We start from the raw sequence: 229,895 nt of genomic DNA on the forward strand, positions 1-229,895 counted from the left end.
ATACAAAACATTGTTTTATTTTCTTACATATTGGAACTAATTTTAAATGATATCCCAGATGTTTGAAGCATCGGTAATATTTAGCGAGCACCTTTTTTATGCATTATCAAGAAATTGGGTGAAATTTACCAAATAGTTCCCTGCTTTCCACGTGCCTAGTTAAAATTATTTTTGTTGAGTAGGTTCAAAAGAATAAACCTTCTAACAATAATTTAAGTCCCAGAATTGGTTGCGGTAGGTAAAGTAATGCCGAAGCTATAAAACGAAAGCTAGTTTTTAAAGTTTATCTTCAAAGAGCTCCAACAAAAAACTTCAAAAAAAACAAAAGTTTATATGAAATTTTGTATTTTTTTTTAAGTTTTCTATCTACCCTAGAAGTTCGTAACATGATCAACAAAACACCCAGCATAGGGTTTAATTTAAATGGACATGAATATCAATTTATTTACTTTTTATTAGAGAGTAAGGATTTATTAGAATTATAGTTCCGGGTGTTACCTATTATCCCTGAAAGTTTCACATTTCAACAGGTATCATCAGTTAAAAATGATTTGATCGAAAGTAGTCGAGGAACCTGAACCTTATAAATTTTTTTTCTAATTTTCTTTTTTTTCATCTTTCCTGGCGGTATTTTGGTGCTTCGACTACCCTGTGCAAAACAACAACGATAATAATATTTTAAATAAAACTCTTATTAAGTCTTAAAAACTATTTAATTAAAATTAAATACTTTATTATAATCTAAGACTATATCATGATCACACTAAATAATGTCAAGCAAAGCTCACTACAATAATGAAATAAATCCAAACACAAGAAAACTATCTACATATGTTACTCTACTTGTCTTTATTTAGCATAAATAACATCTATTTGGCTGTCAAATATCTTTTTTCTCGCTCTCGGTAACTGTGGTCTGGTTTTCGTTGTTTTCATTATTGACCACGTGGTCCGCCTCATTAATGTCGATTTCCCGTTGCTTTTTTAAGAATTTCCCTCCGGCGTATCCGGCAAAGGCGCACCCCAAAGCCGCCAATCCACCCACTTTTAGGCCGGCTATAAGACCTATGGGGCCGGCTATTAGGGTACCTACGAATGCACCTGTAGCTGGATAGGCAACCGCGTTTAACCTAAGAATTATTTACGTATTAATAGTTAGAAAAATAAGTTCTAAAAGTCCCAAATTGTACTTAAGATTATTACTGATTTTGCCGCTATAAAGGTGCAACGATAAACTGAAAAATGAATACAAATGAATAAAAGGTTTCCAAAAATTCAGCCTCACTTTCTCTTTACTTGTTTTATTTGTTATAGCATGACGTTTCGTCTCGGATTTAAGACGTCAGATGGCTAAGATAAAAACAAACAAAGCAACAGTTAGGTAATTACATAACTTAGGTAAAACATTTAACAACAAACACGAAGTTGATCAGAAGTATAAATCCAATTTAATAAAAGAATAGGATTTATACTTCTGGTCAACTTTGCGTTCCTTGTTAAATGTTTTAAGTTATGTAATTATGTAATTGTTGCTTTGTTTGCGTGTTTGTTTGTATCCTAGCCATTTAACCCTCTAGCCAGCAGACCCGCCTTAAGGCAGGCTTTATCAAAATCTCATTTAGAGATGCATTTTAAATTTTTTGGCCACATAGCGGCATTACCGCCTTTGGGGTGGAATTTGTTTCGTGTCTGACGTACTTAGAACGGCTATTGGTTCCCGTGTTTTTTCAGTAGAGTCAGTCGCGTATGTGCCGCCTTAGTAAATTTACAGAATAATTATTTCGCTATAAATGATATTTTCTGTCCTATAAAATAAATACATGTAGCGATCTGTTCAAGCCAAAAAATTTACAGGTGGGTTTATGTATGTTATATTTTTTAGTTATGCGTTGAAAAAAAAGTAGTTCATGTGTTTTTGCTATAAATTACTCATAACCTCAACCTGCCTAAAGGCGGATCGACCGGTTTGTGTGAAAATTATCTCATTCATACGAAATATTTATTTTCTTACTATTTTTGTTTATTGTGGTTAGATATGACATCAAACAAGAAAGGACAGCCCGGGAAGGATCCCCGAGAGCCTGAATTATATGACTTATCTCAAGTGACTTCGGACGAAATGTTTGAACTTTTGGACAATTGTAGATATAGGACCTGACACCGATATTGAAGATGGGCTGGAAGACGATTTTGACGATGATGATAGTCTTGCTGACCCAGATTTTTGTCTTAAAGATGAAATAAATCAATGCAACGATTTAACTTCTGAATCTTCTACGCCTGACGACTAATTGTTGACATTAGATATTGAAACACCTGATACCTCACAGCCATCGACATCAGGGAATTATTCAACTGAATCACAAAAAATTTCTGTTGTTGCAAGAGTTTTATCCCCGTTGACTTCAGGTGAACCATCTACTTCATTTCAACGACAGCAAAAACGACCACGTTCTCCTCTACCGGAATTTGAAGATGGGGCTGATGTTTCCGATCCTAACACAGGTGGGTTTACGGGAAACCCAAGTGCACTTTTAGCACAGTCAAAAGAATGCAAAGAAATAATTTGGCGTAAACAGCATTTGCAGCTGCATAAAAATGAAGTGGTATTCCGTGGAAGCACAGAGCTTCCACTACACTTTCAGGATTTAAAAACTCCATATCAATGCTTCGCCTATTTTTTTACACAAGAGTTTCTTGAAAATATTGCAGAACAAACAAATTTATATGCTCGACAGTACGACATCAAGACAACATTTGTTACCAATGCTGCTGAGATCCGGAAGAACATTGGCATCTTGATATTTATGTCGATATATCGTTATCCAAATGCGACAAAATACTGGGGTCGTTATTCATTTGAACCAGTTCGTACGGCAATGACATCCAAACGATTCTTTATGATTCGTAAGTATCTTCACTTCAACGATAAATCAAAAGAAAAACGGGATCAACCTGGATTTGATCCATTATATAAAGTCCAACCGATAGTGAAACATTTAAATGAACGATTTCAAACAGTTCCAAAATTACCTCGTTTATGCGTAGATGAGCAAATGTGCGCGACTAAAATGAAACGCAGTTAATTGCGACAATACATGCCGGCAAAGCCCCATAAATGAGGGTTCAAACTATTTGTTCTATGTGACAGCAATGGTTATTCTTACGCCTTCGAAATCTTTACTGGCGCAGAGAGCAATGTTATTTTGCCCAATGCGCCTAATCTGGGAGCAGCAGCAAATGTTATCGTCCGGCTATCTCAAACAATACCTGACTTTGTCAATCATATTTTATATTTTGACAATTTTTATACGACACTGCCACTACTTATTTATCTTAGAAGCCGAGGCATTTATTCATTGGGGACAATTCGTTCTGGTCGTATTCCTAATTGTAAATTGCCTAGTGAAAAAGATAAACAGCTTGCTACAGCAGATAAGGGATTTTCTGTTGAGTATGTGGGAAATTTGGGGTGTAGATTTGACAACTGTATTGTGGAAGGACAACAAAAATGTGCGTTTGGCTTCTACATACGTCGGGATACTACCCTTTAAAAGTGCTCTCCAAGATAAACAACCATCAAAGGCAACAAGATATCATCGGTCTGCAAAAAAGTACGTGCAAATTGAATGCCCCGCCATCATACGTGAATATAATTATCACATGGGCGGAGTTGATCTAATGGATGGATTACTTGGAAGGTACCATATTCGCCTAAAGACTAGCAAGTGTACATTGCGTCTATTTTATCATTTTATTGACATGGCTATGGTCAACGCATATCTGCTACACAAACGGATTCATAAAGAATCGCCGCCTTTACCAGTGTTTCGAGCACAAGTAGCTGCCGTACTACGCGTTAACGAAGCTGTCAGAAAACGTCCTGGCAGGCCTTCATCTGCTTCGAAGCAGGAAGAAATGCAACCTGCAAAAAAATCTAAGACATATATCCCCGAGCCAGATATCCGATTTGATGGTTTGAACCACATGCCCGACCTTTTGGATAGATTCGGTAAAAGGATGTGTAAAAACAAAGGATGTAAAGCTGAAACTCAGTTCTTTTGCACTAAATGCAATTTAAATGCCTTTCCTCAACTAAAAAGTGTTTTCAAGAGTTTCATACACAATAAAGCATTACACTAATCTTATTTTTTTGTATTGAGGCACAAAATATAAATTTCAAGTTTAATTTCGCTTTTTTTACCCTGACTATTTTTGTCCCTTTAGTCGGCAGGTCTGCCTTAAGACTGGGGGAGGTTTTTTCATCCCCAAAGCTTTAAAGGTTTATGATAAACTTTTTTTAAGCCTCGAATTCATTTTTATGTTATGAATTTATCCGCCTATGATTTTTTTTCATAAAATAAAAATTGGCCCTTTAGAGGGTTAAAGAAGTTTCAAATCCGAGACAAAACGTCTTGCCATAACAAATAAAACAGGTAAAGAGAAAGTGAGGCTGTATTTTTAGAAACCTTTTATTTATAAAAATTATACCCTCGGCCTGGAACCTTCACTCGAACGAAAAATTAATAGAATTTTACACTGACACAAGCTCAAACATTACCTTGTGTCAGTTTTTCAGTTTATCAACAATTTTTTTGCTTTTTTAAACTTCAAAAAGCACCCAAACATGAATACAAGCAATATAGGATACGAAAATCTAAAAATGTATGAATAGAGGTCTATAATGGGCAATACCCTACAAAATTAGTAATAATATACAAAAAAAAAATACAATAGGGCTCCCAGACTATAGTTTAATTTACCTTTAATTAAACTATAGTTACTGTTTTACTAGTGTTATAAAATAATGTTATTTTATAACACTAGTAAAACAAGTTATTTATTGGGAGGTATTCTCAAAATTATTACTTAGTCACAAATCATGTTTGCGTTTAATTTTATTGAAACTCGTTGCCTATTTTATTTCATACAGAAATATATTAAAAAATTTAGGCAATAAAACAAATACAATATTGAGTTGCAGAAAAAAGTAGTGAGACTTCTAAGCATTGTATTCTCATTAGACCTTATTCCCGTAGAGTAATGACACCCAACATTACCAAATTTGATATTTCTAAATTTAAATATAATGATGTTAATTAATTTTTTTTTTAATCTTAATTTCTAAAGTATAATTGTCATATATCTAATGAATTAGCCTCTCTAAATAATATTGCTAATGGATACATTATATTTTCAAAAACTATTGCCTTTATAAGAATACTTTTGTGTCATAAAGAGCGGCGATAACAAAATTTTACAAGAAGTACCCTAAGTTTACCATAAGTCAAAATTGACTCAACAAGGGTTTAATAAAGCATCCTCAATAAAGAACATGAAACCACATATGTTAATTTGTTGAAGTTGTACAGTAAACCTCTAATTTGTTTGTTTAAGAAATTGAAATGATTTTGCCATGTCATGAATTAATTAAAATAGATCCCTAAATATATTTTTTACACTATCTTTGCATTTTTTTTCATAAAATTTTCCCAGATTTTAATAATCACTTAAGAGCTTTACACACATACTAAAGTCCTACTCCATGGAGTTCTTAGTTTCTGCCTTAGAACCATGTTTGTCCACCAAAAGCGAATATTCACCAGATTTGAGGTTTTCAGAATAAATTAATAATTCGGAATAAAAATTAAAAACATTGAAATTTTTGTTTGGATATTTTTTTACATAACCCACAAGCTATGTACGACGTTTTTGTAGTTCCTTTACAAACAATATTGCATAAAGCATCCTGTATAATGATTCTATATACAAGTATCAACCCTGGGTTAAAATTGGCTGAACAAGATGATTTTTAGATTCAGGATAATTTTTTACTGCATTTTTTTTTCATTTTAAAGATCACTTGAAAATTTTTTAGATAATAAACTGAAGATTTTACTCAAATAAAAAGCATTTTCTATGGATGAATCTAATAGTGAATGTTTTTTGTGGGTACCTTCTGAACTAGAACCAGTTTTTCCAGTGAGAGCTTGTTTTTGGGATCAATTTTTTGATTATTTGTGTACATGAACAGGAAGCGCCTCTTTTACAGTTATACGTTGCAAAACTACACTTGACCGTTCCCGATTTCACCATATTACAATAATTATTACCGTAGTTTTTAATATTTAATTTATTTTTTATTTATTTCTATTTAGGGAATCAACCCCATTAAAAGAAAATAGTAATCTACGCAAAATACTTGAGCGTAACCCTTATTTTAACAATCCTTAAAAAAATAATAATAAAAGAAAAATATATATAACAAAATTCTGCAGAGCTAACAATATATTCAACAAGAAATAATCACTACATATTAAAAACAATTATAAAAACCGTCATAAAAAAACCAAAATTACCCAGTGTTGACCTGAAATGTAAAATCGTCCATAATATCCCGAATATTTATATATTTTATATATCACCACTTGTCCCTACAACTTAACAAAAACAAATTAAAATAGTAATAAATGATGTCTTTAATCCGTCTCTCATTTAAATTAATAATTTCAAGTGTTCATTTGACAGGAGAGTGGGCTGCATAATTTGTACCATGATATAGTAACTATCTATTTGGCCTAAAATTTCTGAAGGGAATATTAAACGATTTTGTTTTAAGGATTTTAGGGCAGAATATTTGACCATTAACAAATTTGTATAAAACAACCAAATCAGCATAAACTGTCCTCTGTCTCAGTGTTTTTAAGTCTAATACCCTCCGAGTATGATCATATACATGGTCATTAGGAATTCCCATACCAAGTTTGTATAAGCAAAACCTGATAAATTTGTTTTGGACTTAACTCCAGATCGTTGCAACTGTTCATAAAAAATGGGGACCATATCATTGAGGCATATTCCAAGTGTAAAAAATAGAGACATGTAACTTCTTACAGGTCTCAATAGAGAATTCCCTACAATTACACAAATCACAGCCTAGCACTTTTGAGCAGTTGATAACCAGATTGTTCTGTGTTGAAGTTTAGGTGCTCATCAAACCATACATCAAGATCCTTAATAATTTTACAAGACTGGAGAGAGAGATGCCATTTATATCATATGCAGATTAAAACTTCTGATTTTTTTTGAAGAAACTAATCACTTACATTTACCAACATAAAGAAATAGCCTATTGGCAATACACCATTCATTGAGCCTATCCAGATCACTCTGCAATAGGATTTGATCATAAGAAGATACCACTTTCCTATAAAACTTTACATCGTCAGCAAAAACCAAAAAGTGACTGTTCCTAAAGCAATTATTAATATCATTTATGAAAATGATAAAAAATAAAAGTGAACAATGCACCCTTGGGGAACACCAGAAGTGACACTCACATGGCTTGACCGTGCATTACTGATCTTTGACTATTGAGTTCTACCTGAAAGAAACTTCTCAAACCATGCTACCATAAGATTGGAAAAACCAAAAACATCCAGCCTCCTGAGTAGAACAGCATGATCGACCCTGTCGAATGCCTTGGAGAAGCCTGTGTACATGGCATCCACCTGACTTCTTCCCTCCAAGACACTCAACAAGCTTCATTGAAATACCAACAAGTTTATGAATGTAGACGTCCTGGCTAATTAATTGCTCTTTACTATAAAAATATAATTACTACATATACACTTCTTTAATTGTCAATACTGTCACGCTCTTTAGATAATATTTAGTTGTTGCAATATTCAGTTGGTTATTAATGCCAATAAAAAGGAAAATATGGAGAAGCTGTATCAGTTTATACTACCTGAGTTATACTACAGGAGAAGCCCTTTCAAATCCCGAGACAAATCATTGAAACCTTTAAGAACCTTACAAAATAAAATTTAAGCCTTGGTTTTATTTTAATTAAGATTTAATTTAAGAATTTGTCTTTATTTTGTTCATTTTTTAATATACTAATATTAATTTCAATAAATGCCTCATGATTAAATTACAACCTCAATATAAAATGTCTAACAGTATTAGAACAATAATAAATTATTGTAAAAAAAAAGTTAAATAAATTTATAGATTATTGTCTTAAAATTAGGTATTAAGTATTTGATGAACAAAGAAAATGCAGTTCTTACTTACTTGTGAGCCTTAACAATATCCTTAAAGCCTGCATAAACATGCTCTTGCGCAGAGGCAACATTTATTTCCACCTGCATTAATTATTAACAATATTAATAGTGTTGAAAAGTTTAAATTTCCCTATAATTTACCTCATTTATTTGGTCTCCTTGGTCTTTTACCATGCTATGCAAATCCCTATGAATTTCTTCCAAGTCTTCTGCGTTCCTTTGAATTTCCTCAACCCTATTTAACCTAAAAATAGGCTTAAAAGGTTAATAGGATTGTGAAACATAATTAAGTATAGCTTAATTAGCGCGAAGCGCGTCGTTCTTAAGTTAAGCTACTCCCGCCTTTTATTATTAAATAATTAAATTTTAAAACCACAATCGAAAAAAGCGACAACTTATTTCAGAGATTACTATACTTCACAGAACCCAGACCTATAAAAAATGTAAAAAATAAAAGGTAGGTATTTTATTAACTCAATTGCCTTATTTGCTAACAGACATCTATTATTAAAATCGTAAAGTGGAATATGAATGCGAAATTACGAGTTAAAGCACCGCCACCAACGGTAATTAAAATCGCCAATGCCCAGCCCTAGTTTCCTACTTGTACAGCTCCGCATTACTGCCTATGACAAGCGATAAAATTTAGCCGCCAATTATTTCAAAACAACAATTATTTGGCGGTGCAGTATAAAAAGAATTGGCGGTATAAATTGGTGATGTTAGAAAGTTTAGAATTATAGGTTTACTTTAAAATTACAGTAAGTTTGGTGTTTAGTTTAATCGGTGATATTATTCGGATAAGGATTTTAAAAAGATTAAACGGCAATTAAATACGGTAAGTTATGATTTTAGTTGTTCTTTCTTTCTTAATATCAAAAAAAAAACTAGGAAATGGACGGAAGAAAGTTATCTGGCTCGTATTGGCGCAAAAGAAAACTGGCAAAACAGCAAAAGGAAAAGAAAGCTTTAGAAAACACTCTTAAACTCACAAGTTTTTTTACACGGGGTAACACAGACGTAGACGAGAGCAGAAGTATATGCGAACCTCAACCTGGACCAAGTACGAGCACTAGCCTTGCTAATGAGATGAATACCCAAGAGACCGGTCTTGAGATGGAGCCACAGAAAAGTCTTTTGCAAAATAATACATTTGGTGATAGTATTATAGGTAAGTATTTTTGGTGATTGCATATTGCTTTTACGCATAATTTCAGTTTTAAAAAAACCTTAAAGACTAAATCCTTTGTAAATATTTTAATTGTATTTGAATGGTATAGAAATGCATTCAAATGTATTTATCTGTAGATGCAAAAAAAGACGATTGGACCGAATTTAAGGATCCGGCACTTCGGAAGGATGGTCAAAATTTTGTGCAAATTCTTTTGGATAACTGGACCGAACAAATTCTTGATAAAATTGACTTTTCAATGTCTAAAAGAAAACATGGGGACCAAAATAGGTATGCTACCAAGCAAATTTTTCATAATAAGCTAGTTAATGGTGAAGTAGTTCGAAGAGATTGGGCAATTTATTCAGAAAGTACTAGAAATGTGTTTTGTTTATATTGTTGTTTATTTAGTAACAAACAAAACCAATTTAGAACTGGATTTTCCTCGTGGAATAAATGCATTGAGAGATTCGACGAACACGAGCGTTCCATTGGTAATCTAGATAGTTTAAATGTTTACACAAGCCGCCAATTAAAGCGAGGAAAAATTAACGATGAGTTGGAAAAACAAATAAGTTGCAAAAAGGATTATTGGGTCGAAGTATTAAGAAGAATTATAAGCGTTATTAAGTTTTTGGCCTCTAGAGAATTGGCATTTAGAGGAACTGATGAACGTTTTGGTGAAAAGCACAATGGGAATTATTTAGGTTTATTGGAACTATTAGCAGAATATGATCCATTTTTAAAAGACCATATAAATCGAATGGCAAATTTGGGCAAGGGTAAAACGTCATACCTATCCAAGGATATCTGTAATGAAGTCCTCACTATCATGGCGAATCGGGTTATTGAGGAAATTGCTAAACAAATTAAGGCGAATAAATATTTTTCAGTCAGTGTGAACTCAACACCCGATATATCACATCCGGATCAGCTAACAATAATTTTACGGTATTGCAATAGTAAAGGGCTTCCATTTGAAAGGTTTATAGGATTCTATGATAACATTGGGCATGGGGCACAAGAGCTTGAGCAGTGCGTCATGGATATGCTAAAGACATTTAATTTGGACATTCAAAATTGCAGGGGTCAGTCATATGACAACGCAAGCAATATGAGTGGTCGATTTTCTGGATTGCAACCGCGTATTAAGGCACATAATGAGTTAGCAATCTATGTTCCGTGTGCCGGACATTCTCTCAATTTAGTTGTTAAAAATGCTGCGGATTGCTGCTTCGAAGCAACATCTTTTTTTATGCTAGTTCAAGCTTTTTATACATTTTTTTCGGCTTCTACACATAGATGGAACTTGTTGTCTAGTACAATAAGAGATTCATCAGGCTCTGAGAAATCGCTCATGCCAAAAAGGGTCAATACAACTCATTGGTCTTCTCGCTTTGATGCTATAAAGGCGCTACAAAGTAGTTACAATTCAATAAAGACTTATTTAAATAATATAGCAACAGATGTTAATGAGAAAAATATTGTAAGAGTCGAAGCAAGTTCGTTATGCGAAAAACTTAATTTCTTGGAAAATGGGACAATCTTGTCGTTTTTCTTTGGATATTTTGCAAAGGGTTAACGATGTTAATAAAACTGTACAAAGAGAGAATTTGGACTTGTGTACAACTTCCCAACTTTTCTCGTCTTTAGTAGAATATTTTGATTTCTTACGTGATCGCTTTGACCATTATGAGAGCTTAGGAATGTTGTTAACAGAAAACGAAAATTATATTGAAAGGCGAAATATCAAACGAAAATTGCAATTAGGAGAAAAAAGTTCCGACGTAAATTTGAGCCAGAGATAAAATCCGCACGCAGTGTTTTTTTTTTAATAATCGATAATCTAAAATTTGAAATTATTCGTCGGTCAGAAATATATCAAACATGTTCAAATACATTTGAATTTCTTTTTAAGCTAAAATTAATAGAAGATGAAAATATTATCACTGTAGCAACCAAACTAAAGGAAAAATACAGCTCCGATTTAGATGAATATTTTCCTCAAGAATGTGTTCATCTAAAAAAACTATTAAATTCTATATCAGAAATTAAATTAGAAACTCCATTAGATTTAGTTCATGCATTATATGAGAATAAACTAATATCTACATTTCCCAATATCAATATTTGTTTACGCATTTTTTTTTCTATAATGGTCACAAATGCAAGCGGTGAACGATCGTTTTCTACTCTAAAGAGAGTTAAAACCTATTTACGAAACTCAATAGCGCAAGAAAATTTAAACTCTTTGGCAATTATTTCAATTAATAAAGATATTCTTGATGAAATAGATACATCTTCTATAATCGAAAAATTTGCGTCACTAAAAGCAAGAAAACAATCGTTTAAGTAATTTATATGCATTATTATATAAGTATATTTATGTGTAATTTATTTTTTACGTTCCTTTAAAACCAAAGAATCTGTTTTACTTTTTGTAGAAAGCTTTAGAGTTGAGTTTGTTTTTTTTGGGAGTTTTAGTTGTAAGAGAGTTTATGCTATAGAATCGTTTATTTTTATTTGTATACTGGCGTTGACCTGATGTATTTTTTATTTTGTTTTTTGTAAAATTTGTTTAAACATTTTTTGAAATAAAAGTTTAAAAAAAAAAATTTTTTTTTTCAACGAGTGGGGAGGGGGGGGGGCGCTGTAGTTTTGTAGTGGCAAACTACCTTAAACCGGCACTGCATACTGTAGATGAATTTTTTGTAAAAATATTGACTCTAGGTTAAAAATTGGCTTAACTACAACTCTTTTCAATTTTACATATTTTCCCTGGCATCTTAGGAATCACTTGAAAGCTTTACATTACTTGCCAGATTCAAGGTTTTTGAAATAAATTAAAAACATTGAAATTTTAGATTATTTTTGGATGTTTTTCACATTACTCCTAGCTCTTCAAGACATTTTTGTAGTTCCTTTACAGTATTATAGAAAACAATATATAAAAATATCAAGCTTGAGTGAAAATTGGCAGAAATAGAACAGTTGTGGATTTGGGATAATTTTTTTACTGCATTTTTCTCTCATTTTAAGGATTACTAGAAAAATTTTTCAGGCAGTAAAATAGTTTCTACTGAACATTAGCAAATAAGTTTATACTGAAATAAACAGATATTGAAGATTTTTTTATGTAACTCTCAAGCTATTAAGTTATTTCTATAGTTCTGTTGTAACAGACTTGACAAACTTGTTGTAACAAGTAGTTGCTTTACATTTTAGAAGAGTATTTTGTAAAAAAACTGGATCTTAGTTGAAAAATTGACTGAACTAGAACAATTTTGGAGGAAATTTTTTTAGTACATTAGTTTTTTTAAGGAAAACTATGAGGCACTAAAATGGAATTTTTACATAAAGGAATCATATTTTCTGAGATAACATTTTACATATGAATTATTTATGTGGGTTTAAGATTTTCCAGTGCCCAGCATCATCATAAAAATCATAGTAGAGATATTAAATTATAAATAGTTAATAAATTAATTCATTAATAATAAATTAGATAGATATAAATGATTCTAGGCACATAAATATTAATGCAGAATCATAAAATATAAAAATATCTTTGAAATAATTTATCATAAATTTGAAGTATTTTTACAAATACTTGATACAGAAACATATAATTTATATTATCTTTGATGGGCCCTACTTTTGAATTAAGTGAATCATTTAATGTTTCTTTCATTAAAATTCCTTAAACATGATCCATTCTGAAACCTTATTTTAATTTACCTTGCTTGGGCTTCTTCAAGCTTTAAATCATTTAAATCAGCTTTAATTTGAATTTGGGAGGCACCCTCAAAAGGATTAATTCTCTCATCAGGCGAGGTGTCTTCTGAGGATGGTTGGCTCTTAGCTAGTACTTTGTTTACATTTTTCTCCAGATCCTGATATGCTTTGGTAATTTTAAGTATGTTGCTCCTTAAAGGCATTGTGTGAGTATCGAAGGCATCTAAGTCATTGTCTTGTACTTGGGTTCGTAAAGTGTCCAATTCATATAATAAATCTCGTAACTGCTTAATTGTCCTCTTCTTGTCTTTAACTTCTTTGGTTAACTGCCTTACATCATTAGCCGCTATTAACTAGCAAATAAGTCGTCAACTATTAATAAACTTTTGTAATGTTGTTATTTAACTTACTTTTTGGATAAAAGCTTTGTGCTGCTCTAAAATTCTTTGGTGGTGTGGAATCACCTCATCAGAAAACTTTTCCAAGGGAACTTTGATGAACTTCAACGGCTGCTTTATTATGCTGGGACTCGATATGGATGCCATTTTGTATTGTTTCATTTGTGACGATTAATTTATTTATTTTTGAAAAATCCTGAATATTCAATGATTAATTTTGATGTTTGTAAACAAAGACATGTGAAATGTCAAAATGGAAGATTATGCGGTATTGTCAGATATTGATTTTTTAAATCAAGATTTTAAACAAGTTAATCTCGATAAAATACATATGCAAGATTTTTTTTAAATAATATAAAAACAATTATCATTTATTAAAAATAAAGTAGCAGAAAAATAATCCCCTTGATTGTGCCTAGATCTGGCAACCTTGGCGATATTTAGAAAATATGCTGTAGCCACGTCCAATATTTTTTTAGGTTAATTAAATCAGCTGATAATGACGTACGCACTTTTAAGGTTCTAAACTTCTAAAATCTAAACAAAATATTAGGAAAACACTAATTTACTAAAATTATTTCGTAAAACAGCTTCTGACTAAAATCTAATAGAAAAATGGCAGGTTCGGCTCTACGGCGTCTCATGGCTGAATATAAACGTAAAAAGATATTTAAAAAACTACAATTAAATGCTTAATACCTTGCTTTTTAGAGCTAACTTTGAATCCCCCAGAAGGCATAATAGCAGGCCCTATAAACGAAGAAAACTTTTTCGAATGGGAAGCCTTGATAACGTAAGTTTTTATAAACTTTTACTCCCATAAGTCCAATATTACCCTCACCTTTTAGGGGTCCAGAGGGAACATGTTTTGAAGGTGGAGTGTTCCCGGCAAAATTGTCTTTCCCAGCAGACTATCCCCTCAGTCCACCGAAGATGCAGTTCACTTGTGACATGTTTCACCCCAATAGTAAGGTTTTATGTAACTTTTTCCAAGTATTTATAAAAATAATTGTATTTTTTAGTATACTCAGATGGTCGGGTATGTATTTCAATATTGCATGCTCCAGGAGATGATCCAATGGGGTATGAATCTAGTGCAGAAAGATGGTCTCCAGTACAAAGTGTGGAAAAGATATTACTGTCTGTTGTTAGTATGTTAGCAGGTTAGTGGGAGCCAACAATTATTTGTTTATTTTCAAGTTTGTTTCTATCGTTTGATAAACATTGCTAATTAAATACAGTTGCCTCTTAAACAATACTAGAAACTTCAATAACATTAAGAAAAAAAGAGGTAAAACTTCAAGAAAAATTTTCCCAAGAATTAATAATTCAAAAATCATTCCTTTCAGAGGTACAAAGTTTTAATTTCTTTGGATCTTTTCTGGCTTTCTATAGACTAAGTTGATTTCTCAATCACTCTTTTTATTGATATTTTTGGTATTAAGTTTCTTTTTTATTTATTGCATGTTAGGTCAACTAATCATTTTACATTTTTATTGATTATGTTGTATAGTTGGATCAATGGATCTTTGCGTTCACATCACTAAACTATCATTCAACTCAACACAATTGTTTCTCATCCGCTCTCTTTCTAATTTAGACAAATCAAATGAGAAAGAGCACAGAACGTAAGTCTTCAAAATACTCGACCTACGGTCAGAGCGACAGTTATGAGTTAGACAAAGACAAACATCCGATCGCGTGTCTATGATAAACTTTCAACATCATTGGCTCCCCGTCGGGTTTTAAAATCGATTATTTCCTTCCGGGAGGGTGACTGTTTTCATAAAAATGTACTAAATATAATACATTTTTTATATAGAAGTATACTGGTATAATATATGTTTTATGTTTAGATATTAAAAAAATAACTTGTTTTCTTCTAATGAAGAAAGGAAACCACGGGTTGTAAATAAAACAAGTTTTAATTTAGAATTTTCTGTAATAACACCTCATGTTAGTACATTTTGTAGAAAGTTCTTTGTACATCTTAGATCTTCGTATCCAACCACAAGCAACCATGTTTGTTTATGTTCTCGACTTTGCTTTGCCAAAGAGTTTTAGAGAAATTTGATTTGTTTTGTTTTCTTATTTACTGTTCATCGTTGTGTTTTGTGTTTGGTTGAAGCTCTATTGAAATAGTTTTTTGCCAAACCTTTTTCTCTAGAGGAATCTAGAGGAACCTTCATTAATTATAATGGATAATGCTCCGTACCATTCTGTCCAGCTAGAAAAGCAACCTTCATCCTCATGGAAAAAACAAGAAATTGCTGAGTGGTTAGTAAAAAATAATATACCATACAATAGACAAATGTTTAAGCCTGAGTTATTAAGCATAGCAAATGTGTACAAAGGCCAAAGCAATATAAAATAGATAAAATATTGCAAGAAAATGGACATGAAGTTTTAAGATTGCCACCCTATCATTGTCAATTTAATGCGATTGAGATGATTTGGGCAGATGCCAAAAATTTTTACAATACCCATATTGGTGAAAATGGGCATAAAGATGAAAATGTACTGGATATGTGGAAAAAATCATTAGAGAAATGTACACCAGAAGTATGGAACGCTCTTTCCCACACTGAAAAAATAATCAAGGACTGGTATGATAGGGAAGTCATTATTGAAGAGACACCCCAAATTCTGATTAGTTTAAACAGTAAAACTAGCTCAGAAGATAGTGACAGTGATTATTCATAACTGAATTTTCTATCTTAAACTTTGATATTCTTTTGTTCAATGAGAAAAAACTTGTTTTGAAAAAAATGTTTTGGTGTAAGAATATTTGGGTTACGGTATAATATATGGGTTGCTCCATTACTTTTAGCATATTATCATAATAAGTATCTCTTATTAACTAAATCTCTTGTTTGTAAAAAAAAAGAAAAATTTGAATGGAGGTACAAATGATTCATTTTTTGTTTTTTTTGTCAATAACTTGTTTTTGAAATAGGACTGCAATAAAGTAAATAATAATGATTTAAAACGCTCATGAAAACATTATAATTATGTCTCAAACCTTTATACAAAGTGTTAAAGCTTTTCATGAGCTTTAAAGGAATAAAGTTCATGGAAATTTATCTTTATATAATATGTATACTGTCTATTTTCGATGAAAATCTTTCTTTATTAAAAATTGTTATTAATATTTTATTGTGAAGTAAAAAAAAATCTTATGATAACTTTTATGAGGTCCTAAAAGACACTGTGTATGAAGTACCTTATGTCAAAAACTTGGAATTAAAAATAAATATGTATCTCAAAAAATTGTATGAAGTACCTATTGCATTTATAAGTAGAAAAGACGTGAGTAATTTAAAGAAATATTCTACCAGTAATAAAGAACAGCAGGTTGAAATAGACAGCAAATAGATATAAATAAATTAGCTGCCCTAAAAGTGACAATATACTAAAAACAAATTTCAAAGAATTGCAGATTTCATCTCTGGCGAAAATCGCCGCCACGGAAATTGGGCATAAAAACCTATTATTTTTTTTGAGTTTAAAAATTAAATGCCGCCGCCACTGATGCTGGTTTGACAACTGATTGATTCATATAAACATTGACCTTGAACATGTGATGACGTAAACGCAAAGATCCATTGATTCAACTATATGTATGACACCTCATAGGCCAAATGGAGTAACCCACAAAATAGCCGAAATTAAGTTAAGTACATATCTCGATTCTTCTCCAAAAAATACATTAGCTGGCCAAATGATATAGCCCACAAGAAAAACTAAATTATCAAAAAAACTGAAAAACATAAAATCTCCAAGTTTGGAGTAACTGTTTTAAAGAGTGGCCAGTTGATGTATCCCCCAAGTGTAACCCTATTTCTTAAAGGATTGACCTAACATGAACAAGGCCAAATGCAGTAAGCCATATTATTCAAAAATAAGGTAAAAAAAAATGCGCAAAATTGTCAGGAGCCATATAACGTAACCCACACATGCTCACATTGTATATTAGAGTAAGAACTCAAGGAGTGATCTGTGTTTGTTGTTTTGCTGATATTTTTAATTTTTCTAAAAAAGTGTCAGACTAATTTATAATAAAAGAGTGAATTTGTCAATAATTATCATAAGGTAAGTTGATAATAATGTTATGATATTATTATAAATAGGCCAGTATTCGGACGATGACGGTAAAATCAATTCACAGGTTGATTGAAACCTTTCCTTGTGAGTTGATTTTTTTTTATCTCTAATAAAAGGCATTTAAGTTAGTATTATAATAGCATTAAAATGCGTATATTAATTACTACTAATTAGTCTAAAAGAGCATTTTTTCACTAAAAAGTGAAATATTATAAAGTTGGGTTAGGATAATAGTTGCTTGCATAGATAGTAGAGATAAATAATAGAATATTGCAAGGGAGCATAGACAGACAATTTTGATTTTAAAATGATAGGTTTTGTTTATCTCGGTTGTTTTAAAGTGCGGAGCGGAATATAATAATTGAGGATGACGCCATCCAGGAGGCAACACAAAGTTTCGCTTCTTTAGTAGATTCAGATGCCAATCAAAAAGAGCAAGAAGCACATGAAAATGTTGAAGACAGTGACATAAACAAATATATTTTGCATCAGCTTACTCCAGTAGAACCATTTTACTGTATGACACCTGATCAAGAACTAACAGGTATTTTGACAAACAACAGAAAAGAACCCGGAAGTTGTGAAATACTAGCTGATAAATATTTCTGGTAGTAGTTTTTTTTATTGGCTTAATGCTATTTTCAATTAATTCTAACATTTTAGATTTTATTCCATCCACAGACGCATTACCCGACATTGCCTGTGAATATGTAATTTTTACAACTGAACCACACATAGAGTCTATTCCAAATGATTTTCATTTTCAAATTCAGGAGAAGATTAACTCTGAAGAGGAACCAGAAATATCGGGCAATAATATCGATCAATATGGGTTGGCAGACATCACTGAAGCCCATATTCAGCAGATTCCCACACTGGTAGTAGAAGAAGAAATAGTTGGTGAAGCTGGTGTTAAAAAGAAGAAAACGGGTAGTTTTAGAGATATACAAAAAAAGCTGCGTCTTTCGGGAAACCAATATCTACAACGAAATAAAAAAGTAGTAAGAGAGAAACAAATAAAAGAAAATCCTTGCCAAAACAAAAAATGCCAACATAAATGTGCCACAATTCTTACAGAAGATCAAAGATAGGCAATATTTAATAATTTCTATGGTTTTACAAGTGAAGAGGAACAGAAAAATTTTGTTATCATGCGTTAAAAGGGTTCCAATAAAGCGCCGCTATGGTGCTACTGGTGAAAAAAGCCGCCGAAAATGTTCAAAGGCCTACTATTTACCGCTAAATGGTGAACAGAAACAAGTATGTCAACAATTTTTGTTGGCTACTCTTTGTGTTTCTCAAAGAAGACTAATGTATTTGGATGAAAATAAAACTGATATGAATACTCCAAAACCTGAGGGCCGCGGTAAGTTTGAACCCAAAAATAAAACTCCTAGTAACGTTGTTGATTATTTACGCCAATTTTTAACAACATTACCGGTTGTTCCCTCGCATTATTGTCCGGGAAAAACTACAAAACGTTACTTACCACAAGAGTTTAAAAATGTAGCCACTTTGTATAAAATCTATAAACAGAACTGCTCAGAAAGTCATCAACAATCGGTTAAAGAAAAATTTTTTAGAGATTTTTTTAAAAGAAAGTATAATATAGGATTCCATCTGCCTAAAAAAAATAAATGCTCGTTTTGTGAGTCTCAAGCAAAAGGAGAAACCAACAATGATGCACTTACTTTGCATTTACGAGAAAAAGAAAACTCTTATAAACTCCATCTTAAAGAACAACAATGAGCCAAAACCAATCTAAATTTTGTATGCGCTAGCTTCGACTTACAAAAAGTTCGCAATACTCCCCATGGAGGCAGTATGCTCCTCTATTATTCGCGAAAATATTCCTTCTATAATGAAACGTTTTATGAGTCCGGCACTAAAAACGTTTATTGTTTTCTTTGGTGTGAAGAGGATGGTAAGAGAGGATCGAATGAAATTTGCACAATAATGGAGATGTATCTTCAACAAGTGGATGCTCGAAAAACTATAACTATAACGGAAGTGGCCTTGTTTTGTGACTCTTGTCCAGGGCAGAATAAAAATCACCAACTGTTAAGTTGCATTGCTTGGTTTATTAGATCTGTTTCAGTTAATATTCAACAAATATCCCTGTACCTTTCTTTTACCAGGTCACACCTATATGCCTATTGATTCTGTCCATGCTTCTATAGAAACGGCTATAAAAAGAAAGACAATTTGGGCTCCATCGGAATGGCCTACTATTATTCGCAATGCACGGAACGCAAAGCCATACGAAGTTATAAAGCTTGTATTTTCGAGTTTTAAAGACTTTAAAACATTTCAGAAAAATATTTACCCTAAATCGCTGAAGAAAACTGATTCAGGAAAACAGATTAAATTTAAAAGTATTCGAAGAGTTATGTTTGCCAAAGACTGTGATCAAATAAAACTCTTCTACACATTTGAGGAAACCGAAGAGCACCAGTTACTAACTGTACCAAAAAAGAATCAACTCACAAGGCACTCCAAACAAGTAAAGCCATCTCAATTATACCAAAGTAAACTTTCAGTTTCGGAACAGAAATTTAAGGATCTAGAAAACCTTGTTAAAAAGGCAATAATACCAGGGATGTACCACACCGAATATATAAATCTAAAACCCAGCTCTGATCTACCAGACGTTTTATCAGAAACTGATGAAGAAGATGAACTTAGTGATGATGAGATACCCCTTAAAGAATTACAACAACAGCTATTGCAGAAATCTACAAAAAAAATTAAAGTTTTTTTTGTATTTGCGCAGGTATTACCTTCATACTTAAGTAAAAAAATTATAAAATAAAAGTTTTTTATTTAGAGGACATTATTATTTTTATTACAACCAAAAAGCGTATCCCCCCGATAAAGAGTTTATAACAATAATGTTCTTAACTTTTTGATAAGCCAAATAATGTAACCCGCATTTTTTTTTAATATTGTTAATTTTTTATTTATTAATATTAGTTTTATTAGGATTTGCTTTATAAAACTTTTTTTTAACAAAATTAGCAACAAAAATTTAAAATTTTACTATGAAAAATAATTATAATCAAAGATTTATTTTTAAGTTTTTCGACCCTCCTGTAAAATATAACTTTTATGGGTTACGCCATTTGGCCTATGAGGTGTCGTATATATAAGAAAAAAACATAAAAAGATTCCAAGGAGTATAATATGGAGTTTTTCTCCTTTGGTGCCAATGTTTTCTTTAAGTTTATCCTACTTAGTTGGATTTTTTATATTGGTTCACTTAAAAATTTCAGCCTTGTTACTTTATATAATAGCCTAATTAAGTATAAATTATGTTATACATTAATCATGTGATTTCCCAACTATAATGTTCATATAGACAGACTTGATGTGTAGTTAATCATTTTAATTTTCTTATGTCTGTAGTATATTTTGGAGTGAAGAGCTTGGGATATTGGTTGTTTTTCAATCATTTCAATTCTTATAGACTGCTGGTAACTTAAGCTACTTAAAGTATATAATTTTTGGAGTTTATCTATTTTATATAATTACTTCTTGATCTATTAAGCATAAGTTGTCTTATTGTCTCCTTGGGAATTTCCTGTTAGATAATGTTTGGTAAATAAAAAGTATTGAAAATAAATAAAATTTGTTCTTATGCCCTTGATTAACTTAGGTGAAATGTAATTAGTAAAATATAAATTTTAAACGGAGCAGGCATTTAACATATTTCTTCTTTTTTTCTGGCATTTCAAGATATCCAGATTTTTTTTCCATTTAATAAAGAAATGACTCAAGGCTGAAGAAATGACCTAACAGTAATCTCTTTATCCTTTTTTCCAGGGATTTTAAATTACTGACAGAATTTATTGATTATGATTTTTATATATTTTAGTTCCTTTTCCAGAGGTTATAGTTTTTAGGGAATTTCTTAACAATCTTTAAGGATTTTGAAGACATTTCTTAAAATCATTTCCAGGCTTTTAAAGCGTTTTTTATCAGATATTAAAGCTAGTGAGAACATTTTAAAACTTTTTTGGGAATTCTAAGGAAGTTAATTCTTGTCCAGGAATTTCAAGTCACCTATTTTCATTAATATCAAAGTCTCTAGTATTAATTCAAGATTAAATTTTACACTCATAGTCATAATTATTTACTCATAGTTCCCTTAATAAATTCATTTCAAATCAAAAATATGCAACATCACTTGGATTTTTGTGATTGAAATTGACAATAAATAAATAAATATATTGTTCTGTACTACTTATTGGAAAGTTTTGTTTATTTTAACATATGCAATAGATCCCTAAGCATACTTTTAATTTTTTGTACATTTATTTTAAACTTAATTTTAATTGCTGGACAGACTGGCCCGATTTTTTGTGGAGTTACTAATAAGAGGCAAATAAAGTAAATTCAATAGCATCCATATATATTTTAAGTTTTTAAACAAAAAAAAACTCTCAGAGTCAATAGTTATGTCAGTATTCAAACTATTGCATGATTTTATACTTTCCTTGCCTGGATTGAAATTCTCAACTTAAATTACAACGAGTACAAAATACACACTATTGCTTTGTTAATAATTTGAGGAAATATGATCACGTATCGCAATCCATGCACAGTTCAAAGGTTTCTGAGACTTTTAAATAGCAGTTTGTTATCTTTCTATATCGTTTATTTAAAACTTGAAACTGTGAATTTATTAGAAAAAATGATTTTCGAAAATGTTATACATAATACATACATTAGGTTTAATACATTTACAATGCGGGACCATATCACAGCCGTTATCTATCAAGTTTTTATAATCGTTTTAAACCAAACTTTAAGATTTCTATTTCTAGCTATCGAAAGATACTATAGTACTATTTTTGGATAAACAAATTGCCATTTAACCACTGTTGATCTTAGAATTTATTATCTGTTAAATGGTTGACCTTCTACTAAGGTATAAGGTACCTTTGTTCGTACTTTTTTTATATGATGGCACTCATTTTATTTAGTTTTCTTTTTTTCTCTCCATTTAGTTTAGTTTTCCTTTACTGAATTTTTCTATTTTTTACTTTTTAGACCTGTAATCTAGAAAGGTTAAAAGTTAAAGAATTTTCGCAAAACTAATTTTCGGTATTCTGGGGCAAATAATGTAACTTGTTGAATAAAGATGATTTGTTATTATTATATAATTAGCTGTTAGGGCTTCACTTTCATACTAAAATTAAAGCATACCAGCAAACAGACTATTTTTGTAATTTCTTCCAAGCAGTTCAAATAATTTGCCAGTCATTTCAAACTGTTTAAATTATATTTCAATTTTTTACAGGCAGTTGGAGTAATTTCTTATTATTTTCAGGCAGGTTAAGTATTTTCCATTTATTTCAAGTAGTTTAGGTCATATTTCTATATTACGGTCTTAATTTACTTGAAACAAGTAAAAGATTACTTTAACAGCTTATAATAGACTTTCACCATCTGGAAGTTGGCTAAGTACCTGGAATATTTTTCAATACACAGAATTGACTTCAAAAGCCTGGAAATAGATCTGAAACTATTTTAACTGTCTTAGTTTATGTGCCAAGGAGAAATTGATTTAACTGTCTGAAATAAAAAAAAATCTTGGAGATTAACCTACCTGGAAAAAGTAAAAAACATCTGCTTCTCATAAAATCAAAAATGACCTATAGTACCTGAAAAAAAACATAAAACTTTCTGGATAGCCCCGAAATAAGTTTAATTGCCTGTAAAACATCGGAAATAACTCCAAATTCTTGATAAAACTTATAATGAAAGACGTTAGAAATTATTTTATGTGCAAAAGCGAGAAATGACTTAATAACTAGAAATTATTGATTGATACAAATGCTTGTCTATTTCATTTTAGAGCCGAACGATGAAAGTGGAGCCAACGTAGATGCGGCAAAAATGTGGCGAGAAAACAGAGAAGAATTTAATGGAATAGCAGAGAGACTTGTGAGAAAAACCCTTGGAATTCCATAGAAAAATAAATGGTGAATAAAAACAAAACAGACAAGCAAAACTTAAGGCGATTGTTATTATTGTTATATATTAATTAAATTATTAAAATAAAACACTTTTTAATTGTTTCATCATATTCTTTTATTTATCATTGTTTTCCGAGCCAGAGTTACATAACAAACATATAAACCACATAGGAAGTTATGTAGGAACATAGAACTACAAAAAAAAATAAGAAGGAAAGAAACTCCGTCACTAATTCTGCTTTGCTCCTTTAATTTTGTTATATGGAAATACAAGCTATTATCTATTAAATTAAACCCTTATAACTCACTTTAATATGCCATTTGATGAGTTGTGCGTATATGTACTCAGATAACAAAAATTGTTCATCTAGAATCAGTTATTTTACACCCCTATTCAATCCACTAGATAGAAGCACGGTATTTAAAGTTTGTTTTAGTCTATGGCCAAATAAACAAAGCATGAATACCATATATTTATTATAAAGCAACTACTAACCCTACGTTATAATGTTACTTTAAATAAAAATTAGTTCGATCACAATAAAAAAACTTTGGTTGAAAACTTATCGGCTATTGCGGTATATCTATACAAGATTCCGGGTTGTATATAGAAACCCCTTACTTTGCTAACCTTAAAATTACGTTATTTGTTAATAAATTATAATAAATATTAGTTTTATTTTCTGACAAGAAATGGACGTGGGCTATGCCGAAAAATGTTTGGAAGTTGTAAAAAAAATTACCAGAACAGATAAAATGTGTTATCTGTCGATTGGAATATAGTGGTAGAGTTATTAAAATAATTAGTAAAAAAATCTCATTCAGTTTTTCATCCAGGATTTCTTTCCACCATAAATTTCATTAAGCCGCTATAGGTATGGATGATATTGGGCAGTGGATAAATGTCTGGTTTTGCAGTTACATATTTGCTTCATTTGAAAATAATTGTTTTAATTATAGTGGGTTAATGCAGAGGTCCATTTTTAGCAAAAATGAGGTTTGAACGCCCAGCTCAAATGTTATAAAATTTGCTGATATTTTTATAGACCTTACGTCTAAAATTAGATGCAATCAAACTAGCTTATGCCGAACCTGCTAAAATATTTAAACGCAGAAGTATTTTATGTGGCCACACAATACTTTCTCATTGTAACGCTGGGCATAGACTTGCCCTGCTCTGTTAAAGCCATCGTTGTACAGACGTTTGTCTTATTAGCTGAATATGAGAAAATGTATAAAAGCAGAACCTGTAAAATTTTTAATAGGGCTGATAATCAAGCAGCAGCATCTGGTGCTCCTAATGCTTTAACAGGTAAGTAAAAACTTCACATTTTTAGCTAAAATCGAATATTTTTGTATCGCTGTTTTGTGAGGTTATGGATTTTATGTGTCTAGGGTTTTCTTGGGAGCCAAAGTGTTACGCGTTATGCAAGAGACGGTATAAAATGTCTATGATTTCTTTACGTAGGTGCCTATGCACTTATCATACTCGTATTATAATTTGTTGTAAAATGAATCTAAAAAGCTACAAAAAAATTTATGTAGAACAATCCTATGTCCAGTTAATTTGGATACTACTGGACAAAAAAATGTCGCGAATTATTGTTTCCTTATAAGGCTAGATGTTTGGGAATTTTTTTTCGTTTTCTATTACTCGCCATTCAATAGGCGTAACTTGTTGGGAGTATTCTAATGAAATCAAATGAAACAAAATTATGATATTTTCTTTGTATTAACTTGTTAGCAGCTCTTATAATGTTTAAAAATTATTTTTATATTGATGACGAGAAGGTAAATATTAGTTTTTATTTTTTCCAGATGACTGTATGAATTCCAGGAACTTGATGAGAATTGTGCACTGCCCAACCTCAGTACCAATAAAGAAACCTTCAGCGCATTGTTTCCAATCCAAAATTACACCATTGATCAATCTGAGGTTGACGCCATTCCAAAGATTTAAAGTCAAAATAATTCCATTGCCCATAATGTAACCAGTGTCCAAAGAGAATCACTTTCTCCATTAGATCCTTATGAGACAAGACAATGGTTCAGAACATAAACCGCAACAAGAAAAATATGAAAATTCTGAAGGAACAGGCACGGATACCGAAGAAAACCGAGGGGAATAAAGAAAAAATAAAATCAAAAAAATTCAGAATTAGTGGAAAAATGCATTAAAAACGCAAAACAATATTGTATATGCTCGAGAAATTAAAGGTTCATGTATGTACCTGCATTTTATGGTATTCAACTAAATTTAGTGAAGAAAATAAGAAGGTAGTATTTGATCAACATTGGGGCTCAGGCAACATAGACAGGCAAAGGGATTTTATTGCGAAGCGCGTTAAATTTCTCCCAAAATTAAGATGTCGGCTAAGATCTGATAAAAATGAAAAAATTGCTGTAAATATTGCGGCATGTAAACTCCCCAGAAGAGGTGTGGGTATGCGGAACCTTTTTTCTTAATACATTAAATATAGGTTCTCAATTCGTAAAAACTCAAAAATGTATAGAAATGTTACTAATCCTTCTGACAAATGAGGTAAGGTTATAAAAAAACAGTCAATTGCCTGAAGAGATTAAAAAATCTGTACGTCAGCATATAAGTTCCGTTGTGCCAATGGAAAGTCATTACTGCCGTAAAGATAGCCACCGATTGTTACTACCACTTACTTTCAATGTATGCATCTTTACAGTTTTGTGACAGTTACAACATTTTACACCTTGCAAGTTCAGCGGTATACCTATAGGCACAATTTTTATATCGGCAAATATTTAGTTGTGAATTTAACAATCATTTCTGGTATTAAAAAAAATACCAGTGTGATGTTTGTATGACAGATATGAACATTCTACAGCTGATCAAAAAACTGAACTACAAGACGAGTATAACTGCAGCTATATTTGACCTTAAACAAATCTTGCCTGTGCCAAAATTGGGTCTTGCAAATTTGTAATACAATTAAAGTTATCCACATACAACTACCATTTTTAATTTATTCGCATCTTATTGCTCAGTGGTCGAAGTACGTTCTATTTAGTGTATAAGTTTTTTAAAATGAGGAACCACTTGTACAACGATGGTCTTCGGTTTTCCTGTAAGTCATAGTCCTGATGATGACCTACGGCCGAAAGCGCTAAGCAGATATTAATATATTTCTTATGCCGAATACGTGTTATTATTCTACTTGACTTTCCCAAACTTCAAAAGAACGTAGTTGTTAACCTGTGATATGAGGGAATCGCTAGGGGAGGTGCATCGGAAGTTGTCCTCTATTATTTATAGATGTGCAAGTTAAAAAATGAATTTTCCTTTTATTCCAATAATTGCTCTGGACAAAAACCGGAATAAATATCTCTACAGTTTAATTATTTAAAACAAACATGACATTAAAATTCGGCTGTTACTTAAAAAAAGGCCATACATAGAACGAAAGCGATTCCGTACATAGCCTAATAGAACGCACCTCCAAAAATATTCCGATATATTTACCGGACCAATGGTATACCTTGGTTCGCACTTCCTAAAGAAATAATGCTCCATATAAGGTTCAGGAAATAAAAAGAGTTTAAATTTAAAGACTTGCAACTTTTTTAAAAGACTTGCAACTACAAACTTCTCTAAATTGGGATAAAGATGCTAATAACGAAAAAGTAAAATGGCAGAAACGAACGACGAACCCGCAGAATTTGGATACAATCTTGTTCGAGTATAAGTTTAAAACTTCAAAATCCAATTCGATAAATTTATTACAAAAAGGAAGGAAAATAATGCAGAAAAAAACCGATTACTTAATGAAACGCTTGTATCAAACTTTACTTTCGATCAAGAACAAAAACTATGATATTCTCAATTTTCTTTGCTGGTTATACCTTCTCAACACTACGACTTTTTTCAGAGAGTCCCTTACAGTGAAAATAAAAACGATGAAGTAGATTCAGATTCTGAATAATTATTATTTTTCACGATTCCAGTTTTATTATTATTACTAGGGATTTTTTTTTTTGTTCTTTTTAGTTTGTCTTCAGCGAACATTTTATGCTTCAGAAGCTCTTTTCCTAATTAAAAATAATGTTACATTTCATGGTCCTTTTTTATTTCACTAAAATTTTTTACATAGGTCTCATTACTCAATTCTGGGCATGGACATATACTATACTTGCTACAAAATCAAGGTATCTTAAGTCACTTAAAATGGAAAAATGATACCATTTTCAATACGTGTCCCATATTTTCGATTTTTATATACATTAAGGTATATTATTATTAGAATATTCAGCAATAAAAACAAAATAAATTGAGGGTTTTCAAAAATTTGAATGTTCTCTTCTCCTGTAAAAAGTACTAAATATGAGGTAGAATTTATTAACGCAGCTCCCTCTGTTTACTAACTTTTATTACCTTTTAAGGGGACTTAATATTTTGGGAATTATTTGAAATAATTGTATGGTTTGGTTCGTAACATATAATTTTGTTTTAATTATAAATCCACTGAATTAAATATACTCTTTTTATTCTAATATTAAATAAATTTCCATGGCATTTGTTCGGTCTTTATCCTGTCAACACTAGTATTTCTCAATGATTCTTGGATATTACTGCTTAACTCATAGGAAGCTGGACGACTTAACAAAAGGTTTGGTATGTGACCACATCAAAGGTTTTAAGGGTCGTCAGAGCCACTTTAGTCTAAAAGATACAAAAAAGACGTAATTACCAGAAGAAAGACAATCAAAAAGATGTTTAACCTCTTTAAGGAAAAGCATCTAAATGCTAGAGTCTCGTATGAAACGTACAGAACAATCTTTAATAAAGAATTCAATATTGCTTTTGGATACCCTAGAAGTGACACCTGCACAACGTGTGATGAATTTCAAATTAAGCTTAAAAGTTTGACTGATATTGAAGAAATTAGAGAATTAACCGTTATGAACGAGTTGCATAAAAGAAAGGCTGATGCGTTTTATTCAAGGAAAAGGCAAGCCAAAAAAGCTGCAAAAAAAGCAACAAAAAGGAAGCCATCTGCATTGATTTTGCGAAAAATATTTCAATTCCTAAAATTGCCACTAACATGACGTGTATTATAAACGCCAATTGTCTATGTACGCCTTTAGTGTACATGTCCTCTCTTCGGGTCAATCTATTTTTTTATACCTATCACGAAGGAGAGGCTAAAAAAGGATCAAACGAGTTGCATCTTTTCTTCTCCATTTTATCAATAATTATTTCGACGACGATGTTAAAGAACTGCAAATCTTCTGTGACTCTGCCGAGGACAAAATAAAAACTTTACCATTTTTCGATTTATTCATTTTGTAGTAAACAAAAAAATTCATAATCTGAATGAAATAAAAATCGCATACTGGATTGGAAATCATTTTTAGATACAATATATTTACAAAAATGCCCATTTAAAATCCAGATTTTGAAGGAAATAGTGGCATCATAGCAGCCTTATCTACTACCGTTCAACATACAATGGACCAGTTTTGTCTGGATTAATACGAAAACGCTTTGACCGAAATTTAGCTTTAAGATGCGGAGAATTTTTGCTGCCCGTTCCGGTATACTATGGTAAGTTATAAGAAAGTTTTAAATAAAATTGAGATGTATTAATTTTTGTAATTTTTTTACAGGTTCTTACCAATTCCAAAGGCTAAGTTTAACGACCTAATGAGCCTCATGAGGTTTTGCAGTCCAAAAGCCGTGACATTTTTTCAAAACCTGGCTCATCTCTAACTTACTTTATAATAATATGTTGATGAATAAACATTAAAAATTCCAAAAAATTAAATCTTCTTTTTTATTTCAAAAATAAAAGCAGCTGGTTTTTGTCGGTTTCAGGTGATATTGCTGCTTTTGTTCCCGCAAAACCCTGAGTGATGCAGATATTTTTGCAATAAAGCCGTATTTAGTTTTTCTGAACCAAAAAACCATAGTCATAATACTTTATAATAATATTAACTTCTGTTTTATATAAACTATAAACATGTTTATATTCGTTTTGGAAATAAAAATAATTGGTTTTGAACATTAAAATTCAATTTACTCTAATGTGAAAAAAAAGACATATCTGGTTTTTTCCCTGTACCCTTCAAATATATTTTGCATCAATGCTAAGCAATAAAGTGAGTTTAAATTGTTCGGTAAAATTGCTAAAAGAACAAAAATGGCTTTACAAAGACTTGAAGTTTGTGTGATTGGTATAGTTAACTTGACTTATTGCTCCTTTTTAAGATCTGCATAAAAGAATTTGAAATTTTGACATAAAAATTCAAATGTCTATAAATATTGTTCCATAACTAATTTAAAATATTCCGAGGTAGTAACGAAATCCCAAAACGAAACTGAACGATAATTAAAATAATAATCCCTTTTACATATTCCACATTTAAAAAACACCGGCCCAAAGAAAAAAACATCGTAAAATTGCACACAATTATGAGAACATTTATATTAGTTCTCGATACCGGCAAGAACGCAAAAGTTGCTTATTGATTTCAAGAGTTTCTGACATTATGGCTATTTAAAACGATATATTCGTTGACGGGTATTACGGGCTGATGGCTGGAACGATCGGAGTTGGCCGAGAGGGCGCTTCTGCGGTCCGGATTCGGTGTGCCGCCCTTAATAAAAACTCTTTATTAATTTCCTGTTTAGATGCTAACCTAAGTTACTAGTTAATAATAAGGAATACATACGTTGCTGATCGCAGGTGGAACGAAATGTCCACTGAAAGTATTCTCTCCGGAAGATGGTAGATTACTATCGTCCAGGTTCACTGGCAAATCGACGAATCGTTCCGAATAGTAGTGTGGGGTGTTAAGATAGTCTATCATGCGTCGCGGCAACGGGAGTTCGGGGATCAGATCTCTTCTTACATTTTTATGAATTACAAACCTGAATTAAAATAAGGATGTCAAATAAACATATAAGGAAATATTGATGATGGTAATTATAGTATGAAACACAGTAAAAAGAAACAAATATTAGCAATAAATAGCAATAAAAGTTAAATAAGAAAATTTAGAAAATTAACAAACGTTTTGCAAATGTAAAAGTGAACTTTCGATAATCAGAGAAAAATATTTAAGAGTTTATTTAAAATTTTCTAAATTACAGTAAATCGTTATTAAAACCTCACTTTTAGGCCTAAAAAGATGTCAAATTCATCCAAATTTTGTGGGAAAAAATCTTGATTTCAATTCCCTGAAAAATGAACAAAATTGCATCCAAACTATCAGTTTAAGAAATAAACGGCAACGAAGAATAACAAACAGTACATAATAGTTCTATAGTTGGAGCCTTTGGTGTGATACTTAAACCACAAAACAGTAAAATGACTAATAAAACTTTTTATTTTTGCTCTGCATACGTGTTTCGCTAACGATGTTAGCATTTTCGGGAGAAGATTAAAACGGAGACTAAGAATCGCATGCTAGCCATTTTATGTTGAAAACAATGTTTAGAGTCACTAGTTAGGTAACTTATCATCTATTATAAGTAGTTATGTATCTAAGAATGGAAGACGGTTATTTGTTTCTTATTTAAAGGTAAATTTAATTGATGAAAGACAAATATTGAGTTGTTCTACAAAATTATCAATATTGCATTTGCTTTTGTCGAACACATCGTCAATATATCTTGAAAAATATTTTGTGACATAAAAACTTTCGTTAATTCAATTATTTCTCGTATGCACTGTATATCACAAAAGTTATGTCTAAATTCATTTAAATTCAGGGGTGTGTTCGAAAAAAAAACGCTCGGACCCGTCGATTTTTATTTCAAGTTGCGCATTTTTGTACCTGAAGTTTATATATACAGGGTTGCTCAAAAATAAATTACGACCATCAACTTAATTTTTTCAAATGAAAGCACCTTTTTTATTGCATTTTTGAATTTCGCGTGGAATTCTACGTATGTTTCATGCATCATGTCTTATACCTAAAGTCAACAGTTATCGAAAAAAAGACGACCAAACATTATTATTGAAGTTCACCTTACGAGTCACCTTATCTCTGAGAATTTTTATACAGAGCAAAATTCCATACATTCGTGTTTTTTTATTATTGGCTGGTGACCGTGTATTTTCATAGAAACTGTATGACGGTTGTACGCCAAACAGATATTGTCAAGTGTGAAGTGTACGAGCAAAGTTGCGGTTTTCACAATGGTAAAGTTAACCGAACGAGAAAAAATAGAAATTCTGTGCATGGTTAGGTTTGGTGATAGAACACGTACTCAAAGAGAAGCTGCTCAATTATTCAATGAAATCCATCCTGATCGTCCTCCGATATGTCAAAAGGTGATGAGTAGAATAGAGGCTAAATTTAGAGAATTCGGTCATGTTAGAGATCTGCCAAAATCTGGCCGTCCTGCTCGAGATGAAAATGAATAACTTGACGTTTTGCTTTCTTTGGAAGAAAATCCATGCAAATTTGCCCCAATCTGTCGCAGATTGGGGCAAATTTACACATGGCGAAATCTATAGTTCACCGAATAGTTGGAAAGCACAAATATTACCCCTACAAAGCTATTCCTGTGCAAGAGTTATTTGATGACGATTTCGATAGGCGAAATGAGTTTTGTGAACGCTTACAAAACATGTGCAATCTAAATAATACCTAATTTAGTAACAAATATTATTTTTTCCGATGAAGCCACGTTCTGTTTAAATGGTAGTGTGAACTGACAAAATTGTCGATATTGGGCAACAGAAAATCCGCATTGGATGATGGAGGTAAACACCCAGTACCCTCAAAAACTAAATGTGTGGTGTGGAATAGTACTCGGAAGAGTAATAGGTCCCTTTTTCTTTGAACAGACTTTAACGGGACAAGTGTATCTCGATTTTCTCCAATTTGAATTAGTTCCAGCATTACTAGCTTTATTTCCAAATCCATTGGACCCAGACTATCCTGACGAAGAACTAATTTTCCAGCAAGATGGCGCTCCTCCGCGCTATGCTGCCACTGTACGTACATTTTTGGATGAAACCTTTCCCAATCGGTCGATAGGAAGGAGAGGACCCATCGAATGGCCTGCTAGGTCGCCTGACCTAACACCAATGGACTTTTTTTTGTGGGGATACCTCAAGTCGAAGGTATTTGTTAATAGGCCAAATAATCTAGACGACTTAAAAGAGAGAGTATGCAGAGAAGTGCGCGCCATAACTCCGGAAATGATTGAAAATGTGCAACGAGACTTTATTGATCGCCTTGGATATTGTCAAGCCGTGAATGGCAACCATTTTGAACATTTAACTTAATTTTTGTTCTTTTTTTATTTGTTACCTTAATCGTCTTTTTTTCGATAACTGTTGACTTTAGGTATAGGACAGATTGGGATGCACTGTATTATCAAAACTATTACTTTCCAAAAGTTCAGTCACATGTTTCTGGTATAGGAATACTTAGAAACCAAGAAGGTACATAAAAACAAAAATTTCATCTTCATCACTCAGAATTAAATTATTGACTTTTAAAATAAATCGTTCACTGTTTTTAACAGCAAAATGTTCATAAGGCAATTTTAACGTCTCAAATTCATTAGCTTTACCAAAAACTTTAAAATGTTTTAAATTAAAGATTCTATAGTGGAGACAATCGGTTTCATTTTATGGCCAGGTTTATGGATTCTTGGTAAACAATAGCTCGAATTTATCTGAAGAAAAAACAACGTTTTTGCAATCATTTAATGCTGTCTTAACTTGCACTTACTTAAAAATTAAAACTTACTTAACTTAAAAATCTTTTTATATGGGCCATTTTCAATAAGATTATCAGATCGTTTAGCTAATGGAAATAGGAATCTAAGCGAGGATCTAATACATTTGCAACAAGATGGAGCACCACCTCACTATGTTCTTTGTGAGACAATGTTTAAACGATACATTTCCAGATCAGTGGATTGGAAGAAGAGATCCAATAAAATGGCCGTCAAGATCACCAGATCTAACATCCCTCGATTTTTTTTCTCTGGGGTCACTTTAAAACTGTTGTGTTTAAGACACAACCAGATTCCACTGATGATCTTCGGCAACGAATTATAACAAACTGTGCATCTAAATCTAAGAACATTTTTTCAAAATGTAAGAATTCAGTTACAAAATAAATTGAATTTTTGTTTCTTTCAAAATATAATGCATTTTGAGCATCTTATTTATTAAAATAGTATTTTAGAAAAATTGACTTTTTTTTGGTTTATTTTTTTGATCTTATACCTATTAAATATTGAGGCATCACAAAAGAAGGGGTTGTGCCATTTAAGATTTAGGGGTTTCGGTTTTCGAAAACCCAAGAGGTTGCTTATTTCATGACTTAAATATCGCCCCCTTAATTCAACAACTAGATAACTTAAATTTTAGACATTTTGAGTTATTCAGTTAAGTATACCCAATATTGCTTACTCTTTTCAATGCTACAAGTAGATATCTTCTACAAGCGACTAGTCTTTACTTACACAGTGGCAAAAAATATATAACTCTCAAAACAAACAAAATTTACATTCTTTAACTCGGCATGTTGAGATACCTATTTATTGGTCGACTTATATTACCACTTAATGTAATACTTAAACTCTGCATCTTGAGATACCTAGTTGTTGCCCTAGTGTTATTTAAGTTATTCGCCGTACCTTCATATCCAGTGGTGTGTTTGAAACAACAGGTGCCTTATCAGTGTTAAAACAATTATTTTAAAGTGGTTTATTATAAAAAAATTACGTCAAGAGGAAAGCAAATGTTAGAAATTTTACGTCGGCAATCAGAAAATATTGAAGGTATGTGATAATTAACTTTAATAAACATACAATTAAAATAAAGCCAGAAAGTGAGGTTATGTAAATACATAAAATTAGTGTATTTGATTTTTTTCAGTTGTTTAGCAGGGTTTTACAAATTAAGAGATACGAACTCGGTAAAATAGGGGAAAAGGCTCGCCTTATAGATGTTAGTCTAAACCCATTCATTTTTTTTTATATTTTAGAAGTTTACGAGATATTCTATCTATATTAAAACCGGGTGTATGTTTTTAATTGTCTCTGGCTTTATTTCAAAAAATATTTTTCGGCACTTTTTCATAGCAACGTCTGGGTACAGTACCTTATCTTATTGTAGTTGCTGTTTTTCCTTCAAAAGAACCCAAGCCAGAAGTAAACGATGGACAAAAGGTTGCGAATGTTATAGACAACACATCAATATCGCAGAGAGAACCCTATTCTAATGCGCAACAGACTGCAGGTATTTTTTTGCATAATATCAAAACCTCTGCAGATACTTTTTGGATGAATTTACCTCTTAGCAATACATCTTATTCTTTCAGATTATGACAATTTGCCTGGTCCCAGTAATCAACGTTCTCCTTTATCATACAATTTGGAGTCAGATATAGAACCATTTTTACCCGAGGTTTCAGACTATGTTCCAAGTTCTTCGTGGAAAAAAAATATTTCAAAAAAAAAGGAGACAGCATGGCGAAAGTTATATCTCCAGCAGAGGAAAATACGTTCCTGGAGTGTCATTAAAGGATTCGTGCACGGCAAAATGTAGAAGAAAATGCAGTAAGAAATTAACCCACGATGATCGTCTCAAAATTTTTCAAAGTTACTATCAGCTTGATTCATACGAACAACAAAGAAATTTTATACAGAGCAACACAGAAAAAATAGCAAAAAAATGGACAACCAAAGAAAATTCTAAGCGCAAAAATACTATTATTTTTTTCTTGCCTACCGTTGAAGCAAAGATTCAAGTATGTAAGACCATGTTTATAAATACTCTGGGAATACGGAAAGGGGTGCTAGATATCGCTATGAAAAAACGAATGGAAGGAAATATTACTTCAAAGGATAAAAGGGGCAAAGCGCTAAAGAATGCCATAACTCCTGAAGTTTTAGAAGGAGTAAGAAAACATATTGAAAAGTTTCCTGTCATGGCCTCGCATTATTGTCGAGAAAAAACTCAAAGGAAATATTTAGAGTTTGATCTTAATATTACTATTATGTACACAATGTATAAAAACGAGTGTTTAGAGAATAATCTGCCATTTGCAACTTCTTCAGCCTACAGAAAGATATTTTGTGAAGAATATAACCTGGGTTTTTTCCGGCCCAGAAAGGATCAGTGTCGCACATGTATGACTTACAATACACCTGGTAGCATAAAAACTGAAGTTATAAAGGGTTTTTCAAATAAGGCGGGCCGATGTTGACTGTTTGTGGCGGCCATGTTGTTTTGGTGGCATCTGTCAAATCTGTTGTTTATTATTCAGTTACTGATGCCAAATCATCATGACAAGTTACACGATTGAGCAGCATGTCCAAATGATAAAAGTTTATTATCAAAACGAGTGTTCATTAGTGCAAACATTGCGTGCCTTGCGTCCAGTATACGGTAGGCGCGGTGGCCCTTCAAAGTCAACTCTTCAACGTTTGGTGGCCAAATTTGAGATGACTGGTTCGCTAAACAATCAACCAACTCCCATACGTCAAAGGAACGCCAGATCAGTCCAGAACATCGCCGCTGTCCGTGAAAGTGTTCAGGAGAACCCGAGGCAGTCGATTCCTCGCCGTGCACAAGAACTTGGCCTTTCGCAGACTTCAACTTGGCGAATTTTGCATCGGGACTTGGGCCTGCACCCATACAAGATCCAACTGACCCAGGAGCTTAAAGTTAATGACCATAGAGAACGCCGTTTGTTCGCTGACTAGGCTTCAGAATGTTTGGAAGTTGGCCCTAATTTTGGCCGATCTAACGATTTAGACATCTTTAGTGACGAGGCACATTTTTGGATGAATGGCTTCGTTAACAAACAAAATTGCCGTATATGGGACGACACCGACCCATGCGAGATTCACCAGGTGGCAATGCATCCACAAAAAGTTACGGTTTGGTGCGGATTTTGGGCCGGCGGCGTCATTGGTCCGTTCTTCTTTCAAAACAATGTCGGTGAGGCCATCACTGTCAACGGGGAGCGGTACCGATCAATGATAACCAATTTCTTTTGGCCCGAATTGAACATTATGGACATAGACGACATGTGGTTCCAGCAGGACGGCGCTACGTGCCACACAGCGAACGACATGATGGACATTCTGCGTCAACGATTTGAGGGCAGGGTTATCTCTCGGAGAGGTGACGTAAATTGGCCACCAAGGTCTTGCGATTTGACCCCGCTAGACTTTTTCTTGTGGGGTTTTCTAAAGTCCCAGGTCTATGCCAATAAGCCGCAATCCACCGATGCCCTGAAAGTCAACATAACCCAGGCCATCGCTCAAATTCAGCCGGATCTATGCAGCAGAGTAATTGAAAATTGGACCACTCGAATCCAAGCCACCGTGAGAAGCCGCGGTGGACCTTTGAATGATGTCATATTCCATACATAATGGCATAAGTTGGCCTTTCAAATAAAAAAATAATTTTGTTAATATCTCAGATACAGCTTGTTTTATTCCATTTCAACATCGACCCGCCCTTATTGGAAAACCCTTAAGAAGCTAATTATCAAGCTCATCTAGCTGCCAAAGAAAAGGCTCGCCAGGAAAAAAGGTCGGACAAGGCATTAGCTGAAAGCTCCAACAACAACATTTTATGCTGCAATTTTGATCTCCAATAAGTTCTCATGACTCCTAATGATCCGTCAAATAATGCGTTGTTCTATAAACAGCGATTGAAATCCTTTAATTTTACTATCTATAATGTTGTGTCTAAGCAAGGAGACTGCTACATGTGGAGTGAAGTTGAAGGCAAGCGCGGAAGTTGCGAAATTGCTAGTTGCCTCTGAAAATCCTGAAAATGTTAAAAGCATTATTTGCTACAGTGATAGATGTGGAGGACAAAATCTTAATAAATATGACGCAGCAATGTGTTTAACAGCAGTTCAGGAAATTCCAACTCTCGAACAATCGATCTAAAGTTTCTTGTCATGGGACATAGTGAGATGGAGTGCGATTCTATGCACTCTGCTATATCGACAGAACTAAAGAGAGTTCGAAAAGCAAACTGGCCTGAAGATTATAAAACTATAGCCCGGTGCGCAAGAAGAAGAGGTGATAAGCCATATTTGGTTCACAATATAACACATAAACAAATTCTTAACTGGAAAAGTTACGCAGACCGAAAGTTAATTTTCAGAAAAGAAGATGAAAGCCGTAAGGTGGTTAGTTGGCAGAAAATTTGTTGGCAAAACTTTTCAAAATCGGCACCTTTCCCCTTTTATACTCACTAGGAAGGGAATCCCCCAGCCCTTCCTAGTGAGTATAAAAGATTTTATGAAAATCTCCCATTTCAAGGAAATTCACGTAAAACGCTTCAAAACATAGAAGATTCCGATAGTGACATAAATGATAATGACATTTAAGTAGTGGATTTCTTACTGTTTCGTTAAACCCGCTACTCACTAGTCATTGATGCACCGATTTGATGCTCTGATTCGCAAATCATTGCTATTTCTCATCCTATATTTACAATGTAAAAATTTGTGAATCAGCGCATCAAACCGGCTCATCACCGATCCTGAGTAGCGGGCTTTACCGTCATCCTAAATTTGTTCATGAGTCTCAAATAAAGTTTAATTCAATGGATGTTTTTTTGTTTAACTGGCAAGTAGGTATTTATAACTAGATATCTTTTTTTGTTCAATAAATGTAGAGCAACAACTAAATATGTCTACTATAATAACTAAATATAGCTAACTAAATATAACTTTTTCTCTCTTTTTTTTATCAAATTCTTCAAAAATATAAAAATTTGATTGGATTCTAGATAACCAAATTATAGCCTAATATGCATTATATCTTTGTAAAAGTTAAACATTTTTTATTATTTAGAAGGTGTATTTTTTTCGCGGCTTGAATTTTTAAACTGCATTTTCTCAAAACTATGAATTTTAAGTTATCTAGTTGTTGCATTAAGGGGGCGATATGGTAGTTCTTCTACTCGCTACCTATAAGACATTTGTACCAAATTTGCTTTTCCTAACTTTTTTGAAATATATTTGCAATAAAAGTTTTCAAATTGACACCCTGTATAAAAAAACAGTTACAAAATTTCAGTTTAAGACAGTAACAAGGCAACAAGTGACAACAGTACGAAAATTAAACATGAAAATCGAGAAAACAAACAAATCCAAAATAGTGACCTTAAGGCGAAGCTTTTGATATTGTTTGTATAATTTGGAAAAATAAAAAAATGTCATCATGACTAAAACAGTGTTCCAAGGAACATTCTTCTTACGTGAGTACGTTTATTGGCTGAAACTTACCGGCACATATGCTGCAAACTCTGCACCTGTTTAAACCTGGAAAATGGATGGAGCAATTGCACCCTAACTGGCCCAATAACAGGCCTCCGGTGTAGGAAGAACAAGTATCGACCGCTCCTGGAATGTTCCACCGCGTTCTCTATAAACTCCACTATCGTTTGAGACTTAAATTTCGTACAACTACCGAAACTAAAGTTTCCTAAAACGGCCACAAATTAATAAATTGTAAAATTGTGAGTTGTAAGGTGTTATACCTTGAAAATGTTCTATCCTAACGTGTCTCACGCTATTATTCAATTTAAAAGTAAGCGAGAAAATGTAGTGATCGTCACTGCTGTCCCGGACTATAAACGATCCGTCCGGTTCGTTGGACAGAATTTTTTCGGCCGCCTCGCTCGATAGCGGACCCCAGTACCACCCATACTAAAACCATATAAATTTATATACAATATAGACTAAAATAATATAAAAACGTACGTCTTTGACTCTCTGTATGCTAGTAGCGAAATCTATAGCTCCATCGTCTGTGTCAGGTGTTTTGTCTTCTTCTTTTTTTGGCAATGGAGGTAGAGCTCTTGTAGTTAAAGAATTTCTTATGTCTTCTATGTTATTAGCACCCAGTTCGTAGTGAATCTTTTCACTGTCAGCCTTATCCTAAAAAAATGCCTCTTTAATACCAAAAAAAAGATTTTTTTTTGGTAAGTTCTCTTGTCGTCAATTTCTTTATAAGTTACTCTTCTATAATGGTTTAAGTACTTTAACCTAAAGCATCAACACACGGCGATCAAACTCAAAACTTTAGGCAGTTATGTTTCTAAGTTATCCAAAATTACAAACTGAGGTAATGAGCAATATATCACATTGTATTTTTTAACAATGTCATGTCAGTTATTATTTACAAGATATTGCAGATTATTTTTGTCTTATTAATAATTAAGATTATGATTATTTGGGTAACTTACGGTTTTTTCTTCAACAGACAAAAATCTCCGGAAGCGAAACAAATTGCACAGCGCCTGCTTAAAACTAAAAACCTTCCGTTTCTTCACTTCTTTCTTAACGGGGGATATTGTCAACGATTTCGAATTTTCACAGCTATCTTTCACCTTTTTATTTTTTATGCTAATCAAGAACGTCGACTTTTTAGGCCTATTATTACTTAACTGCAAATAAAAACACAATTAGAACAATTTTAAGTATACACCTTTGCATAGTACCTGATTATTTCCCATATTCCTTGAATTATATTTATTATTGTTAATGTTAATATTGTTATTATTGCTAGTGTAACTAGTTATGCAATCTTTCCTTCTATAATTCACCTCTTTCTCACTGGAATCGGAACTACTGGAGTATAAAGTTTGTAAATAAGTTCTAACTTCTTGTAAGGTCATATGAATTGGTTCATTCCCATTACCAGTTGAAGTACCTGCCACACTATGCCGTTTTGTATCTGACTGATACTAATAAATAAATAATTTGACCTACTTGATACAACATCAATTAAATATAACTCACTTGTTCACTCCTAGCTACACTCTTCCTTCCGTTTCTCTGCTGGCCACACCTACTGTCCCGCCCCTCACATTTCGCATTCTCTTTCAACCCCAAAGAAGTTGTATTCCTCCGTCTCTTTTTACTTGTCAACAAGTTGCCACTTAAAGTGCTATAAGCCCCACCCCTTTTAGGCTTAACCCCGCCCTGCTTGACCACGTCCACCGGGACAGCATACATGTCACTGTCATAAGGTACGTTATACAAGTCGCTGATCTGATTGGATGAGAGGGTGTCATGTGACACGGCCTGCGTGATAAAACTGGAATCGTCAACCCTACGAGCTTGCGATACACATAAGGAATTGTGGGAGGAGCTTAGGCGTGATGAACCGCCTAAGGAGGAACGAGAGGACGGCCTGGGGGTGTGGCTCACGTAAGGTGAAGCGGAACTGGCAAAGTTTGAGGCGGAACTGGCAAAATTCGAGGTTGGACTCGGATACGATTGGTTATAAGGGTGACGCTGGGGGGAGGAGTGGCCGAGGTACATGGCAGATTTGCTAATTATGGGAGTGCGGGTAAATCCCGCGGGACGCTCGGGCAAGGGGCGGATCGGGGGTTGTTTGTTGTGGATGGTGCGTGTTGGCAAGGGAGGCGGCGATATTGGGTGTTGTTGTTCTAGGCTGGATGACGAGTGATACCTGCAAATAATTAATATATTATGCTAAAAAAAAATTCAGTTCTACAAAAAAAAACCAAAGAATTTTTTTATATTTAATTTGATTTACCTTATCTTTACAGCCACCAAAAAGGAACCTAAGAAACGCAAGTATGAGCAGAAACGATAATAGATAATACTTTTGTAACTTTAATGAGACAAAAAAAAAACACAGCAATTAACTTTTTCTAATTCCGACTTTTAATTTAATATTTTATACTTGATGCGTAATTTGTATCCCAAATTTTACCCAATTTTTTTTACGTATTAGTTTTAGGGGAGGCTGGTCTAAAATGACATACTAGGGTAAAACAACATAGGTACAAAATCTCCAACTTGGCAACAGTATTTTTCGGAATAACTTTATGTCAACAGTGTCTCGGCATGTCTTTATATTACGCGTATTAAAAATATCGAGATTAGTTTGGCGTTAACGTTCATAGGGCGTGCTTTGTATTTTTTCAAGTCTACAAAATGTTTGTGTTTTAAAACAGAAGATTTAACTAAAGGATTAAAAGTTTAATTTTTTACGCTCTAACCTAATTACAGGTATGTATTAATCTTATTTATTGGTAAAATAACAACATTTTAACATTGTTTTTGATAAATAACATTTTTATAAATAAACATGTGTTTGTGGTGCAAGTTGGGTTGGGTTGGGTTGGGTTGGTTGACATAGTATGTCATTTTGCCCTTATTTTTTTACAGTTTCTCAAAATGAATAGTTTCTTCTTATTTTTTTTAGAATGGTTGGAAATTACTCAAGAAAAACCACGCGTCAGTCTTGGGATCCGTTACACATGCAAAAAGTTACAGTACAAAATGGAGAAATGGGCTGGCTCAAAGCTTCAAAAACATTTGGCGTACCCCAGGCTACGCTAAGTAGATGAGCATCGGACAAAAATAAAAGAGTCAAAGCTACTGATAAGGGTCTAGGCCGATACGAAACCACGTTGTCCGTAGAGTTGGAGAGGGACCTAGTTCAACATATCAAATTATTGGAATCTTGTTTATTTGGTTTATCATGCGATGAAGTTCGTTCCTTGGCGTATCAACTGGCAGAAAGAAATGGAATTGCACACACGTTCAACTCAACTACTAAAATGGCTGGTTGGGATTGGCTACGTGGATTTAGGTCCAGAAACCCCGATATATCTCTTAGAAAGCCTGAAGCTACTTCGGCAGCTAGAGCACAATCCTTCAATAAACCGCTAATTTTTTTAGAACTTTTCAAGAGACAATTGAAAAAGAGCATATCAACCCCACGCGCATTTGGAATGTAGAAGAATCTGGCTTGTCTACTGTCCAAAAACCTAGCCGAATACTTGCTACCAAAGGTTGAAAACAAGTTGGCTTAATTTCAAGTGCTGAAAGGGGGCAGCATATTACAACTGTGGTTTGCATGAGCGCAGCAGGAGCCTATATTCCCCCATCATTAATTTTTCCCAGAAAAAACTGGAAAAAGGAACTGACCGACGAGGCTCCCTTAGGTACATTGGGAATAGCTCGGGAGACAGGCTGGATGACGGGCGAGATTTTTCTAAAATGGATGCAACATTTTAGAGAATAGGTATTCTAATCCTTCAAAGGCAAATAAAGTTCTACTTCTGGTTGATGGTCATGCTGGCCATAAAACTCTAGATGTTACAAGATTTGCTAAAGAAAATGGAATAGAAATGATATGTTTCCCACCTCATTGCACCCACCAGCTGCAACCTTTAGATGTGTCCTTTTTTTGGGCCATTAAAAACATTTTATAATCAAGAAGTTACAAAATGGCTAAAATGTCATCCAGGCAGAACTGTTTCTTCATATCAGATTGGCGGGTTATTTGCTGCAGCATATGGAAAAGCAGCTACAAATCAAAGTGCTGTAAGTGGGTTTATGAAAACAGGAATATGGCCGCTAAACCCAGATATATTTCCTGATTATCTGTTTAACCCTGCAATGGTCACAGATAGATATCAAGATGGTGATACTCAAGTGGCTAACCATTCATTGAATATAAGCAATATTTCAGTTATTCGCCCACAAGACATTTCCCCTTTTCCAAGTTTATCCGGGATACAAGCAAACCCAAGAAAGCGAAAGGCAGAAGGAACCAAAGTGCTTACGAGTAGGTACCCCAATATTAGAGGAACTTAAAGCTAGAGAAGCGGAAAAACAAGTTGCTGAATTTCGAAAAGCCGCGAAACGAACCAAAAAAAATTTAACTCATTTAGTTGAAAGCCCTGAAAGTTTAAAAGAAGTTATTCAAATCAAAGAAGTTGGCAAAGAAAGTAAAAACCGCATTACACGTAAGTCTACTAAGTCACTATAAAGTCGATTGTTCTTTATGTATACAATTTATTTCACTAAGAGTGGATAGTGGCTCTATCTTGGGAACTGTCAATCTGACAACATTAAATTTTTTTTGACGTTATTAAAGTGATAATGATGAGTGTATCAGTTGTACTCTCGTGTTTGTTTAATAAATAAAAGACACTGCTTGTATTCACCGTATATAATAAATTAAAAATATCTGCCTAGCGTTTTAATTGACATTGTTAAAGCAATGACACTATTCGAAAAAAAAACATATACACACACAACATATTTCCTATGTCAAAGGGTAACTAAATAAGTATGGACTACTTCTTCAACATATTTTCTATGGTTTCTTAAGTACTAAAGTATATCGTTTTGTTTAGTACTTAAGAAACCATAGAAAATATGTTGTATACCTTTTTTTTTCAAATAGTGTCGATGCTTTGTCAATGTCTTAAGTCCTGATGATGGCCTATGGCCAGAAGCGCTAGGCAGCAATTTTTAATTTATTACATACTCTGAATACAAGCAGTGTGTTTTATTTATTATAAAAGTAGCCAAGGGAAAATGCTGGAAATTAGCCATTCACTTTAGTATATAGGTATGTATATGGTTCTGGCCTGCATCCCAATCCATTAAGGGATAAGCTGATTGTGAGGAAAAAGTGTGTTATAGTTGGATGTAAACAGTGGCGGCTCGTGGGTCAATCTTCAGGGGGGTCATTTTGGTTTGAAAACTTATAATTTACTCTAATAAAAAAAATCAAACTATTAATTTTTTAAAGTATTTGAAAGATCTTTTAGCATATTTATAGCATAGGAATATTTATGTAATAAATTGTAAATTTATTAAAATTAAACTTATCTTAAATATTTTAATATTTTAAGTCAATTCTCCTATCCTTTAGTTCTGCAAAATAGTCTGTGACCTTCTCATTGAAATTTGGAATGCTTTTGACAAGCGTTTTCTCGATGCTCAACATAGACAAGGCACTAAGCCTAGATTGTCCCATCGTATTACGCAGGAAAGTTTTTACTCTTTTTAAAGTAGAAAAACATCTCTCACTTTCCACAGTTGTCATAGGGAGTGTGCACAAAATAATTAATAATTTCACTGCTTCAGGAAATGTTTCAGACAAATTCATGTTAATAAAAAGCTGAAGTAAGATTCAAATTTCTCTATGTAGAATAACTGTGAGACACATGAGATGATCATTGAAACCAAACCTGTGATTTATTTCAGATATAATAATATCACAAAATTCCCGTGCAGTTCGTCGCTTTGGATCCTCTGTAGCTGTAGTACTTTTTCTTTTTTTTTGCTGTTGATGTGCTTGGTTCTTCTGATTCCATTATTTGGATATTGTTATTAAAAGACAGTATATAATTTTTGACAGATATGACATCAATATCTCGCATTTGCAATTGTTTAAACAATATATCAACATGGGGCATTATTTTATGGAAAAAATTTAACCAAAATAAAAAAAGCTCATCTTCCAAATGTCTTTTTAAACCAGTTGCTTGATTTATATTGTTACCATGTTGCTCCTTATCAATAATTTCCTCTAAGCAAGATTTTAAATCATCTTTATAAGTGTATACAACTTCAACACATTTTGTATTGAAAGCCCATCGAGTGGGTGCAGCTTTAGGTAGCCTTACTTTAACCACTCTATCCAGGACCATCGTACATTTTGGAGATCGGCCGAGAAAGGGCGAAAATGCGTGTAAATTTGCGAAAAATATTTTTATTGGTTTATGTTGACTCGCCGCTTTTTGTACTTCTCCCAGTTTACCGCTCACGACTGATGCACCATCGTAAGTTTGGGCAATCAATTTTTCAGGTGCTTCATTAATTTTTAATAATTGAAGTTCTTCCAATATTACATTAGTTAAATGTTGTGTTGTGGTACCTGGAGGGTTAACAAATTTTCAAAATCTTTCATGTACAATACCAGACAATCATCTGCGTTTTATTGGAGCTGTCTGTGGTCTCATCTACTTGAATTGCCACAAAATTTGTCTGGCCAATCTCCCTAATTATATGAGTATGTACAATGGCTAACATTGATTCTAAAATATCGTTTTGAATTGTTCTTGATGTTCCTTAAACCCAGTTCAGAAACAAAATCGATAAGGCCCAGAAAAATTCCAGGATTATTGGAGCTACTTTCGTCATGACCGCGCAATGCAATTTCGAAACTCCGCAAAATTTTACACATACGATTAGTTTGTTTAAAATACAGTAACTAACTAAAACAAAACATTCAACCAGTCGGGCCGTCGACTACGTTAGCGATATAGAACTGAAAGGTAACTCTCACTCCCGCTCACGAAATGCGAATCTGCCCTCTTTGTTCTATTTTACATGCATTTCTCCATATGCCATAAGAACTGTATAGGGACAATTTAAAATACGGCCCAGCCACGGGCTTGTGTGATGAGCGCGAGGCGCGACGTTAGGAATATATTTATTATTTGTTACTTAGAGAATTTTATAATTCACAGTTAAGTTTAAGATAAAAGATATTTTTAATAAAATTGGTATTTTTATGAGATTATTTTAGGGGGGTCATTGACCAATTGACCCTAAGAAGAAGCCGCCATTGGATGTAAAATAAGAAAAACAAGCGGAACTATGTCTGTGAGAATCCTCGGAAGTCTTTTGTGTCAGGTTAAGTTGATTGGAGCTATGCAGCTGTGCGAAATTCAATGGATATTGGCCCTAATTTTTGGGGATTTTTACATAATTATTATTATCCAAAGAATCTGGAAGTAATTTATTACTGATTTTGACTTTTTCTTTTCCTCATAAATTGATTATATAGTGTGAACTTTTCAGGGTAAACTTTCAGTGCCAAAGTGCCCCCACTTGCCGAGAACTTCAATAAACTTTCACCGTTTCATTGGGTTTTAGCATAACAATCCTTTGCACTCAGGCTCAAATTCGAAATTTTATTCACTAAGGGGCGTAATTAAAAGGTCAATAATTCAATTCTAATTTTCTCTAGAAAATGTCAACTTAAGGTAACTTTTTTTTAACATCATTTTGGTCAAAGACTCATTGGGGTACTGACCCTCATAAAATAAGGGAAAGTAGTAAAAGTATCATTGTTTTAAAGTATCATTGATTGGCTATAGTAGTAGTAGTAGTAGTAGTAAGGGTGGGGGAGCTAGAGCTCGGCAAGTAGGCCTGAACAGTCCCTTTTCGCCAACCCCAGAATCACCCACCGGGCATAACTTTTAAGACTTCCCATTTTCTTCAATTTGGGCTTGTTAAAAAGTGAGATGTTAGTACTTTAAAATATTGTTTCCACTAGAACTTGAAAATTTTTTGAAAAATTGGTCAGAGGCGTCATTTGAATTAAAAACTGTTATTTTCATTTTTCCACAAAAATTTAAATGACACAATACAATTTTGATAGCTGAATCGTAAATTGGATTAAATTTACTAAAAAAAAGACTGCAGTCAGATATCTTTTTTACTTTTTAAGTTACTACCAAAATAACAATTTTTGATGCCTAATACATGTATGTCTTTAATAATTATTGGGTTTCTTTTGTTTATTTAGAATGCCTCCCCTCGCAGTTCATCTAGGCATTGATAAAAATAACAAAATTTTTAACAATTCTGAAGTTATTATAATAAAAAGATAATTTAATTTAAACATCATAACTATAAAGACCAACGGCTTATAACCAAAGAACAACAGTCTACCATTTTGTAAAATACACTTTTCAATTTTTTTCTTACAAACAGTAACAGCTGTTTCAATTTCAGCCTGACGACTGGACTTTAGAGCATTCTGAATACCCTCTATCATATCTTCTCTGATTATGGGTCATGTTTTATACACAACATTCTTAATTCACCTCATAAGTAATAATCTAACACAGTTAGATCAGGAGATTTAGGTGGCCATGGAAAGAAACTATTCCTACCAATCCAGCGATCTAGGTAACTGTTACTTAGAAAATCACTCACTTTTTGAGAATAAAATTGATGTTGATACCACATATTTATACTTATTTTAAGTGCATTTTATATGAAGAAAAAAAACAAGTGCAACAAAAATGCTAACCAACCTTGAATAGCTGTGACCATCACTTCTAAGATCCAACATAACCCTTTTCAAAATCTGGTGTGTTAACCTATCACAGAAGAAATCAACCACTGGTGCTGGCGACACAATTCTTGGCTGATCCTGAAACTCCAAAGGTGGCTCAATTGGTGATGCAGTCTGTTTCACTTCATTCCAATGTGGACCTTTTTTTAATGTATTAAAATTCTCTCCACACATGATATCAGACATGCCATCAAGGGAGTCATCTTGAGATAGAGATCCTGGCTCACAATCGCTATCCTAGAAGATTAAACTTGAACAACACTCAATGTAGTTTTTGGAGAGAACTTACTTCAAATATAAAATGCCTCTGTTCACTTCTACTTTCAAAACTAGTGTTGCCACTTGAAAAAGACCCTGTTGTCAATAGAAGGCCACTATCATCACTCAAGATAAATGGTTGAGACCAACTGGAGCTAGATGGAGGTGATTCCATTGCACAGGGCCCACCATTCACTCCATGACTTATTAATTTTGTTTATTATTGTTGTGTTATGTAGCTACAAAGTTTAAGGGGCATAGTTTTTGAGTACTTAAGGCCCACTTTAGGTACTTACCCCCTAGACTTGTCCCAAAGCCTTTTTATGTTATCGAGTAATATTTTATTCTTCCTCAAGCTGTTTGGACCCGCATTATCAATAAATAAAATAAAATTCAAAACATAGTTCTGTGCTAATTTCTCTCACAAATTGTTCAAAGTGTAACGCGATTTCTCGCTAGAAACAAACCAAAATAAAAAACAATTTGGTCTTTGTTTTTTAGAGAGTGCGAATTACATTTACAGTTAAACATGTAAATAGTTTATTTACATTTTTAATGACAATTTTCTTATTTATTCTATTTGTAATTCAGGAATGAGTCATTTGACGTTTACGGTACTGGTCGCCATATTGAAATGTTGACACTGCCAGTGACAGCCAATGACAAATATGCAAATTGACAAGTGACATTTAAGCCCCATTCACAGTAGGAATTATTTAAGTTAATTTTTTGGATGAAGTCACCCGGTTGAGGACGGTATGCACTATTTAAAATAATAAGAGTTGCAATAAAAAATATGTAAAAAAATCAGTTAATGGGGCATACTATTTTAATAATTATTTTTGCAAAATTAAATTTCTAATACCATATTATTTTTATGTGGGACTCACTATATAAAATGACGCGTTCCCCGTATACGCATATAGAATTTTACCCGGTCGCACTTTCTATAGCGTCCCGGTGCTCCAGTAACGCGTCCCGACGTCTCGCTAACACTGCGACGCGCTATTTTTAACCTCCACCGTAACCCATACGAATTCGAATTCCGCGTTTAATTTTTAAGATATAAAAAATCTTCCCGAATGTTTTTCCCGAATTTTTAGAGCGCCCCTCCGATGACCTTGATGACGTCTCTTATCCGTGTCGAAATGTCGCGGTTTGTATTCAGTTGCTAAAGTTTTTAGACCGAATTAATTAATATGATTAAGTTTATAAGAGGTAGGTAGGTCAGGGTGTGATATATTTAGTTACTAGGTACCTATTTTTAATTAATTGCGAGCGCAAAAAATTGTGAGACACCAATGAATTTTATAGCTACTTTTTGCACTTTTTGGGCTTCCAATATCATTTTTTAGATATAAAAAATTATTGTTGTTTCGTATTTAGGGTGTGACATTGCTTAATAGTCTGTATTTTTACTCTAAAAGGATATAAGCTGTAAATACTTCATTCATGCAGTTTGTGTGTGCCTACATCCGTTTTGCCGGTATGCACGGGGATATTAATTCGGTTTCTTAAAATACTGATTAAAAACGCATCTATATAGTCCTTTTTTAAATCATAGCAGGGTAAATCTTTTGCAGTCCTAGCTCAAGCAACTTTAAACGACATTAATTGCCAGTCCCTTGTTTTAAATTGTCAATCTATTCGAAATAAAACTGGCGAACTTGACGTTTATTTAGAAAGTATAGATTATCGCGAGATTATATTTATTTGGAATTTGGAAATTGAAGAACATTGGATTAAGGCTGCTTAACCAATTTTCATTTCAAACTATACCATAATATCCAAATTCTGTAGATTAAATTGTAATATTCGAGGTACTATATTAATGTATGTACTATAGTTAGGATTTCCAAGCTTGTCTGATTTTGGAAATGTAGCTAAGTATAGTCATATTTGCGAAAAGATGAATTTTGAAATTTATGTGGCTCAGTCGACAATGTTCAAGTTATTCTTGTGTGCACCTATCGGTCACCTAATGCCGATGTTTAAACATTTATTTCTAAACTAGATACTATATTAACAAATCTTCCATTACATGCTTTAGTAATACTGACGGTTGACTTTAGCATCAATTTTATTGATAAGGACTCGTAAGTCTCTAAGTGTGTTACAGTCTTTTGGTATGATTCATGACATTGGTCAATGTGCATACCCATTAACCAGCCAACCAGAATAAGTCGAAATTAACTCTAGCACCCTTCTGGGCTACCCCTGAACTAATTTCAATTCAGAAAATGTTATTTGTGTGTAATTTGTGTGGATGAATCTGGGTCACTCTATTCGTTTCATTCTCAACTACCGCAATTATTTGAAAGGATCTGTCCATTTATAAATATAAAACCTAGAAAAAAAAGTAAGCATTGGTTGACTAGAGGGATTAAAATATCAGCCAGGAGTATAAGGCGCTTACACTCTATAAAAACGTTTTTTATTCACAATGAATTTTTTTATCCTGCTTTTATAGATACCGCTGCATTTATCGACGTAATATTACAATTGCCAAATAGATTTTTTATAATAATTGTATAAGTTTAGCATTAAATAAGCAAAAAGAAATATAGAGAATTGCTAACAATTTTAGAAAGTCTTATTCTTCCCAACTATTTCAATCAAGTTTAAAAGCGTATGATTTAAATGCCCATTAGTTCTCGATTGGCGACAAATTTACTTGCAATTTTACACAAGTCTCAGTGGATCCACTTCAGTGACTTGATGGTAAAACCATTGCTGAGAGCTTTTACTTTAGACCTGTTACTTCAGAGTTTAAACGATAAAAGATAAGCACTCATCTGGTCGGGATGACATCTATAAAAGTGTTTCTAAATTTACCTCAGTCGACCTATATCACCCTGGCTGAGCTGAAATCTTAGATAAGAGTGGAATAACAGAGCAGGTAATAATATAAACACGAGCAGATAAGGAAATCCCGTCTCAACAAAAATAGTTGAGAAGATTATGAAGGGTAGAATGTTACAGTTCCTTAACCTCCATAATATTCTTAGTCGTTTACAGTTCGGCTTCCTGGAATCTAAAAGTACTAGTAACGCTGTTTTTCGGATTGTTGAAGAACTATATCTTAGCATTAATGGGGAAGATCTTGTGCTTCTTTTGTGATGTCTCTAAAGCCTTAGATTGTATTGATCATGGTATCTTGCTGAGAAAGTTGGCTGTGTATGGTTTCAGAGGGAAATCTCTGTAGTGGTTTTAAGTAGTCTTATTTTAAGGGGTAGATCTCAGGATGCTTATTTTCAAAACACCAAGTCTAATTATTTGAACATTAATTCTGGTGTTCCACAAGGTTCCGTGTTAGGCCCTTTAATATCTCTGCTCGACGTCAATGTCTGGTGTGCTAAAGGATGATTGTTGTACAACATTTGGTGATGATACAAAAGTCTTGTGGCATCATATAAGAATCCTGTCATTTTGAAGTAAATTATGGATGGTGTCCTTAGGGGTGTTAAGTTTTGGTGTGATGCTAACAGCTTGATATTTAATATTACAAAAATAATTATCCTAAATTTTATAAGTAATATTAAAAATGTTGCTACAGGGAACACACAATAAAAACATTTGGATCAGTGCACATTTTTGGGAGTTTACATTGCCAATAGATTAAAGTTTGAGTCTCATATAGGTACTATGCCTGTTGCAGGTCTATTGAGGTTGTTACGCTGGAAGAACTGTGAGAATCAAGGTCGGCTTTATCGTGACAAGAAGTGTTTAATTTACATTAGTTGAAGCACTTAAGATATGGGATTTGTTTCTGAATCTCTCATATTCAGTGACACTCATCAACTCATTTTTTTATGCTACAGAAGAGAGCATGCTGTCTATTTAACCTGGCTCCTAGAAACTCCTCCAATTATATTTTGTCAGTAGTGGGATTTGGATTTTGACGTGTATTTTTATTATTAAAACAATCTGTTTTATGTATAGAAAACATAATGCTACAATTTTGCACCCAATACTAACCCATTCAGGTTTGACTAAAAGATCTGTCATTTACAGCAAAAAATTTTATAATCATTTGCCTCTCAGGATCAGGCAGCTTCATAATTACAAGAGGTTCAGTATTGTTGTTAAGAAGTTGCTTGTGTAAAATGCATATGACATAATACATCAGGTCGATGACTACTTAAAGTGTACATTTTAGCATTAAGGTATCTATTTTCAGCCATATATCATTTTACGTTATATAATATTTTAATATCTAAATATTTATTACCTACCTATATATTTAAACCTATGTATATATTTTAACGTTCTACACGTGAATATGTTTTAATTTAATCAAATAAAACGGAACTGTCAAGTCGGTAGAATGGCGCCATCTTGATAGTTCCAGCTGTCAAGAAGTAATATTATCTCATTCCTCGGTTACAAAATCAAAATGCTGTCAAATAAGCGCCATCAAAAACAATTCTAACCCTAATTATAAGTAACAACATTTTTATCACTTTATAGTGACAAACTAAATTTTAAATAAGCTGCCATTTTGTTTCGCAGCCCCAGTACTCAGTGATAATTCAAACATATTCAACATGCAACTATCCGCCATTTTTATCTCAACTATATAAGTTTAAATACTTTTAGGTGAACCCAACCCAGATCTGCTGCCCCCCAGGTTTCGAGACGAGGGGGCCCAATGTGTCACGTTTCCTGAAAATAGCTGCGCTATCCTTAAAGCGGAATTATACGATATTGGACGAAACACCGAAATTTCATGGTAAGAGATAATTAAAGTCCAAAATGCTTGGACTATAAACTTCATACATATTTCCATCTCATTCTAGCATGGGTTAGATTGGACCAGAGATTGTCCATATTTGACGGTATCTTAGGCCGGTTAATTAAGAAATTAAGTTAGACATTTACAATTAAATTGATTTTTGTAAGATATGTTTCTAGAATACGTATATATTATGGGAAAAAGAGGTAAACACAATTAATTTGGTTCACTGAATTTGCTGTAATGGTTTATTAAATTCCATACCGCTTGGACTATAAACTTTAAAAGTGGTTTTATATCCCTAAATAAAAGTTAGACTGAAGTCGTGGTTGTCCATGATGATGGTGTCTTAGTGCACTCATGTTAGAACTTAAGATAATAATTTTCGATATTAGACAATTTTTTTTAATAAAATGATATAGTATCTACTTAGTCTGTTTTCTCTAAAGAAATTGTAATAACATAATGTCCATTAAGATCAGAAAATCTCATCAATTACATATTAGATCATTTCCAAAACAATTCCTTCAAACATATATTAATGCATTTTCGAAAATATAACCATCAGACATGTTTCCCGTAGTGACCGTGATAGTTTTGGCATGTTTTGTTCTATTTTTCGAAGCTGTTTTGTATTTGCACGGTTTATTTTTGGCAGTATGACAGGCTAATTCTCCGCTTCGCAGATATTCATTGATTTAAACTAGAATTTTCGTCGTAAAATAGCGATTAAAACACATATTAACGTGGTTAATTTTATGAGGTTTTTACACAGGGACCATAATGTTTTTATTATAGTTAAAGGTTAGGAATTAGACCAGAAAATATTTAAAATGGTTGCTGTTTGCTGTCCAAAAAATGTTTTTTCTGGTTACAAATATATAAAATTACTGTTTGTTTTGGTATCACTTTAATGACAAATGTTCAATATGGAAATTAAGATTTTAATTTTTGTTGATTTTTTTCTTAAAAAATATATATGTTTTAATATATATTTAATTAAGGGAAGAACATTTAGGAGAGACATTTAATTTTTTTAATCACTTCCAGTTTGACTCTTGAAATTACTCCTTTTAACTTTTTTAAATAGGACTCCAAAAAACTTTAGTTATGAGTGTTTGGGCTTTAATGACATGGCCCGTCACATTAGTTTGACAAATAATGGCTCCTGGTTCAATGACATAATTTATTTTACACTTTAAAGTACAGCATAAAAAGAAATCGTAATGCTAAATATAATGACATAATTATGTTGTTTTGCATACGGCCGTCAACACAAAAAGACACTGAAGGCAACAGTGTTGCTAACTTATATGTTGGACATAATAGTACAAGTTCCCACAAAACAATGGTACAAATGATACAAAAATAGTAATTTTTTTATTGGACAAATGTTTGTACCATTTACGGTAACCAAAGATACAAATGGAATATACTAAAAATACACATAACTTTACACTACTTCCCTAAATCATAATAATAAAAGAAAGAACTTATTAAAATATAAACCTTACAAATTATCCTACATAAAAATAAATAAGCAAATATAAAAATAAATCTATAATTAAAATTAAAAATTAGGAATATTAATGCAAATTTCATCATATTCGACATATTCACTTATTAAAACTTATTAAATCGTTAAGATTAAGCAGGTTGTCACAAAGGCTTGTCATCTTTTTTTTTGTGGTCATACATTAACTGCCCCATTTTTAAACTCATGTTCTTGGTAGGCTCAAAATTAATACTAACATTATGGCAATTGCCTCGTTGCAGTGCCATAAAACAAAGCAAGCAATACTAACATTTTGATTAAAGGATCCACAGTTGTAAAGGGAAGGTATAAAATCAACAAATTTTTATGTTCTGCTATAAAATCAACAAATTTTTAATTCTGCATTTGCACCGACAATATTATGAGGATTGGAAGTATGTGACGGATCAGTAGAAGATGCAAAGAACTTAGAGAAAAGCTTGAAGTCTCTTGAAAATTTGTATTTTCACATTATACTGATTTGCCTGATGATTCTTAAGGACTTGTATGGGTCTGCATGATTATTCTTTCGCTTTTAGGGTTAGTAACATTTTCTTTAGCATTCAGGGTTGTTATTTATTTTTTAAATCTACCGTTTATTTTTTCAACACGAAAAAAAAAGCTATGGCGCTAATATCGTACATTTTTAAAGATTTTTACGCATATGCAAAAATAATAGTATTTTTAGCGTACTAGTACGGATTTGAATAGTACATAGTACATTATGTTTAATACTAGTACACATATTATTATATTGGCAACACTGATTGGCGGTCTCCTCTCCTGATTTCTAGTTTGCCAATGAGAGCATAAGATCGGCCTAATATGTCCATATAAGGAAGTTGTTTATTTGCGGTGTTCTCAGAAATTGCGACTGATCTGATATTAGTGGAACGTGTAAAATGATTTGACGTTATAAGTTCGACGTTATCAATATTGGTAAGTTGGGCCTTAACAATGAGTACCATCTGAGTACAATGACTTCACATGCCCACTTTTGACATAACTGACAAAAAATACAAGATTTAATCTATTTATCATATTTTTAGAAATTACTCAACTTTTTCAAATCTAACGAGGGTGGGGCATTATAATTCTCAAGTGAATTTTTTTCACTGATAATTTTATACCATATACTTAGCACTTTATAGCACTTATTCAATTGTGTCTTTAATATCAGTAAATCCCCGAGAAATGGCGAATGCGCCGGAAATTTCAGAAGGACCCAGCTCTGAAAAACTTAAAATGGCGGACGGGCGCCATCTTGGAAAAATGAATAATGATTTTTTTGCATAAAAATAATAATTTAAATGCGAAAACCATCTTGGACAAAATAACTGAAAAGTGGGTGCGTAATAGTGGGTGTGTAACTTGCGAGGTACCATTTTAAAGGCTCTATTGAGTACTTCTAAGTAGTGACGTAAAGTAAACGCCTACTCAGTAGATCCTTTTTATCGTTAGTTTTTTTCCAAGATGGTGATCAGGCATTTTTAAGTGTTAAAAGTTACCGCGCCTAAATTTAGTAAATTAAATTATTTTACCTATTTTTAAGTGAAATTATTTTTTTTAAACAGAATACACTGACACAAAAGGTACTCGAGTATCAAAAAGCGCCAGTGCTACGAAGGTGTCTGTGGATATTTTTATTAAAGCTCTGCAAGTTGTATTATTCGGAGATGACGTGCTTCGGAAGTTGATTCCATAGGCTTCCACTTCTTTAAAAGGAGCCCCTATGTAGCGATGTTCTAGACGTCTGCAGATGCACTAGATATTCATAAGTCGCACCCGCCTAACCAGTACATCTTGCATGTATAGCTCTAGGTGGAATAATATTGGCTAGTTCGGAAGAGCATTGATGGTATTATATAAAAACGAGTCAAGCTCGCCACTTTCATTCTATCCCCAAACTGTCCAAGCTTCTTTCTAGTTATATCTTGATGTTCTATAAGAGGTATGACTCTCTTCTGGATAGAATGAAGCAGCTTTAAAGTGTGTTTGGGTGCAGACCTCCACATGTGAGAGCAATACTCAAGAGATGGACGAATCTGAGAGTTGCCAAGCAATAAAAACTACTGCGGTGTATACAACTTTTTCGTTTTAAAGACATACCCAAATTTTTGAGGAGCTGCTTTAGCTATTCCCGCTATTTTGCGTCCAACCTTCACACCTAACAAGTGAACTGACGAAGACAGCGGCAAAGTAAGCCCTAACATAATAAGGCTTGGGGCGTCAGAAGCAGCCTTTGTAAATGCAGCAGCTTGAGTCTTAGCTACGTTAAACTCAATCAGATTGCACTTACCTCACTCCAAGGTCGGCATTAATAGTTGCTATCTGGCAATCCCTATGGCATTGGGTATCGACTGATGTCATCTAATTGAGCGGCTTGAAGGAGGACACCAATATACTCTCATCAGCAAAGCTGTAAATTATATTGGAAGTTTTATCAAGAAGTTTATTAATATACGTATAACAGGATGAGGGTAGGGACAAAATACATTCTGCATGTGTCCATCAATGACAAGCTAAATGTATCGGTTCTCGAGGAATCTTCCAATCCAGGCAACGAGAGTTGGTGGAAAACCATAAGAATACAGTTTTGTTTAAGAGGTTTTTATTCCGGACCTTATCGAATAGTTTTGAAATATCCAGATTCACCACCAGCACCATATTTCTCGATAGCCTCGGTTCAAACATGCATTCCAGTAGACCTGCATTTTCAAAAATTATACTGACAATTACTAATGATGTTGGTCCAGGTATTTCATATGATGGTTGACAAGTTTCCTGTCTCCAGGGAACAGACTTCTTCTTTATAAAAAAGAAAGTAATTTGCATAATGGTGGTGTCAGAACTATCTCTCATTTTCTTAATACTATTAGAGAGAATTTCATCAAGGTCCGTGGTTTTATTAGTATTTAAGCGTTTTAGAACTTCTTCAAGATTTCTGTAACGAAAGACTATCTCTGACATCGAAGAAACCTTTTTCGGCAAAGGCAGTGATGGTTTGTCTTGTTAATTTCTTCCAGGAAGTTGCGGTCACTTTCCAGTTTTTCCAAGGAATTAAATGGTCATTTTTCAATTTCTTCATGAGTAATATCTTATTTCTTCTAGGCAATTGAAGTCTACGTTTAATTTACTGAACCTAGCTCGTTATTTCTCTCAGAAAAACCAAGAAATTGCGTTTTTTGAACTTTCAGGCAGAAAAATGTTCTAAAAAAATTTAATAAAAACGGCTTGGAATAAATGGAATGAGAAGAAATAGACATTTTGGCGCCTGATATAAAAAATTGAAATATTGAAAATGGTTCTAATTAAAGATGTAAAACGTGAAAACCGACCATTTTATGTCTAGATAGATAACAAAATATTGATATCTTCAGGTAGAATTACTTTTTTTTTTGAGGAATATTTGGGATATTTTGGCGCCCAACATGTAGTACTGAACATTTAAATATCATTAAATTTTATTTGTTTAGGTAACTAAAATTAGTGAGAAAATATTTATATCTTTAGGTTCAATTACATTCTTGTAAGAAAAAATAAAATTTTGAGAATATTTCAAAAGAAAGATGTAAAATGTGAAAATCGATTTTTTTTTGCCTAGACAAGTAAATTTTTTTTTTGAGATATTTTGGCGCCCAACATGTAGAATTAAAATTTAAAAAAATCATTTTTTTTGTTTAAGTAGTTAAAATTTAATTTTTTTCTCAATAGTTCCCTGGAACAACTCATTTAATTTTATCTTCCAGACAGTAAAAAAACTTCTAAAAAATTACGTTGCCTTTAAGGCCTTTCTGCTGTTTAACATCAAATTCCTGGAAGAACTATGAAGTCAAAGGAATGACCTCAAAAGCCTGGAATAAAATAAAAAATTACCTCAAAAGCCTGGAAGACGTAAATTACGACTTTAGCTGCCTTTAAGGAATGACTCGAACTACTTGGAAGAAGTCTGCACTTATTCCATTATTTTAATAAAAAGTTTAATTTTATGAGAGCATCAAGATATTTCTCAAATCCTTAGACATTATAGTATCAGACCCAGTGGTAGACATATAAGTCTACAGTATAACGTGAACATGTGACCCAGCAAGTCCTTTATTGAGTCACGGTTTGCTGTCTGAAGAGCTTTTTAAGGTATTCGGAATATAAACCTATCAAAATCACCTCTGAAATCTCGCTTGCAAACGCTGAAGGATCATTGGTCTTGAAATAGACATCATTCCAAGGAAATGAAAAGAGGAAATTTTTTAAATGTATCTCCAGTTGGCTGATCTATAATGCCAAATTTTACGCGGCATTGGTCAACCCTAGGCTTTCATTTCTAGTTGGCTTATTGCGGTTATTTATTTATGATCTGATGTTCCTAGTGATGCATGTACGGTAATATTGTACGAATCAGGATGCGTCGCGAGAAACAGATCCAGGAGGCTAGCAAAGTCTTAAGCTTAAGCTTCTGATTAGCCCCTCATTATCAGTTTTTTTAAAATATATCAACCACTTGATATTAAGGACGTTAAAATCTCCCGTAATAATACTTTCTGCACTTACATTGTTTGCTTACAGGTCGTCTATTTAGCAGCAAGGTCGGTGAAAAGCCTTTTATAGTGTCTATCGCTGGTTGGTCTGTAGAGGATAATTATGTAGTTCTTTTGATTGTTATTTTGAAATACATAAACATCGAACCCTGGGGATTCCAGAGCTTCTTCCTGTTGGCCAGAAATATCGTTTATAAAGAAGACGTCGATCCCGAAGTTGGAGGTCGTATCCAGGATACAATATATAAACCTTGGTTGTTTACGACTTCACTTTCGTCTCTGCTGCGTGTTTAGACCTTCCTTTGTGTTATAAAGTATGTTAAGGAATTCATTTTGACCATCAATCTATATAATAGTATATTTGTCTCATTAAATGGAAAATGTAAAAATTTTTTTTTTCTATTTGGAATTTTTATCAAGAAATTATGCTTATTTCTTTGACTTACCACATAAAAAACTGATCAAATTTTTAAAATTAAGTTCCAAGTTAAGTATCGAAAAAGAAATAGCATCATTCGAAGAAACTAAAATCGGATGAATTAACATGTTATTGGAAAATGGAGAAGGATCGAATAAAGAAAAGAAAAGAGTTGAGACACATGAATTTCGGAGTTGCCAGAATATTTTTATAAAATAATTAAACCAGATTTATTCGGAACAAAACCTTTAATATTATGTTAGCAGAGTGCGTTCGGCATATTTCAAATCATCATCAAAGTTAACATAAGATAATAATTATCATTTTGCTCTGATATCTGGTTTGATTATTTTGTACAATCCTTCGAGCAACACAGCCACTTCCCTCTTTAAGAAATATTTTTAGAAAAATTAATTCAATGGTGGTTTCTAAAAGATCAAGTTGAGTTGGTCTACTAATTTGGGTATCGAATTAAAAGATGACAAATTTTAAGATATTTCTTCTATTTGGCAAAAATAGCAACTGCGCCGTTTAATATGCTCTCTACAGGTACTCGACAGGAAATATATGACGTTACAGTCAATTAAAATTAAGGTGGCAAATAATAAATAGTGAAGAAGCGAAAAAGGAAATTGGAAATGTCGAAAAACCTCCTGATTCTCCATTATTTTGGAATGACATAAGTGGCACACTGTACGATGTTTCGTCGTGCAGGTCAACGAATCTTCCGGAAATATGGTCAGCCGAGTATATAAGGAGCCGCGTCGCCGCTGGGGGGCAGTTTAGTACAGTACAGTTCGGAATATTGGCGCGATATTTAAACCTGACATAAATAGTAGTAAATAAATAAAATAAAAATAAATATTAGTTGTAAGTGATCCTATTTAGTATTCTAAGTGTTTAATTAAATTAGTTGAGTATTTTCGATTGCTTTAATTCACACCTAATGAACGGAAAAAAACCCTACGCTATTTAAAGAAAAATCGAGAAAAAGTCGTATGGAAAAAATCAAAATCTGGATAAAACTTAAACATAACTTACTAATAATAAAATAAAATAAAATAATATTAGTTCAAAGTATATTTATTCTATAAAAAATAGCTCCTATAAAATATCCTACAAATTAACTCCATAAATCGGGCAATAGGTCACGTAAAAATAATCCAACTTAAGTATACCCACTAATTATTCAACATAAAGCTGCATCTCAACTCCAAAAATACTCTCATTTTCTCGTTCATCCTTTCACATCGTTTTGTCTCTTTCTACGGCGTCGCGACGCTAATGCAGCGTCGGCTATTTTCAAAAAAGCTGCTGGTCAGTCGTCGGGTGACGGGGGGTCGTAGCCGACGTGCGCCTACAAAATTCCTTAAAAAAAATTTGTTTTTTTTTTTGGAAAAAATTTCGAAAAGTACGTGACATCAGATCGGCGGGGTATATTATTATATTGGTGCGGTGTATGTTTGAATGTGTGATTTTCGGGGATTTACTGAATTATTTTGTTAGGGAATTTTGTATTTTTAGTTTCGAATTGCGGAAGTTAGAGGTTTAGGTCATATAAGAAATAATTGTTAATACTTACCCACCAATCGATGCCCGATCTAAAAAATAAGCTCTAAATGTTTTGCACCTAGGTCGGTTTTTACGGATTTAAACTTCTGTAGTAGTATGTTGTGTTCAGTAAGTGTGTTGTACTTAATTAATTTTAAAACCTCAACGTATTTTTAAACTACAGAAGAAAGCTGTTCGTTATTCACTGAGACTAAATATTAGGACTCGTAAGGTCCTTGTAAATACTGGATATTTCCTAATTGTAACTAATCTCAGGTTCTTCAAGTTCACAGAAACAATATTCAAAAAATTATCCAAACCTTTGTAAGCCCCTGTACTAAATATGTAATTTCTCAAACTTGACATTTTAAGGTAAAAAACGGATTTTTTTTTAAAGTCATGTACTTCACTTTTTACTTGGTTTCTTAATTTAAATCATCTGAATCATTCCAATTGAAAAAATATTAATTCTTTTGATTTGAAAAAAGCATTATTTTTTTTGAAAAATTAAAAATTTTCATTTTTTCATTAAAAAATGCTTATTCAACCTTCTCACAGGACAACAAAAACTAACTAATGACGTCAGAGCTTATATTTGAAGCCTTATAGGCAGCGTATTGCCAAATGGTGAGAGGATCAATTTCGGTAGTATCCGACAATCACTAATTAAATTAAAGCGAGTTTCAAGTTCTAGCAGCTTAATGAAACTTCGATTTTATTTTTTTTATATACAAGAATAGGTTCAGCTGAGTTAGCCACTTTCATTGGGTACCAAAGTAGAAAGAGCAAAATTGAAAATTTATGATTTAGTTTCTTCTCGTTTATGACAATAATGGCAACTACGCGGTACAATATGCTTTCTACACGCCTCTGAGGATCACATGATATGAGGTCATTTAAGGTGACGCGCCAAATTTAAATTTGTTTTGTTTTAGAAATCTTAGTTTAGGTTTTCTAGTTACTAATATTAGTATCTAGTAAGTAATTGATTTTATTTAAGTTATTAGAATTTTAATAAAAGCCCTTTTTGAATCTTCAAGAGAATCCATGAACACTAAAGTTAATAGTCCAGTTGCTTTCTTCAACTGCTGGGTGTCGTCAAAGTACAGCAACTTTGAAGCATGCTTGTTTTTTTTAAACTAAATCTGTGTTTAACAAATTCTGAAAAAAAGTATTTGTGCTGAGCAGACCTTGAAACAAACTGTCAACAACAATGTATTCACTCCCTATAGTATCCAGACTACTCACGGTGTTGTCAAATGTTTTATAGGATATGTGCTGCATATGAAACATTTGATATCCAGCCCTATTGTAGGCCAATAAAATCCAACCTCGTCAATAATCTCATGGCGTATATTTCGCGTAAGTCATAGAGACAGCACATAAATCGAAATATTGTAAATCTATCTGAAATAGAAGTCTGTCAATTTCTAGAAAGGTGGTTTAAGAAAATTCGTTTCTTTATCTTTTTTTTCCTATAGGGTTAGGTTGGGTAGCGTTGGTTTACTGGTATCATATAAAAAAAAAATTTAGTACTTTTTTTCGGTTTGGCAATATCGGCAACACCGCGATTTATTGTACCATATACATCTCTTCCTGGATCTTGAAATTTGAATTTAAACGCAAAGTCGCTTCCTGGTCTAGATACAGTTTGTCGGTGTTGCCAACAAGTATTTTATAAATTATATTGTTTTATTTTGACTAGAATTCGTCATATTTTCTTTAAAAAATGGATTTTCAACCCTCCCATGAGTCAATACAACATAAATAATTACCTTATAGCGTTGTTACAGCAAGGCTTATAGACAGCACATTAAACCAAGGTATTGCGCCAAATGATGAAATACTACATTTTTTTATTGCTTGAAAATCAATATTCAAACTACTACTTATTTCTAAAATTATAAATCTAGAAGATTCGTGAATATTCGATATATTTTTTTTGCTCATATACGAGATAAAGATCATCTGGAGTGGTCTATTTTAGTTTGGTATCACATTAAGAACAACGAAATTCAATAAATTTCTTGTATTTGGCAATAAGCTTCGGTTCAATGTGCTGTCTGCACACCTTTCTGGATTATATGTGACGTCGCAGCGATTTAAGAAATCCCGCGAAATTTGAATTCAAATATAACTTCGCTTCCTAGTATCTAGATGAGTATCGGTGTTGTCAATATTGGCAAGTGTTTTATAGATTATGTTATTTTATTTTGACTAAAATTCGTCATTGTTTATTTAAAAAATTGATATTCCACTCTCCTATAGGTCAATAGAACCAACGAATGACCTTATAGGGTTGTAAGAGCAAGTTTACAGACAGCATATTGAACCACGGAGTTGTTGCCAAATGTTTAAAAAATTAATTGTAGTTTCTATAATGAATGTAGAAGCTTCATAAATTTTCGAATTAATTTTTTTTTAATTATGTACAAGATTATGTCTGGGTTGATCAATTTAAGTTAGGTATTACATTCAGAGTAACGAAATTCATTACCTTTCTTCTATTTGGCAATAATGACAACATTGTGGTTCAATGTGCTGCCTTCACAGTTGCACACCTTCCTGGATGTATGACGCCACAGCCAATTAAGGCCACGTACGAAATTTTAATTTAAATAATTTTTTTTAATTCGTTTAGTTTTAACAAAAATTGATTTTTTTCGAAATCAAACTAAGTATACCGGCGTCTTATTTGGGTCACCTAGATTACGAAAACACCGGGTTATAACAGGATACGAGCAGAACTAAGGGAATGAGAGCACTTTGAAAATCCAGAAAAAGTCGTTTTCGACGTCCGTTTTTAAGGCCAAAAATGGGCATTAAAAATGCCATATCTCGGCTATCGTAAAAGCTACGACCTTGCGGATGGTCTCGTTGGATTCAGAATGACGAAACTAAGACAAAACCGTTGGAATTTTCCCGATAGCTCCCATAGAAGCCGAGATATCGACCTTCAAAGTTTGGAATTTTTCATTTTTCGGGTATACCCCCCCGTATCGAATTTTTTCACCAAAAATTGATTTTTTTCGAAATCAAACTAAGTATACCAGCGTCTTACTTGGGTCACCTAGATTACGAAAACACCGGGTTATAACAGGATCCGAGCAGAACTAAGGGAATGAGAGCACTTTGAAAATCCTAAAAAAGTCGTTTTCGACGTCCGTTTTTGAGGCCAAAAATGGGCATCAAAAATGCCATATCTCGGCTATCGTAAAAGCTACGACCTTGCGGATGGTCTCGTTGGATTCAGAACGACGAAACTAAGACAAAATCGTTGGAGTTTTCCCGATAGCTCCCATAGAAGCCGAGATATCGACCTTCAAAGTTTGGAATTTTTCATTTTCGGGTATACCCCCCCGTATCAAATTTTTTCACCAAAAATTGATTTTTTTCGAAATCAAACTAAGTATACCAGCGTCTTATTTGGGTCACCTAGATTACGAAAACACCGGGTTATAACAGGATACGAGCAGAACTAAGGGAATGAGAGCACTTTGAAAATCCTGAAAAAGTCGTTTTTGACATCCGTTTTTGAGGCCAAAAATGGGCATCAAAAATGCCATATCTCAGCTATCAGAAGAGCTACGACCTTGCGGATGGTTTTATTTTGACTAGAATTCGTCATATTTTCTTTAAAAAATTGATTTTCAACCCTCCCATGAGTCAATACAACATAAATAATTACCTCATAGCGTTGTTACAGCAAGGCTTATAGACAGCACATCACCAAGGTATTGCGCCAAATGATGAAATACTACATTTTTTTATTGCTTGAAAATCAATATTCAAACTACTACTTATTTCTAAAATTATAAATCTAGAAGATTCGTGAATATTCGATATATTTTTTTTGCTCATATACAAGATAAAGATCATCTGGAGTGGTCTATTTTAGTTTGGTATCACATTAGGAACAACGAAATTCAATAAATTTCTTGTATTTGGCAATAAGCTGCGGTTCAAGGTGCTGTCTGCACAGTGTACACCTTTCTGGATTATATGTGACGTCGCAGCGATTTAAGAAATCCCGCGAAATTTGAATTCAAATATAACTTCGCTTCCTAGTATCTAGATGAGTGTCGGTGTTGTCAATATTGGCAAGTGTTTTATAGGTTATGTTATTTTATTTTGACTAAAATTCGTCATTGTTTATTTAAAAAATTGATATTTCACTCTTCTATAGGTCAATACAACCAACGAATGACCTCATAGGGTTGTAAGAGCAAGTCTTATAGACAGCATATTATAGACCACGGTGTTGTTGCCAAATGATTAAAAAATTAATTGTAGTTTCTATAATGAATGTAGAAGCTTCATAAATTTTCGAATTAACTTTTTTTAAATTATGTACAAGATTATGTTTGGGTTGATCAATTTTAGTTAGGTATTATATTAAAAGTAACGAAATTTTTTTAGTTTTTTCTAGTGTACTTTTTGTCTTGATTTGAGAGCGCAAAAATTTATTTATTGGAATTTTTAATTTAATTAAGGATTTTTTTTTAATAAAAAATCCTTAAATATAATTATTTAAACTGTGTCCTAGCATTAAACATCTCTTACATTTCATGTGAAATAAGAAGGAGAATTCTGAGAGTAAATGAATAAGCAATATGGAAGCTTTCAAATCGTTCTTAATTGCCTTAAAGGTGGTGTTAAATTGTTAAAACATTAATAAAGAATAATCAGCAAAAAAAAATATATATATATAAAAAATATAAATATATATATGTGTTAAATTAAGGTTAAATCGATGATAGCCGCTAAAAAAACATTCATTGCTTTCTTTAACTGTGTCATCACATCATTGGTGGGAGTTGTTAGTTTATGTCATTGGATATTTTCTAAAATCTAACATTTTATCTAAAATATGTAGGAAAATTATAAATGGAGATGGATGAAGAGCGGGATAAGCGTTTTAATGTTGAAATTAAATCTTACATCTTAAATATCACCTTGGCATATTTGTGGAAACACATTCCGAAATCATAGTATAAATGTCAAATAATTCGACCCAGTTTAATGAAGAGGCGGGTTCGAACACATTTTCAAATATTTAGAGATAAATTGAACATAGGCGATGATTTAGGTATTTTTAAGCTCTTAAATAACTAGCTGTTTATTTAACTTTCACTAAAATAACTTCGAGCATTTAAATAAACAATTGAATAATATGGCTGCTTTCCCCTTTATGAAACTTTTCAACAATTATATATATTTTTTATCCCACTAACTCCCTTGGCCAACATCCCAAACTGAGTAGACCTTGACTTTCGCAACGTCAACTAATAAATAAAAATAGCTGAGAGAGGTTAGAGGTGTTTCGTGAGAGTTTACTAAGGATTTTAAGAATGACATTATCGGACTTCGTTCCACGTGATAGTAATTATTGTAGAATCTACCGGTATAGGTTGTTTAACATTAGTGAGTGATGGGACAGAAAGTGAGCAGCTGTTGTAAGTGCTCCTCGGATAAAGGGCGTCATCTTGCTTGTTGTGAAAGCACTTCACAAGGGTAAGCATTTTTTGATAGTGAGGGATGACTACTTATGAAGTAGCTTATAGGTAGATTTATAAACGATGATGTCCAACGTGATCTATAGTATATTTTTCTGTTGTAGCAACAGTTTAAATTGACCAATCAAAATGTTATTTTCTCAATATTTTAGCCCGTCATTTAGAAAAAGTTTGGCGTAAAAAAGTCAGGCAATAGAACTAAGGCAAAAGCAATACAATAACCCAATATTAATTTTTTTAAATCGTCAAACTAATATAGTTTTGAATGTTAAGTTTCGGTTTCGAACTTTTCGGATTTTATTTCAACTTTTTTATGAGAGTTACGCGACTTTTGCTTTTTCTAGTCACTGGTGCCGTCAAGTTTATAAATCTACCATCGAAGCGAAATAACAATTTTTATTACAGTTTGAATCAACTTATTTTGCATTATTATTATTAATTAAGTACGAAAAACCTCATCTCGTAACCATTTTTATATATCCTAGGCTGAGAGTATAATATAAGAATTGGCATTGACCTATTTTATATGTCATCAAATAGGCAAAGAGAGTGTTGGTCGATTATTAATGATTTTAGACATTGTCATAGAAAAGTATCTGAACCGGAGTTAAGACCTGACATTTTAAACGACTATTATTATGATATCTTGCTCAAGGGCATTTGTAGTAACATTGATCCCTTACACTATCTTCAACAAGTGTCGGTTGAGCATTCATTTTTCTTTCATTCTGTCGATCTTACCGAAGTAAAAAATGAAACCAAACGCCTAAAAAACCATAAATCATCTGGAGCTGATGGGATATCTTCGGGGTTGTTACTCTTTTTGCCTGATTCAGTCTTAAATGCTTTAGTTTCTGTCATAAACAATTCTTTACATATTGGCATTTTTCCTTCATGTTTAAAAGAGGCAGTGGTTATCCCTCTTCATAAGGGTGGAGACTTGGATCAGCCTTGTAATTTCCGTTCCATTTCTATTTTGTCTACTCTCTCTAAGATAGTTGAAAAACTTGCAAAAAGCAGAATTTTGTCCTTTTTACATCATAATGGCATTTTGTCTGCAAATCAGTTTGGATTTCAAGCGGGTAAAGGGACTCATGATGCTGTTTTTAGCTTTTTGGAGAGCGTCTATGTGTCCTTGAATTCTGGAGAGTCATCGGCGGCAGTGTTTTGTGATCTAGCCAAAGCATTTGACTGTGTGGATCATGGAATACTGTTATCTAAGCTCGATAAATATGGTTTTAGGGGCGTAGCGTTGCGATGGCTTGACTCCTATCTATCAAATCGTACTCAGAAGGTTACAGTGTCTGGGCGTTTGTCTGCTTCTAGATCCCTAAAATGCGGCGTTCCCCAGGGTTCAGTGTTGGGACCACTGTTATTTTTACTGTATATGGATGACTTGTGTACATTGAAACTGCAGGGGAAGGTGGTTCAGTTTGCTGATGATACCACCATACTATGGAGCCATAAAAATTCTGATTATATTAAGACTTGTATCCTTGAAGACCTTCAGATTTAATCTGGGTAGTGTACTTCCAACAGGCCTGTGTTTAATGTAAGAAAGACGTCTATTATGGGGTTTAAGTGCGATGTTCAGGGTCTGATGTTTGGCGAAAATTCCCTCTTGCAGAATAAAGAGTGCTGCAAGTTCCTAGGAATTACCATCGATGGTCGCCTTCGGTTTGAAGATCATATTTTACATTTAGCTGGGAAATTATCTTCTGGATGTTTTGCAGTAAGAATGGCAAAACAAGAGCTGGGAAGGGTGGTTGCACGTTCAGTGTACTTTTCACTTATTGTATCTCATATTCGGTATGGCTTGCCTTTTTGGGGTTTAACCAATAAGGGGCTACTTAACATTTTCTTTGTTATTCAAAAAAAGCAGTTAGATACCTATGTTCTGCTAAGTTAAGAGATTCTTGCAAACCCCTCTTCGTTTCTGAAAAAATCCTAACTCTTTTTTCACTCTTTATCTTAGAAACAGCTGCTCTCACTCACGAAATTCCCAAACTACCCTTTGACACTGGCCATTTGACTCGTCGTGTAAATGATGTTCCCGTACCTATTATTACGTCTTCCCTTACCAAAAATTCATTAATTTACATAAGTAAAAAAATTTACAATCATGTTCCTCTATGTGTTACACATATATCGGATGTTAAGAAAATTAAAAGAGAATTAAAGACGCTTTTATTGGCTAAGGCATATTATAACCTGGATGACTTTTTTAATGATAGGTTTTAACCTTGGACATGTTGGAAAGTTTTTTTTCCTTTTTTCTTCTCTAGTTTTGTCAACAAGTTTACCTTTGTTTAGTAATTGATTGTTTTATTTAGTTATCTTCAATTCAAGTATGTTCAAAAAGTTTGTCTTCTTGTGTTTAATTTTGTTAATTGTTTTGTCAATTTTTGAAATTGTATTTTTGTTTTGTTTTTTTAGCTTGTATATAGGATGCTTGTACATAAGATTATTCTTACGTAATATAGCACATTTTTTTTCTTTCTTTATTTCTATTATTTTACTATTTTAAATGTTCTGTTTTTTACTAAATACGTTACAAACTCTACACATTAGAATACCTGTCTTAATGGTATACAGGATATTCCTTAAAAAAGTAAATAAGAAATATTACCTTAATAGTTAAGGAGGTTGTTCATGGGCCCAATTAAAATAAAAGGCCCATGAATGTCATAAAAACCATTTTTTTAGTAATCTAAGATAGTACTGTAGACATCCCTATGAAATACGGCACATGTCTTGTATGCATCAAGATGTACCGTCTGATGTACAAAAATATTTATTTTCTCTACCAATGGCGTCTGTATTTTTGAAAAAGACTATTAAGATAAAAAATATTTTATTAAATCTTCATGAATTTTTTAGCAAAATTTATCTCCTGATTATTGCTCCTGATCTTTATTTGCTCGACGCATCATTTTCCTTTAAAAAAATAACAATCGTTTTACTTCATGACAATGCTTGTTCATTAGCTTGTTGCTGCTTATTCGACCGCTGAACTAGTATGTGCGATATAAAATGTTGTTGATGCTGATTATTTGACCGCCAGTGCGATATTTTTGTAATATTTTAACATGATTTTATAACACTCTTTTGTATTGTTTGAACTATTTTAAATATACAGTTGCTTTGGTGTAAAATCGTTCACCAAAGCAATTCTTAAAAGTAAGTTTTTTTTTAATGGAACGTCCTGTATATTTTACTAAATTTTTACTCTTTATTTAATTCTAAGTCGAAAATGATTACTACACCATACGTGAAATATTGATGGTTTTCGAAATAAGTTCCTCTAACAGAACGACGTAATATGTGGCTACAACAAAATGGTGCACCACCTCATAACTCGCAGATTGAATCTAATTTCCTTCACAATATTGAGTTAATAACTATACACGATGTAGTTACCATCTCACGTTTACCTGTACTATATTATCATAAGTGTATTTAATGTGTGTTATTGTACTTAAAAGGTCTGATGATGCCGTAAGGCGAAACTCGTAACCAAATTAATAGACGCTACATTTGTGAGACTACTAGAGTTTATTTTTCTCCTTTCCTCGAATTTTTGGGACTTGATGATAGATTTGGAAGGTACTGGATCGGAAATAGAAGTCCTGTCAGGTAGTCAGCCCGGTCACCTAACTTAACACCGTTAGATTTTTTCTTGTGTAGATATTTAAAGGGACAAGTTCACACTGAATAGCTAAGAAATTTGGAGGATTTAAAGAAGAAAATTACACGTGTTTGTAGAGCAATTCGGGAAGAAGTAATATGAAGAGCCTGTACCACTATGAGTTAATAAAAAAGTACGAACTCTGTCAAACCGAGAAGGGTCAGCTGTTTGAACATTTATTATAAGATTTTTTATTCTTCTAGTTTTATAATCGTTTTTACCTGTTTTAATAGTGTAGACGCATAGTATATTATATATTTTTTATGCAGAATTTAATGAAGAGCAAAAATTTGGTAAAATATTTATATATAAAATATTTTAATTATACAGGGCTTTCCATTTTAAGAACCGTACTTGACAATGAATACTTTGTTTTTGAGACAACAAACAAACAAACAAACTCTTTTTATCTTAACTTCTTTTCATATCATATACAGGGGCGAAAAAAAATGGTGTGTAAATAGAGTTGGAACACTCTGTATAGGGGACTGTAATATAATATCTAGGGGCTCGTTATCAGGTATTTTTAATTATATTTTTTTAAATATCGAGAAATTTAGCATTGGTCTCTAAGTATCCAAAAGATAACAGTCAACCGGATTATTCCTGATTATTCAACCACCATCTTGAGATATGAAAAAAAATTTTAAACAGTTTTTATTGGTTTTCCAGAAGGCGTTTGTGCACGAAGGAAAACCGAGAAAAATTTCCAGATATCACATACGTCATTGGACATCAAACAAATTAAAATCAGTTTAATGACAGTGTTTTCATACTGACCATTATTTTCCCACGTGGAATATTTTACAGATCACACAAACATGACTGCTTGAACTGTCATCGACTGAAAGCATTTACAAACTAATTAAACAAAAAACCGAATGTAATAAAAATGTATGATCCAAATTGTGAGGGAAAAAACATTTATTACCAGCAGTAATGTAATTATCTTGCCAGGATAAAAAGGTCAGCCTCATTAAGCAGATCAAGCAAGGGCACAAGGTTTATAATAAGAATAAAGTCAAAATAAAGTCTTTGGTGAAGTTAAGTTAAGATCCATTGCCCAGTAACGCACTTAATTTATATCTTATACAATTGATCCTCTTATTAATTAACAATAAAAAGAAAAAAATATATGCATAGAAAAATGAATGTATTCAGTATCACCCATAATAATGCCATGGTAAAAAATGGCGAATTAATTATTAATAATACTAACACTATTTATAAAATTGTTCGAAGTGACCACCCTCCTTTAATAGGTATGCTTTCGCCTGTCTACGCATGAAATTATCCAGACGGTAAAATATTCCCGGTATATTTCGGATAGTTTCATACGAGTCTATTCGCTCTCTCTCGAGTTTTATACACTAGAGTCTTAAGATACCTCCATAAAAATAAATAAAAAACTGTTGAAATCAGGAGGTCTTGCTGGCCATTGATGAGGTTAACGATTAGCTTAATGGTTTCGGACCAATAAACTGAAATGGAACAACATGTCTATGAACAAAATTTTTAACTAAAACTCCGGATTTTACACTGATAGATTTAGTTTACACGCTGTGGAAAATGTCTGGTAAATAATGCCGGTACTTATGACAAATATTCACATTTCAAGCGATCTTCCATTATTCATCTTGGGATGTTCTTCGATTTCTTGAAACACTACGTCCTCAATTAGAGGAGATTAATAGGAGCTCTGACGGTTGAAGGACTTTTCTTGAAACTATCAGTTTGGTAAGTCAGTATTAGGATACCTTTTCTGATAAATGTGTTTAGCTTCATTAGCGTCACCGGGGCCATATACGTAATGCATTGGCGCCATTTCCGCATTTGTAAGATTAACCATATTTACTGAAAAAAACAACAAAAATTACAGTTAAATTAACTTCAATATAATACCCTTAAAAATCAAATAAATTACGCTGCCGTGCGACTTTTTTTTACCAAAACTTACCTTAAATCACCAGCTACTGACATTATTAAAAACGACATTTATGCCAGGATAATTATAGAGGTATGTTTTCAAACATTATTAGTCAGTACTACACTATGAAGCAATTTTAATTATTCCAATCAAAAACAGTGCATCTAATAAGAAAAAAATCAAACGTTATTAACCCATAATATATCTTAGATTATAAGTGTTTTGATAGACACAGAATATTATTCAGTAAGAATAATTATATTATAATTCATAAAAGCATTACTCAACAAGTCTAATAAAATTATGCATATTTGGAAAAAACATCAAATAGAAAAAAAAAACATCCGGAATAATTAGTAATCTTAAATGAATTAATATACGATGCTCCATTGTAATAAAATTAATGTTTAAATATTTCATTTCTATGCCATGGAATTGACGGAATATTCCTTCTTCGTATTGCATTGTCAATAAAAGTAGAGTTGACATTAACATTGCCGAGGCAAATCCGTTTTAGTCACTTTAAAATTAAGTACATATTCTGTATTTACTTGTCATATAAAAACTTTTTTATAATGTAATTATTATAGTTATTAAAATTTAATATATTTTTTAACTTTTCCACCCAGTATTTCAAAAGTTAAGAAGTTTAGGATATACATCTCCTCCTTATATAACAGCACGTCTTGAAGAAATTACTTGTAAATATTAATTATGTTTTTTAATAAGGTATTAAGTAATATAGTGCTTATTGGGCAATTAATTAAAACCCCAACTAGTTCAACTCCATGGCAGATATTTGGCAAAAAAAAAGAAGAAAATTTTTTTGAGCTGATACATTTCTATTTTTATTCAAAAAAAAACAAACATCTACCTCAAAAATGCATAATATTATTGCAACTCTATTGACCCAAAAATATCCAACATATTTTCGTAAGTCAATATGTTCCAAATTCAGAAACCCATCTGGCGTTAGTATTTACTCTGATCCAGTAGCGTATCAACCGACAATCAATCCTTTAGTTCATCTTTATCATTATATATTATATATTTTTCTTTTAAATAAAAATGAAATAAATATAACATGCGCCTTCTGCGTCTCAGATAAAGCGTATAGGCCAATATTGTTTTAAGCTAAATCTAGATAGACCATACTTATTAAATTCTAATTTTAAAATAGATCTTTGGTATGTTGAAAATAGAAATTAGGGGACTATGAAAACTATTCGTAGATATACAACGCCTTAAATACTATTTATAAGTGTTTGATTATACGGTATGTTAACTTTTGAAATTTTTATGGCTTATAGGTTCATTCGATAAAAACGTTCACTCATTGACCATTTTTGACTGGCAGTTAACTCGTATCTAGCAAACCGACTAAAATTACAATATCTCAAAACTTATAGATAAAAAAATGTAATAAACTGCGATAAATTGAGAGAAAAGATATTTGCATTAATCTTTAGTTGACAGTTCAAAGAACATGCGCTTCTAGCCAATCTAGATCTACTAAAATTAAAATATCGCAAAAATTATTATAGATAAAAATATAAGACAGCTTTCGTTAAATTAAGAAAAAAGTGCTTAAAAAATTTAATCTTATTTAAAGTATAAAAATATCCAAGCAGAACTTTTATAGTTATCCGCCGTTCGCTCCAGTTGACAGTCCAAAGAACATTCACTTCTAGCTAACCTAGTCCCACTAAAACTTGATTATCTGAAAAACTATTATAGATAAAAATATGATATAAACTGTATTAAATTAAGAAAAAAGTGCTTAATAAATCTTGTGTAAAGTACATATAAAGATATTCTACCAGAACTTTTAAAGCTATCCGGATATCACTCCAATTGACATTTCAAAAATCATTTGTTTCTAGTCAACCCAGTCCCACTAAAACTTAATTATCTCAAAAACCAATATAGATAAAAATATGAGACAAGTTGCGTTAAGTTAAAAAAAAGTGCCTAATAAATCTGATTTAAAGTATAAAATTGTGCAAGTATCGGGCTTTTAATCTAGTTGACAGTTCAAAAATCCTTCTAGTCAATTACCTACTCCCACTAAAACCGGACTATATCAAAAACTATTATAGATAAAAATATAAGACAAGAATTACAAAAAAATTGATCTACTCAATCAATCGTGCGTACTAATCAACCGCTCACCGCTGTTGCCATATCATGCAACAAGTAGTAGGATTCTTAAAAAATTAAATACTTCCCAAAACGGTTATTTAAGAAGTTGTGAAACTTTCTAGGTCAAAAGATGGCGCCCCGATCGCACCCGACCGTCGAAGACGACTTCAAGTCACCGGCAACACTGTCCAGCTCGCTCTGGACAATGTCCAGAGGACAGATGCTGGAATATACAGGTACTATACCATACATTTCAGTCACTTTGCATGCCAATACAAAGCATTTTTTTGCAGAGTAAACGCCTCCTCACCCACTGGGACATCATCGCGTGATCTCGAGCTTAGAGTGAGCCAGGGATCAGAAGTGGAAGATGAGCCTCCGGCATTTCTCAGGAGACTACACGACCTCTCTGTTAAAGTTGGTACGAGGACGAGGTTTCTGGTTGAGATTAGGAGTAGTTCTGATGTAACGGTAAGCAAGGATTTCTTCTTTCCCGAGTGTTCTTTCGTTAACTTTCGTTTCGTCCATATTAGCGATCATCATTGCAATTTGAACCTTGGAAATAGCTGCTGTGGAAAGGCCGGTCGTTGTAGTATCATCAAACGAAGTTCTCAAATTCTTTAACTAAGAGATTCTCCTCATGCCAAATCCTCTTCGTCCTGGGATACTACCCTGGAGAACCAGCTGTGGGAGCTCATAGTGTTTCCCATTCCTAAGTACTCAAGCTTCCTAGTCTTGATCTTCTTTATCATCTCAATACCTCTTTTTATTTTTTTTTGAGGACTGATGTAGGCTGTTCAATGTATTTTAAGTATTCGCCGATATAGCAATATCTCAAATGCCTTAAGGTTTTCTGTGGAGTATTGAGTGTCCATGATTCTGCTCCATAAAACTGGGAACACGTAACAGCGAAGTATTCTTACTTTCGTTATGAGATACCTCTTCTGACTACAGATTAAATAATAGGGTGAGAGGTTAGATCCTTGTCATACTCCTCTTTATATGTCGATTACATCGCTGTCATTAATTTCTATTTGTATATGTCCTGTTTAGCCCCAATTAGAGTAGATAATAATTTTTCTTTACTAGTCTTCCATCTCTATATACTAGTTTTCCATTTTGGACTTTTTCTAATGCTTTTTGATAGTCCAGGAAGCATGTATACACATCTCAGTTCTTCTCATGACATCTCTGAAATAGTACATGTTTAAACAATGATTAATTTCGCAAATATATTAGGTGATTTATAACGCATATAAAACCTGTATCTCAATTGTAAATTACGGATGCACACATAAAATTTGTTGATTCACCACCAGTTACATAAAACAATTTGGCATAGATCAATGCCTTTCGAAAAAAAATTAACCGGACACATGGCCACATTATGTTGTGTTTATAATTCCCTTGAAAATAAATGCTGATCCAAACCGCAGCTTTTTATTTATAGACTGGTCATTTGCTTTAACAATTAGTTTTGAAACGACTGCAGTTTTATTTAATAGGAAAATTTATTAACAGCACAATCACCTTTAAGAATATATAAACGCAGTTTCCACTGGCTATGAACTAAAATAATCTACTTCTTACATTAAATTGCAACGGCGCTAACACGACTCCTCCCTATTCTTAACTCCCACTCTCTATGGCCGTTCTACAGAACACATTTGCCCATAAACGTTGATGCCATATGGCTTTAAAATTCCCAAAACATAATTTGAAAAAAATGTCATAGATAAAATGGCTGAAAAACGACCAATTGGTCAAAGAAACCGATAGATACCGGTTGATCAACGAAGGAGGCTTTCACTGCATCGATATTGCTCCAGTCACCACCGAAGACTCAGGAAGATGGCTCTGTGAGGCTCGAAACGTCATGGGGGCATCAACTTCTGGCTGCCACCTGAACGTTCTTGGTAATTCCTTTAATGCCATTTAATACACCAACGTTTAATTAATTGTGCCTTTTAGTCCCCAAAACATACAAGTCACCTGAATTCATCGAAGACTTAAAAGCGATATTAACCAATCAAGGGACCGTTGCTTTGGAGTGTAAAGTGGTGGGTGTCCCTACGCCACTCTTAAGATGGTAAGCATGCGAGTCTGCAAAAGCTTACCAAATTTTTTAATGCGTTTTCTTAAAGGTTTAAAGATGGTAGAGAAATTAGACCAGGTGACGTGTTTGCACTCACAGCGGACCCGAACGACGACCCAACTTCTTTGGGAACTTACCTTTGCGAGGCGACGAATTGTATGGGAACAGCCATATCCAGTTCTAGGGTCCATGTGGTCGAACACTCCGGAGCGAGGAGCTTTGAAAGGTAAGTAGAAGCAGCAAAAGTAAAACCGTTTACATTTTGGTGGTTGTAGTCCGATACCAGTTGGACCCCCACCGATCTTCAAACGAGACTTGACAAACGAAGAAATTAAAATTGGCGATCCGTTAACGTTATCCTGCCAAGGTAAGGTTTATTCTACAGAATATTGTAGTTGATTCATAAAGTGTTTTATAGTATCTGTACCACCATGGCCCAAATCCATCTTGTGGTACAATTCCCAAGGTAAAATCGATGACCAATTGCCAAATGGCAGGTACAAATGTTTGGCAGATGGCTTAGGAGGATACATATTAGAGGTGCGCCCTACGGAAGCCGAAGACCAAGGTGAATGGAAGGTCGTGGCTACCAGCGAAGATGGGGCCATTTCTATTTCCACTTGTGATATTAATATGATAAGTAAGTAATTTATAAAAATCATCCCAAGGTACTGAACCTAGGCACTTTTAGTTCCAAAACACTTCAAGAAACCAAGATTCTTGGACACATTAAAAGCAGTATTAACAGAAGAAGGACTGGTGTCCTTTGAGTGTAAAGTGGTTGGTTCGCCCACTCCACTTCTAAGATGGTTTAAGGATGGACAAGAACTTAAGCCTGGAGATGTATATCAACTTACAGGAACTAATTCTTTAGGTAATTTTCTTTTGCTTTTTATAACTCTGGAGTAATCAGGCTTTTCCAGGGTCTTACTGCTGTATAGCCAAAAACTGCATGGGGGAGGCACGAAGTTCAGCAGAACTGACTGTGGAAGACATCGAGAGTCAGCTTAATGATGAGGAAAGAGCTCAGTTGATTTCAGCGAGTCAAGCACCCAAGTTCCTTCTTGGACTTAAGAGTGGAGAAGCTAAAATCAATGAGTCTTTTAGGTTTACTGTGCATGGTATGTGATTAAGTTGATTATTCACTATAATCTGATTGATGTCTTGGGTTCTAATGCCAACGACTGGTTTGACAACCATTCAACCAAAAATTTTGGGATATTTAATTATATCATTGCATCTCCAGACTCATTGCCAAAAATCTCCAGATACTGAATCAGCTGCTAGATAATTACCTAGAAGACAGTTATTTTAATTGTTAAAATATTCTTCAAACTACTTAAGAAGTTAATTCAATTCTTAGCCTTGATGTCTTCATTTTCAAATGCCTTAAATCTTAAGTCAAAATCTATACATTTAATAAGTCGATTCATTAAATTTTTTATTATTGAAAGTAACTAGATATTGATGAACCATCATTCCGATCTCATGAATTGACCAACTATATGACAATAACTGAATTCTCTCATTTAGTTAGTGCAACTACACCAGTACCAACCCTCTCTTGGTACAGGGACGACCAACATATTGACACAGATCCAGATAAATATATCGTAGTAAGAGAACACCTTGGACTTTGCCACCTGGATATCAGGCAACTGGAGTTCAATGACCAAGCAGAATGGAAGTGCGTGGCCACCAACGAGTTTGGCCACTCTGTCACTTCCTGCTTCCTAAGACTGATCATACCCAAGCATTTCAAGAAACCCAAATTTCTGGAGTGTCTTAGAGCAGTACTTTCTGAGGTAAAAAAAACTCACTCTAATTTAAAACATCATTTATTAAAATTTAAATTCCAGGAAGGAGCTGTCAACTTGGAATGTAAAGTAATCGGAATACCGCAGCCAGTACTAAAATGGTATAAAGACGGTGTCGAGTTGAAACCTGGAGATATCCATAGAATCACCTCTGGTGAAGATGGAACTTGCTCTTTGGGCACTTACACTTGCGAAGCTAGCAATTGTATGGGTACCGTAGCTAGCTCAGCCTCGTTGCTAGGCTTCGAAGACCAAAAGGCCAGGCAACAAGAAAGGTTAGAGCTGGCCAGACAGCCATCCTTGTCTACGATTCATGAAGAACGTACGTCGCAAATGTATGATACTGCTGGTGATCAGTCGTTGACCATCGGCACTGGAGAAGTCTCCTTTTCGTTTGATGGCAAAGAAGTTTCTGTTTCTTTGTATGAAACTCCCGATCTTACTGAGGAGGAGGCGTTGCAGATTGTTGAGATGTATGCGGAGCAACTGTCAGAACATGTCTCTGGTAAGCGAGGTCTTAATATTTAATTGCGTACTTCTAAAACTTTGTTTTAAGAACACAACATTGTTGAGCTGCCCCCGTTGAGATTCATTAAGGAGTCTTCCACTTCTGGCAACCTTTTAATGGAAGCAGTAGTGGTTGACGTTTCTGATGAATACTTCGTCACAGCAGATGAAGACTTACGAACTGAAGCAGATGTGGAAGAAATATATTCCATTACTGAAGCTGGTAAAGAATTTGTATAAACCATCGTAACTGTTGGTTGAATAAATCATTTTAGGCCAACCACTATCATCAGTCACCTCAGAAAAACTGAAAATTGACTTAACATCAAGCAGCGGGGATGGCCCGAAAAGACCACCGAGAAAAGGTGATTCTCAAAAGAGCAACAGCTACTACAGCCTCTCCAAGAATATCTCCTTAGACTCCAATAATGAAAGCTTAGCAGGTGCTGCAGAGCTGGACAGCGAGAGTTATGGAGACTTCGAGAGTGCTATGAGCTCCGACAGAACTCGTCCAGAAGAAGACAGGGCATTTCAAGTAAGCTTATCTTTTTCCATCTTCTTTAACATCTTTTTTATCATCATCTCTTTATGATAAGGTGGCTGCTATAACAGAAACCACCAGCCTTCCAGACGAAGAAGCTTTGCAAGACGAAGCAAGACGCCCATTAACTCCAAGAACAACTCATGAAATTGGATCAGATTTGAGAGTGAACATTAGCGAGAGCCAAGAAATCAAACGACGCAAAAGACGATCATCTCAAAGTTCAGACGAGATGTCTAAAGATGGATTTAGACGAGGCACAATAAGACCAACGGTCAGTCTGGATTCTCCTGATGTTCATAGAGACATCCTTGGAGAACGTGAAGACGGCTTGGTGATTGATTTGGCAAAACGTGAAGAGAAAGAGATGGAACTGAAAACCCAAGAATGTAAAGTCATCGAGGAGTTAAGGGAAACTTTAAAGAACTTGGAGAGTAAGTTGTGTGGTGTTGAAGAAGAGGTTTTAGAAAAGTCTGCTCTTAAATCAACTTCTGCTGCTGCTGATCGTAGCTTGGAAGTATTAAAGAGTATTTGCCAACCAATTAAGGATTTGCAAACGGTTTTTGAGAGTTTAGAGCAAAAAGAAGGGGTTGAGGTATAAGCGTTTGGGATTAAAAATATCTTCCTACTTATAATTAAATATTTCAGTTGAGCAAAGAGATTTCTATAGTGGAGCTGCTGGCTCCTCCAATATTTGACTTGCAAAAGAGTTTGGGGGTAGTGGAAAAATGTGTGGCAATGAAAGGGCGGGAGCATACGTTGATCCAGCGAACCTGCAACAGTATTTTGGAGAAGACGGCCGAAGAACTTATAAAAGGATTGAGTGATGTTGAAAAAGTTGCTTTGATTGAAAAAGAACTGGATAGGACTAAGGTAAAAATAGCATTTTGCTTTATTGCATTTGAACTGTTTTATTTGATTGATGCCAAATTGCCATAGCTAAGAGTGTTTTTATCCATAGGCGTCAGGGCGCATCACTCCATCAAAAATAATTCAAGAAGTGTGCATCACTTTAAAGGAAATCAAAAGCGAATTAAAAAAATCCGAAATGATTCTGATAGAAGGCCACCAAGCTATAAAACAGGAGACCTTAAGCAGCTCTGATCCCTCTTCCTTAGCTCAAGATGCTGACATCATTTCCAAATTTATGATTCCAACTTTGCAAATTAAAGGTATGATGGCTTAAGTCGTCTCGCTGCTTGACTTTTCAATGCTTTTTTTCTGTAGAAAATCTTGAGAGTCTAGAACGTACCATAGCTTACGAAGATCCTGATCAGATGTATACCCACCTCAGCGAAGCCATTTTGGAAAAATTAGCTGAACCGATCAAACTATTGATAAAAGAGAAGAAAGTTACTGAGAAACAGGTAAGATTAGATCTAACAACTGTTCATTTGCTTAGATGTAAGTTTTTTAGGCAATGAGATACGCGGGGGAAAAATCAATGTCGCAAGAACTAAGATTGGCGGTCTTGGATAAATTAACCACCCCAGTGAGTGAGATAACACGAGGCCTTAACGTCATAAAAAATCAGGAACCGGGAGATCGTCACTCCGGGGTTATTTGCATGAACGTACTTGAAAGTTTTGCTGGAGCTATTGAGGATATCATCACATCTTTAACCAGGTCACCTTACATTCAAAAACTCAGTTCGGCTTTTATTAAATGAAACGTTTGCAGGCTGCGAGCTAACTTAGCATCCTCAGAACCTACCAGCATTGGCACCGATAAGCCTGAAGAAAAATCACAAGAAATCTTCAAAGATGTGTTTGAGCAAGTCAGTCAAATTGTTTTCACAGATACTTCGCAAGCAGTGGCTGATTTGCTCTTTAACATTGAGACTGCCGAAGGGAATATTAGGGATACTGCTGTGTTGGAGGCGCTGAGACAGTTGGCTAGTTTACAGAAGGATTTGGCCACCACGGTGATAAAGGTGAGTTTTAAAAACCTACAAATTTCTTTTTAAATATGTAGATTTGAGTGTGGTGATCGTAATGCTGTTGAAACCTTTCGCGGTTTACCTCAAGAGTTTGATCAGGCTTTACAAGTTCTTCAAGAGTTTCCTTAAAGACTTTTTTAGTTTTCTTTATGTATCCTTTGGAGTTCTTCTTGTTGAGATGCAAAATAGGTTTTTTTCGAACGAACACTATTGAACATAGAATCAGAAATATGGGCCATTAAACGTAGAGTTAGAGTGAGAAAGATATGGTTACAGAAAGGTACATCTGATTTTGAGGAATGAAGCTTAAATTGTCTTGTAATATACTCCATTTTGATCTAAAGATTACCTTTGAGAAAACCAGAGATAAATTTGATGGATTTGACCTTTCGAGCTTTACCACAAAAGTTTATATTTGATAAGACTTTAAAAGTTCTTCAACAGTTTCTTATTTTTTTCTTTCTTGCCTTTGAATCTGACTCTGAAAAGAATATCATCTAAGGATTTTTTTGCTGATATGCAAGCTATTGCTATTGCATGTAGCTAATTGCTAACGAACATTGAACATTGATTGAGTGTTTATGTGCACAAACTTCACAAGTTCTTTAGAAGTTTCATGAGAGAGATTTGTAGTTTTCTGTTTCTCTATTTAAAGCTCTCTTTTTAATAAGAGACCATTTTACATCATCTTGGAAACCATGTCCAAGAGGAAAGGAAGTTTCAGGTAACTTAGATCATAACTCCTCTTTTAGTGCTCTGATTTGCTTCATTTTTACTTTAAAAGTTTCTTTGGAATGTTCTTAAGCCTACGTTTAAGAAATCATTAAAATCTTAAACTTTTAATTAAAAATCACTAAAATCCATGCATCAGAAACTTTTTTATTTAAGTTATTGGAAACCATGTCCAAAAGACTGTACAGTTTCAGGTAACTTAGGTCATAACTCCACTACCAGTGCTACGATTTGCTTAATTTTTGCTCTTAGATTTCCTTGGAATATTCTTAAGCTTGTATAAAAGAAATCACTAAAATCCATGCATCAGAAGCTTTCTTATCCAAGTTCTTGAAAACCATATCCAAGAGGCAAAGCAGTTTCAAGTAACTACGGTCATAACTCCACTTTTAGTGCTCCGACTTGTTTAATTTTTAGTTTAAAAGTTTCTTTGGAATATTTCTAAGACCCTATTAAAAAATGGGTAAAATCTATGCATCCGAACCGTTTTTTATTTAAGTTATTTTCAACCATGTCCAAGTGGCAAGCTACCTGAAAGCTTGGATTATAACTCATTTAACATTTTTGCTCTAGATTCTTCCATTAAAAACATTACTAAAATCCATGCCTCTACTTACTGATGTGTAAACTGTAAACTCAATTTGGAAGAGATAGATAGATGGACCACTAGATGTAGAGTCAGATTTTTTTTTCCATTTCTTTTTAGTAAAGCTTTTTTTTGAAGAGACCATGTATCTTTCTACTTAAAAACTGTAGATTCTGCTTCCAGCAAAAAAAACATTAATGCAGCATTGACTTTATTAATTCAACATTGGACATAATTAGAAAATGGAATATTGAATATGGAGTTAGAGTTAGAAAGATGAAGGAAAGATTCTAAAAGCTAATTCTACTGTGCTCTCTTATCTTTCAGGCTGGAGAAAACAAGACAGAATCAGTAGTATCAGTCCTCGAAAACCTCTCCCAACACATAAATCTCTTGAATAACTTCGTCACTGACTTAACTCCATCAAGCGACATCAGTGTGCTGCGTGATTGTGCTGTGGTTTTAGGAATTATGGAGGAAGGTATTGTAGAAGATACAGCCGCAATGGAGCCAGGTAAGGATTTGCTTGGGGTTTCATCAAAAATATCGCAAATATTTGCACTTGCAGGTGAATTAAAGGAGTTATATAACATTTTAAAAGAAAGAATCGAAAGCGTCAGGGAGAATATTATTGAACTAGAGCAGCAGTACCCTCATGCTGAACAGCTATTATCAAGTGATAATGTGGTGGTTATATTGGAGGAATCATCTCTCACAGTGGTAAATTTGCCATTATTAAATTAAATATTGAAAAATCATGAAAAACTCTTGTAGGTTCCAGATGCTTTATTAGAAGATACCAAGAAAACATTGACAGACTTGCAAAAGGTCGCAGTAGACCCCAGTGCCAGACTGATTCTGGAACCGCTTCTACCCCACGCTTTAGCTCTCTACGAAATTACTAACGACGAGCTGCTGAGAAGAAACAAAGAAGAATTAACTGAAGAAGACAGGATGAGGCTGCAACATTGCGTGGTCCCATTAGAGATGATTGAGGACCGTATCATAGAGGCTCTGGATTTCGTTATGTTGACTCCAGGAGTACCACAACGGACCGAACTGAAAAGCCTTTTGGAACATTTGCAGTACAATGTGGCCGTAATGCATCAGCAAGTGATGGACGAAACGCATCTCCTCATGCAAACGGAGTCGGAACACGGTCTGGACAATTTGAAGAGAACCATAGTGTCCTTGCAGGATATGGCTGTGATGTCTGATGTGCCTCAGGAAGAATTTTTAGGTAAAAATTGTAAATTCTAGAGAGCCTTGCAGGAGAATGTTTGTTTTTGTAGGTAAACCGGAGATTGGCATGGCTGTAAAAGAACACGTGGCCGAGCTGGAAAAGTGTCTAGGCCTGCTGTATGAAACTGCAATGACACAAGGGATGGATCAAGTGCCACCAGAACTATTCCAGGTACATCAACTTTCTAACTTCATATCATGTTTGTTGTCTTTTGTGACGTTCTTTTAAATATTTGCTCTTCGGAAAAAGTACTTTCATATGCTTCGGAATCACTTACCAAAATTATATTATTTTCTTTCATTTCATTTCCTTCATCTTCATTCATTTATTTTTAATGATCATGTAATTTCGTCAAATTAACTGTCTTCTACATCTTTATATTATCTGTCTTTTATGTCTTCTACAAACTATTAATCTTCATGTTTGTAAGTCCTCTCATCTTCATGTTCTCTCCTTTATTTATTTGTACTTTTTTACCTTTTGATGACACTATCTCGTTTGTTAACTTGCACTTACCAAAATTGTATTATCATCTTTAATTTTATTGTCTTCATCTTTGTTCATTTACTTTTAATTGTCATGTAACTTTATCAAATTGTTTTCGACATTTTCTTGCTATCTATTTCTTCTACAAATTCTAATTTTTCTCGTTCGTTCTTTCATGTCCTCTTCTTTTTTCTAGGTTGTTTTATATCCTTTGAAACATTTTCTTTATTTATCACGTCCAATTATAGTTTCATATTCTGAGTTACCAAAATCATTTACTTTATCTTCATCACTTCCTTCCAATTGCATTGCAACTTCATCAACCTCTCTCCTAGTCATCAAAACCACTTCTGATTTCATCTCCCTTTAATGCATCTAAAACTAATCGAAATTACTTCATTCCATTCCTCAGGTAGCTTCAGAAGTAACCCAGTGCATCGATAAATTAAAAACAACGCCTTTCTTTGAACTGCATGAAGATTCCATCATAACAATTGAAGATATCGTTGAAATTCGTAAATTATCAGCCCCTTTAAAGAAACTCGGTAATACAATCGATCATATTCAAGAAGACGATGAACTAAGACGTGACGCCTTTATATCCATAAGGGAGCCTCTCATCCAAATTGCGGAAATCCTGGAACACGTCCCGGAAGATCTCAAAATAAAGTTGTTCACTCTGCATCAGCCTCTTCAAAACGCCATCGAAATCATTAGCTTGGAGCAACTGAATTTCGATATCACAATGGAAGATTTTGAGTGTTTGAAAGCTCTAGGGGAGCAAATTGCTTTGCTTGTGCTATGTTTTGCTAATAAAAACGTCAATAACTTTGAGCCAATTGCTTTGGCCCTGGCCCAACGTAATTCTCATCTAAAGAATGTCCTAAACAGCATTGAAACCTTAAGTCTCATGGATATAGTTTATTCACTAAGGGAGTTTGCTGACTCGATAGACCAGGCCACCATACAGTTTCCAAAAATTCAAGAAGTAGCATCCACTTCACATGAAGCAACTATAACAGAAGAAGAAGTGTGTTTTAAAACTTTGGAACCTCTAAGGGAAACTGTTGAGAGTCTTGCACTAACTCCTGATCTGCCTGAGCAACAAGTGATGCTAACAGAACTTTCTGAAATTCTAAAAGCCATTGACCAAACATCTTCTGAGCTAAAAGAGGAAAATATTGACGAAATTGATAATGCTTTGGAAAGACTTAATACTGCAGCTCAAGTGGTGATCATAAATTATCGTCCAGAGGCTGAGCAACTCACTATTCCAGAATTTCAAGCTGTTATTAATGAACTTGCTGTTACCAATTGTGCCAAGCTGATTCCACCTTTAATTATCCCAGTGCAACGAGCCACAACTACTTTATTAAAAATCTTGATGGAGTTAATTGAGAAGAAACATGAGATGAACCAGCAACTGCAAGAATCTTTGGCAAAAAGTATGGACGTTCTAAAACAAACCGTTGCTCTGGTTGAACAATCAGATTCAATCTCAAAACCTAATCTAGTAGAGGACCTTAAAAAAGTGATGTTGGCGATAGAAGTGAACGTGCCTAAAGAAGAACATACTGAAGGACTAGAGGTGCTCATAGAGAACGTTTCCACTGCAATGGCAGAAGTGATTTTAGAGCAAAAACCATTGAAAAAGCAAATGGTCTCCGCCTTGGATAACTCAAACTTACCAGACGATATTGCTCAACCTATAACAAATAAAGTGAAAGCCATACTTAATGAAGTGACCAAAGGACGACGCATTGAGAGACTTAAGAAAGTTAAAGCATACGTAATCGAGTTGGAACATTCAGATGTTCAAGTGCCACTGATAAAAGACATCAGTAATCTTCTGGATAAGGTCCAAAAAGCCATTATTGCTGATGTTCCCGAACATATTGAAGAACTAGATGCCGTCCTTGATAGTGTAGAGGAACTGACTCAATCGATGTGCAAGAAGGACGATTCAAATATAAAAGAGGAAATGAAAAAGACCAAAGTTGTACTTGAAACTGTTGCAGATAAATTACCGGAAGTGCAAGCCTTATCTGAAAGCATTGCGGAGGCACTTGAACCAAAAAAGCATTTTGTCGCTTCTACTGAGAAACTTTCTCAATGCTTACATGCTTTAACTGGTATAAGTCATCAAATGGTTTCTCTGCTTGAGGAACTTAAAAATAACGTTGATAACCTTCGGTTGAATACAAATGAAGAGAAAATTGCTTTGGAGGGTTATTTTGATAATATTCATGAGAATTTAGTTCATGTTCTTGACACAACAGACGGATCTTTAACTACTCCTCAAGACGTTAACATTGCTGAAGTTCGACCTCTATTAGCTTTGCTAAGTGCATCCTTACAAGACTTTGCTGGTAGTAGAACAAAGAGTATTATCCTTAAATCATTTAAAGATATCTTGCAAGAATTCAAAGTATCAAAAGCTGTTAAAAGCAAGAAATCCTTGGCTGATGACTTAAACTTTACTGTGCCTGTAATTGAAATGGATATTGATGAAGCAGTTTTAGAAAGTTTAACCCATGATCAAATTCAATATATTCAAGAAGCACAAGGGTTAATTCTTCAATTAAACCAATTTGTTCAAGCAGAATCGCCTTGCAACGAGTTTTTAACTAAAGTAAACCAATTTCTTGAAACTAACACCATAGACTCCAACCAACCACTTATTCAACATACTACACTGCTAATTAACAAAACTTTGAATGGGCTAAAGGAAATCAAAAAGCAAGAGGTTGAACAATATAACATCAAGCTTCAAAATATCCAGTTGGTCTCAGATTCAGTGCAAAATCTGGCTAAGAGCGTTGCTACCATCAGGTTTAAAAATGTTAATAAAGAAAGGATACTCACGTTGCAGAAATCATTGTATCCTTTGCAGATGGCCATAAATGACTTGATAGAAACCAGTTTGAATGAGAGTGATTTTAAGTTCTTAGAAAACGTATCAAAAATTATGGAAGATATCAATTCATTTATTGCTTCCAAGCTAGTCACCAAAGAGTTTGGAGTTTCTGTTCCAAAAGAGCAAGTAGTTGTGTTCTTGGATATACTGAATAGGGCAATAAAAACTATAGGAGGTGAATCCCCTATTAAAACCATTACAGGGTTATTAAGTACTTTGGTGGAAGAACTTCCTTCTTTGGCTGAAGAGCTCGATCAAGGGCATGCTGAAGAGCTAAAAACCAATATGGGAACAATATTAGTTCCAGAAGTATTGGAAGCCCCAGCAGACTTGGAAGCTATTAAGGCCAATTTGGATAAATACTGTACTGGTTGTGCAGAGTACTTAAATACCGATGAAAGTAATATTTTAAGTCGTTCCAAAGAAATATTAGAGAAAGCATCAAAGGCTTTTGCTTCAAGAGAACAGTTGGTCCTTGAACCAGAAATAAAATTAATTGAAACTGCTTTAGAAGGCTCTCAGAGCCCTGTTGTTACTGTGTCGAGAAATATTTTGGAAATTTGCCGGAGGGTTGCTCAATATTTGCAAAAGGATCTTCCCGACAAAGAGGTTAAGCAGGAATTAAAACTTAAAAGCATTACTGAGGCAAAAATTGATACAGAAACAATAGAAGTGAAGGATGCCACTACAGAACCAATTATTTCAAGTCAAAGAGAGACAGAATCTACCAAACCCGAAAGTGATTTAAAAAGCAAAGAGGTGATTAAGCCGAATGTTCCTGCAGGTAAACCAGAAGTTGATGCTGGTGAGATACAAGAAGTTACTTCTGAGAATGCAACAGTTGAAGTAAAAGAAGAAAGGGATGTAACTGAAAATTTAGCTTCTGCAGTACAAGATCTAGAAAAACCACTTCAACTGGATCAGCAAGTTATTAATGTTTCGGAAACAGTTATTGAAACAACAGCATCAGCCAGTGCTGAAGTGGGAGATTCTAGTGATGGAAAAATAGCAACCGATTTAGTTCAAAAAGTTGTTGCTGACACAACTTCTGAAAAGACGTCATCAGCTAGTGCTGAATTAGATGAACCGCGTGATGTAATAACTATAATTGTTGAAGATCAAAAAGTGTCTGAAGTTGCCGAAACGACTATTAAAAGTACGTCCTCAGAAAATATTGAAGTAAATAAATCCAAAGATGTACAGGCTTTGAGTACAGCAATTGAGTCAGATCAAAAAGTTGTTGATATTTCTGAAACAACTTTTGAAAGTATATTATTAGACAATACTGAATTAGATAAACCGAAAGATGTAAAAGGTGCAACTGATAAAGACCAACAAGTTATTGATGTTGGTGAAAAGAATATTCAAAGCATATCGCCAACCAGTGCTGAATTGGAAAAAGTCAAAGAAACTGCAGATGATGCAGAATTAATAATACCAGTCGAACCTAAATCAGACATTATTAAAGAACCAATGCCGACAACGTCTAAAGACACTTCACAAATACAGGGACCGGACAATAAAAGCCCGGAAATGCCAAAAATCTCAGACTTAATTGAAATTGATATAGATAAACCTGAAACAGAAGAAAAAACACCAGAGCTACTCAAGACTGAAGCTGAACCAGCAAAACCAGATGCTCCAGTTCTTACATCTCTAAAAAGCTTGCAATCATCAATATCGATAATAGAAAATCAACCTCTTTCTGAAGAAAAACGTGCTGCAGTACGTGAGCTTCAAAAATCAGTTAAAATCGACACAGATAACTTGAAGGAATCATTAAAATCCATCAATTTACCAGATGTAAGTCCACAAGAGCAAAGCGCTTTAGTAGCAACTGAAGAAACCTTATCAGAAATTAACAGTTTAATAACTGCCCAACATCAGTCAGAGCAGGTATCAATTGAAACTGCTAAGAAAATGATTGAAGAGCTTCGACTAGCAGTCGTTGCTACCCCCAAAGACTCCAAACTAAGGGAAAGCATTGAACCTCTTGAGCAAACCATGAAAAATGTCGTGAACCTCATGGAAACCATTTCTATAGAGGGTGATTTTAAGCAAAAACTATCTACTTCAGTAAGAGTTATACAGGAAACCATTGCAAAGTTAAAGCAAAGCAAGTTGTCCAAAGCCAAACAAAACAATTTGGCCACCATCGATAATAATTGCAAGAAACTGCTGGACGCATTAGAAACTATTAAAGTCCAAGTCGATATTGAACACAAAGTGGTAGATCTCACCAACGATTGTCTAGGAATCATCAATGAATACTTGGAAATATTTGCCAAAAGACCATCCACGAGAGTTCCGAGTAAAAGCATATCAGAAAAGTCCCAAGAGTTTAAAGTGGCCATCCAGAGTGTTCCACAAGAGTCAAACCTTACTCAACTGAGAGATATTTTGGAAAACGTAGTAGAAAACGTCTTAAACTTATTAAAGCCTGAAAGCCCTCCTCCACCTGTACCATGCAAATCTTTGCAATTCCTTCAGAACTCCTTAAGAAACCTACAGGAATCCTTATCAATATCTGAGCCAGCCTCTGAAAATAAATCCAGAAAGATAATAGTAGCAGAAATTCAAAGGCCTGTGGCAACGTTACAGTTCATTGCCAGCACCATCTTAGAAGAGAAAAAAGACAAACTTGGTCCAGTTGATATAAACATCTTAAAACACTCCAATGAAACCGTAAATAGTCTTTTAGCAATCGTTGAAGAAATTGAGTATAAACCCACAAAGGATCAGGTGGCCGTCCTAAATGAATCAAGAGATAGTTTGAAATCATTGCTAGCTTCAATCAATCAAGAATCTCAAATAAAAGATTTCATTGATCCTCTACAGGATATTCTAAAAACTGTGGAAAAATCTCTGGAGAAGGCTGTGGTGAATGACCAAGAAGACAGGGAAAGAAAGGAGCGTGTTCTCAATGGCCTTAAGAAATCTTTGCAAAAGTTAGATAGCAAACTAGGACTGCAAACAGAATCGCAAGCGATTATTAAGCAAGACCTTCAAAGACCTTTGCAAGCTATCATTGAAAGCATATCTCAAGAATCCAGCAGGGAAATCGTATCAAATCAGGAACTAAACAGTTTGCAAAAATTGGCTGATTCAGTGGATGGTGTATCAGAAAATCTTAACGATTCTCTAAGTGAAAAGCTTCAAGTATTAAATGAAAACCTATCAGACATAATTTTAATTAACGAACATGCTAAAGACTTAAAAGCGCCAGAAGCTTTACCTACTTTAGCTGAATCAATAAATGATTCCTTGGAGGAGCTAAATAAAGCAATCGAATTAACTCACTTAATAGTTGAGAAACCTAAAGCTTTAGAAGATATTACACCTTTAAACGAGCTTAATTCCTCACTAACAAACTTTTTAAGATTTGTGGTGGCAGCCAAGCACATCTCTGAAGGCAACATGAATTTATTTGAGAAATTCGTCACGCCGCTTGAATATTTACAAATTTCCATTCACTCATGCCTCAACGCCAAACTGCTGGATGAGGAAGTTGCTTTGCTCCGAGATATCAGCAAATATTTTGTAAAGTTATCAAGCGCTTCTCAGGATCTTCATAACATGAACATAACAGATTTTTCTGAAGACATGGACTCTTTGCAAAATAAACTCATAACAGTTTGCATGAAGGCAGTTTATATTGCTGATAAAGATAAATCAGTTTTGCAAAAGCTACTGAGACCTTTGGAAAATCTTTCTAAGGCCATCGTGGTTCTTCAGAGGGAATTATGTATGAGAACCACTTTGAAAACTACTTTAAATCAGTTTTCTTTGGCATGTAATACTTTTGCTGAAGTCGAAGAGCTGAAGGGTATGGTGGAATCACTTCGGAAAGTCGCAAAAGTGTTTGATGCTAATAAAAGTCCAGAAAGCGTAGTCAAAGTAATAGATGAAGCTAGAGAAAGCTTAAGTGGTCTAAGAGAATCTCTTCAAAGTATTCATTTAGGTGAACCTCTAAAAGTTGCTGTAAAAGAGCTTTTGGAAGTAGAGAGTCCCAATGTTGGTCACTTAAGAAACATGTTAAATGGTTTGGAGGAAATAATGAACAGAACTCAGAAATATCAACATGATCAAAAAATTCCAGTTAAAGAAAGCATAAATCTTATAAAAACTAACTTAAAAACAGTTGAAAATGCTATAATAGAAAACCAACCTGAGACATCTAAAGCAGTCATAACAGTACTGGAGCTACGTGAGCCCATAAAAGAACTAGAAGAGGAACTTAGCCAACTACCAGACATTGAAGATGAATCTCTTAAAGCCCTTCGAAATGAAGCTCTCAATGTAGTGCAAGTCTCTTTGGAAAAAATTTCAATTATTATCTTAACAGTTGAATCCAGTTTGTACATGCCCACAGTAACGCAAATCGAAAAAGTCGAGCTGCAGAAAGCAGTTCAAGGATTTAAACAAATCATCAATTTGATTGACAAGCAGCCTGAACTGAAAGCAACTATAAATATTTTGAAACCCCTTGAGGCATTAAGTGCTAAAGTGGAAGAAATTGAAAAGGAACTATCTGTTGATCAAACAGAATCTGAAGCTACTGACTCGACTGTTTTAAAAGACAACCAGATAGAAACATCCAAGTTGTGTGGTTTAATTAAAGATGTTTGCCTGGAAGGTTCTAGCATGGACTTGCTCTTGGAGCTGCTAGAGCCTCTTGACTTCTTGCAAGACTGCCAGCAAAATCTTCTAAACCTGGTTGCCAATAATCTGGTCAAAGATTTACATGACTGTGATAAAAGTAGTTTGAATCGATTCACGGCAGAGTTGAAGAATGTATTTCAAAAAGTTGATGATCTTAGTTTATCTGATAGTAAAAATCTTGTGGAAGTTGAATTAGAGCTGGTACAATTAAAACGAACAGTTGCAAATATTTTGGGTTCAAGCAGCCCAGAAATTTTAGATTACATTCAAGAACCTTTAAAGTTGCTGATTTTAAAGATAGATTATGTATATGGAAAGATTCATAGGAAAGATCCCAGAGAACCCATCCAAATGCTATCACAGGAACTTAATATCCTTAAAAAGACTTTTGAAGACTTGCAGTTGATGCCACAAAAAAGTATGATTTCTATAATGGATCTCAGCAAAGCTGCAGAAGACCTAAATGATTCATTTGACCCTGCCTCACTTCAACAAAATGTTTCAACTGAAATAATATCTGAAATAGCTCATCCTTTAGAAGAGCTTAGTCTTGTAGTAAGACAAATATCCTCTGAAGCTCAGAAGCCAGATGTTTTAGAAATTAATCAACCTGAACTGAAGCAGGCTGTCTTGGGTTTAAAAAATGTTATCCAGAAAGTTACTCAAACTTCCCTTAAAAATACTCCATCAGAGAGAGTGTTGATATCGTTACAGACGATGACAGCAAGCCTGAGTCAAGTTGAGTCTGATTTAAGTGAATTCAGCTTGAAAACAAGCACAAAAGTTTTGAGGGAGCCGATGCAGATGATATCGCAAGAAGTCAAGACTTTGAGACATAAAATTAATGAACTACAAATGTCTCCACAGCAAGGAATTATGTCTATAATTCAAGTAGCTGAAGCTATTGCTGATCTTGATACCTCCTTGCAAGAGGTTTCAGAGGAAGTTTCCAAAGAAATTTTAGAAAAAGAAGAGAGGATGACGTCAGAACTGAAGGAACCTTTAGAAAAGTTTGCTTTTCTTTTAAGACAGATCTCTAATGAATTAACTATTCCTGAAACTACAAAGTTAAAAGCACCTGTTGTCCAGAATGCTGTCATGGCTCTAAAGGAAGCTGTTGAAAAAGTGGCACAGCCACCAATTGCTGGTACTCCATTGGAGATGGTGGACCTTTCTTTGCAAACTTTGACAGCAACTTTAAGTAAAGCGGAATCAGAACTCGGTGCAATAAGTGAAGTCACTAGCATCAAAAAATCTGTTGAATTGTTAAAAGAGTCCATAAAAATAGTATCACAAGAAGGGAGAGCTTTGAAGCAAAAAATTGACGAGCTGAAGCTCTCTCCGCAACAAGGAATTATATCTATGATCCAAGCAGCTGAAGCTGTTGCTGACCTCAATGATTCTTTAGAAAATATTTCCGATGACGTATCCAAAGAGACTTTAGATAAGGAAATAAAAATTGCATTAGAACTGAAGGAACCTTTGGAAAAGTTTACGCTTCTCTTAAGACAGATCTCCAATGAATTGACTCATCCTGAAACTATGGAGTTGAAAGCACCTGTAGCCCAGAATGCTGTCATGGCTTTAAGACAAGCAATTAAAAAAGTGGCACAACCACCAGTTGCTGGAACTCCGTTGGAGATGGTGAATATTTCTTTGCAGGCTTTGACCGCTACGTTAGGTGAAGTGGAATCGGAACTGGGTACAATAATTGAAGTCACTAACATACAAAAATCAGTTGATATGTTAAGAGAGCCTATGAAGACAGTAATCCAAGAAGGCAATGCTTTGAAGCACAAAATTGAAGAGCTTAAGCTCTCTCCGCAACAAGGAATTATGTCTGTCATTCAAACGGCTGAAGCTGTTGCTGACCTCAATGCTTCCTTAGAAAATATTTCCGATGAAGTGTCCAAAGAGACTTTAGATAAAGAAATAAAGATTGCGTCAGAACTGAAGGAACCCTTGGAAAAGTTTGCTCTTCTTTTAAGACAGATCTCCAGTGAATTAACTATTCCTGAAACTATGGAGTTAAAGGCACCTATAGTCCATAATGCTGTTATGGCTTTAAAGGAAGCTATTGAAAAAGTGGCACAGCCACCAGTTGCTGGAACTCCATTGGAAATGGTGGATATTTCTTTGCAAGCTTTGACAGCTACTTTAGGTGAAGCGGAAGCGAAACTGGGTGCCATTAGTGAAGTCACCGGCATAAAAAAATCAATTGAACTATTAAAAGAGTCCATAAAAAAGGTATCACAAGAGGGAAAAGCTTTAAAACAAAGAATTGACGAGCTGAAGCTCTCTCCGCAGCAAGGAATTATGTCTATGATCCAAGCAGCTGAAGCTGTTGCTGACCTCAATGCTTCTTTAGAAAATATTTCCGATGAAGTGTCCAAAGAGACTTTAGATAAAGAATTAAAGATTGCAACAGAACTGAAGGAACCCTTGGAAGAGTTTACTCTTGTCTTAAGACAGATTTCCAATGAATTGACTCATCCTGAAACTATGGAGTTAAAAGCACCTGTAGTCCAGAATGCTGTCATGGCTTTAAAAGAAGCAATTGAAAAAGTGGCACAACCACCAATTGCTGGAACTCGGTTGGAGATGGTGGATATTTCTTTGCAGGCTTTGACAGCTACTTTAGGTGAATTAGAATCGGAACTGGACGCAATAAGTAAAGTAACTAACATCAAAAAATCAGTTGAACTGTTAAAAGAGTCCATGAAAATAGTATCACAAGAAGGCAAGGCTTTGAAGCATAAAATTGACGAGATGAAGCTCTCTCCGCAGCAAGCAATTATATCTATGATCCAAGCAGCTGAAGCTGTCGCTGATCTTAATGCTTCTTTGGAAAGTATTTCTGATGAAGTGTCCAACGAGACGTTAGATGAAGAAATAAAGATTACATCAGAATTAAAAGAACCTTTGGAAAAGTTTGCTCTTCTCTTAAGACAGATCTCCAATGAGTTGACTCATCCTGAAACTATAGAGTTGAAAGCACCTGTAGTTCAAAATGCTGCCATGGCTTTGAAGGAAGCTGTTGAAAAAGTGGCACAGCCACCAGTTGCTGGGACTTCATTGGAATTAGTGGAAATTTCTTTGCAAACGTTGACAGCAACATTAAGTCAGGTGGAATCTGAGCTGAAAATAATTAATGATGTAGCCGCTGATGTTTCTGATAAGAATAAAGTAGTAACTTTAGAAGAACAAGAAAACAAAGTTCAAGAGTCAACCGATGTTGCAAAAACCTTGGAAATAGTTGAAGACTCTAAAGCTGCCATTAAAGAAATATTATTTCCGGAAACTGCAAAATCCGAAAATATTCAGCCTGTAGTTGCTAAAGCACCCTCAAAAAGCAAGCATATACTTGGAGTTGTAGCAGAACTGAGCAAGAAATTAAACATTGAAGCCATCCTATTAGGGAGTAAATCGAAAAGCACCGAACAAGAAGCTGTCAACTTGGCTAAAGATATTGAAACCAATATGGCAACTTTAACTGCTGCCTTGGAAGAAATGGCCAGTGATGAGGAAGCAATTAAATATTTCCCAGATGAGGAACTGAACAGTATAGCAGCAATGGTGGAACCTATGGAAAAATTTTGCCTGGTCATGGCTGAGAACACCCAAGCTGTAAAGCCCCAAGTTTCCGACATCCAGGAGGATGAAGTACAACAAGCAATTGTGTCCTTATCAGAAGTTGTTGATACGGTCACTAAATCCTTACCAAAGTACAGCAATCTAAAGAAGTTGCATATGTCTTTAAATGCTTTTTCAAGAAATCTTATCAGTGTTAGAAACTATTTATCAAAATCAGTGGAAACTCTATTATCAAAAGTGGCAAAGCCTATTAAACACCTCCACGCAGAACTAAGCAATTTAAAACAAGCAACTGACAATTCATCTATTCAAAAGCAGCAAGCAGCTCACTCCCTTATTGCAATGGATAAGCCAGTTGAATCTCTAAAGCAAACTCTCCAACAGCTTACTGATATGTTTGAAAGCGCATCACAAATTACATACCCTGATATTGAACAAGTTGAAACATTGGTAGAACCTTTAAAGAAGCTTTGCTCAGTAGTTGTTGAAACCAAAGAGCATTTATTAGCTCCAGAAGTACAACTATGTGAACCATCCAAAGTTCATGAAGCTATAGAAGCTGTAAAAGAATCCATTCAGGTCATTGTAAATACTCCTTCTCGCAGTGAGACACTTAAAGTGATAGATGCACCCCTTGCTAATCTGTCAGCTAGTTTTGCAGCAATTGAAGAAGCTATTAAAGAGGAGCAACCCTTAAAGAAGCTATCCAACGTTTTAAAGCAAAACCTGGAGGATTTGAAGGAGAGTCCTCAAAATGCCATACTAACAGATGCGTGTGCTAAAGTTGTCGGAGTAAGTGTGGAAGAAATAAACGTTTGCCAGGAGCAGAGTGAAGAAATTTCTGCGGAAGAGAACGTAAAAATTCTAGAAATAATTCCTGTTCTACAGAAGATGTCTGGGGTAATAGTAGAACAAGCTAGAGAACTTGCAAAACCTGAAAATAAAGAGTTATTAAAAGCGCAACAAGCAGTTTTGGCAGTAAAAGAAACGATTACTAAATCTTCTGCTCCAGTATCTAACAGTATGCGCCTAGTAGAGCAGTCACTGAACGCCATGTGCTCAGCTTTAAGTGAAATTATTAGTGAGCCCTTACAGCTAGTAGTTCAAGAGGTGAATACCTTAAAACAAAGTACTGAAAATATACAAGTAAATCCTGAGCAAGCAGTTTTCTCTGAGGATCAAGTTAAGTCATTTAAAGAAGTCATAAGCGAGATAAGCCATACAATTGAAAATGCAACCGACATAACTGAAGTTCAAGAAATAGCAGAAGTAGTTCCTTCATTGCAAAAATTATCGGTAGTGTTAGTTGAGCAAGCTAAAGGTCCTTCAAAGTCAGAATTATCGGAAGTTGAAAAAGACAATATTAAACAAGCAATCCTTGCAGTAAAAGAGTCAGTTGCTAAAGCAAGTGCGTCAGAGTCTAAAGCTTTATCTGTAGTGGAAGTTGCCTTAAAGTCACTTAATGCATCTTTGAGTGAAGGTATTGCTAAACCAATTTCAGAACCTCTTCAGCAAGTTGTAAATGACGTAAAGACATTGAAGCAAAATATTGAAGAAATAAAATTGAACCCTCAGCAAGCAGTATTATCTGAAGACCAAATAAGAGTATTTAATGAAGCTGTTAATGAGATAACTCATACTTTGGAACAAGCATCTGATATATCTGAAGTCAAGGAAGTAGTGGATGTAGTTCCTTCATTGCAGAAGCTGTCAGCAGTATTAGTTGAACAAGCTAAAGGCCCTTTAAAATCAGAATTATTGGAAGTTGGAAAAGATGATATAAAACAAGCAGTTCTTGCAGTTAAAGAGTCAGTTACTAAAGCAAATGCTCCAGAATCTAAAGCTCTATCGGTAGTAGAGATTGCCTTAAAGTCACTTAGTGCATCTTTGAGTGAAGACGTTAGTAAACCAATTTCAGAACCTCTTCAGCAAGTTGTAAATGAGGTACAGACATTGAAGCAAAATATTGAAGAAATAAAATTGAATCGGCAGCAAGCAGTATTATCTGAAGACCAACTTAGAGTATTTAATAAAGCTGTTAATGAGATAACCCATACTTTGGAACAAGCATCTGATATATCTGAAGTCAAGGAAGTAGTGGATGTAGTTCCTTCGTTGCAGAAGTTGTCAGCAGTATTAGTTGAGCAAGCTAAAGGTCCTTTAAAATCAGAATTATCGGAAGTTGAAAAAGACAATATTAAACAAGCAATCCTTGCAGTAAAAGAGTCAGTTGCTAAAGCAAGTGCTTCAGAGTCTAAAGCTCTATCTGTAGTGGAAGTTGCCTTAAAGTCACTTAAGGCATCTTTGAGTGAAGGTATTGCTAAACCAATTTCAGAACCTCTTCAGCAAGTTGTAAATGACGTAAAGACATTGAAGCAAAATATTGAAGAAATAAAATTGAACCCTCAGCAAGCAGTATTATCTGAAGACCAAATAAGAGTATTAAATGAAGCTGTTAATGAGATAACCTATACTTTGGAACAAGCATCTGATATATCTGAAGTCAAGGAAGTAGTGGAAATAGTTCCTTCATTGCAGAAGCTGTCAGCAGTATTAGTTGAGCAAGCTAAAGGTCCTTTCAAATCAGAATTAGTGGAAGTTGGAGAAGATGATATAAAACAAGCAATTCTTGCAGTAAAAGAGTCAGTTGCTAAACCAAGTGCTTCAGAGTCTAAAGCTCTATCTGTAGTGGAAGTTGCCTTAAAGTCACTTAATGCATTTTTGAGTGAAGATATTGCCAAACCAATTTCAGAACCTCTTCAGCAAGTTATAAATGAGGTAAAAACATTGAAGCAAAATATTGAAGAAATAAAATCGAGTCCTCAGAAAGCAGTATTATCTGAAGACCAAATTAGAGTACTTAATGAAGCTGTTAATGAGATAACCCATAATTTGGAAGAAGCATCTAATATATCTGAAGTCATGGAAGTGGTGGAAGTAGTTCCTTCATTGCAGAAACTGTTAGCAGTCTTAGTTGAGCAAGCTAAGGGCCCTTTAAAATCAGAATTATTGGAAGTTGGAAAAGATGATATAAAACAAGCAGTTCTTGCAGTTAAAGAGTCAGTTACTAAAGCAAATGCTCCAGAATCTAAAGCTCTATCGGTAGTGGAGATTGCCCTAAAGTCACTTAGTGCATCCTTGAGTGAAGACGTTAGTAAACCAATTTCAGAACCTCTTCAGCAAGTTATAAATGAGGTAAGAACATTGAAGCAAAATATTGAAGAAATAAAATCGAATCCTCAGCAAGCAGTATTATCTGAAGACCAAATTAGAGTATTTAATGAAGTTGGTAATGAGATAACCCATACCTTGGAACAAGCATCTGATATATCTGAAGTCAAGGAAGTAGTGGAAATAGTTCCTTCATTGCAGAAGCTGTCGGCAGTATTAGTTGAACAAGCTAAAGGCCCTTTAAAATCAGAATTATTGGAAGTTGGAAAAGATGATATAAAACAAGCAGTTCTTGCAGTTAAAGAGTCAGTTACTAAAGCAAATGCTCCAGAATCTAAAGCTCTATCGGTAGTGGAGATTGCCTTAGAGTCACTTAGTGCATCTTTGAGTGAAGACGTTAGTAAACCAATTTCAGAACCTCTTCAGCAAGTTGTAAATGAGGTACAGACATTGAAGCAAAATATTGAAGAAATAAAATTGAATCGGCAGCAAGCAGTATTATCTGAAGACCAAATTAGAGTATTTAATGAAGCTGTTAATGAGATAACCCATACTTTGGAAGAAGCATCTGATATATCCGAAGTCAAGGAAGTGGTGGATGTAGTTCCTTCATTGCAGAAGCTGTCAGCAGTATTAGTTGAACAAGCTAAAGGCCCTTTAAAGTTAGAATTATTGGAAGTTGAAAAAGATGATATAAAACAAGCAGTTCTTGCAGTTAAAGAGTCAGTTGCTAAAGCAGGTGCTCCAGAATCTAAAGCTCTATGTGTAGTGGAGATTGCCCTAAAGTCACTTAGTGCATCCTTGAGTGAAGATGTTAGTAAACCAATTTCAGAACCTCTTCAGCAAGTTATAAATGAGGTAAGAACATTGAAGCAAAATATTGAAGAAATAAAATCGAATCCTCAGCAAGCAGTATTATCTGAAGACCAAATTAGAGTATTTAATGAAGTTGTTAATGAGATAACCCACACCTTGGAACAAGCATCTGATATATCTGAAGTCAAGGAAGTAGTGGAAATAGTTCCTTCATTGCAGAAGCTGTCGGCAGTTTTAGTTAAGCAAGCTAAAGGTCCTTCAAAGTCAGAATTATCGGAAGTTGAAAAAGACAATATTAAACAAGCAATCCTTGCAGTAAAAGAGTCAGTTGCTAAAGCAAGTGCCTCAGAGTCTAAAGCTCTATCTGTAGTGGAAGTTGCCTTAAAATCACTTAATGCATCTTTGAGTGAAGGTATTACTAAACCAATTTCAGAACCTCTTCAGCAAGTTGTAAATGACGTAAAGACATTGAAGCAAAATATTGAAGAAATAAAATTGAACCCTCAGCAAGCAGTATTATCTGAAGACCAAATAAGAGTATTAAATGAAGCTGTTAATGAGATAACCTATACTTTGGAACAAGCATCTGATATATCTGAAGTCAAGCAAGTAGTGGATGTAGTTCCTTCGTTGCAGAAGCTGTCAGCAGTATTAGTTGAGCAAGCTAAAAGTCCTTTAAAATCAGAATTTTTGGAAGTTGGAAAAGATGATATAAAGCAAGCAGTTCTTGCAGTTAAAGAGTCAGTTGCTAAAGCAAGTGCTGCAGAATCTAAAGCTCTATCTATAGTGGAGGTTGCCCTAGAGTCACTTAGTGCATCTTTGAGTGAAGATATTGCCAAACCAATTTCAGAACCTCTTCAGCAAGTTGTAAATGAGGTAAAAATAATGAAACAAAATATTGAAGAAATAAAATCGAATTCTCAGAAAGCAGTATTATCTGAGGACCAAGTTAGAGTATTTAATGAAGCTGTTAATGAGATAGCCCATACCTTGGAACAGGCATCTGACATATCTGATGTGAAAGAAATAGTAGACGTAGTTCCTTCATTGCAGAAGCTATCAGCAGTTTTGGTCGAGCAAACTAAAAGTACTTCAAAACCAGAATTAATAGAAGTTGAAAAAGAAAACATCAGACAAGCAGTTCTTGCAGTTAAAGAGTCAGTTGCTAATGCCACTATTCCAGAGTCTAAAACTTTATCCGTAGTGGAGGTTGTCTTAAAGTCACTTAGTGCATCTCTGAGTGAAGATGTTGCTAAACCAATTTCAGAACCGCTTCAGCAAGTTATAAATGAGGTAAAGACATTAAAACAAAATATTGAAGAATTAAAGTCAAATCCTCAACGAGCACTAATATCAATTGAAGAACTTGAAGCATCCAACAAAGCGGTGGCAGCATCATTGGTAGAATTAGAGCAAGTTACAGAAAAGTTAAAAAATATCCCTAAAGAAGAAATACGACACATATCAGCTATTGTACCAGCTTTAGAGAAATTATCAAGAGTGATAGTAGAGCAGCCAAAGACTTCAAAAATTGAAGAAAAGCAGGTTAATCCTGATCTTAGGCAAGCGATTCATGCAGTTAAAGAATTGGTTATAGAAACTAAAGCTCTTCTACCTGAATCAAGAGCTCTTGCTCTCGTAGAGGTGCCATTACAGAAACTTTGTTCGTCTTTATCTGAAATTTTAGAAAAACCTTCAGACTCTATGCAAGAAATCGTTAATGAACTTAATGCTCTTAAACTAAATATTGATCAGCTTAAAGAGATTCCTCAACAAGCATTACTATCAGAGTCCCAAATAAATTCTTGTGAAAAAGTCTTAGATGTTACCTTAGCTGAACTGGTTCAAAGCCCCACGAAGAAAGAACAAGCTGAGATTTCACAAGTAATTCAAAATTTACATGAGATAAATACATTAGTCATTAATCAAAAGGATAAATCTGAGGTTAAGAAAGCAATTCTTGCAACCAAAAATGAAATTACCAAAGTAACACTCCCTGAATCTCAGCCCATTAAAGTATCTTTGCAGTCTTTATGTTCTTCCTTGTGTCAAATCTTTGATCAAACCGAACAGCAAGAATCCACAATTGAAGCTCTTCTAAAAACTGTTAAACATTTAAAAGCAGAGCTTCCAAAATCACGAAAAGCTTTAATAAGCCAAATTGAAGCTCCACTAGATGTACTTCAATCAGACTTGGATCAGCTTGTCTTAACTGGAAGGGAATTTCCTGAAATCGAATGTATAAAGGCTCCATTGGAGCAATTAAGCATTTTAGTTGCTGAAAATGAGCCTCAAAGAGCTGATCTGCAATCAATAATTAATCTCCTAAAGGAGTCAATACAATTATTAAAATCAATTCCTTCTGAAAAATATGTTTTAAGGGTCCTTGAGCAACCTTTGGAGGCACTTGTTTCAATTTTAACTGGTGTGGACTCTATTAAAGCAATTCAAGAGAGCACACAAACTATGAATATTAATTGCAAGACATTAAAAGGTGAATCACATGCAATTATGCAACGAGTGGTTGAAGCTCTTCGTCCAATGGAAACTACAATAGAAGAAATACCTTTGGGTGAAACAGAAGTAAATAGTTTAGAAGTAATAAGGCATAAACTTGAAGCTGTATTAGCTACTGATGAAGCTGAACTGAAACGAGAAGCAGTCGATTTAAAAGCAACTGCAGAATATATTTTGCAGAACCCACTTAAGTGTGCAAGAGTTTTAGAAGTTGCTCTGCAGAAAATGGTTGGTCACTTAATCAAAGTTCAACTTGAGGAATTACTGGTAGCAGTTCGAAAAGTTGTCGGGGATACTGAATTAGTTCCTCAAAGGGGAAAGTTGAGTGTTATTGAAGAACCTGTTAAAGCCATTGAGGAATCCTTAAGAAAAATGATAAATAGTGAGGAAGCTTTAACCATATCTAGCCAGGAAGTAGAACACTTAAAGCCACTAAGAGAACCTTTTGAAAAGTTAAGTGCAATTGTAATGCAGTTCAAAGATCCAGTTCAGAGGCCAACTGTTACTCAGGTACAAGATGCGGGAAGATGCTTGAAAGCATTTTTAGAAACCGAACCATCAATATTTGAAAAACCTGTGTCAGAACTAGTGACTTCTTTGAATCAACTTCAGGCTAATGAATCAGTGATACAACCTTTGCTAGAACAAGTAAAAAACGTTTTAGGTGATATTGAAATCATTAAGGTTCAGAATGTTGAAATAGTTCTTCAGCAAGCCAGCTTACTAAAAATCGAAGACTCTATCAAAACTTTTGATGATGGGTTGAAGAAGGTTAGTCTTTTAGATCATGAGGATCTCTCTAAGTTGGAAGCTATTAACGAGCCTTTGAAAATATTTAATTTTGCTTTAACACAGCCCAAATATCCAGATTCAAGTTATGAGCAAGTACTTCGACTGAAGAAAGCTATCACATGCTTAAAAGAGCCTTTGGCCGACATCTTGCAGTCTCATTCTAACAGTTTTAAGATTCTAGAAGCACCACTCAAAAGCCTCATGGTTACTTTGGATAATATTCAAAAAGAAACTCCAAGTCAGGGTGAAATCCTTTTGTCAACCATCGAGAAAGTCTTAACTAGTATTCAGGCTCTTAAGCAACAAACAAGTGATATTCGTCCACAAGTAGCTAGATTGCTGAAATGCGAGGATTCTGTTAAAGAATTTGCAAAAGAAGTACAAAATTTTGAAGAAACTTCACAGAAAGAAGCTCAACGCTTATCAGAAACTAGTGAAACTCTAGAGAGACTTAACGTTGTTATAGAAGAGGCAAAAAGTTCACTAATATCAGAGATAGAGCTAAACAAAGAAGTTTCAATGCTTCAAGAGAGGTTTAAGCAAATAGTTTTTAGTTCAATTGGAGATGAGTCAGCGAAACTTTTAGACCAACCATTGCAAAAGTTGGTGGCTTCCTTGACTTACGTGGAACCACCAAAAGAACTCTCTGAAAGTGACAAGAAATATAGTGAACTTGTGAAAAACTTAAGAATGCCTATTGGACAAATGCAAGAAGAAGCAAATATTATCATTTCCAAAGCTGATTTATTACCTCAGAGCTTAGCAAACATCAACAATTTAAATGCTCCACTGCAGCAACTGTTTCAAGCTCTAGACTTTGTCGAGAAACAAAGCAAAAAGAGTGTAAATGAATCAATAACTGACGAGGTATATGAAACTTTAAGCAACCTCATCCCTTCTCTAGAAAATCTGCTAATTGAAGCTGTCAAAATGAACTCACTGCTGGACAAACCAGAACGTAAATTTGATCTTAAACAATTGCATAAATGCTTTAAGAACTTGGAAACTTGCTTGGAGCAAGTTCTTCTACTGCCAATCGAGACGAAACTACTGGAAACCCTTTTGATACCCCTGCAAGACTTTTGTGCGGTTATTTCTAAAATTGAACAATCACTAAGTGATGCTATCTCAGAAGAAGCTTTGCAAACACTTGAACAAACGTTAACTCCTTTCACTGTTGCAAAGAATGGCGTTAAGAAACTTAGTGAAGAAAATGTTAAACCTGGAACTGTTGCTGCTGCCATTATTAAGCTTCAAGAACCACTGCAACAAACAATTGAATGCTTAAAATCAGCTGGAAACACTGATGATGGCAATAAGGCTGAACTGGTTAGCATGCTTTGTAAGGAAAGCACAGAACCTTTGAGAAACTTTACCAAGATTTTGCAACCTGTGACAAATAGCTTGATTACTCCTGAAATAATTGCGGTAGAAATGTCTAATATTTTTGAAAATTTAAAATCGTTGATTGGGTTTATAGATAGGACGTTATTTGAAGCCAAATATGCCCCCTTACAACTTGAAGAGGCTTTAAATAGTTTAAAAGCAAACACCTTGGAGGTAGTAAAAGAACTTAACAAACAAAGAAATGATTACAGAGCTTTAGCCAACTTGGAGCGGTCTCTTAAAAGTTATCAGCATAGCATTAGCAACATAAAAACTGGAGAAGGATCCTTAGGGCAATTTTCTACTCTAGCTGATTCGATAGCGATGCTTTTAGATAACTTGCAGCTTGCTAATGATATTGCTGAAAACACAACTGATTTTAATATAGAATATGCTGAAACTGTCCACTGCCTTGGAGATAAACTTACCAGTTTCGCTTTGTACTTAAGTGATGTCGTAAAAACTCCCCAGTTAGTCAACGAGATTGAAATGGTTGAGATGCTTAAAGATCTTAAGCAGCAAATTGGTAAAATCAACAGTGCAGTTATCCTGAATGAAAAAATGGAAATTCTTAGTCAGTCTCTTGGTTTCTTTGGTGATGCTACCGAAGTGATACAAGCATCTTTATTTAAAATCGCAGTTCAAAAAAGAAATGATTTTAAATTCTCCAAATCTTTAGAAACACATTTGAAAGACTTAAACTTGAAGATATTTAGAGATACTTTTATTCACAGTGTTTCTAAGCCTCTAACATCACTTGCAGATAAACTTTCACTATTGCGAAAGAACTTGCTGAAGTGCAAAGACCAATTACCAGCTGATACCGCACAGCCCACTGAATTAACTTTGGAAAAAGAGCTGGATTCCTTCTCAGAAATCGTTAAAAACATCAAAGCTGAGTCTGATATTATTCCTCGCAAAGGAACATTAAAAGAAGGCCTAAAAAGATTAGATACTCAAATTGCTGATACTGTAATATTTATTCAAACCTCCCCGAGTCTATCCAATGCAACCGAAGAACTTGTTATCCTAAAAGAATGCTTAAAACATCTTACTAAAGATATAGATGAACTGGAAGAAGGGACACAAGAAATGTTAATACTAGAAGGTGATATTGAAGAAGAAAAGGATGATAAGGGAGTCGATTTGATTCTGGAAGCACAAAGAGGTGAAGCAGCTGAAAATAATAAACAGAAGGAAGAAACTGACATGAAGGTAGAAGAAGAGGCTAAAGCAAAACTTGAGAAAGAAGTCACGGAGGTAAAGATGGAAGGACAGCAAGAAGCAGCAGCAAGACTTAAAGAAGATATGAAAAGCGAAAAAATGGGTCAAGAAAAAACGCTGGACGAAAAGGAAGTGAAATCAGAGAAAGAACAGGATAAGAAACAAAAAGAGGCTGATACAACAGAACAGGTCGAGGCGAAGAAAGAAAAGGAAGAGGCTGGGATAAAAGTAGAGAAAATACAGGACGTTGCAGAAGGTAAAGCCAGTAGAGAACAGGAGGACGCTGAGGAAAAAGCTACGAAAGAAAACGAAGAGGCTGAAACAAAAGTAAAAAAAGGCGACAAGGTTAAAACCAAAAAGAAAAAGGGCGAAGTAAATACAAAGAAAGAAAAGGAAGAAATAGCGGAAACAGTAAAGAATAAAGAAGATGCGGATACCAAAAACAAGAAAGAAAAGGGGGATGCTAAAGATAGAGCGAAGACAGAAAAGGATCAAGCTGAGATGAAAATGCAGAAAGAAAAAGAGGAAGCTGAGGCAAAAGCAAAGACTAAAAAGGAAGTGGCTGAGGAAAAGGAAGAGAGACAAGCTGAGGCAAAATCCAAGAAAGAAGAGGACGAAGCTAAGTCAAAAGCTAAGAAGGAAAAAGAAGATGCCGAGTTAATAGTAAAAAAAGAAATGGAAGAAGCTGAAGCAAAAGAAAAGAGAGAAATGGAAGAAGCTGAGGCAAAGATCAAAAAAGAAAAGGAAGAGACTGAAGCAAAAGCAAAGCAAGAAATGGAAGAAGCTAAGGCAAAGGCCAAAAAAGAAAAAGATGAGGCTGATGCAAAAGCAAAGAAAGAAAAGGAAGAGGCTGAAGTTAAAGCTAAGAAAGAAAAAGAACTAAAAATAGCTAAAGCTGAAAAGAAAAAGAAAGAAGCGGATGCAAAGGCAAAGAAAGAAAAGGAAGAGGCTGAAGCAAAAGCAAAGCAAGAAAAGGAAGAAGCTGAGGCAAAGGCTAAAAAAGAAAAGGAAGAGGCTGATGCAAAAGCAAAGAAAGAAAAGGAAGCAGCTGAAGCCAAAACTGAAATAGAAAAGAAAGAGGCTGATGCAAAAGCAAAGAAAGAAAAGGAAGAAGCTGAAGCCAAAGCTAAGAAAGAAAAAGAACTAGCAGAAGCTAAAGCTGAAATAGAAAAGAATGAGGCTGATGCAAAAGCAAAGAAAGAAAGGGAAGATGCTGAAGCCAAAGCTAAGGAAGAAAAAGAACTAGCAGAAGCTAAAGCTGAAATAGAAAAGAAAGAAAAGGAAAAAGCTGAAGTCAAAGCTATGAAAGAAAAAGAACTAGCAGAAGCTAAAGCTGAAAAAGAAAAGAAAGAGGCGGATGCAAAGGCAAAGAAAGAAAAGGAAGAGGCTGAAGTCAAAGCTAAGAAAGAAAAGGAACTAGCAGAAGCTGAAGCTGAAAAAGAAAAGAAAGAGGCGGATGCAAAGGCAAAGAAAGAAAAGGAAGAGGCTGAAGTCAAAGCTAAGAAAGAAAAGGAAGAAGCTGAAGCCAAAACTGAGAAAGAAAAAGAACTAGCAGAAGCTAAAGCTGAAAAAGAAAAGAAAGAGGCCGATGTAAAGGCAAAGAAAGAAAAGAAAGAGGCTGATGCAAAAGCAAAGAAAGAAAAGGAAGAAGCTGAAGCCAAAGCTAAGAAAGAAAAAGAACTAGCAGAAGCTAAAGCTAAAAAAGAAAAGAAAGAGGCGGATGCAAAGGCAAAGAAAGAAAAGGAAGAGGCTGAAGTCAAAGCTAAGAAAGAAAAGGAACTAGCAGAAGCTAAAGCTGAAAAAGAAAAGAAAGAGGCGGATGCAAATACAAAGAAAGAAAAGGAAGAGGCTGATGCAAAAGCAAAGAAAGAAAAGGAAGAAGCTGAAGCCAAAGCTAAGAGAAAAAAAGAACTAGCAGAAGCTAAAGCTGAAATAGAAAAGAATGAGGCTGATGCAAAAGCAAAGAAAGAAAGGGAAGATGCTGAAGCCAAAGCTAAGGAAGAAAAAGAACTAGCAGAAGCTAAAGCTGAAATAGAAAAGAAAGAAAAGGAAGAAGCTGAAGTCAAAGCTATGAAAGAAAAAGAACTAGCAGAAGCTAAAGCTGAAAAAGAAAAGAAAGAGGCGGATGCAAAAGCAAAGAAAGAAAAGGAAGAGGCTGAAGTCAAAGCTAAGAAAGAAAAAGAACTAGCAGAAGCTAAAGCTGAAAAAGAAAAGAAAGAGGCGGATGCAAAAGCAGAGAAAGAAAAGGAAGAAGCTGAAGCCAAAGCTAAGAAAGAAAAAGAACTAGCAGAAGCTAAAGCTGAAAAAGAAAAGAAAGAGGCCGATGTAAGGGCAAAGAAAGAAAAGGAAGAGGCTGATGCAAAAGCAAAGAAAGAAAAGGAAGAAGCTGAAGCCAAAGCTAAGAAAGAAAAAGAACTAGCAGAAGCTAAAGCTGAAAAAGAAACGAAAGAGGCGGATGCAAAGGCAAAGAAAGAAAAGGAAGAGGCTGAAGTCAAAGCTAAGAAAGAAAAGGAAGAAGCTGAAGCCAAAACTAAGAAAGAAAAAGAACTAGCAGAAGCTAAAGCTGAAAAAGAAAAGAAAGAGGCCGATGTAAAGGCAAAGAAAGAAAAGAAAGAGGCTGATGCAAAAGCAAAGAAAGAAAAGGAAGAAGCTGAAGCCAAAGCTAAGAAAGAAAAAGAACTAGCAGAAGCTAAAGCTGAAAAAGAAAAGAAAGAGGCGGATGCAAAGGCAAAGAAAGAAAAGGAAGAGGCTGAAGTCAAAGCTAAGAAAGAAAAGGAACTAGCAGAAGCTGAAGCTGAAAAAGAAAAGAAAGAGGCGGATGCAAAGGCAAAGAAAGAAAAGGAAGAGGCTGAAGTCAAAGCTAAGAAAGAAAAAGAACTAGCAGAAGCTAAAGCTGAAAAAGAAAAGAAAGAGGCCGATGTAAAGGCAAAGAAAGAAAAGGAAAAGGCTGATGCAAAAGCAAAGAAAGAAAAGGAAAAAGCTGAAGCCAAAGCTAAGAAAGAAAAAGAACTGGCGGAAGCCAAATCTGAAAAAGAAAAGAAAGAGGCGGATGAAAAGACAAAGAAAGAAAAGGAAGCTGCTGAAGTCAAAGCTAAGAAAGAAAAAGAACTAGCAGAAGCTAAAGCTGAAATAGAAAAGAAAGAGGCGGATGCAAAGGCAAAGAAAGAAAAGGAAGAGGCTGATGCAAAAGCAAAGAAAGAAAGGGAAGAAGCTAAAGCTGAAATAGAAAAGAAAGAGGCGGATGCAAAGGCGAAGAAAGAAAGGGAAGAAGCTAAAGCCAAAGCTAAGAAAGAAAAAGAACTAGAAGAAGCTAAAGCTGAAAAGGAAAAGAAAGAGGCGGATGCAAAGGCAAAGAAAGTAAAGGAAGAGGCTGAAGCAAAAGCAAAGCAAGAAAAGGAAGAAGCTGAGGCAAAGGCCAAAAAAGAAAAGGAAGAGGCTGATGCAAAAATAAAGAAAGAGCAGAAAGAAGCTGAAACAAAAGCAAGAAAAGAAAAGATAGAAGCTGAAACAAAGGCCAAAAGGAAAAAGGAAGAGGCTGAGGCAAAATCAAAGAAACAAAATGAAGAAGATGAAACTAAAGCAAAGAAAGAAAAAGAACTAGGAGAAGCTAAAACTAAGAAGCAAAAGAAGGAGGCTGATGAGAAAGAAAAGGAAGAGGCTGATGCAAAAGCAAAACAAGAACCGGAAAAAACGGTGGTAAAATCAAAAACTAAGAAGGAAATAGAAAAATTGCAAGAAAAATCTAAAATGGAAAAGCCGGAGATTGACACTGAAGTTAAAAAGGGAATTAAAAGAGCTAAAAAACAAAAAACTCCAGATTCGGAAGCCACAAAAGAAAGTATTTCTAAAACTGGTAAGAATTAATTAACTGGTAATAATTATTAACATTTTAAATCAAAATTCTATTTAAGAATCTGAAACAAAAGTTTCCGAATACAAGGCAGAAATCGAAGTGGATACCAATCTGTACTCCACTGATCGCCAAAGGAATTTAGACACATTCAAGGGTAAAGACTCTTTTGACGTAGAGGAAGATTTATACAAACCCACAAGCTATCACGGTCCTAGACACATGGGTAAGCAAGTCCATAATATTTAAAATAATTTAAAAATTGTCAATTTTTCAGGTAAAAAACCAATTTTCACCACTTCTTTACACGATCTCACTTGCACATCAAACACAAGAGTTAAGTTGACTTGCAGCGTCATAAGTGAAGGCGAAATGGTCTTGGCCTGGCTCAGAAATAGAGAGAACCTTGAACGAGATCCAAACTATTACCAAAGTAAGTTAACTGACATATTGTGGTCGGGATTCAGTATATTCATTTTAGGTTTCGAAAATAATGTGGCAACTCTGGAAATTCTTAACGCCAAGACCAGTGATATTGGAGAATATACATGCGTGGCTAGGAATGAACATGGATCTAGTTCCACCTCAGCAAAACTTACCGTTAAGGATTCATTTGAGCCCACACCCATTACTCCAACCTTTACCAGAGGGATAAAGGAACAGTTTAAATTATCCAGTAATGAAGCTATTCTGGAATGTCGTATAAGGTGAGGACTCTTACGTAAGAAAAATTGAGTTATTAAGTTTATTATTGCAGGTCTCATATGGAACCAACATTGACTTGGTACAAGGAGGACAAAGAACTGAGGGGATCAAAATTCTCCAACGCGTATCTGGCGGATGGCATCTCACGGTTAACTATCTCCAATCCAGACCAAAGTGATAATGGCAGATACACTTGCAAAGCCGAATGTGGAGACTGGTTCGATCAAGTCTCTTATGACTTTAACTTTAGCAGCAAAGAAGACCACTTAAGAAGAAGAACAACTGAGAGGAAAGACGCTTCTAGTGCAAAGACTTCCAAGCTTTCTTCTTTAGCATCAGCATCTCCAACTACGCGACCATATTTCTCCGGAATATTAACAGATACGTTTGTGCCTCATGGAGGAGTGATGGCTTTGCAGGTTTGTTTCCATTAAAAATCTTCAGCGTTGATGTACACAGATGCTATTTAAGGTTGAGGTGAGAGGATCACCAGCAGAAGTCTCCTGGTACAAAGGGAGCCAGTGCTTATCAAAATCCTCCCCCAGACATCAGACATTTATAGAGCGTGGCGTTCACACTCTGGTAATTCCAAATATTAATGAATATGAGGCTGGAAAGTACGTTTGCAGGGCAGCAAATGCTTATGGAAGAATCGAGACGACTTCCTATGTTCATGTTGTGCATCCCTCACATGTAAGAGAAGGAAAACCTGCGATGTTCCTGTCCAGGCCTGATAAGTACTTGAGAGTGACTGATGGTGAAGATATTACCGTGTCTTTTAGGGCGACTGGTGATCCCAAACCTAAAAGTAATGAAACATTCATTGAGTTATATGTCATATTATCATGATCTTTTATAGTTACTTGGATGAAAGGTCTCACGGACATCACCGATAGTTTGAGATCAATGAAATGGACCTCAGATGACTACGTACGTTTAACCTTGAAGAGAGCTACGTTAGACGATGCTGGAACCTACTGTATAATGGCCAGGAATAAGATTGGGTGTGATAGGGCGTTCTTCACTGTGAGGTTGAGGGAGAGGGCGAGGTCTTTGACACCAAATAGAGATCCAGTGCAGAGTATTTTGGATGATATTCCTTCCTACAGGGAAAGACTTTATAGAAAAGGTCAATTGCTATTTTTGAAATTGTTTGTTAGTTGTCAGATTCTTATATTATTACAATGAATGGATTTGATAGTTGATCTTCGTGACAAACAGCATCCATGGTTAAAGTAAAGAAGTTTTTCTGGACTGTATCCTTGAATTCTTAGTTATTTCATATACATTCCAGAAACTTGAGACATTTAGGTCATCCTAAGTTCCTTTCTCGTTTCCTTCTGGACTGTTGAGGATACTTTCATATACCTCTAGGCCTATTAAATAATTTTTTCTTGATGCCAGTGAGAAGTGGGAGAGCTGTTTTGAGAGAAGAATCTTCAGTTTAAAATGAGATCTATTAAAATGAGATTTTAATTATTTCTAGTAGTAACTATTGATACTAATAGAAATAATTAAAATGATACATCAGGCTCAGGGTTTTTAGTTGGAAACGGTTGATCTACATATCATAGAATAATGTTCAACTTTCCTAATGAACGATATTCTTCTAGATGTTCCAAGTGCCATACCATCAGCACCCACAATCAAAGACTCAGGACGCAACTGGGTGTCCTTATCTTGGCAAAAACCAGATCAAACCAGTATCGCTCCAGTCTTGGCTTATCGGGTGGATGTATGGCATAAGGGTAGTGATGGTGGAGCCCAATGGGTTACCTTGGGAATGAGTTCTTTGACCAGCTTTGATGCCTTTAGCCTGACACCAGGTGGAGAATACCAGTTTAGGGTAACACCAAGGAATAGGTATGACCCTTAGCTTCCATTTTATATGGATCTTATTTTATTGATTGAAAACATTTTAGATACGGTTGGGGTGAAAGCGTCGTAAGCTCCTCCTTTGTGCTAGGAAAACCAGCGCAGATGCCTGAATTTACGAAAATTCTCCCTGGACAAATGAAGGTGCTAGTGGGCTCTGATATTACTTTGGAGTGTGAGGTAAGTTTTGAGTTTTCTAAAATAAAGTTGCCACGCTAATAGGGTTATTTTAGATCAGTGGAGAACCTTGTCCAGAAATCCGCTGGCTCAAAGACTCCTTAGAGATCTTTCCGGAAGAAAACGACAGATACACCAGCAGTACCATAGGCAACATTTGCTCTTTAACTATCAGCAATGTTCAAGAAGTAGATGCGGGTAGGTTCATGTGTGAGGCAGTCAACAAAGCTGGTAGAGTCTCCACGTTCGCCAGATTATGCGTCATTAGAGACTCCAAAGTTCTTTTAGCTGATAGAAACTTAAAACTGTAAGTGGTAAAAGAGTTAGTGACACTTTTCAATTAACATGAGCGTCTCTTGTAGGTTTCTTAAAGATCTGGAGAGCAACAAGGAGATGCCGCCTCACTTTACCATGAGACTGAGAGATCGACGAGTACAAATGACTTATCCAGTAAGACTTACTTGTCAAACGGCCGGATATCCAGAACCGGAAATCAAATGGTTCAAAGATGGCGAAGAATTGAAGAATAGTGGTGAGTTTATGACGCTACGAATTTTGTTTTATTATTTGATATTTAAGAATGATTAGCGAATTAAGATACTTTAGTACGATACGATAGAATGATTTTATTGAGTACAGGCACTTCTGTAATAAATCTTCAAATATTTCATGATATACTGCAAGAATGTCAATAATTTTTTCAACTATAGTTGAAGAATCAGTCAGGGAATCTCGTGATTCAGAAATCACACCATTTTAATCACTAAATGCTTATATATTGGCTGATTGACAAAAATCAATATTTTTATTGAGTACAGGCACTCCTGTGATAAATCTTCCAATATCTCCTCATCTATTGCAGGAATATCAATGATTTTTTCAATCATGGATCATTCGAGGAATCGACGACTTAAAAATCACACCAATTTGATTGTCGAGTGCTTAAGTATTGGCTCAATTACAAGAGAATAATTATTTTATTAAATACGAGCACTCTTGTGATTAATCTTACAATATCTCATCATCTACTGTAAGAATTTCAATGATTTCTTCAATTATAGTTAAAGAATCACTCAAAGAATCCGTTTTTAACATTATTTATTTCCGTATTTTTTAAGGGCTAACGTTTTCTATCTTGTTTTGCGTGTGAGAGAACTTGCAGGATGTATAATATCATTTCATTTATATTCCAGTCATTTAAGGTTATTTTTTATTTTATCATAGGCAATTCAATCCATTTTTAATTTTTTTGTATAGATGTAGACTAAGACTCAATTAATCAACGTGGAATTACTCTATGGAAAAGTGAGGTGAAGGCTGTAGACTCAGTCTCAGTTGTTCAGTCTGTTACTTCACTGATGAGTTTATAGGGTAAAAGATACTTGAATTGACAATACTTTTTGACATAATTTTGGCTATAAAAATGCCAAAGTTCCACTGATCACCAGTTTGAATCTTTTTGAGTCTCAATAGGGCAGCTAAAAGATATTTGGATCACTAGATCTCTGGCACTAATTGTTGACAGGAACATTAAGAAACCTTACAGAGAACCATACTTTCAGAAAGTCCTTAGTGGCTTGATTAACATTCCCAAAAAGGTTGAAATTGATAACCAGCTTAAGAGTGAACAACATTTTGGCTCGTTTAGATTCCCTAAAACATCTTTCAGTGACCATAAGTGTTCTGACTAGAGTCATCTTTTTAGATCGCCTCTCTCAATCAACAGAAGACTCATTCCACACCCTGGAAATCGACAAAACCACCCTAGAAGACTCTGGAATCTATTCGATTTCTGCTACGAACAAATTCGGATCAGTAACTTGCAAGTGCCATCTGATGGTCGATAAGGGCATCAAAGGCTACATCACTCCTCACTTCAGTAGCGGCCTAGAGCCGTCACATTGTGACGTGAGGGAAGGTGAAGAGTTGAGGTTATCTGCGAGGGTGGAGGCTTACCCTAGCGTTGGGGTGATGTGGTATAAAGATGGGGTGAGTATAGGGTGCCAGTGGAGTGAGTTGATTTAGGGTATTTGTCTTGTTTTAGACTCGTCTTAGGCCATCGAGACGAACTGTTATGACACTTTCATATGACGGGCGAGTGGAGCTAGCTATTGGTCAGGTATCTGTCAAGGATGAAGGAGTTTACAGTTGTGTGGCTACAAATGTCTTGGGGCGAAGTGAAACTTCTGCTAACGTTGATGTTGTTGCAAAGGGTGGTCGTAAAGATGATGAAGGAGCTACTCCGTAAGTTGCCTTATATAGTGCAAATATTGAAATGTATCAAAGGGATTTTAGATATGCTAAGGAACCTAAATTCTTGAAGAAACCACTGAATACCGAAGCGTTGGAAGGTGATAATGTCACAATCCTGTGCGAAGTCATAGGAGATCCTAAGCCCGAAGTGGTTTGGCTTCGTGATTTTCTTAAGGTAAAACGGTTTTTATATTTTATAATACATAAGAGAGAAAATGGTAACGAACCAGCCGCGATGTAAGGCCATTAAAATGATTTTTTTTTACATAATAAAATATCAACTAATAAAGGAGAATGACTCATGACTATTTCATTAGAGTATACTGGCGGCGAAAACCCATTTTGTCTCATATAAGGAATAGAACAGTGATATGCTGTCTTTTTCTATCTTTATTAACATCAGTCAGTGAGAGTTGTGTAACAGATTTTTTTTTAGTTGTGTAATATCGATGTTATTTATTACTGTCGCTCTTGAGGAATATTTTATGCAAGAACGGTTATTGAAGGACGGGTCTTCGGCTGCGGTTTATTCTAATCAAGTTGAATCGTTTTTATGAGGGTTTTGCATGGATTTTTATTGTGAATAGTATATTGATAATCTGGGCCTGCAAAATTATCTCCCGTCCTTTTTTTAATTTTCAATAAAATTATAGGCGTGGCTTATGGTGATACGGTAAACTATCTTTTGTCGCTATAATGACAATTCTAATTTTGAAAATGACGTGATATTTTTATAAGATAATTTTTTTTTTTTTGATTAAATCATAGCCGATTAGATTTTCTCCATTTTTCTATAAAATATGAAAAAAGCAGTATTCTATAAGGGTCGATTAAAAAAATTGAAAAAAACGACTGTATGGTATTTTTTTTACTTACAAAGAAAGAATATTAAAATATCTTAAGTGACAATTTTTTATTTTCCATATAGGAAAGCCGGGAAAAATTACTCGCACCCAACGAGAGGATTTTAATTTTTTTAGATCTTCAAAATCAGTTAAAACTTTGGTCAAAAATTCGAAGGAATTTGACATATAAATAAGAACGAAAAAAAGAAAATATTTTTAATAGTCTAAAACAGAAATATGATTTTTTTAAAATTTTTATGTTTTTTTTTTGATAGTAATAAACCCTAATGTCAAAAGTCTCTATTTTCTGTATAGGAAAGCCAGAAAAAAATAAAGATGCATTTTGTTTTTTGAAACTTTCAAATTTTTATTATTTTTTGTTCAATCCAATCAGTATCCAATAATAATTACTTTGTCCATAGTATTCATGAAATTATGAGTAGCATACCAAAATATACCCCTCAGATAATAAATAATTAATAGTGACGTTATTATAAATCATAGTGAGCCTTTACAATTTCATGACATATATGTATGGAAAATACATTAAGAAATATAACAAACATTTGTTTTTCTGTTGGAAATCGACTGCTAGACATTATAAATGGTAAATTTTCAGAGGCTTGGTCAGTGACGTCTGTAATACCTGTTGGCAAATAATCCCGCAACACCTTTTTCTGTCATCAAGATGTATTTATTCTTATTAGACTTATGTCAACTATTTTAAGAACATCATCGATCTCTGAAGGTTTCCAGAGGTCAATCAATCAATTTCAATTGCTAGTTCTTAAACGCTATTATCATAAATATAAACTCCCATCAACCTGTCAGACTCTTAGTTCTCTCTGTCACATCCCTTTTTGATAAAATATACTTTTATAGAAATTAATATTATATGTAATATTATGAAATAATTTTATGTTCGATTTTATTACTCAAAATGAAACTCTTACACCATTCAAAATATACAAAAAATTAATTAATATTTTGTTGACAGTCCTTTATTTTTTATGACATCTATCAATCAATTTGACATTGACCGCACTAATTTTTTACAATACTCAGGTAATATTTTAGACTATCCCTCTTGAATCACTGCTTTTAGTCCTTCTTTATTTAAGATTTCCTGATGCCTTTGCAATTTTCCTTACATATTCCACATTCTTCCATACTATAAGCACTTTTAGTGTAGAACCCACTGAGTAAACAACTGGTAAAACAACACACGAGCAAAGTTTAGTTGTTACTTTTGTCATCATAGTTAAGTTATAGTTAGTTAGTTAGTTAATAGTTAGTAAACCCTAATATGGGTCCTTCTTCCAGACTCTTGGTGATCAATTACTGGTCCAAGTGTTGCAATACACAGTCGTGTTAAGTCGTTGCCGGAGAAAATATATGTTACCCTTATTACCCTTAATACCCAAGAAGGGTTTCTGTTTTTCTCTCTCTTATTTTATCTCATAATCAGGTTTAGGTCCATAATTTCTAATAACTCAATAACTTTAGACCAGTAAAAGTGTAAAGTCTTTACACTTTTACTGAATGTAAGTTGTGTTAGTGAACGTAAATGCCCTTATATACTCTGAACCCAGTTAAAACCTACTTTTATGAGTATAAATGTCTCTAATTATAGGTTTGGTCGCCGTATATTAATCCAGTCGGTTAAAGTACTTAAGCCATCGTGATTGTAGTATAATCACCATACTAGTTTGTAAGAAGTGAGTGAAGTTACCTGCTAAGAAGCAAAAGTGAGCGTAAATAAAATATAATAAATGGGCATATTTTGTATTGTTCAAGTTTGTTCAATTTATTACATCAATTGGTTCGGCGTCATATAAGCTCGGGTCCTTTGCTGAAGATAATTAATAGATTAATACAGTTCACTAGTACTCTCCAGTAGCACAATTAAACAATTGCGTTCGTATTTGTGGAAGAAGCCAGGCAGCAGTTCTCCCCCGAATAATACCTGTCCAACAACATACCTGGCAAATGAGTTCAGATTTATCCTGTTAATACTGTCGAAGTTGATGAAAATCTGCTAGAACTTGCAGTTAAAAATTAGTTGCAAAATCACTGTGATATTAAAAACATAACAGCAATAAACCAATTAGGTTTCCGAAAAAATCATTCATGAGAATCTGAGGTGATATTTTCCTCAAGGAAAAAGACAAAGGGAATTTTGTTATTGCGTTTTTTTTTGGATTTTAAACGAGTCTTTGAAACTGCACATAGAGGTATCTTAATAGAAAAACTTAAGCAAATAAGTTTTCAAAACACAGTCATATTTGACTAATAGAGAGCAGAAAGTAAAATTTTCTAACGCCTTATTAAATTTATTAGGGATAGAACATGGAGTGCCATAAGGCATTGTCTTTGATAATATAACTAATGCAATAACCAGGTGTGAAATAGAATTATTCGCTGATGACACAATAATTTATTTAAATGCAAAAAAAAAACAGAGACAACTCTGGGTTTTCAGCAACGACTATTGATCTCGATCTTATGCCTCCACTTGCCACTGCGGAACTACCATCCTAGATAAATTCATTGAGATGTCATTGATCATCTACACAATGAAAGATAGAGAAAATAAAGGATCCAATAATAAAAGCCGTAATGAGTAACAAGATAAACACACGAATGTCATCAAACATTGAAGAAGATTTAATATCATTATGAGCAGAGGTACCCATTATAAAACAAAAAGCAAAAAATAAAAATGCATGTTGGATGAGATCTCGCTGTTAATGGATGGACGCTGGAAATACAAGAATGTAGCGGACGGAAGTATTTATAGAAACACTCAAATACTCAAAGAGAAATGATAAAAAGCGAGAATGTATTGAATTAGAATAACTTCAGAACCCACACGACGATCTTAACCTTCACAAAAAAATGAAGGAGACTGTTGGAACAAACAAAAAAATAGTCAAAAGAACAACCAGATAGTTCTTAATAGGAACGAGAGAAGCCATGCCTAGGAAAAATATATAAAAGAACTGTTTGACGACAGACCTCCAATGAGAAATAATTACAATCTAACTGGACCATTCATCACTGAGGATGAGATAGAAAAAGCGATACGTAATGCAAAGAATAATAAAACCGTTGGTCCAGATATAATACCTTTAGAAATACTTAAACTTTTTGACGAATTAAGTATTACAACACTACATAAAGTGTTCAACATTATACAGGGTGGTCCATTTAACATAAGACATCGCAATATCTCGAAAACTAAACATGTATCCAGAAAATGTTTCATGTGAAGTTTGAATGGTTTCCAGGGCGCCATAAAATCACGTCATTGGTTTGACCTTGAGTGGACGTCTTCAAGGTCAAATGAAGGTCAACTTCACTTTTTTGCATAGAAACCTCTAATTTTTTTAATAGTATCTGATTTAGCTTTAAAAAATAAGTAACTTTTATCTTTTTACATGCGATTCCTTATTCTTTTACGAATTTTTCCTGACAATGACATTAGAAACAGGAATAGCTTTGGTTCAGCAATTCTTCAATATTGTTGTGACAAGGCATTGTTGATCAATGGTCAATCCAAGTTGTTATGATGCGAACATTTCCTATAGTGAACAGATCTCACGTGTTTATCCCAGGTATTTCAGGCGATTGTAAACAAATACTGATGAATAAAGTAAATGAGAGATTATTTTGGTTCACAGTATTCGTTCAGTTATCAAGTATTTAACTATTTTGTTGAGTGACAATAAATGAAAAACTTGAAATGGTCCTTATCTATGGTGAATCTGAACGGAGTATTAATAGAGCCATTGAACTGTATACCATGCGACATTCTCAATGGCGACTTCCATCGCGAGCATCATTTTATCGTGTAGTGAACCACTTTATAGAAGATGGAAGTGTGAGAACGATAAATCGATCACGAAGCATTACTAGTCAAAATAATGAAATTGCCGTCTTAGCTGTAGTTGCCCATAATCCTGGAGTCAGCTCACGATCAATTTCTTCTGCTTCTGGAATCTCCAAAACAAGTGTCCTGAGAATTTTGAAACGCCTCAAGTTTCATCCGTATCACTTGTCGTTACATCAAGAGCTTCACGGGAATGATTGCCAAAATCGAGTATTCTTTTGTGAATAGGCCCAAAATCAGTTGCATGAAAATAACAATTTCTTTCTGCGCGTCTTATTCACCGATGAAGCTTCATTTACAAACTATGGTGTAGTTAATCGTCATAACATGCATTATTGGGCAGTTGAAAATCCCAGGTGGTTTCGAGCGATAGAACATCAGCGGCCATGGTCTGTGAATGTCTGGTGTGGCATCATCAATGATAAAGTCATAGGACCTTATTTTATTGATGGTGTCCTTACAGGCCAAAAATACCATAATTTTTTGCTGGAGATTCTACCAGTATTTTTGGAAGATGTGTGTTTTAAAGTGAGACTAAATATGTGGTACCAGCATGATGGTAGTCCTGCACGCGCGCCAAGTGTTGGATCGTGACTTCAATGGACGTTGGATAGGTCGCGGTGGAGCAGTCCACTGGCCGCCACGGTCACCTGATTTGACGCCCTTAGATTTTTTTCTATGGGGTTACTTGAAGGAGATCGTATATCGCAATCCACCAACGACTCCCAAAAATATGAAGCTGCGAATCACGGAGGTTTGCGGGCAGATAACTCCACAGATGCTGCACTCTGTTCATCGAACGTTTAGAAAGCGAGGCGAAAAATGTATAGAAGTGGAAGGTCAACACTTTGAACATTTATTGAAATATCTTTCTGACTTTTTTTGTTTCAATTTCTTTTATTTGGACTTTGTACGTTTTATTTTCAAGTTTTCGATTCTGTTGATAATAAAATTCTATCATAAGATACTTTCACTTATTTTGATAGATCATCAGATACTACCTACAAGCGCAAATGTCATTGTCAAGGAAAAAATTCGTAAAAGAATCAAGAATTAATATCTTGAAAAGGAGAGGTCGCATATAAAAAAGTCAAATGAAAGTTACTTATATTTTAACGGTAAATCAGATACTATTAAAAAAATAGAGGTTTCTATGCAAAAACGTGAAGTTGACCTTAATTCGACCTTGCAGACGTCCACTCAAGGTCAAACCAATGACGTCATTTTATGGCCCCTTGGAAACCATTCAAACTTCACATGAAACATTTTCTAGATACATGTATAGTTTTCGAGATATTGCGATGTCTAATGTTAAATGGACCACCCTGTATATGATACTAGTCACTTTTCTGAGCAACGGTTATGCTCTACTTTTACACCCGTGCCGAAGAAGACCAATGCAAGAATATGCATACACTTATTAGTCTGACGATCCATAAAAATGTTCGAAGGCATAGATTGGGTACGAGAAAGGCGATAGTCGCAACCTACATAAGTACTTGGTCAGAATTGCTACGATCAGAAAAATGACGTTTTGTTCTGCCTCATAGATTACGAGAAAGTATTCCTCGGGTCAGCTCCTCGAAACAGCTTATATAGATCAAAAAGATACTCGATGTATTGAAAACTTATATTGGTTACCAAAATGCACAAATAAAATTAAGCAATAACACGTCCAACATCATATAAATTAGGAGATGGGTTCGGCAGGGATATGAGCTTTCTCCACTCCTCTCTAATTTATCTTCAGAAGCTTTAAAAAAAGTAGAGACATAAAGGTTATTGGAGTGTGAATTAACAAATCCGTTATGCTGATGGACCGGTTTTGATTGGCGACAATATAGACGACAACTTTACAATGTCTTCTTCTATCATATTGAGCGATAGAAGAAGAATAGTAAAAAACAGAGTAAATTTAAGAGGAATCTGAATGCATTCGAATACTCCAGCACAAATTTAAAGGTAAAGCCCATAGAAAGAATGGAGAAATTTAAATTCCTCGGCACTTCGGTATTCGAAGACTGGACATCGGATAACGAAGTAAAATGTCGCCGTGAACAACCTTTGCAAGCATTCCTACAGTTTGGAAAGGCTAAGAGTCGTAAAGTGATATATTTGTTTGGTGCTTCTCTATGGTATGGAATGTTGAATGTGAATGTTCATGCGAAAAATAGCGATTCTTGCAGTTGATGATCGAGTGCGAGATTAAGAGAAGAATAAGTGTTAGGTCGCATCAAGAGATAATGACAAGTGTTTGAAAGAAACAAAGTACAAATAACTTCACACAAGAAACAAAAATTTTGGAAATATTTTTGCAATTTACCAATATTCACTACTTTTTCAATCCTTTTACGATTTTAAAAGCATAAAAAAGAGCCTTAAAGCCACTTAAAAGTTTTATTATACACACATATTTACCATTCGGAAAATACAACGTTTGTCCCTGCACAGAACTTCATAACCTCCCTGGGTGGCCTTTCCTTCTACATTAAGACCTTATTAATTTTACATAAATATGTCACTTAAAGCAAAATTAACATACGTATTATACGGGCATTAAAACTTTACAGCAATGTAAAAGTCATTTGTAAATATTAGACTCGAATATATTAGCATAAATAAAGCGATGCGTGGGCATACTTTAGCTTATTAATCGATCTATTAAGACCGCAATAAACATGCTGTTTACGTCCATACGATCTTATTAATTAAATTTGATTGAAGTCATAAGCAGGACTATTTATTAGGCTCCATAAATATGAATTAATAGAATGATATGAGATCATTACAAATGTAATATATGTCTTTTTATATACTTTAGACGTTAGTTAAATGGGAAAGGGTTGGCCTATAGTCAAAAAATAGGGTTTTTGAAATTTTATATCGAGATATCGATAATGTCGCCGCAGTATGCTAATAAGGTATACTTACGTAATACTTTTGGATTGTAACTAAAACAAAACTACAAATTTAAATGAAAATATTATATATCTTTGGAGAATATTAAGTATAAACAATTTTTATCTAAAACATCTTTTTTCAGATTTTAAATCAAATCAATCAAATCAAATTTCTTTATTTGCCCAATATATACATATACAAATTATACACAATCAATTTTACAACTATATACTATAAAACCCGAGGACAAAAAGGACTACAGCGCGACCATAGTGACCGATAACACAAAATACACAAATCATGTGCATTTGTGCGCGGTAACCCTGTATCACCTAAACTATATACATATAAATAAGTCAATAAGATTTTTAATGGAACAGCAAATAGCAGAAAAAAAAGGGCGAAAGGCGTGCGCGAGACAAAACAAGGGCAGCTAACAGTAAATATATTAATTTTACAGGATATCCTATCTTATTTTATTCTTGCGGGAAAATCTGACAACAGCACAGCACGCATGGTTTGGAAGAAATGTAGGTTATTTTTGCTCATTAATAAGAAATTGCTTAGCGTATTTTAGGAATCTTTTATAAGTAAATTCCTTTACTTTATCTGGTAAATCATTCCACAATTTAATCCCTATAAATGTAAAAGATTTCTGAAAGGCTGCAGTGCGATGTTGAGGTACCCTGTATTTATTAACAAATCTTGTATGATGCTGATGTAAAAATGGATTAAATAACGCTGCAAGGTATGAGGGTTGTCCAGTTTTTAAGATTCTATGTAAAAAAGTATAAAAATGAAGTTTTCTACGGTATTACTATACTATACTTATACTCATATTAAGAATATTTTTTTTATTTAAATGAGGTTTAATATGTTTTCTAAATGGAAGATTGTAAGAAAAACGCATACAGCGGTTTTGTATTTTTTGTATTTGGTGTGCTAATTGCATCGTCAAAGATGAACCATAAACCACATCACCGTAGTCGAATAGCGATAATATTAAACTGTCACATAATTGATACTTTATTTTGGATGGTAGCCATTTTTTAAAATAATTCAGTTTTTTCAATCTTATATAAGCAATTAAGTATTAATTTATTATGCATATGTGCTTGAAATGTTAGCGAATCATCAAAAAGTATATCCCAAATTTTTCACCTCTGAAACTGAGGCCAAGCCAAAGGCATATTATCTATTTGTGGAACAAATAATTGACTAATTTTTTCAATCTGATATTTAGAATTAAAAAATAGCGTACAGGATTTAGAGGAGTTTAGTTTTAAATTATGATCATCGGATAATTTTTTAAAATTAATCAAGTCCGTGTTAAATTTGTCAATATTTTCGTTTACATAATCTAAAGAAAATGAAGTGTATATTTGAGAATCATCAGCATATTATTGGATTTTCGAGTTTTCAATAGAATTGCTCATATCTGCAACATATATGGAAAACAACAGAGGGCCGAAAATTGAGCCTTGAGGTACACATGTGGCAATTGGTACAAATTCAGATCGAACGCTTTGAAAATCTCTCACAATTTCCACACAAAAGGATCTATCAATTAAATATTGTTCGAAAAATTTTACAGAATTATCAGAAAGTCTATAGTAATGAAGCTTGGCTAATAGCATATTGTGGCTAATCGTATCGAATGCTTTGCTGAAATCGAGAAATGCCAGGGATAAGAAACTATTAACTAGTTTCTTATTTTCACTGTGATGAACATCATTTAAAAGATTAACTAAACAAGTAGAGGTGCTGTAACCAGATCGGAATCCTGACTGGCACGATGGGATAAAATTTGACTTGTTTAGGAAGTCGTACAATTGTTTATTAATATGTTTTTCAAGAAGTTAAGAAACTACCGAAAGAATACTGGTCGGTCTTAGATCCTTTAGTCCTTTAGGATTCGTATTTTTAGCTAGCGGTTTCACGATTGCTTTTTCCATGAAGATGGAAAATAACATTTTAAAATACAGGAATTTATTATATTTAATAAGGGTGGAATGCAGTATGGCAAGCAAAGTTTAATATTCTCACTGATATACCATCATCGCCTATTGCCCCAGTGGATATACGATTCAGAATCAGGAAATTCATACAGGAAATTCTCGTCTATAAGCGTAAAATTTAGTTTGATATTAACATTGGGATGGACATTTGAACGATAAAAAAAGATTTTGTCATCTGACGCAGAGTTAGGAGCTTGAAAAGTAGATGAAAAAAAGTTGCAAATCTGTTTTGGATCACATAATTCATTGGGAATTTTAATTGTCTTATTGGATGATATATTAAATTTTTTAGCATTGTCCCATAAATCTTTTCCTTTTTTTGAAGAAAATTGGTTAAAATAAGTAGTTTTCTCTTTTGTAATAGCATGTTTTGTAAAATGTCTTAACTGTTTATAATATTCTAGGTTTCCCAAAGTTTTGTTTTTTAAATATTTCTTATGTGCCTTCCTTATCCCTTAAACGCATTAAAAGTTTTATGTTATCAGTTATCCAGGGCATAAAATTTTTCTTTTTAACTAATTTTTGTTGAAGTGGAGCGTATTTATTTATTAAATTTAATATATTTGTATTAAAAATATCTAATTTTGTATCAATATTGTTTGTGAAATAAATTCCGTTCCACTCTATTTCCTCAGCATCTCTGCGAAAATCCTCAGAACTAATGTTTTTATAATTACGGTATTTTAAATGTTTTACTTTGTTTTGTATTTTTGGAAAATTTAATATGGCGTATACTAAATTATGGTCGGTTAGGCTTCTTGACACATGTGTAGAAACGGCTTTTATCACTTTAAGTTCTTGACTTAAAATAATCACATCAATAAGACTTGACCTATTTGTCAATAAATTATGGTGGGTAGGTTCAGTTATTAATTTGAAGATATTTAAAACATTTTTAAGATTTGTTGTATTCAGATTTTCATTTAGTAAATTAATATTTATATCATCAAGTAACAAAATATAATCGCAAAGCGTCATTGCTTGCGCCAGTACATTTTCTAACGTATCAAAAAAAGTGACGGTATTTCCAGAAGGTGGTCTATATATAGTAAGGGCTAAAACCTGCTTACCACTCACTTCAAACCCAACACTCATATGTTCAAAATCTGGAGAATTGACATTGTCGAATATTATTCGAGAAAGTTGTAAAGATTTTTTTATATAAAATCTTACTATTACAATTTGAAGACAACAAGTTTCCGAAGGGCCTAGAATATCAAACGTATAAGAAAATACATAATTTTTAAATTCATCAAGGCCTGTGTTTAAGGACCTTACTTTCAAATGAGCAGCAACAAAATTATTTATCCCGATAAAATTATCATCAACCAGGGCATCAGGTTCATAGATTTTCTGAAAATAAATTTTTTGATATAGGTGTTAGATAAAAGTATTGCCAAAATTGTTACGCTATCATTGTTTTAATACATTCCATTATCAAAGTTTTCTTAACAATCCTCAATTACTATATATATTTATAATTATACTCTTCATTATAAACTTATTTAATACGTACGCTTCTATAAAAGATAAGGTGTAAATCTGACAATAAAAATAGATCTCTATAAATACCTTAGAACCTAACATTTAACATAAAATTGCTGATGCTATTAATACTTATTTTGTCCAATTTTTTCAAATTATAAATAACAGCTGTAATATTAAAATGATTTTTTATAATCAAAATCTTTTTAATGCAACTAATAAATTCTTCTAACAGATAAACAGAAAAGGGGAAGTTAATGAAATTTTGCACAAGCTGAAAAAAGTTTTCTAAGGAGATAATGGTAAAAAGATTGCATAGGTGTATGTGTTGATTCTCAACTAGTACGAGAACAGTTAAGGCGGTGGGCATTTTCTAGGTAAAAAATCAGTTTTACATTTTTTTTAATTTTAAACTTAAGGAAAATGTTAACAGATTTGTTGTCCTTTAACTACTGCAATTTTTTATACTATTCTATATTATTATTAATAATAAATTATATTAATTATAATTATTATTAATAATAAGTAATATTAGTATAAGTAATATTATACTTTATACTATTCTTGCCTTGATATGCTTCAGGTTATTCAAAATGCTTGTGATGAAACATGACCATATATTTCAAAAAATGATTAGTAAAAAATATCTTCATATGAAAAATAGATGGAAATATGATTTATAACGTTGCATAAAAATTTTTTTTTCCTTAGTACAGTTTGATGTTTGTTTTTATTTCCCGAAATTTCTATAACACTAGTTCTTATGAGTTGAAGTTAAGATTCTTTTATGGATTATCTGAAAGAATGTAAAAAAATGTGTCAACTAATATTTATTTAGCATCAGTGCTACAAAAAAAAAACAATATCTATAAATGTTTAAATTGTTTGTAAAAAAACAAATAATAAATAGAATGTCACTTTTACCGAAACATAAATAATATAAATAAAATACAGCAGATATTTAAACTAAGACGAAGTCAATTTTAATATAAAATTTTTAAGCGAAGATTAAGTCAATAATATATTAAATATAAATCAAATAATTTTACAACTCATCATTTTTTCTGCTTTATATTTCCTTATCGATTATCTAAAAATAAAATAATTAAAGATTTGGATATAAAAAAAAACATGCTTTATTGTTATTAACAAAGAAAAATTGTTCTAAACAAAGCTACCTTAAATTACTACCACTACACCCCATACAGACTCGAGTTCTAAAACAAACATCAGAAAACAATACATAGGAACAGCAGAAAAAAAATACATAAAAAGTAAATTAAATTCCACAATTATCCCCTCAAGTATAAGACAGCAAAGAATTCTACCCATAAAAACAAATCAAATAAAATTCAAATACAGTAAACTTACACTTAGAGAAAATTAGAATGTGTCGACGTAATATTCATAAGGTGAATAATAACATTTTTCGGTCAAAAGTATTTTCAATTTACGTTTAAAAGTGTCAATACATGTTGCCTCCCTGATTCCACCTGGTAAACGATTGAAAATTTTGATTCCCTCGTAGAAAATAGATTTTTTAGTTAATGTGGAGGAGGGGATTGGAAGATTTAGATCGTTCACTTGACGCGTTAAGTATCTTGGATTTGGGGTTATACATTTAAAGCGATTTGCAAAAAGTAAGCAGGCCACTTCCTGAATGTAGAGGGAGAAGACAGTGTATATGCCCAGCCTAACAAATAATGGGCGACAGGAATCTCTTGGTTTAGCCCCACAGATGTAACGTACAGCACGCTTCTGTAAAACAAGCAGCATTTGTAGAAGGTAGGCAGCTGCATTACCCCAGAAGCAAATGGCATACCTAAGGTGGGATTCAATTAATGATAAATATACAGATCTTCCAGACTTCATGCCAAGCTCCAGAGTAGCCACTCTGACTGCAAAACAACCTGATCTGATCAACAACAAATCTGATATTTCGTAAACCCTTATTTTTTCTTATATGGAGTTTTTTAATATCAATATTTCATCAGAAAATGTCAATATTTCGAAGTAAAATTTTTAATTTCATCAAAAAAAATTTGATCAAAATTTTTTGTATGTAAAAATTTGTTATACAAGCTATCTGTGAAAGGTTATTAAATCTTGAAACTGAAGGTAGGTACTACAAACCAAAATATGCGAATTGACCCAAACATACCTTAGTCCAAAAGTTGATAGTTTGCGAGATACAGGGTGTCCAAGATACAATTTTATTTTACATTTTTTCTTAAAACATAATACTAAGATTCAAAATTGCTCAAAGTGAGCACCACCAAATCAAATGTTTTGAGCACTCTCCAAAACATTTGATTTGTTACATGGTATTTTTCATTTCCTGGCTATGGTGGAAAAACTCGTCGTGGAAGATCACCTTCAGTTTCCACTGGCGTATCGTAAACGCCTCGTTTTAAATCATCTCAGAAAAAGAAATCCATAAGATTTAAATCTGGTGATCTAGCCGGCCACAATACAGGTTCTGATCGGCCTATTCACTGGTCTCGATAAACTATGATCAAAGTATATAGATTTGTTAGCCTTTGCTATGATGCTCTCTAACTAATTCGCTATGTTGTTGTATACAGGTTAGCACAAAAAAGTTATGATAAGTTATTTACCAAAATAGTATTGTAAGTGGCGCCCTCTAGGCATTTGGCTATAAAAAATTACGAACTCTTGTTTCTCATACTGGAAAACCTTCCTAATAAAATTAAATTGTAATTTAAAGATTTTTTATTTGAAACATCCTTTTTCAGATTTATAGATGCTTCTGAAAAAATAAAATAAAATATTTCCGTCAAAAAAAAACTAAAATAAACTTTCTGGCTAGAGTTGCTTCTAATGGATTTATTATTCTGATATTTTATAATCGGGTTGATTTTTTTTAAATTTCTTTATGTATCATCTGAAGAAAATGATCGGAGAAATCATTAAAAGTTTCTTAAAGGAAAAGTTAGTTGAAAATTTTTCAACAAAACGTTTATGAAGCATGAGGTTATAAAAAAAGGAATATGATTATAATTAATAGTTACAATGTAAATATTTAAATCATTAAAAAAAATACATAAATTATATAGAATGACAATTTTACCCAAACATAAAAAGAGAAAAAAGAATACAACAGATAGTTAGACTAAAACTAAAAGTATATGATAATATAAAATCTTTAAGCTATGGTTGAGATTACCTTAAATTCACACTTTGCAAATCTTAAACTAATATAAAAACTATAACACACTAAAAATTAAATAATTTAAAATTTGAAAATTTTACGGGACTTAGAAGCAAATACAGTTTAGCTCAAAAATAAAAATTTAGTCGATATATTTTAGTTTTTGTGAGAATTGAAGACTTTTGACATATTAGTTCTTCAATATCTTTTCATTTTAGCAAGAACATTTTTTTTTGCTAAGATGAAAAGTGTTTATATCATTTACATTTTTTTTAAATTCGATTTAAATCAAGATTCCTCTTTAAATTTTAATTAAATATTTAAATAAAACCTTAAACAATACCAATAATCAATCAATACAACTGAACTCACTATAAATATTCGACGTTTGTTGAATAATTTAAACATTAAGAGAGGTCAGTGATATAATAAATCTGCCAGCCAATCGGTTTTATGGGTCGTTATTTGGCCAGTGTTAGACCTGATAGATAATCTTATTAATTTTAATAAGATAATATTGATTTATTGGTACAACATGGGCGTATTTTGTTTGATGGCGGTACCTATTTTATGATAATTTAACAGCTGGCGTAAAGTGAGTACCGATTTATTAATCCATTGTGCTAAGGGAGGGAGCGGTACAATTACTGTTGAAAGAAAAAAAAGGCTTAAGGGGATTTAACGGAGTTTAATTTATCAAGTACTAATTAAATAAGAAATTCCGTTATTTGTCATTAAAAAGATAATGTGTCGCTCTATGCAGTGACGAAATAAAATATAAAGGGTACCATTTAAAATTAAATCTTAACGAAATATACAAATGATTTAATAATTCATATTCTCTTGATTTGGACGTTAAATATTATTTACTTAATTCTCCTGAAACCTACCATAAGGAAGTACATATGTAACTTATTCTTATTTATTTGTACAACAATCACCAGTTAAACTAACGAGAGGCCGAAGACAATTATTTTTTTGCTCGACAATCTAATTGCCACTTGTTGAAATATTCATTTCCACGTAATAAATAACTGGAAATTAAACGAAATTATTCTGTCAATTGTCCGCGCGGATAATTCGAAATATTTTTATCGCGGACATATTATAGCGTCGGATTTCTAGAAAATTGAGGTCCAGATTCCTAAGAAAAAAAATCTTTCGTCGACCAAAAAGATCAGCTCGAGCATAAACAGTAAATTTTTAAAGTGCCTTAAATCGCGTTTTTCACTGGGTCTCGTATCGGGTCCGATCGCATGTCCACTCCGATAGTGTTTGTTCCTTATATGGACACCTATAATCGGTGATTATTGCTTCTTAAGATCTCCAAGGGCGATTAAGTTATAGGCTTGAGAACCAATTCGTCCAAAGTTTCTTAAATCACGCTTTATTGTATGAAACACGAAGTGTTGCTAATAAAGTTGTGTAAATCATAAAAAGACTAATAAATATTTAACATGAGTTAGTATGAAAAAAAGACCAGGGCCGTAACCAGGATCCACATTCAGGAGGGTTCAAAATTTTGATGGTGCCACTCAATATGTAATATTGTATATGTGTTTTTATATTGTTGTATATGTAAGCAATTAAGAGCATTTTGCAATAAGGACAAGCATTTCTTTAATTCATTGGAAACATGATTCAGATCACTAGATTAAAATCTATTTTGACTTAACTCATTAAACTTATTAACAGCGACTTCCTAATAATGACATAATTCGAGAAATAGTTCCTTTAGTAGTACAAAAGGCGACTAGTTGGCAACCCAAATACATTTAAATCGCTAAGAGCTTGATTAAAGGAATTAATAAAACAAGATTTTAATAATTATATTTGTTGTTACTTGCTAATTTATAGTGAGTATCTAACATATAACCTTGATCATCGTATTCATAGTGCTTTTAGTATGGCGTTTGATAAAGCTGAAATCGGTTTGGGTGGCTATATATTAAAGTGACTTGCCTTGTGTTTAACTCATCGCAAGTTTAATGTTTACATTAAAGAAACTATTTCTAATACATATGTGGAGTTCCTTAAGAATTTCATCTTGAACCTTTATTTTTTATTATACGTATTTTCATTAATTGCTCAATGTTTCAATCGTTGTAAATTTGCTCTTTATGCAGATGATATTAAAATCTTCAGATCGGTTGAGGAATTCATTAATGAATGCTTAGTAATGAAAGAATATTTGACACACCTTGAAAATTATTGTAAACTTAATTTATTTCGTTCTAATAAATGGAGATAACTGCTACTGTACCTCTTTTTTACAAGAAATAGAAGCAAAATAATTATAATTACTTCATGACTAACTCAGTGGTAAAGAGAATGCAGAAAATATAATAGATATATATATCTTTGATGATAAATTATTATTTGTTTAAAATGTTAATTACTTGGTTCCGAAAATACTTACAAATGTTCGAATTAATTAACAAACAATCTAGGTATTTGAAAAATGCTAAATCATATCATTCTTTCTATTATGGACTTGTCTATAGTAGATCAAATTTTATCTCAATTATATGGAGTCCTGTTTAATCTACTTATAAAGATGGAATTGAGATTGCTATTTGAATTTTTGACAAGTTTATCTTACAAGCAAAATTTAAATATAATTATTAATAAGATATTTCAGAATTATAACTCTCGAAAACAGGAACAAACTATCATATATTTACATGAAATATTAAATAATAGTGTTGATTCTTAATAGTTTTGCAACATATATTGTTCAATGTTTTGTAAAAAATTTACAAAAACAACTACTTGTGGCTTTGATGATTTCCGAGACAAATTTGATTGGGAAATACTAAATTGTATCAAATAGTATTTGTAGTCCAATATTTAACAATGAAATTTAATGATTGATGTTAAATTTATTAATGTACTTCAAATTCAAGATTGTCGACATGCATTAAATTTTCAAAAATTTAACAAAATGTGGTGTTTCTTTAGCCTCAAGAGGTGCTTAGTTCGACACACAGTGCCCTACTTGGTTACGATCTTGTTTATGACTTTTTACAATTACCTTAAAATATCATGACATAAATATAACATAAATTGGGCCTAAAATGTACACAAATCAAATAAATTAAAAGAATCTAAGAACAACTAAAAAAAGCTAGTCGAAAAATTGTTTAAGAAGTTATCTTAATTACATACTAGAATTCGAAAATGAGTTTTCTTTAACCTGGGAGGTATAGTTTGGACCAATATCTACAAATACAAATATATAAAGCAGCCAAACTTTTATTAAAAAAAATAATATTATACAAGAAAAAATATACTTTCTTAAAAAATATTTTTTACAATAATTAAATAAACATTAATAGTTTACTCGTAAAAATACCTTACCGGACTAATGTATTAAGCTGCACAGATTTAAAAAGTTTAATTTCGATTTTTTTATGTATATAAGTACAAGCACAGATGTAAATAGCTCCGCACGCTGTATTTACATCTGTGGTACAAGGAAAACGCTCAGTGAGGAAAAATAACACACACAACGAGTACTCATAAACTTACGACCAAAACGCATTTTGTTCATTTGAAGAACGATTAATTAATATTAAACATGTAACTTAATATTTGGTAAACGTATAGTTTTAAAGGTTGTCAATATTCTTACAGTAATACAGAGTATTACAATAGCGCTTGCAATGACCTAACATAAATTTTTGCTTGGAGCTTAAAGATCAAGCTGAAGCATTTCTTAAAGCTAATGACACAGATTTACAGAATACCAGATGCGAAAGATCGCGGATATAAGCTCCCGATATTCGATGCCCTTGAAAACGATGGTTTGGACTAGCCGCACCAATGCATTTTTAAGTTTTTTTTTGTAGAGATAGATGTTCTGCACTATAATTTCGCTGAATATTATAATGCATTTATAATGTCAAAATAGAAATAGGCTTAAATAAAACAGAATGTAAGGGTTCTTGAGAACATTTTTATTTCATTTAACAGATTTAAGGATCTTATTTAATAAAACAATAAAGATGAAACAAATTTTTTAATTTTCTTTTAGTTTTATCTGATTTTTTGGCAGATGATAAATCTCTGTCGGCGAATTTTAAAGTATAAAATATTTTAAGTCGTATAAATAATTTTATTAAATACTGGAAAGGAAAGTTATCACATGGGTGAGTAAAATTAATGCTTTTCATTATCTCGAAATATTAACTTATTAACTCATCTTTTGGAAATCTAAATACCGTCGTTCCTTCACCACTGTGGCTGGAACAATAAAGATATACACACTTATACCCCCCCCCCCATTTCAACAAAAATAAGACTAAGAAAATATTTAAAAAAAATATAAATATATTATTTCAATTTAATTATTAATCATAAACACGCGTACTACGCAAAGAAAATTAGAAGCACGCGGCGCGGAGGCTTGCAGCAAATTAAACTCCTTGCCACCGTACTAGGCAAGTGATGGAAATCCATTACCCAGGAGGCGTGTCTGAAGTCTGGCGCTCGCACGCGTATTTTCGATCAGTTTCGCATCTGTATTCTGTAAATCTGTGCTAATGAACTATGCTGATTTCAATAGTATAGTTGAATTTCAATATTTCAATATTGCTGATGTCAATAGTAAACTCATTTCGACTAACAGTCATCCCAATATACCATCTTTAGAACCTAATTAGTACATACCAGACTGATGTATACTTAAGCCAAAACATTTCTTGGTGCTTGGTGTAGATTGCCTCTGTCAACGTCTGAAATTTTAACTAACTTAACATTTTGACCTATTTTGGCAGGCGGAAGTCTTTGCAAGCATTTTTTTGACGGTTTTCTGTAACAGACTGCAGTTGATCTGCTCTGCTTCGAATCAAACTAATAACTGAATTACAAACGATACACCCCATTAAGGAAATAAGTTAAAACAGAAAAAATCTGGTGTTCGGTTGATTTAAACCATCCATCGCATTACGATCACTTCTAAAATAACCACAAATCAGTATGATCCCAAGTTCTAGACCATGATATCAAAAACTATTTAATTTCGTTGTTTGGTTATTTAGTTTCGTCCATAACGCGTCTCGAGCGTACCTGGAGAAACGAATGAAAGACTATTTTGCCTTCGGAATATTTTGATCCAGGACTCCCATAAGGCAAATTCGGTCACCTAAATCGGATGCGGCGGTATTACAGGACAATAACAATTGTGCTGGTATTATTTTCTATTGTCCTTTACATCATAAATGAGATACTAGTTTAATTACTAAATTTAACACATTTTGGGTATTTGCGCATTTTTTCCAATCCAATTTATGATAATTTTTTCGCTATTGAAAAATGCAATAAACAAATTTTATTAAAATGGAATTTGTAAGTCTAGAATTAAGGTTAAGGTGTTTGTTATTACAGTAAAGCTTTATCAGTCATATTATATATAACAAAACGACGATAAATGAGTCTCAAAATGTCGAAGTTTAGTCAACATAATAAAGAACAATCTGTATAATAATACTAATCATAGTATTATTATACAGATAGTAACATTACTGGTAAGTAAGCCTGTCTTAAGATTAATTTTAAATTTTTAGGATTTTGTTACCATTGGCTATATATTATGGTAATAAAAATTTGTTTTCTAAACTTTTAGTAACTATTTTTCTTTTTTATATTTTTAAACAAGCCCTAGACAGTATATAAATAATACACTTTGTAAAATTTGTTTTAAATGTAAATATGACACAACTTGAGTCTCAAATGTGTAAATAGAGACGATACAATTTTTTAAAAATACGTAAAATATAAATTTAAGTTCAAAGTTGTTGGCACTAAATAAAAACAGTTCAACATTACGTTAAATATCAACAAAATTAAAATAGAATAAATTTACAAAGGCTAAGAAAAGTCAGTTTAAAAGTTGTTTCCTTGACGTGTTGCCTAAATAATTAAATATGTGTTTGAAAATTTGTTTTCGTTTTCTTTCTCTCATAAAAAATTTTATTTTAATTGTGATAGTAGGAATACATACTATAGCAATAAAAAAAAATTATAAACTTTTAACAATTATCAAATAATTATAATAGTTCACTTGTAAAAATCCGGATAAAGCGGACTAATATGTTTAGTTGTACTGGTCCAAACTTAAAAACTTTAATGTCGATTTTTTTATTTATAAATTTATTTCAGTTTCAAGATTTTTATTTCATATTTGAGATTTTTTACCATTGCGTACATATTAAATAGTAGCAAAAATAAATTTTCTTTTATTATTGTTTTTTATATAATTGTAAGTACATATTCAAATTTGATGAATGATTGAAAAAACTGAGAATTAGGGTTTCAGTCATTCACCAAGTAGTCAATTTACAGTTTTTCTGTAAATTGAAATTAATAATTGTAATTCTAAATATTTACTATATAAAATATTTACCAGTAGAAAAATAAAATTGTGCTAATTTACAACAAATACAGGGTAAAATCATTTTTGTCGTAAAATTTGAACCAAAAAATTAATATACTCGTACTTGATTTTATCAGGCCAAAGCTAATTTCACACATATCTCATTAACGGTTACAATATATTATAACAAATTTTGAAATTTGGGCAATTATATCCACACCAAAGATTCTTGAATATAATGCAAATTTCTCGTTTCAAATATTTTCAAATTTTTTTTTCTATTTAGTTTCTATTAATTAATACAAACAATTTAAAGGGTATCAAGTGTACATTAGATCCGTGTTTAGAAAAATGCTTAGAATTATTTTTCACATAAAAGCAACGGATTTTCGGAAAAACTTATTAGTTAAAAGTTATTGGTCGCAGGTATCTCACTAAGTTTTGCTTCCTTATAGGGTAGAGCCACAATTCGTAATATTCGTTAAGACCTATATGCTATAAGGCGCTATTGTCTGTAGCCATAAAGTAGATTAGGTCACTATTGGTCGAAACTAGACCATGTTCAAAGAATGTCATATCTCAACATAACGGGAGACATGAGAACCACATCCACTATAGCTTCGGAGGTACTGCTGTGTTTGATACCTCTGAACTTTCGAGTCAAAGAAGTCGTTTTACTCGCGATGACTCGTTTTCGCTTTGTTGGAATCAATGCTTACAGGAAGTAGCAAATTCGCTACCTCTACTGATGGCTAGAGGAGTTGACTCTACTTTGCGAATCTTTGCATTAAACAAACTCTAGGCAATTTATATAGAAAGCCATGGTAGCAATCGATTGGCACATATTTCTAACATCTATTCAGATAGTTCCAAAATTAACAGAAGTTCAGGCTATGGCGTACACTACAAAAAACTTCAGATAAATATAATGCATTAGGTACTGGACATGTGTGACATAATCCTGGCACCAGAACACCTCAGTAGTAACGTTACTGAGAGAACGTTGTATATTGTCACAGATTGCAGACAATTAGTTCTTATACTATCTAGATGATGCCTAATGTCAGAACAAGTGGTGCAATACTACCGAACCCTTATGGCAGCTTTCTCCAAAAACATGGTCAGACCAACCACTACGACCGAAGCCTTTTGTGAGTCTGACTATGGCGAACATCAGAGAGATGATCAAAACACACTCTCATATGATTTTTAAAATGCTGCGAGATGATACACATAATTACAATTTGTCTAAAGAGCATTCAATTAAATAGCAATATGTACAAATTGATAGTAAGCACAAGACGAGACAATTGAGCATATTTCGTGATTGTGTTGCTCCCTAGCTACCCCTATATATCTCTTAAGGATCTCTAAAGAGCTGAGGGCGGCTCCTCTCATCTTTCAGCAGAGTCCTGTGCAGTGGTTTTTGCGCAACCCTCTTAAACGTTACAGATAGAGATAGTGGTCGCAGGCCAATTCAAAAATTTCCTTCAATATTGATGACTTTCGAGAAAACTTAAAATTCCCATACATTTTTAGTGACATACAGGGTGATTTTTGCACCATAAGTCTAACGTAGTTCCTGGGACATTAGTAACGTAAATCTGTAAATGTTCAAGCCTTTAAGCCAAAATAAGCCTTTGCCTTCTTATACAACATGTGCTACAAAATTAGCTACGCTATTTTAGCGTTTATTGTGTATCAAGTCGTCGATTTCTCGTCAATTTAGCATTTAATTTTTTGCCCTCGACTTTTGGAAAAGTTCCGATTAGCCGCCGCGCGTGTAATTGCCGGTTTTACAAAAGTTTTACGTTGTCCTGTTATTAAGAAATTGAATGTAACAGATTGTTTTTTTTTATTCGTCCACAGTCGGGGAGCGCTTTCAAGAGCAAACGAATTAATTATGCGTCGTGTTTGCGTATATCTGCGACGGATGGCCCGGCAATAAAAATCCGGCGATTTGCCGATAAGCATTTTGCCTTTTTTGGCGATAATGTCTACATTTCATAAATATGTAAAGGATATTTTGATTCCAGTTGTTGCTTTTATCGGTGACAAGGCCTGGGCTGTATATACGACTAGTTTTTCGAAGACTTTCCAAAAATCCGAGGGATTTTTTGATATTTACTAATTGGCTTTTAATTTTTTCTAAATACTCTCTGAAAACGGATTACGCTCCTTTATGAGAAATTTACGAGAGTTTGAAGTAAAATTTATGGGAGTTTTGGTGGTACCGCCGCTCCCAAAGAACGACAACTTACAAGGGAGTTTTTTTTTATAAAGTGCCTTCACTTGGCTATAAAAGCTCATCAAAGGATCTAAAAAATGTGGCATCTGTGTCACTCTGCGACCATATGTTTAATTCTTCGACTAAACCGATATTAGTTGTTCTTGTTCTGTAAAAAGCTTAGCAAAAAGAAACACAATAATTGCCATTTAGTTCTAAATCGAATGTCGTTCGGTTATATCATGCGTTTTTTCCAAGTAAATCGATCTTGTACAGGTGGTGTTTAATTTACCGTAATTTTTTTGTTTAAGGATTTTCCATTTCGTTTTTTGAAATCGTGAGTAGATATTTTTTAACATTTTTATTGGTGCTTCGGTGTGAGTCTAATAATATTTCAAATGCCAGAAATTTAATTGAAATTCAAAAAGAGGCGAAACTTTGAAAATTAGATGAAAGAAAAATTAACTGGCAGTGAAGCCTTATTTCTGCAAAATATGATCAAACAAAATAACTTGTCAAAAAAAGACTATACCTATTATTTGTTATATTAGAGATATAATTAGAAAATAAATTTGGCCATAATGCAAGAAAAATATTCCTAATAAAAAAGTTGAGGAATGAATTAATATTCAATTGAAATTAGGTCAGTTGAAATAGAATTATACTTATCACCTATAAAAGCCTATATATTTGGTACACCCTATATTTATAACTATTTTATATAAAAGTAAAAATATATATGTCAAAATGTACTAATGCTTATTATCTTTATTTAAACAGTCCTGCATACTAATATTATTTTTTATAGATAATTTTTTTAAATCAATTTCAAGTTCTAATACTAATTTTTGTATAAATTTCAGGTGGTATCAATTTTGAATAAATATATATAAAACACAAAGTTGCACACTAGAATTACATAAAGTTATATTTTTTTTCGGAATTTCGAGAAATTTCATGAATTTCTAGAGAACGAATCTATCTATTTTTCAATAAATTCAAGTTGAATGAATAAAAATGACAATTAAACTTGAAAATTAAAATTAATTATCTTAAAAAAAATTAAATAAAAAAGTTCCACGTATCCGTTTAAGTTATGCCCTGATTATATACACTAGTTATATATTTATGGTATATATAGAAATTATTGATTGCATTGTCTAAACTCTAAAGAATATAATTTAGCTATTAAAACTAGGCAACCTGGATATACCTGGATTTCAGGCAGTATGATGTTTTTTCCGATAATTGACAATGAATGAAAATCTGTAACATCTATGTATTTCAAAAAAAGATAAATAAAAAGTGTTTGGTATCGATTTAAGGTATGCAAATATATATAATTTTTTTTAAAAAGAAAAATCCCTTATTTAAGCTTTTATAATTACAATAAATTATTAAAACATCGCTTTTTTTTGGCTTAAGTTGTAGGTATTATCCTAAACAACACCTCTAGTACTGGTGGCGGACAATTTAAAAATATACTTATCCTACAAATTGTTTTATAGAAAAATTACTGTTACAATATAATACATGTATAATAGAGTATTATAGAGCATAATGTATAACGTTTTTTTTTTAATTTTTACGCAAAAATGTAAATAGTTATTTATAAAACTTCTTTAAGCTTTTGATAAAAACATTTTGTGACTTTTCATTTCTTAAAGAGAAAGATTGTTAAAAGTCTTTGATGTCTCACTGATAGAATTACGTAGCGCAATATTAGTCCTAACATTACCTAACTAAATATCCCTACAAATTCTTAAATTATGAGAATGAATTTGATTAGAATGGATTATAAGGATATTGCACTTTTTGGCTTTTTTTATGTAGTGTGAAATGTGTGTATGGCTTTTAAAGGCCTGATGATGCTCTAGCTAGAGCAAAACACGTGTGGCCTGTAATGGAGACCGTGACTTTGTGTCAATTTATAATCTCGCTTTTACACTAATTATGCCTGCTCTGTGCTACGGATACTACTTAACATTTTATATAGTTTTGAACAGTTTAGACTTTTTCAAAGTTGCTTAAGTTGCACGTACATATTTCACACTGGAATACGGTATCTCATGACAGAAAGTATGCAGTACAAGTTCTATATTTGGCATCAAAAATTTTAAAAATCTGCATCTACAAATAGGAAACTAACTTATTTTTTATATAATTGATATATCCTAGCCATATTAGCTTCTCATCAAGTAAAAGCCCTCAATATTTTATGCCTTCCACTTATACTTCAACTAAATATGATATATTTTGATTTGTCCATATTTAGTTTTAATTTATTATTTAACAGCCAGCTATAATATCTATCCAAGTCGGTATTTACTAAATTAGCAAGCCTATCAACATTACAATTTGTATTAACTAGTACTGTATTATCCGCAAAGGTATAACACTATGCTAATAGACCTGAAAGTCTTAAGCTTAATACAAACAAAGCATATTGAAGTAGCCCCAGGACCGACCCCAAAATTATACAAAAATTATTTTTGTATAATTTTGTTATTTAAAACATAAATCTAATAATATAAACTTACTTAGACGTCGCTTTCATCCCCTAGCTGTCCGATAAAAACGGGACGCCTTGGCCGGACCGGTGCATTACCGCTATATTGTGTTATGAAATAATATAGAAAAATGCTTTTATTTTTTATTATGAAAATCAAAGAAACAGGATTTGGTACCCTCCAACCAAATCCTGTTTCTTTGATATTTGACATAAACTTAAATTACATTTTAGACAAAATGCTTGAGTTTCTGACGTACATTTTGGAAATTTACACTGTTTTTTACCTGATCGATCACGGAATATGCACCAAGGTCCTACTTGATCGAATCGAACGTCTTCTGTTGGTAGGTATGCTCGCTTTTTTGGCACAGGTGATGATCTGGGGAACGAAGAGGATGGCCGACCAACGCTTCTTTTACGTCCGATTTGTCCATAATTGCAAATCGATTCAGCCACAATCGACCTAAAAACTGGTAACTCGATTTTTTCTTTTTCAGAGTGAATGCGGTGGTACAATATGTACGAATTTACGATCGCGACGTCTATAAGATGATACAAGATGCGGTTGGACCATTTGCGAGTTTTCATCCGAATGTGATATATTCCTATTAGCCCATCCATTAAATCCACACCTCCCATGTGTCTATTGTATTCTTTGATAATTTTTGGACAATTAATTTCGTAGTATCTTTTCTCTTTTCTATCCCAGCGAGCTGGCTTTAGAACTTCATTTACGTACGTAGAGGCAACATTTTTTGTCCCAGCGTAAGAAGATATAAGTCGACCAGTCTTGGTGTCATGCCACAAAACAGAGGTTATATCAATACCAAATGCATTTTCTACATATTCTTCCGAATAACGTCTTTCCACTTTTTTTTGCTATTTCAGCATCACTTGATAACTTACAATTGGGTACACGATTTGGGCGCACAGTGCCTAATGAGTAAATACCTCTACTTCGGAGATAAACAACTAGGCCCAGAGACGTGTAAAAATTATCAACATAAACGATGTGGTTTACAAAATTTGGAATGTGCTGTGATAAACGGACTACCACATTAGAGGATGCCCCCAGATTCGGAGAGTTTGGAGGAATTATATTATCTCCTGCACCAGTATATATTTCAAAAGCATACGAAAAGCCTGAAGAATCACAAAGGGGAAAATATTTAAAACCCCACTTATGCGGTTTATTAGGTATATATTGCCTAAGAAGGCTTCCAGTCATTTTTGTTGCGCACAAAGTATTGGAAGCATTGGTACGGATAAAAATACATTGTTAAAATGTGTTATGAGGGGCCGAACCTTATACAAAGTGTCACATTCTGGTCTACCTTTGCCAGGTATCGTTAAGTTATCGTTGAAATGAAGATACCGTCGAATCTCCTCAAATCGCAACACCGGCATCGTCTGACGAATCCCTTCAAAAGAATGTCTTCCCCAATATGATCTTACATTTGGATAACGATAAACCGACAAGTATTCCAATATATTGTCGTAGTTCAGTTGCATCTGTAGTGAACCTCGTGGAAAAATTTTTTTGGCGTGCATATAAATTAGTCTGTTCGGTCAGATGCTGAAAAAAATCGTCATTCAAAAAGTACCGAACGCAATCAAAGGGAGTGTTTAGATCCTTCAAAGCAGCTAGAAGTTGTTTTTCTCCCCGAAATACGACTTCATTTATGTGTAAGTGAAGTGTAATTGAAGATTTTTTTTCCTCCAAATAATAGATTTGAATTCCGGCGAATTGTTAGTTATGCCAGTAATATCCCCCGAAAACGTTCCTGTGGTAAGAACTTCTGGCCCATCTTCTTCTTCAGCAAGTTCAGGCGGTCGGACACGATTAGAACGCTTATAAGTTGACTTACGCTTTGAACTACTAGCACTAGCAAGAGGTTCATCTTCTTCCGTGGGTGGTTTAAGTACATTAAAATTAGTACTTGGTTTCGTGCTTGGTTCACTTATTGACGAATTATCAGATGATTGGGCTGGTTGCTCTGGCTCTATTTCTTCAAAGTTGTCTATACAACTTCAAAAGATGTTTCATTATAATCGAGTTTTAACTCATCTTCGGCAGTAACCAACTTGCTAAGAGGCCCATCGCTGTCGTAGCTAGCGTCACTGTCTATATCACCCTCGCTATCAGTGTCGTCAGAAAGACCCTCAATTATGTCAAACGCCTCATTTGATGATATTTTGGAAGTAGTACTTGCGACATCCAGCCATAACTGAAAATATCGCAAAATCTATAATATGTAATAACATTTATTTACCAATTTGTAGGAAAATTTATATTAGGCATTTCATATGTCCGCCTGTAGGCGGGTACGCTTGTAGAGAGGCTCTTGGTGGTCCTATTTAATTTTAGCAACAACTAACATAAATTTCTTAAAACAATAAGGTACAAATAACTTACCGATAATTTTCTTAACACCAAAATCCGTTTGAAAACAATTTAAAACTTTCCACCAAAATAACAATCACGTACGGACTCGCTTTTTGAACCGATTTCAAATGAAAATTATTTGAACCAGGCGTTGTTTACGTCGATGCAAAAAGTAGGCAACCAAATATACATTAGAATATTGAGTAGAATTTGCCGAAAGGCAAGCATATGCAGTAGCGTTAATAAAAGACATATTTTGGTTTTAAATGGAATTTCAATGAAGTCCGCCTTAAGGCGGGCAGGTGCATTAGAGGGTTAAAAGTTTTGATATTAAACCTCTGAAAGCTATATACTCTAATTCTTGCAACAATAGATCACGACTTACAACATTAAAAGCCTTAAGCAAGTCGATAAACATCTTTTTTAGGGTTAGGTGATAAAATATTAAGAAGGTCCACAGCCGCACTAAGTGTGCTAGTTTGTTCCTGAAACCCTTCCTAAAAGAAAATCATGATCTGTGTTCCGATTCAATTATTTTTGAAAACACATTAATCAAGGTAGTTCTGTAGTTGCATCTTAGAACCAGACTTATTTAAGGGACATATCTTAATAGTTTTAATTTTTGATGATGATTTTTTTTAATATTAAAAAATATATAAAAGTAAAACAACAAAATAATACACAAACGCTAAAATAAAGAATTAAAATAGTAAAAATAAGACACGAACCCTATACCGTCCGCCCGACCTTACACTTTGGATTTTCCAGTCTGGGGATGTATGAAAGACTTTGTGTACTAGTATATGGTTCCGATTTTAAACGAGGATCATTTAAGGGAAAGAATCGTTGCAGTTGGAGAGCATTTCAGGTTGAAAACAAATATTTTTCAAAGCCTTAGATTTTCTTTAATAAAGAGAGCTCGTATGTGTATACAAATGAATGGAGGTCACGTAGAACAAATAATTTAGGGTCATTATTCTATGATTTTTATTGTAATAAGTAATTTAGCGTTAATTTATAAAAAATAATTTCAACGTTTTTTTTGTTAACTTGTTAAAATGTATCTAGATTTTAAAATTAAGATATCTAATAAATGGATTCTCAGGCCGAAATTTACTAAGAATACTTTTTTTACAAGAAATGATGACAATTTTTTACTAGAACTTTATTCTACAGGGCTACAAATAAATGTTGGTATTTTTAACACATGCAATATACCGTAGGTGGCGCCCTTTGTAAGGCATAGCGAATCCGTGAACGGATTTCACTTTCTTATTCCAAAAAAACCCCTCACACCAAATTTTAATTTAATTTATGAAACACTCGAAAAAAACGATTTTATATTTCTCATTTTGACGCCTTATATATTGAATAACGAGCGCCCAATTAAAAAATGGCATAACGAAAGTCGCATTATTTTGGTCCACCGTTTATGTGGCTGGCAAATTTGCCTCCTTTTTCCGGACACCCTGTATACAAAATTTTGTCGTATCCACTTAAGTTATGCCCATATTGATCAAATATATATAAAAAATATATTTTAGCCATTAAAACTAGGTAATTTAGATAATAAATAGTTTTAAGCACTGTGACATTTTGGTATAATTGCTAATGAATTAAAATATAATTATCCAACAAAAGTATAAATAAAAAAGTGCCTGGTATCCTTTTAAATTATAGACAAAATATTGATAATGCAATTCGAAAAATTAAAATAAAATAATAAGAAAAGGTTTTTTTTTATTCGTTTACCCTCTTCAAACCTTTTAAATGACTGCTGTAAAAAAAATAATTTTTAATTTTTTTTTCAAATGTCTTAGTTTTCGTCAGTTTATACAAAAAAATGTTATTAAAATCAGTTTCATAGATCCCTGATGTGACAAAAACCCGTAATCCTATAGATGATTTTTCAAAATACATGTTTACAGATGACATAATCATGAAACTTAATTTATATAGCAAGTTATTTGAACTTAATCGTCAGAGGAATATAGCGAGGGAATATATATAAAACTTGACTGCACGTTAGATAGAGCAGAAAATACAAAGTGACACCAAACATTACATCTTTTCTCAAATAGCTTTTGAGTAGTTTTGTCGTGCATTCGAATGAGATATTTAAATTTATTAAATTTCCCATCAAACCACCAAATATCTTTAGCTAATAATCAAATATCAAAGACAAAAGTTTAATCATGAAAAACAGAAGTTTCGAAATATGTGTACAAATTCTTATTTTGGAATTAACAGCTGTTTTACTTACGGTTTTATAGAGTCAATATATTGGAAGTCTATTGGAAAATTCAATTTGCACTATGTAAGTACTTTGACTTATATTTTTCGAAATTGTTATAAAAACATTTTTCTGAAAAGTATCATAGAAAAACATCTATAAAATGCAAAGTTTAGTATTTTTTACACCTGTAAAAATAATTAATAATTTTTTTCTTGTAACCTTAATCGAGAAATTTTGGGCTTTGGGGTCTAAACACTTGGTTTTGGCACTTCAATCGTAACTCTTCAAATTTTTATCAGTTTATGCAAAAAATCACTTCTATTGAAATGGTTAAGTATTTACTTCTACAAAAATGGAATTTCACATTGTTTTTTAAAGCTAATGGTTCAAAAGATTTTTTGGCCCGAAGCACTTGTCAGTGATTAAAATTAGATTAAAATATTTGTTAAAATATCCGCGACATGTTTAATCTTAATTAGAGATCTCTAGCGAGCAAAGTCTCCTAAGGCATAACTCGTTTTATAAAAAATAGTGTCTAATGATTTTTTATAGAGGCACTATATTTTTATAAATATCTTGATAATTATTACTTCTATAAAGTCTTACAGTTCAACATTTGCAGAATATGAATTCTTTAAGTCAAACTATGGGGCAACATCTTCTTCCATCAAAATTCTTTGCAAAAAAAGCATTTGCAAAATTTAAATTTAAAACAATAACACGATTTTACTACTACTTAAAGATTCGACTTCCATTCAACATCGTATACCGGGACCACCACCTCCGTCCAACGGGACCACCCACAAAAGACCAAGACTCATTACATAACTCATTAAAAATTAAAACTTGTCACATATATTAGTTTTTTCTCGGCATAAATGCCAAATCAGCCTTCATGTCTAATTCATTGAGACGCGTTAAAAAAATCTGTCCCCCGAGATATAAACTACGTGCGTTGACATACCATATCCTCCGGTGCGCGTTTTCGCCTCAGCTTGAGATGTCCTTTTTGTAGCCTGCTGGTATTCACTTATTCGATACCATAACGAGCTGCCGGAGAGAATTTATGAATACATGTATAGAGAGTGATGTTTTGGCGAAAATGGGGATTAGTAAAACTAGTTTATTTGTACTGTAAACTGGCGCGGTCTTAAGAAGATTGCCGCCTTCGAATGTTGATTAACTTTTATCGGTGTCAGGGTATATTACGTTAACAAGTTTAATCTAAGTTTCTAAGTTATTTCATCTCAACTATTCGTACATTTTCGTACAAGCCGCTGCAGTATTATTTTCACCAGCTGCAGTATAGACCAACATAAAGATCATTCCCAGAGGTCCACTGCTGCAGAAGTAATAGAAGTAGTAAAGTTTTTTAATAGATCCTCAAGAAGGGGACGAAAAAAAAGAAGAATAAGACTTTTCATCTGAATCACTCACATCTTATAAACTTCATCTATTCTTACTTTAGCTAAGGAATTAATTTAAATTTTGTTCCAGGTACTGAAAGTAGTTGCCAAGTTTTCTCTAGAACTTTTTCAGACTTTTGGAGTAATTTTGTATACCTCTGATGTTCTTTTTATGTCTTTCAGAAGTCTCCAGTAATCTTCAGGTCCTCGGAGTAATTCTTACTGTCTTCTAGAAATTGGATTTTTTTTGCATTGTCCAGGCTTTTGGAGTTTTTTTCATGCATTCCAGCAATTGTGAACACATTTTTGCATTGAACTTTTGGGAATAAACTTTCTTTTTTCCAGGCAACTCTTTCAGTAAATTTAGAAACATTTCCATTTTATCCAACACATTTGACTTGGTAGAAGAGACTTAAAGAAATATATTTTTTGCAACGGTGAGTGACGCATTGGTCACTAAATATGGATATTTTTGACCAGTATCAATTCTCAGTCATATTTTTTTCATCTTGATAGCAATTTTAAAACTTTTTTTTTATGTATGGGGCATTCGTATTTTCCACCGCATCGTATGCGAACTTTTTCGCAAGCGGTGTCTCGAGTGGGTATGTACCATTCGAAGTTCGTGTGCGATTTTTAATTTGAATCTGCCACTTGTCTTGTTTTGATATTAAACTAGCTTTGTTTTTTTTTTTATTTGTGTTTGTTAAGTATTTTCGTAGTGTTTTTTGCTGTTGATTAAAAAAAAACAACGATAACCAAATGGCAAGATTAATCAATCTTATGCAAAGAAACGTAGTCGATGCACTGGAAGAGACTGAAACTCTGGCAGATCGAAAAATAGGATGTACTCTTCATTTCTTGACCCATTTGAAATGTATTCAGATGCTCAATTTATTAAATTATATAGACTAAGCAAGCCTATTACGATGGAATTGATGTGCTCCAGGGAGACTGTGTAATTTGTCCGCTACTTTTGTTCACAAGGCTTATGCAGTTTTAGCTGAAAAATCTTGGGTGAATTTACCCGACTTTAATTCTGGGTGCTCTGCCATAAATAAAAATAATTCTTTCTTTTACTCACTCGACACAAAACCGCAATATTTTGTATTTTTTAAATCCAACTTAAAAAAAGTCCAAGAAACTCAAAACTTCGAAAAACCCAAGAAACGCCATGACAAAAACCTCAAATTTCCCTGATGTTTTTAAACTTAAATTTCAGGTTAGGTTAAACAAATTTTATCATCTTTATCCCGTTTGACATGGCCTTCAATAGCACTCAACTTTGTTACGTTGCCACTACATTTCATGTTCGTATGCGAAATTTCGAATGCTGTTCAAAAATGCATTTTTTAATTCGTGTGCGAATTTTGCCGCTCGACTTTGTTCGCATTCGAAGATTCTCGCATGGTTTCAAAAATACGGCCTCAGATCTGCCTACACTTCCACCACCATTGAAAAGCTGTTTTCAGCCATGTTTAGTCAAAGAAATTGATTACGTCAATGTTTGGATCTCCTTAGAAACTTTAAATAAAAAATACATTTAATTGTCTGGAATATTTTTCAGACAATTAACTTATAACTCTAAATTTGTTTTTTTATTATTCCAAGCAATTGAGTTTTAAATATCTTAATTGATTCCAGGCAATCGAGTGAATATAGTTACAAATTCATTATTTTGTTATTCCAGGCAGTTGATCCATACATTTTTTTACTGGTTCTATACAGTTGAGTAGTAAAGCAACAAATTCATTATATAAATATACCAGACAGTTAAATCATACGTCTATAATTGTTTTATTATTCCAGATAGTTGAGCCTTTAATAGTTTCTTCAAGGAAGTAAGGAGATGGAAATCTGTAGGTGCCAGATCAGGGTAATATCGGGGGTTATTCAAAAGGTTGATCCAAAGCAGTCTAGAAGTTGCTTCATGGCGTTAGGTCTACCTGCTGAAGATGATCGAACAAGTACATGCCTTGGCGATTTTTTTAAACTAATCCTTTAGTAGACAATGAAAAAAAAGGAGAAGACTTTTGTCTCCAACATCATTAAGAACAACAATTTTGACGTCGTTATCTGATTAAAGAAGATCCAACACGTCCACAGCTATTTTGTATCATTCACTTAATGTCGTATAAATACTTGTATAATAGCAAGAATGGGGAACTTCCAACTTAATAGATCTTGACCTATGATGGTCCCACGTGCCTACGTCTTTCTCTGCAGAAACTTAAAGTAGAACTTTTCAAAGTAAAAAAAAAATATAGCGCGTTTCTTTCCAATTTCCTTGACAATTGCATTTCAAGGTATTTCAGGTCGTCTGAAATACTTATTAGAAATAAGGATTGCTAAGGCTGGTTTATTTGTACTGTAAACTGTTGATTCCCTAAGTCTTCTTATACATTCTTATATGCCCATTGTCACCTTCATCTTTAACAGTAGGATCCTAGTAGTAAATTTATCTGACTGTGGTATAGACGAAGTTAAAAATGACTAAGACTTATATTATCGATGTCTTTTGTTTTGTTTTGATTGTCTTGCTTAAGAAGACTTCAGGTCAACCTGCTGATTGAATTTTGACCAAAACCTTAAGTAGACAACGAAAAGAAAGAAGAATACTTGTCTGTCCATCTGACCCGCTCACTCTCATTACCTTCATCTGCTCTCACTCTAATGGCACGATGATGATGTTGACATATTTAGCAGTATATTTTGCGGATGGTCTCGTTGGATTCAGAAGGATAAACTAAGATAGATAGTATCCATAGAAACCGAGATATCGACCTACAAAATTTGGGATTTTTAATTTTTCGAGTATACCCCCCCGTATCGAATTTTTCACCAAAAATTGATTTTTTTCGAAATCGAACTAACTATACCAGCGTCTTTTTCAGACCACCTACATTACGAAAACACGAAGTTCGAAGTAAAAAAGTAAAAAGTTTGAAGAAAATTTGAAGTAAAAAATAGTAATAGATAAAAATGTTCATTTTAATATAGACTATTCTTCTGGTAAATCAAGATTTATCATGACAATCTTCAACTCTCGTATTCTCATCCTATTTGTACCGAGTATCACCTTTATCGTTAACAGTAGTACCGTAGTAGTCAATTTAGCTGACTCTTGTATAGACCAAGTTAAAAATCATTAAGACCTACATTGTCAACGTCTTTGTCTTGCTGAAGAAGACTTATCAGGTTCACCTACTAAAGAAGATCTATCAAGTCCATGCTTTGATGTTTTTTTCGAGTAAATCGTCAAGAAAATGAAGAAAAGGAGAATAAGAAGACTTTTCTCTCCATTTGACTGACTTTATCAACTTCATCTATCAACTTTATCAACTTCATCTATTCTCACTGAGGAATTCAATTTAGTCTATTTTTGACGAGAAATAATCATTTGTCAGCGATACAAATAAATCCTGAAGATTTAGATGGCATAAATGAAAGTGATGTAAATGCATGATAATGATGATGTTGATATATTTAGAAGTGATGAAAAAAAGCTCCAAGAATAAGAAGTGGAACATTATTAAGAACAACAATTTTGGCTAAAGAAGATTCAACAGGTCCACAGCTATTTTGCATGATTTACTTTAGTCGTTTAGACGATATGAACCATTAAAGACTCGGATAATAACTCTAGTAATAGTTAAATATGTTATCGTCTAACCAGAGAAATCCCAAGTAGTAGAAGTAGAATCTCGGTTTAAATGGTTCAGAAAAATGAAGAATGGGAAACTTGCGACTTAGTAGAAGACGTTGTCTATGGCAGTCCCAAGTTCCATCGTTCTACTATGCAGACTTCTTAAGGCTGTTAGAAAAGAAAATAAGATATGGAGGTGTAATAAAAGAGAATCAAATTGTCAATTTCTTTATAGTTTCAGAATATGATTTAGGCAAAATAAAGCAAGATAAAGATTATAAAAAATAGCATGGAATAGAAATTGCACGGATTTCCCATCTTGGTGTCCTTGCCAAGTAAGGATTTCTTATGAAAATAGCCTTCATAGGTTCAAAAAACAATTTACTTTAAGATCTTGTTATTAATTTAGAAACTGGCAATTCAGACTATAGAGAACTGAAGATTTTGGTAGTTAGATTGGTTTCATCAGTAACTTATTAAATCTCTTCTATTTCTTTTTTCAAGAAAAACAACCTTCTTTTCCCTTCCATCCTGTCTCCTAAGGTTTACATATGGAATAGTTACAGAAAAGCCGTTCGCTGCTATCCATTAATGAATGTTTGCGGTCACTTCTGACTATGTTTCTTTATCTCTGGTAGTGTGAATTCATTCTCCTATGATTCCTAAACCCCTTTTTTCCTCCATTTTTCCTTCTATTAATAGTTGGAGCAAATTCATTGCGTATCAAGAGTTTATTGCCTAACCCATATCCCGGGTATGCTGTATTTTCGCGTTCTTGTCCTATCATCCTCAAAATTTCCACGTTGTTTTTTTTTTTGCTGTCCATGAAACTTTGAAGATTCTCCGATATTATCCACTTATTTCATAGCTTCCAGTCTATTCATTGTGCTAATCATTAATATCCAGCATTCCATACCATACAATAGAATGGACCATACGTAAAGAGTGAATCTTATTCTGAGCTTGAGGTCAAAGTCAGAGTTCGTAAAGACTTTTTCCCGGCATTTGATTTCTAAGTCCCACTACATGTAAGGAATATGATTTGGAAGGCTTAAAAATGTTGTTTTCCCTTCTCTGTACGTCCAGTTGCGATTGCTTGAGACTCTTTGGAAATCTATGAGGCTCACATACTTAAAAGAAAACTTTTGCAGACTTAGTGATGCGAAGGTCGGAAAAAATGGGAAATGTTAAAGAAGTTAAATAAATTGAAATAGAAAAGAAAACAGCTTGGGAGCCTTCACAGTAGAGAAGTATTGTAAGAATTCTTGGCTCCGTCAAAGTCTATTCACACTACTTCTGAGGTTGGGCTAGAGACTTTTTTTATCTCTGTAGATATATATGCAAATTACTGATAGCAACAATGCCTAGGAGCAAAAAGCAATGTTGAAGTTTGAAATAAGAACATATCACACTACCTATTTATAGTAAACTATGAATGAAAATTAAATTCGTTAAAACTTAAATGGGGGTCAGATCGCGTATCTAATCGTCAAGGAATTAAAATATAAAGAAGACCATCTGTTAAAAAATTCCGAGAACGCGCGATCTCATAATAAAAAAAGACCGAAGCCGCCGGTGCAAAATGAAATTAAATTAATAACAATAATCTGAACGGATAAAAATTCTGTTTTATTAATTTGGTTACTTTCACCGCGCGCGCGTTGATTGAAAGAAAAAAAATTCGATTTTTTTTTAAACCTTTTGACGTTCGTTCGCTTCATTATGGCTGTTGATTTTTTTTTTTTTTTTTGAAAATGAGGTCCGGGTTGGATCGAAACCTTCGCGAAATTATACTCTATCATCTGTAACGAGGGATATATTTAAATTTTTCGTAGTACAAAAGAAAATAATAAATTTTTAAGTCGTCAAGGTGCATTAACGATTTTTCCATGTTTAATAACTTAATAGTCATGTTCGGGATAATTCACGGTCATCGATCAAAAACCACTGATTATTTGGGTTAATTTTTAAATTGGTGGTTTTTAAGTGCTTCCGATTATTAGTAATTACAAGCCACATAAATCACGTTTATGTTATAAGGCGGTTTCTATATGAATCACTTTAATATTCTATTCTCTATAATCTTCTTCAAAATGAGTCACTTTCGCGTTCAGTCTGTATTAATTGATCATATTTTACATCTCTTAATTTATTTCATTAGGTCGTTTCCTCCTCTTCCATTTCTTTTATTTAATTGAAAATAAATAAATAATCTATTTTTAATCGAATTAAACTGATTTATACGCCCTGTACATGTAGGCATCGAAACTATGAATCAATTTGTAATTCAGTCATCAATTGATTATATTTAACATGCATCGGTTTATTCTATTTCGTAGTTTCCTTATTCTCTTTTATATGTATCGTCATCATTTTTCCCTTCGTCTTTTTATAACTTCTTCTTTAATGAACTAACCATACAGTGCTTATCTTAAATATGGATTACTTTGTCATGCTGTTTATTATTCACTGTTTTCCTCTTCTTCATCCTCTGTTTCTATTTCTTTTGCAATTTAAATAAATAAATTTTTAATGAAATCGAACTACCTTGACTGCAGAATAATTCATTAAGGAGCAACCTACAACTGGATCAGTTTGCAATTCAGTCTGTATTAATTGAGACTATCTACTAATTTTTCTTCTTTATGGTTTCATTTATCTTCTTCTTTTTCATCTTGTTCTTCTTCATTTAAAATAAACAAGTACTCACTAAAATCAAACTGCTTGCAGTTTATTCCTAATGTCACAAACACAATTTAAATGATCATTTTATAACTCCCATTTAGTGTTTAACCATGAACGGGTTATAATTCAAGCACCCCGGTCATGTATAAGCAATTCTAATTAAAATAAATTAAAAGTTGTATGCCAGTAGACCACGTCTAAATGTGGAACTAATTAGACCTTATCGTTCGGTCCGATCTCTAAACAATTTTTTTTTCTTTAAATCTTATAACGGTCACAGGAGATGGTTGCGTTGGCCGTTTATTAAATTGTTCTGATTTTCTGACTGAAGCGAAAATTACGCTCTTAGGTGTCAAGATTAAACTTATTAGTTCAGTTAAGATGGCTTATCTGTGAATTTAGATGAGTTTATTTAATTGAAGTTGGAGGATACTGAAAAGTTTACGGAAATGGTTTAATGCGCATTAAGTATTAAAACAGTAGAAGCAACACGTGGTAAACAGAAAATTTGCGAAGACTGACTGATTAAGTACATCTTTACCGTTGATTTATGTAGAAGATATGAAGAAATAGTTTTATACATAGTTTTCCTTAATATTTTTTCATTATTTTTCTTAGCATGCAGTTACTAAGTATATTCTTTTCTAAGATTTTTGTCTATCTTCTTCGGTAAGTCAGCGCATATCCTAATTGTAATGCATTCACTGCATCATCTGAATTCTGATCCAGTTTGTTCTAGCAAAGACCTTTTTACTATAACATTTCTTAAATCAATCAACTACAGTCGATTTTCAAGACTTGCTCAACACAACATGGAGTATTATGAAGATTTCATCAGCTGAGGCTTAGTAGAGCGATAGTTTTCTAGTAGAACGATCTTCTTCTCTTTTTCTTGGTTATTATTGGTCTTGAAGGATATGAAGTTCATTCAATATCTTCATTTTAATATATTTATTGCTTTTCTTTTATCATCTCTCGTACAGAGATAAAGCTATTTCCTATGAACTGCTACGGTTAAGTTTTTATGTTGTATCGATTCTTTTTAATATATATTGATATATTGTTGTACCTGGAGTACCCCAAAACAATAATTCCAAATATCTTTGGCCTCTTTGATCTGGTCAGTTCGATTTGATGGTCTACTTGATACTAATAACAGTGTGCTCAAAGATTTCATCAACCGGTTTAATATCTTCTTCTCGCCATTGCTGCTTTTTTGAATAGACATCTTTTGCTCATATCAAATTTCTTCAGAGAGTCATTATAAACTGATAATATTAGTGTCTCTTTTATTATTAGCCTATTTAATCTAATGTCTGTTAATCTTTATCAAATATGTTTTTACTTCTATCTTACCATTTTATATAATAATTTTTTCTCGTAGTTCTTCTTCATTATGACTCTTTCATGCAGTACGAAAGATATCAACTGATCTACACATCACATCCTTGATATTGCCTTAGAACAGAATTTCTGCTATATAAATCAGATGCCTCAGGGTGTTTATGGTACGTTCTTCTGATAACAGTCAAATAAGAAAAATTTAATTTTTGATGGAAATGTATGTCTTTGGACTAACAAGTAGACCTATTTTAGCAAAGTCTATATATTTCAACAATGAAATATATAGACTTTGATTTTAGTTTTCAGTTCGACATTGCTAATGTCTTCATATCTATTTCAGTGATTTTAGTCTCTGGTGCAGTGTTGCCAACCAGAAAAACTCCTTAAATGAGGGTTTTTTGTATTTTAATGTTTTTTTTTAAATTTTAACCTTCACTTTAAATATTTGAAGGCTAAAATTAAAAATATCCGGGGCGATGTTGCCGGTCTAAAAATTCTAGACGATAATAATAAGATTATTTTCTTTCATTTGGAATAAAATTGAATGAAATCAGACTGAATGTTTAATCTTAACGATTATTTTGAGTATTTTGTTATTATATTCAATTAGTAAAGTCAAGATAGATAGCTAAAGAGTTTTTAATGCAAAGGTGCGGCATAAATCTAATTTTAAGAGAAGTAAAATATTTAAGTCGAGGTGATCTACTCTGACTTCTTCAAGGCTTGCAACTGGCTGCATAGCTCGTCAATATCCCAAATTTGATGTTCTGCCGACGTTCTTAATGGATTCTGTTCTCTTCAGTTTTATTATAATCTCTTTATTATAATTTCCCTAATAACACAGAAACATACGAGAGACATTCATGCTCGCAACAATTAAAACATGCCAACTTTATTTCCTTATAGATGTACCAGAAATGTTTCTGGCAACGCCCATGTAACCTTTTTTAACGTCTGTATGACATCTTCTGTAAGATGTTTCTGCGACATTTTAGAATGTCGTATATATATTTTAGGTGCATGATATATTTGCTGTGGAAATGTTTCATTTCAAACATTTATAGCAATATTTTTGGTTTAGATCTTATTAAAATAAAAATTAATATTTATTTGAAAGCAATAAATGTACTTTTATGTATATTTTACATAAATATATTTTTTAAATCTTAGAACTAGGGGTAAAAAAAGTGTTACCTACTTGCAGAAGCAACAGACGAATTTTAAGCCGTTACTTATAACTACTACAATTAATTTCATTTACAAACGCGGAAATTAAACGACAGGAAATTACATCGTTGGAATGTGAAGTATTAAATCATAGATTATACTATACTATGTGTTTTTTCTATATTACTCTGATACTAAACCACATCAAAAGTATTAGAACTCGTTTGCAGCACGTTGTCGCATTACACCACGAACTTATATATATCTAAATAACAAATCTCATAAATATAATCTGGAGTGCTAATGCATATGGCCACGATACCCAAAAATGACCACTGCCGCCATTTTTATAGTGGTTGTGTCCTTTTGATGTTGGTCACTCTGAACATTTTCAGTGTTACCAACAAAAAATATAATAAATAACGATAATGAAGTTGACGACGCTGATGTTTAACATATGACCTGTCACGAACTAAATTAATTTTTTTCATTGTAATTGAGGGGTTTCTGGGAAAAACAATATTTGTCAAAACAGAAAAAATGTGGCAAATTAACAAAAACTGATTTTGTTGTTTATTCGGCTGTGAAACCCAGTTTTTTAGTTTTAAGGCTATGTAAGAAGGCATCTTATATATTTTAAGGTATATTTCAAGAAAAAAATCGGATTTGTGAATAAAATAAAATACAAAAAAGTCGTGACAAATGTTGTTTTTTAGGAATTTTTTAGAAAGAAGCTTGTAAAACAAGAATTATTTTTAGACATATTTATTTAAACGAAACTTATGTATTTTAGAAAAAAAACATATTCTTCAAAAGTTTTCTAAACGTATTTCAGGAAAAAAAAAACACGTTTTTCAAAAGTATTCTAACTGTATAAAAATATTTCTATTCTATGTCACTAGTTCCACTGCTGTTGTCGTCATTGTCTATTTCTGTATCATTTTCTTCATTATCTTGTTTATGAGTATTTAACAATCTTTTATAAAACATTAAATTTTCAGGTTTTTTAATATACTTTGATAAATTTAGTAGATGCTTAATTTTGGATTGTTTTAGTGTTACTGATTCCTTGTAGTTTTGCGTCAAACGAAGTTCTCTTGGCAAGGATTTGTTATTTCGTATGTAACTACGTTCCCACTCTCCAGAATAACTTTGTCCTGCTAGTACATATCCCGGTTCATTTCTGTCATACTTAAGCATTCTTACTGTTTTAATTTTTACCGGTGGTTTTGGGTTTTTTAGAAAGTATGGACAAATATTGCTTGATACATCAAATATCATGTTTGAGTCTACGTTAACAAGGTCATATGGGGATGGTTTTTCTCGTGCTTCCTTTATAATCTTGTCCCATTCTGAAGGTACTTCAACGGTTGTAGTTTTCTTGTGTTTTTCAATGAGAGAAAAATCTCTATTATTTGATTAAAAAAAAATCCTCTAACTGGAAATATGTGGATAATACTTTCGAACATCTGCAAACAGTGAACTAACACATACAAAAAACGCATGAGAACATAATTTTTATTTTGCCCAGCACACCCATCGCCGAGCAATATTATTTTTTTTGTGGTAACTTCATGGCTTTTTAAAAAGTGAAAAAGTAGAGAAGCGACATAATTTTGTCCTTTTTTGCAACAGTTTTGCCATAGCAGTACATTGTTGCATTATCATTTCCCTCATTATATATTCCAAAAACATAGTACAACATCTGAATGGCGTAAAAAACTTCATTTGTGCGAATATGAGGAACTCGTAAGTTCAGCATAAAATCAAAAGATATGCAACAATAATCGTCAGGATTTTGCCTAGCTAAATTTCGATAATGCTTCTTTAGCTGATAAAACTTTTCGGCTTTACATAAATGTAGATTTTTTTCAGTCTTTAAATTTGCTTTTTTTTCTATGTCCGTTTCGAGGTTTATCTGTTGCATTAAGTTGTCGCATATGCCACAGGTATCACTTTTTGGAATACCAAACTTTAACTTAAAAAGTGACTAATGTTGTTTTTCCCAGAAACCCGTCAATTGTTTTTAAACCATCATTAGGATTCTAAAATCACGACTCCTCACGATCTCTCGATGTGACTGATTCTAAATGACATTGTCAATTGTGAGTATTGCCTAGTTTTTGGCGATTTTTAAACGACGCTTGGCTATATCGTCTGCAACAGGCGATGTAGTTTCCTCCTTATTTAATACGTGGATAATGTGGAAATATCACCATCCTTATTTAAACGTATTTGGTTCACTATTTCTCAAGACCGAATTATTCTGAATTGTCTGTCTGTGTTTTTTATGATGGAATAATATATAGAGTTATTTACATAAACCCTTGCTAATTACAAACCTTCATAAAATCATCTATATTTTGATTTTTATAGATGGTTGTACCTATTAATGTAGAAACACTGTACATAGAAGGAAAGTAAAAGTCGTAATAGTGAAAACAGAAAGAAAATAAAAGTGTTTTTAACTGAATTTGTTAAGTAAATACAAGCAAAAATTTAAATGATCATCATTTTCATGGTATTAGGATTTATAAGATTCAAGTTTAAATTTAGATTTATAAGATTCTAGATTATCAGAATAATAAAACAAAGTGCATGCATCTATCCCAAGTTAATTGAAATTTTGTCTCATTTTAGGTGAGGATTACTTTCTTTTATAAATTTGAACGAAACATTTAAATTCTTAACTAAATGTTTATATTTTGTATTTTTTTTTAAACTTTTTATTTTGTATTTGTAAACATAACCTCTCAAAAACTTTAATTGTTTTGTTTCCCTACAAGTGGCACCACTGAAATTTGTCAGAGTGACCAACATCGAAAGGACACAATCACGGAAAATGGCGGCCCCCTAGTAGTGGTCATTTACTTTTCATCGAATGGGCAGTCCAGGTATATTTATTAAGTTCATGCGTCACACTAACAAGTAACAAAAAACCAAAAACCGCCACCTGCAATCGTTCCTAGCGTCACTGCAGCTAATGCTGCCAACCAACGTAAATCTGGTGTCTTTTAGCTTCTAACCAATAATTAATCGATAACTATGTCATTTAATAATTTAATTTTAAATACATAATTTAGATAATTTTGGGTTAGTTTTTCAAAATATCGGTAGAGATTTAAGCAAAATATTGCGTTGAAGTAATAGTATATTAAATTTTTATTTATCATTCATATACGGCAATTAGTCAGAAACTGGATATTTGAAATTATTTATTTGCTCCATCTTATATATATAGGTATACAATTACTGTTCGTGCTTTCGGATTTTTCCTGTTTTTTTTTTAATTTACCTCAAAAGGCTTTGATGACCAACATTTTGATTTTTTATTTTTCTGACAGCTAAAACTTTTACACGCGTGCAAAATTGATTTAGTAAAATGTTTCTGGCATATCATGTGTTATCTGGGTATAAAGCCTAAGTTTGATTTTTTGTAATCTGATATTCTTCAGGTGGATTGCAATATTAAAATTAGGATTAATTCCACCCAACACATTAAGAGTGTATGTGGGTTAGGTTGTATATAACTGATAATAATCCTTAAGTTCTGTAATGCGAGCATTATAATCCACTAGTAATTTAACTTCTTGGTTCTAAGCTCTGAAGAGAAAAATTTAAGTCGATTCGATACTGATTCGTTTAAGGCCTTTTACTCTTCTACTTGCTAATAATTAGTACAGGTAAGCTATAAGATTATTAGTACAGGTAACATCATAATAAAAGATGGTTTTACGGTTAAATTTTTTTTTTATGTACTTCAATTACTTTAGCTTCCGAGGCGATGTTGCTAGACTAAAAATTATTATTGCGATATTAGAAAGCCGGTCTTCTGCTTTGAGACTACCTTAGCTTCGAATCCTAGGGAAACAAAGATTTCTGTAATTTTTTAAATTCTCTGCCGATTCTAGTTGGTTTAACCTCCTAAAGGTTCATTAATACTTAAAAAAAAAAACAAATTAAGCGAAATCAATTTACAATATTTATACATTCGATGTACGCGGTGGTGATGCCTTTAAGTGCATGCGAGCATGCGAAAAGGCAATTTATCAACATCGCATATAAACAACCAGATCATTTTGAAAACTTCACAATGACTGATGAATCCGTATTTAGGTAATTGATAAAACTGCTCTTTCACAACAATAAGTGTAATTTGGGAATATTAATAAATGCCCCCCGGTACCCATACGGGGCTGCATAAAATCATAATATTCTATATAATTTGCGTCATTAAGCCATGATTATTTCGGTCCGTATATGGCGAAATTAATTTTTTATCGTTATCCTGTATACCGCGCAGTATTTACGGTAAAAACGATAAAAAAAATACAGTAATTTCATTAAGTCTAGTCTTATTAGTGGTAATTATCTTATTGGATAATTAGTTTTTTGAACAGCTGCTGCTCGTTTATTAGGTTATTAAAGCGAAATTTTCAGATGGTTTCTCTAGTTTTTAATATTATAGTCGTTCCTAATGGCGGATTCTGAGAGAAATGTTGTGATACATTATATTTAATGGTACTTTCTGATTTTACTGAAAAATTGAAAATTATGATGGTCAGTGGCGTAACCTTAGCTTCTCACATAGGAATTCACTATCCCCTAATTAAAAAAAAATGTATAATTTGATAAAACCTACGTAAAATCTTTCTAACTGCTTTACACGAATGCTCTAATGGCATTTCTATCCGCATTTAATTTGATATAAAATGCGTAGGTTAATAATATTTGGAATTTACAAAGAAAAAATGAAAATTGACACATTTGTTGCAAATATTTGAAAATGTTTATTTAATATTTTAACTTTACAAGAAAACGATGATCCGTTTAAGTTTTTGAAAAAGACGTAAAAATTTTTAATATTTTAAAAAATGTCTCTTAAAATAAATATAATTTTTCTCTAATTTTTTAAAATATTCAAGGTATAATATGAAAAAAAGTATATACCTAAACATATTATTATTTGTAAAAAAATTCAATCAATTTCTTTCACGTCATTCTAAACATGTTTCTAGGATATTCTAAACTCAATTTAAAATTTGGATACAAATAACATGAAAAATTAAATATCTTACATAAATTTTTCTAAAATGTAAATATGACGAGATATACGCTTAATTAATTTGCAATGTTTTTTAAAAATGTTCAGAAATTTTTTTAAGTAGTTTAAATTTTGCAGAAATAATGAAGTGAATCTTTCGGAATAAGTGAATCTTTCGAAAATGTTTCTTTCATAAAAAATGGTTGGCTCCAATTTGCCATCTTTTCGAGCAAAAAAAGGACATGTAAAATATTGCTTATATTTAAAAATGTTTAAAATTTACAAATTTTGTATTATACCCTTTTTTCACCATTTTATCAAAAATGTGCAATTAAAAATATCAAATTTATTTTTCATTAATTATATTTAATTGAGAAAAAAAGACAAAAATTGGAGAATTAATAAATGTTTTAAGGAAATTTGAATATTTTGTGCACATTTTTTGGGCACTTTTTAAATCTTTACTTAATGTTTTTTTAAAACTGTTTCAAACTTTTTTTATGTTTAAAATCCACAAGAAAAAAAATTTAAAAAAATTGCTTCAAGGGTATTTACACATTAATTACTTGATCCTACCTATAAAGAAAAACTTTAAATTAACTTTAAATTTTAAAATTATGACAAATAAGCCTCGAAGGCTAGATACATACAAAAGTTTAAAACTAATAGTTAATGTTCACGAAGAAAGAAAGAAGTGTACGCTAAGTATAATTCATAGTAGAGATGAATATAAAATGATAAGAACTTCTCCAGTCCAAGAATCTCTCCAGTCCATTTTCGACTCTTTTGGCTTAATCATGCACATTAAATCACCTACCAGAATAACTAAAACCAGCTCTAGTACAATAAATTATGTCGTATCTTCCTTTGAGCCAGATTTCGTTGATTGTACTGTCTTAAGGTCAGGTTTCTCAGACCATGAAGCAGTGTTAACAAAGTTTTCCATAACTAAATCTAAAAGTAAAAATGTTTCACGCAAATTAGGCCGTATTTTCTCGGATAAATTTTTTTTACATTTTAGGCACCTTTGTCAATCAACTGACTGGAATATTCTCTCTAACGACGTTGATTCAGAATTCTCTAGATTTGTAAAAACGCTATCTAGTCTTTCTCACAAATCATTTCCTTTGAGACCTCTTAAAAAGAAGCAACATAACCCCTGGTCTACCCAAGGCTTGCGTACATCTGCTAAGAACATGCGCTTATTATCTCATCTTAAGAAATTTTCAGACAGCGCTTTTTTCATGAATACGTAAGACTTTACAAAAAGATTTATCAGAGAACTTTAAAAGCCGCCAAGGATATTTACTAATTTTATTATAATAGAAGACTTGCTAAATCTAAAAATGTGGCTAAGGAAACATGGTTGATTGTTAATGCTTTGAGAAATAAGCCTTCTTTGTCGAATACTATCTCCACTTCATCTGAGAACCTTAATGATTATTTTGTAAATGTGGTAAATAATTTAATGAGTACCATAACTCCTTCCCATAATCCACTTTCATATCTTCCCATTGCAAATGAGAATTTCCACAGTTTTTTCTTTACGCCCGTAGTGTTACCAGAGCTTTGCAGTTCAATTAGGGAAATCAAAAACAAAGGCTCTTCTGGAATTGATGGACTTAATTAATCAGTCTTTTCAAAAAGGTGTTTTTCCTAACTGCCTTAAGTTGGCGATAATAATTCCACTACATAAAGGAGGAGACAAAGATCAGTCTTCCAACTATCGCCCTATCGCTCTTCTTCTCACACTTTCAAAAATTATTGAAAGATTGGTTAAAAAAAGACTTCTATGATTTTTGCTAAAATACTTACTTCTCATCAATTTGGATTTTTAAATAACAAATGCACAAATGATGCTATGTTTTCTCTTTTTAATAATGTATACTCTAGCTTAAACAACCAACACCCTATAGCAACAATTTTCTGTGATTTTTCTAAAGCCTTTGATTGTGTTAATCGTGACATCTTATTAAAAAAGTTGCAATATTACGGGTTCAGAGGAGCGCCTTTTGAATGGTTTAAGTCGTATCTCAGTAACAGAAGTCAAGCTGTGAGAATTGATTCGACTATGTCTTCTTGCAAGCCAATACAAAGTGGAGTGCCTCAAGATTTCGTACTTGGCCCCATTTTGTTTCTTATCTTCATCAATGACATTGCTAATCTAAATTTTAACGGTAAAGTCTGTCTATTTGCTGATGATACTTGTTTTACCTGGAATAATCCGGATATTTCTACACTTCATAGAACCGTATCAAGTGATTTAACTACTATCAAATCATGGTGCGACTCTAATCTCCTTTGTCTCAACATTTCCAAAACTAAAATGTTGTCCTATAAAAATACCTTGCAATCTTTTGTACTTGGTAACGCAACAATTGACGAAGTTGATTCTGTAAAGTTTTTAGGGCTAACTGTTGACAATTTCTAAGGAGCTTAGCCTGTCTACTTCTAGAACAGTTTATTTTGCCCTTTTTGAATCGCAGCTTCGATACGCGCTTCCATTCTGGGGTACATGTAGTGCAACTCAATTTGACCGTATTTTTAGACTAAAAAAGAGAGCTTAACGTTATACACTAATATTTAAATACAGAAATCATTGCCAGCATTTCTTCAAAAAATTTTAAATATTAACTCTTCCATCTTTATTCATATTTGAGTCCATTTGTCTAATACGCAAACACGGTTCAGCATCGGATAGGTCTTTCCATAGTTATCCACTTAGAAATACGAAACATGATCTATACCTGCCTACCCCACATTCAGAGTTGGTCAAAAGTTCCATATTATATAATGCAAAAAAAATGCACAATCATCTGCCATTGGAAATTAAATCCATCACATCTTTTTTTGCATTTCGTAAAGCATTAAAAGCATTCTTACTGGAGAGAGCTTTTTACACAGTTAACGATTTTTTTTTTGTAATCATTGATTTGAAATTTCGCACTAGCTGATTATGTATTTTTACTATCTGTACATGTTTAGGTATACTGCTTTGTGTAGCTATTTTAGGATTTTTTATAATTTTTTACTTTTTTAAACATTTTTTTTAACATAGAGAGATTTTTTAATGATTTTTTTTGACATTGTATACACTAAAATGTATATTTTATAATAATATTTTTGACTACTTACAATTTTTAAATTGTATTAATCTGTATATATTGTAGATATTCTATTCTATTTATTTATTTATTTTTTCTTTTCTTTAATTGTGTTTTGTTTGTATTTTTGTATCTTTTTTGTTTTACAGCTTTGTCTACAAATTGTAACAATTTCTTGACAATAAAGCATTGATTGATTAATTGATTGAACTATACAAACATTAAATCTATATTAGGAAACATATAATCAAATATTGTTGAAACAGTAAAATATGGAGTTAAGGTTAAAATAATAAATTGTTAGTATAGATAAAACTTAAAATTAAATTTATACTAGGGTTAAAATTGTAAAATAAAACAACACGAAAACTGTCTCAAAAAAACAAAATATATAAAAAGTAAAATATAAAAGCCAAGCTCACCATTCTCTACTTAAAATACTTTCACTATTCTCTACTTTCTTAAAAGCCTTTTGACCTGATTTAAATTATCTATATGTCTAAATAAAAATTTTAAATTTACAAGAAAAAGAAATTGGAAAATCATATTTCAAAAAATTTCTAAATAATATTTAAAATCTACGAACAAATGAATTAGCATCTTACGCAAACATTACGAAAAAATTTATTAAATACTTACATATTTTTATACATTTTAATAAAACCACTTGAGATAAAAAAAAATTGAAATATTTTTCATAAATGTTTGTAAAATGTTATGAAAATAAATAATAACATTAATATTAAATAAACACGTTATTTCAATTTATTAAAAAATTGCAAACATTCCGAAAATGTACAAAAAAAGCAATTATGGAAAGAAAGTATAGCAAGCTTAGAAGCTCAAATAAAACTGATTTTGTTTAGAAAGAAATATTTAAAACATTCTATTCCCATTTCGTTCCTAAAAATGAACACATTTGAAACACAGAGGACACATTGGACACAGTTATTCAAAACGCAAAATTAATAAATGTTTTAAGGTTATTTATTTATTTTATGTAAATGTTTATGGGAGCTATCCAAAAGAAATTTGGAAGGTTATGCTAAAAATGTTTCAGATTCTTTTCGTAATGCTTAAGTTAAAGACAATCAGGTTAAAGAAAAATATTAGAATAATAAGCAGTTTATGCGACTGCTTTAGATGTATTTAAATGAAGAATGTAAATTGGCAAGAAAAAGAAATTGAAAATTTAAAATTTGACGAATTTTTTTTTCAAAAAGGCGTATTTAATGGAAATAATGATTTTTTTTTGTATTTAAAATGTACTCTTAAATAAAAACTGTTTTCAAAATACGAATTTAATGGAAATAATTGCTTCCAATTGAAAATTGGCATAGAACCAAAAATGAATAATTCATTAAGGTTAGCAAAATATTTAAAATTTACGAATACCTTTAATTTTATATAAATTCCACGCAAATGATTTAAATATTTTAAATTTACAAAAAATATTAAAAAATCCACATATTACGTAAATAATACAAAAAAAATTATAATTTGAAATATTTTTGATAGATGGTTCGGAAATATTATAAAAATAAATACTTGTATAGGAAATGTTAATTAAATATGTTATATTTTTAATTTATTAAAAAATAGCAAAAAATCAAAAGCAAATGGCAAAATCAAACAATTTTCTTTTTTAAACATTCTATATTGATATTTAATAAACATATCAATTTGTCAAAAAACTGAAAAAAATCTGAACGTTTTTTAAAAATGTTTCGGAAATATAAAATAAATACATATTTACAAATTGCTAAAAAAGTGCAATCATTTGGAATGTGTTTGCTCAAATGTTTATTCAATTTTGTATAAATTCGTATTTAAAATTTAAAAAAGGAAAAATTATAATTTTTATAATTATGTTAGCCAAACATTCGAGAAATACTAAATATTATATTTCCATTTGTTCTTAAAAATGCATAAATATGGAATGTATTCCATTCGAAGATGTATTAAATTGTTTTTTATTTAAAAGTAAAACAATTTTGAAACTTTTACAGTGACAAAATGAAATAATAAAATTAAACATTATAAACACAAAATTTGAAAACGTTTAATAAATATTTAAAGTTTATAAAATAATATAAAAATATTTCGGAGATCCTTAGTACCGATAGATATTCCAAAATATTTGTCCTTGAATATTCCTGTTAGGAAAGTTGAGATATTTAATTTATAATATTAATTTTAAACAGTAATAAACAAAAAAAAATATTTCAGAAATATACTTTAAGTAATTTTGATCTTAAGAGCAATAAACGAATGTACCTAATGAACTTAATAAAAATCAGTATTCTAAAAGAAAGTTATTCCGAAATTTAGTTTTGGCAAAACGTTACAAAATCATATATATTTCTTTTTTTTAGCCCGATTATTATAAAGATGCTGCCCATTTTCATCGCGTGGGATCTGGTCCAGAATACCGGATGGAAATCCCCAATGTAAAACTGGATTATACCGGTACCTATACAGTTTATGCGAAAAATTGCCATGGAGATGCCAAAGCTATTATATCTTTGCAAATCAAAGTGAAAGGTAAGTAAACCCTTAACATTTCAAACGTAAATGTTAATTGAACCTTTGTAGATACAACAAATATGGACAAAAATCAAAATAAAGTGAGGTAAGTATATAGAGTAACAATAAAATTCCCATGATGCTGACAAAATTAATTTCTTAGTGATATCCAGAAAATACCAAGGGTTTTAGAAGATCTTAAAGATCTAAGGTGTTGTGATGGAGACTCCATAACACTGGAATGCAGCTTTGAACCCAATAAACCTGACTTGGATATTAGATGGGAAAAAGATGGAAAAGTAAATTTAATAATTAACCATCATCCAATATTATCTATATACATTTTTTAGATTCTAAAAAGTGGCAAAGATTTCTCAACAGAATTCAACGGAGAACGTGCCAAGCTAATCATATCGGAAGTATATCCTGAAGATGAGGGAGAATATTCTTGCATAGCGTTCAATAGCTTGGGCAAAGCGGTTACTTCAGCATGCTTAATTGTTGATTGTAAGTAGTAGAACCTTTAAGGCTACGACATGTTAAACTTGTTATTAATTGTAGTGCCGGAAGAAAAAGAAAGCTTACTGAACGCCCAGCTTAAAAGACCACCAAGTCTGTTTTCTGGAGGCTCTACTCCGGTATCTACTCCTAGAACCACACCTAATAGACTTACACCTAATAGAAGCTTATCACCTAGAAGACGTGAGCCAGTTTCTTTGGAAACTAGGCGTAGGCACGTAAGGGCCGCAGCTCCCAAGTTCTATGCTTTTCCTCATAATAGAGTATGTTCTCAAATGTAGTACTCATTCAAAAATAATTTAATATATGTTTAAATCTTAGGTGGCAGAAGAAGGAGAAACTATTAAGTTCCAATGTGCAATAGCAGGCCATCCAGATCCTTGGGTAAAATGGTATAAAAACAACGAAGAAATCGTTCCATCAAGCAGACTCAGTATCGTTGAAAAAGAAGACCTTAGGTCATTGGAGATTAAAGATGTTACTACTGCTGACTCTGCCATCTATAAGGTAAAAAAATAAACCGATTTCATATTTTATAAATATATTTTTGTACGACTAATATAAATATAATTTTTTATAAATGAAAGAAAGGGTGCTTCATTCTGTAGCAAGTGCCAGAATATAAATCGTCGCATTGTTAAGAAAGAATACCTTTAGCGCCATCTAACAACAGTCATTATATAAGGTATATGGAGCCTAAAAGGTAAACTATTTAAAAAAATAAAACTGAATTACATTGATAGTCGTACAAAAGTATAATCTATAATATGACAATATTGAAAAATTCTACACTTATTAAAGAATACCCTATTCTTTCTAGGTGGTGCTGGAAAATGACGTAGGTAGAGTAGAGGCCTCAGCAAGACTGGATGTAATAGCACACAGAACCCATAGCACTTCAGGCATAAGAGCCAGAAGCCTATCCCCTAAACCAGCCAGTAACGGTTACTTAAAAAGTAATATTTTAAGTGCCTCAGCCAGATACGGTTCCAGAGCCAGACTGTTTTGTGACATCAAAGCGGTACCAACCCCATATTTAAAATGGTATAAAGATGGAGTTCCACTAGAAGACTCCATCAAATACTTTTCATCATATGATGGGCAAGTGGCTTCTCTTGAAATCGAAGAAGTCAACTTTGACGATGAAGGAGTTTACACTTGCGTTGCAGAAAATGTTAATGGAAAAGGAGAAACTTCTATGCAACTCACTGTACTAAAATGCCCTAAAATTATTAAGCATTTGCCCAAGACGTTGACTTCTGGAGAGGGTGCGCCAATTATTTTGGAAGTTCGAGTTGATGGTGCTGATCCTTTAGATATTGTCTGGATGAAGGATGGATGCGTTTTACCTCAATGCAAGGAGTTTGAGCAGGAGTTTGATGCGGGTCAAAAAGTGGCCAAATTGGTCATTAGAGATCCTTATAAAGAGGATTCTGGGAGGTATACTTGTGAGGTGTATAACATGTTTGGCGAGGAGAATAGCAGATGTAATCTAACAGTTGCAGGTAACTCCTTGGAAATTCTATATTTTATTTATAGTCTAGAGTAAAAGTTAAAAGGATTATCGTTGTGAAGGGAAGATGGTGAGCACAGGTGTATTTGGATTTTCACTATTACTTATCGCGGCAAATCAGGGTTGTTACTTGAAGTGATGTAATTGGAATGATGACTTAACCAAGATCAAAGTTGCAGCAAGTTTTCTTTCTTGGATAAAAGCAATCATGAAGCTTCCTTACATGGAAGTGAGAGGTTGATGTAGTGTAATCGATGGTCAGGTGTATTTCGATTTTCATTCTTACTCGTCGTGGCGAATCAGGGTTGTTTCCAGTTACATAATTGTTAAATTTCCTATATGATTAATTGAAGATGAATTATGACCTAACCTAGATCAATTTTTCTTGCTTGGTAAAAGCAAGGGGAGAGATTACTGAAAGCTTGATTCATATAGTTAGCAAACATAGAAGTAGTAGAGTGTAGAAATGAAAAGGTAGACCTCAAGTGAATTCCTAATTTCATTTTGCTGAAAATGCAATTTCCTATATTATTCTGATTGAATTATTGATGTAAACTAAATCCAAGGAGCTTGATTATATGGAAATGGAGTTGTGGTTTAATCGGTGTAAAGTGAAGATAAAGAGGTAGAGCTCAAGTTTATTTTGATTTTCGTTCTTATTTGTTGTGGCATATTTGGGTTCTCACCAGCTCTATAATTAGGCAACTTGCTATATGATTATGATTACTTAACCATGATCAAAGTTACATCAAGTTTTCTTCTTTGGATAAAAGCAAAGAGAAAACCTTGTTCAATATCCTTAATTAAAAATGAATGTTGTATAATAATTCTTATGAAGCTGCATAGGAGTTAATGATGTCTAAAAGATGGCAGAATTAGTTATAAGAGGTCTTTACAAGAAGGATTCTGGGAGGTAGACTTGTGACGTCTAAAACATGTTTGGTAGAAAAGTAGCAGATGTAATTTAAAATTTAATGGAAGTTTCTTGCCAAGTATATTTGTAGTTAGAGAGAAATTAACATCATAGCTGCAGAACTTTGAAGTACTATAGTGATAAGCATTGAGGATTGAGTTTGGTCTTTAAGGCTTCAAGGAGCTATTAAACTTAAGAACCTATTTGTTCATCTAAAAATCTAGACGAGTTACGAAATGTTATATGTTCGTATTGGACTCAATTTCCTATATTAAAGATGAATCATATGTATTAACTCTTGTGAAGCTAATTTATTGGATAGGAGTCAGAATTGGTTATAAGAGATCCTTACCAAGAGGATTCTAAGAGGTACACTTGTGATGGGAGCAACTCCTTGTCAATTATATTTTTATTTTAATTGTTTTTTAAATTTAATAATTTATTTTTAATTGTTTCATTTTTCAAAGGTAAAATTTTTCAAATAAGGTCACTAGGATCCAGCTGTCAACAAATTTTTTCCTTTGGGCCGTAGATTTTGCTAAAATTGTCAATTATCGGTATTAAGTGAAGATGAAGAGGTCGTGCTCGGCTGTATTCGTAGTCTAATTCTTTCTCTCATGAGTAATGACTCTTATGGAGTTTCAGTTGACCTTCCTGGAGGAAGGATGGAGGTATCTTCACCTTAGTACAAGGAGTTTGAGCAAGAGCTTATTAAGCTCCAAGGAGAAACAAAATTGCTTATTAAACGTCTTCACAGAAAGCTTCTGTGCAAGCTGAACCTTCTGAGCTCTCTCCTAGTAACCTCCTTTTTATACATTTAGAATAATGATAGCAATATGAAAGTAATATATAAAAATAGATTATGGAAAGCTTTAAGAGGCCAATTTAGGAAGCTGTTGAAGATGAGATCATCGATACAAGGAAATTCTTGACAAAACAACGTCATCCAGTTAACATTTTCCAAACAACCGAATGGTTTACGTATACGTGTACGACAAACCGAAATCCCAATGCCTTGTATTGCAAAATGTTTATGTAAAATGATACATGTTTACTTAAGGACCGAGCAGGATGTTCTCATGATTAATAACGTCGAGTCCACGCGAACCACCGAAATGAAAATATCACTGGCGCCAAACCGTGTATTTTGATTATGTAAATCATTCTTTAATTGCTGAAATTTAGTGGGTGACTTTCGGCATGCATTATGGTTATGTCTTCATTTATTTTGAGTAAAATTACTTATATGACCATCTTAGGAGTAAATAGTTTTATGGGTTTCAGTAATGGGGAACACAATGTAATTAACGTTTTTAATATATGGTTATTAGTTCTGTCACGGTTAATTTAAATAAATTAAATTGTTGCAGATAAGTCCTTTCGTCCTTACATGGACTTTGTTAAAGATCCGTCCTCACTAATCGCCGTCAAGGGAGGGATTGCTTCTTTTTGTGCTAAAGTGGCACATAATGTCCCGGTACAACTTTTCTGGGAAGTTAATGGACAAATGGTGAAATCTTCTGAAAAATTTAAGGTAAGTGAAGCGGAAAAGGAGAAAAAGCCAAAAGGCTATTTAATCGAACTCTTTTGTTATAATCTTTAAATGTATCTAAACTTACTGAAGCAGAGACCAGTGCAACGAAGAAAAAATTAAAACCAATTGAAGATCTTGAAGAATCTGAATCATGGGAAGAAAATATTAAATGTTTACTAATCAGATTTTGAAAGTAGCAATAAATCTTGGAAGAAAGCTTCAAAAGGCATGGAGGGAAGCTTGGGGCCTCTAGTGCAGAAGTTATTAAAAATCTTGAAAAAGCTACTAATCCACTTCATTGAAGAAATTAAAGTTGTAAAACTGAGCAACTTAAATTTCGGTGAATTCTAAAGAGAACGAGCAGAAGTAAAACTGTGATTTTGAAAACCTGTACGATGCTGATGAAACTAGAATCAATTGCTAAGTAATAAATAAGTTTCAGTATGAAACAACTCCTTCTAGTGAAAACGGTTTAAGTGAAGGTAATTGAAGAATCGTTCATGTTCAAACTCTTGCATTAAAGCAAATGATTTTGAAAAATCTACATTGAATCCTAAAGAGATATAGAAATATATTGAAGGAAAAATTAAAACTACACTTTTGTAAAAGGTCTCTGCCTATGGTATTTAATTGAAATACTAAGTAATAAAAAGTTTTCAGTAGAATTTGCTAAAAACTCCAGCTGGTAAAAACGGTTTAAGTAAAGGCAGTTGAAGCTGAAGAGGCGTAGGGATGTATTGAAGAATAACTGTTGTAAGTTATGTTAAACTTTTGATAAAATCTTCAAGCAACTCTGGCTGATTAAAATAGTCAAGTGAATATTCCTAAGGTTTTTTGCTAAGCATGAGTTACTAGAAGAAGCTGCTGTATTTGAAAAACCAACAGAATCCCGGACAGACATTGGGACGTTTTGAACAGAAACTTTTGGAAATATGTAAAATACTGATGAAACTGGATTGAAATGCTAAGTAGTAAAAAACTTTCACAGGAAATTTAAAGAAATTCCATTTGGTTAAAAAGTGAAGATAGTTAAAGAAACCTTTCTAGGCTTAAAATTTAAGAATATTCCGGATTATTGGCCAACTTTCTACATGTGTCCCGAGATGTCACAAGGTGTGCACGCTGCTTGCTCCATCCTTGTCGCATTTAGGTGATGTTAATGTTGAAACAAGAAGAAACTCCCTAAAATTTTTTCAATTAAGGCATATTTCTAAGCTTTAAATATAAGAAAAACTGAGTCAACACTGATCTCAAATAACTCGAACAGCCGAACCTGAAGCTATTTCCCTTTTGCTAGTCGTACTGGCAGACACCAATTGCCATTCCCAAAAGCATTAAGTTTTCGTGTTCAAGAGATAGTAAAAGTGTAATATTAAAGCACTTTATCCCTTCATAGTTCGAAGAAGATAGTAAAATTAATCAAATTAGAATCTGATGAAATCCATTGTGAATAAAATGTTTGCTACTGATGAATTAATGTTAAAGAAAGGATCTGGTACTTAAGATCATTCTGGATATCTCTTAAAAAGTTATTTTTTTCAAAGATGTAGTGGATTAGGGTCTATTGCTAAAATAAAAATGATTTCGATGCTAAGTCTATGGTTCTCTTTAGTTTGACATACCCTGATAGCACAGATTGCTCAGGGACTATACTAGATCTTATCATAGAATAGGCAATAACAGTAGAACGTGTGACAATAGTTCCAGCAATATACTTGATCACTTTTTCACTCGGTTAGTTAAAGAAACCTTCCTGGACTTAAAATTCAAAAGAAGCAGTGGAAGCCAAATAATTATTCAGATATACATACTAAACACATTGATTTAAGGCTAGTATAAATATCTATTTATACTGTATTTATTTCCTACAATTTACATCGCTTTAAGAGTCGCGCCAATATTCAGAACTAAACTCGTAACATCAAGGAGAAGATGGATATATTAGATGGACCACTGTTCCGGAACATTCGCCAACTTTTACACGTGTCCCGAGATGTAGCAAAGTATGCTCGCAGGTCTAGGCGATGGACGAAATGATTCCCGTATACCGCTGGTATATTCGCGGCTATTAAGATTGTTACGTTATGGTAATGAACAAGCAAGCAGTGGCTCTATAAAACGATCTAGCCTGAAAAACTCATTCATTTACATCGTAACTCAGCTGTACCTAAAGTTACTTCCACTTTTGCGAATGGTAATGACAGACCCAAAAGCCATTCCCAAAATCATCACGTTATTCAGGATCGAGGCCATGTAAGATAATGAGATTGTAACAATAAAGTTTATCACTTTATCCTTTAATAGTTTAGAAGAGGAGAATAAAATCAATCAAATCAGAATCTGAGGAAATGCATTGTGAATAAAATGTTTGTGAATAAAAATGCATTGTAAATAAAAAAGGGTTCTGCATATTTGATTGTAGACTCCCTTGAGTTGCTTTCGTCAATAACGTTAATGACGGACACTTAGGGTTCAGTATGCCAATTAAGGATACCTTTTCCAACGAAAATCAAAGAATTCTCTGAAATTTTTTTACACCCTGATAGCACAGAATTTTTAGGAACATACTAGAACTTCGGCAATAGCGGTAGAACATGTGATAATTATTACAGAAATATTTAAATTAGTGACATAGATTATTAAATATTTCTGGAATGTTCACTGATGTATTTTACTTAAGGTGCCGAATTAAAGTTATATTAAAACAAAGATGTGACGACATGACATCTTTATTATAAATATTTATGAAACCAATTAATTGAAACACATTGCACAGTTTTCGTAATCTATAATTGCCGTCACACATAAAACAATGTGTGACGGCAATTCCTCCGTAAATTCTTAGTTTTTATTAATTCGTCCTTAATATTTTCGGTTCGTCGGCATTTTTTACAACCGGCAGCCGAAATAAACCCGTCATGTGCCAAAAAAAAACCGGAGGATTTCGGACATATGGTTAAATATGAACACGTCCCGTGGTATATGGGTATAATCATCTTAAGAATGTTAAAAACAGCGCCGTAAAAATAAAAATGCTTTTTATGACCCGCGTCATGAAAATGTTTGTGCCAAAATATTGTGCAAAACTGATACCGGCCGAGGCTATAAAATCTGGACTTTAAGTCGCCTTCTCTCATGCGAGGTGACCCCGCGACTGGAATTTTTATGCCTTTTCGCCTTTTTTGGTGTTTAATTATTGTATTTACAATAAAATAAAATTTAAGTGACTTTTGGAACGAGACTGATTATTATATATTAATTTTCATGTCAATAGTTCTTAGAATATTAGTATATAAGTGGCATTTTGTCTCCCGTTAACTATTACAGTTGTCAATTCGTCAACACTAAAAAACTTTTTTTTAAATAAACATGTATGTCCTGAAGTGGGAAGACTTTTTACGAGTTTAGAAGAAAAATTGAGTCTTAATAAAAACTCCTAATTGAGCTTAAACGGTCCAAAAACATCTAACAATAAAGTGCCTTTGAGCCGATGAGTTTATAAGAAATAACTGAAACAACTTTGAATTTTAAAAGTTCACAAACTTTGACCAGTGCCTAAAGGTATAAGAGACGAAAAAAAAATCTACCCTTAAAAAAGGTGATTTGATATAAATACAATAACCTCATAACAGTAATCGTCCCACATAAATTTAAGTTTAGTTAACTAATTAACTTTGTCAATTTCATATTATTGAGTGTAACATTAGTAGAAAGAAATGCAAAGGTGCTAATGTTGGAAAAGAAGTGTTTATTTTCCAGTGTTATAGTTTAGGAGAAAATACCTCATACCGGTGTATAACAAGAATGTTTAATGATAAATGGTCAAATCTTACCATTGACTACAAAACAGTTGAATCCATTGTTTGAAAATTTAGAAAGGTAGAAAGCGTTTTAAATATAAAAACAGGTGATTGGGTAATGTACGATTCAACGACTGTAAGTTTTTTCTTTGAAGTTTAAGGAGCTTAGCGTAAATCTATTAAATTAAATCAAAAACAAGTGCTTAAGCAATTTAAGGCCCAACGATTTTCTGAAAAATTTTTTGTTTAGTGAGAACTGAGAAGGGTACGATCTATAGCGTGGTACAAATAAAAATTGTTTAGCGCAAAGCTCTGAATTTTCTAGAGTTTTTTGGGATCACTGATTCCGAAAATGGCATTTACTTATTCTGATCAGGCGGTCTTGCTTTTAGATATTGCGAAAAAAAATTGTTTGCAATAACGCAATTATTTGAGTTTTTTTTGCTGTAGTGAGTAGTGACAAAATTGCTGATTAAGAACATTGCAATATACGCCAACGAACCATGAAAAAAATGTTTTGCGACTATTTCTGATCAAAAAGTTGATGAAAATAATAATTAAATGAAAAAAAAACATTGTTTTTTGAGTCATTTCCATCATTCTATGAAATTCTAACTGAAGAAACATAAAGAATTTTAATAGAAAATTAATGAAATTCTATAGATTTATAGCTTATTGTCTATTTTTCAACATATTCAAATATCGAATTAATCCGATAAGAATTGTTAACGCTATGATTTTTAATTAACGAACACGCGAAAAGCATATTTCTTCGGCAAAGGGCTACACATAAGTTCGATAAAAGTAATTTGACATTTTATTTTGACGTTTTTTTTTACGCATTGGTGCGTAGAGTAATTTTTGACGTACTAGTGCATAAAGTAATTGTTTTTTTAATGTTTTCTTCGGTAGTAGAAAAAAATGTTGTATGTTATACGTGTGTAAAATCCTTTTTTTTATTCATGGAAATTCTGGAGAAATTTCCCATTCATAAAAAAAGGATCATTTTACACAATTGTTATATAAATAGCTATTTTCTACTACCGTGCGTAAGTGCTCACTTTACACGTTAAGTTAAAACTTTTGCCACTAGTGAACACTAGTGCGTAAAGTAAATTGGTATTTATGATTGTTTTTATGCTTTTTTCGATAGTACAAGAAATTTTGTATATTACACGTGTATAAAATGATCCTTTTTTTATGAATTGCGACAATTCTTATGAATCGTTTACACACTTGTTACATAAATAACTATTGTCGCAATATCTTGAAAATGGACATGATTTTCAGTCTCAGCACACCCAAATTACTAAAGAAAACATATCCAGATTCTTTGCACAACCCACAGAGCGCCAAAGTGGCTGCTTACGAGTGTACTTTGTCTCAAAAAATCAAAAAATTTGTAAAAAATATTGTACTAAATGACATCATTTTCAAAATATTGTAATGCGCAAACTCACCATTATGTCAATTTTTTACAAGGATATTTGGCAGTGTTGTTATACTCGAGAAAATTCTGTAAAGTTTAGGTAGAAGTCAGCAGTTCGATGATAATTTCTGGTTTTCACTTTGAATTTGTATGTGAATGTCCTATTGTACAATAATTCTATTACTAATATGAAAATAATTATTCTATTTGATTATTCTATTTTTTCAAATTTTTTATAGACACGCTTTTGATTCTAAATTAAAAAGCCTCTCCATTAATCCAACTTTCATGACCATCGGTGGGAAATTAAGGGAATTATACCTGTTCTTCTACTTGGGAGTTCTATTAATTTTACACATTTTTTCATAGTTAATTTTTTACTCTGAAAATATTCAGTTTTTCAAATTTTTTATAGATACACTTTTTATTCTAAATTAAAGACCCTGTCACTAAATCTAACTTTCATAAAAATCGGTGAAAAAATACGGGAATTATACCCATTTTTCTACCTGGGTCACTCACGAACTGTTTGTATTATTTTTTAAACTTAAAAATGATAATGATCCCGCATTTAATAAACAGCAACCACAACCCAACCCATTGTTTTTATAAGAATTATGTAACGTAAAACCTTCATTGACTAAAAGAATATCTAAGAAATTAGCTTCGCAATCTGGCATCGCTGTAGTTATTAATTTGATTGTCCTGAATAGGTTAGGTCAAGAATTCGACAGTAAACGTTAACGTTTAAAAAAGTGTTGTTTTTTTATTATTACGTTTTATTTATTCAATATGGGAATAAAATAAAAATATTTTAGATTACAATAAAAGTGATAATACCACAGTATATAAGTAAATAGGAGCATAAAATCGTCGTCTATATACAACATAAATTTCCGTGTTTTTTTGTTTGTTAAAAAATGGTTCATCTAAAGATTTTTTTCATTATTTATATTAATCTATCAAAGTTTATACGATAAAATTTCATGCAAAGGGTAGGGATCAACCCAATCTCAAACCCAACCAGCCCTTACGCTTTTAACTTTTATGTATAAAATTTAAGATGGTTACCCTTTTTAAATAAAAAAAAATATTTAAACAGTTTACATAGAGTAATTGTTTAAATATGTTTATATTAGTCTGGCTAAAAAGAAATATAATTTTATTGTCATTTCTTTTGGGTTTATTATGGATAGGTAATTTTCTGAAATATATTAAAAGTGCCAATTTTTTTGAAACTCTTTGGGTTTTAACTGTATTAAACTTCTTCAATTATTACTTGCATAGACTATTTTCAGTAATTTTACAGGTTTCAAGCGTATTTAACTTTTTTATTTTTTGCTTAAATTTATGTCTAACTAGTGGCAACAAAATTAATTTATTTTTTAATTATATCAAAAATATTGGTAAAATGTTGATTTTTAGTCATTTTATGGCTTTCTACCGTATTTATCGACGCTATTATTTAATTATGAAAATTATGTCATATTTTTTGGGTTTCAACGGTAATTTATGTTTTCAATCATCCGCATTGAATTTTTTTTTTACTTCATGGACCTAATTTCATTATGATTCTTCGATCTACTATGTGTCAAATATAGCCAATTTTTGGAACCCGACATTATGTATTGTCGATTTTGTGCCATTTTTGGATTTATACTTCATTTATATTACCAATTACTTTAATTATTTCATTTTTCAATTTTTTTGCTTATTTCGGGTAGTACTTAAAGCCTTCTAGAAACGTCGTAGTCTTTATAACATCGTCTTAGTTTGACATCCTGTACTACTACCAATTTGCAAGGCAATTAAAAAATTATTAGAGGTCACTTACCTTACACCTCGATGATTGGTTTAAAAAATATTTTAAACAATGACCAAAACAATAAAATAAAAAGTCTGTTCACGGACAATTCATACTTATGGGTACCACCCTATTATTGTTTACGATCGTTAGATTACAGTAAGAGATAGCGAGCTCACTGCCCAGTCAAAGACCTCGATCTATCATCATAAATATGTTGGTATTATCCGCTTGGTGTGTCTCATTTTACCTATTATAGCTGCCCGGTTTTCAAATCTGACTTTTATTAGAAGATTTACGGAAAAAAATGCTTACTGACGTGTCAAAAAGTACAGGTATAAAGCAGCGTTAAAAAGCCTGTTTTGCTTTCAATCTTACGTACGATCTTACAACAATTTGACAATAGTATTTTACGTCCGATTATTACCGAGCAATGTTATCTCGCGCCATATTTGGTCGAAAAGAGAAATTTTGTTCTTGTACCTGGTATTTTTTAATTTGATTTAGTGCTTCATCCATTTCAGCGGATCTGACCAGATATAAAAAGGCTTGAGGATGTTTTTTTTATACGGTTGAATATGCAATAATCTTCATTCTTCTTAAGTTGTTAATTAATTTATTGCGTGACGATTTAGTTTTTTTTTAAACTGTTGTCATATTTCCATCTGCAATTCCATTTGTTGCCAAAAAACACTTTAGATATAAATTTTGAGTAAAATTGTGAAGAAAACAAAACTCTTTGAATGTTCCTTCCAAAAAGTATTTCTAGGAAGTGCCTCTAACAGGCCTGGAAGACTTTAAAAATTACATCAAATGTCTGGAATAAAATAAAATCTGACCCTGGAACATGCCAAAAATTTTCAATCATCTGGAATAAAATTTAAAAGTCTGGAACATTTATAGCTGTCGAAAAAAATATGTTATTACTTTCATGTTATCAATCATGATTTTTTATCTCAATTTACATATTATATGTACTAAAATCTAATTGAAATTCAAAAATAGTGTATTAATCAAAAATTTTCAAAATTTTTAATAACGAAGTATGAATTATAGCAACTTGCTAGCATATTTAAATAAGTTCCTAGCTAACATATTTAAATACATTAAAGTAATTAAATCATATATTTAAAAAATTTACAAACATAAAAATAGATAATAAAGTCAAATGCAAAATAGCAAACTACAACAGCGGGAAGAGTTGGGAGTACCTTATAGCATCTCCCGGTAGAACGCTTCCAAGTTGTAGTACATATTTTGCTAAGAAGTCATTTTTTAAGTCTAAAAAGAAACGTTTTTAAGGTATTTGTCGATTTCGGACTAGTCGGCAGGTGATTTTACATTTTACGACCCTCGTATATAGGAGATTTGTTACCCTAGGTAATTTTAGTCATAGGTCGAGGTAAAATGAGGTTTTGGCGATTAAAATAACGATTTAAAATGACGATTTCTCCAGAATAAAAACAAATATAAGGGTTAGAATTTTTTGAGTTGCAAAATGTCGCCAACAAGAATTTCTCTGATTTATGTTGCCAATAAATCGCAGTGCTTCCTTCTGGAAAACAAAAAGCCTACTTAATAGTACCTGATTGGAAACACCCCAAAATGGGATTCCATATTTAAAGTGGTACTCAAATAGTGCAAGGTAAACATTTCGTGCTAATTGTGGTCCAAATTCCTCCGTAACAAGTCTAATAGCAAAACAGACAGATGATGATTTCTTACTTAAGGTTAAAATTTGGTCTTCAGAATTCAGCTTACCATCAATAAGCACGCCAAGAAACTTAGTCACTAATGTCCAACTCTAATTTGTCCAATATTATAGCTCTGCAAAATTACACTTGAACTCAACGATGGGAGTTTTATTTTTTAGTAATTTAATAACATTCACCATTATTTAGTAAATTTCAAATCGTGTCCTATAATCTCTTGAAATTTTACTAGATCACTGTTTTTCCAGGATGTCGTTAGCAAAAATGGTGAAAACTTCAAAGATTTTAAGACAGTTACGGTCATTGATATAAAGCAAGAATAGGACTGGACTCAAAACAGAGTCTGAAATCTCAATTCACCACAACCTGAGAGCGCTCCTCAAGATAAGATTTAAGTCAGGAGTGTGACTCACACCAAGAGCCAAATCGTTCAAGTTTTGTGAGCAATATTCAGTGATCCACACAATTAAAAGCCTTGGACAGATCACGGAACACCGCTGCACATTCTCACCCTGGTATATTAATGATGATGATTAATTATATCGAGGACCGAGAAGCAGTATTTTAATTTTTTCTTGTTTTCTTTTCTGGAAATAATAAAATAGTTTTATAAGATTTTTGACTGATAACACCGAAAACAACTTTTAGAGGTTTTAAAGATTCCTTACCTCCAGTACAAACACGTTTTTTCCCACCTTGACTTGGAATGCTAAAGCGTTTATCTCAGCAGTGATTTTAAGGATTTAAGGACCGGGAAACAATGATTTTTTAGCAAAACTGAGCAAAGATCAGTTAAGACCTTTTTCTTTATCGCCTGGAAAATAAGGATTTAAATATCAAAGCGTTGATGGAAACTTCTATGAGTCATGACAATTAATGTTAACAAAGTCCAAACAATGTTTTTCCCCTTTTATCCGCTTAGAAGCAGGTAATACAGTATTTATCATAGCAGTGTGTTTAAAAGTTTGACAATCCAGAACCATCTTATATTTGCTTAGAAGTGATCAAATATTTGTCTGAGTAGCTATTTTAAAGATTCTTTGACCCCAATACAGTTACAAACTGATTTTTTTCTTATGTTGGCTTAAAAAATAGTAAAATACGTAACTTAGAAGTAATTATCAATATTCGATGAATTAGAACTAGTAAAATACTGTTAATAAAATTATTTTGTTGGCTTGAAAATGGTAAAACACTCATTTTACTAATGATTTTACCAAGGTTTGAACCAAAATTAGAAAAAAAAAGCATAAAATATTAACGCATTGAAAATTGACATTGTCAAGCACCAAAGCTTTGCTTTTTTCAAAAATGACTATGAAAATATTCTTTTGAATATAAGCATTTTAATACCTACCTACTTAGAAAATGCGAAATACAATGATATATCCATAACATTAGAGGATGTAAGTGGCCATGTTACATTATCATAAAGCTCCTTTCGAATCAACGCAGCTCTATTTTTATTACCGAGGCCCATGCAAATGTTGATGTCCTAAACTATATAAGCAGCAATCAACTGCATCAGCATCCAGTATCCAGGCAGCATCTTTATATTTACTTTAAACCCAATGCCCTGTTTAAAAGACTTAAATAACAAAACCAAAAATGTATATAAAAAAATCAACTTTAATAAAAAATAACATCAGAGTATCAATCTCCTGGGTTAAAAGACATTTCGGAATTTAAGGAAATTAAATTGCTGACCATCTTGCTAAAGAAGCTATTGATAAAGACGTATCCATTTGTGGATTATAATTCTATGACGTATTTCCTTGTATTAAAAAAAACAATAAACCTACAATTTGGTGAATATAAGGCCAATAACTGTAATTTTTATTCACTTACTTCAAAGCAATCAACTGAATATACCAAGTTTATTAGAAGTAAATATGAATAGAAGTAAGATGAATGTAGTCGTATTTATGTACAATAATACAACTACTGTTGACGATCTAAACCATTTGCCCTTTGTCAGTCAAACCACTGGTCATCCACATTTTTGAACGAAGAACTGGCAAAAAAATGAATCTGCTACCAACGAATGCATGTAATTTAGTAGAGAAATGTCGAAGGAAGAGAGTAGATTTAATCATTTATTAGTTACATGTGGACAAATGGTGGAACAAAAGCTTTAATTAAGTTCTCCTATATGTTTTACCTTATGTTACGATCTTTACCTTCCGATCGGTCCAGTGTTGTGCATACATAAGTGTCCATGTCTAAATCCCCTTACGTAGAGTAGATAACATACATATATGTAGATTAGATTGATTAGGTAAAGGTAGTGGCTGAATGAACTATGTGCAAAGCCAAAAAAAAAGAAGTATAAAATATTTAACTCAACTGGGAACTAAGCAGAATAGGAAAAGTTTTTGCTCATATTTAATAGAGTGACGACCTAGAATCAATTCAAAAATTGTTATTTTTATTTGATTCTTATCATTTTTCTTAACTTGGAAGTGTGATAAGATATTTATCCTAAATGTAATTTAAAAGGTTGTGAAGTTCTTCTTTTATTATCTTAAAAATAGTGAATTATCTGGTGATTTTAAAAATTCAATCAGTAAATTTTTTTTAATCCTTGCTAGCCTAGAAATGATGAGATAATTATCTTAACAGTGATTTTAAAAAGTCGTATGCCCAGAACTATTAAAAAAAAGTTTTTTTTTATAATTGCTAGAATGTTCAACATTGCAGTGATTTAAAGATTCATTGACAAAAAATCTTTTTTAGCTTTAACCCTTTAAAATATATAAAATAAAAATCTCAAGTGTGATTTTAAACTCCTATCATTAAAAAACATATTTATATTTATTGCCGTTGCTAACTTGGAAATTAAAAAAGATATTTTTCTAAGCAGTCAGTGGCTGAGTATAAAAAATTGAAGGAAAAACTATATTACTTCCTTCTATTATTTCTAGGATATATTTTTATTTTAGCACACTTATACAGGGTGTTCGAAAAATATACGGAGAGAAGGTGAAGAATTTTTTTTTATTTAAAAAAAAAATTATCGCCCTGTATCTTGAAAACTGTGCATTTCCGGACCCATGTTTATAGAAACTTTTTCTCATATTTTTTTACAAGGATTCACCCATTGAAATATCTCTGTCTATTTTTCGAACACCCTGTATATGGTATTATTGACATTACTTCATATCTAAATGCTCCCTGGAAATATTATGTTTGCTTTCCAATCATAAAATTAATCTTTTTTTTCATTATATCATCAATGATTCCGTATGTTACCTCACTTTCATCTAATCCAAACCAGAAATTAATATCCCTGATAAGAAGCGAATAAACCCCGATTAATCCAAATAAAAAATCACTTCCTACCAAAAATTCCATCACACTGCATGATCCCAGAAACGTGTGACATCGCAAAACATCGATTACGAAACCCAAAACAACAAAAGTTCGTATATACCAACGACGACCCATTTCCACCAGAAACATCTTTATCTCTCTTCCAGATAGAAGAAGAAGATGGGACTGGCACTTCGACTGGTACTTCGGAGGACGACGTCATCATCATCAGCACCACCACCACCACCACGAGCATTCTTCACATCTTCGATACCTGCAGTACCGTTTCGGTCCGTTGCAGGGCTCAGTCTCGAGACGCTTTCGTCGCCGTCGCACGTTGTTCTAGTGGTACCGCACGTCTGGTAGTCGTCGATCGAGAGCTGGTGAACGCCGCCGTGGTGTCCATGGGCTTTGGGGTTCATCGAAACCCTCGTGACGAAGTCCAAAAGGTACCAAGTGGTGACGAGTCGGTCGAGTGTCTTGAGCAATTGTTGTCGTACGGGGAGGATATCGCCCCCGGGGGATTTAGTGTGCACCAGGTGAATAATAAGTCGTTCTTATTAAGGGGGGTGGATTGGTGAATAAGGATTTGTGAATAAATGATTCAAATATGGTGCAAAATTAGCTTTTTTTCAAAGATTTTGTTTTATCCTTAATCCTCATTTTTTTAAATTAATGAGACAGGAATTTTTTTAAAAAAAGATGAATAATTTTTAAATAATAAAAATTTATTTTTCAAAAAAAACACAATTTTAAATGTTTTAAACAATAGATAGCTTTAATTAAATAAATTGTTCAATTTGCTCTATTATTAAACTTAAATAAATAATTGTAAAATTTAAAGATTTTGAAAAATATTTAAATGACCGATTTAAGAAAATTAAATTTAAATACACTTTTTTTATCCTTTTAATGCTTAAACAATTTTTTAATTTACGTTGTTCTTATCACTTTATTTATAGAAGATTTTAAGAAATATATTAATTGTATTTTAGTCATTTAATTTAATTAACTAATATAAACGCTTTTAATTAAAGAAAACAAAATTTAAATGTATAATTTTTATCGCCCATTAAATAAAATATGTATTTTCATTTTTTTAATCCCTAATTATAATTGTTTAAATATAAATAATTCGTTATGAACTTTAGGCTTAAACAACAAAAGTACTTCTTTTAATTTAAAACAAGAAACTCAATTTGGTCAAAATTTAAAACCCAAAGCCTAATATGTTTAATTTATAAATTCTCTTCTGGCTTTGAAAAAATTTTATTAAAAAATTTATCATTTAAATATTTAAATAAATTTCATTAAAAAAGAATCAAATTTAAATATACTTATTTGGCAGTACTTAGAATTACGTGTTTTAATTAAATAAATTGTTCGATTTGTTCTAATAAATTAAAAAATTTAAGGTATTACTTTAATTAGAATTTACAATTCAATTTAACAATAAGTATACAATTTAATTATATATTTAATATTAAAAATATGGATTGAAATTTTAAGAAAATTATGCTTCTGCTATTTTAATGCTTAATAATTTAATTTATCAATACTTTAGAATTTTTGATTTTAATTAAATGAATTGTTCAATTTGCTGCTATAAATTCGTTAATTTTAGAAAATTTTTTAGTATTAATCAAAAAATTAATTAAGACATAAATAATCAATTTTGATCATTATATGTTGTAAGAATTATTTAAAATAGAATTTCCAATTTTATTAAACAATTAAATATTAAAATTATAAATTAATTTAATTATAGCTTCTTTGCTATTTAAAAGCTTATTAATTTAATTTATTAATATTTCACAGAATTGTTAGCTTTAATAATTCATATTGTTGAATTTGCACTTATAAATTTATAAATGTTAAAATTTAAAAATAGCAATTTAATTACACAATTTAATAAGAAAAAAATGGGTTGCAATTAAAAATAATAAAATTGTAATGTACATTTTCTGCTACTTACATTCTTAATAATTTAATTTATCAATACTTAGAATTGTTGGTTTTATTTAAATAAATATTTCAACTAGCTCCTATGGATTTATTAGTTTTACGAAAATTCAATTTCAATAAACTTGTTTTGCTATTTTAATACTTAATCATTGAACTTATCAATATGTGCTTAGAATTGCTGACTTTAATTAAATAAATAATTCAATTTGCTCCTATAAATATATTAATTTTAGGAAAATAGGTTAAAATCCTAAGAATTATTTTAATAAAATAAAATATTATAAAAATTTGAATTTAATTAAAAAAATTAATTTTACCTTTTTGCTATTTAAATGCTTTTTAATTTAATTTATTATTATTTTACAGAATTCTTTGCTTTAATAAATTAAATTGTTGAATTTGCTCTCATGTACTATCAATTAAAATGTAAATTTTACGAAAATTATTTTTAAAATTAATAAACTTATCAAAAATGTACAAATTAATTACACAATTTAATAATAAAAATTTTAATATACTTTTTCTGCTATTGTAATGCCTAATAATTTAATTTATTAATTGTTAGAATTATTGGTTTTCATTAAATAAATAGTTAATTACTAATTAATTTTTATAAATTTATTAAATTTCGAATATAATTTTAATGGTTATTAAACTTAAGGAAAATGTAATTAATTTGGATTTCTAAAGATTTTAAGAAATATTATAATTAAGCTTTACAATTTAATTCGACAATGTAATATAAAAAACAAATAGAATTAATCAAAAATTTTAATTAATTCTATTAATGGTAAAAATAGTACTTTTACTATTTCAATGCCTAATTAAATAAATGTATAAATACTTAGAATTTTTTATTTAATTAAATAGGTAATTTTAATATTTTTTAAATTTAATAAAAAAATTCAAATTAAAAAATTATCTTAATCGTAAATTAAACAATTCTACCAAAATTAGATTTAATTAAAAAAATTATAATATTTCTACTATTTTAATGCTTAACTTAATTTGAATTCCTGTTTTTAATTAATTTAAAATGAACAGGAAATTTTTCACAAAAAATATTGAATCTCTAACTTCAATAAATCAATTTTATTAAAAAAACATATATATTTGATTTAAAATATTAAAATTTAAATACTAATTTTAATAAAAATACTCATTTCATTATTTATTGCTTAATTCCTACCTTCAATTTAATAATCATTAAAGCTTAAATCTAAAGTTTATTAAATATATCTTAAAGTTTATTACCTGATTATTACTAGAAACTCCTGGCTTTAATTTATTAATTATTAAGAAAATGTGACTAGGTTGTAACAAAATAAAAAGTTAAAATAATTGTAACAACTCTAAATATTTTATAGTGAAATAAGCACTAAGCTTAAACCGCTCTTAACCAGCTAAAACCCAAACAAAACCTTCCAAAAAAATCAATTTTAGAAGCGTGTAAATAAATCTTTATCAAAAAAAGGTTAAAAATTCCTCTCTGCCTTCTAGGAACCCCAGTGCACTACCCTTAAAAACCTAAAAGCACCCAAACTACTCGCTCTAAAACATCACTACCCGGTGATGTCCGCTACCATCTACCACAATTCGCATGACTCGGTCGATTTCGTGCACCCCATGGATGAGAAAGTGGAAGCGAAAGACTTTGGAAGCGGTGCGAGGGTTGTAAAGGTGGAGGAGGCGGCCCGATTGATCAGGGGACCTCAGGATACCACCGCTTTGGTAGGCGACAGAGTACTTTTGAAAGCGACTTATGTGGGTACGCCGGAACCATTGGTTAGGTGGACCAGAGCGGTAAGTTATATAAAATATAATTGTTTATTTTAGCCAGATAGATATTTATACATATATTATTTCAAAATCTAAAATATATTATATGAGATATCCAAGAGGAATTATTTTCATTTTCGCAACTGACTCGTAATCCAAATTGACTCATTTTAATCACATAGAAAAAGTAAGTTTTTAAATAAATAAAAAAATATTGTATTTTCAAAACCTGATGTATAAGATATATGAGTGGCGAGGAGGCTTTGTTAACATCATTTAATAAATATAAATGATAAGTTTTCCCATTTTGTTCATCTTATTTCTAATGCATTTCTGACTTGTTTTCCGGAAAAGACCTACTCTAGTAGAATAGGTCAGGCCAGTATGGTAAATTGATTTGATGAGGACTTGCAGAGCAATAACTGGCTGAACAATACGGGATAATATTCAGTTTTTTATTGAACCTAATAAAGAACTTGATGAACCGCATTACTTACAAGAATATATAAAAAAAAATGTAAATGAATATCAGACAGCAATAAAAGCTGCACAGAAAGCTAAAAATGACCAATTAATTTCTCACTCTCTTAACCCGATGAAAATAATGTGTAATTTTATTAATGAGTTTAGGGGCATCACTAAAGCTAAAACTACTCCCAATATAACACCCCATGAATTTAATCATAATTTTTAAACATTTGCAATGACCTACTCAACTTAATCTCACTGTAGGCTTGATCAAAGGAATAAAAATCTAATACTAGGTACTCTGAGAAAGCTCATAAATCTGTGCGCAGGAGAAGGAGTTTTTCCTGACGTTTTAAAAACTGTTCAAAATATTTCAGTTTTAAAAAGGGTCACCCAGATCTAGTATCTAATCTCTTTGTCACCTACATTTTTAAAGATATTTGAGAAATGGTTGGCTGGAACACTTCTTTGAGTCTACGGGCTTTTTGAGCAATTTCAGTTTGGCTTCAGAAAGGAACTAAATACTATGCAGGGTATTTTGAAGATAGTTATTTACATCCAGGAAGCTTTTAAAAAAAGGAATCATGTATTATCCAATTTGATTTAAGTAAAGTCTTTGATTGTGTGTCCCATGAGATTCTCATTGCTAAATTAAGTAAATATAATATCAGTGTCTGTAATATTTCCTTAATAAAACACTATCTATCAGACGGCTAATAGGTAGAGAGAAGTGAAGGTGTTAGGCACGTAGGAATTCTCCAGAGCTCTGTGTTGGGACCTTTACTATTTTGGATATATATATCAATGATCTACCACTATCATGTCAATTTGCACAATTCAGTTTTTTTGCTAATGACACTATAGTCTCATCCTGCAATAAAGGTTTGGTAACAGCGTTGGAGGGTTCGTGGGCCTCAGTAATATACTCAGGCAGAGTAATGGTTCCATTCAAATAAGTAATTTTTTAGCCAAAATAAAATTTGCAACCAAAACCCAGTCCTTGCTTTTTGCAACCAGAGATATTTCTGATGAATTAGAAAATGCATACATTGCTAAGTTTATAGGTATTCTGCTGGATCCTGGTCTAGTCTGGGATGCTCATACCACCCAAATAAGTGGCTCTCAAGCAACATATTTTTCCTTCGTGGACTTTCATCCTGTGTTTCCACTTTCATTTTAAAACAAGCATATTTTTCTTTGCGTCATTCTCACATTTCCAATGCCATTTTTCCTTGAACCCATACTGGAGAAGCAAAGAACGTTTTCAGACTGCAGAGAAGAGCCGGTCGTACTATATCAGAGTTTCCAGACAGAGCGAATTGCAGACAAACCTTTGTAGATTTAAAAACATTAACATTAGTAACAATAACTTATTTATGTAAAATGCAGTATGCACAAATTTTAAACTCATGAAGGTATTCATAATATCAACACATGCCTAGAGAGAATATTGCCCTAATCTTCGATAGACTGGAGAGGTGCAGCGATTACCCATCATGTCTGGCAATACATTTCTTTAAAAAATTACTTCTAATAATTTGAAATCAAAGAAGTTCTTTTGGTGAAAGAATATTATTTCTAGGAGGAATATCTTGGTGCTCCCTTATTGTGATAGTATGCCAGCTCTTAAGAGTATGATGTTTTTCTTTTCCTGTGCTTTATGATTTATTAAATATTTATTCTTTTACTTTAATATCTTAAGTCTATGCATCTTAATTATTATTACATATATCAAACCTAGAGTTAACTTTACATATGTATTTTATATTTTACCTATTTTTTTTTATATTAAATGTACGGGAATCGTCTCATCTCGTTGCATCGTCTGCGTAGCATAATACTTTAATGGTGGCGATCCAATTTACAGAGTTCACTTTTTTAATATTTTCAATGATTTGATTCATAATAATGTTGAACAGGGTAGAACTGAGGCTCTCACCTTGTCGTATGTCTGTATTGATTTGAACTTCCTCAGACATTCCATCGTTGGTTTTTATTCTTGTTCTACTTCTGCTAGTCAGTTCTTGCAAAATTCTTTGGTACCGGTAATCGATATTGTTCTGGATTAGAATCTTGATTCCATCATGTAGTCGGACCCTGTTGAATGCCGAAATCATTTGGCGTAATATATATATTGCATCCATCATATTGATTTATTGAACCTAAATCCTCACTGTTCTTCAAAAATTGACACCATGAGAATGTTAGATTTGATGATGATTTTAGAAGAGCTTAAGGACCGAGCTCAATAGCGTTATGTTTTTAAAGTTATTGGGGTTACTTTTCTCTCCCTTTTTATGTATAGGTATAAACATAACTTACTCTCCATTGCCCCATATGATGTGTTCATTATTGTTATTATCGGCTCCAGGAGTTTTTCGGTTTTTTAACTTCTATGTTGTCGATCTTAATCTCTTTCACTTTCACATTTTCAATAATATATCTAAAAATATGGACTTTCTTTTATTATTTCATAATTTTTCTCCAAAATCTTAGCATTTTCTTTAAATTTTGAAATATTTTCGCTGTTTCAAATCCACTTAAAAAATATATGTTCTTAATGTCAAACACTCATTTTCAGACAGTACTTATAATTTTCAAATTTTCCTACTTCCTCTGATATTAAATAAATTTTTCAAATTTATGATTCAATAAAATTTCCGCAAAATTATAACCAATTACAGACTCATTATTGGTTTTGAAAATGCCACACGAAATGGTTGGTAGTTGATGATAATCATTTAGTGCCATTAAGTATTGTTGTTCCGTTACGAGCGACACACGCAACGTCTCGCAACTTTATATACGTAATAATGTTGTATGACTAATCTGAAACCATTTGAGCGGCCGATGATTAAATGGATTTTCACACCTGTGTCCGTACTCTGTAATTTTCGACTGTTGAAAAATTACTTTAAAAGTTAATTATTTTAACTGTTATTTTGTGCGAAAGTGCTGTGCGGACTTCGAACAAAGCAAAATCGTTATCGTGAAATTCAGTTAAGAGAGGAATAGGAGATTCTTAATAAGGAATAGTACCTATATTGTAATTAAATTAAATTTTTTCATTGTAATTAGATGAACTGCAAGAGAAAACACTTTAGTCACTAACATCAATTTTCATTCTTATAGCCCCATTTGAGTTATTATAAAGAATCCAGATAGCAAGGAAATCGGAAGCAAAATGGTAGAGCGTACAATCTTGTATAGACTTCTTTCTCAATTTTGAGCTTTTACCTAAACCTCTATCAAACTCTAATACATCTCATTTTTACTCCAGATTTTTCTATTAATATATGTGTTGCTAAAAGACAAAATTTCTGTGACGTAAACATATAAAAACCGCAAACAAATTATCTTTATGGCTACCGTCCCCTTAAGGAGAATCCGTAGTAAAACCTTATAAAGAACAAGATCGTTTTGTTCGGTTATTCTAAACTGGCGACCATCTTACGCACTTGCCATAATATATGGCTTTAAGGACATAAAGTTATGTTCACGGAGGCATAAAAAATCTCATATTAGATCGCGAACACACCGTAGCTTAATGTAGATATGGTAACTTAATAGGTTGATCATGAAACTTATACTTTGAAAGGTTGTTCGTTGGACGCGGGATCTTATTTCCTTATTATTATGGGTTTGTTTATAATTGGCGATATTGTGGGATGGATCTTATCATATATTTTTTTAAAGACAATATTAAAAATAATGCAAGGTTTCTTATAAATAGCAGAGAAACGTTAATTAAATGTATATCTTATATTGCAAGATGCTGACTATTGAAATATCAGAAATGCAGAGAGTTACGAGCCGAAAAAAGAAAGCTTAAAAATTAAAAAAATTGGGGTAGTCAGCAGTGCGTAGTTCTAATTTTTCATTGTTCTATTAAGTATGAGTTAAAAATCAAGATGAAATTCAAGACACTTCGGGCATTTACTGTTAGGAAAGTTATAAAATTCCGATTCTTGCCGGAGATATACGAGAAAAACATTTAAATTTTTTTGACTCGTATTTTAGAACCTTTCTAAAAGCCTGTCGAATTTAATAGATTCGTATCTCCCAATAAAAAATCAGAACTATTTTCCTTTAGACAACAAATGTTGATATCTACTGGATATCTCGATTTTTTTGATTTTTATGATTGTCAAAGAGGCTGGCACATCTCGTATATTTCTCAAAAATACTCGATGTTTAATTAATTTTTTAGTGTTAATTATGATAGAAGTATCTTTCCAGATACTAGTTGGTTGCGCTGTTGAGTTTCGTACCAAAGCGATACGTCTTTGGATTTAGTTTTGCGTTCTTCAAATGGGAATATCTGGAATTTCTAAGCGTAATATATAAAATTTACTGAATTTAACCGATTCGTAAGGCTGATTTACTAGAGCCGGGGAAAATAGAAATCATTTTTCAAGATTTCGGTTTTTCTCCGATATCTCCGGAAAGACTTAGAATTTCAGGACTTTTTTATCGGTAAATGCTCGAGGCTTGTGGATTTTAAGCGACTCGTCATTCTTACTTAAAAAATCGGAATAATTTTTCAAGATTGCGGGTTTCCTCATATATAAGAAATATAATATATATAAGAAAATATCCGGAACTTTAAAATTATTTAACATAAATCCGGAAATTTGTGAAATTTAACTGACTAGTAGCTAGTAGATATCCGAGAAATATTAAAATTTATTGCCTAAGGGAAAGTAGCTGTGATTTTACGTTGGGATTTAAGAATCAGTTTCATTCGACAAGCTTTGGGCGTGGTTAAAAAAGATTTGAAATTCCGAGCCTTTCTGGAGATATCCGTGAAAACCAAAGTTGTAAAAAATCGCTTCTATTTTCCACGGCTCTAATAAATCAGCGTAAAAAAAAATTAAATTCCCAGCATTTTCGATTAATACGAGAAATGCCGACCTCTTGGACAAATTTGCGGCATTTAGCCCTTAAGAATTTGAAAAAAATTGAGGTATCCAGCAGATGTAAAAAAAATCAAAATCTGTTGTTGTTTTATAGAAACTAGTTTTGATTTGCATTGCTCTAGAAAGTAAAAATTACGAATTGGTTAAATTGGACTAGCTTCGGGGATGACCGTTAAGAAAGTCTTAAGATTTAGAGCCTTTGGATATCTGAAATAAACCGAAATCTTGGAAAATGGTTTCTGTTTCCATGGTTCTTTTAAATTAGCGCTACAAGTCGGTTAAATTCTCAAATTTTCGCATTTTTTACATAAAAAAGTTAAAATTCCGGATATTTCCATGCAATCTTTACCGAGAAAACTCGGAATATTGGAAAATAATTCTGATTTTATAAGTAAGAGTTACGACTCGATTAAAATTTCGCAAGATTTTTGTATTTGGCATTAAAAAGAAATTCCGAGTATTTTCAGAAAATCCGCGAAACGCCCACCTCTTTGACAAGTTTACTGCTTTTGAAGCTTAAAAGAAAAAATTGAAGGTATCCAACAGATATCCTAGAAAAATCAAAATCTATTGTTCTTTAATGGAAGGTAGTTCTGATTGTTTATTGCTCTTCTAGTTTATAGTAAAGTTAATAATGGATTAAATTTGACAAGCTTCGATTAGGAAAGTCTTTCTCGAGATACCCGATAAAATGTGAAATCTTGGCAAATGGTTTCTATTTCAACGGCTTAAATTCGGCAAATTATGGTCTTTTACGTTTAAAAATTTGAAAATTCCGTATATTCCTTTATCGAAATAACACGCATCTTGGAAAATAATTTTGATTTTTAAATAAGAGTTACTAGTCGGTTAAATTCGACAAGATCCCTGCACTTACCGTTAAAAAAATAAAAGTTCCGTTAAAAAACATTATATAACTTAGATAGCTTAAATAAACGGTTTACAAAAATTTTAAAGTAAAATTAAAGAAAAAATTTAAAAGCACCAAATATGTGACATACTAAGCTGTCAACTTTAAAATACACTATAGATTAATGAAAATTAAATCAAGGGTTTATTGAATTTTGGAAGCTCTTAAGGGAGAGTACAAGTTGTAGTAGATGGAAAAGAACTAAATCAATAGTTGACTGAAATATAATATAATAAAGCCTTACGAGCATCCATGAAGTCCTATATTGATGTAGAGAATAAGGTTTATTTGCATAAAAATACTGAAAATTCTATACATCATGGGCAAGAAATTTACGAAATCTATACAAGAAAGAAACAGAATTCCGAACATTTTGAATTACAATAACAGTTGTTTTTTTGTTGTAACTACTGAAAATTGGGAATGTAGGTTGATTATGTTTGGTAGCACGTTTAACTGCTCCACTCCGTCTGCTGATTTCAGTCATTTACAATCTACTTCTTAAAATATTCGTATTTATGAATTAAATCATGTAGATGTATTATCATCCTTAAAACACTTTTCACTGAACTCTGTGTATCCTTTTTAATGTATCACTATGTACAAGCACTTTTCCCAACGTCTCCAAACAAGCAAAAATTTACCCCATCTTTACGTCAGGAGAAAAGAAATGGTGAAAGAATGATGAAGAATCTTCATTTTAACCAACTTTTCGAAGGCCTTTAAAACTTGCATTTATAGCTGTTTTTTCAGTGTAGATCAATAGTTACTAATTTAACTTTTTTTTTTTTTAATTTTCAGTTTCATTTGAAAGGTGATGACTTTTTTATCAAAAGTGGCCATGGAGGTTTTTTTGGAAATACAACCATTTTATTTGAGTTATTGCGTAATTTTGTATTGGATTGAAAAAAATTTGATATTGTCAAAGGCTTTAGAAAAATCTTTTTAATTGATCTTTAGATTAGATTAGATTAAATTGTTTATTTATAAAATAATATAGAAGAGTTGTACTTTTACAAGTCAAAATACAGTTTTTTTATATTATTATAAAATAGTTTAATTATTAAAATATAAGACATTACACAAATAGTAATAAATAATTTAACATCATTTCTGCGAAACGCATAAATTGCAATTATTAACTTGATAACATCTACATAGATTTTGCTAGATTTGCAAGACTAGGTTGGTGAATGAACATAAGTTTCATAAAATCTATAATATAAAAATTATAGAAAAGTTTATCTTTTGCTACTTATCAGATAGACCGCAATTTGCGGAATCAATGGGTTCACATCATCTACCTATATTCCCTCAAGTAGTGCCCCAATCTTGCTTCATTTTTGTTCTTGATTTTTATCAATTTCCACAAAAATTGACATTAAGTTTTTTGTTGCATCCATGCAGCTGCAAGCAGATCTTGATAGGGTTTATGAATTGTGTAAAGTTAATAGACTCCCACTTAACCTTCAGAAATGTAATTAAAGATATCAATTTTTTTGCTCAAAAATAAGACAGACTATGGTTACGTTATAAATGATATTGCCCTTTTAAATTGTAAATTTGTTCGTGACCCAGAGAGTCTGTGTTCATATTGATGCCATCATAAGATCTTCTTCAAATACCCTAGGCCTCATTATAAGATCAACAGAGCTATTTTCAAATACTTCACGTACTGTATGCACCTTTGTTGTGGCCCTAAATTATGCGATGTATATTAACAGGCTCGCTCGAATCAGTTTAACGAAAATTCTACAAATATGCTAGTTTTAGGATGGATATGTATTAATGCATTGTTTCTTTTATTAATCTGCATATTAAACAGGTCAATATCGTTATTGCATTGTAAAATATTAAACCACGAACAGGCTTGAAATAACGGTGCATTTCTTGTTAAGTCTAAGTAGGTCTATTTTCTAAATAAAAGCGAAGGTGTTTCTAGTGTGGATAAAAGAGACTAAAAAGTACAAGTACAAATACACTTAAAAGTTGAGCTGCAACAATTGTATAGTTTAAATTAAAAAAGCTGGATGCTTAGAAGAGCACAGGGCCTTAAAAATAGAAAATTAAATCTTTGTAGGAGTAACTGATGTCATACCCCTTTGGAATCATACGCCATCAATTTTAAAGCATAGATATGTTAAAAGCCTACACTGTACATATTCGGGTTTATCTATATGGACATTATAGTACTACACCATTGCTGCATAAAATAATTTAGACTTAATTAGACTATTGCATAAAGAAATAAACCAACCATTTTCAAGGAAAATTTAACAATATAAATATGTAGGTTGAATGTAAGTCAGTTATAATCCCTAGATTCTTCATAAAGTCTATATGTTCTACAGGGATGTTACCTAACCTATAATTATAATTTTGTCGTTGTGAATATTTGAGATTGGCATACATACTATTTTCTTAAGATTCTATGATGCGAAATATTTACTGACATAAATGACACTCAGATGTAACAGTACTAGTGATATCATTGAAAAATATGGAAAAGGGCAAGATTGCTTCTTTGAGGACCACTATTCAATTTTAGATCAAAGCTGGTATTAATTATGGCTATAATGAAAACTCACAGATATAATTTATTGATTTCTGCATTTACCGCCAAAAATTAAAACTGTAAATCTTAAATCCAAGAAATTGCGAAGTTTTAAAAAAATAGTGTTCATTCCTTTATTAAAGTTCTTTTAAGTAAGAGTTACAAGTGGTGTAAATTCAAAAAAATATTCCTGTATTTCCTGTTAAAAAAAAAGTTCTTCACTAATCCCGAATACATCCGAGAAAAACCGAAATCTTGGAGAATAGGTTTGACTTTTCCATGCATCTATTACCAAGAAATAAGTTTATATTTTTATTAGTCAACTATTTAAACTTTTCAATAACTCTAAATAATTCATCAATGATTGTTTTTAACGAGAATGAATCACGTCGAGTCAAAAGATGCACCTTGTGAAAACCATCAATTTATATTCAGCTCGTGTATACACCGTTTTTATGTTATTAATTTTATACGCCGATGAAAGTTGTTTTATTTTAAAATAGACTATACTGAAAACAGTCGTATTTAGGACCCCAATGACTCGACTAATTACCAGTATAAATTTTATTAAATGACTATTATAACCATAAAGGGGATTTTAATAAGGCAACGTGGGATTTACAGAACCAAGTTACGGTTTCTGCTCATTAGTTTCTTTTTTTAGATAAATGTACCGTATTGGTGTAGGAAGTAAGTTAGGTTAGGCAGCAATTTCTCATTGGAAAATGTATAGGTTTAACTCAAAACTTTTAAAAAATTATTTGTATACTGTACAGATAATTCATTCTATGTCGCAATAATTTTTCCCATGAAATATACATAATAAATTTATTAGCATCGTATATATCGGATAAGGATATTAATTTAAATCTATATACGTACGTAAAATGATTTATATACCCAATAAATAATTAATATGTTTGATTTTATAATGGAAACGTAATAATTATATTGTAGCAAAGGTTAACAAAACTACTCTCATAAACTACTAATTGCTCCGATTGTAAATAATTTACGTCTTAACTATTCATTAAAATGAATATATCCGTTTTCCAATGACAAATAACAGTCCCATATGTTTATTATTAGTGTTAATTGTTTCTAAAGGAAAAGCTAGTTTGTTTATGTGAGAAAATGTGCTGTATTTTAAGTTTTTTTTTAAGGATCATTTTAAAAGGAAAAGATGTGTATTTTTTTATTCGATTTTTGTGTTTTAATTATCTTAATACAGTCAAAGGCCTGAAAACCTCAGTAAAGATTTTATAATGGTTTTAGTTTTATTTAAAAGCTGATCTGTAAAACGGCCTTGGAAGTTTTCTTGGGAATACAACCACTTTAAATTTATTGAGTAATTTTCTGATGTATATTATTGGTTAGTTTTTAGGTCTCTTTGCTCTGATTTCTTATTTAGTCCTTCTCTGCAATTTATCTTGGTCACATGTTTTTAATGTGGTGTCATCCGCAAATTTAAGGTAACTTAGGCTTTCGCCGTTTATGAGGATACCCTTTTCTGCCAGTTTAGTTTTCTGAACATGTTCTCCATAGTCAATGTGAATAGTTTGGGGGACATCGAATCTCCGTGTTTTAATCTTCTCTTGTGATAGATATGTTTGATCATGTTCGTATACCTATCATCGATTCTTGCGTTGCTTAGAGCATTTAATACTGCCCATATCTCTATTCAGTCGAAGGCTTTTTCATAATCTATCATTGAGACCCAGAGTATTATGTTGTACTCATTAACCTGTTTCATTTTTAGAGACTATAATTTACCATCTTCCCCTGGGAGCTTTATTATGGTGCATGTATTTGAAGGCGTTTTCGATCTAAAATGTCGTTATCTGATCCTCTATTTCTAACCTTGAATAGTTTTCCACTGTTTTTTTTACTTTTCTCTATGTAGGTTTATAAGTCTATCTCTGTTAACAAACGTTTACAATGATTTGAACATGCCTCATATAAATTGTTTGCGGACCACTTTTCATCAGTGTATGCTTTAACTTCAGAGAGTGATCATCACTATGATAGACCATCATTGTTTCAAAGTTTCCATTTACCGATAAAGTAGAGGTCAGCTCTTAATCTTTGAATATCATCGATGTCTTTATAAAGATTTCTGAGATTGATGTAACTCAGAGTCCAGGAACACATGGCATATCTCCCTGGTGGCTTAGACCCTTGTGGCTAATATTTAACAAGTTCATGCAGAAATGCTGCAAAATTGAATTTGTCATCTACAAGAACCAAGGCAATCAGATTGCTATCACTAATCACTTAAAACCGAATTTTTTATACCTTGCATTTTGCATTCCACAGGAACATGGACTATCAAATCATTTGACAGTTAACCAGTAACTTTACAAATAAGTTCACATAAATAATATACAATTAAGTGATAAATATACATCAAAGTAGAACGGTATGCTGTATTCACACTCATTTTCCCAAAGCATTTTACAGAATCAACCATAATCTCTTAAATGAGAAATTGCATGCTCAAAGTATCTGTGGTATCCTACTGTCCTCTCTTCATTCCTCAATAACTAATAGAAAACAGATAAAACTCCTGAAATTGATGTCAATATTTTCAATCTTTCTATCAATGATATTGGCTTGTATTTTTATTTAACATTACCAATTTCTGTCATATGCTGATTACTAACGGAGAAAATATAATGTGTAAATTTAGCAAATAAATTAAATCTAGATTGTGATCTGGGAACTTTTGACCAACATTTCTTTTACCAAAAAAATCCTTGGATAAAAATCCTGCAATATATTTGGATCTGCACCACTTAAAATTAAATATTTCTTCATCAGAAACCACCTTTTTCTTTTTCATTCAATAGCTTTGTTATTTGTTGTTTTCCTTCGTTTATTTTTATCCTTAATTGTTTTTAGCGTTTCTCTTATACTTAAGTTTTTGAATTTTCTGTTATCTGCTCTTACTCTTTTCCTTATTGTCTTCATTTGTGATGTAGTATCTTTGTTATTTGTTCGATCCCTTAATAACGACGTTCGATGTTCAATTAGTTATTGTGTTTCTTGACTTAGATGGTGTTTTGTTCGCTTTTACTGTCTTTTGTAGATCTTTTGCTCTTTTTGTGTTTATAATATTTATGTCTCGATCTTCTTGTATTTGTTCTCCTACAATCTCTGCATATCTTATTTTTTGTCATATTATTTCCACACCGACTCATGAAAAATATTCTATCATTAGGAACTAAGGAAATTTTAAGACCCATATTCTGTGAAAAAGACAGAATATTATGTAGATCAAAAATAAGATGAGGCCCAAAACAGACCCTTGGGTACACAGTCGGATTTTCAAAAATCTAGGATTACTTTGAAAGCTGATAAGTTTGATGGAAAAAAATCCGATTGCCATTGTCCATGATGCTAATATGCAAAATATAACAATTCTTTACATAATTTAACTGTACTAGTCAATATCTGGTTCAATAAAATTGAGAGTACTTATTAAAAGCTATAGGAGTGTAGTATTAACTTAAAAAAAAATGTTTTACAGGGCAAAGAACTGAAAAACGATGAACGCACAAGCATCACATCTGGAGATGGAGTTTCCTGTTTGCTGCTGCAAAACATCACCACAGATGATAGCGGAAAATATGACGTCACAGTTGAAAACGACTATGGGGGCGATGGCCAGTTTGCCTCGGTATCTGTTGAAGGTTAGTATTTATTAAATTTTAATTACTTGAATATCAGATTTTTTTAAAACGTGTATGTTTTTCTAGTTTTTTGATAATTAAACCTTAATTATCCTTTTTCTATAAGAAAAATTAACATTTCCTTGACTCAATTGACATTTCAAGTTTCACACCTCCAAAAGATAGTGTTCATATGAAAGCTTTAAAAAAACTCATCGATCGTTATATCTCTAAGAAATTCAAGAATCAATGTCACCTAAAAATTACCGTCAAATGCAGTAACCGGAGAACACTCAGGTAAATTCGGGGTTTCCTTAATTCCCATGGCGAATTTAAGGGTTGTTCCAATCTCTGTAGGTGTTTTATAATGTATTAGCCTAACCCCACAGATCGGAAGATTGTCAATAATTTGAAGGTGACTTGGCGGTTACAACTCCATCTAGTATTAAATGTTTTCCACTTTACCGATTTTACTTGCGTAGTTTGAAAGTGGAAGCGAGGGCGCCCCGTGAGCAAGTTTAGCTATTCTGTATTCTGGAATAGATAATGTTATTGCAAATTTGATTTCAAGTTTGCGAATAAAATCATGCCTATAACTGTGCAAATTTTCACGCGATTCTGTATTATGGTTCCTCAGTTATAAGCGAATATGGCGACAGACATTCAGATTTATATACGGGTTGGAGAATTGAAGAATACTCATTGTCAAAAATAGTGGCAATACCGCTTCCTCTCGTAGATTAGCTGCTGCCTCCAGTCGTCTGATAGGGATTTGTTGCTTTTATCTTTACAGATTACTCATTTTCCTGTACTGATTTTCCTGTGTGACTGCATGCTGCCCTGTTGAATTTTAAAGCACTATTATATTTTTATCAACTTTCTATGGCTGTTTAAATGTGGTTTCAAATTTTGGGACATGTTTTTGTCTTCAAGATTGTCACTAATGCCACACTAAAGTGGTTCAGGAGCAAAAACGACAGAAAGAAATAAATGGTTTATAGTACCCTAGAAGTGGATTCAACACGATCAAGTAGAAAAATGGGTATAGATATTTCAAATATTTAAAAATTCAGGAGATATTTCCCGAATATCGGTGGCGAAGAATGAAATCCTCAAAAATTGAATGTTTGGGCTTGTATTTTGGTTGACCATATTATAGGGGCATTTCTTATTTAGGATACTTTAAATGCCCCAAAATGCTTTGTGTTGCGGCAAAAAAATTCTGCCATTCAAATCCTCTCAGATTTAGACTAGGGAACGATCTATTTTCAATAAAATGACTGTCCTGCTCATAATTCGGTAAAAGAATTTTTAACAAACACTTTTCCTAATTATTAACGAAAAATATGGGAAAATAGTAAATAGAATGAAGGCTTATATTTCCCAGTATAACTTCCAATCAAACAGTCCACAGATGATTGAAGTAAAGATCATGAGGTATCTAACAAAAGTCATGCCCAGACGAGAATAATGCATGAAAAACAGAAGAAATATATAACTCAAATTCAAGAGCAATTTATTCCCTAAATTAATTATAGGATGGATAAGGATAAATAGCTATGAAATCTTGCATCACATAAGACATTTCCTGTTTGTTCCTTGCTACACTATACTAGGATGAATTGTAGAATTGTGGAGATTTTAAATATCCTACCACTACTGTCTCTCTATATTGAAGAAATTAAGTGGTAATAATATAACCATTACCTGTGTATTAAGTTGCGAGGGAATATTATTGAAGGTGCCAGTTTAACCCGAAGTTCTTTTGGAAGATATTGTTTAGACAAAGAAGACCTGTTTGAGCCTAATAGAAAATTTATATTTGTTAAGTTTTTTTTTAATTTTATTCTTGTATAAAGTTTAACATTTCTTACTTCTACCAGAGTTTATAATTTATTTTAATTTAAATAACGCTTTAATTTTATTATGCGATACACATCATAATAAACATTTTAAGATTACGATTCTATGTGGGTTGTACAATCTTGAACTTTCGTGTAATATTTCGCAAAATTTCATTGCACGTTATATAGTTGCCCCATCAAAGTAAGCCGCTTATTAAGGTCGTACTAAAAACAACGACGTAGCAGACCAGAGGCAGATTGAACGAAATTCATGCGTGCACGTTGCCCTTTTTTACGTTTAAGCACCGCTCTATGCGTAGTGATTGATTCGCCAACCTGTATACTTTTAAATTTGACTTGATATTTGAGATAGAGTATCCCAGAAATATCTAAAATTGTTTATATTCGTGAGAAATTTGTGATATATTTTTTTTGTTATCCGAGCATCTCATACCCTGGGTACTCACGAATATCTGAATAAATTGGGAGTTTAAAAAAACAAATTCAGTTTTTATTAGAAGAAATATTTTTTTTAGCACAAAAAGTCTTGAGGAAAACATTATATAGTTTTTCATTAGATAATTAAAAAATAAATAAATTATTACATTTTCTGTTTGACAACAATTTTATTAGATTTATTATTTGTAATTTATGTCTACATTTATTTAATAATTTATTAGTATATTTGCCGCCCGAGATGGTCTTTGACACCTTAATTTTTAAGAAAAGGGATTAAAAATGCGTCAAACTTTATATTCAATTCTTAGATGTTTGATGTGGTAATTTATTTATCCGCCCCTTTGAATCTACCGCCTAGCGGTTACGCACGCCCTGCTAAATCAGCTTTATATTTTTCTAATAACATTTAAATGCCATATACCGGTGATATATTACGTTTAAAGTTTCTTATACAATGGCACAACTATAATAGTTTATTATTAAGAAATGAATCCGACGCAAAAGGTCGGTAGTCTGATTAAACCAAATTCAGCTACTTGCGTGCCGTAATTAAATGATTTAAGGTTATTCCGCCGCGAGCGGCAATTACGGCCAATAAATAACTAGCGAATAGCTTTCGCGCCGGGATATAAGTGCACTTAACGAATATAATATGTGCATTTCTCTTTACAATATTATTAATTGTATTACTTATTTTTAAGCTATAAATTTGTTTGTACCGTTGATTAATGAGCAGAGGGGCCTGCGGCGCCCATCGGATCTCTCGTTATGGGCGGTGGCCGTTTGTACTCTGTTTAATATGCGAGAACGGTTTACCTTTGCGCAGCTGGATATATTTTTATGAAGGATTTAGAGCACTTTTTATCAGCTTTAATTTATTTCGTTTCATTAAGACATAATTTTCGCGGTTTCCCTTACAATTAAATGTCTCTCAAGTGGCCTGATTCAACTAAAACCAACCTTATCGCACCTTAATATTAACACAAATTTATTTGACAATTAGTTATTACTTAAACAGATGCAGGTGAATTTAAGTAATTGCAACTAACATTAAGAACTATGCGACTTGTTCAACTGGCTCTGTAAGAAGTTACAAATAAGTTTGAATAAATTTTTTAGAAAAACAGGGAGAAAATTCCTTATGAAACCAAAATAAAATGATGTCAAGTTAAATTTTTATTCTTACGCTGATTATGCCATAAAGAAAATCGTTTTTTGATGTGAATATGAAAAGCACTGTCAATGCATACTAACTTACTGCTTTGCAATGCGATTACTCTTCCCATTTACAGTATTGGTTACATCTCTAATAAGCTGAGGGTTTTTGGAGATGTACATTTGAGATAAAGCACTAAAAATCGCGGTGATTTCATCTTAACAATCTGCTTAAGATCTTTTAGCATATCAACTATTTCAATCTCGTTGATTAAGTAGCCAGCAGCGAGTTATCTAAAAGTATCTTTATTGAATCAGCTAGACTGGAAATTTTCTCTAAAGACCCTTCATCAGTATTTATGTTGCTTTGCTGATAACTTTTCAAAGACTTTTCCAAGTTGACTAAATCTCTGTAATCATGTCTGTCCTTATTAAGTTCTTTAACTAGCTTTTAGGCATTTCTACCACAATTATTTCAGAAGTAATCAAGCTTTTGTTGCAGAGTCTTATTGCTATTATCAGTATTTTCAGCCGCTTTTAAGCATTCAATTGTTTGTTCCAGTGGTTCTTGAAGCCTAATAATGACAGCAGCAACAATTTCAGGTTTATCATTTTCTTTTCTAAGTTTCTTAACGTCATTCCTTACAATGAAAGAATTTAAAATTTGTTCAAGTTTCTGCAAAGCTTTTTGTGAGCATCACTTAATGATTGTGAAATGTTAGAAATGACCTGCTAAAAGTCTTGTAGGGGTATCAAAAAGGTTTTCAGTAATTGGGTCTCGATTAGCAGTAGACGATTTTGCTCCAAGCAACTTTCCGAGTTCTTACAACATTTATTCAATTGTTTAGGGTCAAATTTACGTTTTGGTTTTTATAGCAGTGAGCTCATTTTGACTTGACTTTAATAAACAGATTACCTTCAATGATCAAAAGAAATGAGGTTGCTTAAAGCTTCGTATGTATACCTGGTCAGTTATTAATTAATTTTCATCCCTTTGAAATAGCCGCTGCAGTCAAGCATTTAAATTATTGATGTTTGCTAAGCTCTAAAAGCAGCTTTGGAAATTATGATATGTGCTGCTTTTGCATTTGTTCCATTGGCATTCTTGAGTTTTTCACAGGTTCAATATATTGTCACTTTCAAAGTCAGGGAAGCCAGATCACTTAAGCCTTTTGTACAAGTTCTAGCAAAAGTTTGATCACTGATTCATTAGTCTCAAGTTGAGCTAAAGAAGCCACTATTTCTGACACAGATTTTTCAAATAATGATAGCCCAGTTTTCAAAAAATTTTTTTAAAAGCTTGTACCTCAGTAACTGTCGGCCTCTATACTGGATCTTTGAACTGCGTTTCAACTTCATCTAATTTTTCAAAAGGTTCTCTTAGTTGCCTTAAGTGCTCTACTTCCTTGCCAGATATTGTCAAACTTTTATCAATTTTTTAAGGATTCCTCAATAGCTTTACCAGGTTCTTCAATAATACTCAACTTGACTCTCTGATGAAGAAGGTGTAGGAGGAACTGGTTCATTATCCTTGATCACTTTGTGAACTGTTACCATCAATTCCTTAAGTTAAACTTTGCTTAAGTGACCGACCACCGGCAGAACAACTTCATAGAGATTTATTGGGCTTAACAAACAACTCCGATTTTTCTTTGCATTTTCTACACCTATCATCTCCTATCGTGCGGTCTCTTACAATATGCTTTAAGTAGTTCCACGTCTTCATTAGCTGGTCTTGAATGGCTATAGCAAAGTCGTCTATTTCAGGAAAGAGCTCTCCTCTCTTCAACCACGTGTTTAATGCAAAATCGAGTTCATAAGGGTGTCTCACATGCCATTCAGGCATGACAGTCCTTGCCATTCCCGATGTTTCTTCTCCTTGCTACATATCTGTTTATTTCTTTGTCTTTTCTATCTCTTGTTCTTGATTTCTATAAATCCTCTACCTCCCTAATTGCAAGGAAGTGTAATTCTGACTGTACTTGACTTAAATGGTGTTTGCGGTGTAGAGTCATCTCAATTCACTCTAAAAGAATATGTGAGAACTGGTATAGTCCTGGTGTTAAGAGCCTTAAACATGTTCTTGCTGGTTAGGTTGGTCCTACATCCTTTCTTGACTTTTACGAGGTTTGTGAGGTTTTCCTTTATTTTGTTATGTTCAGTTCTCTTGGGTTGCTCGTATTCAAGATGCTTGTACGTGTCTTCTCCTATCATACTCTCTATGAGCCTCCCATCTCCTTATTGTACGTTTTTGAATAAACACACATTTTTCTATAGTTTCGATCTTCCACTAGTCCAATACAAATTTCTTGCTAATGACATTAGAAACACTTCTACCTGTTGGATGAGTTGCTTAAACTTGTCATGTGACGGAGCATAAAGTTTGAGGTCATCCACATATAACTGATGATCTTATTAGTCTTTCAGGAAGTATCCTGTTCCTGTTCTATTCAGTGTCTTAGACAGTAGACTTAGGGCTAAGAGAACTAGAGCTACTAAATCTTCTTCTGGACCACTTTAAGTATAGTGGGGTCAATGTTGCTCTTTACATCCTTTCTACATCCTTTTTGTTCTTCAGTCATTTTATTAAGATCCTTTATGTGGTTTTTTAATAGAATCTTTATAATCCTATAAATAGTCTGTAGGTAGGTGAGCACTGTTTTTTGAAGGATCTCTAGATTGTTTTCCTTTTAGTAAAACGTAGGTTCTACCCCTTGTAATAAACGAGAGGACTTTCTCGAGATTTTTAAGAAAATCCTCTATGAACGGTGCTAGTTTTTTGTAAGAAATTGGTAGTTTTTTATACCAGAAGTTATGCAGACGGTCACTATCAGGGTTTTTCTAACTATTACTGTTTTTGACAATTTCAGAAACTCGTTTCTCACTTAGTTCTGGTTGTTTCATTGCTCCTACATCTGTATTCTCATCTTCTTTTTCAACCACTTAGGAATGACCTGTTTCAATGCTTTGTTTATCTGGTATTATTGCTTTCTTCGAGTCTTCTTGATTGAGTGTTCAGTGAGCTGTAGAACTTCTTCCATTATTCCTTGTGGTTTACCCTCTTTTTCCTGTTTCATTGTAAATATCTTCTCAACCTAGTACTGAGCGCATTGAGCTTCATTATTATTATTATTAATGCAGTATATACAGAATCACGCTGCTACCAATGGCACGTGTCAAGATCAGTTGGTAGTAGGGCTTTTTTTAAGAAATTTTTATATCGTTTAGAAAAAAATTCCCTTAACAGATATTACTATTGGTAGAATATCTATTCTAGACAAATTCTATATTCTTTTCATTTCTATTACTAGATCTTAGCATTTCAATTTTTTTGTTCTCCGTTTTTGTGACATTTTGGGTTAGTGGGATGGCCACGTCATCGATCATTCCCGTTTTCTTAGTTTTGTTGGCTGTGATTTTTTTATGTCCACATCGGTGATAATAAGTCTAGCACAATATAGTGTAAACTGGTGATTCTCTATAACTGTAGAAGATAAGTACTTATATTCTAGTATTCTTTTCTTCTTCGGATATCTGTCAGTACTCTATTGTTTCTCCTACTGTGTTGCACTTTCTGCATTTGTTGTTAACTTTGAGCACATGTCTTTCGTAGTTTTTTGTTCTAATAATTTTATCGCGTATAGCGAGGATAAGACCTTTCGTTTCTAGATGTAAGTTAACCTTTTGAAGGAAATACATTAAAAGACCTTAGTCTATAGGTTGGTAGGACATTTATTCAGCATATTGTCCCTGTATAGTCTTTTGTCTCCAGCTTTTTTAGCTTTGCTTGTATACATGACTGCATGTTCGATGTTTGAGCTCAGTGACAGACTGACAATGACTTGTCTCGCAAGTGGACTAGGTTACCTCTGGATTATTATTATTAAATTGTTATTTTGTGCAAAAAGTCGAAAAAAATACCACAAAATGACTTTATCTTCAGAATATTGAAACTTTGCAAGGCAAAAACAAAATAATTTGCAATATTGCCGTACTTGAAGAAATTCCATAAGTTGTAACTAAAAGTAGATTGGTATTGACGAATGAATCATTCAAGTAGTTTTAAATTAGTTATCACATACAGTATCGGACAAAATTAGAGAGACTCGACTACTTACGTCTTTTATGTAAGATAAAAATGATTAAATTCCTCTTTTTGTGCTAAAGGATGTTATGTTTTGAAGTAGTTTAAAAAGGCACTAAAATAAATTTAAAAAAAAAACATTTCTCAAGATTTATTAGGAAAAATTAAAAAATGCAAAAAATTCTGTGCGACAAAATTAGAGAGACTTATCCTTAAAGTACATTTGTACCCTATACTAATGAAACTAACCTAATACTTTGTCCGGTACCCTTTATTCTGGATAACTTTTTCACATCTATTCGGCATCGATCCAATGAGATTCGAAATTACAGCCGGATCCATTGATTTCCAGGCATTCTCGATTTCTTTAAATAATTGAGCACGATTCCCGATGTTTTTAGTGCGAATCTTTTTCTCTATAATCTCCAAAGATTTTCAATTGGGTTCAAGTCCGGCGATTGCGGTGGCCATTTTAAAACTTGAATTTTGTTAGCCAAAAACCATTCCTTCACAAGTTTGGCCGTATGTTTGGGGTCGTTATCGTGTTGGAACGTCAATCTTAGCGGCATTTCCCATTCGGCGTAAGGCAACATTACATCTTCCAGTATAGTCCCATACATAAATCTATCCATAGTGCCCTCAATTTTGTGGATAGGACCCATTCCATAACCCGAAAAACAACCCCAAACCATTAAATTGACACCTCCGTGCTTCACAGTACCAGAAACATATTTTGGATCAAGCCTTTTGTTTGCTGGGCGATGTACGAACTGCGCTCCATCACTTCCAAAAATATTATATTTAGACTCGTCACTAAACAAAACCTTATTCCAGTCCTTAGCTGTCCAGTAACGGTGACGTGTTGCAAATAACATTCTAGCAGCTACATTTTTTTTTGATAGATAGATTTTTTTTGATAGGGGTTTTTTTGCTGGTCTCCTTCCAGGAACCCCGCCTCCACTAATCGCCGCTGCACAGTCCTGGATGAAACCCCAGGCGCCTCCAATTCAGCCAAAATCTGTGTTGAAGATAGACGCGGATTATTCTGACTTAGTCGTTTAATTCTCCTGTCCAGCAGTACTGAGGTTTTTCTCTTGCGGCCACCTCTTTTAAGGTTTGTCACGCTTCCACGGAGCTGATAATTTTTTATTGTTCTGGAAACCATTTGTTTACTGACGTTGAATTGCTCTTTTATTAATTTTTGTGAGCGACATAAAGAAAAAATTATAGGCTTCTATAATTTTTTCTTTTAGGTCTATGGAATAATGTTTACCACGAGGCATTGCTAATGATATTCTCAAACTAATAAACAGAAATTAAACTAATCGCGACTTCAGCGAAACTAAATACAAAATGAGTCTCTTTAATTCTGTCGCAGTAATTTTTTATCAATATTAAAAACATTCTTTAAATAAATGTAAACATGAGCTACAAAAATGAATTGTTGATAATAGAATTCTTGTCAACTCCGGTATACACTGCTTAACAAATATTAATTTTATTTCAAGTACAAAAAATTGGAGTTGGCAAATAGAGAAGTCTCTCTAATTTTGTCCGATACTGTAAGTGAAGTCATTATTCCCCAATATTCATATTAAATTTATACATTTTCATGTTTTTCCGTAAAATTTCCTGATTTACCTAAATTTGACTTTATTGAACGTTAATTTTAACATAAATTTGTTTGACAATTAGCTATTTGCTTTAAAACTCAAGTACAACATCTGTTCACAATTTATATCACCAAACAATGACGATGTAATTCATGAGTAAAATTCTAACGTTAAATCAATGTCCTTCATTGTTAGGTGTAATTTTCTGGTTTACATCTAACTCACGTTAAAAAAAATATATTATTTTTAAATAAAATAATATTCATTTTGCATTTTGTCTTAATACAATGCATAGAAGTCAGATTTCCAGTCAGATTTAAGGTTGCTTCATTAAGAACTATTTTTCCATATTTCGTTCTCTCCCAATTCAGTGGGCGCAAAAATGGTTTCAATTTTTAAAGCTTTTTTTTCATTAAAATGCACGGCAAGACTCTTCTGCACTGAAAAAAATTACCCATCTGCTGATACCCTTTCATAAATAATATTGTTTATTTATATAGAGAAACCAGCAATTGTTTTAAAATGTCTTCTTGAGCTAAACCTGATCTAGACTAGCTTTGGAGATTTAAAGTTCTGAGTCTTTCCAAGCTAAAACGATCTGGCCTAGCCTAGAATTACCCACAATAATGGACAGAAAAATAGTGAATTTAAGGTTATTTGAACTTTTCTTTTTAAAATCAACTGTTTAAGACCTTTGCCGACCTCTAAACAACTCGGATCCCCTAGGTCTAAAATAAGGGTTTGCTAATATCACCTTGACGTCGCACAATAACTTCAGAATACTTAATCCAATAGAAACTGCGTACCATTACTTACCATCAACCTTCTGTTCCGTTATCTCAGTTGCAATGACCATGTCCTACTTTCTGACGTAACCGTAAAAGGGTGAAATTTTGTTGAGAATTCTATTCCCAATCTATGTGTAGAATACCAAAAATAATGATAAATGCAAATCTATCGGTTGCATGTTTGCATTCCTGTCAAAAAAAATCCCTAACGGAAAGACTCTCCACCAATCCAATTCAACCCAATTTAAGCCAACTCATGTGAATGTTTTAATTGGGGAATTTTAATCAGAGAATTATAATTTGGGAGCTCAAACGTGTCACTATTTTGCAGTGCAATAGTCCCACATTCTGGGGTAAAGGCCTAACGGTAATTTTTTGGTCGAGAACCATTCTCGATCAACCGTTAGAACCTATAAAACTAATATAAAATTCTTTTTAGGTCCACCAGATCCTCCAAGCGGTACGCCGACCATTACAACCTACACGGACACAGTAACAGTGGCGTGGAGTAGTTCTCCTTATGACGGGGGTAAAAAGGTACTCGGATACGCGGTGGAGTACTCCATGTTCGGCAGCGACATCTGGTCTACTGTGGTGGATGATTGCATTTACCTGAGCCATGTTATTGTAGGGTTACAACCTGGTGGACGGTACGTCTTCAGGGTGAGAGCTTTTAATGTGCACGGGCTCAGTAGGCCTAGTGTGGAATCGGATATTGTCCAGTTGGAGGAGCATAGTAAGTATTTTTTTAATTTTTAGAGTTTATTTTTTTATTCAGATTCATGCAGTTGATATTGACAATGATAGTGAAACGTTTCGGCAATTGTTTAATTATGGAAACATCTACTGACACTGGTATTCAATGGTACTGAATAATGTGAAGTTTAAGTCTCGTATTAATAGATGCCAATTTTTTTTTTTGGAATAGATAAGAAAGCCTTGACATTTGAAATATTTTTTTTTAATTAAGAACATTCCTATAATATTCTAAAATGACATTCTAGAAACGTTTTTTAATAGTTATTCTAGAAATATTCTTTCAGTCCTAAACGTTTATGCTTCAGCAGAACTTCAGCAGAAAATTCCAAAATCTCTAAACATGACAATAGATAAAATTCATTCAAATTAAATTTTGAAATTGGTCAAAAACACAAATTTGTTTTTGATTATCCAAGATCTTGGAAATCTTTCAGGTGTGTCCCATTTAACACCTTCATTTATAGGGGTAAAAAATTAAAGGCGATCTGATACCTGATGCAGGTTGTTAGAAACATTCTTTTGGACTAAAACGCTAAGTTTAAGCAGGACTATAACCGAAAAATTTTGGAAATGTTTTTAATTTTTGATTTTTTTTCCCAAAATCTGCAAATATATGACACTGATAATTTAATTTTGATAAATGCCAAAAAGCTACTTTTTTAATTATTTTAGTTTTCCGAAGCCTCTCAGGTATGTCCTATTTAAAACCTCGATTCAATTCCAAGATGACAGCCATGTACCATTTATGTCGTAACAGTAGAAATTTGAATGGTATATAAGAAGAATATTTCGGATATGTCGATGTCCCCAGTTAAAAAAATTAGTACATTCTGAAAAGTTCTTCCAGAAATATGTATTAAACATTCTAGAAATTTTTACTTACTTTAAAATAATGAAGTTTTAGTAGAAGTTTAAAAAAATATCCATGGAACCTTTTTTGTTGCTATTTTTTATCAAATTCTAATGGAATTCTTCAATTAAATCCTAAAAAAATATTAAATTTGGAAAAGTTTTTAAAAAATTTCCTTAGGAATATTTTAAATATCCTGGAAACTTTCGGAAGAATTTGGGAAAAAATTAAAATGTAATTTTTCTTTAAATTTTAAAAAGGAAATTTAGTTTTTTACCTTAATTCATTGATCTGGTATCCCTTATTATCCCATCAAAAAATTTTCTAATAAAGTTTCTTTTGCTGTTAAAAATTGAAATTAGATGCTGATTAATATTTCGAAAATTCGAATTTTCGAAAAATTCCTTTTTTTACCTCTACCTAACACTTTGATCCATTATAGCGTATTACACATGTAGCTTTTGCTAAATAAAGATTAATATTTCATTATTTTTTTTTTAATTTCTCCCTAAGGAAAATTAAGTTTTTTACCTTAACATTTTGATCCATTATACGTCATTCTATTAAAAAAAAATAATTCTTCTACTTTTTAGAAATTTTCCAAAATAAAGATTTTTTTTTTAGATTTTCGAAAATTTTTTAGATATGTTTAGGAAAACATGAAAGTTTTTTTAAAATTTCATTCAAATCATAAGGAAAATGACGTTTTGTACCTTGACACTTTTATCCATTATCTTATCTATTTAAAGAAAATTAATGTTTGAACTGTTTCAAAAATTTTCTTATGAGGATTCTGTTTTTTTCGTTGATTTTTAGTTCGAAATTTATTCATTTGTACGAAAGAAGTTTCATACTTCTATTCCATTAAAAACAATCAACTTTTGAATTCTGTAAATTGTTCTTATGAAGATTTTTTTTGGTCGGTTTTCAGATTCGAATTTTTAAAGAATTTGTTCCTAAAAATCCCGAGTTTTTTTAAAATAATATAATTTCTATCCATTATCTTTAATATATAAAATAAATTGAACTTTTTATTTTTTCTTTACAAAAAATTAAATACTTTATATTATTGTCTTATTATTTCTGGATTTCCAAATAATAATGAGGAGAAACTATTAAGTTTTTCTTAACTTTTTTTTAACCCTTTGTGTGCTAGTGTGCCTGCGGTGAGGACACTTACAAATTAATTTTTGCTGACGGTCCTGGTGTGCTTACAGCGAAGATATCATTGATGACGTATGCGGAAGCGTGTCGCTCCTCTAAATTTAAGCGCCAATAAGAGTCGAGTATTATTTGGACAGTTTGCGTATTAATGTTCGCACGTGGTATTGTTGTGGTAACAAGTTTCCCTGTTTTTTGGTTGTTAGAGCAGTTTTTGGGACCATGGGTGGTAAGATTTGCTTTTATATTAGAAATAAAATATCTAGGATGATATTTATGTTATCGCTATTAATGCAATTTTGAGAAAAAGGTATCAGTTTTATAAAAAATATATGGTGTGCTCAGGGCGGTGACACCAGTCTCTTAGGCAAATAATTTTCTCAAAATTTCATGAGTATTTTTTTAACGGTTTTTTATAGGATTTTATTTTTATTTACAGATAAATTTTATAACAAGCTTATAAATCTCAACTCCAATGACCTGTATGATTATTTGGAAGAAATTCCTTGTGACAACATTAGCAAGTTAGGAGATGTTAGTGAAGATGAGATTAAAGGGGACGCAGAAATAGTAGGCCCAACGGCAGCGGCGTCGCCAGCAATTGATTTGTATGACATAGAAAATATGCCTATTATATTTGGGAATGATACTTTGTCCCAAGACACTGATGCTGCCTTAGCCGAATGGAGCAGTGAGGCTGAGCTATTTTTGTCACTCATACGAGCCCAGGAAAATCGCAAAAAAACTATATGGACTAACTCCCACTCACACTGTGTTCGAAATTTTAAAGAATTTGGAGAAGAAATAGGACCAAACATTCCCACCGATATAGAAACTCCTACCGACATGTTTTTGCATATATTCCCTGAGCATTTGTTAGACCACATAGCTTTTCAAACTAACTTATATGCCTTGCAAAGAAACGGAGGTAATAGTCATGCATTTACGCCTGCTAATGTAAAGGAAATAAAGGGTTTTATTGCAATAAATTTGTTAATGGGCATAAAAAAGCTACCCAGCTACAAGGATTACTGGTCCTCACGATTGGAAATGAGAGATCCATTCATAAGTTCAATAATGTCAAGAGACAGGTTTTCATGGATGTTAGTCAACCTGCACCTAAACGACAACTCTGTACAGCCTGGCCGTGATCACCAAAACTTTGATAAGCTTTACAAATTACCGCCTTTGTTAGAAGTATTATCTGATACATATAAAAATGCTTTGAACCAAGTCAACATCAAGCTATTGACGAGTCGATGATCCGATTCAAAGGACGAAGCTCCCTAAAACAGTATATGCCAAAGAAACCAGTAAAACGTGGCTATAAAGTTTGGATTCGTTCCATTCCATGAAAATTCAGGATACGTATGTCAACTTCAGATTTACACTGGTAATATAGGTCAAATGACCGAAAAGTCTCTTGGTGGTAGAGTTGTTAGAGACCTTACGAGAGACTTAGTTGGAACAGGGTACGAAATATATTTTGACAATTATTTTAATTCGGTCGAGCTGCAAAAACAACTGCAAACTGAGTTGATTTACGCTTGCGGTACCGTCAGAAAAGATCGAAAGAATCTACCAACAGATCTACTAGATGACAAGCAGTTAACAAGGGGTGAATTCGATTGGAGAGTTAGCACTGATGGGTTGACATTTTTGAAATGGATGGATAATAGGCCAGTCCATTTTTTAACTAATTATCTGGATCCATGCAAAAATCAGTGGGTTTCCCGCAAAAAAAAGATGGTTCCGCCGAAGATGTTACTTGTCCTGAACTAGTAAAGAAATATAATACGCATATGGGATACGTGGATAAGACGGGCATGCTAAAAACTCTTTATGAGGTTGACCGAAAGTCGAAAAAGTGGTGGCATAGAATTTTTTTCTATTTCATAGATTTATCCTTAGTAAATGCATTCATATTGTATCAAAAAAGAATGGATTCCAATGCGCAACTTTCGCTAAAACTTTTTCGACTTTCAGTGGGCCTAGGACTTGTGGGAGCTGAACAAGGTTTACCGAAAAGGGGTCGGCCATCAGCAACGTACTGTACCATACGAAATTCGGTACGACTCTTGTACCTGCCTCTGGCATGTGGGAACCTGGAAGATGTGCTTTTTGTACAAGGTAGCTGTTGATATTACATTGATAAATAAATAAACATAGTTAATTATTGTTATTTTTTTAGGTGTGATGTTGCCATGTGCCTTTTAGAAAAGAAAAACTGTTTCCCTCAATATCATACCAAATAAATTTTTTATAATCAATATATTTTTCTATATAGCAATAAAAAGTTAGTTTTTGCCAATTCTTTTTGTTTATCTGTCTAGTGTCCTTACAGTGAGCACACCTCATTGTAACTAACTCATATGCAAAAAAAAAGATTTAATATTAAAAACATACTAAATAATCTTTAATTAATTGAGCAAAACAAAAATTTTCACCAAAAGTTAAAAAATAATAAATCCGGCCTCAAAGGGTTAAATTAAGTAAGTCTTTAATTTTTAATTTGGAAACATTTCTGAAATATTTTAGGGCACCAGTAACCTAAATAGTAACATAAAAAGAACGGAATATATTAAGGAATTAATAATAAAGCAAACTTTTAAAATTTAAAGAATTAAATTTAACAGGATTTGAACCCAATATCTCCATAAAATTACAACTTTTGTAACTCTTGCACTAAAAAAAGGATTTATTTACGGAGCTTGTACATACCAGCATACAAAACGAACTAATTAATTTAACAACTACCAAAATGATTTTCTTGTATAAAAAACAATTTGTTAACATTAATGAATCGTAATCATTCATTTAACATAACAATATATGGGACGACAGCCAAAAAAAGCCCCTGCTAACAATAGTTCATTAAAATACTTATGATTAAAAAAAAACCAATTTATGGTGGTATTGTACTACATTTTATTATCTTTGTATTGTACCTAACAAGGTAATAAGGTGATGTTGTAAAATACCGTAAATTTATTCAGTGGTAAAAGCAAGAAAATTGTTATGTGACTTTTATTAATTTAATTTATATAGTGATTCACTGGCTTTAGTACAATGATTCATTGTTTTCATTATTCTATAATGACCATCGTTAGAATTCAAAAAATATTGTTTGATATTGTCGTATGTTATGCTATAGCTCCCTAATAATATAATGACTTGTTTCTATTTAAGCATACAAATTTTTGTTAAGGTGTGCTATGCTGAGAAAATATATTTACTTAGTAATGTTATACCAGTGTAAAAGGTTAAAATTAAGACCATTAAGTTAAAAAATATCAGTGCCAGTTAGTTATTATTAGTTATGATGGATCATTCTGATGGTATATGACAGTCTAACAAGTCTAAGTTGAAATCTATATAGTTTGGTATATGTGTATTTTTTTGTGTGTAAATTAACGTAAGAATTACGTAAATGTAACGTCAATATAATGATTTTGGGACGTAACCTAACCTCAACCCTGGTAATATCTAAGATATTCCAGCAATTTCCTATTAAGGTCTCATTATAAGTGTATTATAAGGCTGTTTCCGTTAAACATTCCTGGGATATCAGTTTAAGATTTCTTATTAGTGTTTAATTTACGAATAAATGTTTTTTATATTTTTTTGAGTTTATACATATAATCATAAATTTAAAAATTATTATTCCAAGAAAACCTATTTTTTCGTAAATGAATTGTCTAAAACAAAAATTTAAGAAAACGAAGGCAAATCAAACGTTTCAAAATTTAAAAAAAAAAGTTTTTTAATTTAATTTCCATTAATAAGATTTTAGGAATGAACAGGAGACTAAAAATAAAACTCCTGAATAATATTTAATATTATCAAAATTAAAGTCGAGGCTAAGATCATTCTTTTAAATAATTTAGCTTGTTTTTATAAATTATGTAATCAAAATATAGTAAAAATAACTTAAAAAATTAAAATATTAAACAGATAATATATAAAACAATAAAATTTTCTAAACCCTATAAACATAAATTTAAAACTAATCTCTTATTAATTTATACAGGATTCTCCCTTCCTCTTATCTTTTGAATGCGTTCATATAAAAATTTGGCACACATAATTAAATAAAATAATTACATAAATAAATTAATTGCCCAAATACTACTTTTTGGTCCCCAGCTCATTTTGCAAAACTGCAAAATGGCGGCGGGACGCCATTTTGAAAAATTAAATTAAATAGAAAAGGAGCTCATGCGGTACATCGTTTGAAAGGTCTCATGGTCCTAGAATATAAAATATCATTACTTCTACCTATAGCAAAATGGCAGCTTTTCAAAATCAAGTAGTTCAATTCAAGTAGTGATGTAAAGGGTAATATTACCGAGGTAACATTACCGGTAATTTTGGTAATATTACGTAATATTACTGCAAGACCGGTAACAATTTCTAAGCAATTATTAAGCATCACAGGGTACAATTTCTTCGTATATTGATAACATATCCTCTCAAGAAAACAACAAGATTGATGAAATACTGGCAAGGGCTATTTATGTCTCAGGAGCCCCATTAGATATGACAACAAAAAAAGTATGGTTAGATGTGTTCAAAACAATGAGATGCGCATATAAATCGCCTTCTCATTATCAGTTGTCAAATCCACTACTCGAATCCGAGTACACTAGAGTACAAGCTGCACTTTTTTCAAAAATTAGTGAAGCACCTATCTTAAGCTTACAAATAATGGATGGTTGGTCAAATTGTAGAAATGACTCTATATCCAATTTTGTTATTAATACGCCTCTTCCGGTATTTTATAAATCAATCCATACCGAAGATAACAGACATTTAGCAACATTTTTGACCTCAGAAATTGAAAAAGTATTGGAAGAATTGGATTTCAAATTTTTTGGCTATTGTCACTGACAACGGAGCTAACATAAAAAAGGCTGTTGAAATAGCTAGCAGCAAGTACAATTACATAACTAATTATGGTTGTATTTGTCACGGTCTAAACCTTCTGGTTGAAGACTTCATGAAATTAGACCATTTTGCCAATTTTAAAACGAACATAATTTCAATTGTATCAGAGTTGAAAAATTCGCAGATTTTACATGCAAGGTTTGAAAAAATCCAGTTAAACAAAACGGGGCAATACATCTCTTTAAAATTGGCGGTGAACAGGCTTACCGTGGAAAGAGCCGGAAAACTAACCTATATTGCCCATAATTATAATTTACTAAACGAAGATCATTCAAGAAGAGAAAAAGCTACTGAGGATTCTGAGGAAAAAAATTGAAAAAGAAGATCTCGGTTTCGAAATTATAGACTTGACTGAATTAACCAAGGAGAAAGAAGAATCAGACGAAGAGGTTGGGGATGATGAGGATGATTTACCATTATCCACTCTATTACGTAGTTCATTCTGACTCGTTTTTTTTGTGTTTCCTAATGTTTTTACAGTTTTGAATTAAAATAACTAGTATTAGTTAAAAAGCTGTTTTTTTTAAATAAATTACCAATATTACCGTAATATTACCGGTAATATTACCGATTTTTAAATTACAGCAAAAGAGACAAATCACATAAAAAATCTGATAAATTCGTGTCAAATATTAAACCAAGATTTTTGGCTAATGACGTATAGGGAATTTTTTCATTTCATTTCATCAAGGTTTCTTCATCATTTCACATTCATTTCATTATTTTTATGGTTTTTTTCACCAGAAATATTCTGATTATTTGTTTCTCAGGTAGTTGAACTATTTTTTTTTTATTTCAGGCAATTAAATTAAATATTTCTTTTTATATAATTAAATCTTATGCGGTTAAATCTCTACTCTTTTAATGTAATTAAGTCACGATTTTTTCTTGAATTTCAGACAGTGGAACTACAGTTTTTATTCCAACTGGTTACCTTACGTACGTTATTTTTTTGTTAATTTCGTACAGCAAAACCATATATTTATCTTATTTTAAGTAAACATTTTTGAACCATCGTTTTTCTATTTCAGCCAATTGGCCCAAGTTCGTCCCTTTAGGAACTTCAGGTGAATAAACCATTTTATTCCAGGCAGTTTACCCAAAAAATTATTCTTTTTTTGTATTTTAGGCTGGTCTTGGCGTATTTTTCATGTAATTAAATGGTGATTTTTTGATATTTCAGGCAATTTATGCGCTTTTTTTTTGTAAATTTTTGGGTGGCTAAGTTTATTTGAAACACGATTTTTATTTAATTTCAGATAATTAAACTACAATTTTTTAAACCACGATTTTGAGCTACATATTTTTTTGTTGTTTTTTAACACATAAGCCATCTATTTATCTCTAATCAACCAGAAAGTAAATAAATACGTTTTATCGCTATCATTACCAAAGAGTTCAAGGTTTGCTTTCTGTGGACTACTCTCCAATAATAGATAGCATTTTGCAATTGGTTATTGAAGAAGTGGGTAGAAAATCAGAACTTTCCATTCCAAATTCATTGGAGTTTCATTTACGGGGTCATTTAAAACAAATTACTTAATTGAATTGAAAATGGATTTAGTCAGATTCGCAACATTATGGTATTTGCAAAAGGAGGTCTCTTTCTATGGAGGTCCCTTAGAAAACGGGTGGTTAAGTGCATTGACGCAGGTGGCAGTCACTTTGAATATTTATTTTCATGTACGCGGACAAGCCGCTGCTCACGAAACATTTAGAGTATTTAACAGTAAATTAAAAATTTGTAAAATAAATCTAATGTAATTAAAGTAACTTTTCAATTTGAACTAAATGCGTTTTGATGAAACAGGACAGGCATTTTGAAATTTTCCTCAAGGCCAAGTTATTTTTTCTGACCAATTATTCAAATTTTATACACTTGACACATTTTCTTCAAACGCTCTTTACTCGAAAACGGTACACTGGTAATTTTCAGATTTTTCTTTATGAGAATAAGATCTAATGCCACTTAATTATTTTGTCGTTTGCCAAATTTCATGATTTTGCGACAGTTGATTCAACAAATAAAGAGCAAAAAATCACTTTGCCAGCGCCGTCTTTAAATGGTTCTTAATGGTTAAATCTCTTCCTTTGGAGACGGTTTAGGAAAAAAAACTCTTATATTAAAATAAATGGTATTATAATAACGTATGACACACCCCTGAAGTAGCAGTCCGGACTTTTGTCAGTGAAACCCTGCAAATGAAATGAAAAGGTGATATAGAAGAAAAGTAGAAAAGTTAAGTCTCCGTGCTTATATCTCTGTCTGGGTTATCACAAAGTATGATAATAAAATGGTCTTCATTCCATGTAACCTAAAAAACTGTGCACAAAAAATACACGTTCAAAAATTCATCATACAGGAGTATGAAAATAAAAAATTATATAGAAAAAAAGTGAAAAAGTTCAATTAATAAATCTCCTAACCTTCCTAAAAAAATATTCAATTTTTCCAGACGAATCTTCATCGTTCGAGCACCGCCTGGTCGTTCCAGAACCTGGACCAGAATTCAAATCGCGCTACGAAGTCCAAGAAGAACTGGGCAAAGGCCGTTTCGGTGTGGTACATAAAGTGATCGATAAATCCACGAATCAAAAATTAGCCGCCAAGTTTATTAAGTGTAGAACCCAAAAAGACAAAGATAAAGTAAGAAAACCCCTCTTGATATTTAACACCTTATTGCTAATAAAAAATAATTTTTAGGTACAAGACGAAATAGACATTATGAATCTCCTTAGGCACCAAAAGCTTCTTCAACTGGCCGCGGCCTTTGAGCATCCAAAAGAGATGGTCATGGTCATGGAATAGTAAGTTATAACTCTATGTTACTTAAACCGTAATAATTCATGGTATTTTCAGTATTTCTGGGGGTGAACTATTTGAGAGGGTGGTGGCAGATGATTTTACCCTTACAGAAAAAGACTGTATCCTCTTTATGAGGCAAATTTGTGAAGGGGTGGCCTACATGCACTCACAGAACATCGTCCATTTAGACTTAAAACCTGAGAATATTATGTGCCACACCAGGACGTCACACGAAATTAAAATTATTGACTTTGGGTAAACCTATCGACATTTCAAAGGCTCTGGATAGCAAAAAAAAATTTTTTTTGCAGGCTGGCTCAGAAAATCCATCCAGATGTCCCGGTACGAGTTTTATTTGGTACTCCAGAGTTTATCCCTCCAGAAATAATCAATTATGAGCCGATTGGTGTGCAATCAGACATGTGGTCTTTAGGAGTAATTTGTTATGTACTGTGAGTACTTCATACGTTTTATATATACAGGATTTTATGTAATTTTTAATATCTTTTAGACTTTCTGGGCTTTCTCCTTTTATGGGCGATACGGATTCGGAAACTTTTGCAAATATCACTAGGGCCGACTACGATTTTGAAGATGAGGCTTTTAATACAGTTTCTCAAGACGCCAGGGATTTTATCAGTGCACTTTTAGTGAAAAGAAAAGAGTAAGTAAATAATGAGAAAACTTGCTAAAGAAGATTCAAATCTCGATTTTTTATAATAGGGACAGAATACCAGCAGATCAATGTCTGAGGCACGTCTGGTTGGATCCAGATAATCATCAGGAAACGGTCGTTTTGTCCACGGATAAGTTGAAAAAGTTCATTATTAGGCGAAAGTGGCAGGTAAGGCAGCAGTTTAACATTTGCGTTTTGTTTTAAGTTTTTATGAGTGAATATTGTGAAAGAGTGTGCAGAAAAAACATTCGGTCTAGAGGAAGTCATGCAGAGTATTGCAAAATTTACTGCTGATATATAAAATGTGATTTTGCAAAACTTAGTCTCTATAATGTTCTTATTTTGGTTTTTTATTTAATTTTGACTCCCTGTACTCTACAATATATATTTTTTCTTATAATAATCTATCGATTAACTCCTGTAAATATTGCCAAAAAATTTATGAAAAATCCCTGTGTTTACTGCAGGTTTTAAGTAATTTTTTTGACAAAAGGTTTGGTTACTTTGATTCCACATTTTCAGAAGACACTTGTAAATTTCGCAATTGATGATATTCTAAGCTTTTATTTTATTTTCTTGCATTTTAAATACTAATTTTCTATACTTATCACTATATCTCTCGTAAAAAGTCCGTAAATGTGGGTGTACTCCATATTTCTATTACTGATGTCTTTAATAGGTTAAATGAGTTAAATCCGTATGTTGATCCTGGCCCAGATGACATCACTGTGGTTATCTTGCGGTCAAGTAAATTTGTACTTGTCAAATTCTAATGCAATATTTTTAATCGATTATTAAATAGAGGAATGTAACTCCAATTTCCAAAGATGGAAATGCTGAGAATTATTGCCTTATATATAAGACATCATTAATCTTCAAAATGAGGCATTGGTGGTTGATAGAGTTGCACCACTGTTTACGCATGTTAGAGTAGGTGGTTTCATGAAGGGTTGATCCACTATTACCAACCTGTTGTCTTATGAACAGGCTTTATTGGAGGCTTTGGAGAATAGGTGGCAGGTTGTTGATTTAATTTATACCGATTTTACCAAAGCCTTTAATAAGTTTGATCTTGACTTGCCTATCAGGAAACTTTTGACATTGGGAATTGTTTGGGATCTGTTGAGCTTTTTTAAGGCTTAGTTAAAATAAAACAAGCAGTTAAAATAAAAAACTCTGTCTTGAAAAGTGGTGACTCATTTTCTATAACTCTTTTAGACTCATTTTCTATAATTTCCAGGGACTTGAAACAATTTTACATTTTCCCCAGGAACTTGGAATAATTTGTTGTGCTTTGCAGGTATTCAGTGTCATTTTCCATGACGTCAACTATAAATATTTTTTTGGGTCTCTTAGATACTTGGAGGCATTTCTCCTCTTGTTCTAAAGATTTGAAATCCTTTTAATTTCCGCCAAAGTTTTATCCACTTTTTTTAAATTTTAATTAATTTTTGATGCACAATTTACTCACTTTACCTGGTTTAAAAAGATTTTCTAGAAATTTTGCTTTTTTTCATAAATGCATGCCCTGTTTATAGAATTTCTAATAATTTTTATCAAAAAACTTTTCGAAATAATTTTCGAAAGTTTATAGTCAATAAAATTTTCGAAAATGTCCGCAAAAATTTCATCAAATCTGTTTTGCATTTTAATTACTTTTTGGTGCAAAATTTGGTAACTACTTGCTGTATCGAAATTTCTTAGAACCATAACGTAGAACATGGGTGTCACAATTCTTTCGATATTGAAATTCGGAATTGTCTATAGACCACGTATGTACGTACCTGGCAGGGTGTTGTACTCGGTAGAGCAGTGTATAAGATGCCGAACGATATAAACACTTCACAGTAGTAGTACGATTGAACATTTCCATCTTTCTTCCATTTTCCATCCATCTTTTTCTTTATTAATATGTATACTTTAATTTGATTTTTGGTATTATTATCCCAATTCTACGTGCCTCTAGTTACATTTCCGTTTATTTCTAGATCAAGCTCTTTTTTGGTTGTATACAAGAAATTAGCGAAGGGCAGGTTTTAATCAATATGCTTTTTTATATTATGTTGTTCTTCATAATACTATTTAAATTTCATTTTGATGTATTACCTACGTATCTACCTAATTTTGTTTTTGTTTATTACCATCACGTCCTGATTCTAGAGTTTCCAATACTTCATTCACCAAAAAACTTGTCAAGTCTCGATAATGTTAGTAAAAATTTTTCCAGTTCAGAATTTAACTAATTCTTTTGCATTTTAAGTCATGTTTGGAGCAGAATTTTTTCGCTTTAAAAAACGCAAACTTTCAGTAGTTTCACTATAACACTTGTGACATGCTCTGGAAGGTTTTATTCTATTCATTTGCGTTTTAAGTCATTTTTGGAGTAAAGTTAGGTTACTTTACTTTTCCTTAAAAATTTCTTGAAAATCTAAATATCCAGAGAATGTTCCTCAAAGTTTTAAGAAATTTGTAAAAGCTTTATGCAATTTTTGTCTGTGTTTCCTAATTACTTTTAGATTTTTTTTCGCAATATTTTATATATTTTAAATCGGTTCACGACTCACGTAAAATGTAATATAAACTTTTTTACTGTGTATATCACTGTGTCTTTAACAATTTAACAATTAATAAAAATCAATAACAATTTATTGATTTTTGTAACTTCTTTGACTATCTTCATTAGATGAAAACATAAGGCATATTTTTTGTATTTGGTATACTTCAGGTTTTAGTATTAAAATATTGTAGAAATCAAAATATGCCCTTTGAATAATCCTTATAGAGCAAAACTTTGTATGTTTTTTTTTATTCTGAAGGACATTTCTCCTCCATAACCTTAAATTTCATTTCCTTTACAAATTTTCCAAAATGAAATATTTGCAGATTTATTTTTATAATCCGAAAAATCTTTTTGACTGTTTTTCAAATTTTCATTCATCAACCACTTATTTCCACTGAAAAACTTCGATAATAAAAACTTTTTGAAAATAATTGACTTTCACTACTAGTGTTTTTGAACTTCTGTTTTGCTTTTTCCTTCTGGTTTGCTTCTTCCATCTTATCTCAATACTATACCTCGACTAATCTTCAATCAAAATTGCACAGTCGTCTGCAAAATTACACCGTTGGTATTTTCTGCACATTTTTACTCATTTTCCTAACCACGCATGTGTGTTATTTTTCGCTTCCTAACATAGAAAACTGGAAACGCCATACGCGCCCTGGGCAGAATGGCAACACTATCCGCGAGCAGACGAAACAGCGCCAATTCCAACCCCACCACTCCAAGAACATCCATCTCTGGCACCCTTATGCCCCGAATGGGTAGCGTAGATGAGGACAAACTGATCAGAAAAGTCGAGAGCGTGAACATCAGCAGGATCATCACCGACTCATTTGACGAGAGTGACGAGCAACGCCAAAAAGAAACCGTATGTGAAGAAGAAGAGAAACAGTCGGAAACATCCAATTCTGTAGATCCGGACACGACAGACGACATCCTCACTCAACTTCCACGGAGCGAAAGCAGAACCAAAAAAGAAGTGAGAACGCGCGCTTGTAGCGAGAGAAGCGATAGCGGTATTAGCGATTGTTCGACGCAGACTCACATGACTTCCAATAGTTGTAACTCGACTCCTTTATTGGGTAAAAAGTTTCCGATTAACGAGGAGGGAGAGTACAAGGAGGCGCATCACTACGTCTCATCTACGACGATAAATCTGAGACCGTTCCGGGATAATTTTAGGGGGAGTAGTGAGGAGAGCGACGTGAGTAAGGGAAGCACGGAGTCGGATCTCAGTACTGGTGGAGGAGGCAAGAAGATCTCTGGGAGGCTCGAGAGTAAGATTGAGAGCTTTAATGCGAATGTTGCTACTGTTAAGAGTGAGTTTGTTTTTTTTTGTTTGCATAAATGTTGCTTTTAATAAGTAAAGCATGTTTTGATGTAATAATGACAACATTTTACTCATTATTGTATCGAAACATGCGTTGTATTGCAAAACTATTTTTCCATTTCAGTCTTACAACGAATAAGGCGTCGATCCGCCATTTCGAATTGAAACAGTCAATTTAATGTCAACGTTTTCTATTTTTAAACCATGTATCGTATCTTTCTTTCTATAATTTTTTTTTACAATATGGCCCTCATCTGCCATTTAAAAATATCGTCATTGTCATTTTTACGTCAAAATGACGATTGCTATAATTTAAAACTGTCATATTTTTGTGAAAATGGTTAATTTTCGATTATGCATAATATTTCGATTATATCACAAGACTTTTCATTAAGGTTTTTTCCATTTTGAATTTTTAAACTGTCATTTTTAAATCAATTATTGGAGTAATTTGTAAAACTAGAATCGTAATTTTGGCTTTCCGCCATTATGTGGGAATCGCAAAGTACCGTAAAATGGGGAAACATTGGCCGATTTTTTTTTACTATTAGGCTTATAATAAAATACTTGTTAAACTCTATGGTATGTAATTTTTATTTATGCATCATAATGGATGTTCCCATAGATTTTGTACTTCAGTCTGCATGTATAATAAATTGCTTATCAAAAAAAAAATTTTTTTTTCAAGTTGGCCAAAGTTACCTTGAAATGGGGGAACTTTGTCCCGTGCATGTTAATTAGGTCTTGGGTTAATGCTACACTGAAACGTAGGAGGTTAAATTGATTTTAGGTAAATAAAAGCTTAAGAAAAAGTACTGGCGGTTTTTCAAACAGATAATAAACAGAAAAAATGCAAAATTTACAACAAAAAAATTATTTTAATGAAATTTATTGCAAATAATCAACACATTTGATATTATGATATAACCAGAGACAAAATATCAAAAACACTTTATCCTAATGCTTTGCAAAAATATCCTACATCTATATTAAAAATTACACTTATTTGTCAACAAAATTGTCAATTTCTGAAACTTTGTACTGATTTCTCTTAGATACCAGTTTTGGCTCGTTAATTTTCATAATGACGTCTTCCCAACTGTACAAAAATTCGTGCTTTTTTTCTGGCCACCTCAAAATTTAATTCCTTTTTTCATACAATCTACTCTAGGTCCTTCTTCTGAAATCTTGATAATTTTTCCAGGATATTGGTTGGCATTAAACGTTACCAACACAAAATCGCCTATTTTTAAATTAGCACGACTTGGTCTCTCAATATCAGGAATTTGAACAACCTCATTATTCTCGTCTTCAATCAAATCAGAAAATGAATCGCTTAGATTATCAGATTCTAAATCATTTTCGTTTAAAGAGCTCTGAGAAGAGCTTGAAGAAAAATTTCGTCTTGGCTTAGCGGATTTTTGTTTTGAAGATTTAGGCTTGGTATCTGGGCTTATTAGGTCACTCGAACTTATGCTTTTCCCAGCAGGAACCTGCAATTTTATTCTTCTTTGCTTGGTCCTATTTTCAGTTTCCAAATATTCTGCACGTTTTGCCTCTATCTGTTCCAAAAAAGCTGAACCCAACCCAACCCAACCCAACCCATCATGTTTTTATTCACTTCAGTCAAGTTTTTTGGTAGGCGATCAAGTAACATTTGCTTCTTTAAAGGATAAATCCCACATTTTTTAAAACCAGAAATTATATTCTGGCTTTTATCTATTTCTAGATTTTGAATTAGTTCTTTAAGTAAGGGTGGAAACAAATCCTTGGGAATACTCAAGTATTCCCTTCGGGAATCAGGTTTTGATTCTTTCCACTTGGTTAAAATATTTCGCCAAGCTCTTTTTAGTGGGGCAAAAAATGCCACATCCAATGGTTGGGTGAGATAAATTGTGTTTGGCGGCAAACGTACGAATCTTATATTTATTCTTAACCCTTTCGCTAATATGCGACGAGAGGTTGTCACCTAATAAAAGAACAGGTCCATATTCGTTTCTCACTTTTGGAAGAAAATGATATTCAGACCAATCTTCAAATGTAGGTCCGTCAAACCACCCACTCTTGGAGCGGTTGTAGCGACTTCTTGGGGGGCCATTTTCTGTCCAAGTAGTCCAGAGATGCTCGGCCTTGTATACAACATAAGGAGCAAGGCATTTTCCTTCTGCATTGCCACAAAACAACAGAAGTGGCATTTTTGCTAAAATTGCATATTTTTTCAAGATACTTAGCCCCTCTTTTAAAAAATGACTTTTTTGTTTCCTGGGTCGTCACTAAGATTGGTCTCATCGTAATTCCATATTCGAGAGGTGGAATGTTTTCTAAAGCAACTGCCAAGTTTTCCATATAGTCATTCAATGCCGCTTCAAAAACTTCTGCTCGAACTCTCTTTATATAGGAACTAATTCGTTGGGATAAGTTTTTATGACGCAGCAAGTAAGATTTTGTCCACTCATATCCAGGCAGATATCTTTGAACAATGAAATACGGGATCCTTTTTTGTCTAAGTAAGCTTTAACAGCCACCCGAAAGTCTGTTGCAACTACAGGAACACCGAAATCTGCTAACTTGATAAGATGTTGTTCAAAAGCATTTTCTTCTTTTTTTCATTTCTACGCATCTGAAAAGACTGGAGATCGGCTAATAGTTTTGGAGTGTTTGCCCTTTAATTTATTTTTGATTGTAGATCTAGGAATCCCATAAGTTGCGGCAGCAATTCATTGAGACATTCGACCTGATCTTATCTTTTGTAAGCATTCTTCCAGTTTTTCAGATGTATAACGTTTTTTTGAGTGTCGAGGCATTACTAACCTTCCTGAAAAAAAATATGTAAAATATTTGTTGCTAGTTGTTGAGATAACACTGGCCCGCGGGCCAATGTTACCCCTAAACATGGGCCAAAGTTACCCTAAATCATATTATCCAGGACAACAACAAAAGGAGAGTTAATAATATAACTAAAAAATATGTTACGCTCTATTTTATAGTCAACTATAAAGCCAATATACTTACCGAGATACTAGAACTATCCTAACAATTGGTGCCGATTAAAGTTTTAATGCGTAAGTTATTGAATAAAAATCGACCTGTCGGCCTCAAGATCACCTTTCGACTGAAAAACATGCGGTCGCCGTCGCGCGGCTGTTAATGAAAGTACAAAAACGCCCTCTATCGACTGGAGTTTACACAATAGAGTTGGTATTTACTTTTTTGGCGCAATTTTTAAAATAATCTTTTTTCTTAATGTGGGCCAAAGTTGTCCGCAAAGGGTTAATGTTTCCCCACTTGACGGTATTCTTTTTTTCGTATCAGATTTTCTTAAAAAATTATAGTTTTTAAAATTGAAACTATCATTAGTATCATTGTATTTTAATAATAAGATATTGTAAGATCATTATTTTAATTTCAAATTTTTCAATATGGCGTTCATCCGCCATTTTAGACCTAGTGAACTTTATACAGTATGTTTTTTGTGCGATTTTCCAGAAAAAGTTACTTTTTAAAGTATTTCTATCAGTTATTATTACTATTTTCTTTCATCAGTTAGGCGCCCCAGCAGAGAGTTCATAAATTCGGAAAATTTTTAAAATATCACTTGAGTGGGAATCTTCTAGAAGGGAATAAATTAACTGAAATAAAATTGAATTAATCTTTTGTTTTTTCCAGACAAACCGCCCCAACCGTCAGAGAGCCTAAAACGTCTACCAATCTACTCCTCACGCACTGTACAGGAGGTGATAAAGAAATTCGACAGCCAACGAACAGAGCCAGAAAAAATTACATCTCCGATTATTCTCCTGACAAATTCTCCGGACCTCATTCGGAAAACCTACCAATCCTCCCCTGTACAGTCCAAAAACCTAAAAAATGGAAAAACTCCAGACTCTCCCAAAATCACCATTGAAAAAACCTCACCAACCACCAGAGTATCCAAAATAGATCGACTCGTACAAAAACTGGAAAAATCCGATCAGGTCGATGACAAACTGTTCGTTACAGCCACTCCTACAGTAAGGTACAGAAGTCCATCTCCAAGCCTACTAAGAAAAACCCAAGCAGTTATAAATAAGGAAAAATGTAATATGCAGATACACAGAGTGAAGCCGAATTTAGACCATAAAAATGGAGACCATTTAAGATCACCCAAACCCAGACTAAGAGGTAACAATGAGGGTTTCCAGAAAGTCGCAGCTTTCTGGAATAGTCCTAAAACTTAATAAATACGACTTGTTAACTTTTTAACCTCAAAAAGACTAAATTATTGTAGCTTATAGACCTAATACATCATCCCAGTTACTATATTATGATTTGTTGTGAATATTATTTGTTGTATATTACCTGAAAATATCCTTATTATTTTTGTGTTACCTTTGATTGTATTTTATTAAATTATTATTATATGTAAAAATAATTATAAATGTATACATGATATGTATCCTTTTAAGCCTATCCTGTGAGCATAAATATTTATGTGGTTATTTAGAATTGATAATAAAATATTATTTTATTAATGTTTTGGTTTATATCCTTCCATGACTGCTTTTCAAACAACAAAGCCCTAATAACATAATATATTCAAATAAACAGTCTACATTTATTTGTAAAAACTAAAGCTTTTTATTTTATGCGGGCTCTGAAGCAACTCACGCACAGTAGTATTCCAGAGAAAATCGGACTAAAATCGTTTTTTTTTTGGAAAGCGCGCTCAATATAGTGGAATATAATTCAAATTTGGCGCCATATACGGTACTTAAATTTCCCTCCAAACCTGCGCGCACGCGTTTCCGTTGAAAGCTGTCATTGCTACAAACGTCATTTTTAATTCGTAATGCAGCCACTAGGTTCACTAAATTTCCGTCAGTGACAGTTGACTGTTCTATTGGATTCTGTAGGCGGTGGTGTCAGACTTATATAATTTTCCTAGGCGTATTTCTTGATTTTCTAAGAATAAAGGTGCTGTATTTAGATTTAACGAACTTACCTGTCTTAAGGTCAATCGTAATTATCTAATGAAAACGTCTTTTGAAGTATGGTCTTGAGATACTCTCTGCAGCACACGTTTAAAGATGTCCGTCCCTGGTCTAGTCTGTTGCTACGTAGCACAGGCCATACGGCGATGTGTACTTGAGCGACTTCTGACCATAACTCATGACAGTTTAAAATTGTAGCGGGAAAATAAAGAAAAACATGACCATGCATTTGAGGAGTAATCTCTTCGAATGAAGCTCTCAGCATATAATTATGATCGAACTTTACAAAGGTAAGTTCGTTTGATCGTTAATTATATTGCTTTAGCGCTTCGTTCTCTACATTACTTTTACCATGTAGATGTTTAAAGCAAATCTAAGTTGTAGGTAATTGCTTTTCTTTCATACCATTATTTATTCATTATTCATATATGGGGTGTGGATTATCACAAAATCACAAGGCTACAAAGCCAAATAGGAAAAACCACAGAAAAAATTATTCAAAGGAATATTGAGCAAATTTTCCTACCAGATATTCAATGAATATATTAAAAATAAACAATACATTCTAAGTGGAATAAAAATTCATACAGCGATTAATATCCTATTAGCTCCCTAAAGATTTTATGCATCTTAGCAAATTAAACATTAAGAAAGGGTAAAGATTTTAATAAAAACTGATGCATGCCACTTAGTCAGCAACGTCTAGAATGGCATTAGCAAAACGCGTTTCTTCTTGGTTTAATAAGGCCACATTATGAAATTTCTCGAATACTTAAGATTTATCTGACCACCCTGCAGTATCTTTAATTAGACTCCTCCTGCATAAAAGCTGTTGATGCCGCTTAGTGTTTAAATGAGTAAGAAGAATATTTACCTCTTATATGTACCTAGTAATAAGTAAGTTTTGTTCCTTAATATGTCTGAGGGTAGCAGTTCACTCTATAACATTAAAGTCGGACAACTTGTGAGTGACCCTGCAAAAGACAACTAACGACAGGGCTGGAATGAACTGGCTTAAGGCAAGGCGCAAATTGAGACGCGTATAGCGCGTGTGCCGCGACGCAGCACAGCACGTATTTTTGTAGCCTGGTGAATATTATGAAACAGCGCAAATTGGTGACGCAACGCGACATGTCGCGACTCGCGTCTACGTGCAGTCGCGTGGCGCAGTGATTGAAACGCAGTTTCTCGTGCGTGAGCGTGCCTGGCTGTGTTGACAGGAGTTCATTTGCAATTTGTCTTTATATTTACAATGGATTCGGAAGAGTAGCTAATAGAGGTAGTCAGAAAACACAGAGAGCTTTATGATACAAAACATCCGAACTACATGAAAACCAAATTAAAGACTAGAATTTGGGGTGAAGTTGCAAAGGAGTTAAAGTTTAAAGACGGTAAGTAACAATATTTATATAAATAAAAGAGTAACTAACATACTACATAGATTTAGTAATTTCCGCTCATAACCGTTTGGTATTGCCATGGAACACTTCCCCAATTATTGAAATATTCTGTGAATTTTGCTCTCACTGTAAAAGCATGTGCCGAATTCCTCGTCTGATTACCATGTAATGAAATTAACTGATTCGCTGGCAATTTTTCAATGTCTTCTAACTCCCTATTAAGTGTTGATCCGGTCGTCCTTAAGTAATTATGCAGCACGCAAGCTGCCTTTGTAATATCAATCAATCAATCATATGCTTTATTGTCAAAAAATTACAAAATTTTGTAGACAAAGCTAATAAAAAAAAAATATAAAAACAAAACAAAACACACAAAATAAAAATAAAAATAAAAATAAATATACAAACAAAAAAAATACATGCAAAACTGTACAAAAACAATGTACCTGGTCAATATACATCATGATGTATAAAATGTCAATAAAAATAAACACAATAGTCAATAACAGTAAATTAATTAAATACTAAATGAAAGTGCAATTCATAAAGAAAAAAAAACTAATATATTCTCTATTTTAAGACATAAAAAGAGCCAGTGTGTGTGTGATACCCAAAAAGTTATCCTAGAAAAAAATCCTCCACTGCGTACAAGGCTTTTTCCAGAAAGTATGCCTTCAAAGCATGAAATCGAGGAAAAGAAGTAATTGATTTAATTTCCAAAGGCAAATGATTATGCATCTTTTTGGCTCTGTATAGAATAGAGCTTTTTACTAACTCGGACCGAGGGGTTTGCAGATAAAGATCATGCACTGCGTTGCGAAGTGAATAATTGTGAGACGGCCTACTTGGAATTTCTGACTTATGTTTGCGTACTAAGCAAATAGATTCCAATATGAATAAAGCGGGAAGAGTAAGTATCTTGTATTTTTTACAGATTTCTTGACAGTGAGCGCTATTAAGTCCAAGCAGATACCAAACTGCTCTCTTTTGGAGTTTAAAGATGCGCTCAAATTGAGTCACACTGCATGTGCCCCAGAATGGAAGGGCGTAACGTAGATGTGACTCAAAAAGGGCATAATAAACTGTTCTTGATGTTTGAAAACCTAATTCCCTGGAAACTAATCTTAAGGCAAAACATGCTGAACTTAATTTTTTATA

At 32.7% G+C, this 229,895-nt stretch overlaps 4 protein-coding genes and 1 long non-coding RNA gene across 5 annotated transcripts; 3 read left to right on the forward strand and 2 right to left on the reverse strand.

Moving 5' to 3' along the window:
- Window positions 1–830: 830 nt before the first annotated feature.
- On the reverse strand, window positions 831–13,621 carry LOC126735728 (syntaxin-17). Its single transcript, XM_050439813.1, has 5 exons — window positions 13,386–13,621; window positions 12,979–13,328; window positions 8,211–8,313; window positions 8,080–8,150; window positions 831–1,130 (listed from the first exon to the last, which is right to left on the reverse strand). The coding sequence occupies exons 1-5, from the start codon at window positions 13,533–13,535 to the stop codon at window positions 881–883; spliced, it is 924 nt and encodes a 307-aa protein (XP_050295770.1). The 5' UTR covers window positions 13,536–13,621; the 3' UTR covers window positions 831–880.
- Window positions 13,622–13,870: 249 nt separating this feature from the next.
- On the forward strand, window positions 13,871–23,563 carry LOC126735733 (ubiquitin-conjugating enzyme E2 G2). The gene is made up of 5 exons (XM_050439820.1): window positions 13,871–14,031; window positions 14,085–14,166; window positions 14,222–14,340; window positions 14,396–14,536; window positions 23,338–23,563. Exons 1-5 carry the CDS (start codon window positions 13,989–13,991, stop codon window positions 23,451–23,453), a joined length of 501 nt encoding a protein of 166 aa, XP_050295777.1. The 5' UTR covers window positions 13,871–13,988; the 3' UTR covers window positions 23,454–23,563.
- Window positions 23,564–23,918: 355 nt separating this feature from the next.
- Window positions 23,919–48,610, reverse strand: LOC126735718 (uncharacterized). Its single transcript, XM_050439802.1, has 11 exons — window positions 47,924–48,610; window positions 47,659–47,866; window positions 47,329–47,606; window positions 40,241–40,916; window positions 39,940–40,185; window positions 39,685–39,885; window positions 39,200–39,376; window positions 38,977–39,145; window positions 38,723–38,921; window positions 30,161–30,359; window positions 23,919–30,085 (listed from the first exon to the last, which is right to left on the reverse strand). Exons 2-11 carry the CDS (start codon window positions 47,800–47,802, stop codon window positions 29,960–29,962), a joined length of 2,415 nt encoding a protein of 804 aa, XP_050295759.1. The 5' UTR covers window positions 47,803–47,866; window positions 47,924–48,610; the 3' UTR covers window positions 23,919–29,959.
- A 62-nt stretch (window positions 48,611–48,672) lies between these two features.
- LOC126735716 (nuclear anchorage protein 1-like) lies at window positions 48,673–226,878 on the forward strand. The gene is made up of 63 exons (XM_050439795.1): window positions 48,673–48,845; window positions 52,227–52,359; window positions 73,796–73,909; window positions 73,967–74,144; window positions 75,409–75,589; window positions 75,645–75,762; window positions 75,818–75,994; window positions 76,044–76,135; window positions 76,187–76,408; window positions 76,460–76,642; window positions 76,692–76,889; window positions 77,302–77,573; window positions 77,628–78,090; window positions 78,142–78,315; window positions 78,368–78,627; window positions 78,689–79,228; window positions 79,282–79,506; window positions 79,595–79,805; window positions 79,861–80,000; window positions 80,051–80,259; window positions 80,314–80,566; window positions 82,218–82,404; window positions 82,459–82,610; window positions 82,665–83,130; window positions 83,183–83,304; window positions 84,032–105,514; window positions 105,779–106,282; window positions 106,316–106,513; window positions 106,547–107,611; window positions 107,744–108,551; window positions 108,610–108,774; window positions 108,826–108,981; window positions 109,030–109,255; window positions 109,306–109,672; window positions 109,725–110,061; window positions 110,113–110,382; window positions 110,867–111,116; window positions 111,176–111,308; window positions 111,362–111,612; window positions 111,668–111,837; window positions 113,011–113,294; window positions 113,350–113,549; window positions 113,601–113,733; window positions 164,380–164,548; window positions 164,600–164,636; window positions 164,694–164,829; window positions 164,881–165,037; window positions 165,092–165,312; window positions 165,371–165,556; window positions 165,870–166,554; window positions 168,846–169,009; window positions 181,234–181,605; window positions 184,532–184,834; window positions 197,191–197,353; window positions 207,715–208,011; window positions 217,449–217,639; window positions 217,697–217,800; window positions 217,853–218,053; window positions 218,110–218,250; window positions 218,310–218,462; window positions 218,522–218,642; window positions 221,672–222,356; window positions 226,034–226,878. Exons 1-63 carry the CDS (start codon window positions 48,827–48,829, stop codon window positions 226,582–226,584), a joined length of 37,326 nt encoding a protein of 12,441 aa, XP_050295752.1. The 5' UTR covers window positions 48,673–48,826; the 3' UTR covers window positions 226,585–226,878.
- Window positions 210,305–212,356, forward strand: LOC126735737 (uncharacterized). The gene is made up of 2 exons (XR_007660497.1): window positions 210,305–212,175; window positions 212,237–212,356. It is a non-coding gene; the product is annotated as an uncharacterized LOC126735737 (long non-coding RNA).
- Window positions 226,879–229,895: the final 3,017 nt, after the last annotated feature.

Source organism: Anthonomus grandis, chromosome 4 (genome assembly GCF_022605725.1).
Source record: "Anthonomus grandis grandis chromosome 4, icAntGran1.3, whole genome shotgun sequence".
In the NCBI taxonomy this organism is placed as follows: Eukaryota; Metazoa; Arthropoda; class Insecta; order Coleoptera; family Curculionidae; genus Anthonomus; species Anthonomus grandis.

Bases quoted from the DNA above. Each gene is read 5' to 3' on its own strand.
- LOC126735716 (XM_050439795.1), top strand. The intron at 74,145-75,408 runs GTAAGCAAGGAT...AAAATGTCATAG, and splicing joins GGAGTAGTTCTGATGTAACG to ATAAAATGGCTGAAAAACGA. The intron at 76,136-76,186 runs GTAAGGTTTATT...AGTGTTTTATAG, and splicing joins GTTAACGTTATCCTGCCAAG to TATCTGTACCACCATGGCCC.
- LOC126735733 (XM_050439820.1), top strand. From the start codon at position 13,989: ATGGCAGGTTCGGCTCTACGGCGTCTCATGGCTGAATATAAAC. The intron at 14,032-14,084 runs GTAAAAAGATAT...CTTGCTTTTTAG, and splicing joins TCTCATGGCTGAATATAAAC to AGCTAACTTTGAATCCCCCA. The intron at 14,341-14,395 runs GTAAGGTTTTAT...TGTATTTTTTAG, and splicing joins TGACATGTTTCACCCCAATA to TATACTCAGATGGTCGGGTA.
- LOC126735718 (XM_050439802.1), bottom strand. From the start codon at position 47,802: ATGGAATCACCTCCATCTAGCTCCAGTTGGTCTCAACCATTTATCTTG. The intron at 47,607-47,658 runs GTAAGTTCTCTC...TTAATCTTCTAG, and splicing joins AGAGGCATTTTATATTTGAA to GATAGCGATTGTGAGCCAGG. The intron at 39,886-39,939 runs GTACTATGCAAA...TTTTATTTGCAG, and splicing joins GGAATATGGGAAATAATCAG to TTAAGTAATAATAGGCCTAA.
- LOC126735728 (XM_050439813.1), bottom strand. From the start codon at position 13,535: ATGAAACAATACAAAATGGCATCCATATCGAGTCCCAGCATAATAAAG. The intron at 13,329-13,385 runs GTAAGTTAAATA...CTTATTTGCTAG, and splicing joins ACAAAGCTTTTATCCAAAAA to TTAATAGCGGCTAATGATGT. The intron at 1,131-8,079 runs GTAAGTAAGAAC...AATAATTCTTAG, and splicing joins GATATTGTTAAGGCTCACAA to GTTAAACGCGGTTGCCTATC.